This window comes from Pezoporus flaviventris, unplaced genomic scaffold (assembly GCF_033815535.1).
Source record: "Pezoporus flaviventris isolate CSIRO_AGI_PZ_B2104156 unplaced genomic scaffold, CSIRO_AGI_Pfla_v1 ptg000001l, whole genome shotgun sequence".
In the NCBI taxonomy this organism is placed as follows: Eukaryota; Metazoa; Chordata; class Aves; order Psittaciformes; family Psittacidae; genus Pezoporus; species Pezoporus flaviventris.
Window position 1 is genome coordinate 25,922,051 of NW_026892549.1, and position 288,358 is coordinate 26,210,408.

At 40.3% G+C, this 288,358-nt stretch overlaps 2 protein-coding genes across 4 annotated transcripts; both read right to left on the reverse strand.

Moving 5' to 3' along the window:
- Positions 1 to 80,034: 80,034 nt before the first annotated feature.
- On the reverse strand, positions 80,035 to 196,773 carry BICC1 (BicC family RNA binding protein 1). 2 transcript variants are annotated; one of them, XM_061449237.1, is made up of 21 exons: positions 196,328 to 196,773; positions 159,508 to 159,554; positions 142,696 to 142,765; positions 109,076 to 109,155; positions 107,736 to 107,894; positions 106,747 to 106,800; positions 105,689 to 105,883; positions 104,474 to 104,725; positions 101,117 to 101,248; positions 99,372 to 99,555; positions 97,755 to 97,913; positions 97,166 to 97,362; positions 96,755 to 96,896; positions 95,520 to 95,676; positions 93,956 to 94,121; positions 91,915 to 91,954; positions 91,062 to 91,216; positions 89,010 to 89,166; positions 86,362 to 86,522; positions 84,375 to 84,474; positions 80,035 to 82,949 (listed from the first exon to the last, which is right to left on the reverse strand). In XM_061449237.1, exons 1-21 carry the CDS (start codon positions 196,527 to 196,529, stop codon positions 82,819 to 82,821), a joined length of 2,940 nt encoding a protein of 979 aa, XP_061305221.1. In that variant the 5' UTR covers positions 196,530 to 196,773; the 3' UTR covers positions 80,035 to 82,818. The 2 variants fall into 2 exon arrangements, with proteins under 2 accessions (XP_061305221.1, XP_061305230.1); XM_061449246.1 differs by lacking the exons at positions 142,696 to 142,765; positions 159,508 to 159,554; positions 196,328 to 196,773 and adding an exon at positions 119,491 to 119,965.
- A 25,490-nt stretch (positions 196,774 to 222,263) lies between these two features.
- LOC133267174 (protein NDNF-like) lies at positions 222,264 to 231,024 on the reverse strand. Of its 2 annotated transcripts, none has more exons than XM_061449256.1 (4): positions 230,547 to 231,024; positions 228,215 to 228,410; positions 225,300 to 225,433; positions 222,264 to 224,305 (listed from the first exon to the last, which is right to left on the reverse strand). In XM_061449256.1, exons 2-4 carry the CDS (start codon positions 228,400 to 228,402, stop codon positions 222,954 to 222,956), a joined length of 1,674 nt encoding a protein of 557 aa, XP_061305240.1. In that variant the 5' UTR covers positions 228,403 to 228,410; positions 230,547 to 231,024; the 3' UTR covers positions 222,264 to 222,953. The 2 variants fall into 2 exon arrangements, with proteins under 2 accessions (XP_061305240.1, XP_061305248.1); XM_061449264.1 differs by lacking the exon at positions 230,547 to 231,024 and adding an exon at positions 230,261 to 230,343.
- Between the last annotated feature and the right edge of the window lie 57,334 nt (positions 231,025 to 288,358).

Consider the following 288,358-nt stretch of genomic DNA (forward strand, 5'->3'; position numbering starts at 1 on the left):
AGAGCGTGAGCAGCTCAAGCTAACAAATGGGTGCTTGCCTTGGAAAACAGCACATGTCTGTTCGCATGCATCCAAACTGCAAGCTGCTAAAGCATCCCACTGAGAGTGAGGCTGGCAGGGAAAGTGACTTTACAGACCTTTGAGTCACCAGGAGTAACACAAACAAGAGCCAGAAAAAACATTTTGCTATTTTAAAAGGAGTCATTATTATAGTGCTTGATAAAGTTTATTGTACCAATTCATGGAATTAGGAGGGAAAACAGTACCCAGTTGTTTGAGGAAAGCATTCAGATGTAAAATCTGACCTCAGCTCTGTGTTGTTGTTGTGACAGGATAGAGACAAAAGGATACACAAAACCCATAGCTAAGAAAGGGGAAATAAAAGCTGGTAGATGCTGTGTAAGGACAGTCACAGTGCACAAGTTTGAATGGAGCAGCCCTGTCCAAGTCCACGTCCAGGACAAAAATTAGTAGGAAGGCAGCAGTACTTGGGAGGTTTCAGTTACTGTTCCTTGCTAAGTTCATGCAAAAGGATTCTCAGAACAACTGAACAAAGGTAAAATATACTATTCTTTTTCAAAAAAAAGAGCAGGTCAGAGCAGTGTTATTCCACGAGCACTATATACCACAAGGAAATACCCTCCTCCTACTGGAGCCAGAGACCTTACTAAGGAAGAAGAATTGCCCCTATGCAGTAAGCACGTAACAATTTTTCCACACCAGTCTACTACATTTATATAGCATATCTTATCAGGAAGGGTTTGAAAGATATTTAACATGCTCTGCAGTGTTAACAGGACCGTTCAGCTACCAATATATACAGGCTTTAATGTCATACCACATCAATAGCTAACCATTCTGCCTGGAATTCCTTCTTTGTGGTGGGACAGGAGAGCTCACAGCACACAGGCACACCACTCCAGAAGACAAAGAGCCTTGTAGGGAGTCCTCCCAGCACTCTCACTGCCAGCTCTGTCCCCAGCACTCACACTGGTGTCTCAGAGAGCACCCAAGCAACCTCACCACCTTACACTTTACTTGCCAGGATATTTTACGTATAAACCCTCAACACTTTCTTGTGAACACACCTTACTGCTTGGGGAATAAAGCATGTGCGAGCAGATGTTAGCCCCCTTGCTCTGTAGCTCCTAGAGGCACTCAGGAAGAGAGAAGGGGAGGAAAGTGCATAAATCCTCACCACCAGGCAGGCAATGATGTCCTTGTTGCTACATAATCCATCTACTCAAAGCTACATTGAAACCCAGCTAACCGTAAGACTTTTCTGAAGCACCTCTCCCTGCTCGTGGTTTATTGTACTGCATGGAATGGTATATCCTGGGGCACCATGTTGTGCATAAGCTACCAAGGAAGCTTTACAACCTGCTGAGCTTGAACAGACCCAAAGAAATTATTTAGAGCTGAGGTTACCTCTAGGGCACTGCAGACCTCTTAAGCCCTGTGCTTAAAGTGTCTGTTTATGACCTCTTTTTTTTTTCCCCAACATAATATGAAATAATTTGGGTGATGAAGCCAGATGCTGGTAGACAATATTGTGAGGTCAAAATGCTTTATACATTGTGGTTGGAAAAAAAAAACCCAGCAGTTACTGAATGCTGTGGTTTACCTAAAGTGCTCTTAGTGTTTTTAAAGGCACACCAGCCCTAGAAATATTCAAGATGGGTGGTCAGTACTTTTATTTCAGTGTCAAGCAACTGGTGGAAAATAGGAACAGACAAGCCATGAAAGCTTAAGCCTACCTTTGGCTGCTTTTCTGGCAAGAAATCCCTGTTCAGCCTGAAAATGCTGCCATAATCCACAAGCAGAAAACTGTGGATGGAAAGATATCTCAGAACATGTGTCAGTTTTAATGTATGAGGCCTTTATCGTGAGGCAGAACTAAGAAAGAAGTCCAAAACCACTGAGGGCATTGTGGCTTTTTTTTTTTTCTCTGATAGTAACAAAACTCCTGCATGTTACTCTTTGTGGCTTATTATGTGTCTGTGCATCAGGAGCACATGAATTTTGATTTGTAAATGTTCAGACAGGACAAGAAACGTGATCCAAGGATAGGCTTTATTTCTGTTCTGAAGCTGCATTTTTTTGCTGGCCTGAGACTGTTGAAGAATGATACTCTGTGTTCTCATATCAAACTAGCTGCAAATACACTAAGAGCATAATTATATCAGAAGCTACTTTACTCACTATCATCTTATCCCCCACCACTTTACAAATCATAGAATCATGGAATCACTTTACAATGAAAAACTTAAAATGTTTCTAACAGTAAGGATAGCAAAGCCCTTGAGAAATTACCCAGGAAAGAAATGCCACAGTGTTTAAAGAGAACAAACACGTATCAGAAAGGTGTGTAAAGCTGAGGGAGCTCATCTGGAGCTGCTAATTTGCAGCTGGGGAGTCAGGGGGCAGCTGTCAGGGCAACAGGTAAGGGCGAACGAGCCCAACGTCTCTGTAGTGCCTTTCACAAGGCAGGAGCTTTGGCTTACGTGCTGGGGAGGGATTCCTGGAACTGACAGCCCCTACCTAACCAGCCTAACCTGAAAATGTAGCTCTATCATGATGTATTTTGCTCATTATAACTATAAAAACCTAGGGGATTAAAATGGAAGAATCAACAGTCAACATAGGTCAAAAGGTGTTCAAAAAGCTTTTTAGGTTCAATTAGGTTCAAAGCAATGTTTAGCTACTTTACTGACAAAATTGTTTTTCCTGCTTTCTTGTTTTGAGTATTTGTACTTCTGTTGCACCTCTGTTACTTATCTGCATAGTATGCCATCTTCCTCCACAGTTGTGTTCCAAGAAGGACTGTGCATGGAAAAAACCTAAAACACTCTACCTCATCCTCAAAATCTTTCATCTAAAGACTCAATTGCATGCAAGAGGTGCTTAATGCACATAGCCAGCCATTTTCTGCATTCACTAACACAGCTACAGCAGCTCGATTTCTGGAGTTCAGCTGTGGTCAATTCATCATAAATACTGCTGAGTTCCTCTGCCTGCAAAAGGATACTTCTGTGTCCTCATTTCCACTATTAGGATGTTTTGGAAAAACTCTCTACTATTTAGTACTTTGAAAGCATGCTATCTCTTCAAGCATAAAATGTTGGCACTGATACACCCTGTGGGCTTTTATACAATAAAGTGATCAGATTATTTTGTTTAAAACTATTGTTCTAAATACAGTCAGAGATTTCTGGCTCTTGGATAGTGTTTGTTTTGGTCTCTTCACAGCTGAAGCCCATATAAATATTTGCCCTTTTGGCATTTATTTTGATTTTAATCATATTTATAGTTTGTCTGACTGCTTTTCTTAAAGAAGAAAAGTACTCTTAAATCAGATTAAATAGATCACTTTGCTACACAGTTTTACCATGAATCTCTGTTCTGCAGAGCAAGAAATTATCATCAGATTTTTCCTGCAACCTCTGTAAACATTTACTATAAATTTCCTATAATTGCTTTAACATATATTTTTGTGCACAAGTTAACAACTCTCCATTAATTTTATTAGCAGGAAGATTCTGCATGATGTTGAACTTCATAAAGTTGTACATTCATTCTCGTTTATTTAAATACCCAATCACTCTTAGCAAATTCAGTACTGTTCTTTGCAAGCAGGGTAACCTGCATCTATCAAAATGAACCTTGCAATGAAACACTAACAAATTTTAGGAGTGTACTCCAAGCCTACTCAAGAAATATGTCTCATCCTTTAGGCGCATTCATCTCTGCACACTTATTTATCCAGGAACACTGTTTGCATGCTCACATCTGAGGACAGTTTTTGGCTTCAAATTTCAGTGAGATGAATGGCTGAACAAAACCAAAATTCACTTTGGGATTGACTTCAGTTTGTGGACTGACTCTCCCCATATTTACATGTGTGCTTTAGCAAACATATTTTGTAGTTAGCTAATTCAGGACAATAAGATGGAACCTTTTAACTCAGTATTACTGGTTCAGATGAATAATTTTTCAGTTCATAGTTCATAATGTTCACTGTTCATAGTGGCAGGCGTTCTCATTTCACAATGTACATAACAAAAGTTAGCATTTACTGTGCTGTGAAGCCTAACACTGCAGAGCTGTAATGTTTCTGAGATAAGCAAAGCCAGGGAAGGGAAGAGCCAGCAAACACCAGCAGAGAGCTCCCAGCCTGCAGCAAGGTATAGCTCCCAACCTCCATTCACCATGTGTGGTTTATGTAGGATATAGGACATTGTTTAAGACCACTTATTTTAAAATATTGACACAGACATTTATCACAATTAGCATGAATTATTGCCTGCCTTGCCAGTTTCTGTGGTAGACAGTGAACAGTTCAAGAACTACAAAAAGCAGTCTCACTGCAATGGATGGTTTATTGTGGTCAGGACTGAAACACAGGAAAGCCTACAGTATAGCTAACTCAGTGCAGCTGCTCTACAAAAGCACACGTGAACTTGGTAAGCTGGCTTTGGGGTTGAAAATGTAGCACCTTTCAAGAAGACACAAATCCCAAAATTGAAATGTGAGAATTAATATACCACAAATAGCTTTTGCCATATGGTACATGTGCATCAGGAGCTATCTGAGATTCCCCAATACATCATTCAAAATCCTCTTCAGTATCTTTGCTCTGAAAATACTTTTTAAAAAAGACTATGTTCTCAGAAGACACCCCATTTTTACCAGAGCTCTGAGGAAAAGGAGAAGGAATTTATCAAAAGCATAGTTAAAGGAAGCTTCAGAAATGTTTCAAATTTTACAACTTTTCTGTTTTTCAAGAAAATAAAATCATGTTCCAGCCAGTACAATTTATACAGTACCTGAATGTGCTAGAGATCATCAATATACCCAAACAGTGAAGTTTTAGTGTTCTTTACTCAATACACAAGTGTATCTATTCTATAAAGGTAAAAGGATGGAAGAGAAACAAGAAGAGCTTGTAGCCAGACATGCTTATTAAAGGCTCCAGAACTGAATCCTGTGACTTTTTGTCAGACTAAAGCACACTATATTTAAAATCAGTCAGTAAGGAACGGGATATTTCAACAGAATGTATCATTTTCTTTGATATCTTGTTCCAGTGTAAAGCACTGTTACTGTTAAACATCCCTACCTTACTGTTTGTATTGGTTTGGCTGCAGCTTCTGTCTGATGATCCTCCTCATGCCTTCCTCCACTAGATTCAAGAGCCCATTAGAACCCATTAAAGTATTTATATGTGTAATCAAGTCACCCCTCGAGCCTCCTCCTGATAAATTAAAAAGACTGAGCTCCTTAAACCTCTCTACAGAAGGCATTATCTCTAGCCCTTGCACCAGTTTGGGAATTCTTACCAGACTGCTGTTTCCTAGCTGCTACTTTTTTAGCTTTTCTCTTGATTTTAAATCATGCTCAGATCTTCCCCAATACCAACTTACCGAAGGTATACAAAACAGTATCACCCAATTGATCCTATTTATTATGCCTCTTTTAGCCATCTGTGGCTGTTTGTGTTTTTTTCCCAATGCTGAATACATACTTGGAGTTGGACATGGAATTATCCTGTCTTATCTTAAACAGCTGTCATATTCAGCAATAGGCAAAGCACCCATTTCTGTCCATGTAACTGGCAATCCCTGTTACTAAAGATGTATTCTTCCAAAGAATCAGATTAGTAAGTATCTCAGACAACTCTGATACCCTGCTTGTCCTGTTATTCAGTATTATCATAGAATCATAGAATAGTTAGGGTTGGAAAGGACGTTAGGATCATTATGGGCAGGGACACCTCACACTAAACCAACTCACCCAAGGCCTCATCCAACCTGGTCTTGAACACTGCCAGGGATGGAGCATTCACAACCTCCCTGGGCAACCTATTCCAGTGCCTCACCACCCTAACAGGAATTTCCTCCTTATAGCCAATCTAAACTTCCCCTGTTTAAGTTTTAACCCATTACCCCTTGTCCTATCACTACAGTCCCTAATGAAGAGTCCCTCCCCAGCATCCCTATAGGCCCCCTTCAGATACTGGAAGGCTGCTATGAGGTCTCCACACAGCCTTCCCTTCTCCAGGCTGAACAGCCCCAACTTCCTCAGCCTATTGTCATATGGGAGGTGCTCCAGTCCCCTGATCATCCTCGTGGCCCTTCTCTGGACTTGTTCCAACACTTCCAGGTCCTTTTTATGCTGAGGACCCCAGAACTGCACACAATACTCCAGGTGAGGTCTCACAAGAGCAGAGTAGAGGGGCAGGATCACCTCCTTTGACCTGCTGGTTGTGCTTCTTTTGATGCAGCCCAGGATATGGCTGGCTCTCTGGGCTGCAAGCGCACACTGAAGCCAGCTCATGTTCATTTTCTCATCGACCAACACCCCCAAGTCCTTCTCCACAGGGCTGCTCTGAATCTCTTCTCTGCCCAACCTGTAGCTGTGCCTGGGATTGCTCCGACCCAGGTGTAGGACCTTGCACTTGGCATGGTTAAACTTCATGAGATTGGAATCAGCCCACCTCTCAAGCGTGTCAAGGTCCCTCTGGATGGCATTCCTTCCCTCCAGTGTATCAACTGAACCACACAGCTTGGTGTCATCGGCAAACTTGCTGAGGGCGCACTCAATCCCACTGTCCATGTCAGCCACAAAGATGTTAAACAAGACCGGTCCCAACACTGATCCCTGAGGGACACCACTCATTGCTGGTCTCCAACTGAACATTGAGTCACTGACCACAACTTTTTGCATGCAGCCATCCAGTCAGTTCTTTATCCACCAAGTGGTCCACCTACCAAATTGATGTCTCTCCAATTTAGAGACAAGGATGTCGTGTGGGACAGTGACAAATGCTTTGCAGAAGACCAGGGAGATGACATCAACTGCTCTACCCCTGTCCATCAGTTCTGTAGCCCCATCATAGAAGGCCACCAAACTGGTCAGGTAGGATTTCCCCTTAGTGAAGCCATGCTGGCTGTCACCAAGCACCTTGTTGATTTTCATGTGCCTAGGATGCCATCCAGGTGAATCTGCTCCAAGATTTTGCCAGGCACAGAGGTGAGACTGACTGGTCTGTAATTCCCTGGGTCATCCACATTCCTTGTCTTGAAAATGGTTTTTTTTTGCAGTTGTTGGGAACTTCACCTGACTGCCATGATTTCTCAAATACGATGGACAGTGACTTAGCAACTTCATTTGCCACCTCCTACAGGACTTGCAGATGGATCTCATCAGGTCCCCTGGACTTGTGCATGTTCAGGATTTTAAGATGGTCTTGAACCAGTTCCTCTCCTACAGCGGGCCCAAGGTCTTCATTCTCACAGTTCCCTGCATCTACCTTCCAAGACCTGGGTGGTGTGGTCAGAGCATTTGCCAGTGAAGACCGAGGCAAAGAAGTCATTCGGAACCTCAGCCTTCTCCAAATCCAGGGTAGCCAGTTCTCCTGAGGGGATCTATGTTGTCCCTAGTCTGTTTTTTATTTGCTACGTACCTATAGAATCCCTTCCTGTTATCCTTAACATCCCTAGCCAAGTTTATTCTAACTGGGCCTTAGCTTTCTGTCCTGGGTTCAGCAGTAGCAGTCATGTTTCTCCTCCTTGGTAGATGGTGCAGTGCAGTGTTTTGACTTTCGGCCTGGGAACAGAGCTGATAACAATGATGTTTTGGTTTGGCCAAGGACTTTGTGAGCCTCATGCTCTGCCAGGGAGGAGGGGAAGCCAGGAGGAAGCAGAGACAGGACACCTGACCCAAGCTAGCCAAAGAGGTATTCCATACCACAGCACGTCATGCCCAGGATGTAACTGAGAGTTAGCCGGAAGGGCTGGGACTGCAGGGTTGGAAGAGGTATCAGTCGGTGCTTGGTCAGGCTGGGGGGGGCGAGTTATCAGTCGTCTGGTGGTGAGGTGTTGTATTCTCTTACCTTGTTATTTCCTTTATCATTATTATTATTGGTGGTAGCAGTAGCGATTTGTGTTATACCTTAGTTACTAAACTGTTCTTATCTCAACCTGTGGGAGTTGCATTCTTTTCGATTCTCCTCTCTGTCCCTCTGGGAGTAGGGGGAGGGCAAGAAGGGGGGGGGGGGGAGTGAAGGAGCCCTCTGCCTGGTTTTAAACCACGACACTTTCCTAACCTGGTCCCTAGCTTCCCAGACAACATCCCTGTATTCTTTCCAGGCCGCCTGTCCTTGCTTCCACCATTTATAAGCCTCTTTTTTCCTTTGAATTTTCCTCAGCAGCTCCTTATCCATCCAAGGAGGTCTCCTGGCCCTCCTGCTGCACTTCCTTCTAGTTGGGATGCAACACTCCTGAGCTTGTAGTAAGTAGGTGATCCTTGAATACCAACCAGCAGTCTTGGGCCCCTCTGCCCTCTAGGGCTATATCCCATGGAACCTTACTAAGCAGGTTCCCAAAGAGACCAAAGTCTGCTCTCTTCAAGTCCAGGGCAGTGGGCTTACTGCATGCTCTTCTCACTGTCCTAAGGATCTTGAACCTGACCATCTCATGATCACTGCAACCAAGGCTGCCCTGGAGCGTCACATTTCCAATGAGCCCTTCTCTGTTGGTGAGCACAAGGTCAAGCATGGCACCTCTCCTTGTCGGCTCCTCTATTACTTGCAGAAGGAAGTTGTCTTCCACACAATCGAGGAACCTCCTGGATTGCTTGTGCCGGGCTGTACCATCCCTCCAGCAGATGTCAGGGTGGTTGAAGTCCCCCATGAGAACAAGGGCCTGCAAGAGTGAGGCTGTTCCTATTTGCCTGTAGAGTGCTTCATTCACAGATTCTTCTTGATCAGGTGGTCTGTAACAGATCCCCACAGTAATGTCTCCTGTTGCTGTTCTCCCTTTAACCCTGACCCACAAACTCTCTGTTGACTGCTCACCTGTCCCCAGACAGAGTTCCATAATCTCCAGCCTATCCCTAACATAAAGGGCAACTCCCCTCCCCGCCCGCCAGGCCTTTCTTTCCTAAAGAGCCTGTAACCTTCCACTCCAGTCATAGGAGCCATCCCACCATGTTTCTGTGATGCCTATTATATCATACCCCCGTAGACGTGCACACATCTCTAATTCCTCTTGTTTGTTCCCCATGCTATGGGCATTTGTATAGAGGCATCTGAGCCAAGCTCCAAATGAAGCTGGCTTGTTGGCTGGATCATCTCTACATTGCTCTGAACATTTATTATAGGTTCTGGCAACTGACTGAGTGTGTTGGGATGGAATGATGCCCCCCTCCCCAAACACATCTAGTTTAAAGCCTCCTTGACCAGTCTGGCAAGCCTCGTACCAAAGACCAGCTCCACCAGCACCCAGTAGACCTGGCCTACAAACTTGGGTCCCATGTTCAAGACACCCAAACCCCTGACTATGACACCACCCTTTTAACCATTTATTAACCTGGCCAATCCTCCTAGCTTTTTTTAGGTCCTCCCCTGCATCCTGGAGAATTGACGAAAAGACCACCTGAGCTCCAGAGCCCCTAACCACCTCTCCCAGGGCTCTGTAGTCCTTCTTTATGTTCTCCAGGCTACTGCTATCTATATCACTAGCACCCACATGGATCACGAGAAGTGGGTAATAGTCCGTGGGACTTACTAGAGCAGGCAGCCTCTGCAACATCCCTGATCCACGCCCCTGGTAGGCAACACACCTCCCTTGAGACTGGGTCAGCCAACAGATGAGTGCTTTTGTGCCTTTCAAAGTAGAGTGCCCTACTACTACGACCCGCCACTTTTTCCTAGCAGCACCAGTAGAGATCTTTAGCAGCACATCAGCCGGCTGTTCATAGTGTGAGTGCGTTAGTTTCCTCGTTAGCCCCCTGCAGAACTGCAAAGCAGTTCTGGGTGGGGACAATAGATTTAGGAGGAGGCGCTTTGCTTTTAATTGTCCTCTTCCTCCTTTTCTTGTTTTTTTTTGGTGTTGATGTTTCCCAGCTTCCTGACTTAACGGCCTCCTACTTTACTTCACAAGCTAGAGGTGAAGCTCGAGGTCCCTGCACAGTTTGGGCCGGGAGCAAGCATTCCTGCTTCCTCTCAGCTTCCCTGGCATCTTGCAGACTATTAACAGCATCCCGCAGCTCAGCCCCTGCTGCAGGAGGACCTCCACCAGGGAGCACGGAGTGCAGCCCTGCCCATTGCGCACCCTCCCCTCACAAGACCAGTGCAGGCACTCTCTAAACCCCGAGCTCTGCACTGCAGCCTCCCCTCTCATCAGCTCTGTCTGGGTGCCTACTCTGGCCACCGCTGGGGCAGCCAGGGCAGAATTCCCAGACCTGGCCCTGGTTATACGGCAAGTGCTCACCATAATATTCTACCATATTCTACCAATCACCATAATATTCACCATATTCTACCAATCACTTTTTTATCCAATTTTTAATGCTTACTTTCAGATTATTAAGAAATGCACCTACCATTTGGTCTGTTCATCATTCAATAAGATGCACTTTACAGGTTTGGTGTTGCAATGCTAAGTGCTAAAAATATACATCTCAGTCAGAAAGTAAATTTACCTCAGAGGCTGAAGTCAGCTGTGTCTGGCCACATTAATTCCACTCCTGTTCTTCAGTTCTCTCTGTCAGAATTTTTTTTTCCTGAGATTTTTCTTGCCTTTCTCTACAAAATGAGAACTACTCCATATTTTGGAAATGTCATTAAGCAAATTCCCTGTTTTTGCAGTGTGATGGTGATATTTTGGATCTTTCCTGCTCCTCTTCTGCAAGTAGGATACACTTTTAGCCAAAACAGTATATTTTTTTAGCCAAAAAAATTAACAATTCACATTGCTAAGGAATATTCCTCTTCTGGCCACCTGGGAAAATCTTGGAGGTCTTTGAGATTTCTTTGACATTTTTTTTGTGTGTGTACACATATGCACACAAGTCGTATTTGGCCTGATTTTAATTCAGCCCTGACAAAGCAGACCTTTGGAATCAGCCACCATAGACAGCAGTGGTTAGGACTGCTTTTTACCCATCTTCGATGCAATCAGACCATGATTACCAGGTTTGTGTAAATGCTGATTTCTGGTCCACCAACTAACTCACTCCCTAGAAATTGGGCTCAAAATGCAGCTACTTTATTATATACTGTATATATACTGTATATATACTGTTGTCGTGGTTTAAACCCAGCCAGACAGCTTGTTCACTCACTCCCAGTGAGTGGAGCCGGGCTGAGAGCAATCGAGGCCCCCCCCGGGGCTCTCCCCTTCCCCACTCCTGGAGGGATGGGGAGGAGAATTGAAAGAGTGCAACTCCTATGGGTTGAGACAAGAACAGTCCAACAACCAATGTACAACACAAATCACCACCGCTACCACCACCAACAACAATGATAAGAGAAAATAACAAGGGAAGAGAATACAATACCACTGGCCAAGAAATGAGTCCGACCCAGAAGATCCCATGTCCTTCCGGGTAACTCTCAGTTACCCCCTACCCCGGGCATGACGTGCTGTGGTATGGAATACCTCTTTGGCTAGTCTGGGTCAGGTGTCCTGTCTCTGCTTCTTCCCAGCTTCCCCTCCTCCCTGGCAGAGCATGAGGCTCACAAAGTCCTTGGTCAGAGTAAACATCACTTAGCAATAACCGAAAACATCGTTATCACCAGCACTGTTCCCAGGCTGGAAGTCAAAACGCAGCACTGCACCAGCTAGCAAGAAGGAGAAAAATGACTGCCACTGCTGAACCCAGGACAACTGTATATAAGAAGAGCAAGAAATTTTGGAACAGAATATTGGCTTTACAATCAAGAACTTAAACAATGCTCCACTTCAGGTACCTAAGAACTTCAATATATGAACTTAAGGCTCTAACTGACCTTCTCCCATAAGCCCTGGTTTGTTGTGTTTTTTTTTGGAGAGGGTCTCAGGAAGTTGTTTGTCTTGTTCTTCCATTTTATTTATGACCCACAAAAGGCTCCCCACCAGCACCTTCTGATGCAATTTGCAGCAGTAATACATTTGAATCAGAACTAACCTGTTTTCATCTGCCAATTTAATTAATGCAAGCAAAGGTCTCTGTAATATTCCAGTTAAGAGACACATGCACCACCAGAAAACTAATTCAGATCCATCCCCTCTCAGATTCCTAACTTTCGCTAAATATTACCAGAACTATGCAGACCAAAGGCTTTTGATAAACTTGGCAAATTAAATAGTTCCAGTTACCCTAGTACAGATTGCTTCATTCTTTATGGCTTAAAATCTATCTGTAAAATCTATATCACTTAGAAGCACTGTCGTAGAAGAAAAATAAACTGCCTACAATAGTTTGAAAGTCAGATTACAGTAGAATGTGTGTCAACTGTGACAGCTGTAATTTTGTCTCCTGTTTATTTATGTAGTTGGGATAAAGACACCGTCTACTGCACAAGCTGATGCTGGGAAGGTAGCTGCTGTGTGCCCCAGCACAGCCATCCTGGCAGCACAGAGTCCACTGTGCTTCTGCAGCTCTCCTTCCCACCTGTGCTCAGTGCTTTGTCCACAAGGGAAGTGCAACTGGAAAACTGCTACACCAGAACCCTCCATAGACCAGGGAATTCTTCTCATACTATGCCATCCCTAGGTGCAAAGCTGTGTAATTTTTTTTGTCTATGGATGACTAATACATTGTGTGACTGTCTCTATTTTCAGTCCTTGTTTCAACTGACAGATTATATAAATGCGTTGCTACAGCTTTATGTACAACACAAGAAACCCAAGTTTTCAAGAAGGTTAATCTGGAGGCTAAACAAATAAAACAGTGACAGCAGAGAAGAGGTAACCTGGAGGAGTGAAGGAGGCTCGGATCAGTGTGTAAAAGTAAAATCAGGAGACATAATTTACCACCTCTTAGCAATTTTTGCCTGTAATTACCTTCTTTCATTCTCAGTGTCAAGTGATACTAAGTTTATGGAGAGACCTGATTAACGTGAGATTGAAAATGGAAGAAAATACAGGATTTACCTAAGTGCCAAGGCTCTGATAAACAAACAGTCCTATTAAAAACAACAGCTTTAGCAATCCCAGTCAACTCCTGAGATTGACAACCTCTCAATATTTTTCCTGATACGGTTCTGGCAGTTGCTGGGGCCTCACCACTAACAAGCAGGTGTGTTTTGAGGACCATATAATGGTGTGGTGATACAGCTCTGTAACACTGCTTTGAGCACCAGCTTCTTCCTTGCCTCAGCTAGAGGCCAGAACAGCTTTTGCTCCCAAGGTCAACATGAGAGAAAACCAACTCGCAGCCTGGAGAAAGCAGTTTTGCATTTAAGAGGTATTGCACTCTTAGATCGTTAATGCTGTCAAGTGTCAGCCTAAATGACTGGTTAATTATTGTCAAAAGCCCAGCTTTCCCACAAATGCACCCTAACCCAATAGCTCAGGAATGCATTGAACACAAGAGAAGGATGTTTAGTGAAAATTGGTGCTGCTGCCTGGTGAGTCCAGTGAAGCACCGGGGATGCTTTTGTGTTTGAAAGCAGCTTTGTGCCTAAGATCAAAAAATATGCATTGAAGATGATCTTTTGAGGTGAGACAGGCAGTAGGGGCACATACAAACCATGGTCAGCACTGCTTGTTTTTCTCGAGACTGCATCAACTGGGAAATTATTTTAGAGCACCTGATAAAATCAGGGAGCTCCCAGCAGGCTTTCAGACATGGATGGATGTCATCAAACCAAAACCAGGGATCATCACCAGTGATTAAAATAACAGTGTGAAATGGAAAAAAAAAAAAAAAAAGTCCAAGTGGAACACCCATAACAAAAACATTCTGGCAGACAGACAATAAAGAAATTTTATTGTAGCTAACAATGAACGGGAACCAGCAGTTCTGCACTAAAGCAGAAAAAGCAGTGAGTGAACACAAGACCAGCGACTGTGACTGCAGATCTGCTGAACTCCTTGAAAGCCATGACAAGAAAGGTATAGGCACCTTATGCAAGATTTATGACACTGCCTGCAGCAGGTTTCAAGCGAATACTGCCAGAGAAAGCAAGCAAGCAAGCATTAAAATGATATTACTTAAAAAGTGTATAAACAAAGTACATTGGTGAATAAAGAAGCCATGGGAGTACCACAGGAAGTATCCTAGACATTGAGTCAGAAAACACTGTATCAGCACTCTGCTCCCCGCACCAGGAATCATGAGGAAATTACATCAATAAACAAATGCACGCCTGGTCAAGTAAGTCAAGTTTTCTACTTGTGTGTGTCACAGGAAGCTGCAGCAAAGTGGTCCTCCTATATTTTTCACTCAGCTGTGCCGTCTGCATTTTAGCTGCGAAACCACAATCCAGAACAGAAAGGTAGAATAAAAATGTGAAGTGCTTGAGCCAAAGTAACAAATCAGGAGGCCTGAGAAATAGAGTTCAGCAAAATACATGTGTTGGAGCAGGCAGACATCTGATCCAATTTTAAAGCCGACAGTTATCCCAAGCCTTATTTATGTATTGGCCAGAGAGAAAATACAAGGTGAAATACATGTGTTATTTTTTTCTTTTTATATGTGCTCTGATCAAAAGCCGAGATGAAATTTCTGTGCTGTAATTGGCACTACTCAAAGCATATTTCCTTTTTGAAGTCAGTGACTAGTTGAAAGATGACTGTTCTCTATGGCCTACAGTTACTCTCTAAAACAACAAGCTACACAGGTTATTTTCAAGGTCTGTTGTTACTTTTGGCTGTTGCAGAAATTTTTCACCCATGGTTTTTCAAATTGAACTGGACACTTTGAGCTGATATGGCAAATTTTAGTCAGGGTGTTTTGAACCTCCTGCAGCCCTCATACTGTCTGAAGAATTAGCATGACCAGAGAAGGCTGATTTACTTTCGCCAGCTGCAGGGGTTACAAGCCCTCACTGGTTGCAAGGAACAAAAAGAAACTCCTTCTCGCAGGCTAGTTGCTAATGGACAGCAGAAAAGGCCTCCTATCATACTAGAGTAAAAACAAACAAACAAAAAAAAAAGCTGTGCCAGCAGCAGAAATAAATCTGTACCACACCCAAAAGGGAAAGAAAACATGTTTGTACATCTCTTGACAATGTTTCTGTAAACGCCTTGCCCCCAAGCATCCTTGCTCTTCTGTCCTCATATGTTCCCTTTTAGCAGTTCTCTGCACCATGTTGGTGGTCCCTCCCTGCTCTCTTTTGTTAACTCTGTGAATGACAAGTTATTTTAGTGGGTTGTGACCAGTGGTCATCTGCTAAGCTCTGACAAAGACTCCCATCTTTTCCTAGCTCCAAATCTCCAAGGCCTTAATGAGATTTTGTGGAGAAGCAGCAGTTATCAGAGATTCATTAAAGATGAGGACATGCATAGCTGCTAACTGCTCTAGCTCACTAGCTGGTGTTTGTGAAAACTGAAGTCTGCCAAGCGATGCTTTCAATTTAAATTGTTGCAGTGCTTTATGCCTGCTTTGGAACTTTCCCACTCTGCCCATGAATCAAAGCACGTATTTTATCCTGACAGAAGTGACTTATTGAGCTGGTGTCTGTGCATACCCTTGTCTAGATAAATATTCAGCTTCTGAAAGCTATGTTATTGTAAACTTTCTGAGGAATAATTATAAAGGTATCATCAATAGTATGTTCCTGTGTAGTGCTCAACTACTGGACTACACCCTTTATCAGTATCGTTAAGGCAAATATTTCACTGCTGCAGGTCTGATTAAAATTAGAGTAAAATCCTAGCCTTTTAAGAAGAGATGTGTCAAGTCACTGTTTAATGAAAATATATTCCTTTAGCGAAGTCAGAAAGCCTTTGGCATGTATTGGTTTTGATCTTATTAAAAAAAAAATCCTTTTTGATTCATCTGCTCATGCTTTTTATGCATGCAATAACTTCCAGTTTACCCAGGCATTCCTTAGTTTTACCTTGCAAGCTCATTAAAATATGACACTTGTCATTCATGATCTATGTATCAAAGTTCATGTTTGAGGGTGTTTAAGTGAAGGACTAGATAGATCAGAGCTGCTAGTACTACTCATTTTGCTTAGAAATACATGTTAGAATCAAGCCAGTAGGTTTTGTCTCATGTTTGAAAATTATCTCTCAAGCTGCATTTCAACAGGCAGGTAGCAACCTGCAAAACCGAAGCTTAAGTAATTCCTTTAGAAGCATTTGGGTGTAATATTAACAGAGAGTTCTGTAAATTAAACACAGCAAGAGATTTTAGGTCTCTGAGGGACATTTTCAAAGCAGGCAAACAGCAAGAGAAGCCCACTTGCACCTGCCAGCTAAGCATGGGCTATGCTGTTCCTGTGAAAATTTAGAAACAACCAAATCTTCTTACCTGATCTGCCCACTCAGGCAGTAGATGGGATGTACACCTGACAGGCACAGGACTGATTGTTTTTTGCTTGTTTTCTTGGGTTGTTTGGTTTGTTGTTGGGTTTTGTTGTTTTTTTTCCTATGGGAATATTTTGCCAATATGAATTGACACTCCAACCAGCTTTGTCTAATCACAGTCTTCTTATAAGAGCAGACTTGAAGGAGTGGCAGACTCCTGACAAAAAGGTCTGAAGGAGGAGAAGGGCTGTGCTCCAGAGCACAGATTTTTGTTGCAGTGTCCCACTGGGCCATCTGTGGTCTCTGCACTGAAGCTGAAGGTGCTTCTGAAATAGCAGCTATGCAGATGCCCTGCTCTGAGGCTGTGTTAGTGTCCTGGGTTCAGCAGTAGCAGTCATGTTTTTCCTTTGTGTTAACTGGTGCAGTGTTGGTTTAACAGTTTCTAGAGAAACAGCTCAAAGCTCATCTTCGTTGAAAGGCCATCTGAAGTCTTTGAGGGAATGATCATGGTTAACAGCTTTGCACTACAAAAAGGTCAGACTGACCAAAAGGATAAAATTTACCTGATTAGAAAACAATGTGTTGTATGGTTCATGGGTATGAAATAGTTCTTTTTTTCTCAAGCCAAGCGCATCAGAAACCTCATGCCCTACTTGCAAAAATGTGAGACAAAAACATATGTGGCTATAAAAAAGTAGAAGAGCAAAACAAAAATTCTGAAATATGTTATAAAATTCTAAACTACAGTTCATAAAGGTCAGATTGTCCAGGTATTGAACAGAAAGCCCAGGAGACTTGCACATGATGCTATTGTGGCACTGGCTGCGTATTTCATCTTAACTGCTCACCGTTTGGTGTGGTGCTGGGTTGCTGCATCCCCAGACAGCTGTGCCCCAGCTGTAACTCACACTCCTGCTGTGCTTTTACACCCTCTTCCAATGGAGGATGATTTTTAGTTTCAAACTAAATCTGCAGAAAATTTGGAGAAACTGTGAACTAAAATACTTTTATGGCACTTTGAATATGCCACAGCTTTTACCGAAGGAGTAAAATCAGAGGTCATCACAGAAACAACATTCTTTGGAAAAGCAATGATTATTACTAGCTCCCCTTTCCTTTCCTAGTTCCCAAGGGTCTGACAGTCTTAAGAAAAAGAGGATTTCCTTTGCCACTCTAGGTTTCTCACTGAGCTGCTGGAAATAGCCTGAGAGAGCAAAAGCCACAGTTGCTTTTGCAAAAACTCATTGCTGCTCTGCAACAGCTTCCTGATGAGCTCTCATCAGCCATCTTCAGCAGGTACCTGCAAGTGGCGTTGCCAGGGTGACCTCCTCCCCAGCAGCCTCTCAGCTGCTGGGAGAGCCACAGTTCAGCTCTCACTGGTTACAGCAACTAGACTTTGACAGTATAGCACTTAGCCAACAGCTCCATACTGCAAGTCTTTAGCAAGCTTCTTTAAATGGGAAGCAAGGAGCAACCTTACACTCAAGATAGAAATTTCAATCCCATGGGAAGGTAGACAGAGCTTCCAGGTGCACAGCCCCAGTGTAAGCCACACACGGACGCAACCTGGGGTAGCATCCAACAGCTGAGATGCAGGAGCACCTAAGCACGAATAAGCAGCATATAGCTCCTCAGAAATATGCTGGGAAAATCTGCTTGCACAAGGCATTCACTGAAAAACTGAACAACAAATGCATTTGTAAAATCATTGGAACACTCATTTGGAAGCGTACAACTTCCAAAGCATGAAAAGGAATGCTGTTTCCCTTAGTGCACTCTGTGGTGTGGGGTGTTGTCTTATCACTTCTTACTAAACAACTTCAATATTGTTTTACGTAGTGTTCTACTTGAAATGTCATTATCCCTTGTAAATATTCAGCGAGACACAGGTCTTCCTTCTGCATCCTAGAAAGGACTGAACAGTCCTTTTAGACCTAGGGCTGGGCTTAGGGCTTCAGCATAGGCTTTAATCAAGAGGCAGTTTCATTGTATCAAAGTAGATGACAAGCAAGCAATATATCTGCTTCCAGAAATTACAAGACACAATAAGGCAAAACTGAAAATCACTGTATTTGCAAGAGGCTGTGTAAAGTGAAAACAGAACATAAAACCTCCATAGTGCAAGAAAGAAATGCTACAAAAGTAATCATAGGGCTGTTTCTGGGAAGTATTTTAATACATCTGTCATGATGTAAAACTTATTTTAACCAGTGTAGAGAGGATCAAAATAGAATTGAGGCAAAGAGGTGCAATGTGGTGGGGTGAGTTAAGGGAATTAACATGGCTAATAAGAAGTATGCAGAATAAATTAGCTATGATAGCTAATTTATCTACAATAAGCACATTTATATACAGGCTTACATGAATGAATGGGACAAGCAGATTTTAACTCTCTGCAGGTACATGTTCCCCAATTTGCATTCACACTGGTTCATGTGCTGCTGTATCTATGTTAAATAATAAAGAGGATGACAAGTCCTTTTCCTCAGCAGCACTGCAGAAGGGAAGGAAGTTTGTCCAGTCTCCAGAAATAGTCTTCAAGCTGCTCAGGACAAGTAGCACAGTTTACCATCACTTGCACCTGTGCAAGACACAGGAGCTCTCAGCCCCCTGAGTGAATGAGTACCACTGCCCTGTAGATTGGAGGCAGGAAATACAAAAGTCCTTAAGACAGAGACAAGCATCTGAAAAACTTTAAGGATAGACATGAGGAAGTGGAGGGTGAATTCTCTTTCTTGTTTCATTCCCCAAAAGTTTTGTGACCCTGCTAATCTTCCCCCACTAATAGACAAAAGCACAGCCTTAGGGACAGCAGCAAGGAGAGTTCCCTCCTTGAACCAGGCTCCAGGTGCCCTAAAACATGGCACAGGAACCAGGATAGTCATTACAAACACCTCAAAACACTTTGTTATGAAACAAAGCAGAATCTTTTTTGATGACAACAGGCCCTACCACCCCTCCTGAAAGAGTCAAAATTAATATTCTGCCATTAATACTGGATGAGCACTTGAGTCCACTTACTTCACTGTTCAAGATCCTGTCTTTCTGGTATTCTGTCTTTGCTGGTATTTTTCTTTTCTCTCTTCATTTTTAAGAGGAATTCTGGTTAGCAATATGTCACATTTTATCAATGTGTATGGCAGACTATACCGTCTACACAGTGTGCTGTACATGAGCTGCAAGGTACAATTGCACCTCAAAACAAGCCTTGAGAGCACCACACCCTGCAGCTATCACTCAGCAGCGCATATATCACTTTGCAGAGAGATGATTAAGTCTCCACCCATCAGAGGCATGGTCTGGCTGCAGATGACAACAAATTAGAAAGGCAGAGCACCATCTCTTCAGAAGATAGCTCTGTTTCACAGCTGAAAAACATATGTGGGCTGCCAGTGATCACCAGCTTAGCATGGTAGCCAGGCTAAATAAACGGTTCATGAACATCGCATCATGCTCATGTGAATTCAGTGTAGCTACGTGATTTATCTGCTGTACCATTTAGTATCATCCTCCCTGCATGGTAAATAATTCATGGACTTCTTTTCAAAGAGGACTTCCTATAGTATAGAACACATGGAAAATCATGACTGACAAAAATCTATCTTGTGAAAGAGTTCTTGCACTTCCTGACTATGAATTAGGGCTATCCTGTTCATGGGAACTCAGTGTAACTACAATATTTAGCTGCCGTAGTATTCAGTATCATCTTGCCTGCACAGTAAATAATTTATCTGTTTACTTCTGCAGGGGACATCATATGAGCAAACTTGAATGACAGCTGATTACACACACATTATGTATACCCGGAGAAAGGATTCGCAACAGCCGTGTGATAGGAATCCTGGTTACTGCTGCGGCTGCAAAAGAGCTAAGTGAACGCACTGTCTATTGACAAGCCTCCTTTAGGGGATCATCTATAAATAGGTGTGTGATATCACACCAGCTAGCTTCAACAGGTAACAGCTCACTGGCTTTTCTTAGTGTTTCAGGTGAGCCTGTTAGAAAGGGACTAATGAGTCCTCACTAAGGGTAAAGTTTGGTCATGTCATATTCATGTTTCAAAGTCCCCATGAAGCTCTTCAAGGGAACATTAAAAATGTCTCTATGGTGTTGGAAATTTTAATGGGTTGTTTGTTGGGTTTTTGTTTAAATTAGTATAATATCATCTAACTAAACTTTCCCCCCCTTAGTAATTTTAATACATGACAATTCTTTGTGGTATTTCTTTCTTAACAGAACTCCCTGACTTAGGAAACTGACCTGGAAGGTAAAATTTCCCATGAAGACCAAGAATCAAAGACATGTGAGGACTTACTGGTATTTTTCCAGGAATACCTTTTGGCTATTCAGGTTCTTGGGGTTTCCCACTCCTAGTCCTAACTTTGCCACTAAGTGTATGATCCTAAGCAAGCAGCAGCTAACTCTGACATGATTCTATGTCCTCACTTCTCAAGGAGGCTGCGAGTCTGAAGTAGTATTTTTAAACGCTTTAAATAAAAGGTTACAGCTGCAGTTTACAGATTTGCCTGAATCTGACAGATAATACGTTCTTGTGCATGGTTTTTGCTATGTGTCTGTCACCATGTCGTGTTGGCTTTCACTGAGTAGTATTTTACTCCAAGAAGTCTCCTTGAAAGCAATGGACTACTCCATATCCAAAGCTGGCTAACCCAATCAGGTCCCAGCTGCAAGCTTATGCATAGCTTATGAATATACTGGTTTTGTTTTTAAAACGTTAATTTGGGTTGTGAATTCAATAAGATCTACTTTATTCTTGCAGCAAACATTCAATTCAACTGTATTCAATTAAGCTACAATTTATGCCAGTGTAATTAGGAGGAGAATCTAATCTGATAAGGTACAATGTGACTTTAAGACGTAGTGCTTAGGCTGCACTGTAAAATATGGTTACATCATGAGGTACAGGTAACACTGCTTTCCTAGTCTGCCAGTCTTACCAACTCTAAGCAAACAGACAAGAAAACAAAATGTGATTATTTGAAGACTTCAGAATTCCTTATTGACTCCATAATCAACAAAACTGGATTTTATACTGGAATAGAAATTAATAATCCTGCTGTTTTGTTGACATTTTACATTTTTACACAATACATTGGTCCTCACTGACTTAGAAAATTCTGGTGGCTTTTTACTAAAAGTAGGCTCAGTTTATATTAAAACTACAGAGACATATGCCAGTGCATGCACTTTGGAAGACATTTTGTTGAATATATTATTAGTTTCAGAATGACATAGTGAAAGTTTTGCCTTACAATGAGATGAATTACAGTTAGGATAACTGAATCTGTGCAGTTTGCAAACAGCGTGGGCTTCTCTTGTTGCTTGAGCAATAAATTACTCCTGGAACCTGGGCACAAGTTTGCCCAGAGGTACTAATCGAAATAGATACTTGACAAAAGTTATGCTAGAGTGCCCCAGGAAGAAAATTTTACTTCTAGAAGAAGCTAACATAGAAAAAGGAGTAGAGCAAAATATTTTCTTTCAGTTTTGATGTTTGCCTGTTCAGGTAGATTTGAAATATTAGCAGGAGTTGAGATATGACAGTCAGTACAATCAATAAATAAAGATCATGTCTCACCCGTTGTCTGGTGACACAATTCACACAAGGACATGCTCATTCTTGCCCATGCAGGGTGGTAGCATCCCTGCTCAGCCTGCTGAAGCCGGCCAGCATGCCCCAGGCACACACAACACAAACCCGTGTGAGATGTCACCCAATGGCTCTGCTCTTGTTTTCTGATATACCCTTGTTGTAGTGTTAACACAATAGATGGACATGCAAATCCAAGCACTTTGGAGTATTTTTTGGGGTGTTTATTTCAGCCCTGAATTAAGCAAAGCCTGCATCACAGCCCAGATACCTTTGGGAGTCAGCTGCAAGGTTAAGAGGCTGAACTTGCAGGCAAATTGTGCCAGTCTTTGGAGAAGCAATTATTCTGCACTGACAGACACAAATTTTAAATTACAGGGGTTGAAGTTACTGCTCAATCTCTATCGTGTTTCTGGCAGTTCCATACCGTCTCACTCAGAAATTTAAATTTATAGAGAAGACAAAAATAAAAGGTGGCAAAGACCACACATTTTCCTTCAAAATGTAAATTATTCAGTAATAGTAAAAACACATGAGTGGCAGACAGGGTTCCCACAGTCCTGTGGTGCTCTGATCTTTGGCAGTTTCTATTGCATTCAATGACAAGAAACTAAGGAGTCTTTCCTACCAGTCTGCCTTATTTTTTGTGGGTTTTTTTGGTGTGAAATGGTTGTTGCTTTAATAAAAAATGTTACAAACAACGCAGTCCGGCAAATGTGAAAAGCCAACAGCAGAATCAGCAGCCATCAGCACACAACACATTAACAATGAAAAATATCTTTGTTGGTTTGCTTTTTTTTTTTCTTACAACAGTGTGCCTTGGGAGCACTAATAATAGGTGCCTCTTTTCTCTCTGAGAATGACTTTCTCCCTTCATCGCACATGATATGATGCAGGACTTGTCCAACTGCGGTATCTATATGCAAAGCAAGTGAGAAAAGGAACCTTTGTCTGCTGTTTTAAAAGCAGGAATTCTGACTGGAGAAGGGATGATTAAAATGCTCTGTGTGGCAACGGTAGACAAGTGACTGTCTCCCTGACAACAACGATAATGCTCATATGAATAAAATCCTGTGATTACATGGAAGTCTGGAGGTTCAGATCCTAGAAATGTCAAAAGCAGCTGAGCCTGGCATATCATATAGTATTGTTATCAATTTCTTAATTATCAGGTATGAAACACATTGATATTCAGTTTATTCTACTTATGCTTGAGTTTTCTCTTTTTCTATTGCTGTCTCAAAGAAAGATAACATTTCTAGAACTGTGGCTCTAGCAAGTATCATTTTCCCAGTGCATGCTGTTAAATTCAAAGTCCCATATATTTATTGCTTTACAATTTCTTAAATGATTCATTGCATTAAGGAAGAATATTATTTGGTTTTCTTCATTGCCAGAAGGCATATTTATATCAATTAATTGTGTTAGATGTTCACATAATTTCCCCTCATTTCTGGAAAAAACATACAAAGTTAATGTTGTGTAACTTTGAGGAAATGATGCCATTAGGCCCTTTGGAAGAACTCTGACGGGAAAGGTGCTTAATTTCTGTGGAAATAAGGGGCTAGGCTTTAGAGCCAATTGCTTTTTTTTAAACTTTAAATCAAACAGCATGCATCTGTAGCTTCGTTAGGGCAAAGAAAGTACATGTTTGTGAGCTGTAATCAGTAGAGAAATGCCAGTTCCCAGAACTAAAATATTTATATTTCAGATAAGCTGCAATCCAGGGGCTTCCCAGGCTGCATGGCCCGAGTCTCTTTCATCTGATGTGCGTGCTCTGAGGAACATGAGATTATCTGGTATTTTGGGGTGAGTGCAGGGAACACCCCATTTCAGCGGGCAGTTATTTAGCAGAGAGAGAGCTTGTGGAGCTGAGCAGCTGCCTCCAGGATCCTGCTAAGCCCTGAGCGTTAAGATGTCTTGCTAAGCTAAGATGCCAAGCAGCAGCTGGGGTATGTTCTCCCCCTTCTTCTGAGACTAGCCTAACCACTAGGGCAAGTCAGGCTCTCTTTACAGCTTGGCTCTTATCTCCCAGTGCTTTTTATACAAATCAGGAACATAACAATGCACAAAATGTGAAAATGAAAACAAAACATGTTTTGCCCTGAGGTCTACCCAGATGCTGCACTCGCTATTACAAGATGTAAGTCAGATGCTGGGATGAGACTCCACCATGATGAAGCACAGACAAGAGGACTGTGTCTTTTGTTACCATTTTGGTAGTTCCTGTTCTCATCCCTACCCCTGCCAGCCTAACTGCAGTGGTAAGAAGCACAATGCCAAACTCACATAATGAAATGAGCAGAAGATCTTGTACTGTAGAGTTATAATGACATTTTCACTAGCTTTTAGGAGCATGCCCACAGCAAGACAAGCAGCCACTGGACTGGTAGCTGCACATGCACCAGGTACAATGCTGCTGGCACAGCACACAGCAGCAAGGTTGCTCCCAGCACTAGCAAGACCTTGGTGATTTCTGAGAGCTGAACACAGCACCATGAGACAAAGCAACCCTCAGGGCACTGCACTGGGCACAGGAAGGCATCAAGATACGCAGAGCTACACAGAAAAAGGTCTTCATCTCTGTCTAGGCATGGTGGATGTAAACTAGGTTTACTTAACATGGTTTACACCAAGCTACCCCAATATCACGTCAGCAAGTGATTTCTAGAGGCCAGCATCTTCCTGACAAAATCACAAAGCATTTTCTTCCATTCACAATGGTGTTTGCTATACAGACACAAACATGGAAGCCAAGGCAGAAGCAGGCTGACCCAAGATCATATTCAGAAGTACTTCCCATACAGGCACTCATGTTACCAAAACACCCGAGACACAAAATCACCCAAGTGGGGCAGGGGCACCTACTGCTGGGTGCTCAGTGCAGCCCAATCTTATTCTCTGAGCCTTGCATCCAGGAAAGCTCTCTGGAGGAGCTGCCTTACAAGGAAGTTCCTGCACCTCCAATCCTGAAGTGACTATGACAAACAAGAAGGAAGCTGTTCATATGATATTGACTGTCATTTTAATAGGCTACTTATCACACCATTGCTGCTCACATCTGCTATAGTAGAGCTCAGATGTGTCATTGTTCTGATCACTGTACTAACACGGGGAAAGATGATTCCCTGCACGCTAATCATCTTTCACATATTATGGTGCATTTTCCTTTAGTTATAGGGGGAGCAAAAAAACCCAAAACAAAACTTGTAAATGCACTGCTCAGTTTTCAAGCACAGCTTTGATAGCAAAAGAGAAGTAATTAGCAGCATGGTCTCTGGCAACGTGACAATAACCATTTTACAGAATCAGAGAGGTTTGAGTACATACTTCCAGAGTATCTATTCAGAATACACTAGTTTAATTTCTATGGGATGACTAGAAGGTAGCAAGCCAAATAGTTTTTCTTAATTTGTTATGAAAAAGCACTCCAATTAAAAAATATCTTGAAGTAAGAATAATAAAATCATACTTAATGAAGTTCAATTTTGAAATATTTCCTAGAACAGTAACATGTATTAATTGAATAAAATGAAGTTAAAACTCAGAGTAGTGTAAAAGACTATCAAAAGATAACCATAGCATATGTTTGTTTATGTAGCTGATTTTTTCAGCTGATTTTACCATAACTACTACTGCTTTTCAATATGTCCATAACTGGGCTTTACACTGAGGCTTTGGCAATGCTTCAGTCCAACTTGCTATAGGATTCTCTTTCCCAGAGACCTGGAAATGGAGACCATGACACTTTTGGCGTTTGGTTTTTCTACCTTTTGGCTATAAACTGCACCACTATTTTATAGTCCTCTGGCCTGCCTTCCTAATGAGGAAGCAGGGAGAGTGCTCATCTCATTGAGATGAACAGTCAACACAAAGTCAAAGCAAATGCTTCAAGCAGGATTTTTTTTTCATATAAAAACATGTATTTATGAAGTAATTCTGAAGGCTGCATTAATTCATTATAACCACCTGTTCACAGATAATTCACAATAAACGGGGGAAAAAAAAGCCTGATGGACTGTTTACTATGAATTGTTTGCCCAGTTGTGGGCACAGTGGCAACAGTTCTTGCATGTTTGCCTGCTCCAAGTGCTTTGTGAAACTCAGCCAGAGCTGCAAATTCGACAGGGATGGGTGCTCTATTGCCTAATTCATGGTAAAGGTCTACTGTAAGTACAGCCAGTGAAAGTTTTCCCACATATTTCAAAGAGTGACAGGGTGAATGGTGACACAATCAAAGACTGTACTGCCCACAGACCTATTAACATTAAGTAGATTGGTCCCTTGAGCACAAAAGGTTCTTCAATAAGCAATGAATGTTTTTCAGACACACAGGAACTGCTGCACCTACCGTTCTTTAGAAAAAAAAAAAAATTAAAAAAAAGGCTTCAAGATTTCCTAAACATAGAATAGCCATTTAGGTTTGTGCCATTAATGCCCTTTGTTCCACAGCTGACAAAGACTTCATTTGAAACTCATTATCTACCCAACCTGCTTTCTTTTTTTTCAATTGTGAAGGCTAGAAATTGTGATTCTATTTCCATTTCAGATTTGTGACTACTTTACACCCGGTTTTCCTCATGACAGCTTTTTATTTGAACTAAAATAGTTTTCCATGGTGTTTTTTTCCCCAGTTCATCTAGCTGAAAGTGATCGCAGATCTTGTTCTTCCCTAGGCTGAACAAATAAAACCCCTCTGGTCTTCCTCCATATGATAGTCTCCATATCTCAGTCATTACCTCATACCTGATCCAGTTTCATGTTCTCTCTCATGTACACGGGCAATGAGGGCATCGTATATTTTTCCAGGATAACTCTTAAGAGTTATTTGTATAAGAGCATTACTAAAGCCATAGCTTTCAAAATACCTTGAATAATGCTTTTCAGTGTTTCCATCTGTTTGATGGGTGTGGAGTTGGTCGTGCAGGGGAGCAGAAGCTTCAGGTCTCAGGATATACTCCTAAAGTAAGTCATGGGACACCTGTGAAGAATGTACCCAGCCATGCCAGTCAAGGCTGGCATGGGGGTGTTTTAAAAGCATCAAACCTCAACACTACTTTCTTCAGGCTTTCTTTTCACAGTATGTCTCCTAATTATTTATCATTGTTTGAAAAGTGGAGGGATAAAACACTGGAAAAAATCAAGGAAGACTTTTGGAAGTGAGAAAATTATTTTCATGGTAATACAGTAAAGATTTTAAGGCTAACATTGCATGGGTTGCTATTGCACTGCACATCTACCGCAGCTGTACTTTGTAAAATTGAACTACTTTTGCACCTACATTTTATAATTTATACTGGGTCTTTTATGTCTAGTCCTACTAGCAGCTAGTGAGACCTATCAGGCAAACATCCCGTTTATTTTGGTACATTCAGTTAAAGTTTTGCTAGAGACCAGACATGGTATTTCAAAGATGTTTTATTTAGGCAGGGAGGGCTGTACTCAGTCTATTTGTTTTACTACTGGATACAGGTTTGTTTGGGTTTTTTTAATTTATTTTTTTTTTTTATTTTAAGCAGAAGAGCATACATCATTTCAGGAAATGAAACACCTCTGTTAGAGGCTAAGAAGACACCATAACCAAAAATTTGTACTGGATCTATATCTCTTTACATTCCTTTGCATATCTCATGACCAGCATATTTAGGTACTGTCTCTCTTTCTAGGTGACAAGAAGGATGACAGTGAAAGATAAAAGTTACTCTTATCACCAGTAATATTCAATTCCAAATATTCTGGGTTAAAATTGCTCTTTTCAAGTTAGGTTATTGTAGAGTGACAAAGAATTGCTTTATTTTCTCTCTCCAGTGAAGAACAGGCCTGTGTTAATTTATCTGGAATAAAAATGCATATAGCCCACATTGTCCTCTGATAATGTTGTTTACAGTTGTTGTCCCTGTCCAGTGTGTTGTAGATGTGGACTGTTACAGATGTATGGAGTGTTAGAAAGGACTGTCTTTGCTAGCAGCATGAAGTAGCTATCTTTCTTTGTCTCCCTGCTGTTTTCATTAGGTCTTATTCATCTGCCCCTGAGAGTGAGAGAGTCAAAGTCATCTGCCCGCTGGTTATTATGCTGTTGCACAAAGGGGTTCTTCAGCCTGGAAAAGGAGACTGAAAACGAGTCTGTTGATAAATTATTGTGACCCATCTATTCCTATTTAGAATCACTGCAGCTGTCTGAAGCTGAAGTTAACACTCCCATCTGCACATACCCATGGTGTTTTAAACCGATAAACAGAAAAAAAAGATCAAGATCATGTATCAGGAAATTCAAGCAAGTCCAAAGCTATCTCACATAGCTTCTTCAAGTATTTAAAATTTCTTTTAACCACATTTAAAATAGTACTACACGTTTGGTGCAATTTCTCTCCCCAGGTTGATATCAAAAAGCTGAACATATAGGGCTCAAGTTTTTCTGTTAATGGAAGGTGACGTCAGAACAGGTACAGAAAACTACCTAATTGTAGTCAATGAGAAAACACTGCTAATCAGCATATATACTGTCACATGGACTTTTCCTGTATGCCACAAACCCCAGATTTACTATTCCAATAAATATACAAAATTTCCTATGTTCTGGAATATAGAGATATTCACCTTGAGATGTATACTGGGGATAGCAGGAAATCAGTAGCTGCCTGGTTAACTGAAAATAAGTACCTACTGTAGTTACTAATATTTTTTAGGAGCAAAATGCATAATACCTACCAAATGGAAATGAAATCTCTCTGCTGTTACTGGAGCAACTATCACATAGTAACGGACTGTATATTAGAAACTACATTCACTTTCAAAGCCATATTTGCTTCTGAAATATATCTTTCCTGTCTGACACGATTCAAAATGTTTTACCACATGCAAATCCCTACACTGCAGAAAGCAAAATCAAATATGCAATACGTCAGTGATACCTAGTCAGACAGCAATATGTAGAAAAGTGTTCAGAGTCATCTTGAACTGGAATTTGCAAAGCAATGCTTTGCAAATGAATGGGAGGGAGATTTCATTGGCTGCATTAAGGAGGCAGGCAATTATTCCTCTCTTCAATGTCGTAAGGCCTCAGTGACTCTCCAGAGGTCCCTCACAATACTATATAACACTACTTACATCTGTGAATATCAAGGTTAGTCCTCCTGGTTGAAAATAAACCAAAAATAATTGTAAGAGAGAATGCCAAAAGTTAAACCATAAAGCTACTGCTGCACTAAGGGATTTTTGCACATTGATCTAGTGCTGATTTTAATGACTGCTGCACTAAGCCTTTTCCCAAAGATTTATATTTTACAACAATCACACGAATGTGTTTAAATATTCTTCAATTTTAAAATCAAAAAACCTGCCTTCTTACTACAACCTTCATCTAATGATGCAGATAATTTTCCAGAACTTAATTATAACAGCCACATCCTTCCTGGAAACAAATGACTTTCAGATGAAAAAAGCAAACATCTTGCTAATGCCACTGGGGTTTTATCTCTGTATTAAGGGCCCTTCTCATTGGAGCTAATTGTGAAGAAATGGTTTCGGCAGAAATGGATGCTCTTTCTACCCTGGGAGAGAATGATTTCTACAGGAATTATTGTGCTAGTACAGGACAAGTCTGCCAGCGTAACCAGAAATGGGGGCTGACAGCTCTGCATCCCAGGGATCGCATAACCTCATGCAAGCAGGCCTGCTGCCGGCTTTTCTGGGTCCTCGTAGAGCCAACAGCCAATCCTTGTGGCTTGTCCTGCTCTGATAGCACTACAGGGCTGAGCAGAAACCAGGCTGAAATACCTCTGCTAAACAGACACCGACACTGGAGTAGCTGCAACCGATTAACGGGTATAGGACACACTGAGTCTAATTCCCACCCGCAGATCTATCATCCAGCTCCTCATGAAAACGATACTCTTTAAAGTGGCATGAAGTCAGCCCACGCATAGTTAGACCTGGAGTTATAGCCTATGAGCACTGGTGAGTAATTTATTTCCCACATTCATCCACCTGTGGGTTTCAGGCTATCAGATACCAAACCCAAAGCAGCATAAGGACTATGCAGTTATTCAAATCTGTTAATAGGAAATAATCTCAGTGAGCAGTTTACTAATTACCTACAGAGGGAGGGATTTTACAGCCTAAGTACCTTGCCTTTGGGAACTCTTACCTACCTTTACCTGTCAGCTTTTCTCTGACACAACATCATATTCAGACAGAAAATTAAACAGCTGAAAAACAGCACATTTGGATTGAGGCTGTGGTTTACTCCAAGAAACTGTGTGTGCCTTCCTGGGACACAGCTTCTTGGTTCTCCTTGTCACAGGAAGGACCTGTGGCTGGCAATAGGCTGGAGAACAACAGAGGTCATCTTAAGAGCAAAGTGGTATCAGCCATGGGACAGAGGAATGAATCCTACAAGACAGCCTAAACAAAATACACAGAGTACCCAGCAGCTGTGCAGCAGAGGGCTGGGCTGTTTTGGAGGAAAGATGACTCATCCTTGCCCTTGTGAGAGCACCAACAGCATTCCCATTTCTCAGCAGTGAGATTGCAGAGACCTCATTCTCCCTGTGACTGTGCAGTGTGCATGACCAGTGTCCACACAGATGCTCCTTAGAAAAGACAAGGTATCCCTAGGGTCCCTTAGACTAGGAGCCAAAACAAGCCTTCTGGGTCATCTCTGAGGTTCCTCCTGTCTCCAGTGTCCTCCAAACAAACCACAGAGTCTCACTGACTTACTTTGGCTGCCCTGCTTCCCAGTGCTGTGAGCAGGCTGCTCATTTCATGGAGGAATTTACGCAAAGGTCTAAGAGCTCCAGCTACAAAAGTATTCTTGTTAAAGTTCTACAGAAAGAAAAAAGTTGAATGGAAGGGTTGCTATTTCAGATTGATCAAAGGAAATGTTAAAGGATGAGATTTATCACTCCTCAGTCCCTTCTCTGTACAAATCAGGGGTGTTTTTTAGACATGCTGAATACAGATATCATTGCCAGCTACTGTCTGAATAACTGTCCACCCTGAAAATCATAGAATCATAGAGTGGCTTAGGTTAGAAGGGAACTTAAATATCACCTAGTTTCAATCCCCATGCTGCAGGGTTTTGAGCCCAGGTTGCTCAAAGCCCCATCCAACCTGGCCTTGAACGCTGCCAGGGATGGGGCAGCCACAGCTTTTCCAGGCAACCTGTGCCAGTGTCTCACCACTGTTACAGTAAAGAATTACTTCCTAACATCTAATCTAAATCTCCCCTCTTTCAGCTTAAAGACATGCCCCTTCCTTCTGTCACTACATGCCCTTGAAAAAAGTCCTTCTCCAGATTTCTTGTAAATCAAATCAAACTTCCATTATCTCCCAGAAAAAGGTGAAATCCAGCAAGGCTTTTCAAATGTTATGTCAAAGTGATGGGAAGTTATTGTGCCATCAAAATTGCCACAGTCCTTCTAGTGCCCACTGAGCAGAAGTGGCCAGAGAGATCCTAGATTTTTTTTTCCAAGTTTTGCTGTGCTTAGCATTAAGTGATTTATGTTTACAAAGAACCCCAAATCCAACATTTCTTACATAAAAGCAACAAAGAGCATAAATTCCAATTCTTCATGATGTTTTTCTGGGCCTGCAGTTACTTTGACACTGTTGCTGGAAGATGTAATTCAGTCATTGCAGACCAAAAGAAAATGAGCCCAAACCTCACAAATCAATATTGCTGTCTTTTGATGCTCTGCACCTTTCTAGGTGTTTCTCAGAGATCCCCAGATGAAACAGCAAAAAGGGGAAACACAATTAATACATCCCCCATGAAGCATCAGCCAGGCTACATCTTTGAAGACTTAGGATGACTGCAAGAACTGAGCTCAGCAGAGGCTTTTGTGTTCAGCACACTACATCATCTCCAGGGAGCTTCCTTTACAACACTTACAAATGAGAAAACAAGATAACTTTAGACTGCACAGCTGCAGGGTGGACGCAAAAAGTGATAAAAAACACTGAATTAATCCATTCATTCAAAGGCCACTGAATTGTAATGCATGGATTTAATGAGATTGGACTCTAAATAGCTAACAAGTAAAAAATAAAAGAAGTTAAAAATATTATTAGCCCTTCACATCCCACACCCAGCCCTCTCTGCTAATCTCCCAGGAACAGTTGCAGGTAGGCTTCCCACATTATGTAGGTCAGTGCCTACTCTAAAACTCACCTGTTTTAGTGAAAATAGAGAGCAGGCACTGGAGAAACGCTCCCTGACCTGAGCACTTCAGAGCCACGTAGTTAGAGATAGTTTTGTTTTTCCTTTGTATTTGAATTTTGTCCCTCACAAGGCTTGAGTGCAGATGAACCATGCAGGTCAGGCTAATCCCCATCATCAAAGCTGTGCATAGAATCATAGAATCAGAGAACAGTTAGGGTTGGAAAGGACCTTAAGATCATCAAGTTCCAGCCCCCCTGCCATGGGCAGGGACACCTCACACTAAACCATATCACCCAAGGCCTCATCCAACCTGGTCTTGAGCACTGCCAGGGATGGAGCATTCACAACCTCCCTGGGCAACCCATTCCAGTGCCTCACCACCCAACAGGAAAGAATTTCCTCCTTATATCCAATCTAAACTTCCCCTGTTTAAATTTTAACCCATTACCCCTTGTCCTGTCACTACAGTCCCTAATGAAGAGTCCCTCCCCAGCATCCTTATAGGCCCCCTTCAGATACTGGAAGGCTGCTATGAGGTCTCCACGCAGCCTTCCCTTCTCCAGGCTGAACAGCCCCAACTTTCTCAGCCTGTCTCCATATGGGAGGTGCTCCAGTCCCCTGATCATCCTTGTGGCCCTCCTCTGGACTTGTTTCTACAGTTCCATGTCCTTTTTATGTTATGGACCCCAGAACTGCGCACAATACTCCAGGTGAGGTCTCACAAGAGCAGAGTAGAGGGGCAGGATCACCTCCTTCGACCTGCTGGTCACACTCCTTTTGATGCAGCCCAGGATACCGTTGGCTTTCTGGGCTGCAAGTGCACACTGAAGCCAGCTCATGTTCATTTTCTCATCAACCAACACCCCCAAGTCCTTCTCCACAGGGCTGCTCTGAATCTCTTCTCTGCCCAACCTGTAGCTGTGCCTGGGATTGCTCCGACCCGGGTGTAGGACCTTGCACTTGTCATGGTTAAACTTCATGAGGTTGGCATCAGCCCACCTCACAAGTGTGTTGAGGTCCCTCTGGATGGCATTCCTTCCCTCCAGCCTATCAACCGAACCACACAGCTTGGTGTCATTGGCAAACTTGCTGAGGGCGCACTCAAATAGACTCTTACAGCCATGCTGCAACACTTTATGACTGTTGAGGTGAACTGGGAACTCACAGTTTAGATGTATTCACTGCTATTTTTTTTATAATTACAATTACATGTTATAATTTAAATCAGGTGAAAAGAGTAGCACACCATAGTCTACTAAGGCACTAATGTACAGTAAAGTCATCAGTTACTGGGAGAACACTGAATGGAGTCAACTTTTAGGTAGTAACATCCTATTACTATCACAACATCCTGGATAGTAACGTCCTAGTACTGTCACAACATCCTGGCTGCAGGTTGTGGTGAACATTGCCCTTGGCCAGGCACAGCAGGCACTGGGGACACCTGCAGAGCCAGAGCCACCTCAGATCTAGCCACTCCTCCCTACCCGCAGGCATGCTCCTCCTCACCTGCCTGGACATAAAACATTTCTTCCCATCAAAACCCCATGTGCTCTCCCTCCTTGAGGAAGAGAAGGACCATCATAGGTGACAAAGAAGTGATATGGCATTTGGATATGGCATTTCCACCCTAAACATGGGGAAGAAACTTGATTTTTTTTGCACAAAATATTTGGTAGTACCATGTTTCAAATCACAGACACTTATCACAGGAACACGAAGGCTATTGCATAAGGATGAATATGCAGCAATTACACAGGGTGGAAGCAGGGGCTCCACCTGAGCTGAGCCAGAGCCAGAGCCCATGGTTCACCACAATGCACTTGTGCAGTGCTGACACAGGCTACTCTTGAGCAACAAAACTCCTGTAGTGTTTTCTACACGGGCAGCTATAGCAACATAGAGTGTTCTGGACAGATTTCTGAGTAACTGAAATTCCCTTAGCTTTTCAAATGGATCATTTCATCTTCATTTTAGACTTGCACAGGCTTATAAAGGTAGCTGATTTCAGTTTGAGTACAGTGACTTTCACACAACCAAAGTAACTACTGACATAAAACCAGTTTAGATAAACAGTTTATTTAGATGGGAAATAGTATTCTTATATGTATCATATGATAGTTTACTAACAGTATAATTCTCTCCATGTGTATTGGTTTCCATGTCAAGGGGGACTACAGGGATGGCTTCTGTGAGAAGCTGCTAGAAGCTGCCTCCATGCCCAATAGAGCCAATGCCAGATGGCTCCAAGGCAGACCAAGGCCAACCCCATTAACGATGGTGGTAGCATCTCTGGGATAACAGGTTTCAGAAGGGGCAAACACCTGCATAAAACCAACTTCAGCCAGAGAGGAGTTACGATATGTGAGAGAAACAGCTCTGCATACACCAGGGTCAGTGAAGGAGGGCAGGAGGTGCTCCAGGTGCCAGAACAAATGTTCCCTTGCAGCCCATGATGCAGCCCATGGTGAAGCAGACTGTGCCCCTGCAGCCCATGAAGGCAAATGAGGGGAGCAGATCTCCACCTGCAGCCCAGGGAAGACCCCACGCCAGAGCAGAAGGATGCCTGAAGGAGGCTGTGACCCATGGGAAGCCTGTGCTGAAGCAGGCTCCTGGTGCTGCTGGAGCAGGGGGAGGAAGTACAGAACTCAGGAGTAAAGTTGAGCATGGGAAGAAGGGAGGGGTTACCTGGAAGGTGGTTTAGGATTTGGTTTTATTTCTCACTATCCTACTCTGATTTGATTGGTAACAAACTAGTTTCCCCAAGCCAAGTGGGTTTTGCCTGTGACAGTAACTGCTGAGTGATGTCCCTGTCCTTATCTCAACCCAAGAAACTTTTGTTCTATTTTCTCTCCCTGTCCAGCTGAGGAGAGCAGCAAGAGCAGCTTTGGTGGGCACCTAGCATCCAGTCAAGGTCAACCCACCACACCATGCCAGGAGGGATTTGCAATGAAAAAAGTGTGCAGCACCGGGGGATCACTTCCAGCTGCTGACCCCAAGCATAATTTAGGGAATTGCAATGATACTGGATTTTGGAAACTTCTGCAAGCTGGGCATTGCTTATAAAACTTCCAGTGACATACTGACGTACCACATACTTGGTACAGCACTCTGCCCCACGCCACACCTGTGAAAGGGTTTGGAGAACAAAGACAGCCCTCCGTCCCAGGGCAGCTCTACAGCTGCTTTACATGTCACCCTCACTAGAGGAGCCTCTTAGGCTCAGTGTTTGTGCATTTGGAACTTTGCAATACCACCAAAGTATCCCACTACAGCCTCTGCCACAGGTCACATGCTCACAGGGTTTTGACATGAAGGACTGAGTCCTTAAATTAGATTGGATTTCAAACACCAGGTAACGTCTTGCTATAGAAAGTGCCTCACTCACATGCACAAACACACCCCCCCACCTCAGCTTGCTCCAAACTTTGTCACTGCTGGAGCAAAACGCTGCCTGGTCAGGAAGCACGGACCATCTCAGGGAAGCAAACCTCATGTTGTTCATCCCAGATGCATATCTTTCCAATAATTTGTCACTTGCATAATCTACTTCCATAAAAAGGATTATTTATAACCTCTGGGGACATTTTGTGAACTTCCAAGGAGCAGGCAAGGACACAGGGTATCTCACAGACTGGGGAAATCAGAGGTGTGGACAGACTGTGAGTGACCTGAATTTTCTGAGATATCAAAGCCCCATGTGACAACATAAAAGCCTAAAAACATGTTGAAGTGGTACAGTAAAAATAACCAGATCAATAGAACCTACATAGACTATTTTCTCCATCAACTGTACATAGCTGAGTAAGTCTGCAAAGCCTGGAGCTGAAGGTCACTCAAATCTGGATTTTGAAAACTGGAAGCTCCTCATTTTCACAAATCAAATCTTAGATGAGCTGACTGGGGTATTTCTGGCAGTACAGTTTGAGTGTTCCAGGCTTACAGTTGATGCATCCAAGACATCTTTACAATCTTAGCTGCACCTTAGCACAGCATGTTTCCTAAGGACTGCACTGGCAGTGGAAATAACCCATAACATAATGGCAGTCCCCCTCTGGTTTCTAAATATAATTCAACTCTCCTTGAGACTTAAAACATTTTTTTAATCTTTCTCACAGATATTAACTTCACTTCGGTGCAGACTGCTTTAAAATACTTATACAAGCACATGTTGGCAAACACACTCAGTATAGGTGCATCTCTGACTCCATTAAAAAGATGTGCCCACTGGTCTGTGAACAGCAAAATTAATTCTGCATGATAAGGCTTCTATTTGTGTGTTTTTGGTGACAAACCCTCTCAGATAGATGGGAAAGGTGTTATTAAGCGCTGTGTCATTCCAATGCTATCACAACCTATATCCCAAAAAACCTACTTCTTTACTATCCTCAAGCCTTCTCCCATCCCAGGAGGTGCAGTTGCTGCCACTGATGCAGCTTTACAGAACCCAAAAGCCAGCCTCACAAACCCAGGGTTTATCCAGATGAAATAAAACAGAAAACTGCTTTAAAATCTATTGTACAACATGACTGTGGTACAGAGAGCACAGACCCAAGAGTGGTGCAGGGAAGCCAGACAGAACACATTGAATATGACTGTGCCCTGCGTGTGACTGACAGGGCTGTGGAAAGGCCCGAGGAGCTGCTCCCATATCTGGTGGGGACCCAGAAAACTCAGCTGTGGCCAGGGACATTGCTGGGTCCCCCTGTCATCAACACTTCTAAATCTTCAGGATTTTTTCCTTTTTTCCTTTTTCCATTTTTTTTTTCCAATAAAATAAAAAAATCAAAACCAAAACAAACCAACAGAACCCAACAAACAAACCCCAAAGCAAACAATTAAGAGTTTAGGTTTTTCTCGTGTGGGATTTACCATGGTTTGTGTTCACATGCTACTGGATACAGTTTGGCAAGACCTGTAAAACACAGAAAAAGGGGAATTGGTATTTAACTCTTCCAGTATGTGGTTATTAACGACAAGCAGTATTGCTGCTGTGGTGTGTTTGTTTTTAAGTGGAACATGGTTTTACCTCCTGGAAGCAAGCAGTATTTCTACTAAGCACTATATTTGTACTAAAATCAGAACAATTTACTCGAGAGCACACACAGGTTCCTTTCAAATCCACATCTCTTTAGTGTTCAGTTTAGAAGGTACATACTTATCCCAGTACTTCTGCGTAAATATCTTTAAATGATTCATTTCCAAGAACGTCTAAAGATTCATTTCAATATTGTCTGCAGGCTAATCAAAATAACAGAAATACTAGTCTTACTGGGAAAAGAAAGAGACAAGAGATGGAAAGATCACTTGAACACACTTCATTTACAGAAAACAAAGATGGTCTTGTTTTGTACAGTATTGCACAGTGGTTAGTGCTATCTTCATCTTGAACCATTCAACCTCTTCCCTTCCCTTCCCACTGCTTTCTCCTCTTTAGTATCTCCTCACATTTATTTCCATCAATGGGCAGAAAAGACTGAGATGGAAGAAACTTTCAGCCTCTAGGTAATGCAACCAGCCATTGCATTTTGCCTGACCAAGCAGCCAAGGCTTCTTTTTCCTGCAGGGGTTTGGTTTTGGTTTTAAAATGTCTCATATGCTAATGATAGATTAAAGGAATACCCATGAGCTTGTCACAGCATGCTGTCATGTAATCCATTACTGAATGGCCATGTCACTCATAGGAGCATGCTGTTTGCCCCATTGGTGAAATCTTCAGGAGTTTCCCAAATTCTCTATTTCTTGAGACCCTTTAGGGTCATTGGGCTCATGCTTCTGTACAGTAGAGGAACTGGGATGTTCACTCTCAAGATGGTGGGATGAAATCATCAAGATGCTCCTTGGCAGCAGCAGAGCAGCGCATTCAGCGCCTTGTGGCTCTGCCAAGGGGAACCGGCCCTGCTGCCTCTAATCAGCAGGACAGAGAAGCTGCTTTTATAGCAAGACTGTTTCTTCCTTTGTGCTTCTGTCCAAGCTGCTGCCAGCAGATATTGGCAGGGATTTCAATAGCTGTTTTGAATCAGTTCCTGGCGAAGACACAGGCAGGTTGAGCCGGAACACCCTCTATGGAACTGCACTGACATTTTGGTGTATTCCTGGTCCAGCCTGGCCAATAGCCAGAGCTGCATTTTCTCATGCATAAGAGATAAGGGGACCTGAAGAATACGTAAGCAGTGGATGTATTTCCTGCCCACCGCTGTCCCCACAGGAACCTCTTTGTGCCCCTTCAACCACCACTGCCACCATCACATCCAGAATTGTCCATGTTTGCTTTTGCTCTGCATCATGCTGTCCTGCAGCTGTGCAAAGTTCACTGGAAAACAACACTGAAATGCAAACCAACACCTTGTATTTCCCTTTCAGACTGGGACTCCATTTTCCTCAGACACCAAGAAAAGAGGCAGCCTTGCACCAGATTGCTCTGCCTTGGAGGAGCCAAAGCCAGGTTAATAACATCATTGCTGCAGTTGAGAAGTATCACTGGCAGCTAGAAAAAGTGAGAAATTTCACACCCTGAACATGGAGCTTCCTCCTGAGGATGTCCCTGTGGTTTGCTGCCCTCTCACAGAAGCAAATGTACCTTGAAATTTTGCTGCCTGTAGGAGGCTATCTGTAGGTTGGGGGGACTGCAGCATCTCAGTCCCAGTGGGAAACACCTCAGTTGCTTCATCTCCCCACTGACAAATACCACTGAGAGGGGTGCAGGTGGGAAGAAAGTGAAATTTTTTTTATACTGTTTCATGTGCTGGCATTGGAGTTTGTTGTGCTTTGACCATGTGCGTGCCACAATCGGGATCACAGGGTGGCCCCAGCACCCATTTCCCATGACAGGGTGAAAGCGTTCAGAGCAGCTCCACTTTCCCTTGCTGCTATATGACTGTTCATGTCCCCATCAGACGCAGTTCTTTTTGGTCACAGGCAGTGGCTTCCATTGAAACAGTAATTGTGATGTATCAAGAGTCAGGGCAAGATTTGCGGCAGCAACAAAAGGTGACAAAAGAGAGTTCAGTCCTTCCTGGCAGCAGCTGTGGGGGCTGCACATAAGCCAGGAGGAGATGAAAGGCTCCCTGCCTGACTGCAGAACAGGGAAAAAAAGGCAGAAGGAATGAAAGCAGAATGGAAGGTTGGAAAAAAGTAGCAGCAGACTACAAAACCAAATGGGTGACTATCTCTATCCGTGGAAATCTGTTATTCCCTAAAGCACTTAGGAAATGCTTTCCTTAAAGCAGCACATGAAGGGGATGGGTCAGAGCCACATGAAACTGGACCCCAGGCATGCAGCTCTCCACCCTGTAGCAGGACAGACCCAGGATGTATTGCTGGAGGGCCCATGGTTCCCTTCAGAAAAGGGCAGCCAGTGACACAGGCAGATGTGCGCAGCTGGCTGCTGTGTGACACTGTCTTTTTAAAAAGCTGACAGATCAACTCTTTGGAAGCACTGGCATTACCTAAAATGCCATGAGGCTTCCAACCCTCCAAAACCCCATTTTCCTCCAATACCTGTCCCATTTAGTTTTCACTCAAGGTATAATCTCAAATGATGGTTTAGAGCTTCAGATTCTCAAACCATGGGTGAATTAATTTAAAAGAGCAATCACTATTAGCTGCTGTGCTTAATAAGGCAGATAAGCTTCCTTAACTTGTCAGCTAATACTGACCTGCTTTTGCCCCCCCCCAGAATGCAGGCCAAGATTAATTACTCTCCTCTCCTGAAGTCCTCAGCCAGCTACCTCCTCACCCTGCTCCAGCCCATGTTGACAGCCAAACTGAGAGATCAGTGTTGGTGGTTCAGACCTCTCAAATTCTTGCAAGCCAAAGCAAAATATTTTCTTTCATACTATCTTTTATATTTGGAATAAGTGGCTTCTGTGGTTATTAAATGCTCCTATGAAGTGCTGGCATTTAACCATTCCTACAAGCTGTTTAGTTTACATTGTAGAATGTACACTTCTTAATATTACATTATCCCTTAATTCTTGTAATGAATTGTGTGGTTTTCTGTAGTCAGCTGGGGAGTAAATCATGCAGGCTCTTTACAATTGATTTTATAAAACAGACTTTAAGGGCAGCACAGGGAGAAGACCACATTATTAAAAAAATAGATAGGTAGTTCAGTTACTGCCTGAGATTTTGAGCTGAGACCCTACCATCTGTTTTATTCTGTTTCTCTTTGACTTCCGCACTTTGCCAGGGGCTCACGTGCTTGGAGGCTGCATCCCTTGCACATGCCTGGCAAGCACCCCAGTCCTTGCTCCCTCCTGCCGCCCATCACCTGTGCAAGTACATGGTTTCCCTGCCTTTCTGTTTCCTGGAGTGTGCATGGAAGGTATTTCTCTTGTAGTTGGAGACTGTTCAGTCAACTTGAGCCTAGGCTCTGCTAGACAGGACAAACGTTGCAGGAGACGCAGACACAGTCTAGAAAATGCTGGGCCCAGCCAGGCACACCTGGAGAAGTTTCAGCTTTTTCCAAGCACATGTCAGCAAAGTTACCTGGAGGATTCAGGGCAAGTTAATTGAGCAGTGCAGGTACTTTGATGATGCTGTAACACTTGGTAGAGATAATTAATATACTTCTCCAAGTATTCCCACTGCAAGAATGAAGTGGAGCAAGTTCCCAGTTTGCAAATCCTCAAGAAACTTTCTGGGTTTAAGAGCAGCATTAGGACTCGGGATCTCATGCATGTACAAGGCTGCCCTGGCACTGACACTCCACAACCTGGGTGTGCAGTGGGGAAACCAGGTATGGAAACAATAAAAGAAATCACAGGACACAAGAAAACCTGCCAGAAAATCCCAGGAGCAGCAACCTCCGAGAGTTTTGGTTACCTGTTGTGCCCAGCATATGGAAGGGGAAGAAGTTAGATGTACAGAGTCCCCGTGGGATATTCATACTGGAAAGGCCATGTTCCCTCCCAGGAGGGCCAGTTCACACCCTCAGGCCCTTGAAAGGTGGAAAGGCATGAGGTGTCAGATTTTGGTAGACATGAAAATCCAACTGCTTCCCTGGGCTGTGCCATGCAATACCGCTGTTGTATTGGTCAGATTATAGAGCACCCCTGTTCAGCCTGCAGCTGCGTGTGTTGCTGATGTAATTGAAAGCCAAGCCAGAAAGAAGATTTTTTTTAAAAAAAGAAGAAAAAAAGAGAAAGAGAGAAAAACAACACGTTTTAGTTCTGGCCAATGACACTTGGGACATTTTACATCAGAACAAGTGGGCATTTGTCTAGGTTAGGCCATTTGTCACACCAGCAATGATGCATTTATTATTTATCCATGCCCTACGTCTAGAGAAAAAAAAATCAAAAGGCTTATGTAAACCCCAAGCTGGGATTTCTAGATCCTCACTTAGACACTTGCTGTACCAGTTTCACCCACTCAATTAGGCAGAAAGAGCAAAAAGGAGTCCTTCATCAGAGAGTGGGTACCACTAAGTGCGTGACTTTGAGTTGCTCTTGTGTAGTTGAACTGTAATTTTCCCTGAAGTGGGGAGGGGAAGAGCTCTAACTACCTACTGCTGGAAGGAAACTGAAAGTATTAAGTCTGTCAATAAAAAACTGTCCAAGGCCAAGCAACTCAGCTCTCTGCTCTTGGTGGGAGGGAATGAAGAGGGATGCAACTGCCCTGGCAAGGAGGGATGACAGAAGGCTGCCTCAGGCGGGTTTAGGACATCCCATTTCCTTCCCTTTCCCTAAGAAGGGACAGTCACAAATCCTTTGTCAAGAATAGTGAAAGTAATTCATCTCAACCTGACTTTTTACCTTTTGTTCCCTCACTCTGATTTTTGGGTACAATCATTCTGCCTTGGTATTGGATGATAATAGCATGTAGTGATGCACCCCAGACAAGCGCATATATATAATGCATAAATAGCCTAAAAATTGACCTTTCATTGGTAATTACCCTTATATGGTAAAGGTTGGCAAATGAAGATGCACACTGTTTACCCTGTGCATAGTAAGGTTTTGAGAGCAGTGGCGTCTCAGATCTTAGGAACAGTCATATGCAGCATCGCAATATTTTGGTACTTAGCTTTGTAAATATTAACTCATAGGAATTCAACCATATCTCAATAATTAAAAAGCTTTTTGGCTGTGAAAGAGCAGGTGGCCAAATGAAGCTCACATTGTATATCAAAGGTCAAAGAAGCAAATAATTGAATATACAAATTGTACAAACTGTCCAGATGTCAAGAAGTTTGAAAGCAAAGATATGAGCTTTGTAAGTCATTCCAGAAATCAAATTAAATGCATGTATCCTTCAAAAACAACAGGGGGACCATTCCCAACTCCACTGGGAATTGCAGCCTTACCAAAAGGGACATGGCAGAAACTATAAATTTACACTTGCAGACTGAAGATAATTTGAGTTTTTAATGTATATTGCTGTTTTACCAAGCCATTTTCAGTTTTCAGGTAGTTTTAGGCACCAGCATTCTACAGCTTCAGCTTCTGCATTCCAGATACATATTTTGGGATTTTACAGCCCTTATGGTTTCTTCCATTATCTCTCACCACACATGTGTAAAAACCTCACAAAACCAAAATCTGACAGACTGCACAGGGGAACAGTAAAACTGACTATACACGGTGTGTTGTGAAACGCAGTGAACTAAACAAATAGAAAAGCAGGTGGTATATTTTCTTAATTTGTTTCATCTACCTTGGGTGTTGCTTGGAACAGCATTAGGTAGGCATTTGCTACCAACTCTGTGCATTTGCAGCAGATGGTGCTCCATTAAAAATGGGATCTCAGACGAAGAGCTCTAGGAAGCCCTCGAGAGACTGAAGAAACTGTCAGTCATATATTTGTACCTCGCCAGAATTCAGTCTATAAAGCCAGCCTCTGTGAGCCGTATACCAAATGAGAAGGATAAGCAATTCTGTCCTATCTCTATCCTGCTGAGGTACTGATCCTTTCTATGGAGTATGTAGTCTGCAGCTTTTTTTTTTATTTATTTAGTGGTTGCAAAAGGAAAGTGAGAAGTAGCAGCAATGTTCAGTGGTGGCTCCTGCACTGGCTGAAGAGTGGCCATAAATAAATCAAGGTAATAGACAAATAGGTCTTTGACAAAGAGCATAAAATAAAAGCTAAAACTGCAGCAATGACATTTCTATTACATTTCAATGCCCAGGGAAAGCTGGGCAGTGATTATGTCTCACCTCCTAGATTTCCCTATGCTGGCTCACAGATGAATTTTTAAAACCTAATTTTGATGCAGACATCAGACATCATGGGGAGCTGACAGACATCATTTAACTGCACAGAAGAGCTCTTTATAGTTCAGGATAGAGAAGTAACCCTAGCTTGTCTGGAAAAATAAGAGTGCAGAAAGTGCCTTGTGCACATCACGAAGTGTGAATGCTATTTTGAAGGCAAGTGCAGTGCCATCACTGTGATGTGACTGGAAACTCAGTCTGGCTTGCTCAGATGCCAGACCAGCCCTCAGTTTTACAGCCTGCTTTCATAAAAGCCTTTCACTGAGTTTTGATTGAGCTTTCACAAAAGCCTTCTATATCCAGCCTTATGCTGTGGCCCCCAGCACCACCACCTCCACTCACACCATGGTCACCCCTACAGCACAACAGAAGGAAACCCAAAACTACTCAAAGTGATTAAAGCAGGGGGTACTGATGCTCATCTAGCTTTCACCAAGGCACCGATGAGTTTTAAGGCACTTCACGGTGCAGCCTGCCATACCATACTGTTACATGTCAGGAGATGAAGACTCAATACACTCTGGAAGATTTTCCAATTACAAAATCAGAACAGATGCCATGGAGAGCGTTTGCCTCTTCCTCCTGTCACTGAAGTGTCCTGGCAATATGCATTTATCCCATTTGAAGTTGAGTCACAGGCTGAGGTGGGGAGGGAGAGTGTGTTCCTGGTGTGGATGCACACACACTGTTTCCTCATATTTAAGATGGAAATAAATATCCTGTGTGAATCATTTTAAGATTTGTGCGTAAAAACACAAAAGCAGGTGACGTCATGAAAAAGATTACCTCTGTTCCATGACACAGAGAAGATTTGCTGCTACCCAAGCACCTCGGCTTCTCTGAGCACTCACACTGTATTGTTGCTCCTGTACCAGGACTTTCCTAATTCATGAGGAGCCTTAGCTTAAGATTTTCCTTATGGAAGCATTTCTCCAAATCAAAAGGCAAAAACTTCCACAAATCGTCGATTCCCAAGCACACTATGGCTTGTGACAGAGACTTCTAGCCGAATGCATGGAAATAAAAGACCCTGTGCAATTTCCTCAATTAATCAAGTGTAGAGTCCTACTGGCAAATCTGATAAGCACAGGATGCCTTCCTTAACAGCTAACTGAAATCACCCAAATGATGATCATAACTATTGTTCACAGGCATATTTTTTCCTTAATACCTCTGACTTCCAGGCTCAAAGACATAATTTCTCTAATAAAGCACATGCAGAAAAAGCACACAACTGCTGCAAAAATATTTGGCTCTTCAGTTGCTTGGTGGTGATATTTGAAAGGATATAAACACTCATTCGTGGTTTTGGCTAAGCTATTTACAGTCGTTCCAAGTGCCAAAAAGATGCAGGTGTGCTTATTTAAACACATTCCCCTGGCTTCTTCCTGAGCTGACATTAACTTTGAGTAACTGAGTTTTCACAAAAGCATCCATCAGCTACAACTAGATCCATCACAGTGAGTGCAGTGGTGATGCAGTGAAAAGGAAGCCCATGCCCAGGGCAGACCCTGCACCCACAGAGACTGGCAGGGAAAGGTGGGAAGACAGAACTGCATGGGCTTGGTTGTGGTAGTGTGAACTCCTCATGTTACGGCTCATTCCCCTGCGTGCACAGGTAGAGGTCTGCATTTCTATAGCTGCTACCACACAGGGATGGTTTCAGTTCTAAATATCTTCCCCAAAATACTACAGCAATACCTTTAGAGAAATAAAGCTGCTTACCAAAGTTGTCATCCGTAGAAAGCTTGAAAAACTTTACACACTTAGCAGAAGGCACATCTGCTCTGTATGTAGCACTGCATAAAGAAAGCTAGTTCTAAATTAGAATAACATTGAGTCAAAAGCACTGCATCAGGCTGTGATCCCATCATTCACACCCTGCAGGAAGGAAAATCATCCCTGTGACACAGCCTATAACCAGCCTTAATGCTCTCTTACAAGAAAAAGGGTTCACTATGTCCTAGAATATTTGCTTTAAAGCAAATGGTCTAATGGTTGAGAATTGATACTCACCATGTTTTAGGCAAAGATCTTTAATACCTGACTTTGAAATATTCCTGTGCCTACCAAATCTTCCTCTTCAAGCTCGTCCTATGAATTAGCCTGCCCATAAACACTGGTCTCCTACCTGCAATCCTGTCAGACCCAGTGTCACCATACAGCTGTCACTTTTGCCACTCTGTGCAGAAACACTTTCATCATGAAAAAGCCAGTGGCTTAGCAGCAGCAGACTACTGAAAACAAAAGAAGGCCCTGAGTGCATACTACCTTGTGTTTCTGCCTTGATCCTGACATGAGTTCTTGAATACCCAGATAATTTCCTGGCCTTGATTGCTCCCTGTTCAGAAATTCATTGTAATATTTATGACCTCTCCGCATTTTCCATGTGAAGCTGCAGGGCCATGCAGGGGCTGGCAGTGGGGCAGGCACTCACTGGCCCCAAGGAGCAGCCTCTCTGCTACCCTACACCACAGAAACCTTTTGAAAGAGGGGACATCAATAAAGGTCGATTTTTCAGAGTACCTCCCCAAAAAGCCCATCAGGCCACAGAGCAGCTCAGCAGAGCCCAATTCCTTGCAGAGGAGCTGCAGCATCATTGCCAAAGAGGGGGGCAAAGTCTGAGTCATCACCACACACCTATTGCAGATAACAGGCTTGATATGCTTCATTACTATCATGAGCTCCAGCCTGCTGCCAGGATCCATTTTGCAACCCAAAAATGTAAATACAATTTCCCCATCTAGTGGTCCAGCAGAGTAAAAATGCCACTCTTCCTCCGGCAGCTGGCGGTGGGGTTGCATCTGGCAGGGATGCGTCCCCACTGAGTCCTCATCCATCCACAGCTCTGCCCAGCGGGCCACGAGCAGGGTAAGGGCAGAGACAAACCCTATGGCAGGCTGCAGACTGCTCTAAAAGCTTTAAAAAAAGCAGACAAAGCAAACAAGAAAAGTTGATTTGCATGCTCAAAAGAAAAAGGTGTATAAAGAAGTGTATGCTTTAGGCTGCTGCAGGACTAAGGTCCCTGCAATTTGAAACAATCGAGAAAATGGCCTACTGAAATATCAGAATTGCCTTGGAAACTGACAACTCATTAGCTGTGACAGCAACAAAACAGCTTCCTAGAACTCAAATCCTTGTTCACTGAATGCAGGCCTGACAGCCAGTGTTATTGGAGTAGCACACAGAAATAATAAACTAAAACCCTCTGGAGTGTCAGCTTTCAAATGCAGTGAATTACATGTTTCCATGGGGCATTCACTGCCATGATTTTCCTCCCTATCACAATTACAGCAATTCAGGGTGATGGGGCAGTAGTGCCTGGCCTTTCTCTCCTTCACTGTCAGCTGGACTTCTCAGGGATTTTCAAGGAGTAAAGGATGGGGAAAAAGCAAAACCAGCCCCAGCCAAGGTGACTTCAAGGGAGCAGTGCCCAGGCACCTCCCTTACTCCCTACCTGCCATGAGGATTCAGGGTGCTAGCAGCCACCACCACCACGTTTCCCAACACATTCTCTTTGGAACAACGGAGGTGAGACGGTGACTCCTGGCACTACTGAAGAAGCAGAAATACACCCCTGGTGGCACAGTCCCAGGCAGCAAGGCCCCAGCCCAGCCTCCTGCTTGCTTCCATCCGCTCTCGTTTTCTTGATGCCTGGTCCTCACAGCACCAAAACAAAACCCCATGCTTGAGACGTGCCACACCTTTCCAGTCTAACCCCAAACCACACTCAGTTCCCTTTGCTTTCTACTTTGAGTAATTACCCAAACATGGTTTGAAATAGATACTCTTTGACATTGATGATTAAAGGTACTTATGGCTAAGAGAATTTAATATCACAAGTAATACAACCAAACTCCCTTGATGCAAAACCAGACCAAATAGATCAAACTGATCCTACTGGTATGCAGGATTTCTGGCTCGTTCAGTTTTCTTTTGGAAAGAGTAGTCAGGGAGGTATTTTTGCTTGACCAGTTATAACTCAGAAACTTCCTTTCCTCTCTGTCACCTTACATCAGCATCAAAAAAATGGTTTCTTATTTCCCATTTTGTTTTATGGATTTTCCATAGAAAGCATCCAGTGCATGAAAGAACAATACACCCACTTCTGTTACATAAAAAAAAAGTCCACTTCTTTTAAACACATTGCAACGTATCTGTTCCATGCAGTTTATATGTAGTATTTGGTCTGTTCACCAAAAAAAAATTCATAGCTTTACAGAGAATAAGATATTCCCATAAATATCGGGTTTCAATTTAAGAGAGAAAGTCTCCTTAAACTCACAAGAGAAAAGAAAGAGAAAGAAATTTGCCAGCTGGAATCTATCTATTCAGAGCTTTTATTTGGGGCTTTTTCTTGACCACTCACTTTAACATAACAGACAGCATTTCTTCATAACAGCCTTTGGTTCAAACTGGCCATAGCTGGGAAATAGTTTGATACCTCAACTTAAGCCCTGCAAAATATTTTGCTGGCAACTTTAACAAGGGAAAATCCCTTGGGGTGATCTGGTCTGTGCAGCCAGGGGGAGAAAAGCTGCTTCTGTCCTGTGACTTTAGATGACTTCGGGCTTGGAGAATGTGAAATGCTTATGAGACATCAGAGGTGGGGAGCAATGGGCATGAAAGGGAAAAAATTTCCCTGGCCAGCACATACTCCCCTGAGCTGATCCCTATCCCCATGATCAGCTGCGTTCATTCCTCACGGAGAAGACTTGGAGAGAGAGGAAGGGAGTGCTGCCAGATATCTGAGGGGAAAAGCGCAGCTAAATCTACATCCATTTTGCTGAAGCTGTAAAAGAGGACAAGATTTTTCAGGTTTTATTATTATTATTGGAAGCAACAGAGGCTGGGGGCTTGGGGAGTGCAAGGAAGTGGTGGTGCAATTCAAGTACAGAAAGGTACTGATTTTTCTAATATTTTATTAAAAAAAAAGAAAAAAAAAAAGACATTTAATTGTATGAGCACCACAGAAGAGAAAGTAGAAGTTCATTCACATCTAGAGGAAACAACACAGGCTCAGCTGTGGAAAGCCCAAGACCAGCTGGGTCAGCACCCAGCAAACCATGCACAGAGGCAGGGGATGCTGGAAGCCCCATTGATCGCCAGTCTAGAAAGTGCCTGCAGAAAAGGTAGTTTCCATTCCACTGAGCTTATAAGGACTCCTAGATTTCTCTCTGTATATTTCCCAGCAATCTCAATTCTCATCATCCATCCTAGCAGGAAGTGAAATCCCTATGAAGAGATGCTGCCTGGCCACTGGCCTGACAGCCTGGATCCTGGATCACACTGGGTGGCTTGCACATTTTAAGTACAAGGCAGCTCTGGGTTCCTCCCAGTGTTTTCCTGTCTTAGTGCTAACCGTCACATGCAGTTTTGTATGATGCTTTTCTGGAAAGCACTGTCAAAGGGCCATCACCCTTACACCTCTGAAAACACCAGGATCTCATTGCTTTCCCCTTGAGGAGGCTTTCTTTCCTCCTCTCCTTAAACAGATGAATAACTCTTTTTCAAACATGCAGTTGGATTCAGGAGACCCAAACAGCTCTCTCCACAGAACACAAACAACTTAGAGAGCAGCTTGAAAAACTTTCCCACACTGAGGTTTGTCACCTTCTCCCCTCCCTTTAGGAGGATCACTCTGAAACCGAGAGAGTAATCTGGTTTTCTGGCTCTCTCCCTTCTTCCTCCTTTATTCAGTGTTAACAAAACACGATTGTGTGCCAAACACAGCGCAGTCTGTGGAGAGGAGATGCATCTGGGATGGATGAAAGGAGCTGCAGGTCATTTCCTACAAGCCACCTCAGAGAACAGCACTCCCCCTGGGCCACCGAGCACAGCCAAACTGCTGCTGCGAGCACAAGGCAGAGCACTCCAGTGACTGGGTTGTGCAGGCAATGCCATGGAAACTTCAGGTGACTTATGGACAGCGATACCAACCACCAGCAGAAGGTGGGGAAAGAAGGGGAAAAAAGACTGCGCAGCAAAGACCAACACATCACATAAAGCCTTGCCACAGCACTGTGGGCCTGCCGCCATGGACTGATGCTCAAGTCTAGCACCATCACCTAGGCAAAAATCAGGCACCTGCCCTCCTGACTTCCATCTTTGCTTTCAGTTTGTACTCTGAGAAGCTTAGCAGTCATTCAGTGCTAAGATAACTTTCTCTTCAGAACTGAAATATCAAGAAGAGAGACACAAAACAACCTGGGCTGGAGCCTTTCACAACAGGAAGGAGGTTGTTACAGCAGTAATTTACTGTGGTAGGTTTTTCAGTGCAATTGCAACATACCATTACACCAGTTTTATCCTTTTCCATTTGGCAGATGCAGATTCCTTCCCCCTGTTTCTTACAGAGCACAAGCCAATGTGGCTGCATTTCAAACGGTTTCAAACTCTGCCAATGGCAATAAAAAAAAGTAACTGAAAAGTTCTCACAATTGCATTAGCTTACCCAAAACTAATACGTACTTATATACACACATGTAAGTAAAAAATATACACAGTTCAGCCAACTCAAAAGGGCGGTGCTCAAGAAATGATAGGGTTGGTCTCCTTTCCAAGTAGGTAAACCAAACAAAAGATAGGTTAATTAGGAGTCTGAAATGAGGCAGGCTGTGCAGGTCTCCAGAAAGGTAAACTCTTATTTACTTATTTACCCTGCTGTCTCAAATGCAGTAGGTACTTTCCAGGCACAGAGACCACGTACTCTCTTTGCAAGACTTCTGTGCATTATAAAACATGGAGTCAAAAGTCACAGACCACAGAGGCAGCAGAGGATCAATGCTATATCAGTAACAGGGGGAGGGAAGATTCAGGAAAAAAAAATATTTTCTTGTGATGTTTCTCCTCCTGCCCCCAGGCTCATCTTTGCTCTTCTTGCAGATCAATGGAGTCCAGCAGTAGGCAGCACATAGTGGGTCATTGTAAGAATTTCTTTGAGAGGCTAAAATAAACATTTTTGTTGCATAGCCCTTTATTTACACCAATGGAAATAAGAAATAACTCCTATTAAGTGTGGGGCAAAGTCAAGGAGAAAGGGGAGCACTCTCACTCTCCAGGGATCTCCACAGCTCCACTGCAGTGGGATTGAAAAGTTTCATGCAGGAACCTGAAACCATGAATGGAGAAAGCAAGCTGGGAGGGAAACAGAGCTGTCACTGCCTCTGTGAGCAGCATGATGAGGGTGGGATTTGTTATACACAATTTTATATTTCTTCTAAGGCAATTGTTCTTTGTTTTAAGCTTTGGGAGGACGTGGTGGGATGCTGTTTCTGATGCTGGAGCCATTTCTATTCATGTTCAGCTGCTTTTTCCAAGCAATAACTTCATTGCTAACCATCATCTCCTTGCAGAAAAATGCTGTTCCTCTCTGGTACCACACAACACAGAGAGGAAAAAGGTGAAAAACGCAGGCCAAGATGAGGATGCACATCCCTTCCCTGGCTTGGTAAAACAGAGGTCTTCACAATGGGCTACAGGCCCACCTACAAAACCCTTCTTGTTTGTGCAATAAATGTTCAGGGAAAGGCATTTTCTTTCCTTCCTCTGTTTTCTGGAGACAGCAGGCAATGGGACAATATCTGGGCATATGCCAGATGGAGGAAGGTGCACTGTATGGCATGAAATCCAAATTCCCCTATGTGAGATCCTATGACTTGATTCCTACTTGAAAGCAAGGCACTACATCAACCTTCCCATCTAAGTGGTAGGGAAAGAGAAAGTGGACATCAGCTCAGACTAATGGACACTTGAGATATTTTCAGAGGGTTATAAAATAGGACAATGTATGATCATTTAATTAAAAGAAAATAAATTGCTGCAGGGTAGTGAGCTTATCTTTCTGAAAAGCTGTCTGTAATTCAGTTGAACCAATATGATTCTCACCAGTATTTATACACTCTGGAAAGCAATTTAATTTTAAAAGATATTACAGAAAATATTCATGACAAGCATTCTTCATCTTAGATCTGAGTAATTAGCAATTAACATATAGTGATAATTCTGTATCTGTGTTCTAGGTTTGAAACTTGGTTGAACTCCAGTGCAATCAATAAACACTCATTTCTAAAAGATCTTATTTACAGCTTGCACTCATAGTTGTACCAGACTTGGAGGAGATGGGGGTAGAGAAGAAAGGACCAGAGAAGCAGCCACTAATCTTTCTTCCAATTAAATTCTTGTTTATGATTTCAGTGGTGTGGCATTAGTAATCATGAGCAATGTAATAATTTATGTTTTCTCATTTAAGAATGTGAAGCTTAGAAAGACAATATCCATTTAAAAATGGACTTCACTATCTTGTCAGAACAGTAAGTGCACTCTTCTAAAATGTTGGCTATTACACTTTCCATGAAAAAAAAAAGAAAAATGAATAATCTTATTAATCCTAAGTGACTTCTTCAAATGAAACAATAAATGAATTATTTCTTTCCATCTTCCTGAATATATTATCAGCAAAGCATTAATGAAAAGCAACAACAGTGAAAAGCCCTCTGAGGAATAGAAAATGCATCTGTGTGGTCAATGGAGTGAACAAATTTGCAGGAAACAAATCTGCTGAACTAGTACCTCAGCAGCAAGAAAGAAAAGCTTGTATGTGGTATAATAGTTCTGTATGGAATAGATTTGAATATAAATACTCCTATATGCAGATAGACCCTTCATTCAATCGTGAAAAAACTTTTACTGTTCATTTTGCTGCTTAAATTTCATAAAGCAAACAATCTACTCCCTGGAGCTCTCTGCACTGTGGTGGGTCCCCCACCTCAAGCGCATGGTCGGCTTCTCTTGGGCACAAGTCCCAAAAGCAGTTTCTAATGCAGCAGCCTGGGTTAGCCAAAGTGAGCTTGAATGTGAGGGGAGTGAGTTTCACTCCATATGTAATGATCCAGAAAAAGAACGTGGAGATTTACTATGTTTTGATTATTTTCCTATGCAATTCTTAGTTCATTGAATGCAAGAGACTGTTCTGGAATAGATTCTGCTCTTGGTCAGCAATCCAAACACAGTGTAAATATTCATATCCAGATTACAATACTGCAAAAACTGGAATGTACTTTTTAAATAAAAGAAATGGCGAAAGTCCCAAGGGAGAGTAAGAGGTTTTTACACCATAACGTTCTTTTTTTATTATTTAAGAGAAGTTCATTTTAAACACTATGCAGTCAACCTCTGAATGAGAGCTCATAAAGACCTAATCCTTCAGAAATTAAACTTTTATGAAATTGGTTTACTGTACTTATTAAATAACTGTTTCTAGTATAATTCTCAAACAGCATTCAAACCTCCTAAAGGCAAGAGAAAACCAAGCAAACAGAAGTTCTAAATATCTACTATAGGCAACTACTGCTTATAAAACAAAAAGGAAAACTATTTCAAGAAAATCTACAATGCCATGGAGTTTACTAACTATAGATCTCCTCAACAGTATAAAATCCTAACCTGTGCTAGATCTCCACTGACTTAAGTAAATCCTTGCTGTAGAGGAAGCAAGGATTTTTTACACTAAGAAAACTCCATGCAAACTTATTTAAAGAAAATGTGACAGAGAGCTTTTGAGAAAATTCAAAGCAAAACCTCTACACTAAAAGCACTTTACAGAGCCTTTACGTTAGGCTCGACCCACAAGAAGATAGCATATTTTGAGGTATGAATGCACACACACACACTCACAAATGCCAGAAGATTAAATTGGAAAGTGAAACAGGTGGAAAACACTTCATTTACTTAAGATGATAACAATAGGAGGATTCTTTACTTGAAACAAGAGACATCTTATAAAGAAAACCCTACTTGTTGGTCATAAGGGAGGAAATCTTCATTGGATATATTCATTAATGGGTCTAAGCAGACATTTTCAGACATGTTTCCATAAAGACCTTATCAACTGTTTTCTAAAAAAATAGTAGCTCATTTGAAGCCTGTCCCTGGGTTAGCACTGTCGGAGCTGTCTCCTGCTGCTATTTAACTTAAAATTCAGTTTCTAGCAATACAAAGTCTGTGCCCTCTTCTCATCTAGCTGCTCAGAACTGGTAAGAACCACATTCCACCACTCTGAAAAACTCCAAGTAACATCTGCTTGAAGCATCCAAATGGTTTGACGTGGTCCCGCATAACTATGAATTCATTGAACAGTGGATTTTTCTGGATTCTCAGTGGAGACTTTCTTCCCATGTCAAGACTAGCCATTTGTTCTTCTCTTTTTCACTTTATTTATTTGCATGTATTAATCCATTAAAAAAAAATTAAAAAAATCCTTCTTATCCTATAACATCTTAGTATCCATAGGAACATGTGCTGAAGCACTTAAAACAACTTTTCTACACATTCAAAGACACTATACGAAGTAGGCTGTTTTGTTCTTGACAACACTTTTAAAACATGATAGTTTGGTATGACTTGTCATGGTGGGAGCTGTCATGCTTATAGGATTTGTTTCTTTTTATTACAGCATTCCACTTGTACCAGGCTTTTGACATATCCTTTATACCTATATTCTGATTTAAACCAAGCATTTCTTTTCATACACTGTAGCCGGTTTGTTGTTTGGGGGGGGGGGGGGGTGGGGGGGTGGTGTTTAGAACTGAAACATTTGCTGATAAAATGCATGTACATTTGTTTCTTGTCTGTTTTTTTTTTGTGCTATTATCAGGGGGCATTACTTGTAACATTCTTGTTATTCCTTCACAAGTTTTATTGTACTCTATTCCTGGAATACAGGATTTTCATTATTTCATATGCTTGTGGTGAGTCACGCAGATTTTTAGAGTTTTCCATGCACAGTGGCTTTTCCAATTTGAAAAAAAATAGTGATGGTCTTAGGGATATATAAGGACACCAGAACAAACATAACCAAGCAGGCTCAGCTTAGGTGAAGCCCATCTTTCCTGTGTACACTTACTCCAAAGCTGTCTCACTTCCTAAGAAATCTATGCATCCCAGTGTTACCTTTTCAACTAGGTATCCCACTTTACTTCTTGGCCTTGTCTTTGCAGTCAGTCACATCCTGAGTGTGTTTGCGAGAGCACCCTCAGTATGATGGTGCAGCTGTCAATGTGACCAGTATGCCCAGCCCTTCTCCCTCCCCTGCACTGCACTCCTCCCCTCTGCCTCAGCAACACGATTTTCATAGGTGGAAATGGAAACACAGTCAAACCCTTAGATGCTTTCATAACCGTGAGGTTAAAAAAAACAATATGAACAAACAAACAAAGATGAAGCTTCCTTGATCTAGGAAATTGCTGGCATAGCAACAGCAGACAGGAAAATTGGAGCAAAGTATTTTTCAGCAGTAAATCATTATTCTTAAGGGATCTAAGGGCAAGCCTTCCCTGCTTAGTAGGCTCCTTGAGAGAGGGCTGTCGTGAGGAAGGACTAAAACTGGTTATTTAGCAATTTGGAATGAAAGTTTCTAAAGTCTCACACAAAAAGTGGATTTTCAACAGATGATGTGTCATCTTCCTCATTACTGAGCGTGAAATGCTAATTGAAAACAAGGTCAAGGTGACTCACATCTTGACTGTCAAACAACATATGTTCATTAACGGAAAACATTGCCAAACAAATTTCGTTGTATTTTTTAAAAAGAAACTGAAAATGTTCAAGACTAAAGCAATGAATTTGAGATAATTTAATGTTTATAGATTTCAGTAAGAAATCTGATATACTGCTATGTGATATTCTGAGGGAAGCCATTAAGTTGGCTGGCTTTGAAATGCAGTTATATTGATAGAAAGCAGGCCAAAAAGATTCTGAAAAAAAGTGTAGTCATAAACCAGAGTCCTCCTAGCATCTACCAGAGCTTCCACAGATCAAGGTTAGGTCTTCCTAACTCAGCAAGAGACCTGAAAAGCCAAGTTGGGAAACGCTTCTGCTAAATACCTAAGGAGTTACATAAAATGAGAGAGAGACCTCGAGATGGCAAAGCTAGGGAAGCAAGGTCTGCGTGGTACATTGCCTACGCTAATGTGTCCGGAAAACAGGAAATCTAACTGGTACACTGTCAATCTCCAGAAACACTGACAGCAAAGACAATCTGGCTGTGACAGCAGAGAGCAAATTACATTGCAGTGCACGGGATAATGCTACAGCCAAGTAACTGAGAAACTGGGCAGCTACTGTTGCCTTATTTTAATGATTTGTGTGTCCAAGGTCACCAGCTAATATTGCTGAATTTTACTGATTTGTGTATCCAAGGTCTAAAACTTCCTCTGGTACATGCATGCATATCTCTAAAATATGGATTTATGAGTTTGAGCCCATGCAGCTGTCATTGACCTCACAGTCAGCAGTCAGGTTGCCAATATTCTGCTGTCAGTCAAAGAATGCTCTACAGCCCATAAGACATATAACTGAGGAACAAATGGTGAACTTAGCTATTAGTACCAACCCCAAACATCTAGACTGATGTATTGCTGAAGTAAAGCCAAGTTAGTGCCTGAGCTGGGTATAGATTTGCAAGTCCATGAGAACAGATTTCCTATCAGAGTAGCAGAACTTCAGTTGTGTAGTCACAGAAGAGGAAGAACAACTATTTTTGTCATTTGGGGACTTTATTCTGTAGCTCAGAGAAAATGGAGAAATACAGAAACAGGTAAATGGGAAATGAACACTTATGTTTTCTCCCCTCGCTTTAAAATATATTTTCCATGGTTATGAGAAAGGCCTGTGCTAGCATATACTCCATCTGAACATGCATTTAACACAAAGATTTTTTCTGAGTGAAGTCGCACAATTCTGCTCCAAATGATGTGTTTTGTGTTCTTTACCTATGCTCTAAAGCCTTTGATACCAGATTCCCAGCACATTGCCAGAGTGATACGAATTTGCATGCCCTCTGCCCTTCTCTGTACTTCATTCAGTCGCCTACAGGACTTCTCGCCATGCAGATGAATCCTCTGCTGGAAACTATTGCTCTGGACCACTGCAGCCCTTCATCTCCCAAGCAAACCAGTGATGGCCATACCCACAGAATCCAAAGCTGTAGAGGACTTTGGGCTAGTTTCTGTGTTTCAGGAAAAGGACCTTTCTGTAAAGGGCAGCAATTTCTGCTTTGTGCAAACGTTATAATAGGGAATTTTCACTTTACAGTTGAAGGAGAAACTGACTGGGCTGCAAAATTGCCCAGATCCCTGTAGCTGCCTGAGGGGACAATCACAGAAGCCAAGTTCACCCTTAGAAGGCTTTTCCCCAATAACCCTGGTGACAGAGGAGTGTCCTGGGTTCAGCAGTAGCAGTCATTTTCCTCCTCCTTGGTAGCTGGTGCGGTGCACTGTTTTGACTTTCAGCTCGGGAACAGAGCTGATAACAATGATGTTTTGGTTTGGCCAAGGACTTTGTGAGCCTCATGCTCTGCCAGGGAGGAGGGGAAGCCAGGAGGAAGCAGAGACAGGACACCTGACCCAAGCTAGCCAAAGAGGCATTCCATACCACAGCACATCATGCCCAGGATGTAACTGGGAGTTAGCCGGAAGGGCTGGGAGGGCTGTGGGGTTGGAGGAGGTATCGGTCAGTGCTTGGTCAGGCTGGGGGGCGAGTTATCGGTTGGCTGGTGGTGAGGTGTTGTATTCTGTTCCCTTGTTATTTCCTTTATCATTATTATTATTGGTGGTAGCTGCAGTGATTTGTGTTATACCTTAGTTACTAAACTGTTCTTATCTCAACCTGTGGGAGTTGCATTCTTTTCGATTATCCTCTCCCTCCCTCGGGGGGGAGGGGGGGTGTGTGTGTGTGTGTGTGTGCAAGAAGGGGGGGAGTGAGTGAACAAGTTACCCAACTGGGTTTAAACCACAACAAGGAGGAAGGCAAAAAGGCAAAGCAGGTCCTCCAGGCAGCCACAGCCTCCCTGGCCCCCTCCACTAGGACCATGACAGCAACCAAGGCTGTGGCCATCAGCTCCCTCCACTGAAGGATTTATACTTTGGTGATTTTGACTCTGATTACAAGATTAATTTCACTCCCTTGTTTCTCTAAGGTTGTAAATAATATAAACCAGAACACTTAAAAAAGTTCTAAATACCTCAAATGGCCTTTCATCAGAACAGAGAAACAATTGCTATTAAGACATCTATAAATAGCTTATTTTTTATCCTAGTGCATGCAGGAATGTGGCGTCAGGTCCATGAAAGCTTTCCAGTGTCTGGAAAAAAATGGATAAAACCCAAACAGACCAGAAACTTTTTGTGTGTGTGAAAAAGTTTGCAAATAAAAACTAAATGTGAATATCATAGAGAGATGGACTTTTTCCTTTTTACAAAAAAGACTTGTGCAATTTCAATTGCACAGAATATTCCAAAGGAAGGTAAATGCACTATAGAAACAAAGTCCTGATGAAACACAGCATTTTGCACTCTCAGCAATATTATGAATGACAATAAAACTGTCTTGGCTGATAACATGGAAACCTGCTCATGTAAATTTGTTCCATCCTTGACATAATATCTGGAAGTGCAGCATGTTTCCCTCAAAGACCAACATGCTTTCATTGTTCATAGTAAAAGTTTTTTAGAAGCTGTGAGATTAAGACAATACTGCGGTACACAATTGGCAAACATCTCAAGCAAGAAGAGGTCTCATTTCAGAGTTGCTCTGCGGCTTCACAACCACCACCACCACCTCTACCCTCAGAAATGGGCTGAGAAGTGCACCAGTCCCCATGGTCCTGCAGCACGGCTCACACTGACTCATGCCCAGTGAAGCTATTACAGTGATACCACACTGGATGCAGATCCTCCAAAGCATGCTTGCTTACAAACAAGTAAGCTTAAGTTGCTGTTAATCGCCTGTCTGCTCAGGAGCTGCTGCTGCTCAAGGCTAGGGTGGAAAAAACTGGCACACCCACAGAAGGGCAACTCCAAGAAAATACACCGAGATCTCTGTAGCCAGTTTCAAGTTCCTCACATCCTTACTCTAATAGGAGAAAAAACCTTTTCTGAACTTGCTATGTCTTTACAGGGCTCAGCAATTTTAAAATAGTTGTGCAAGGAACAAGTAGTTCTGGTTAATGAAGCTTCTATTTATCTAAGTGACTCAGACTGAAGGGTGAACGCAAGCATTTTGATTATACTGTTCCACAGGCAAGAAACTGCCTAGTAAGAGCCCCTTCTCAGCTCACACGTAGACAGAAACTAGTGAAGAGACACTTGGTAGATATTTTAAGTAGAGAAAAGCATTTATATGCCCCAGTTCCCAAGTTTTCATAGGACGAGTTGGTTTGGAAGGGATCTTAAAGACCAACTGGTTCCAACCCCCTGCCACGGGCAGGGACACCTTCCACTAGCCCAGGTTGCTCAAAGCCCCATCCAACCTGGCCTTGAGCACTGCCAGAGATGGGACAGCCACAGCTTCTTTGGGCAACCTGTGCCAGTGCCTCACCTCTCTCATAGTGACTGTTTGATTTTAATTTCAAAACAATATATAAATTTGCATGCATGACTCAAAATAAGAAACAAACACAAACCACCAAATAGTTCTGCAATGCCTTTATGTTCAAAATAATAGATTCTGCAAACAGCAGTAACATACAGGGTTGCTGAAATTTCATAGAATCATAGAACTGTTAGGGTTGGAAAGGACCTTAAGATCATCTAGTTCCAACCCCCTGCCATGGGCAGGGACACCTCCCACTAAACCATGTCACCCAAGCTCTGTCCAGCCTGGGCTTGAACACTGCCAGGGATGGAGCATTCACAGCTTCCCTGGGCAACCCATTCCAGTGCCTCACCACCCTAACAGGAAAGAACTTCTTCCTTATATGCAATCTAAACTTCCCCTGTTTAAGTTTTAACCCGTAAATGGTCATGTCAATGGTTTAGTCAATATTTTATTCTCCAGTCACTCGCTGACCAAAGTTTTTGGAACGGACACAGGGAAGCTCAGAATGAGGTGAAGGGAGGGGAAAAAAAATGTCCAAGCTACTCTTGGATTTACCGAGAGCAATATTTTTTGGGGGGTTTATTCAGGGGTCATCTTTATATAAATTTTTTTGATAGTTTATTAAAATGTATCAATTTATTCCATTAAATTTCATTCTGTGCCTCTTAGTTTACTTTATGATAAGATGATAAAGCAATGAAAATGCTCGCTTTGATGAGAAACCCTCTTATTAGCACCAACACCTTCTAAAAAGAAGCAAGTTCATTACAGTGGAGACAAATCCCCCTTCTCCCTGGGAATTAAGTACCTACATGGTTTGAAAGCTGTCTGGCAAGTTTCACACCTAAGCAGAGGAACTGAGAACAGATTTTTTTTCCTGTTTTACAGAAAAATACCCCTCCATCCTTACAGCCATCAGTCACACAGCTTGTCTCATTTATTTTCAGGTAAATCTGCTTTGGAAGAAGGCCACCAGGAAGGTGGGGAAAACAGTGGTGTAAGTGGCATTTGAGATATATTAAAAGTAACAAGGTGGGGGTGGGGTGTGTTATACATGTGGGTGTTCCCTGAGACTTGGTGAACTAATTTGTCTTTTATTATATGGGGACCTTGAATTGTTGTAATAGGGATACAAGAAGGAAGGAAGAATACATTTGACTTTTGCTGGAAGGACTTGAATAAATGTTTGAATAGGTCCTAGGTTTTAAACATTCTTCAAGCCATAAATTTTGGAAGGGGACTCATTGCACCATGGGATTTAAAGAACACTGGAGGATTTCCCCCATCCCCAAGCAAACAGCAGCTGTGTGGTCCCTGACAGCCTCTGTGCCTTTATAAAAGCACACAGGTCCTGTAACAAAAACCCTGTCTTGCACTTCTGCAACAAAAGCAGCTACAATGGCACATGGAAAGGGCATAAGGAAGGAGAAGAGGAGAGCAGCAGGGAAAGTCTGTTCCTTTTGATGTTAGCTTTACCACACATCATCATCTTCGGACAAAACCTTTGTATTTGCTGGAGACACAAGAGCCACTGGTAAGCTCTTGACTGCACTGCTGTTACTTTCTATAAGCTAAAAAGTCTGCTCTTGATGCTGCACAATCTGCGAGTCTGTTTACAGCCCTGGGATGCAGCTGGAACTGAAAACATTTCAGAGAGCTCACAGGACTGAACTCCTAGATATTTTAAAGTCAGTTAAAATCCTGCATCAATGTTGTGCTCTATGCATCCCAATGGGCTGAAAAAAACCCTCTGAAATGCTAAATTTCATGTTCAGATCTAGATCAAATGCTTTGCAAAGCTGTAGTGATCTCTGATTCCAATGTGGACAGCAGGAGCACACAGCACTGCAGTTGGAGTACCAGTCCTAGCTACAGAAGTCCTAGGCCAATGAGAAATTATTTAGGCAGACAAATACTAGAACTGTGACTGCAGTTTTAGTTAGATGGGATATAATGGTCAAAGGCAAACAGACCCTTGTGTGACCCAATCAATTCGGGTCAAATCCTTTGGAAATGACATGCTCTGTGATGTGCCAAACAATTCACTTTCGCTTTGTTGCTATTTAGGTGCTGAACAAACCCAGCCCCTATTGCGTTCCTGGAGCAGCAGGGTATTTTTCTTGGTGTAGGTTTTCTCAGATTCTGAAAATTCCAAGTTTTTGCAGGCAGAAGCCAGGATGGCCCCACTGATAAACCCAGCCACTCAACAGGTGCTGCCTTTCCCCTCTCACATCAGCCCTTTCCCCCTGTGCTTTCCCCTTTGGGCCTGGGGACACACAGGTGAGCAGCTCTGCAGCACAGGGGCTCAGCTGTCTTCCATGGACTAGTTGGCCCTGCAAACGCAACATCTTGTGCACCCTTTGCGATGCTGTCAGAAATCAACACCAAGCAATGCTGTGCCTGCAGCCTTGCAATGGAAAAATATGTAAAAAGAAATAAAATCAATAGCCTAGCGGACCCTGGGGAGGCCCCTTGTCTGCTGGAGAATAGGGGCAGGAAGCAGAGCTCAAACACAGGAGCCACCATGCAAAATTTACATTTTGGCAATGAGCAGAGGGGTCACCCGGCTCAGCAAGAAGCCTTACTTTGAGAGAGGCCAAACAGTGACAAATCTCAGCACCCAGCACCAGGGAAGCGATCTCAGACCAGCACTGCTGAGGAGTAGCATCATGGAGAGCACTTTCCTAAGGCAGGAGCAGCCCTGCTAAGCTTATGGGAACACACCCTGTGCCTCTCAGGTGGCTGCAATAACATCTGCTTTACTAACAGAACTTGAGAGAGGCACCTAAGACAAATATTAAGGTATAAAAGTACCTAATAAAACAAAGCATTACAGCTTAAATTGAACAGGGACTGTATTTTGGCTCCATGACAAGCGTCGACACATGCTGGAACCAGTTTCATCGGTGAGGGAAGGCTAACACCCTAACAATTAACATTTTTCCCATGATGATATTTTCCATTTGCTCCTTGATGGTGGAAATAACTGTGTCTTCATAATGATTTGTCTTCTAGAACATAGGAGCAAGAAGTCACATGCTATCCTTCCTCAAGAGGCACCTTGATGCTTTTGTCTAGAAAAGCAAGCGGCCCCAGGAGGCTGAACAGACCAAATAGGTACTAGCTTGGACCCCAGAGGCTTCTTTCTTGCCTGGACAGCCAGTCAATGCCAGAAAACAGTTTCTCTTCACAGCCCTCATCTAAAGATGGGGTAAAGCTTTGCTGTTCCAGTTGTGGGAACATGCAGCTCTCCTGACAGTAGCGGTGAATGTCTTCTTGAGGAGCTGCTCTATTTTCTCCTGTGTCCAAAGTCATCTGTTTATTTTGAAACAGTGACAGTCTCTGCTGCTCTTCAGACAGCTGCATTGCTGTGTTGGTACAAAACATCCTCTCCTTCTCTGCCTCTGTCTGGCCACCCCTCCCTGCATCTGCCTGCCTGCGTGCAATGGGTGGGAGGAGAGTGTTTTCCTTTTGCAAAATCACCCCTCTAAAAACTTACTTCAGTTGTTACTGGACAAGCCTAAAATCACATCTCTCTTCCAGCTACATGCCTCTGCTCTTTTCTGGACTGCGGCTTCCTATTCTGGTCTGCGAGTATAACCCCAGGGCACTGCACACTGCCTGTGCCATCCCAACTGCTCGACATCAAGCAGCTTTTTGGCTGGTGAGAGCTTCTCCAGCTGTTCCACCAGTATGCACAAAAAGGACCCTCCTGAAGGTGAAGGTCAATGAAATTATATGTTATGCGAATATTTTTGCCTTATGTTCCTAGAATCACTCTAAATACTAGAAAAGAAAACAAAACCCCAAAATCACAACAAAACCTTTCACAAGAGCAGCTTTAGTCCATTACGTTTCCAATGATGGATTTGTGGGTGTTTACCGAGACAGAGATCAGTGCCTGAGAGAACGAAGGCTGGCAGAGCTGCCAAGCCCTGTAAGAAACTGAAAAGGAGCAAACAAGATTACCATTACATTTTTAAAATGCCATGGAGATGGAAAAGAGACTATTTAAATGACTTATAAAAAGGTAAAGTAATAGAGATTTCTGTCTAAGCAAAGCCAATGTTAAAGATCCCCCTTAAGAGTCAGGGTATGTTGCTTGCATTCTCCTTTGGATATTATATCGCAGGACACTTGTTATTCTATTCTTTATCACATTCCATACATTTAAATAAATTATAGAAGTGAATCAATGCTAAAGCTCAAGAAAAAAATGTTACATCAGTTGTACACATTTATAGGACAGTGGGACATGGCAAACTGAGACCTTCCAGATCAAAACACATGAGCCGGTCCTGTCACAGACCAGCTGTGTATAGGACCATGCTGGGCAACAACACCCCCCCACCCCCCCCCCCCCCCCAAAGCATATACTGCTGATAGAATTCATATACATCACTTACATACCACTCCCTAAATGGAACATAAAGCCACTACTGTTACCCAAACTCTAGGTAGTTGTCGTGGTTTAAACCCAGTCAGGTAACTGGTTCACTCACTCCCCCCCTTCTTTCCCTCCCCCTACTCCCAGTGATTATTAGTAAATGACAAAACACTTCACGTGTATCTCCGTATCTCAATGGAGTTATTTTTCATATCAAATATTTTTCATATATTTCATCATAGCAGAAGAATGACTCCAAGACATTTTTATGGATGACTTGACTTTCATATGCCAGGGTCCTGACCACTGACAAGTGCAGACAGCCTAAAGTACTAGGTTTGTGTCCAAACCTCCTCTCTTCTACATGGCTGGCCTGTGTTTGTTCCACAGCTCTGTTCTTAGCAGCAACCCCACCACCCCACCATTGCTGTCAGGTTTGTTTTGGAAAGCCTCCCCACATCTTCCAAACATCCTTGTCCTTAAAGGAGGAGACTGCCACGGGAGGGCATTTTGGCTCCACATCTGCAAGTTTACAGCCATTGCTGGAAAAAAGCTTTTGCAGCCTCTCATCACACAGAAATCGCTATAAGAAACACCTGTGCACACCTTAGCAGATGGCCCTTCATCTCTCCTGCACCATCCTCTCCTTAAAGCAGTCTCACAAGGACTGTTCAAACCTCTCCCAGTTGCACGCAGGCACGCAGGGACAACAGGATGCTGCTCTCAAGGGCACTTAACCCTGGAGGAAACACAGGGCGGTCAGGGCTGGACTTCAGCTGCCTTTGCCAGTGTTGCGCAGCCCATCCTCCCTTTGGCAATAGCTACAGAAGAGAGAAATCCAACACTGAGAAATGCTAAACCCCAGCCAAAACCAAAAGCCAAGCGAGCAGGCAGCCAGCAGCGTCCTGTAAGTATGCAATACGTGGCAGCGTCCTGCATTTCATTAAACAGCAAGCACCTCGCAACAGAACAGAGATCTCCAAAATGTTAATTTTCCTGCAGTTGATTAACTGTCTAGCATCCAGACTCACATTACCTCCGAGACCCAGCATGCGTAGGAGGGGAGCTGGCAGCAGCCGCAGGGAGCAAGAGCCAGTGTGTGATCATAAAGTGCTCTAGCACCACGTTTGGGATTATTGCATTCCTTGGGGAGATGCCAGATCCTCCCCCCTCCCCAGTTTTTTGCTTCTTTTTTGTGGATGGGGATTAGGATGAGAGGAAGTCGGTTCCTGTTTGTTTTTCAATCAGATACTCCTGCCCTGATTCTTTCCGGCAGGCCGACAGATACATACTGCCTACCCCCTAAACGCTTGCATGAGAGACTCTCAGGAGCCTCCTGGCTGCAAACACCTATTTAGTAGAGGTGATGCCTCTTCAAAGCTGTCTTGCTATGCATTTCAACACAGAAAGGCCCTTTTCAGACAATGGCATTGTTATTTTGTTGTTGTTTGTTTGGCTCTGGAGACAGAAAGGGGACTGAGCTTTCCCCATCTCCCAGAGCTTGTGGCTACCACACACAAATGTCAGCCCCTTTCCAAAGGTCAGCATGGAGCAACAGGAATGATCTTGTTCCGGTAAGTCAACAAACAATGTTTAGAAAGGTCTGTGCTGTGGGAGGATTTCCTAACATAATACAAGTCATCAGACTTAAAACACATGCCTTCTGTGGTGAAAATAATAAAGCAACAAGGTTGTGTAGGAAAACAGATACAGGAAAACAAGAACTTTCTCTTGATGACTTCATCCCACAGAGTTCAACAGCAAATCAAGGGCAGTGTTGTTTGGGAAGGGGAAGCTCTGGAGATTTCTTGAGAACTTGAAAGGAAACTTGTAGAGTTTAAGAACAGAACCAACATTCTCCTTAAAAAAAAAAAAGGGGGGGGGGGGGGGGCAAAAGAGAGCATTCTTTTCCCAGCATTGTACCAAGGGAGCATCATGATGAATGTGTTGCAACCTGTATCATCAAGGGATGAACATGGCCTGAGCCACTAAAGAGCTTATTTCACCTCTTTTTTTACAACATAGAAACATGTGGATAACATTACCTCCCCTAAATAACACATTCACTCATGTAAACTCAGACAATATTAAGGTAGATCAAGAAGTAACATTTTCAAATGCATTAAAAAAATCCAAAGCCCCAAAACTCCATCCCAAGCCCTAAAACCCTAAGAAGTCACAAGTTTGCAGAAGCTAGGTTAAGGTTGCAGCAGCAATGGAGATTTGCCCCACCTGAAAAGCAGGCAGGGAGGGACAGACACCCCCAAAATGGTTGGGCTGCCCCAGGTGAGTACCCAGACTGTTCTCCCCATACACACACAAAATAAGGCATTTAGAAAATGAAACGGTGGACCTTTTTTCCATGTTCTCAATATAACTATCAAAATGAAAGCTGTTGTATCAAAGCCTCCAAGTAACCTGGTGGAGCCCAAGAGGAAATCCTAAGAGATATTCATGGCTTTTAGCAACACAGTCCTGGAGAAGATGGACCTTGACCTACTCCAGTGAAGCTGTTTTCAGGTATGCCATTGCCTGCTTCAGCCTAGCAGTGCTTTACAAAGCTTTCTTTAGTACATACAGCTGAAGTATTTGTGCAGTACACTGGAGTTATAAAAGATTTACCCCTCCCTCTTTGCCTTGCTTGTGGAGTACAAATATGTTTATCATATAGTACCAGGAAGATATTCCCCTCTGCAACTTCAGGATGTCTAAAAATGAATGGTCAGCTTATATTTCAACATGCAACAGGTCAAAGGGTAGCATGCTAAAGAAACCTGCATTGGAATCCCTATTTCACAGATGCATACAGAGAATACTGTTCTGTGGTTTAAAAACAAAACAACAGCCCCCAAAAGAACCTCACTCACACTTAACTCCTGCAATCAGGTTTAGCCAAAACACTTGATCTACCTTAAGCTGTTGTGCAAACAATAAGAGATGCACTAAATCTCCCAATTCTTCTAGTGATCCATGTGGGTGCTAGGGATATAGATAGCAGTAGCCTGGGGAACATAAAGAAGGACTACAGAGCCCTGGGGGAGGTGGTTAGGGGCTCTGGAGCTCGGGTGGTCTTTTCATCAATTCTCCAGGATGCAGGGGAGGACCTAAAAAAAGCTAGGAGGATTGGCCAGGTTAATAAATGGTTAAAAGGGTGGTGTCATAGTCAGGGGTTTGGGTGTCTTGAACACGGGACCCAAGTTTGTAGGCCAGGTCTAGTGGGGGCTGGTGGAGCTGGTCTGAGCAGTTTTGGTAGGAGGCTTGCCAGACTGGTCAAGGAGGCCTTAAACTAGATGTGTTGGGGGAGGGGAGCATCATTCCATCCCAACACACCCAGTCAGTTGCCAGAACCTATAATAAATGCTCAGAGCAACGTAGAGATATCCCAGCCCCTCCAGCCATTGAGCCGGCTTCATTTGGAGCTTGGCTCAGATGCCTCTATACAAACGCCCGTGGCATGGGGAACAAACAAGAGGAATTAGAGATGTGTGCATGTCTACAGGGATATGATATAATAGGCATCACAGAAACACGGTGGGATGGTTCCTATGACTGGAGTGTTGGAATGGAAGGTTACAGGCTCTTTAGGAAAGACAGGCCTGGCAGGCGGGGAGGGGGAGTTGCCCTTTATGTTAGGGATAGGCTGGAGAGTATGGAACTCTGTCTGGGGACAGGTGAGCAGTCCACAGAGAGTTTGTGGGTCAGGGTTAAAGGGAGAACAGCAACGGGAGACATTACTGTGGGGATCTGTTACAGACTGCCGGATCAAGGAGAACCTGCGGATGAAGCACTCTACAGACAGATAGGAAAAGCCTCACTCTTGCAGGCCCTTGTTCTCATGGGGGACTTCAACCACCCTGACATCTGTTGGAGGGATGGTACGGCCCAGCACAAGCAATCCAGGAGGCTCCTCGATTGTGTAGAAGACAACTTCCTTCTGCAAGTAACAGAGGAGCTGACAAGGAGAGGTGCCATGCTTGATCTCATGCTCACCAACAGGGAAGGGCTCATTGGAAATGTGACATTCCAGGGCAGCCTTGAATGCAGCGATCACGAGATGCTTGAGTTTGAGATCCTCAGGACAGTGAGAAGAGTGTGCAGCAAGCTCACTGCCCTGGACTTCAAGAGAGCAGATTTTGGCCTCTTCAGGAAGCTGCTTAGTAAGGTTCTATGGGATACAGCCCTAGAGGGCAGGGGGGCCCAACATTGTTGGTTGATATTCAAGGATCACCTGCTGCAAGCTCAGGAGTGTTCCACCCCAACTAGAAGGAAGTGCAGCAGGAGGGCCAGGAGACCTCCTTGGATGGATAAGGAGCTCCTGAGGAAAATTCAGTTGAAAAAAAGAGGCTTATAAAAGGTGGAAGCAAGGACAGGCGGCCTGGGAAGAGTACAGGGATGTTGTCTGGGAAGCTAGGGACCAGGTTAGGAAAGCTAAGGCCTAGTTAGAATTAAACTTAGCTAGGGGTATTAAGGATAACAGGAAGGGATTCTACAGGTACATAGCAAATAAAAAACAGACTAGGGAGAATGTAGGCCCCCTCAGGAAGCTCTCGGGAGATCTGGCTACACAGGATTTGGAGAAGGCTGAGGTTCTTAATCACTTCTTTGCCTTGGTCTTCACTGGCAAATGCTCTGACCACACCACCCAAGTCTTGGAAGGCAGATGCAGGGACTGTGAGAATGAAGACCTTGCACCCACTGTAGGAAAGGAACTGGTTCGAGACCATCTTAAAAACCTGAACATGCACAAGTCCAGGGGACCTGATGAGATCCATCTGCAGGTCCTGTAGGAGCTGGCAAATGAAGTTGCTAAGCCACTGTCCATCATATTTGAGAAATCATGGCAGTCAGGTAAAGTTCCTGACGACTGGAAAAAGGGAAATATAACCCCCATTTTCAAGAAGGGGAAAATGGATGACCAGGGGAATTACAGACCAGTCAGTCTCACCTCTGTGCCTGGCAAAATCTTGGAGCAGATTCCCCTGGAAGGCATGCTAAGGCACATGAAAAACAACAAGGTGCTTGGTGACAGCCAGCATGGCTTCACTAAGGGGAAATCCTGCCTGACCAGTTTGGTGGCCTTCTATGATGGGGCTACGGAACTGATGGACAGGGGTAGAGCAGTTGATGTCATCTACCTGGACTTGTGCAAAGGGGTCATCACTGTCTCACATGACATCCTTGTCTCTAAATTGGAGCGACATCAGTTTGATGGATGGACCACTCGGTGAATAAAGAACTGGGTGGATGGCTGCAAGTGAAGAGTTGTGGTCAATGGCGCAATGTCCAGCTGGAGACCAATAACAAGTGGTGTCCCTCAGGGATCAGTGCTGGGACCGGTCTTGTTTAACATCTTTGTTGCTGACATGGACAGTGGGATTGAGTGCACCCTCAGCAAGTCTGCCAATGACACCAAGCTGTGTGGTTCAGTTGATACGCTGGAGGGAAGGAATGCCATCCAGAGGGACCTCGACATGCTTGAGAAGTAGGCTCTCGTGAGACCTCACCTGGAGCATTATGTGCAGTTCTGGTGTCCTCAACGTAAAAAGGCCATGGAACTGTTGGAACAAATCCAGAGGAGGGCCACAAGGATGATCAGGGGACTGGAGCACCTCCCATATGAAGACAGGCTGAGGAAGTTGAGGCTGTTCAGCCTGGAGAAGAGAAGGCTGCGTGGAGACCTCATAGCAACCTTCCAGTATCTGAAGGAGGCCTATAGGGATGCTGTGGAGGGACTCTTCATTAGGGACTGTAGTGATAGGACAAGGGATAATGAGTTAAAACTTAAATGGGGGAAGTTTAGACTGGATATAAGGAGGAAATTCTTTACTGTGAGGGTGGTGAGGCACTGGAATGGGTTGCCCAGGGAGGTTGTGAATGCTCCATCCCTGGCGTTGTTCAAGACCAGGCTGGACAAAGCCTTGGGTGAGATGGTTTAGTGTGAGGTGTCCCTGCCCACGGCAGGGGGGGTTGGAACTAGATGATCTTAAGGTCCTTTCCAACCCTAACTATTCTATGATTTCCAGTACTACATTTGATTCAAAATTATCTACTCATAAAAGAACGAATAAATATACTCAGAACACCATCACCATCAACTCCCTGCGACTTCTCAAAAAGCTGCTTCTCTAGAGCTAGTTATTTAGAATACAATACAACCTTCACAGAAATACTTGTCATTTACTCCTTAACTTTGTCTCAAGTCTTCTACCTACCTTCCTGAAGTTATATAAATCATATGCTCAAATAAAAAAATAAATAAAAAGTTACCGCAATTCCAGAAACCATATAAAAAACACAGAGTTCTGTAATATTGAAGTGTCTAAGCAATTAAAACATATTAACATGTTCTCTTTGGTTAAAAAGTAAGAGAGTAACAGTCAACAGCACTGATGTTCTTTGGCTACAGAGGATGGAAGAAAGATTAGTAAGCACTAGGTAATTTTCCCTCAGACTTCACTGGTTATAAGGCCTGTGAGCATGTGATATTTTTATGTAATCTTGTAAAAGTCTGTTTTAAATTCTTTAGTATGTGTAGTTATATTGGCCTAATGAAGTTTATCATTTCAGCCAGAATGATGTTGTTTTGTGAGCCTATTACTTGTCAAGTTTCCAGACTCTTATGAAATACAGCTGCTTCATGATTCCTGATGAAACCAGACGGTGCCTCTGGGCACATCAAAGCTCAGTGGCAGATTTAAAAATACAATTCATAGGTCACTGTCCTCAGACAAAAGCTTCAGCTAGATATAAGCGTATCGTGCTAACAACCCACAGAGTGCAATACTCTAGCTTTACACGCAAAGGAAAAAAAATCTTTCACTTTAATGATTACTCAACTCACAGGGAGGTTTCTTTTATTGCCTCTGACTTAAATTTGAGCTGCAGCTGTCTTTGTGCTCCTTTTTGACACCAGGAACTCTTTAGCCTCCCATATACCAGTCTAACAGCACAGTGGCTGTGCAGTTCTCATTGCACCATACCAGAGCAACTGTGAAGTCCCAGCACACTTCTCTGAAGCTGCATTAGGAGATCCATGTCTATTCATAATGCAAGCCCCATAGCTACCGGAAGAAACATTTTTTATTTCCACAAGCTGGTGGCAAATCCTGAGAAGCAGATAAGAAAATGCAGTATGTGGTTTTCCTTTAATATTCATTATTCAGCAATCAATCAACAGGTCCTTAAAACCCCTCAATTTTAAAAATTGTTTATTTGGGAGTCTTTGGGAATTTGTGCTTCTTGGTTGTTAAGGAAGTCACAGAATGGTTTGGGTTGAAATGTGATCTTCAACGGTCATCTAGTCCAACCCCGCTGCAAACCCCAGGTATATCTTTAATTACACGAGGATATCATTTTAAAGCACCTTAAAAATAATAACTGGGTAAACAGAAGCCCCAGAACTGAAGATTTTAATGTACTAATCTGGCCACTAGAACTGCAGTGCAAACAGCAGCTCTGCAGGGACTGCTTACAGAGATACGGTAAAGTTTTATCATTTTGAATGGGTTGAGTGAAAATAGGTTGTAAAAAAACCCCATAATGGTGTGGATAATGCATGATACAAAACAACAAATTACACGTTTTCATAAAATTAATATTCTACCATGTCTGAAAAATTAAAGTTGTAGCAGAAAGAAGGTGGATTCATTTTCTAGCACAATGAGGTATTGTTTTAAACACTTATGATAGCAAGCGCAGATGACAGCAAGCGCAGATGACAGCAACTATCTGAACAACGTGCTCATGTATTTAAGTTCTATTTGTTTGAGAAACAAGAAAAAGCTTTTGAAGTTTCCAAGTGTTGCAAATGTTGACAAAATGCTGAAATGCCCTTGTCCGTGCGCACACATGCGCAGACTGATGGAAAGCTGCAATTTTGCCTTAGAAAAAGTCGTAATATTTCGCCTTAGGAAAAGTCATGAAAGGTCAAAAGCAAGGAAAACCTCAAAACACCATTAGGAGCTCTGCTACATTTTTGTGGTGCCTTTGGCATCCCCTTTCTTAGCATTTGTTACTCTTCCCTCAGCCCTGGCTTTCGCAGCTCGCTGAGCTCTGCCAGCCCCAGCTCACCCGGCAAAGCCCATCTTTCGAAGCACTGCACGCTATAAAAGTAGCGTCCTCCCTACTTGCCAATCTCCCCATCTGCTGCCACAGCAGGGGTGTTGGGAAAGCTCTGCTTAGATGTCACACTGCCTGTTGCTGGAAGCTTTTGCCATCTGCTATCACGCTTACTCCCATGCCTCACAAAAACATTGGTGACTCTAAATGGAAAGCAATTCCTTTGTCAGATGTTTAAAAATATCGTGCATATGAATCGTGGCTGTTTTTTGATTGCTTTTATATTCACACAAACATAACAAATCAGCACAGATTAAGGAGTAAATATGCAAGGTCAGATTTGTATAGATATTAAAGTACTAAATACATTCAGCCGACTACCCCAAACTTATTTCTTACAAAACAGCTTACTTTAAAGTGTGATTTGGATGACTTGACCTGTGTGTATAACGCATGACTTTCTCCCAAAGCCAAACCCTGAATTCATCACAAAACTTATCCCATTGGAATGCAGTTTAAAAACATGTAGTACTGTACACAGAAACACACTGTCTCAGCCCATGCAACACCCACAGCTGGAGTCCAGGCATGCAACAGTGGAGGGGATCCTCCTCAGGGTGTTACTATTAGATTTAATGTAAGTACTTACACCTATGCCTCACAAACCAAGCCCTGGATGAGGCTAAACATGTCAATCAAAGTACACCTGGCTGCAAAGAGCATTTTAAAACAAGGGACAACAAGCATTTGGAGACTAAAGCATCCCCCACAATCCTTCTGTGATTCAAATACAGATACTAAACCACTCAGGCAAACACCAAAGGCTTTTAGGATGACACAACATGCCGACAACATATCTCCTAAAGGGACAGCAGACCCAAGTCCCTGCTATGAAGCACCCCATCATAAATACAACAAACTGCAAAGAGAGGGAACATGCTGCCTGGTCACAGCTGTGCCACAGGCAGCTTTACAATCAACTTGCTGCTTCTACCAGATTTTAAGAAGTAAATTACCTTTATGAGCATCCCCAGTTCACCACTCCTCCTGCCTTGCGTCACCTCTCTGCTTACTAGTGTTCCTCATTTCAGAGTGTCTCAGGCAGGAGCTTCTGGCGATGAAGCCATCTTCTCCATGCAGTACCCACAAACCCAAACCACAATGCTGAGGAGCCTCATCCTGCCCTTATGAAGCCAGTGCCTGGGGAAGGAAGGGCTCCGGGGCAGCTTGTTATCAGCAATGGCCCCCACCTGCTCACCAGTAGCCCCTCCAGGTGCACCAACCCCATCATTCCTAAATGGCTCCCTGCAGCTGGGGCACCCTTACCTTAGTGTGTTAAACCAGCACAACTGGCCTTGGCTCCATGGCCTGCTGGTGCTGAGGTGAGGCGGAGAGGGTGGTTGCAGGCTGGAGGCAACATCGTCACCAAGACAGCACCTTCCTGTAAATGCTGTCTGGGGCTGCTCCCAAACCCACCTTGAGAAGAGGAATCTAGGATGGGCCAGGGAGTGATTTGGGGCAGGTACCCACACCCTGGGTCAGTTGCAGGGCTGAGGAGACTCTTGTGAAGAGAGGCTAGGGCTGCCTCAGGTGGGACATGGCCAATTCCAGCAGGTTCCAGCTACCCTCAGCCCCACACGGGTGCTTCCCAAGACAGAGATGAGGGGCAGGAAAACACTGCCTGGCCATCAGGAGCAGGGAGAGGTGGAGTCAGGACAAAAGGAAGGAGGTTGAGGTGGGCAAAGGGGGTAAAGAGGGGCTTAATTTGTCTTTGTTGCTCACCACCCAAACTTATTTGAATTGTCAATAAATGAAAGATATTTTCCCCAAGTTGAGACCATTTCACCTGTGACAGCCATCAGTAAGGTTGTCCTTAGCCTTATGTCCACCCATGAGATTTTTCACCTTATTTCACCCTGCCCTGCTGAGGTGGGTGAGTGAGAGCAGCTGGGTTGGCACCTGACACATGGCCACTGCTGACCCACCACAAGGGTGCTTCTTGCCTACTTAATAATACCAATTACAGCAATAGAACCAGTGCGTAGCATTGTCCTGTGAGATACCCAGCTTGGGACTGTGATCCGGACAGATTATTTGGAAGCACTGACAAAGGTGAGTAGTGAGAGGCAAGGTGAATCAGCAGAGAAGGAGCTCCACAGTGATGCTGGTGGAGAGGCACCTACACAAGGAAGCAGCAAAGCTGCCCTCAGAGCTGTCTTAGGTAGCACCTGTGCTCCTGCAGCAGTGTGTATCCGCTTCCAGAGGGATGCTGAAGAACTAAATGGCAACCCATGAAAAAAGTGGAAAGTAGGTTACAGACATCCCAAAACCTTTAACAACTTATAGGGACAAAAAAACAAAACCAACAACAACAAAAACAACAACAACAAAACCCTCAACAAAATCAAAGCATGATTTGATTGCAACCTAAGCATCTCCTTATGGAAATCCGAGGTAGGATTTAATTTAATTTCTATGGCAAATGTTAAGAAGTGGCTGGAAGTATATTCTGACTTCATCTACATTTAAAGTCAGGTTAGGGAAACCACCACTGAAACCCCTGCTAAAAACTGGCAAATCAATGACAACAAAGAGTGATTGTGTTGTTGTTGTTGTTGTCAATAATTGAAAACTTTCAAAGACTTTCTCAGTAGAGGTATGAACACTGGTCAAAAAAAGGGCTTATAACTTCACGATGAGATATTGAAAACTTTAATGAAACTCTACCTCTCTCTCTCCAGAGCAGTGCTTTGGTTAGGTTTCTTATAAGGTGCATCATGCTCCCTTTGACCATTTTCAGCTGAGATAAAGCTCCTGGAAATGCACCGTGAACCATGCAGTTGGTTTCCTCCTCTAACCATTAATCACTATCATTGCAGCTAATGAGCAATGGCAAAGCAAAGGTCTGCACTGTTTTTTGTTCCTTCAAGAGCTGTTGCAGCACCTCTTCCCAAAGTCAAATATGGGAATATTTCATCCACAGTTTTCCTAATAGCTGTTCACATTAATCTTTGACTACCTGACTTCTCACTTTGTTTATAATATGGCAATATTATACCTTGACAATGAGAAGAAAATTGTGCTGGAAAAGTTCTTCATTAGAATATTACATAATGAAAGTTGTGAATGCTGCAAAAGGAAAAAAAAACATTAACCAAGCATTCACCATAACTGGTTTCAGTTTTGGGACCCAATGAATTAAAACTTACTTATGAAGGCTTGAGTAGCCACCAGGAGATAGACCGTAACAGTTGTTTTGACAAATAACTTCTTACCAGGGGGCAGTGCATTTAACAGGAATTGAAAGAGCTCTACTTGCATCAGCTTAGCAAGAGGTAGCTTACATGGGAAAAACAAGACCTGAAAATTTATACTGTCTTGGAGTTCTGCCTTTTCATTATTAAGTGTGAAATGTGGGCATAAATCTGTTCCCTTGAGTACACAAATTCAGAGCCTGTTCATCATGAAGCACAAGCTTTTATCTCTGAGTAGGTGAACATGCAGCACCTAAAGATTTCTTACAACATATTACCAGGACTAAAAGCCTGAAGAATTTGTTTTCAAAAAAATGTAGGCAAGATTACAGTATGCACAGACAAAGGAAGTACTGCTCTACCATGGATTTCTTTTCTGTCCTTAAACACAAAACCATTGCAAAAGGAAAAGCTGACCTGGTGAAGAATGAAAGGTCAAGCAGGAAAGCTTTCAAGACCTCTTTCATATTTCTGCACACCTCCCATGTTGAATAGCACACGAAAAACACACCAGAATGTTTATCAGAAAAGTATTTGCCTTCAGGAACCGATTTGTCTCCTGCCAAATTTTGTGCACTTGGAAAATCTCAATTTGATAAAAAAAAAAAAATTAAAAATTATGTAAGATGAAACACTAACTGTTATCTGGTATTGGGAAAGGAGGTGGAAAGGACAGAATCTCAATGATTCTTTGTCATAACATTCTGGGGTTTTATGTATACACACAAATTCTGAGATGTCTGTAAAATTCCACTTAAACCCAAAATAGACCAAGGGTACAAAGCCTCTGCAAAATTCAGTATCTAGTACAACCTTGAAAATACAATGCCTTTTCATGTATTGATGTATCCAATTTAATGCCTGTTTTATCATAAATGGTATAATCACAAAAAACTATACACTTGAAAGGGATTTGACAAACAAAACCAGAAGTAAAACATCTTGAAGCTTAGAAATTCATCACGTAAGGATTAAACAGGGAGAGGACTTGAAAATACTGAGTTTCAAAGTTTTCAGACAACCAACACATCTATTTAGCCCACAAATTCTCTCATAGCTCCTGATATGAGAGGTAGAATATGTTTACACAGCAAGAAGATGCACTAGGAATGAGATCATAAGCAATTCTGGTTCAGGGTTTTCATTATGTTGTCTCTGCAGCAGCTCCAGGGCAGAGAATAACCACATATTAATATGCAGCTGAAGGGCATGGATCATTGGCCTCAGGAGAAGTATTACAGACAGATGGAAAGCAAGGAGTTCTGTTGTACTCCAATAACTAATGTTGCAGAGAAAGTGGGTGGACATTAGAGAGTCTGTCTGTGAATAATTATGTATTTATTACTGGTTACAGGAAGTGCCCTGGAGTCACTTTGTATAATAATTTTAACTGTAATAAGAACACCATGAAAAAGGACAGATGCATCCTTACAGATGCCCCTTTATATATATACACACATATCATACACATGAATGTATATATATAAAAAAACCCAAAGTAAATAAATTATTCCTTTTCTTGTTCTTCACGAACAGCTGCCCATGTGAAAAAACTATGCCCTCATCTAAACTGGCCTTGTAATCACAATGTACTCTTTATGTTGTGCTTAGAAATTTCATTCCTCAGTGGCCAAGGATGATCATCAGCATCTGTACCTTCACTGCCACAGTTTTTAAATCCAACACAAAAAGCAAAGTCTGCCTGTAAATTTAAAACGCTTCAAAACTTCCCAACAGTACTTGTTTGAAACTTGACTTCTCACCAGGAAAGAGCAGAAACTCAAGCCAAGTATGGGAAAGCCAAGATCTAGGAGAGGTGAGCAGACGCCACCAGCAGCCAAGAAAGGCAGCTGTGCCAGAAGTGTCATTTCCAGTCTTCAGTCATGACTTTTAAATCACTATAAAAAAAAAATAAAAATCTTCAAAGCTCTCATCCACACTTACGGTTCTGGATACTCTCCACATTGACTCCTAGGAAAAGAAGATTGTGAACATTGTGCCTGTGCAAGAAAAAAGCTCATGAAATTGCATGTAGAATCTGAAAGTTAGCCCCTTCTAGCATTTGGAGTCCAAAAGTATAATAGAAGGAAAGCACCGAGTCAACTGTGGAGCATCTGCAACCACTTTCGGTGAAGATGGAAGATAAACCACTGCTGGAGGCATGCTCAGGAGGAGCCTTCCTACATGACAGATGCATTCAGCATTCGAACTTGCTGGCTATTGTCCCCACTCGGTGCAAGGAGAAACACTGCTGGGACAGCAATTTTAATACAACTGCACAAAAATCTCTCTTGGCCAGTAGGGATTAGCTAGTTAGCTAGTTGTCTCCCATTCAGTTTCCAAACAAAAATCAAACATGTAGCAATTTCTCCTCACCGTGTTATCTTTGTACTGATATCTAGATACTGGATTACATCAAAAATATGTTACTGTACTAAAAGAACCAGTATTTTTATTAGTGAATTGTCATTGCTAAGCATCCAGTGCTGCACTCATGCTATTTCAGAGTAAGGATTTTTCTGGTACCATGCAATAATATCTTCACACTTTCATGCTTTGGCATGAAAGTAGAGGTTTACTCTTGAGATTCTGCTGCATGGTGGAAAGACTTCTGCTAGAGGAAGAGGGTGTGAATATTTTGTTATTATCTTTTAAAAGATATATAATTTTTTTTGCTTTAAAATGGATTAACTCATGGGTTCCATTCTCCTTTTCTATTAGTACATTCACATGGACCTTACAGCAAGATCTACTGTCTACTGAAGATCTCTTATGTTATCCTTAATCCCCAAATCTTACATCTTTTCCACTTCTCTTCTACATAGTTGATATATACAGTATGAGATTGCATTTTCCATGGGTGTTTTTAATTGCGGGAACCACAAAACTTAGTGCCATGTGCATTTCAGGCTTCTTCAAATCTTCTGTCTTTCACAGATGACAAACAGTGATTTTTATCACAGCAAAAGAGTGTAAGAACATCCACATCAATTCATGGTCCTAGGGTTATTAGTGGCAACATTATTTCTTAAAATATTCATCATTCATTGTTATAGAAGTGACAAATTTTTATTTCATTATATAATTGGTTCTTTTTCTCATATTATGTTTTGCTTTTTCCATCTGTTAGTTACTATGAAGTTGCAACACAGTTTTGGCACAAACTAGTTAATTCCCATCACAACATATTCATATTTTTGTCAAACATCTGGAATCATTCTGCATTTCTCAGTAGAGCAAATATGGCCCAAATCTTACTCCTTAGAACAGTGGAGAAACTTGACACTAGATGATGCTTTGACTAGTGCGCAAGGTTCTGTATCTTCATAACTATCCTCATTTCCCAACATAATTCGTACTTACTCTGATTCAATTCCATGCCAGAAGAACTTCATAGAATACTTCTCATAATTACAGCTGAAGATATTCTAAAGAATACTAGGAGTAACAAAATGATACATTGTCAATATACATCTATGTAACTCCAAGAATTTCAGAAAAAGTTTTCTGGACTATTTAAAAAACAAAACCAACCAACCAACTTGAGAATTTGACTTTTTTTCCTTTGAGATTGAAAACTTGCTTTTTGATGTGAAGTTATGAGTTGTTTATGCTTTTCCTTATCATTCGCTGTTAAACCTTATCACAGTAAGTTAACATTCGAGTGTGTTCCTTAATACATATGTCCCTCAGTATGCTTTATTCAAAGTGACGGGAATAAATCTTCTTAATTAACCATCAGCTCCTCTTAACAGCAGTGTCAAGATTCAAAAATGGCAAAAATGACTGTTCTACAGCTTTATTTTGATTTATAAAATTTGTTTCGTTGATTCATGATAGCATGTAACATATTAAAACTGGTTACCCTATAAAAAGCCCCTCAGAAAGATAAAATCCAAATATTTTTAATACAATGCAAATCAAAAGAATTTTATGCTTTTCAGGTTACAATATATTCCTTGCTCACAACTACCCCGACTCAAAATAAGAGCTCATTTATCTTTTAACCACTTGAAGCATTCTGTAAACATTCTCCCTAGCTGCCTGCATGTCCCTACAGATCTCCACTTTCAAAAAAGCTGCAAAACACCAGTGATCCATATTGCAAAATTTTCTAGTTAATTTGTTTTTTTCTATCTTCTCAAGTCCTCCAAATGCAGCAGCTCCAAACAAAAGCCAAACTTCTCTTTTACTCAGACGTGTCTGTGACACAAAGCAAGCTGGTTCTTCAAGATTAAAAGGTAACTCCAGCAGTGTCCAGACTTGTCTGGAATCAAATACTTCTTAGCTTACTTCACAGTACAAGCACATATTTCTGAACATCCTTGAGTACCACACCTTTCCTGACCAGCCAGCAAGGGTACTCATACACCTTTTGCAACCATGGTTTCCAGAGGTTTGGAAAAAAAAAGTCTCCTCCACCAAGCATTTGTTTGGAGTGGGGTCAAACAGTAAGGACAGATGTCACACTTTTAACCTTTACACAGCTAGAAGAATCCATCTGTTTTGGGTATTGACAACACTTCTTCATAGACATCTTTCTCTTTAGACTGGAAATCACCAGTTTTGCTCTTCTGACTGGTAGCAGAGAGAGGTGATGAGTACCTGGATGGTGAAACCTCTTTGCCCAGAGAGCAAGCCTGTTCATGCTGTGCCATGCCAGCTGCTCAGAATGCCACTGGCACCACAAGGAGAGTGGCTATTTAGCTCTGACACTCCATCACCATTGCTCCTCTTTTCCACACCATCTTTATCACTCTGCTGACTGAAGACACAAGGTGGAAGCAGTATTCTCAAAACAGTCCACAAAGGAAAGTATCTTTTTTTTCAGACCTCTCTAATTCACTATTGCTCAGCCACCAAAAACATTACACAGTTTGCAAGTCTACCTGCCTGTGCATTTTCCACTTATATTATGCCAACGCCTTGTAAGTTGGTACTCGGCACCAGAGCCTTCAATTGCCCTCAACAGAAGAGTTTGTTGATCCCTTCCCAGACTTGTTTCTGCACCTGCACTTCTCAGGAGGTATTCAGAAAAATAACTCACAAGTTTTTAAAAGGCCAGTGAGCCAGGAATACTGTAATTTAGAGTGGAGGCCTGTGTGTATAACATAGTTAACAAAGACACATGGAATAAAGAAATGCCCGAATTCACTGAAGGAGGTAGTAAGTAATATTAAACTTGTACCACTGCATGTCAAGGAAACAGACAGGACTAATGTAACATTATGTACATATTACCTCAGTGTGAAAGCCTTGCCTCCCACTAAATTCTGACTGGTCACATGGCCAGCATCCCAAATAAAGAATTTCTATTGGTGTTTCTTTCTCACTTCCACACTGGCAGTGATAGTATAATGACAATTATGACAGAAAACATAACTGTCCTGCTAACTAGAACAAAACATATAGTAATGAAAATGGGAAGACCAAAGAAAGAATAAAACTCATGTAAGCCAAGCCATTAAAACCTGCTATGAATTGAACCTGGGATACTTTAGCTCCTTTCATGCTAATTTTTCAGATGTATCTCAAAAAAGCATTCTTATTTAAAAGCCAAACACACTGTATGTGATATACGAAGAACAGTAAAACACACAGAGCTTTAGCACGTGAAAGAAACATGTTGCAATTATGTCAAATACTGCTTTTTATATTTTATTAACAAAGCAAGCATCCCTGGAACTGGGTCTATATAAAAAGTATTTCATTGACCAATCAGAATACAAGGGAGTTATATAAATTTATTTTATGCAACATCGATTAGTTTTGAAAATTCCCATTTTTAATGTTTTAATTTCATCTTTTATTAAAAAAAATCCCTAAAAAGGACACAACCCACAAAAATACAATCTGTATCTGCTCTATATTTACAGATAACTGGTCACTATTAAGGCACAGATTTAAAACTAACATTTTTATGTAGCAAGTCAAATAGTTGTGCATAATATAACACTAACAATACGGTACACTGTACTGTCATATTCCCTTTGTGGAATCAGAATAAGTGAGAAATTTTATTTTTCCAGTGTGCTCTTCTCTTGTGTGAAGCCCTATTGAGAAATAATGTTGTTAATGGGAAATTCTTCACATTGGTATAGATGATATAAGCACTGCTCAGCAAAAGACCACATCAACTTAATACTGTAATAAAATCAGTTTCCGAGTATAGTACTGTCTGGATACATAGTATGTACTTATAAAAGACTAAAAACCAAAAAATAAATCTAAGAGTGTAAAGGGGTTTTGATGCTTTTAAGTTTAGGCAAAATAAGCAAGAAGGGGTTGCAGAAAATTCTGTACAAAGTGTTGCTGAATATTTATTTCACTATTATGAAATTATTAAAAATATTTTATAAAAATAACATGACTGAATATAATTCAATTTGCAAACACTGGTCTTGCAAATGCAAACATTTAAATGACAGCTTATCTGTAAGCACATAAGTAGGCCATCTGCATGGAACTACCTACATGCTTAGGAATAAGCACAAGTGTAAGTAGTTTTAGAATTAGAAGTTGTGGCTTCCACAAGGATTTCCATGAAGTTGCTCTTACCCGTGTAACACACATACACACAAATATTTCAGAGATATGTGGATACCGACTTTTGGCATTTGAGCAGAGTAACTTTGCTGTGAACAACTGTGTGCATAGAAGATGCAGCTTTATCCATTCAGATCTGTAGGACAACTTTAAAACCACAGGAAGCTAACTGCTACTTGATCTACAGGGAAAGTCACCCAGTTATACACCATTAAGTAGATATGGCTGAAATGAGTACTGAGCAGTTATTTTTTGCTAATCACAACAAGACTTTATATTATTGCTTGATCATCTATGCCCTCAAGTAATAGTTCCTTTAAATTCCCTTTCTGTGTGCAAATTTCTCTAGACATCATTTTGTATTTTCACCTTACAAGAAAGAATAATCCATGGAAAGTGTCAAAATTAGTTTTCACACCATTTTTGCATAAAACCCAACTACTGTAATTGTTACTCTAATGCCTTCTGTTAAGAGCACTTGACAGTGGTTTATGTCCATCTCAAAAGGCTTGTACACTGAACATAAATAATACATTACAGTAGAGGTAATTCACAATATTTCTCATGGGAATGCTTTTCAACAAATTAATGCTTGGAAACTTCATATTGCATTGCAGAAAGAGGCACTTTATGAATCCCTTCATTATATCAGAATCCTTCATAAATTCATAACAAGACATTTGTAAAGACAGAAAATATTGCCAAATTATTTGGACTTTCACAGTATAAGAATGCAATACTTAGCTCTAGCCACTTATAATACGGACTCTTTCTGTTGAACATAACTTGTTTCAGAAATAGTTCATCTCAAGGGTTTCAAACACTTCTGCAGCTGACAATTACAAATCTAGATTGAACAAAACAGATGCTATCGCACCTATTTTATGTAGGTCACTTAATTGCTGCATGCATAGTCATGTAAGTAATATGTGTCATTTATTAAATGGCAACAGTGCTGTCTTGTCAAATTAGATTAGTTGTCCATTTAATCAAACTGACAGCCCAAAGCTCTAGTTTGATGAATGCCTTTCATTCTCTACCATAAATCTGCAGTAGATCAGTTTAATCTGTTATGTACTGTAGATGTATAGAATCTAAAAATAAAAGTCTGATATAAATAAGCATCCTTTAGTGGCAAGGTACTAAAAATAGCCCTTTTCTTTGAGACAACCATTAAAAACAGTTTTTAGCATAACAGGTAGCAGTTAAATATGATGACTACAAAGGGTTAATATTGCAAAGTCCATTTTGGTCTTTCATTGCATCTCTTACAGTGAGTATTATTGCAAGCAGCATTACACTGCTTCATAACAGCATAATAGGACTGGTCCACTACCAAGTGGTTTGATTTTGGAACAATCTCTTCAGATAACTATTGGGAGACAGACAGAAGGGAAAAATCTGGAGAAGAACCAGTTTCTAGTACCATTATAGTGAGATGTGACTTAATGTAGGAACACCTGAAAAAAATTCGATTAGTGCCAATATAAAAATTGATATGGAAATGAAAGAAGTAGATTTCCACAGGACAAGAAATCAGAAGATGTAAAGTGCAGAAAGACCTCAATAATTATTTTAAGCAGTACCAGAAAAATCCATCTTGATAAAACCAAAATCTATGCTCTCTGGCATCCCAGCTCTTCATTTTTCCTTCATTCAACAAGGTAAAAATTCAGTGCATACATTATAGTTATAGGTAATAAAATACTAAACAAAGAACCCTATATTATTATTATTGCAAATTCTGTCCAATCTACATGAGTAACAAGTAACCCACATTTGGTGTTTGAAAGACAGACAAAATGTGTTTTCTCTGTTCTTTTGGCACAGAACTGTGCAGACAAAATGCTTTGGTCCTTGACACCCAAACTCCCAAAGTGCAGAGGTGGTGTGCAGTGAAGGCTGTCCACAGGATTGCCATGCCCATCTTTACAGCTGACTTTCTGAGCCACAATTTAACCGCTACCAGCGACCGCTGACACTAGCAATGTCCGAATGATACTGACGCGGTAGTCTTCCACTAGCTCCACCTTCCAGGAATGAGGCACGTATATTTGATGGGTCAAAGAGCTTTCTTCGGTTTTTATTCAGTTCTATAAAGGTCACACACACACAAAAAGCTCTCATCAGAAATGAATTTTAATATTTTGATCTAAGCCAAAACCAAACCTTCTGTTTAAACAAGATATTTCAGGCAGAACAGTAGGAACTGAAGATTTCTGAAGTCCTCGTTCAATTTAATAAGTTCAACAGCATAGCAAGAGTGCCAGCTTAAGACCCACAGAAGCTGCTTGGGATGCACCTCTATTTGGTGCAATTCTCATTTGGCACTGATACAGTGTGGAGTAGATAATATTTTGCAGCATTGCTTTAGATCAAATTGATCTGACTAAAACACTTTAAAAAGGTTCTGTTATAGTATTCAAAGGCTGCAATCCTCCTGAAGAGGCACACAGACCATATGGCTGCAGCACAACCATGTGATGTAAACTGAGGTGACAGAAAAGCTTTTTAGCATCTTATTTCACAAAGCACAATTCTTTATTTTAACAACACTAGAAAAATGTTTTAATAAGGACTGCTAGAAAAAAAAACAGATGCTCACCTCTCACGCACACATGCACCCTAAGCTTGTATTAGCAATTGTTCATCCAAAATGTTTTTCCTTTCCCCACTTTTCTATTCTTGTAAACAAGCTCCATGATAAACAGAAATCATTGAAAGATTACATAATTTTCATGATTGCTATTGAACTACATACTTTGTATTTTAAGCTCTTTATGCCACTATTTTAAACTTATTAAAAATCTTCACTAACAGCATCAGTAGGAGACGCAGTTGGGAGAAAAGTGATCTAGTGTTACAATGAAGTATCCGGAAAATTCTTCCTCTGCTACAGATTCGTTGCCTATACAATGATGACAGAGCACTTCTACATAATATGAATCTCATCCTATCTATTATAACTGGGAAAAAAGTCTAGTTATGCATTGCTTAAATTTACAAAACCAAGCAAAAAAAAAAATCAACCCCAAAAACCCTAAAACCAAAACCAAAGACCCCACCCAATCAGGCTGTTTTTCCCAGTAAGATGATTACTCTGGTAATCAATAAAGCTTAAAAATGCCAGCCCTGAGTGATATCCAGTGCCACTGAGACTCTGCAGAGCCTGTAATCCCAGAGCTTCTGCAACCTATACTTTTGGGACATAAAACAAAGTTCACAATCTGCTGTGAAACAAACTTTCTACCAAGGTCTAACTTTAGAAGGGGACATAGGACTATGCAACTGAAATATTACTGAAATCTTACAATTCTTACTGAAATTTTATTATTGGTAATGTGAAAGCTCTATGTAATGTGGTTTTAAGCACCTTCTGATGAGGGTCAAGCCAAAATGACCTCTGTGCACTAGACTCTTATATTTCAGTCTTTCCAAGATCCTTTGCCAATGATAAACACACAACTCAGGTGAAAAGAATACAAGCAATACTTAAAACCAATGAATGTGTTATTTACCAGAGATTGCAAGCAGCATTTTTCTTCTGGCACCAAAAGTGGTAATTCCCAACTCTTTCAAATCTTGGTCAGTAAGAGTAAGGAATGTCTGCAGATCAATCTAGAGTAAAAAGAAATACGAAAATTATGCAAAACAAGTCTCTCCTCAAAAGTAGTAAGCCATAAATGTGGTTCAGAATACTTTCAGGTTTTTTCCTACTGCATTTTACAGTTTCTTTGCCAACTTTTTCTTTGCATGTATACTGCAGTCGTTGCTTTCTAGTGGCTTCTTCACGTAGTTACTCAATTTGCGACTCCACACTTCTGGCAGATAAAAAGAAACTAAAAAGTGAGCAGTTTAAGAAAAGCACTGAAGATCAATAATGTTTTTTTTTGCTGTGACTTGAGATTTCAAGTGTTCACAACAATTGCTACAACGTACCTCGGAATAGCCAGGTATGTGTGCCTGTAGATATGGTAGGTGCTTGAGACTATAGTAGGTTAGCAGAGAGATGACTGCTCAACTACTGGTGACACAGTTGAGTTACAGCACCAAGTGTTCCAAAGTGCATGCTAACCATGTATGTTATGAGTTTTTGCAAAAAAAACCAAAACAAAACAAAACAAAACAAAAAACCAATTCAGAAACATAATAGAAAATTCACTCTGGCCAAACTACTTAACTCATCTCACATGTAATCAGCAACTCTTGTGGTAAGAAAAACCAAAACAAAAAGACACCTATCAAACAAAAGCCATCATGTGTTAGAAATCAACTGACATCTCGCCTTTTTACTACAGTGGCTAAGATGACAGGAAAGGATTAATGATTGGACAATATGGGTATTATGGAAAATGCAAGGGTGAAAGAAGATAAACCTGATGATTCATACACAGAATTGAGACACAGCTGGATTTGTTCAGATTGAAGATTGACCCCACAACACTTAAGCAGATGATTAGAGACAGGAAACGCTAGCAGGAAACTGCCCCCAGGCTGAGACAGCAGCAATACACTTGAGTGGACTCAGGACAATTCTGTAAGAGCATATACATAAGTGACTTAGTGTGCAGGAGAAGGTACAAGCTTGCTTCATGTCTATCCCTGAAATAGCTTAGTACACACTTGAATGTGCCCTGGTGTGCAGACTTTTTGTCTCATGGAAGCAAATCTGAAGCTAAATACTGACACACCAAAGCAGCTCAAGCAATACAAATAGAAGATTCTCTTGGAGTTTGCACTTCATGAACATGTTCATGGCTCTCAATGACATGTCAATCTGTACAAAAACCAACTTTGTGTGGTCTGTTAGGAAAAAACACAGGTGAAAATATGAGACCAGAAACTGGTGCACACCCCACTGCTGATAAAGGCGCAAAAAGCAGACATACGGGTCCAGAACACGGGAATATGCCAAATCTAACTATGGTCCTCTCCCTGTACAACATGAGATATGGACACAACCCACACAGACCTCTGTTTTGCTCCTTAGTAGACCCCATTCTAGCAGTGTGACACATACACTTCCCACATACAACAGTGCTTTCAGAACAAGCTCAGGGACTCTACGTCTAAGCCTGCAAGTCTTGTGGCTGGGCTTGCTGTACTTTTGCGACGCAGTTGAATTTGTCACTGGCATAAATTATCTGCGGATAACCAAGTTGACTCTAGCTATATTGTATTCTGCGGATATGAAATACTATCACTTTGACTAAATTGAAATTAGTTGGTGCAGAGGAGGAAATCACACAGGTGACTGACCATATCTCTCAGTTGGGAGCGGAAGCCAACTGTGGAAGTCAAAGTCAGTCAACTGGCACACAGGGGAAGTTTATAGTACTCATGTCCAGGCTGGCTGTCTGGAAATTGAAAGATGTATGATACAGCTTTGAAAGAACAGCTCATGAGAATGCTGTCACAAAGCAGACTTCTTAGTGTCTTTGGTCAAGAGAATACTGCTGGAAAACATGCTACAAACACAAAGGTGTCTTCTGAATGAACACTAACCTCTTGCTGTTGGAATACATCTGTGTATTTGCCCAAGCCAAGTTTGCTGAACAGCTCAGGCAGATCAGATCCCTTGAACAAACTGTTCAGGTTACAGCCATTGCTTCCTGTCAGCGAGGAAATGCAGTCCATGTAATTACTGCTACTGAGATAGTGTTCAGCTGAAAGAGAAGAAGTGCAATTTAAGACACATCACAGAAGTGCACAATTTTCTGTCATATCAATATTGTATTCAGTTAGATCTTTAAATGGACAAAACATTTAAATGTTTATTATTCAGAAAAAAAAGCCTCTCAGTGGTCTGAGAGAACAAACAGCATAAGGCAAAGTTTTTGTTTTCTATGAAAAGATAATCAGGTAAGTCTTTTAAGCAATAAAATCACATTATTAAAATGTCACACGGATACAAGTCAGGAACCCATACAGGGGAAAGAACTGCAAGAGATGCTGTTGCTTTTCCTCCTTTTAAGGCCTCTCCTCTTTTCTGGTGAATATTTTGGAAAACACCACTGCACACAAATACAACCAGACTTTTTTGGTCTGGATGAAGAGAAAACCATGCCGGAGCAATTCCTGGTAAAGGAGCTACATAGCAGCTACATCATTTGGCTAGCATTTTAGTATAATACAGACAAAAATAATAAATGCAATAGTTTTATAAAAGACTAAAACTAGAAATAGGATCACCATATAAACTTAAATTGCATGTCTAAAAGGTACATCTTCAAAAAAAAAAAAGTTTCCTCAAAAACCCCAAGAAACCTGATTTAGCAGTGCAATCCCTTTCCTAGGTGTGTACATACTGATAGTACACAAACACATAGTTCTTAATTATTTTTCCTCATGCTGTAACAAAAGGATAGCTGCCAGGGAGCGTATCAGGCATTTGTGCAAATGGGGCTGCTGTGAGTGCTCCCTCTGTCATTACAGATACAAGAAAGAACAACAGTGGATACATAAGAGGCTAGCAGGAGGCAGAGGATACTTTCCCAGGTGAGTAAAATTAAGATTGCCCCAGAGACTTCTGCTATGGCCTTCACTATCAAGCACTAACAAGATGTGAAAACCACCACTTTTTCCCAAGTGGTTATGCTACATTTCTTATTTTCTGGGCAAAAACTGGATAGAAGCATTTGGGATAAGATTTACAGAGTTTGGAGAATTTCTATCAACCTTAGCTCCATTTTGGAAAAAGTTTTAAAACACAGTTAGCCATTCAATGTTGAAAATGTGAACATTAAGTTTGAGAAATGAAGCAATAACTAAAATGATTTTTTAGACTTTAAACAGCAGTGTTTCACTTTTTCTGCTATCACATTAAGATAATAACAAAAAAGCCCAAACAGAAATTCAGGGCAGACAATACAAGGTCATGAATTGAAAACTGAATATTAAGAACTACTTACTGGTGCACTCAGGAAGCTTTATTTTAAAACAAAGACATTCAACATTATTATGCAACTGTGGCAATGAAGACTTACATTTTAGTAAGTTAAGGTAAATACATTTGTATGAGAAACTCATAGCTATTTCTTTTGTCCCTCCTCCATGCATTTCATACTCTGGGAAAGCTACAGCTGCTATAGAACTGCTTCCCCTACAGCAAATGTATTCACTTTTCTAATTTTCTTCTAATGCATATGTAAATACATTTTTAATCCTTATTTATTTTGATTAACCTAGAGCTTCTATTTTTGTCCAATTAATCTGGAAGCCCCAATGGATCGATTTCAAATAAACATTTTATCTCTTTTGTTCTGAGGTATGCAGAATATGGTATGCAGCCATTCATAGCTGAACTAATATGTTATTATTCCTGATTTTAAAAAGCAAGTATACTAACTATGAATATTTTCTCTAATTGAAGCTATCTTTTCTTTGGATGTCCACTTTATACTATCTGTGTACTTTGCAGCTAATCTCACCTTTAGGTTTAATTCACATTTGTAAGAAAAATAATTAAAAAAAGGAAAAACATCCATAGTAATTATTTCCCCATAGTGCACTCAGTATAGTCCAGTATTCTCTACCTCCATTTCTCTCTTTCAGAAATGTATATATTTAGGCTTTAAAAAAAAAAAAAAATTCAAAAAAGTCAACTGAAGTAAAAATTTAAGTTTCAATTATTTAAAAAGTAATTACAAAATTTATAGCCTATGACCACACAAACCGGTTTTTAAAATAATGTGCTAGGCCATGCCAAACATATGGATAGTCTTTTTTTATCACCATAAAGAGAATTATGCTTTAAAATTCAGTGTCAGCACAGATTACGACTTCACCAGGGAGCAGCAAATAGCCCAGTAAAGACCTACCTGTTGTATTGTTAACAGAACAATGATAGTCTAGAAATAAGTTTTTATATAGGTCTGTTTTCAGTAAGCTTTGAAAATCCCTTTCCAAAACAGCAAATAGCTTTCAGCAAGCATGTCTTAACATTTAAAGGACTTCCTTAAAAGTTTTCCTTTGGACCATTATTTGTATATCATGTTATATAATCCTGCATATGCTTTCACTTTTCAATTTGTAAAACTAGTTTACTTCATAGTTGTTGGAAATTTGAATCCCTAGTGATGCCAAGAAACATTCAACTAGATATTCATTGATATCAATATGATTTTTTTTTAATAAGATGTTAAGAAATTCACCTGATTTATTTTGTTTTCGCTTGGGGCTGCCAATTGAAGAGACAAATTCATTATGAGCTGCGGGTCCAAGACCATTACGGTCTCTCCAGTTATCAGATTCACTGCCATTTCCCAGGTGCTCCCGACTGTTGGACCGAGAGAGAGATATTGATGAACCCTGCAATTCACAAAAACAGAATGTGGGCAGTAAACAAAAGTTTCATTGTGACTCAGATGTTTTCTTTGAAGCAGCTTAGTTAAAAAAATCCAGCCTTTAATACTTGCAAACATTCTTTTGGCAGTTGATCAATAGCCAAATAATCACAAACTGGACACAAAAACAGCAGGTGCACTTAAAACATTTGCAGTTTACAGATTTTAAGCAGAAGTTATTTAAAGACCATGCTTCAAAATAATTTGCTCAGTATTTCCAAGTTTGTTTCCAAAACATTCCATCCTATCAAATTCCCACACAAATTCTAGACAAAGCAGTCTACCAACTACACCCCTTCAGAGGGAAGAGAACACAATAGAATATCTATCTGAAGGCAACTGGATGAAGTACACAATAATTGACAAAACTACTGTATGCAGTACAACAACAATTTCACACTGGTTTGTAAATTCAGATTATTTTTTAACACATTTTAATATTCTTATAAAGTACTAATTATCAGTTCTGAATGTTCCAAAATAAGGGAATTGTATTCCCTGACAGCAGCTTTTAACTATGGAATTGGGTGGGAACATACCCGAAAGGAGATTAACATTATTGATACCACACACTTACACGAGTTAAAATTATGTAACCAAATGAGCAAGTTAATTTTATATACTTGCATCAGATTCCAATTTGAAAAAAAAAAAAAAGCACAACTTAGGAGGCAGCAATCTTCTCTGCTATTCAGGAAAATTGACACCACTGAAGTAAGAAGGCAAAAGCCCCTTATCATTGCCAAGACCTGAAGATGTGAGCTATGTTTTTTACAACTCAACAAATAAAGAAAAGCAGGAATTGACTACAAGTCTTACAGAAGACCATCACGGTCTGGGGGAAAACCCCACCCCAAGTCAGTCAGTATAGAAAAGCATGTAAAATTAAACAAAAAAAACAAACAAAAACAAACAAAACCCCACAATGATTCACAGATTTTGGTTGTAGCTTTTTCTCTCCTCCTGGTTACTCCTGAAACCTCATTATATATATTTAAATAATTTGCATATATTATGTGTATTCAAACCTATTACATATAGTTGAATGACAAAAAAATCAGATGTCAAATGGGGAACACCAAGGCATAGTGTTAATATGGTTGAATATTTCTTTTGCATTAAAAGTTAGATACATCCTAGAGAAGAGTTGTATGAAGTCCCATTCCTGAAGAAACATACTATTTACATTTTATATAAGTAGAACAGAAGAAAAAGGTGTCTCTATGGATCTGGGAAAGATTGCGGCAAGTAAAAGCACCATAAAGCAATTCAGAGCACCTTTGAAAAAGAAAGTAAGAAATTTCCTGCAAGATTCCTATGGTGGCACTCTAGAGAGACTTGCTGGACCTGTGGCTGCCTTCTCTCTATGAAATTTCTGGGCCCAGTGAATAGTGCAAACAGAGAAAACTCTCCCACTTCTACAGCTTTATCAACAGAAAATAAGATGAGCTACACCCATTTCTTATTCTAACATTCTGCTCCATCATGCAGTGATTCACATTGTATAGTTTATCTATATATACACAATGTTTTAATTAGGTTACAAAATTTCTACCACTTGTCTACAACAATTGAGACATTTGGTCCTATATGTTGTTTTAAGTTTCTGTAAGCAAATATTATCAGGAGCAGACTCTTAATAAAGCTAGTGTAAGACTTGAAAAGCAGACATAATTGTGTGTTGAGCTGAATGTGCTAGATATGCCTTAATATTTACATAACAAACATTTTTCACTTACAAGGAAGAAAGCTAAAAATCCTATCTGCAAGACTTGTTTTTAAAAAAGTTAGATATCTCTCAAGAGAAACAACTGGGCCATTCACTTGAAGTAAATTTCCACTCAGTATAGTTTTTTATACCTCATATGTAGTTGTCATAGATGGCTTGTAAGATACATGATTCGCTCTTCTTAGTTCCTTGATAGTTTCTGCAGGCATAGATTTAGAGAACCCCAAACCACTCCACGTATTTGTTGGAGTCCTCACTTCTGTTACAACAGGCTTCTTCAACATAGCTAAAACAAAACAAAAAAAGAGACAAATTAGTAAATCTCAACCTTAAAAAAAGGTACTGAGATGATCATCCCAAAGTCACGTATGTAAACTGACTTCAATCCACCAAAGAGTAAATTCTAAAAACTTCCACCTGCTACAGCTAAAAACTTCCACAGCTTGAATCCTATCCTTAAGGCAATTTACTCTGTGAGAAGACAGTTAAACCCCATAGGGCTGCAAGGAAGCCAAATGAATTATCTGTTTCAAAAAGGGGAGCTCCAGGTTTTATTTTGGACCAAAGCTATGGTTAAGTCCCTTACCAATTTTGTAACTGAATTTATCCCTGACATAAGGAGTAACTTTGGCAATATGACAAACATCTTAAAACTTAATTTGCATCCAAATAAAATCAAATATTACAGCTATGAGGCTTCTGGAAAAAAAAAAAAAAAAAAAAAATCCCAAACCCACAAAAACAAAACAAACCCCAATCCTAACATAGATCATTTCCATATGGATACACTTGCACAGAGAGCATTCCATCCACAAGTTTTTACTGTATTTTATACTATGTTGGCATTAAGAAACTTTTGAAAACATGAAAACTGTAACACAAATGTAACCTTGAGATTTGCTTAATCTATTGCAAAACTGAAAATTCAGAAAATTCTTGCAGCCATGTACTAAACTTTTCAGAAGTCACTGTTCATCCACATACCTTTGGTCGCTAGTAGCTTCTTCTGTTCATAGTCAAATGCCTAGAAAGTAAACATGCAGAAGACACCTTAATTGCCATTCTGAATAAATGTCATTCCAGTACTCAGATCTTGTAAAAACATAGGTTTTGAAAGTGGCCAATGAATATACCTAGGAGAAATCTGAAGTACTACAACAATAATTTGACAGTAGTCCTGTTAGAGCCTTAGTAAAAGTGTTCACTCAAGAATAGGTAACAGATTTTAATTAACTATCTGATATCCATTTGAGTGAGGCTGCAGCAGTATTTACAAACTTTTTAGGCAGAATTTTGCTTTGATTTTTTTTTAGTAAGACATTTTCCAAGCATATTTCCCCTTCCTTGATCATCTGGTCTTAGCATTTTGTTTTGGGTTCAGCAGTAGCAGTCATTTTCCTCCTCCTTGGTAGCTGGTGCGGTGCAGTGCAGTGTTTTGACTTTCAGCTCGGGAACAGAGCTGATAACAATGATGTTTTGGTTTGGCCAAGGACTTTGTGAGCCTCATGCTCTGCCAGGGAGGAGGGGAAGCCGGGAGGAAGCAGAGACAGGACACCTGACCCAAGCTAGCCAAAGAGGTATTCCATACCACAGCACGTCATGCCCAGGATGTAACTGGGAGTTAGCCGGAAGGGCTGGGAGACTGCAGGGTTGAAGGAGGTATGGGTCGGTGCTTGGTCAGGCTGGGGGGGTGAGTTATCGGTCAGCTGGTGGTGAGGTGTTGTATTCTCTTCCCTTGTTATTTCCTTTATCATTATTATCATTGGTGGTAGCAGCAGCGATTTGTGTTATACCTTAGTTACTAAACTGTTCTTATCTCAACCCGTGGGAGTTGCATTCTTTTCGATTCTCCGCTCCATCCCTCTGGGAGTAGGGGGAGGGAAAGGGGGGGGGGGGAGTGAAGGAGCCCTCTGCCTGGTTTTAAACTATGCCACATTTAAACATTCCTCAAAAGTACATAATATATACTATCTTAAACAGCAACTCTAGTCACCAGAGTTATGTTTAATAATCTTTCAAGTCTAGTTCCCCATGCAGTCATCTTCTGAAAGAAAAAGGATTTCAGTTTTGAGAGAATTAAAATCCCTTATTATGTGCACTACCTATAAAAATAAAAAATTTGACGTTTAATTAGCCCTGGTTAAAAAACTTACACTTCTTTAAATGACAGACTAACAAGCCTAAACAAATACAACACTACAAAAAAGCAGTACTTGGCCTGAAGCGTAGCCTAAGTTTAATTCACTACTTAAAACAACTAGATGAATAACTAAGGAAAAAGGCTGCAAAACACTAACCCTAATCTTGTTCCACTACTCCATGCAGTCTAGTTAGCCCACACACTGATAAATCTATATTGAAAACTACTCTGAACCTTCTGCTTGCAAACAAAGAGGTCTCTCTAGGGTCCATATGCAGTAACATGGACTTAGTCTATAGTAAGCTGTAGTTAGAGTAGCATCAGTACAAGAAAAAAAAAATATAGAACCATAGAATAGTTAGGGTTGGAAAGGGCCCTAATCATCTAGTTTCAACCCCCCTGCCACAGGCAGGGACACAAATATGTAGTGTAAAGCAAAAACAATGTTACTCCAGTAACCTCCCCTCCCCCCCCCCATATATGAACCTGAAGCTATTGGAAAAAAATTGTTGACACTGTTTATGAAAAGTTAAAAAAAAATTCTTCTGTAGATCTAATTTGCTGTTCTCAAAGCAATGATACAGTATATTTTTTTTTTACATACAAATGATGCTTGTGTTGACTGATATAGATATCCAATTTATTCTGTACTTATATTTTTCTTATTCAACACAAGCATAAGGGCTTTTTTGTCTTCTTCAAGACCTATAGTTTACAACTGTCTTTTCAGTTGAAAGTGTTAACAACTTTACTGAGAAATGCTGTTACTGAAATGGTAATGTCACGTCAGTCAACTAGTCAACAGTCACCTTTGCATTCTGTGGTAATTTCACTTTGCATTTATCAAGTTTTGCTCTAGATTTGGCTTTATTCAGAGAAGCTTACCTGCATGTTTACATATGATGGCTGTGGAGCTAGGCGTGCTCTTTCAGAGTTCTGCTGGGCAGCTGCTGCTCGCTCTGCTGCCCGTTCACTCCCAGGAGCCTTTTTATCAGCCATGGGACTTTCAGAAGTGCTTAACTCTGCATCTGAGAGCAGTCTCTCTGCGGTACTGCGGAAGCAAAGTTGGTGTTAACTCCAGCTTGCTTTCTCATAAAGCAGTAAACATTCAATGCCATTTTGAAAATGAAGCTCTATCTTGAGAAGTTTGGCAGCAAAATTCAAGAAATGCCAGTACACAAGCATCTCAGTGTTTCTAGAAATATTTCCAAAGTGTCAACTTTCCCTTTACCTGTTTCGCCACCAGTGAAACAAAGCATGTATTGCTGCTTCCTATATTACCAAGTATAAGGCATATAGACAGAGATTTGAGCTGTCTGGTATGTGGAATTACCACAAGCAATCCCTACAGTGACTTCATACTGTTTAGCTTTGCTCAGGCCTGCAGTTCAGCAGTTCTACTCAGACTGATAGTAGCAGGATAAAGAGAAATGCATAATGTGGACTAAGAAAGTTAACAGGGGTTCTAAAGGCTTTTAAAGCTTCAATAATTGCAGTACTACATGCCAAAGTACATCTTAATGTAATCTTTTCTTTCAAAATAAGAAAAAAAACCCAGCCACATTTTATGCCTACTCTACAACTACAGTATAAGCTCTTAGTTCAAAGCAAAGTGATCATATTTTGATGACGTACAGTAACCCAGAAAAATGCTCTAAGGAAACTTTAAGCACTATAGCCTCGATAAAAAGAGCAAGACATACAAACAACTGACTGACATATAAACAATTGAGTCTGGTTAGCAGGAATCCTTGGATTTCTAAACGATGAGAGCAGAATTAATGAGAGAGATATCACAGTTTTAACAGTGTAAATGAGGTAAGAGAAAATATGCATCTCAAATGAGTGACGATAAACAGTTCCCAAAAGGAATAATGAAAACACTGCTTAAAGTAGATTAGAGAAAAACATTGCGTTGAGCTCAAAACCTGTGTTGCCAAGACATATTATGACTCAAAAGAGCCTTTCCCAATGCTGTCTCATTAAAAAAAAATCCAAAACAAACAAGCAAAAATCATTGAGACAAGTTTTTGAGAACATTCTGTTATGTCCTGAATGTCGTTTTTCTAAGAAGAAAACAGCCTCAGGTACACACAAAAGGGAAAAGGCTGTTAGTCAGGAATTGTTCTTAAAGCAATCAATAAGAAAAGTGCAAAAATGTATCCTTTAGAAACAGGTAATGAAAGTGCATCTGAAAAAACATCTCCACTCTTTTGTGGAAGAGGAAAGACTTATTTTTTTTTAAATCAAAGAAAAATATACAAAAAGCATTCAAAATTTCCAGTTATCAGACAAACTGGAGGAAGCATATTAATGCCTAATATGATTAACAATCAAGCCCAATTTAAATCAGTTCTTTATCTTATGTCTGAACCACCCCTTCTACCTACAAAAAGGTGTTGAGTATATTTGCATGACAAAAGGTCTGTTATTTGTATATTTAACTTACTGTAAGTGAGAGTTTTTGGTGCCTTGCAGTAATTCAACTGTTTGTCTCTTAGCACAGGCCTGTTTGGAAGAGCTCATCATCTGCTTCAGATCACTGGTATTTGCTGAATGAGACGGACTTCTTGGCATGCCCACTTCTACAAAAGCATCATTGCAACCTACAAGACCAATAAAGAGAACAGTTAAACAAAAAACTTATTATGTTCTAGTGAACTTGCTGAAGGAATGACAACTAAAGAACAAAACCTACTCTTTCTCCTTATAGAATTATTGTAGTCATTAGGCATAACAACTTGGTCAAGGTTAAGTCATTAGAAATGTAAGTTCAGATGCTTAAAAAAAGGTGTTAGTGTTCATAAATATAGCAGACATACTATTTTCCTTTTCTGAAGACTGAGAATTAGAAGTGACTAAGTATTTTGAACAAATTTGATTTTATATCTAGTTTTAATAAACGGTGCCAGGTGCTCAGACAACTTTTGATGGAATAAAAGCTCCCCACTTAACGTTCAAATATCTTTTCAGTATGTTTTTACAAGTATTTGTCACTGTAATTGGGAAATGTGCCTTTTGTTCAAATCAGCATTTCAAATGACCACAATCCTTAATAAAAGAGCTTCTCCTTGTTGAACAGTATTTGAAGGCAACAAGGCCCTTGCTCAAGTTTGAAGGGGAACTTGCTTTCCCTCCCTCCAAGAATGACGGAGACAATTTGTTAGTTCCTTTAGCTTCTAAAATGCAACATAACTTAAATGCTGTTATAAAACATGCAAATATATTCCATCTGCCAGTGTCATCCAAGTTTGATCTACACAACTTCTTGCATAACCTTTTCAAAGGCATTCTTTCCTTTCGTTAAAAAAATAGAAATAAATAGTTACAACATTATTTGAATCAGTAGAGACTGTTTAAAGCAATGAAGTTAAGCTGATGTAAAACACATTAAAGTTTTCAAAGATTATCTCTCTCTACTCTTAGGGAATTACAAAAAAAAAAAACAACAACCCAACAAATGAATGCTACAGGTGCAGTTACTCTATTTAAGGTGTTTCTATTAACAGTACAGCTCAGCTACTACAACTTCTGTTTACTCCTTTGACAACAAATCTGGGAGATCCAGTGATATTTTCCTTCAACACTGCTGCAAAACCAATGTACAAGCAATACATTTACGTTTGTTTCATGAACTGTACACAGACTCCACAAACACAGAAAAACAAAATGTCAAAATCTTACCTTCTGCACTATTTGACTTGGAAGCTACTTGTTCTGAGGCACCATGAGTACTTTTTTGTCTTACTGGATCACTGTGGTTTGTGCTCAACATATTCTCTCCCAGCGATGTGGCAGACAGTGCAGCATACTTGATATTTGAGGTCTGAAATGACTGTCAAAAATTACGAATGTGATTGTTTTGCTTAAGGAAACATTGAAAGAAAAGCAGGAAAAGAAGAAATTCATTCCCACCAGAGGAGAATATGTTTGAATGTTTCATTTATCCATCTTTAAGTCCTATTTTGACATCAGAACTGTTTATTTCTAAACTTAGCAGGTTTACAAATCTACTAATATAGCTGGTTTTCTCTGAGATTTTCATAGTAGAGTACTAGCAAACAAATCTGGTTCTCCAGAGATAATACCACTTACCTTCACATGACCATTTAAAGAAGGTGAGCCTTTTTTACTCTCTGATTGCATGCCATTAACATGGACTTCAACAGGAGTCAAGCCTGGTGGTGGAGATGGAGTATTTTGACTATAATTAGGTACTCCGGACAACAGAATACTCGTTAAGGTTGCTTGGGCAGTGGATGGTATCATTAGGTGTGGAACAGCAGAAAAACCTGTAACAAAATTTGGTCATATTCTGATTAAGTTTCTCATTTAAATTTCTCAGGCATTATAGGACTTTATATAAAATCTCTATCTTTATATAGCCTTGATACAATACTAAACAAGGTTCCATTAGAACTGCTAAAACCATAATGCTTTATCTAACCATTACTTTGTCGGTTAACAGTTTTCTATATTATATAAGATGAAAGCATTGCATGTGACAGCATGTTGTAAGTTTATATTAAGTTATAACTTAAATATAAATATTTATTCATCTGTTTTAAGATAAATTTTGGAATTATTACAGTTCTAAAGAATGAATGATTCCAAACTTTTCAATTGTCATTCTAATGACTTAGTGTTGACCAGTTCCTTTAATTCACATTTAACATCTACCAACCTGTGGTACTTGGGTTAGCAAGAGATGTTGCCCATAACGTGGGACTAGGTGTGCCTGAACTTGGACTTTGCAAGGGACTCACAGAGCTATTAAGGGCATTCAACAGAGAGCTCGGAGCAGTTGAGGTGTTGACTGACAGGGCTGTTGGACCTAGAAGTCCTGCAAAAAATTGTGCAAATCAAATTTAGCTAAAACTTGAAAAGCACATTTCACAAAAGTACCAATTAAAACCAAACAAAACCCCACTAAATTGCACCAGCATGTATTTTACAAACAAATTTTAACATTAAACCTGCTGTTAACTTGGTACACAAAGCACATTAAGAATGCTTATTCTTAAACTAGGGATTACATATTGAAGAAGAACTGGAACATCCAGTCCTTCTACTGGACTCCAAATATTGTCATAACAGAGTCTGCACCAGCTGCTTCTCAGCTTCACCATCTCTTTGTATCCCCTCTATTACTTCTGTCAATTTATCTCAGAAGAAGCATCAGAGAAAAGAAAGCAACTGCACTACAGAACCTTACTTTTATTTCAGACAATCTTTTTCTCAGAAGCGCATATGAATGAAACAGTACTTCCATACTAAGAACTATTAAATTCCTTTTTGTATCTTCAAAAATGACCGTAAATCATCCCTCAAATGCATTGCTTATTCCCAACGCACTTCCTCAAACCTGCTCTTCATGTACGAGTGTTCACAAGGCAGGTCAGCACCCATACTTTGAAGAGGTTGAAAAAACAACTCCACAGTGCAGGCATGACAAAAACATTCACAAAAGCAGCATTAAAAAACACAGTCAAATGGCACAAACACTTGCCCTGTGTGACTCCCAGGAACGCATGTGATATGGAATTACACAGCACTCCTGGATGGCAGATCACAAAGGAGCACAGTGGTTACATGAGAACTCTTGAGTTACATGAGAACCAGTGTCAAGATTTGTGACTAAGTTCCTCTGGGACTGCTTGGTTTCTCTATACATTTCTGTCAATAGGGTTCTTCCGGAGCTTGAAATTGAAAGTCTAATTCCAAGTCTGGACTATATATTTGTTCTGTAAAATTACATTAAGATAGAAAGCTTACACATTTCTGTCCTAAATTTCATACTGGTAAGTAAGGTCTATACTACTGGCATGCGCATCTCCCCATTACAGCAAGATACTGCCAGAACTGAAATGTGTGCTAGCCATCTTAACTTTCATAGTACTGTTAACAGGCTTAAGTACCTACCCAAATTCAGGGCAGTCTAAGACATCACAATATTAATGAAGACATATATTTAATTTGAAAATTATGCTTCCCAAAGTTGTAAAAGCAGTATCCTACTCCAACTGTACCTTCCCTCTCACTTTCAGCTGAACTCTTTACAAGCTTTTATAAGATTTTCCAGAGATGAGTGACACCTGATGACAAAAGTCTTGGAGGAAGTTTTATAGCAACAAGCCCTTGAAAGGCCAGATGCTTTTGGAATTCTCCAATACTTTAACATGATTCCTTAAGTAAAACACACATCTGGTTCTTTTTTCTAGTACAACTGATCTGAGTTTCAAACAAGATAAAAAAAAATATATATATACAGAGAGAGAGAAAGAGAGACTATAATGCATACCAAGCCCAGTGAGTCCTAGTCCTGCTGAGGACAAGATATCCAAGCCAGGACAAGACAGACCAACAGGGCATGAGACAGAGGGATTTGATGCTATGGTGACTCCACTACTTTCAAGTCCCAAGAGACATTTCCGTGCCTCATACATATTTAAGGCATTTCGTTCAACACTTTTTACAATCACAGACTGTAGGGAGAGAAAAAACAAACAATAAAATAACAAAAAATTAAAACCAATGAGTAACAACTACATGACATAGATCTGCAACACACAACTCTCCTTCATACTCCCTTCATGGCTATTGGTAATATAGCAGTATGAGACAGCATAAGATAATGTCCATTAGTTGGCTTTGATAGCTGGTTTAAGGATTTTGTGTGCACCTGACTGAGAATGATGAAAGACCTTTCTGTATAACAAAAGTAATTACTGCACCTTGGTGCTATCCAATATACTTAATTGTAAATCACAGTATCACAGTGTGTTAGAGATTGGAAGGGACCTCGAAAGATCATCTAGTCCAATCCCCCTGCCGGAGCAGGAACACCTAGATAATGTTACACAGGAATGTGTCCAGGCGGGTTTTGAATGTCTCCAGGGAAGGAGACTCCACAACCTCCCTGGGCAGCCTGTTCCAGTGTTCTGTCACCCTCACTGAGAAGTTTCTTCTCAAGTTTAAGTGGAACCTCTTGTGTTCCAGTTTGTACCCATTACCCCTTGTCCTATCATTGTTTGCCACCGAGTAGAGCCTGGCTCCATCCTCGTGACACTCCCCCTTTATATATTTATAGACACTTATAAGGTCACCCCTCAGTCTCCTCTTCTCCAAACTATAGAGACCCAGCTCCCTCAGTCTTTCCTCATAAGGGAGATGCTCCACTCCCCTAATCATCTTTGTTGCCCTGCGCTGGACTCTCTCCAGCAGCTCCCTGTCCTTCTTGAACTGAGGGGCCCAGAACTGGACACAATACTCCAGATGCCCAAGATCAAGAGAGGTGAATCACCATTTAAAATCTTATCTTCTATCTGAAGCGTATAGCTCAAAGTGGGCAAAAAGTTGTTCATATTAAATTCAGCTACGAAATTCATAGCTATCCGAGGAAAAACGCCTGCAAAATTAAATTGCAAAAGCCATTATGTCCGTCTTGTACATTCTCTACACAATGTTTCTCTGCATCGATTTCATATATCCTTACACACAGAAGCTTACTTATTGACAGAATGGAACAGTCTTAATATTTTGAACCTTTTGTCTGTTACAGCATTACATAAAAGCATTACATGGCTCTTTTCAACATCTTGCATAGAACAGAGTCAGACTTCTCAGTCATATTATTTAGGGGTTTTCGTTTTGTGTTTTTTGGGGCTTTGTTTTTTTTTTTGTGTTTAATTCTGACCGCTAAAGAACAGCGCAGTTACATGGGGAGCTGCAATTTAAGACTAATTTCTTTACAAAGAATTCAAGAGTAGTTCTAATGAGACACAGTTTGTCCCCTCATAATTTCTTTCTTTTATCAGTATGTTCCATATAACAGCTAATATCTGTATTGTCAGATATTTAATGAAAGTCAAATTGCCATTAAGGAGAGCTGTTGTAACATTTAAACTGGCATTTCAAGCAGAAAATATATATCTTTTCCAAGTTTATGATCCATTAAAGTAGGGAGGAGGATCACACGTGTCAAGCTCACCAGCTCTGAAAAGTTGAAAGGAAAGCCTAAAAAGAATATATTAGCTTTTCACCAACCTTGCTTGGTTGCTTTGGCTTTGGCTTAATGCTTATGAAGACATCTAACTGCTCCATTAGCTGTGTTATAAACTGTGGTTCTACTTCAATTTCTTCCTTCATATCAAACATGAGCACAAGTGGGAGGCAACCCTGAAAAGGTACAAAAAAAAAAAAAAAAATCATAAAACTTGTAATCTGCCCATTTCCCATGAAAATGCTAGCAGTAAGGTGAAACATTATAACACAATACATCATAATACAGCAAGCTCTGAAAAAATATCAAAGATGAAATTCTAAGTAGAGGTATTTCCTTGTATACAGGTGTATATTTCTGCTCTGGCATTCTGAACACACAGTTTGACAGTATAAGGGCAAAATGATTTCTTGAACATTTGACATTCCAATCAGTCTATATGCAGTCTGCATTATCTATTTATACAGACTCAGAGAGTCCACATGGTTCAAATTCAGAAACCACTATTGTCTATTAAATCCGAACAAAACGGTGTCAGGAATTGATAGCAGGACTCTCATATACTCCAATGGCTCACTTTAAACTATGGTTGAGATAAGGAAACACGATTCTGAGAAAATGTCTCTGTAAGTCACCATTGCTCAAGTCTTCCACTTTTCTCTTCCCCAGTCCTAGATCAGCTAGATAAGTATTTTCCAGTGATACAGATGACATCTCTGAAATGCTTGAAATATTGATACTATAAATAATACAAAAGAGTCCCTAAAAAAAGAAACCCAACCAAAGAAAAAACTAAAACTCAATGGTCACAGGATACCTAGAAATTATTAAGTTGCTACTTCTAATAAAACAACAAAAATAGAGGGTACAGTCAGTGAATAATAAATCCTACCTTTTGTGATTTTAGATTCACAATGAAGTAAACAATATTGTATGTATTACAGGAACAAAACGCAGTAAGATACATTCATGAAAGTGGTCTTGTTTAATCAGTTGCCTGCTTTTGCTTCAGAATGAAAAGCAACAAATGGGAGTATTTATTCTTCAGATCACTACTTCACTATTATTTTATATTTAAATAGGACTTCTCAACAGTACCACCTACAGCTATATGGTTACTTCCCAAATTTAAATATAATTTTAAGGAAAATTAGAGCAAGGCACCTCCACAGAATCATAGAATGGTTTGATTTGGAAGGGACCTGAAAGATCACCTGGTTCCAAAACCCGATATGTCTACTAGACAAGGTTGCCCAAAGCCTCCTCCAACAAGGCCTTAGATATAGAACATTTTAAACATGACTCCAAACTCCTATTGCTTAAATAAGTATTAAGTTTAAATCACTATGTTGTCTTTCTTGCCCTGATCGCTGCTATAAGTACTGCCTTAATCACAACATTGAATATACTCCTGCAAGCAATATGCTGATGATTAGAAGCAGAGACTTGCAATGATTATCACCAATAAGGGCTATTCACAGTTCATACATCATAGAATTCATAGCTTTCTCAATGAAATTAGTTACTGGTTGATATTAGAAGTTTCCATTTAGACATACTGCTAAGCAATTTTTGAAGACAGCACTAAAACATCACTTGTCCTACTGTACAAGTGCAATACTGCACTGCATTGTATTCTCGGTTACCATTGTAAACTCTGGCTCAGATTTCATCTTTTATGAGAATTACAATCACAACTTAGAAGTTCAGAAAAAACGTTGTTTCTTTCCTTGGTATTGATGTTCAGACTCTTCTAGATAGCTGTTTCTAAGAACTTTGTAGAGATGAAATCACCATTTTTAAAACCCCTCTCTGATTCCATAGAACACTTGTGTTACCTAGCTGTGAAATAGCATCAGGTATTATTCTGATTGCATCAGAGGAGTTGGCAGGAGGCAACAACAATGGTGACCACGGCAAGAAGCGCAGTATATACAGTCCCACCTTGCAGTAAATCACTTCAGAACACAAAAAAAATCTCATTCCCCTGAATAATGCTCAAGAATTAAAAAGTGAAATTAACTTCAAAAGCAGTTGACAATGGCTGCAGCATGTAGGTATTGGCATGGCTGGCATATCTTTATCCGAAGCAGAAAAATACTGCTTTTTTAACTAAGTTGGAAATTTAAAGCAAGTTCTTATCAGATCAGTCAATTCCCTCAGATTTTCAAATTTTTATGATTTAAAAATACATATTCCCTCATTTGCAAAATTTGCTTTTAATACTTGTTTTACAAACAGAGCTGGAAACAACAGCTTCAGGGCATATAATGCCTGTAAGTTGAAACAGACAGTCTCCTGGTCAGTACAGTTTAAGGGTGGTACAGTGGATGAGATAGGGGATACTAAGTTGTCCTGATGTGTCTGGGATTAAATCAAGCTTCAACATCAAAAAAAACCAAACCAGCCCTTGTATAATTCTAAGTTTCTAGAGTAAAGGTGTACTTTGATGTTCATATGATTGCTTGTTTGCATTTCCTTCTACTTCATGACCCTCCAGAAAAATGCTATTTAAATCTCACTAAGGAAATGCATAGAATAAGGGCCTCTTACCATTTTCAGACAACTGTACTCTAGAAAATAGTAATAATGAATATAACTATATAAACACTATGCTTTTGTTTTCCACCCTTAAGCATGGCACAGTGCAATGTAAAAGATACGGACTTCTGGATTTTAATGGTATTGTGGTTTATCCTGATACCAGCTTTGAATTAGATTTGAGTCCAATCCTCTCATGTGTTATTTGTAAATATCCATGTATATAAAAATCCATGCACAAACATTAGTACAACAATGCCTAAAGGCTCCTGTGAAGCCTAATGACCAACAGAAGAAAAATCTGTACTAATAACATTTATCACCAGAGCTATTTTTTATAACAGGTCTTGTAATATGGAGACTATGGTACTAGTAAGAATTTAAGACTACAGAATGAGTACTTATTTACTATGGTTCCCCAGTTTCCTTGAAAACTCACCTACATAGGAACTAAGAAATTCCTGCTACTTCCTCCCAAAAGAAACCTACTTATCTGACAAACATGGAAAGGCAGGTTGGCAAAACAAACAGCCCACTACCCAACAACAAAACCCTCCAAAAATCTGCCTTTCACCCAGAAGCATATTGTTAGTGTAGATGTGAATTACTTATGTTGTATTTATTTTACAAGGTCATTTTCAAATCGTGACACCAGGTATTAGAAATACTTTAGCTAACTGCAAACATTCACAAGTCACTGACAAAAATAGAGCACTCTGCTGAATCAGCTTTTTGCAATTTGAGTAGTGATACTTCCTCTCTAAGCATCTAACTTATATTTGACCCATAAATAAGTGCAGAATGAGCATATTTGCTATAATCTGGCATTTTTTCAAGGAAGTTTCACTGAAAGCATTTACCATGAGATATTGCCTAGCAAGACAGACAGACTCAATTGTGCCCTGGAGGTAGACAGTGGATTTCTTCTGTGGGTTACTAGGGTCAGGGAAGTGGATCTGAGCACCAGTCCTCTGCATGATATGTTTGATGTTACTGCCATTTCGACCCATCATAAAGAGATGATGCTGTGCTGCAATGTCTAGTTGCGTGCTCACAGGGATTGCAGAGGCCAGGCTCCCAGCTAGGTGTTCTAAAAGCATGGCTGTTCCTTCCTGTGGGGGAAATGCAAGAAAGTGGTAAAACAACACTCACAGGCATAACAAACCACCATTACAGAATGTTTCCACATTTCTCCTACATTCCACATTCAAGAAAAATAAAACTGTTTTGTTTAAAAACCTATTTGATTTGTTAAAGGTAACAGATGGACTAAACTCTACCAGCTATTCCTATTTCGTGACCAAACGCAGCATTTAATTATCACTGTAAGCAATAAGGCAATGTCAAACGGTTTGATCCTAATAGACCTTCTGTGCCCACATACAGCAATAAGAAAGGCGACTGAGATTTGGGTAGATATACTTGCAAAATGTGTCTTTTAATTTTAGCCCAAGATGTTCTTACTGGCTTGAGATACACCCATCCAAGACTGTATCAATCTGTCACACTTCCAGTTCTTAAGAAAATTTATTTTATCAAGGTAAATAGGCTCATGGAAGTTCCTTTCCTCAACTGTTAAATTTGTATCTCCCAATCCTAGTTTCACAAGACAAGTTTTATTGAATGTTAGGGCAATTTTCAAGGTTATATACTTCAGTGCACATTGCGAAGATCAAAGCATGAGGAATTAATGGTCTGGGTGGGCTTGCTTTGTGGTAGTTTATTCTTGTTGTTGTTTTTGTTTGGTTGGTTTTTTTTTATTAAAATATGGGTAAGACCCATCTTTTGGGTCAATTTTGCACAACCTGAACAGGTGTACAAGAGATGAAAAACAGACTGAAAGCTTAGCACAAATAATGATAAATCCTAAACGTAAAACTATTTTCTATGCATTTTTAGACATCACCTACACCAGTTATTTAAAAACCCCCCAAACCCCAAACCCTCAGGCTTCCAAAGTGACCATACAATAACATGTACTGATGAGGCAGGATGTAACACCAATATAGTTCCTAAGTATCTAAACTATGGATCTATTTATGACATGCAGAAACCTACTTAAGAAGACATATTACCTTCACAGCACTAGTGTTGTTCTGTGACCCTCTGACAATGACTGTAGCACCATACATTCGAGAGCGTTGTTTAAAGGAAACTGAAATATTATATGTCTGACATATATGCTGAATTGTGGGAGAATTAGGATCTGGGATTGGTTGGAGAATTCCAGCAATAGGCAATTCAAACATGAGTACCAATGGAAGCAGCTCCTACAACAATGATGAGCAAATATTGAAAATCAAGTCATACTCACTAAAACTACAACAATTTTATTACTGAATTATAATGTATCAGTAAATGATGATTACTCCGACATAACAGATCCTCTGTTCAGGGTTCATTAATAAAAATATTATCATGTCTTGAGTTGGAAAAAGTCACCAATTCTTACAGGGAAGAGAGTTTTTTGGCTTGTACAGGCTTTTCTCCTGCACAGGTTGGTTTCCTGTGTTCCCCTTCACCCATCCTGAAGTCAACTACAAAGCTACATAAACATCAAATCAGCTTTAATATCTGTTAAGACCAAGGTTTTGCAAGTGACATACCCGACTACAACAACTGCAAGTTTTAATAATTAGATTTATAATTATCCATAGCAGAATACACATACATGTCAAAACTAGAAGGTAAAGATTAAAAAGTGCTACAAGTAGAGAATGGAACTAAATTCCACCAAATTATTTACACAAATTATACATAAAATTGGTTAAATTCAAAAGGCAGTAATTGCCTTTTTCAAGTCATAAATCCACACAGAATGCCTGACTGTCTACAGGCCATCTGTGGAGGCTAAATTAAAATGTAATTTAAAACACTGTGTGGGATTCTTTATTACATCTTGTTTATACTGTAGACTTTGTGTTCAAGGTCCACCTTGAGCTAGTTAAGTTTGGCCAGTATGCAAATCACTGCTTTTACAATGCTCTTTACATTTTACTCATATGGATACTCACATGTTATCCTACTACTGCTGTCATAAGCCAGAGCCAGAAAACCCTAGGTTTTTCAAAACTATATTTTTTTCCCCTTTCAGGTGTTTTCAAGGGAACACTATACTGAAATAGACTATTACCCGAATTCTAACTCTTGCGGACTCCACTCCAGCTGGCTGTCCTGCAATAGACACCTGGAAGAGCAAGAATATAGAAAATAGAGCATCACATTTTCAAATGAGGCATTGGAAATGTTATTCAGGTATCTGTGTTCTCTTAAAAAATAAAAATAAGATTAAAAAAAAAAACCCAACACTTCTTTTACACCCACTGGCATCTTAAGTGTTCTCTAAACAGTAGCTGAAAACCAAAATCAGTTTAAAAAGTAATCAAGTAATATTATAGCATATTAGGTTACATAGGCTTAAATAACAAAAAAAAAAGATATAGCAAACTAAGCAGTAGTTTGGATCAAATGAAGAATTACTACTGTGTATACATGTGCTCAGTGCTAATATTCAACAACAGCAGGTTTTCTTGAATGTTTTGAAATTGCTGCATTTTGCTCAGCACCCACTCAGATGCACAAAAGGAAATTCTAAATACAGTGAAAGACTTGAACATTCTAGTAGTATCAGCATTAGAAAAAAAAAACAGTAAAAACCTGGTGCAATGGCTTATTCCAAGAAAGCTGAAGTCTTATAATAGGGCATCCAATTTTATTGACTATCCACCAAGATTAGTTTTTCAACTAAGTTACATTATAAACCAAAAGCACCAACTTAATCAATATTCTAAATATGTCAGGTGTTGAACAGGCAAAACATTTACAAACCAGTGATCTTCATACCACTTCTCTACCATTTGCACTAAGTTGTTGACTTCCATATGCTCAAAATAATGTTAATTTAAAAAAATTTAAATGATTTGTGAGCCTTCACAAATTGTTTCCATCTGTTTTTAGAGATTTGCTCACTTTGGAAGTCCCGTGCTTTCCACAGAGTGTAAATACCAAAAATCTATTTCCCAGCCAAAAAGCCCAAATTGACGAAAGTAGTAGTATGTAGAGATTTTTTTTTATACTTTCAGGAATACAGTATAAATGAGTTAAATAGTAAACAGTACTTACTTGGTTGCTTTTCTCTGCTTGATTATTCCTATTTGAGTCTGGAAAATGGATATGGCATCCTGTTTCCTCCATCACCTTTTTAATATTATTGCCACCTTTACCTATCACATGAGAATGTTCTGTATGCGAAACATCCATCTTCAAGGTTACCCGATTGCTCTGGAAATCAAGTACCCATGATTAGATTTGTTCACAGCAGAACCCGAGTATTTTAGAGTAATGTAACTTCAAGGATGACATCCAAAATTGTATTTCCAAAGTATTTTTTGCTATGGCTTAGTTTCTACTCAAGTAAGATGTTTTTAATATAGATCTTAGATGCTAAACCATTCACATTTTCTTTCCAGTGAGAAAATAACAAAAATACATACCCCAAAATATATCTTCAAAAAAATGTCTAAGGCTTTTAAAACATATACTCGCTTTTATCAACTGGGGTTTACATGTCCTTTGGCAATCCATTCTAACTTTTTTTAATTCTATGTTCTTTCAATTGCAGTCACTCACTTGTGTCTGATCTATCACAGCATCATATGAGGCAGTCTGGCAAATCAAAGCCATGGGACCTAAAATAACAGGGTTTTCTTCTCTGTTAACAAACATACCAGATTTTACTGGTACATCAGTTTTTAAAACACACAAACACTGCCAACAGCTGTTATTAGAAACTGTACTGTTAACAGTCCATGATAATGTTGTTAATAGCTGTTAAGAAAAAATGGTGCTTATCACTGGAGAGTTCCTTTTGGCAATCTGTTCAGAGAAACAGAAAGTTGGCATACAACTATGCAGAAGCCATACACACTGCCACAAAAGTCTTGCTATTCGATGAAAAGAAAATCTGGTTAATATATGAAACCCCTGAACAAAATCTAGATGTTTTAGAAATTCTGGTCCTAATGTTTCAGAGAATAAAAATGCAGTAACAGTTAGAAACAGAACTGCATAAATGCTCCTGAAATTGAACTTCAAACAGAAACAAAATTATAGGTTTGCTGAAATTGCTGCATTATCTACTGTTTGCAGTGAAACTGTATTTCAGATTTTGAAGTAAAAAAAACGCAATCCAGTGATGATACTGTGCATGCTTTTAGTCATATGGCTGGAAATATTATTTCTATATAGTTCTGTTCTGGAAAAAATGCATTAAGCAAGTATTCTGTTGTAGCATGTTTAAATATATGTGTATACACCAAATGTCAACATCCAGGAAAAATATATTGGAGTCTTGGTTTCAGAACATCCATAAGTAACTTCTGTTTAAATGAGCCCATTTAAAGAGAACAATGTCATCACAAAACAGGGGGATAAGGTGTCATTCTAAAGAAGTTCTTTCTTACTTTTGTGTCCAAGACAGACATGATTTTCTCTTTAGCTTCTTTAACATTTTCCTTTTTTCCAGAGACTTTAATATGAGGATCTATAAAAGACAGACAGACACATAAGGAAAATAAAGAAAAATATCTAAAAATCTTTCTAATTGCCTAAATAACTTTGAATGCATTATTTATAGCTCAGTGATAAACTGTACCACCAATCTTTTGGATTCAGCACCAAATGTATTGTTCCATCCCTTCAGCCCCACGATTAGGATTCCCAGATGAGTTTATCAAACATGATAACCAACTTAAAATAAAATCAAATGCTAAATATACATCACAGTACTAAAAATGTTCTCTGCAATGAAATTATGTACCTAAACCATCATGTCTTCCAAACAAATATTAACAGAGGACAACTGAAAGCTTTTTCATGGCCTCACTCAAGATTAACAAAAACAATGTCTATGAAAAAAATGCAAACTCAAATCAACCCTCATCATCATATCATTATATTTAGCCTCTGGAAATTTGCAGCTTTAACCTCTCAACAAAGGTGGCTCCACCAGAAGTTTTCTGATTGAAGTTTACTAAATCAAATTTAAATGACACTTTAATAATTTGAATCGTCAAGTTCATAAAAATTAAGATTTGCTACTAAGCTATATACCAGGAGGAACACCAGCTGATAGCAGTTTTTGCACAGCCAGATCCAAAATATTAATTCTACAACATATTTGTTTACATTGTAATTTTCAGACCACTGTCATTAAACAGTAGGTGGTAGTGTGCTGAGCTATCAGGTACAGTTCTGCATCCTGGCATAAACACCTGGTTGGATAGTACAGAACTGACTCTGGAACTAGATCAAGTATCAATTACTCTAAAAAGTGTGAAAATTACACATGAGATAGTTTAGCAGCACCATCTGGTGTCCAGAAGCATAAAGTGCCACAATGCAAAATTACTGTCAAAACATTACATACAGCTTCAATTAAAGCAAACAAAAAAAATATTTAAGTATTAGAATCAAGGGTATAATTTTGCAGGTAATGCCAATTTCTTTCCCCAGTTCTTGAGTCCTCTGCCCTTTTTCAGTGTAACAGTGCTTTTTCGCCTGTGATGGGATGAACTGTTCTCAACCCCATAAAAATCTAAAACCTATTCCTGCTAATGAACTCATTTAATTCATTATGCTAGGCAGATACACACATGTCAGGGTATGTGAAAATAAATATACTCTCAATAGCTGTAACACAATGTGTCTGCCTTTCCCATCATCTCAATGATTGAAAAATCACTTTACTAAAGAAATGTCAAAAAATACAGCTTTAGATTGTAAACCTGGTATTCAATTGAAAATTGAAACTGTTTAAGCCATGTCTGGATACTCTTTTTGTTCCAAGAAGAAAAAAAATCTCTAGTCTTTACCACTGGGAAGTTCTGAGCACATTAGGCTGAAGATACAGAAACACTGAAGGAACACAGGATTCTCTGCTAAGTTTCATAAAAGTCAAGAAAAATGCAGCATTTTGAGTTCTGAGAAACATATTTAATTTTACAAAACTGAACAACTGTAGTTGCAAAAACATGGTATGCACACTGCATCTACAGAAGCTCCAAAAATCTGCTGCTTCAGCCTTTACACAATGTAGCAAAGTAAAAAAAGCCTAAAATTAACAACAACAACCCAATCCCCAAACAAAATAGCCTTAAGAGCAATTATTTTCTAAGTTGACAGTGAGCCATGTGGTTCTAATATGTTTAAGCTGTGAATGATATTTGAAGTGGATGTCACAGGCAGAAATTCCCAGGAGCAGATTCTAGCACACTATGTATGCCTAAAGCACTTTTTAGAAGCAACCAGGAAAAAAACAAAATCCAACCACCACCACCTTGGGGCTGATTTTTCACATATTTGTGAACATTACATTTTAATACACATTTGGTTACAAGTATGAAAAATATCTGAAATCAAGCCTGTCATCTTCTTAGTAACAAAGATGATGATTACCATTCCATAATACTATTTGTTTAGCCATGGCTGAAAAGACATTTTAGAATACTTATTTTACCTATTTCTCATCTCAGCAGAATTCCTTTCTTGCCGATACTGACAGCTTCAGCAAAAAACCCTCTGTCTTTCTACATTTACCTTTCTGTGTTCTTTTTGCACAAAAAAAAGCTCAAAACAAAAGTAAAGCAGCAGCCACTAAGTAAAAAAAGAATCCACTGATGCAAGTTACAATTCTGAAATATACTACAAAATCTTTGAAAAGATAATTTCTCAATGACACAGTGGTTGATACTGGATATGAGCCAACTCATTTTTAAGTTAAGCACTCTTCTTTTGAGACTTGCTCGCTCTTCAAGGAAGCAAAATTTTGATATGACATCTGCTCAGACTTCTTTAGCACCTATAATAAATGCTTGGAGCAATGTAGAGATATCCCAGCTGCTCCAGCCAATGAGCCGGCTTCAGTTGGAGCTCGGCTCAGATGCCTCTATATAAATGCCGTAGCATGGGGAACAAACAAGAGGAATTAGAGATGTGTGCACGTCTACAGGGGTATGATATAATAGGCATCACAGAAACATGGTGGGATGGCTCCTATGACTGGAGTGTTGGAATGGAAGGTTACAGGCTCTTCAGTCCAATGAGAGTTTGTGGGTCAGGATTAAAGGGAATATAGCTATGGGAGACATTACTGTGGGGATCTGTTACAGACTGCCAGATCAAGGAGAACCTGCGGATGAAGCACTCCATAGTCAGAGAGGAAAAGCCTCAGGTTCACAGGCCCTTGTTCTCATGGGGGACTTCAACCACCCTGACATCTGTTGGAGGGATGGTACAGCCCAGCACAAGCAATCCAGGAGGTTCCTCCATTGTGTGGAAGACAACTTCCTTCTGCAAGTAATAGAGGAGCCGACAAGGAGAGGTGCCATGCTTGACCTCGTGCTCACCAACAGGGAAGGGCTCGTTGGAAATGTGACATTCCAGGGCAGCCTTGGATGCAGCGATCACGAGATGCTTGAGTTTGAGATCCTCAGGACAGTGAGAAGAGCATGCAGTAAGCTCACTGCCCTGGACTTCAAAAGAGCAGACTTTGGCCTCTTCAGGAACCTGATTAGTAAGGTTCCATGGGATATAGCCCTAGAGGGCAGGGGGGCCCAAGACTCTTGGTTGATATTCAAGGATCACCTGCTACAAGATCAGGAGAGTTGCTTCCTAACTAGAAGGAAGTGCAGCAGGAGGGCCAGGAGACCTCCTTGGATGGATAAGGAGCTGCTGAGGAAAATTCAAATGAAAAAAGAGGCTTATAAAAGGTGGAAGCAAGGACAAGCAGCCTGGGAAGAGTACAGGGATGTTGTCTGGGAAGCTCGGGACCAGGTTAGGAAAGCTAAGGCCCAGTTAGAATTAAACTTGGCTAGGGATGTTAAAGATAACAGGAAGGGATTCTATAGGTATATAGCAAATAAAAAACAGACTAGGGACAATGTAGGCCCCCCTCAGAAAGCTCTTAGGAGAACTGGCTACTCTGGATTTGGAGAAGGCTGAGGTTCTGAATGACTTCTTTGCCTCGGTCTTCACTGGCAAATGCTCTGACCAAACCACCAAAGTCTTGGAAGGCAGATACAGGGACTGTGAGAATGAAGACCTTATACCCACTGTAGGAGAGGATCTGGTTCGAGACCATCTTAAAAATCTGAATGTGCACAAGTCCATGGGTCCTGATGGCAGTCAGGTGAACTTCACAACAACTGGAAACAGGGGAATATAACCCTCATTTTCAAGAAGGGGAAAATGGATGACCAGGGAATTACAGACCAGTCAGTCTCACCTCTGTGCCTGGCAAAATCTTGGAGCAGGTTCTCCTGGAAGGCATGCTAAGGCACATGAAAATCAACAAGGTGCTTGGTGACAGCCAGCATGGCTTCACTAAGGGGAAATCCTGCCTGACCAATTTGGTGGCCTTCTATGATTGGGGTACAGAACTGATGGACAGGGGTAGAGCAGTTGATGTCATCTATCTGGACTTGTGCAAAGCGTTCGACACTGTCCCACACGACATCCTTGTCTCTAAATTGGAGAGACATCAATTTCATGGATGAACCACACTTGGCGGATAAAGAACTGGCTGGATGGCTGCACACAAACAGTTGTGGTCAATGGCTCAATGTCCAGCTGGAGACCAGTAATGAGTGGTGTCCCTCAGGGATCGGTGTTGGGACCGGTCTTGGGACCGGTCTTGTTTAACATCTTTGTTGGTGACATGGACAGTGGGATTGAGTGCGCCCTCAGCAAGTTTGCCAATGACACCAAGCTGTGTGGTTCGGTTGATAGGCTGGAGGGAAGGAATGCCATCCAGAGGGACCTTGACACACTTGTGAGGTGGGCTGATGCCAACCTCATGAAGTTTAACCATGCCAAGTGCAAGGTCCTACACCTGGGTCGGAGCAATCCCAGGCACAGCTACAGGTTGGGCAGAGAAGAGATTCAGAGCAGCCCTGCAGAGAAGGACTTGGGGGTGTTGGTCGATGAGAAAATGAACATGAGCCAGCTTCAGTGTGCGCTCGCAGCCCAGAAAGCCAACCGTATCCTGGGCTGCATCAAAAGGAGTGTGACCAGCAGGTCAAAGGAGGTGATCCTGCCCCTCTACTCTGCTCTCATGAGACCTCACCTGGAGTATTGTGTGCAGTTCTGGTGTCCTCAACATAAAAAGGACATGGAACTGTTGGAAGAAGTCCAGAGAAGGGCCACAAGGATGATCAGGGGACTGGAGCACCTCCTGTATGAATACGGGCTGAGGAAGTTGGGGCTGTTCAGCCTGGAGAAGAGAAGGCTGCGTGGAGACCTCGTAGCAGCCTTCCAGTATCTGAAGGAGCCTATAGGGATGTTGGGGAGGGACTCTTCATTAGGGACTGTAGTGACAGGACAAGGGGTAATGGGTTAAAACAAACAGGGGAAGTTTAGATTGGATATAAGCAGGAAATTCTTTCCTGTTAGGGTGGTGAGGCACTGGAATGGGTTGCCCAGGGAGGTTGTGAATGCTCCATCCCTGGCAGTGTTCAAGACCAGGTTGGATGAGGCCTTGGGCGACATGGTTTAGTAGGAGGTGTCCCTGCCTATGGGAGGGGGGTTGGAACTAGATGATCTTAAGGTCCTTTCCAACCCTAACTATTCTATGATTCTATGATTCTCCATGAGAAGAGTCAGCTGCAACTAACAGATTTTGAATTCTTTGAACTGGCTTTGCAGGAGTTGAAAGTGCATTGAAATTATGTAGGGTCTGCAGGTAAACCAACAGTACCTAAATAATATTAAAACACCGAAAAAATAGATCAGTTTAGTAATTCATTAAAAATATATAGAGGCAAGTAGATTGCGTAACCCGATTTTCTGTACATTACAGACCTTTAAATTTCTTAAACATACCTCTCTGTGTAATCAATTAGTCTGCTTGTACAGTTTCCTCTAGAAAGCGTGGAAAAGCAGAGAACTGTCTGCTCTAATGGTTCCTCCATTTCGGCCTCCCAGATACGTGCCTGCTTTCTAACACTTAAGTTCACTGGTTCTTGTTCTACCTTTTTTTCCCTCCCTGAGATTAAATAACCCTTAGTTTCAATAGTGTCTTCCAGTGAAGGTCTGGCAAGATACACTTATTAAATTACCTATCATTATATAAACTCTCCTTTTGATCACAACTCTAAACACTCTCTCATTGGACCAATCATTAAGAAAAATGAGCTAGAGAAGCTGCCTGTTTTTCTGGTTGTGTTTTTTTTTTTTCCTGGCTAAGTTAGTTATTTTCAAAGTACAGGACTTTCTGTTTCAGTTTTTAAAGCACTACACCACAAGCACATTTACCAGGAAATAAAAGGCAAGTTTCTCCCAAGCTTCTTGCAAACCCAGTGCAGATCAGGCTGCATTTGACCTCAAACAACTGTCTGTTAAATACAGAAAATCTATTACTAATGGAATCAGCATTTACCTTTATTTTCAGCTCTCTGGTTATAATCCAAAGTATTGTGTGGAAAAGCCCGAAACTGGGCAGTACCTGAAAACTGCTTTTAGCGTTCCTATCTGAAAACTGTTTTTAGAATTCCTACCCAAGTAGGGATGAAACAAACATGTAAGGTCTTTGAGCATCAATACACGGGAGTAATTAAAACAGCTGACTTAGCTGTTGCCACCAATAAGGAGCCAAATACATTCAAAACGATTGCAGACAATTTATTACTTCTTGGAACCACAAACTTAGGGTGTTCAGTACTTGCATATGACAAGTGATATATGTTTGCTGTTGTATTTAGATTAGATGGGGCTGAACATAAAACTTCTCCCTGCCACCTATTTTACAGGTGGAACTATTTATTCCATGGATTAACAGCTATATATATATATTTTTTTTTTATTTAGAAACAAGAAATACCACCTTGCCTCAGTATTAAGACAAAAATATTTGTTGGACAAAGCTCTACGTATATTTGAAACACCCACAGAGTGCAACTGTTGCAACGCATTCTCAACAAAGTCCAAAACAAGATAAATGGCACTATTAAAAGCACGACAAGGATTGCCAGACTTAAAGGTATAGCAGGTGTAATGTATATATAGTACTGTCACTACAGACAAGCATAAAGTCACGCTCCAAGTCAGTATCTGAACAGACCACAGCACCTGCACATAGCCTTAACTAGCATGAGACCACCCACTGAACAAGATCAACCAATTCCCACAGAAATGGCTCTTGCTGCAGCTTGGGCCATAACAATGCCAGTTTTGTCCAGGTGTCCATCCGATCATCAAGATGTTGTGCCATATTTCATCCCTAAGGAACACTGGTATGTATTTTTACCGTGGGTTGGGGGGAAAATCCCATTTCCCTGCCCACCCTTCCTCCTCTCCCCCTCCCCCTTTTTTATTTTTAAGGTTTTGAATACAGCCAGCAATATACTTTAAATAAAACTAGAGCTACAGCAATGCACAGATGCCTAGCATGAATGAAGAAATAAGACATCAAAGCTTATAAACACAGAACAAAGGCTTCAGAAGAGGTCTGTGTGCTAAAAGCATGTAAGGCTCTAGTGCTTTAAACAGAAGTGTAGTATCAGAAACTGGAAAAGATTTTGATTCATAAGAAACAATATGATTAGTGTCTTGCAAAATATAAAACCCATGCCATTGCACAGTAACCGATCTTTTAATGACTTTGATGGGAAGTATCATTTTCCCCAAGAATAGAAAAGGTAAAACTAATTTTAACGGATCTCACCCCCCTTCTCAAGAATGGGGGAATATTTACATAAAACAGAAAACTCAAGTTACACAACAGAAAATGCTGGAAATTTTTCTCAACAGTCTTCATTTGGCAGACTCCTGTCTTCAAGTGGTCTTTTATTGCTCCTACCCTCAAATTCCTCACTCTGCACTTTGGCAGTTTCCACCTCCTCTGTCTTTGTCCACAGCTATACAAGCAAGCCTCCAGCTTTTGCTACTATTGTGTGCAAAATTTCAGTAAACAAAACAAAACTCCTCCAAGCAAAGATATGTTTGTGCCAGTGCAAATGCATCTACACTGATTTTTGCCAGGCAAAAAGTATTTAAAATAATTAAACCATTTAACTGTGCAGGCCTCTCCTGCAATTCAGACATCACATTTAACATCTGGGTAAGCTCTTCAGACCACAGCTATGCATCTAGCTTGTTTACAGGATGAACAGACTTTACTTAGGTTACAGAAATAACAATATCCTAAAAATAGCTAGACAACTGGGCAACACCAAAGCAGATGACAGTCATTCTTAGTAAGAAGCTGATTAGGATCTGAATAGCCCATGAGTATTACTGAACTTGCACAACTCAAATTAAAATAAAGACACAAACAGGCCTGACATTTTTAAGGACAAACTGTGAAAATACTTGCCCCAAAATTACTGGCAAAACCACACTAAACTTTATGAGAAGTTAAAATAAAAAGAGAAAGTCAAAAGAACACACTAAGTTCTCAAATGAAAATGTGAGTTCATCATTCATCCTACAACAAGATGAAACACAGGTCTATAAAACAAGTGAGCTAATCAAAAAGGTCAAGGACTTCTTATTGATGTGGAAAAATGGGTAACTGAATTGAATCAATTTAATATTTTAAAATAAATTAGGAAATACTACATATATAGCTGTTAGAGTGGATATCCATTGACCAAACTAGATTCATGATAGCCAAGATAGTCTTGAAATAGCCTCAATTTGTTCCCATGGAGAAGAAACATTAAGGCTAAAAGCATGCAACAAATGCTCATGATTAAAGGGATATGCAAAGTAACTCAACTGAATAAAAAAAAGGAGATTTGTTACTCAGACACTTCTTGCTGTTGGCTTATCAGTTTAAAGGCCTTCTCACCTTCTCTCCAATGCAGCTCAGTGTACATCCTTCACCTCCTGGTATCCAAACCACAGGAGAAAAAAAAAGCTACTCATGTATTAAAGCAGAATGCTGTGGGCCATTTACCACTGCTGACTCTTTGTGTATCCTCCGACATACTCAACAACATAGGTGGTGGTTTTAGCTTGTGGGGTTTTTTTTGTTGTTGTTGTTATTTTGTAGTTTGGACTGCAGCGTCATCATCTCTGAATGAGATTTCAACTAGTTAACTTAGGCATGATCAAAAGCCTACTCAAAGCATCACAAAACTCAACATGGCTGCAAGCAATTAACGGTGTCTTCAGAGGAGACATATCCTGAGGCTCTGGGCATTCCAGGGGATTTGTTTGTTGTGGACAAACGGCTGATTACAAAACATCCTTGGGAAGAGCTAGAATCACTGCCTATATCTGCACACATATTTGAAAGACTGTCTTCTCAGAACTTTAGCTCAAATTTCCATTTTACTAGCATCTAAATTCAAGCCATTTTTAGAAGAATTTCTGTTCTATGCAGAATACAACAAGGAGGCTGAGAAAGGGTAGATGTTTATTGCACTGCTTCTGCCACAGCACCAGGGAAAGCAGTTTCCACGTAACCCTTTGTTCTTTTTACATTTTTGTTGCTGTTACATAGTCATCTGAGGAGCAGTAAATACAGGATCATCAAGGTTTGAGTTGGAAAAGACCTTAAAGACCATCTAGCTCCAAACTCCATGCCACGGGTAGCGACATCTCCCATTAGACTAGGTTGATCCAAGCCCCATCCAACCTGGCCTTGAACACTACTAGGGATGGAGCCATAGTTTCTCGGGGCAACCTCTGTTAGTGCCTCATCATCCTCATAGTGAAGAACTTCCCAATGTCTAACCTAAATCTCCCATCTTTCAGTTTAAAGCTATTCCTGTTTGTCCCGTCACTACATGCCCTTGAAAAAAGTCCCACTCCAGCTTTACTGTGGGCCCCCTTTAGGCACTGAAAGCTCCTCTAAGGCCTCCCTGGAGCCTTCACCCCTCCAGGCTGAATAAGCCCAACTCTCTCAGTCTGTCTTCTTAGCAGAGGTGCTCCAGCCCTCTGATCATCTTCGCGGTCCTCCTCTGGACTCACTCCAACAGGTCCACGTACCTCTTGTGTTGGGGGTCCCAGAGCTGTGTGCAGTACTGGAGGATTCACAGGAGTAGAGGGGGAGATCACTTCCCTTGACCTGCTGGTCACGCTTCTTTCAATGCAACCCAGTGTACTGTTGGCTTTCTGGTTACTGTTGAGCTTCTCATCAACCAACACCCTCAAGCCCTTGTAATCAGGGCTGCTCTCACCCTTTCTCTGCCCAGCCTGGAGTTGTGCTTGGGATTGCCCTGATCCATGTGAAGGACCTTGCACTTGACCTTGAACATCATTAATTTCACATCGCTTCTTCCCACTGCGTTGACCCTACCACACAGGTTGGTGTCATCACCAAACTACCCGAGGGTGCACTCAATCCCACTGTCCATGCTGCTGACACATCAAAGCATTGCTTTTCAATTTTGCACTGTAGCAACTGCAGGACAGTGAAGCCTACAATCTCCTCTTTACTTCTTTGCACCATTTATAAAAATGCATGTATAGACACATATACAGACACACACACAAATATTCATGGATCAGAGACTGGGTAAAACACCAACCTTACACACACAAAACTGAAGAAAAGCTGTTCAACATTTGGTAGAGCAAAGAATCTTGTTTCTCAAAGACTTCAGTATAGCTTAAAAGAAAACTCTAAAACTGTAACAGGCTACTTTAAGTAAAATGGCTATTTAAAGTGAAATATCTGTTTGGTGTAGCCTCACAAATGAAAAGAAATAAGATGACGTGTACTTGTACATCAAATCATAGCTGAATCCCACATTTGGGTCACTCAATAGCCTTGAAACATGCCAGCAGAGCAGTGAAAATTAAGGTTCAGAATGCCCAGAATTAAGTGAAAATTAGCCAGAAGCATCAGATAAGCTTTAGAAAAATAGATTACCTGTACAACTTATTAGTTTTGGAGAAATAAGCTATTGATGACTTCATTTTGGACCCAGTGACAGAGGAAATGAAGTTGAAAAGACTTCTTGAATCATAAGCAAAGAGGTAAGGCAAGGAAAAAGTAACAGAACATATGCAACTTAAACAGGAAAAATAACCAGATTTGAAAGGAGAAGGCCAAGGTGGAGAAGAAGAAAACCTGAAAAGAAGAAACAAGAATTAATTAATTGTAGTCAGAGACTTCATTTCAGTTACAAAATTTCAGTTTCTCATCACCATAATCAGCTTAAATTCCTTATTTTACTTTTTCTAAAAAAGGTCATTAGAAATATTATATAAATGCATTCAGAAACTAAAAGACACATGTAATGCTGCAATTCTGCTACTTCTTGGGCAGTTGTTCTTCAGCCTTTAGCCTAAGCAACCACTCAACGCAAGGCAATCTCTCAGCGGGACACAAAGTCCGTTATGTCTTATTTTTTCAGCATGGAACCAATGAATTCACAGTTCATTACTTAACTGCCTGTTACCATTGCACCTCAAAGCACAAACACAGAACCACAATGTCTGGGGAAAAAACTATGAAATAAAGTGAAGAAAAAAGCTATAGTATTATAAGATCAACTCAGTAGAAGACATAAAACAACCCAAAACAATCCTATAAATAATAGTACCATCTTCACCATACACAGAGTCATATTCAAGGTTACAGTTTTGATGCATAAGCCTCAAGGTAATTTTAGTTTCTTACACATTTGCAAAAAAATCACTGCGGCTGCGTTTTGCTAAATAAAAAACATCACAACATCTGACTCATAGCCCAAATGAGAAAAGGTTCATGCCTCAGGCTGAACCTTCTTTGCAAATTCTCCCACATCCAAATCCAACTAAACTTACTTCACACCTCCATGCTTCCTGATTAGTGCTGCACATTTTAATATCTGATTGCTGTAACTGACTGCATTCCAATATGTGAGCTGATTTTTATACAACTATGGGAAAGTATTAATAATGTGGTTGGAACAGGAGGATGCAGCTGGTCTCTAGCAAAGACTACTGTACTAGGTACCCCTGAGTGAACAGGACAAAACTGTCCTCTTGAGAACTGGTATGAAAAGAAATGTTCTCAGAAAGATGGAAATAACTGGTTTCTGACAGGACATCACACCTGTTGACTAAAGCCAAAGACAGCTAGATATGGTAATTTTGGTTATGATTACAAGTAGTCTACCACATTCTCTGCTTTAGTATCACACTTCTACAGAGGGAAATGGGTTCTCCCCAGAAAAATTGCCCTTTCCTGGATTATGTTTTTAGAGGTTCTTATTTGAACTGTATTCCTAATGAACATAGTGAATGGGTTTTTTTTGGTGTTTTTTTTTTCTTAAGAGAAAAACTGAAAGTCCAATAATAAAAAAAAAATGTTTTCTTGAGAGCTAACCATGTAGCAACAATTACATGAAGTGCATAAAAATTATTCTTATTTCAAATTATAGCAAGGCATAGTCAGATCATGCATTGTGAGTCTATCTGCCTTTCAGAGAGTACTAAGCTTCCCACCCCAACCCAAACACAGGGGATACAAATGCACAACATTAAGCATATAATCAGATACAAAGTAAAGATCTTGAGCGCAGCGACAAGATGCAACATCCCACAGAGAATCAGACCATGCCAAGAGAAGAGATCCTCATCAGCAAACAGCCTCTGCAAGAACAGATTACAGGCAGGTCTCAAGGAGCTAATACTGGAGGCAGAGCAACAAGCAGCTCAAAAGCTGGAACAGGACGTTTGTGAGCCAAGGCAAAACACAGACTGGTGCCTGCTGAGGTCAGAAGCCCAGCAGCTGCAGTAGTTGCCACTGGAAAACAGTTTTGGGCAAATACTGGAAACACCAAGCAAAATATTGAAAACACCAAGCATAAAAAGCCCTGTTAGGTGGTTTACTATTTGCATTATAGTGAACTATTGTTAAAGACTGAGTGTAGAGCTCTAACAGAACACACATTAATGACAGTACTTACTTTTCCTTACTTCTAATAAAAATAAGATCTGAGTATTTAGAAAATTCATCAGCTTATTGTTCATAAAATCTAGTGCATGACGTCTGTACCAGCTACCTGTGTGGTGCTGGTACACAGAGCATGCAAACAAAAGACTCACAAGGGCGCAATACAGGGGTTTTCTTATACTACTGACAATCCAGTAAAACTTTAGTCTAAAGGTCCATAGTCTAACACTAAGTTAATGGCTTATTAGTCTCTTATGAAAGAGAACTCAAGTGGAAGCAAATCACATGCACTGCCTGTTTTGTCTTTCCATGTACCTCATACAAATAACATTGCCTACAAGAGAAAGATACTAAGGAAGAAAAGCACATAAATCTTTTTTGAGGCTATTAGAAGGCAGCCATTTTCTGATACAGAAAGATCCTTGTTACATACACAACATTTCTACATCTTGGACTTGAACTATCCATATATATTTTAACGTTATGATAATAAGCATATGAAATTTGACTCTAAAATTGTTATATTATAAACTCGTTTCTGCCATTCACTGAACAAGACTATTTCTTTTCATACTTTGTAAGAGCAAAAGTGCACAGTTGTTTGTTTTTTTTTTTAAGCCAGCATGGCAATGTTATAGCTTTTTCCATGCATCACTGCTGTGCAAGCTGTAGTCTCCAGGATGCAAATAGGCAAATAAAGGAAGTGATATTCCACCTTCCTTCTAAGTCCATGTGTGATGCACCTAATAAAAGAATTAGTCACCTAGTGGTTATTATTTATGATGAATAAAAACTTCAAGATGCTTTTATACAGCATCTTCATTTTTATGTGAGTTTTTGATGTGAATACTGAATTAAACATTTTAATAATATAATAATCTACCGTTGCTTGGCTATTAGCATATGGCACTGTAACACTTTATCTATTTTACACTGAAAGGTTATTCTTATTCACAGTTATTAAATTATTTTCTCCAGAGTGACAGGTACTTTGCAGCTCACCTGGGAAATGAACTTCCTCTCCTGAAGATCAGTAACCTACTTAAAGGTTCCACTTTCCTTTTTAGGGAGGGGTTCACAGCAAGTGAACAAAATGCTGCCCATACTGTTCCTCTGCAGGAAAACTGATTTGTGATATACTTAAAAAAAACACCTGATAGATGTCAAGTATTGGCTTTTAAAGAAAAAAACAAAACAAAACAAATCATCCTTGAGCTATTTCCAGATTAATTTCCATCTGTCTCTCTCCAGTACTAGACCAACAGCAAAACTTACCTTTGGAAAATTAATTGCCTCTTGAACATCTGTGTGATGCAAATTTCAGCACTCATCTTGATAAAATGTTTGGTTTTTTTTTGTATGCCCCAAACTTGAGTTTAACTAGAAGGATGGGAGTCTGAATGGAACACTACATCAGTCTCCAGCTTACATGTAAACACAATACGGGGGACATTGCAAGGTGTCTACTAATGGATAGAAGCTCCTAAAAATCCAAACGCAATACATCAGCTAATTCCAGTTTTCACTGTAAAAGTTTGTACTCACAAGTAATTTAAATTGCAATGATAAGAGTCTATTTTATTACATTCCAGGGCCCAAAATGTCAGTTTTTACTACAGTTAACTGCCAAGCACACTTACTGGATGCTTGAGCCTCTTGCTAATTCCCTTCATATTACAACTGCTTTTGTATTTTGTCTCTTTGCTATCTGCCTGAGTAAGTAAATCACTGTTCTTTACAGAAAGCATGACAAGCCCTAATCAAAAATACAAAAGCTCCAACCCTTGTTCCCACTCTTCTTACAGGAATAAGCAGTTTCACTCTTTTGTAAATTTAAAGTACCATGCTCACCTGCTGGCTTCCTTTGCTACCTAGAATTCGTTTCCTAAAATCATTCACAAATGTGACCACAGATATATTGAACCTTTCCCTGAGCCAATATAAATGAATGATTTTACATTTTTGTGTAGGGCTGGCATTCACTGCTGTATGCCCCCACACACACAGTAAGCACAGAAGAAACTACAAACTAACTGCAAACAAGAGAAAAGGCTCAAGCAAACGTTACTTCCTTTAAAAGCCTTCTCAGTTGTCACCTACACTGCACACAAAAAGGAAAGAATTGATCTGCCCAGTTTCTGAAATGGTAGCAGTCTGGAGGCTTGTACAAATAATTCCAGTAAATGAAGTATTTGCTGCTAGCTGCTGGCACACAGGATGCTGTGGATTTGTGCGTGTCTAGCTGCTCAGATTGAAGAGAATTAACATGAACTCCAGTGGCCAAGTTTCAATTGGCCTGGGACAGTCTCTTCTGTTCATTTACTTATTGCAAAACAGGGAGGAGACATCTATGCTTGAGTCAGCTCCTCCAGAAACAAAAGAAATAAACGAACTTGTGATCTAAAGACAACGGTTCTTTAATTTTTAAAGTACACAATTACAAGTTTGGGGAATTTTTCTTCAGAGTATGAGAAACAGTATGCAATGACAGCTGCTCGTTTACACAGAACGTTCACTAAAAGCAGATGTAGCACATAATACAACAACTGCAATACATACTACAATTAATCTGGCTTTCCAAACAGTAAACACAATGTCAGCAAGATAGTTGCTTTAGATCTTTAAGTCAATTACGTACTGATTGCCTTAAGGACATGGTACAGAAGATATTTGCCGCTTACAAGTTGTATTAAGATAAGCAATAGTTAAAAAATTGCAACAGGTAGTCTCTAGGTTAATTATGAAGCTTAGCAGTGAGTACTTAAAGTGAATATGTGGAGAACTATTAAAACAACAAAGATTCTTTTCCTTGACATATTCACAAGCCAAACATCATAAACAAAGAATACAGTTCTTCCTGCTTTATCTCTCAACCTGAGGAGAGCAGCCACTCACAAAAGACAGACTGGATATTTCAGACTGTTAAATATGCAAATGTCGGCCATCTTGGCAAAGCATACCAAAATTGGAGTAGAATATAGTGAAGTATGGAAAACTTGGGCCTTAGAATGGTGGCAGTGGCATTTGCTTTGAGAGGCTGAGAAACTAAAAGGAAGTCATATTTTTATTTCAAGTTCTATATTCAGTTTAAAGAAAAATCCCTGTGCTAAGTTTTGCTGTGGACAAACAAGATAGGACAGCTGAAAATTGTCCCTACATTTTAGCTGTCTAAATATTTGTAAGTGAAGATACATTTTCCATTAAGTAAAAATAGATAATTCAATAATAAATTTATACCATATAATAAAAGTTGCCTTCAAACTCAGATTTTACTCTGACAAATTTCAACCAAAATTAAACAAATAGTTATTGCTAATACTTGCTTTTGTTTACTGCTACTACTGTGCATGAGAGTCTCTCAAAAAATTACCTCCAAACACAAGACTTAGAAAACAAAGACACTGCTTGAGGGAAACTAAAAAATATAACTTCGCACTGCCCATATGCTACCATGCCAGCTTAACTCCTGAATGTCAATGCTGGGCATAAGATTATGTCAACACCTTAATTAGTGGCTTTGCCTTACATACCTCACTGTCTAGATAACCTTTAACCTGTCCATGCCAAGGAAGAAAAAAAGAAAAAGAAAAAGCTGTCATTGAGGTGATAAAGCCAGTGGCAACTGAAGAAAGTCAGCAAGAGAGAGGAAGAACTCCATTTTAATACAGGAAGCAGAGGTTTGCAATGTTTTCAGAACAAAACTCTTCAGTGGCACAAACACAAACCCTCTGTCTCCCCAAAGCCCCAATTTACCCATCCATGGTGAAGCATGGACATACAGAGCTGTCATATGCCCCTCTATAACTACTCACTAACCTACTCTAAATGTTTGCTCTGTACCTGATGGGCTTTTCTCCACCTACTAACATAATGAAGGGCCAGGGGAGGTATGGCTGAGGTGCTGCACATAATATCGATTCAAAAGACACAACAAACCTGGGTCCCCTGCCATCTGGGAGAAAAACTGGCTGGGACAGCACAATATTCACCAGTTGGCTTTAAATACCTGAGCACTGCTAATGACAGAATACTGGTTGTGAAATACCATCACTATGCATGGTTGAGGCTGTGCAGGAAGTAAACAGAAAAAAAAAGCCAAAGACTGCTACTTCTCACCCATCAGGAATGCCCCCTCCTACCCCTGGCACCAACTCCTACCCTACCTGTGTGATCACATCTTTTCCCTACCAGCCAACAGGGACAGAACAGTACGTAGCACCGCCTGCAGATACAGATTTAGGAACATAAATTTAGGCACTCAAAATTGTAGGGGAGAGGGACCTGGGGGTCCTAGTGGATGACAGGATGACCATGAGCCAACACTGTGCCCTTGTGGCTAAGAAGGCCAATGGCATCCTGGGGTGTATTAGAAGGGGGGTGGTTAGTAGGTCGAGAGAGGTCCTCCTTCCCCTCTACTCTGCCCTGGTGAGACCCCATCTGGAATATTGTGTCCAGTTCTGGGCCCCTCAGTTCAAGAAGGACAGGGAGCTGCTGGAGAGAGTCCAGCGCAGGGCAACGAAGATGATTAAGGGAGTGGAGCATCTCCCTTATGAGGAAAGACTGAGGGAGTTGGGTCTCTATAGTTTGGAGAAGAGGAGACTGAGGGGTGACCTTATAAGTGTCTATAAATATATAAAGGGGGAGTGTCACGAGGATGGAGCCAGGCTCTACTCGGTGGCAAACAATGATAGGACAAGGGGTAATGGGTACAAACTGGAACACAAGAGGTTCCACTTAAACTTGAGAAGAAACTTCTTCTCAGTGAGGGTGACAGAACACTGGAACAGGCTGCTCAGGGAGGTTGTGGAGTCTCCTTCCCTGGAGACATTCGAAACCCGCCTGGACACATTCCTGTGTAGAATTATCTAGGTGTTCCTGCTCCGGCAGGGGGATTGGACTAGATGATCTTTCGAGGTCCCTTCCAATCTCTAGCATACTGTGATACTGTGATACCAGATGTTCATTTTCAGCTGCTGCTGAAGTCAGCTATGACTGTGGTTTAAGTTTTACTTATGAAAAATAAATTTTTTAAAAAAGAGGAAAAAGAAAAAGAAAGAAGGCAAAAAGATGTCCAATTGTATATTTTGTATATTGGGGGGATGGGGAGAAAGTTAATTTTCAAGAGTATCTTATACTTGAAAATGTTGCCTTTGTGCTGATATGCTATTTATGCTGCTAATATTTTTTAATATAATGAGTCAGCTGATGAAAAGCATTTATCTCTTTAGAGATAAAAAGTCTATCTCTTTATCCTGCATTTTGCCAATAATTCATGCTACAAATGCCTTTCTCTACAGTAATATTTTGACTATTTTTCTTCTAACCCCCTCACACTGTGGAACGAACCTCATCTTTACTTACAGAAGATGACAGCCTGCTCCCCTCCTTGCACACTGCCATGGCTTTCACTTGGATTTATTCTTTCACCATTCTTCAATAAGCATCTAAACTGGGATGAGCTCTTTTTAAGAAGTCTCAGAAGTCAACAACTGAACTACTACACATGGTCATTTAAGCCACCTTTGTGGCAGGATTTAACATGCTACAGCACTGTTGATAGTTATTCAATCTGTCCCAAAGAATCTCCACTAGTAGGGACCCCAAGGCCTATGCAAACTACTACTAGTAATTAGCTATCCTTGTCTTCCCTAAAATCCAAGGGAAAACTCCCACACAAATCTTTGCTTTTAATCCTAAATAGACACTGGTAACAATTACCTTTTTCCTATTCGCACATAGTGGTTTTGATATTTGTTTTTTTTGGGGGGGGTGTTTTGTTTTGTTTTTTAGTTATAGACAACATGACATTTTCTTTAAATTCTTCCCAATTCTTGTTTTCAAACATCTCCTTTTCTTTCCCCCAGATTTTCTTAACGTTGTCCCAACTCTGAAGATCAGCACTAGTAATGGTTATGATTTCACAGGTGAAACCTCAGCAGTACCAGGTTGCACAAAATAAGTACTCATTTACAAACCATGAGTCTGAATATAGATCCCAGTTTGCTTTATTCTGGGGAACAGCATCATACTCTGCACCTATTTAATCTGTCATGCACAAGGACATTTAAACCTCTTCACTGCTGTGCACCTTATCTTTCTCCCCCAAGGAGACTGTGTTGGTACTAATTTTGCATTGTTTCTCCATTTTGTTCTGAGTGTAAATTCTGTTCTGCCAACTTGCTGCCAGTTGCAAACTATATAAATACATATTATCCCATCAATTAATGATCAATGAAAACACTGTCCAGTATGGAGCACTATATCAGACCAAAAAGAAGGAAAGATGCTACATTTCAATCATCTTAAAGATGGGAAGCCACAGGACCTCCTTAGGTTTCAGGCAAATTTCCTGCAAGCAGTAAACAACAAATACTGCACCCAAATAGTTATGTTTTCCCCCTTTCCTCCCCCAGAAAGCATATGCTCATTCTGAAAGTTTAAGTTTTCTCTGAAGTGACAAAATATGTATCTATAAGAAAGTCTATTCATATTTTTTACTCTCTCCAGGCAGAAAAGCTAACAAGTTTAACATCTCACTGCACACCACTACAACAGAAAAGGAGATGAGGAACATACACAGGAATGTATTTTGCACATGTATAGCTTAGTATAAGCCTGTAAATTTATTGCTAAAAATCTTGGTATGAACTTTTTGGCATTGCAATATTTCAAGCAAGTTCCACAGAACAGCTTGCATTTTCTTCAAACACAGTATTTTCTCAGCTTACTTTCTTGACTGCCACTCTCCTCCGACATTGTTAAACCAAGCAGTTTACATTATTTGACATTGCAGTGGACACAAATCTAATTAGCTGGATGACAGTTGCATTCAAATGTAATCCTCTTTATTGCCATTTTGGTTTACTTGCACACATTCTAACTGTTTTGTGATTTTTAGTAGAAAGTGCCAATATCCTCAACTCCCACGGACTACAAATGTTTTGTGTTCTCAGTATTTTAAATCATACATATGTTTTGATGCAAGACAAGACATCTGTTAAATGTTTAACAGATTGAAGTTGCAGTCATCTAAACATCTTTATGGAAGTAGCACAAAGACATTAGAGATGAGAATGGTAATATGTTAGATATCTAATCACTGCGCAAGGACAGTAATGAAAGTCTGCATCAATATAGTGGTGTAGACCAGCTTTTCCCCCATGATATTCGCAAGTAGGAACCTCTGAATTGTGTTGAATCTCATTTCCAAGACAAGGGTAAGTATTAGAAATCTAGACACTTATGAACACTGGGCTGTAATCCTCCTCTCCACTTTTTGACATACACATTTTCATGCACTATTTCCCACCACATCATCTTCTTTCCACCTTCCATCTCTTTTCCCATTATCTTTATGCCATCTTTGTCACTTGCTCTTTGTTATTCTACTCTTTCAAAAGCCTAATTTCTTTAGGACTCCCACTCTAAACTCACATTTCCTGCCATTCATTTGCTGAATGACATCTACCTCTTCCCAACTGCCTTCATTCTCTTCATCAGTCACTTTCATTTCCTGTCTGTGTCTCTAACTTCCCCCATTCCACTTCATTCCCAACTTTTTCCTTTCCCACAGCTCTCCTCCCATTAACAAGAGATTATCTGCCTTCCTCTTTCACAGAAGTTAATACAGGGAGTGTATATTGCCAGCAGTCCTCAGTGACTAGGCTTGGTTGATGAACATTGGCCAGATGGAGTAGTCTCACTAGTTAGATTACACCAATTCAGCAGCTTCAATTGCGGCTACACAGCCAAAGCTACAGGCTACCACCAGATTTCCTGACAAGCATTTACCAGAAAATAACAACTATTCTGTAACTACTAAAAGGGGGAAGGGGGCAAAAAAAAAAAAAAAAAAAAAAATCACCAGAAGACTATTTATGCCCTGAATTTTGCTCTCTTTAGATCTGACGTGGTGTGCAGGAAATGTTAGTCTTGCCAAATAATCAAGGAATAAAATAACTAGCACACTTTATGCAAAGTTAAGTTTGTACAGATGAAAAGCTTAAAATTCTGAAAACCATATTATATTTTTCAGATATTCCCTCCTACAGCTACTCCAGAAGAATCATATGATTCAAATTATAGTTTCCAGAGGAAGTCATTAAAGAGACTTTCTATCAATGATGGTTTTGTATGTTTGCACTTGGTCTTTGGCACAGACTCAGTCTATATTTAGAATGCACAGTAGAGAGAATGTTTGAAACCAAAGAAATTTAAAACCAAAAAACCAGTCAGAACTTCATTTATAACACAAAGATTTGCAGAGATGGGATGATTTTCACTTACACTGTAATTCTAGACAGTTTATAGGAGTTCCACAGGTTTGAAGAGGGGAATACAGTAATCAGCCCTACCTACAAGCGCTACTGTCTTCAATGAAACCTGGAACATCAGGTGGGACACTGGCTTTCTTTAGGGAAGACTGATCTTTGGATGGTAGTTACAGAAATACCATAGTAAGAAAACTGAAAGACTTATTTCTTTCAGCTACAGAATATCACACATTAAGTATTATTCCTTCAGAGTATAAAAATGCAGCGCTCTCCCCAGTAACACTGGGGTATATGTTGTTTTAGTTTGCATGTAGGCTTTTTTTGCCACCCCCTTATGCTTTTTTTAACCTGTGACAAGATCCTTAAGTGAATTTCTGTTATGCATGCTGGTTTCTCTGTGCTTTTGAAGGCTGTTTTGGAGTTCTGGCCTCCGCCACTCAAGCCATTTTTGTTCCAAATCAAACAAAAATTTAATCATGTTTACAAACCTAATACATCATTACTATTCACTCTTATTGCATAACTGATGTGTTCAAATTAGCATCCTCAACTAGGCTTACAATAACATTTTCATACTAGTGTCAGCCATTTGTGTACAATAATGTATTAGGTTAGCATCCAGAACTTCTCAACATCCCTTGAAGCCTTCTGAACTATTATGATTTAAATACCCAGAAGCAGGAGTGAGTTATACCTAAGAAAGATGAAACATGACACTTTCCCTTTCTCAATAGTTCTCCAACCAAACCCAGGAAAAAAAGCACACGCTGAAAGACAAAAGCTAAAATATACTGTGGGCTTCAAATGACATTTAGCACTAAAAGTTTATCTTCTCTCATGAAAAATACTAAACAGTACAAATAAACCCTTTGCAAAAGGAAAGTATTAAAGTAGTGATAGCTAACAGGCAGATAACATGTAGTACTACAAGCAGATGACTGTAGCCTCCCCAAGAGCTACATTCAAAAACTTGACAGACCAAAATACTTAAGTGATTGATGGGAATCATCTGACCAGCATTTTCTGTATTCTGATGATTGCCACTGATGATGCGAGGCTATTCATACACTTTGCAACCTTGTTTCTTTTGAAAATGCCTGCTGATTTATATCAGATTGTCGTGGTTTAAACCCAGTCAGGTAACTCGTTCACTCACCCCCCCCTTCTTGCCCTCCCCCTACTCCCAGAGGGACAGAGAGGAGAATCAAAAGAATGCAACTCCCATGGGTTGAGATAAGAACAGTTTAGTAACTAAGGTATAACACAAATCACTACTGCTACCACCAATAATAACAATGATAAAGGAAATAACAAGGGAAGAGAATACAACACCTCACCACCAGCTGACCGATAACTTGCCCCCCTCAGCCCGACCAAGCACCGACCCATACTTCCTCCAACCCTGCAGACTCCCAGCCCTCCCAACTAACTCCCAGTTACATCCTGGGCATGACGTGCTGTGGTATGGAATACCTCTTTGGTCAGTTTGGGTCAGGTGTCCTGTCTCTGCTTCCTCCTGGCTTCCCCTCCTCCCTGGCAGAGCATGAGGCTCACAAAGTCCTTGGCCAAACCAAAACATCATTGTTATCAGCTCTGTTCCCGAGCTGAAAGTCAAAACACTGCACTACACCAGCTACCAAGAAGGAGAAAAATGACTGCTACTGCTGAACCCAGGACACAGATCAAGTCAGATAAACAAATTTTAAGCAATTCACAGGACACAAGTCATTCCAGACTTATTAGAGAAAAGCATAAAATAATTGAGGAAGTACTTCTCTTACAAATAATTTCCAAAATGAAGGAATTCTGCATTTCAGATTAGGTAGCTATCCAGTTTTATTTCACCTAAATTGCATGATTCACCCCTCTCCTGCCACCCCCCAAAAAAAACAAGCAAAAAAAAGCCACTTAAGATATCCCATTGATCGTTATTTCATGCTAACCTATGGGGAAATGCAAAAAGGCATTACTTTCACTGTAGAAAGGTAAAGCACAAAAATAAGTTTAATGCAATTCTAACAAACAGGAAAAAAAAATTGCAATTTCCCAGATCATGTGGCAGATCTGATGGAAGTTTTATTTTGTGAAGAAACTGCAGATAGAAGAAATTATCTTCCACTCCCCTCAGGTCTTGCTAGCAGTTTCAAGAAACATTACAGAGCAACCTTTTTCATCTGCTCTGACTACTACTACTGAATATGGAGAAACATACCATTGTGAAATTCAGGTGCTTCTACAACACTAGCATACTTTAAAAAACTCTACTCATCTACACAGTTACCAGCTGAAAAACTGCATAACAGCATGAATCTTTTTTCTTGTTTTTAGTGAGGTCAACTAAAAGCTGCAAAGAATTTCGCTCCATGCATAGAGAATTGGCACAGAATACTCAAACCAAGGGTTCTGTTGTCATGGGCACCAACAAGGAAAAGGCATTTAAATGCTAAGATTTTTGAGAAAACCTTTACTGAACTGGTATTGTCTGACCTACAACTTTATACCTCAGGAACCAAAATTAAATAGTGTTAAGAAAAATTCTGCTGACAAAAGAGCACAGGGCTCAATAAACCAGTAGTCCTGAATTCCCTCTCCGTCAGTGGGTTTGACATGAGAGCATGCCAGGCTGCAGGGCTAGGCTGCCTAGCAGGTAGCTATGGAGGCAGAGGGACAGACCTTAAACATGCAGTAAGGCAGGAGAGACAAGACCAAAACTGCACTGTTTAGCGGCTGTAAAAACGGTTGTCTCCCCCGATTTCATCTATTTTTGTGTAAGTGGTTACCAGCATTCCCTTTACAAGTACTTGGAAAATGCAGTGCGCCTTTATCACTATTCATGATAATAATGATAAATGATTCACTAATGATAATGATTCACTAGGTGCACCTTTATCATTATTCATAACATACAGAATAAGGTTGTCCTAGGGATTCACCAATCAAAAATCTATTGTGTCTACTACTATTACATGAAGTGTCTCAAACTGATGCACTAGGATCCTGTTTCCACTTATGGTTGGGAAAGATTTGTGGAGTAACTTCCAAAGCTCATCTTAACAGTACCTTTTCCTTGACCCCTATGTAACCAGATGGAGAGATCCTCTTCTGAGGAAACAGGTACCTACAGCAGTCATCAAAGCATCAGCTCCACCCATCTTACCAGATCCATTATTGACAGAGGACTGTTTTCCTTGCCCTGTAAAAGTGGCAATTCACATGGATATGGGGAGGTACCCAACAGCACTGCAAGAGCCTTAACCAATCCTCAGATCAGCAGCAGTAACATTGCTGCTGGCAGAGTTCCTTCTGGTATGCTGGTATGTTAGATTCTTTGTAAGAAGCAGCAGGGTGTTAGGCAGTTAAACCTGTATCTCTATTCAACTGCACCAAAATCAATGCTGAGACAATAGAATTACAACTTGATCATGAACCAAAGTTACCTTCCCTCTCAAGCACTTAAGCACATCTACACGTTTCAAGTGGCTTTGGCGCTCTCTTTTCTACGCCACTTTACATCCTAGTTAAAGCTGATAGAACAGGCTGTGGTTGCTCACAAGTGGACATGACTCCATATGTTTTCAGTTCCTATCAAGAGTTATGATACAGCCCTGCAGGACAGTTAGTACAAATTTCAAAAGCACCCTAGTGGATTAGAAGCTGAATTCTGTCCTAAAGCTCCTTATACCACTGCAGGTATCCAAGGGCCTCATAATCTTTTGGGTTTTTTTAATTGAATATTAAGGCTTTAAGATAATCAAGTGACTTTTCATAGTATTGAATTTAGGATAGGAAAATTAGTTGATTATATCCCATGTTCACTCTCTTCCACTCCATTTGGTTGGGTTTGTGGGGTTTTTTTGCTTTTGTGTTTTGAGTTTGTTGGTTTTTTTGTAACTCAATGCATTATTACATTTACAGAAATGTAAACTTTTAACTTTTTACAGCAATTTACAGTAAACAGTATTCTTATTAAGCTTAAAGACTGATAAGATACCTACACAGATATGTACTGGCAAGCATACAAGCAATTTCAGCACAGTAAGTACTATTTTCCTTAATTCATCACATTTTTATGCAGTTCTAAAGGTTACATATGGTTATGAATGAAGGGATTGTCATTTTAAAGCTGAATGAAATTATAAGCAGACTTCTAGAATATACGCACATGAAGACTTTCAACACACAATTTACCTGGGCGTATTCTTTAGAAAAGTAGCTGGATTCTTTCTATATTAAAAAATTAAGATCAAATCAAGTGTAATTAAGAAATCTAACCTTTGTAAGAAAAGGTTTTCATGAAACCTAAACCATCTCTCAAAAACATAACCTTTAATTTCTTTAAAAAAAGAAAACCACCAAAAAAAACCACCAAAAAACACCAAAACCAAGAAAACCCCCACAGAAACAAAAAATCCCACACCCCCAAAACACCCCAATGCCTCCAAAAAATCCAAACCTCTCTCCCCCTCAAAAAAACCCCATGCACTGAAGATGACTTCCAGAGGTCCTTTCCAACCTCAGCTAGTCTGTGATACAGTCACTCAAGGTTGCATACAGATATAAACTCCCCTTCCCTAATATTTAAGTCTCAATTTGACAAACTGAGTGTAGAGAATAAATATCGATTTGAAACATTTCTATGGCTAGGTTGCATCCCCAATCTGTCTAAACCGATATAAAGAAGTCTGAGAATATTCCTAGCCTCAGAATCTATATTCACAGAAGAGAATTGCTTATATAGAATCACAGAATATTTAGGGTTGGAAAGGACCTTAAGATCATCTAGTTCCAACCCCCCTGCCACGGGCAGGGACACCTCACACTAAACCATGTTGCCCAAGGTTCTGTCCAACCTGGCCTTGAACACCGCCAGGGATGGAGCATTCACAGTTTCCCTGGGCAACCCATTCCAGTGCCTCACCACCCTAACAGGAAAGAACTTCTTCCTTATATCCAATCTAAACTTCCCCTGTTTAAGTTTTAACCCATTACCCCTTGTCCTATCACTACAGTCCCTAATGAAGAGTCCATTCCCAGCATCCCTATAGGCCCCCTTCAGATACTGGAAGGCTGCTATGAGGTCTCCACGCAGCCTTCTCTTCTCCAGGCTGAACAGCCCCAACTTCCTCAGCCTGTCTTCATACGGGAGGTGCTCCAGTCCCCTGATCATCCTCGTGGCCCTCCTCTGGACTTGTTCCAACAGTTCCATGTCCTTTTCATGTTGAGAGCACCAGAACTGCACACAATACTCCAAGTGGGGTCTCACAAGAGCAGAGCAGAGGGGCAGGATCACCTCCTTTGACCTGCTGGTCACACTCCTTTTGATGCAGCCTAGGATACGGTTGGCTTTCTGGGCTGCAAGCACACACTGAAGCTGGCTCATGTTCATTTTCTCATCGACCAACACCCCCAAAGTCCTTCTCTGCAGGGCTGCTCTGAGTCACTTCTCTTCCCAACCTGTAGTTGTGCCTGGGATTGCTCTGACCCAGGTGTAGGACCTTGCACTTGGCATGGTTAATTTCCTCCATTATATATAAAAATATACGCATACCTTCATATATACCTTTATTTTAACTTTCCAGGCTCTACTGATCTTCTCCTTGAATAATTCAGCAATCCAAATGTTAAAAAAGCTAATATTATACTCCCTCACTGCATTGTGCAAACAGCATAAAAGGTTCCTACACAGCCAGGTTCGGCTGACATGATCAACTTGACTTTAATGGAGTATCACAACAGGTTGGTTATTTTTTTTTTTCTAGTCATGTTTTGAGATGCCACTTATATAGACAGAGATAATTAAAACGAAACAAAAAAAACCCCAACCAATTTCTCCTTACCATTTACATTTAGAAACACTTTTAGAAAGCATCTTATGATATCATACAGAATGAAGCCAATACTGAAAGCAACATACAGGGACAGAATTTATTACAGAACAGCTCTTGGTGTTTAAATCATAGGTTTTCACAGCCCTGGACTGGGGTTTGGGTTGTGGGAAGGCTGCAGGGTTTCTTTTTGTTTTGGTGGTTGGCTTTTATGTTTCTTGGGACAGGTTTTGGGGTTGTTTTTATATCCAAGGAAGCCAAGCAAACAAGAAACATACCTCCTCACCCACAGCCAAAATGAGAAAGTGACCTTCAAGCTTAACAGGGTGTCCCGGTTTTGGCTAATTAATAGAGGCTGTGCTGGCCAACAATTGCCAGTTTTCCACATACAGCCAATTTTAAATTACTTTTTAACAACATTAAAAGCAGGCATAATATATATGCATTGTGAAAAAGGACAACAAACTAATCAATGAAGTCATTAAAGAAAACCAGAATTACAAAGCTGTATTCTGGCTGCAACTATATTGAGTCGGGCACCGTGTACATATAAAGCCTGAGAAAAGGGCAACACTGAAGACTTCAAACTACAGCAATCCTAACAGTCTTGTTCTACACATACACACATGTATATAGCATAGCATTACATATCTAAACTACAAAATCTTCAGTCTTGGAGATGCCAAACTGCTGGAAACACTCTACAGCTTTCAACTCAAGGAGTTACATGACGAAAGGAGTAAAATAAGCTAATTAGGTAATTTTTATTTACTTTTTTTGACTTGTTTGCTTGCTTGTTTGACTAAACTCAGACTTGGCCAGTTTCTTGGGGAAAATTTCAGATTATATAATTGCACTTTGCAGACGTGACAGCCCCTGAAATATGCCAAGCCACCTGGTATTTAGAAAAAGATGAAATATGCAACTTAGTTTAGTAGTATATACTGAAATCCTTTCAGTATTCCAGCAATCCCAGCAATAGTTGAAAGCAGAGAAATTTATTCATTTCCCTAAACTTTGCATTTATTACAAAATATCAAAGTAATGAGAATCTCCTTAAGTGAGGGTTCAAGACTATTTTATTCCACACAGACACTTTTCATTGCAGGACCTGTAGGCACACTGGAAGAGTTTATGGTACTGTTTTAAAGCTCATGTAACTCCTACAGAATGTTGCTGCACGGAATTATTAACTTTCCTATTTTTGCTGGTATTTTAACATCAATTACTGGGTTTGAACAAAACCATTGACAATGTCTCATTTGTATTCATTAATATACTGGAACAAACAAAATGAAGTGTTATCCATTGTTTTTTTGCCATGAAATTTTTACTTGGGTAAAGCAGTCTCTCCTTTGTACAAGTGTGGGACTCTGCTCAACTCCAAGACTGAAAGCAATATTGCATAACAGTCAGGGATGCGTTCATGTTTTAAGAAATGATATAATCTCTCCATGGAACAAATGTTTAAATTTTGAAGTTCTGCACATGGGACAAAAACTGACAAGTACAGTGCTGAACTGCTCTTAAGTTAACCAGTTCATGCATGGTATGTCACCAAGATTTAGCATCGAAGTAAGTTTTCATTCTCTTTTAAAGGTTTGGTTAACAAACTGATTTAGGAACATTAAGTATTTCTAAAAAGAAAAAAATTAACTGAAAAACAAAAACTCAGATTGAAAATTTATCAGAAAACCTATGACAAAAGAATAAATAGCCTAGCAATTGTATTCGCACACATTCAAAGGCTGCGCAGCCTGACAACCCATCTTCTCTCCCTCCCTTCTTCCTCTCAAAAATGTAAACTTCCTCTTTTATTACAATGTTGGGAAATAATTAAAAATTGACTTAAAGGTATAAAGAAATATACAGAGACTACATTTTTAGCTTACTCTTAATATTTATGGCAGAAACGCATGCACGTTTGGCCTTAAGTTCACCACATAATGACATTTGTTTTAACAAAATTCCCTAGTTTTTATCATAATGCCTCCTAGAATGTGCAACGCTCTTCCCTTGTGTTTAACCAACATTTATATAAATATTTCACTAATTTGATTGAAATCCCTCATAAATTTGCCTCAATTATGGCATTACAGTTCCTAACTTTATTTTTTATAGTCTCAGCAGCTGAAGATGCAAAGAAGAAAATCCTGGACTCTGCTTGCAAGATGGCGTGCAAAAGACAAACTTTAAGGAAAAAGTGTGAAACTAAAATGCCAAGCAATGAATGCCAGCAGTGCCCATTGCTATTTATTGCTGCCTTCCTTCTAAAGCCTTCAATGCCATTATGTTTCCTCCCATCCTGTCATTCTCCTTAGATATGAATTTGACATGCTATGTACTTGACTTGCCTTTGAGAGATGCTAATGCAAAATAACATGTCAATTATTTTAATAGCAAACTAGTTTAGATTTGAAGGTTACTGAGGCTTGAGTTTTTAAATATAAGATTAAAGAATAAAATCAGGTGAAAAAAAAATATGCAAACAGAACATGGACTGGATTTTTTTCTTAACCACCTTAAAATGCACCAGTAACGGGGGGGCCAGAACTGGCAACTGAAAGAACAGGTAAGTGAAATAAGAGCAGCCTAGGAAAGACAGATGAGAAACAAGTGGGTAACTTAACAGATAACGCATATCATAGATCAAAAAGAGCTGGGGAGTGTACTCTAGAGAAAGCAGAAATAACATGAAGATATGGGAAAAACACCTAGAAAAAAGAGCAACAGAAGTGCAGTAAAAGCAGGTGTGGTTTTTTTTTTTATTCTTATGTTGCTTATTACCCAAATCCTATTTCAAGGTTGTCTGCATTCTGAGCACATGCATATTCCCCAACTTCTTTATGACTGCTGAAATACAAAGACACACATACCTATACTGAAGGAGGGAACAGAAGGTGTAAAAGAAGGAAAAAGAATAAGGAATATAGGCAAAATAAACTCACATATATCCATTTTCTAAGCTTCCTAAAGAACTCCTTTGATTACTCTGCACTGCTCCGAATAACACAGTATTTGCCTGCTCCCAATGCATTAAACACTATATATTCATACACCTATATGGTGAAGCAGACTGAGGATACAGTTTGGGTTAAAACAGGGTTAAAGTAGCTAGCAAATGCACAAAAATCCCCTCTTCAATAGTAAAAATTATCTATGATTAAGTTTAAGCCACCCTGGTTCCCTATGCAACAATATAAGCAGCAGTAATAGCACAGCAGAAGGGGCTGGACAACAAGAGAAGGACAGCAGGACAGGTCAGTATTTTGGCAAAAGGAGTGGGGAAAAAAACCACATTAGCTTATGCCTGCTTTGAAAGTCTGTGGAACTGTAGCATCTGACCATTTAGGATTTGGCAATCTAATCTAAACTTTGATACTGCTGAATATATATCTTTTAAGGACAATTAATAGCATTCCTAAGGAACAGTAACCGTAACGGAATGAAAGAGTATTTGAGAGCAAAAGGGGAATGCACAGAAAAGTTAGTGTCTCTGAGTTTAATCATTAACTCGCTAGACCACAGATCTGAGATCTCCAGAAATGATGTTTTGTTATGCCCTGAACACTTCAGCACCCATGCAAACAGGGCAGACCATGCCAGTGCCAATTGTTTCATTATGGCTGGACAGGAATCAGTCATTACAGAAGTGCTTTAAATTGTTTCACTTCTCTCTCTGAAACCTTAATGTTATGGGATTTCTTTGTTGACCTGAACAAATGGCTTGCTTAAAGATGCTACTGGAAGATTTATATTTGTTTGTGCATTTTCTGAACATGTCTTTCAAAATACTTTAACCCTCATCATCCCTCATTGCTAGAGAAAGACTGCAGCATCTGGTGTTCATTAAAGCCAGGAAATTCCTGGTTTGCTCTTTATGAAACTGTTGAGAGTTGATAATTGATTTTTAATTCTAGCCTTTGCAAAGAGCTGTTTTATAAATTTCATATTTAACAAATTTTAGTCAGCGATTTCTTTTAAATTCCGCATATGCTAAATCCAGACATCAGTCTTCTGTAATTCAAAAAACTTCAGACAGTATTTATCGAATTTGAGTTGATGAATTATCATAATGACACTCTAATATGTAGTATCTCACAGTCATCAATTAAAAAGTTATAATCTATATAACTTGGAAATAAACCCCACCTGATTTAGCAACTTAAAGAAGGCCTACCAGAAAGCTGGAGAAGTACTTTCTCCAAGGCCATGTACTGAAAGGATAAGGGGGAACTGAAAGAGGGTAGATTTAGGTTGGATAAGGCTTTGAGCACCCTGGTCCAGGGGAAGGTGTCCCTGCCCATGTCAGGGGGGTTGGAACTAAGATCTTTAAGGTCTCTTCCAACCCAAACCATTCTATGATTCTGTGAACTTGCAGGTCACTTACGCTTGGTGCTTCAGCTTCACAGTAAGTTTTTTTTCTTTCCCCCCACAAAATTATAAGAAGATTCTAGGTCTTGAACAGAATTTAAGGTTCAGCAAGGATCTGAAAATTATTATGCACACCTTGTCTGTAAATTTCAATACCTATGAGTTAGAAAGAAAATACCTACTCTGACTTTACTGATTTAGTATCAAAGATGTTAAAATCAATTTTTAAGCAGTAAGAACACTATATTAGGCCCTAGATATTTGATAACAGACTAAACAACATGACAGAAACACTACAGCTAGAGATGTCTTCCTAATTATTTTTTATCCCTTGTGTTTTGGGAGGAGAGCTGTGAATGACAAGAGGTCACAACATACATCCACAGAATGTAAAGCTACTGAAACTGGCAAATAATACTGGAAAGATATGACAAATCTGGTATCACATGATTACAATAGGGTACAGTGTATTGTTAGGGCATAAGACTATCCATCTGTAACTGCTTCTCCCTCACTGAATGACTGCTTATCAGGCACTCTGCTCCCAGCCAACAGGATGCAGAAAGATAGCATGTTCTGAGTTCAAGTCCCCAGACAGCTAGCCAATTATTTGTTGCAGACTCTTCTTAATCATAATATGTCATTAAGTGAAGCTAGAGTATGTTAAACACTTTAGATTATTTTCCCTATATAAACATCTGCTGTAGCTGCAAATGGGAAGTTAGAGAAATGCAAACAATTGATACCACGTGTAAACAATTTATAAACTACACTTTATTTCTCAAGAAATAGCAACCTCTAAGTTAAGGGGTTCTTTGTACACATATTGTAATTTACTATCTATCTCAGGTGTATACATACACAACTTCCTAGAGCAAAGCTATCCAGACAGTAAAAAGCTTAATTCTAGATGTACTCTGCAGCCCACAGGCATTTCAAACATTTTCTTAAAAGTACAGTATATTGCTAAAATGCCTAATTTGCAGCCAATCATTACTTAAAGTTTCTTTTGGCATAAAGAGTTTCCAAGATAATAACTCCCACTGCAGATGCACTTAGGATGCCCAGCTGTATTGTGTTCTCTCCCCTCAATTTTTAGTTTTATTATCAGCTCATAATTTTCAGCTGGTTTATTTCCCATGGTACTCAAATTCATTCCACATACTGATGAAGCTTCACCACAAATCTAACATTATTTTTGAAATCACTAATAAAGAGGTTAAATTAATTTACACATAAAGATGCATCCCTAGGTGCCAATCCAGAAAACCAGCCAGCCACCCTTCTTAGCCCTCTGTTCATGGGCTTTCATCCATGCTTTTCATCTTCAGAACTAGGCTCATTTAAATTTGACCTAAATGTAGATACTAACTTATTTTTTCTCTTATCCCCTCAAAAGAAAAAAAAAAACAGCTCCTACCTCAATTTCCTGAGAAGCTTTAGATATATATCAATTCACAGCACCTCAGGCAAAAAGCATGTAGAACACTACAGGTAGACCAAAAGTCTGAACAGAGACCTTGTCACTCCCATATTACTTAAATACTCCCGTATTTTACTAATACCTATTCATATTAGTTCCACATACAAATATACACATACAACACCTACATATTTTTCCAGTCTGAATTCCTTACCCACTTCTCCCCCTCAAGTGAGATTTTCTTCCATGTAAGTGTGGAAAAAAATAAATCAGTTTGTACTTCAATACCACATGGAGAAGCACCTAACAGACTGAATACCACTTTACACCATAAAAATGTTATTAATCCTGCACCTTTCTAAATAGATTATTTCTCTTCCCATGAGACCTTCATTTACAAAGGTTGTTTACCCACATCTTCACCTATGCTTCCTAAATATAATGTACAGAGAAATTATTAAACTCCACTTTCTTGGTTTTTAATGTGTATCAGCCTGAACAGAAATACAGGCAATGTTAAAAATCCCTCCCAATTTAATTTCTCCTGCAGAAGAGAAATTAAGTTTTAGTTTAATTCAGTTACAATTATGAGTCTTTAAGAAAGAAACCAGAAGGCTTATATCAAAAGAGATGTTCCAGATTATGTACTTGGTTAACTTTAATAGGCTGTACTTCCAAAGAAGGACAATTTTAAAAATCCCCAATAATACTGGCCATTCCTAAGAAATAGGTCTACTTACATTTCTTAAAGGAACAAAAAAAGCATGCAGACTGTCTCTATCAGAGACATGATGAGTATGTATAGTTCTAATTGGGCTTAACCAACACCTACCTTTGTACTCTCTATATAGTACTTTGTACTCTCTATAAAACCCCACAGAACTAATCTACAATGTTACCAGGAAGACTAACTTCTGAAAGCTGCAAAATAAATTGTTCAGATTAGATGTAGCATTATACAGAAGAAAGCACACATGCTAAAAGACAGTAAGTAGAATAGTATTGATATTAAAGTACTTGTAGAAGTACAAGCTACTTACAGTAGGTTTGTATGTCAAATACCTACATAAAGCTGAGAGAACTTTAACAAGAAATTCTTACACAAACAATAGACTGAAATGAAAATACTTCATGTGCCCAGTATTTATAAGGTGACTCTAAAGAGAATTGTTTACTTCCTGGTTTTATTACTGCCAATGTCACCCCATTCAAAAAAACCCCAACCAACCAAAACCCCTGAAGACAAACAAACAAAAACCCTAAAACCAAACCCAAAACCCAACAAAAACCAAAATACCTTTCTTTGATTTTGCTCCAATCTTCAACTTTGATGGCCAAGCAATCTGTGTATTTGTTTCTTCCATAATCTGTTAAAAAGAACATATATATGAATAATTACATTTTTATTGTTTTCCTGTAAAGTCAACAGGTCATTTTTGGAAAACATTACATTTATCATTTTAAAATGTTGACTGTTATTACTTAAAAATAACACAAGTCATTAACTACTTTTGTCTCTAAATTGACAAGGCATCAATTTGATAGATGGACCAATTGGTAGATAAAGAACTGGCTGGATGGCCGCACACAAAGAGTTGTGGTCAATGGCTCAGTGTCCGGCTGGAGACCAGTAACGAGTGGTGTCCCTCAGGGATCGCTGTTGGGACCGGTCTTGTTCAACATCTTCGTCGCTGACATGGACAGTGGGATTGAGTGCGCCCTCAGCAAGTTTGCCGATGACACCAAGCTGTGTGGTTCAGTTGATACACTGGAGGGAAGGAATGCCATCCAGAGGGATCTTGACACACTTGTGAGGTGGGCTGATGCCAACCTCATGAAGTTTAACCATAACAAGTGCAAGGTCCTACACCTGGGTCGGAGCAATCCCAGGCACAGCTACAGGTTGGGCAGAGAAGAGATTCAGAGCAGCCCTGTGGAGAAGGACTTGGGGGTGTTGGTTGATGAGAAAATGAACGTGAGCCAGCTTCAGTGTGTGCTTGCAGCCCAGAAAGCCAGCTGTATCCTGGGCTGCATCAAAAGGAGTGTGACCAGCAGGTCAAAGGAGGTGATCCTGCCCCTCTACTCTGCTCTCATGAGACCTCACTTAGAGTATTGTGTACAGTTCCATGTCCTTTTTATGCTGAGGACACCAGAACTGTTGGAACAAGTCGGTGAGGCACTGGAATGGGTCGCTCAGGGAAGTTGTGAATGCTCCATTCCTGGCAGTGTTCAAGGCCAGGTCGGAACAGAACCTTGGGCAACATGGTTTAGTGTGAGGTGTCCCTGCCCATGGCAGGGGGGTTGGAACTAGATGATCTTAAGGTCCCTTCCAACCCTAACTATTCTATGATTCTACGATTCTACTTTGTTTTCTTGAGAAGAATTCTTGTCTGGTTATAGGTGGAGCTGAGTTCTGACTATTCAAAACAAATCCAAAGAGCAAACCAAGATGCTCAACAGTTTCCACAAAGTCCAAGTGACTGCTGCTAGGTACAGCAAGCTCTAGGTCCACCTCAGAGGGCACTTCAAAGCTTTACAATTCAATAAAAATATTTATTTTAGTATCGTAAAATGACTTCTAAGTAAAGCGTACTTAATTTAAATCAAGTCCTTTTAAGTCTCCATAAGCCAAGATACACAGGTTTGCCTTCATGGGTTGATTTTTTTTTTTGCTTCACCTTTACCTGAAAGCAACTTTTCATTGTAAGCATATCCAGACTGATTAAGCAGTTGAGAGTGGAGATTTGACAGCATTTATTACAACACAGTGTGCAACCTATCTGTAAATCTCCAAGTACCTAACAGGGAAAAAATGAATGGACCTGAAGAAAAAAACCAGGGACCTGAAGAAAAAATGAGGACCTGCAGAAATGAGTATGATCTGCCCATATTAGCCAATGACAAGATGGCTGTAGGATGCAAAGAAAATGCATCTAAATGGTTTTAGGATACTGAGAGAATGTATCTATTAAAAAATCATTCTGGGCTGCAACAGACAAGGCATTTCTCAATATAGATGTTAATTCTAGAATGCCCTGATGAATTTTCACCTGGAACAAATTGTCCAATTCTGTTCAGACATGGACAAGATTTTGTACAGCAGAGCAAAAGGGTCCCCACTCCTTTGAAAATTTCAGTAGCTCATTATAAACGAGATTAAGAGTGATCAGTTTGACTATCTCAATTACAAAGTGTCCTAGAATCACAGAACAAGTTTGGAAGAAAAGGAATTTGGAAGTCATTCAAGTCCAACCTCACAGCCGGACCAAGTGCAGGTCAGGTTGCCCTGGGCCTTACCCACTGAGCTTTCATTACCTCTAAGGAAGGAGATTCCACAGCACCGCTGCACCCTTATTCCAGTGTGCAGCTACCTTCACTGAGAAATTATTTTCTCATTATCTCGAGTTTTCCTTTGCTCAACCTTTGCCTGTTACCTGTACATTTTTAGGAGGAGCCTGACTCAGCCTATCTTCTAACCACCTGTAGGGAAGCTGAAGAATGCTATTGGATGACTTTTACCTCAACCTCTCCATGTTGAATAGGCGCTGCTCTCAGCTTCTTTTTGTACATCAATTACTTCAGGCCCTTGATCAACCTGGCTATCATCCACTGAAGTCACTCTAACTTGCCAGGATCTTTCCTGGGCTGAGTGGGACACAACTGGACAAAAGTATTCCATATGCAGCCTCACAATAAGAGAGCAGACAGGAGCACCCATGTCCCTTGATCTGCTGGGTCATACTATTTTAGATATTGAATCTACACAAAAATATATAGGGTGAGTACTAAATATTAAGGAGATTATTTAATACATATAACAAAAAAGTAAACAAGTGGTAACTGCAAATGTAGCCTTTAAGCTAGGAGAAAAGCAAACAAACAAACCAACCACCCTTAAATTGGACAAACTGAAAGAATATTTGATTGCTGTAAGGAGGAAAAAGGTAGGAAAAGGCGAGGAGAGATAGCAACTCTCAGGGTATGGTTCCTCCTCTAAAGGACTATTTCTTCAATTTCCTCAGAAGGACTAAACAGCATAAAAAAATGTGTTCTTTTGATTGCTGATACGAGTGAGAATTATCATACAAAACCCGAGACACTACCCAAAAAGGCCACCTCAATAGAACTGAGGAGGGGGTTAAGCAAGGCAGTACATCTTTATACCCCAATCATCTGCAACAAACATAAGCAATAACAAAAAAAAATATTTTCATATAATTAGCAAAGCCACTTCCAGGAAGAAAATGAATGCATTAAGAAAACAGTTACAACAGTTACAGTACCAGTAAGTTTCCCATAATAGTACAATTCCGATCTAAGGCAGACTTCTCTAACACTTCTTAATTCTTATCTTCTATAGCCAAATCCCTAGGACATCACAATACCTGCCAGATTAGTACACGACGTGGAAAAACTTAAAAGTGTCAGCCAGCCTTCATGATACTGTATTTCTGGTTTCAGCAACTATTGGATAATAAGTTACAGCTGAAATATGACATTTCCAGAAGGGTGAAATTCTATCAGTGACATATACATACTTTCACAATTTTCCAATCCAGATGTGAAAAAAAATCCGTTTAAAAAAATTCACTTGTGTCTGATAGAGGTCTTTCGGCCAAGATTAGTTGCACAACAGGCAGTGAAATACACAGAAAATAGGAAGACATTAGCTAAAAGAAGAGAGATGCTAAAACAAAGAAAGGTGCAGGACTGAGGTTAAGATCCAGCATGAAAGGAAATACAAGACAGGAGACAGGAGTGGACAAATGTCATTCAAGACAAGTATTACATCCCATCAGTCTTTTACTTCTCAATATTAGAGACTTCTGTCTTAAAGACATTAAGCCTTCCACATTTCTCATGCTAAACCAAACCAAAACTTCAGAGAGTCACACATTCTGGGGACATATGATAAAAAATACATATGAGGATCTTCAAAGGAAAAGTAGTCTAAACTGCCAGCCACTGAAATTTGGTCACCTAATATCCTTAAGCACTTTTGAGAGCCACATTTATGATTAGAGAAAAAAAAAAAACAACTTGGTTTGGTTGCTACAAAGAAAAGCTTATTTCCTGGCTTAGATAGTCAGGAAGAAAAAAAAGTCTGGATGCATTTACATGAAATGCATTTACTGAAATACAAAAATGCTAACAGTATGTGCTGGGGGTTGGATTATAAGATCTTCAAAAGTCCCTTCCAACCCTCACAATTCCATGATTCTGTGAATTCCAGGCAGTAAACTTTAAGATAAATTCCAAGCTGATTGCAGTAACCATATTTTCCACAATTTTGAAACCCACATATCGTATAGGAAAATAAATAAAATAGTTTTACTACAGCACTTTTTTCTCCACCAATGAAAATAATTTATCTTGCCTGTAACATAATTTGAGAATTTTAACAGCCCAAAAAGGTTTCAAGGGGAAGTAAATTCTGGTTTTATTTTTGAGAAATCAGGGCTTTCATAGGAACCCTTAAGAAGAGTTTCAACTATGTTGTTTATTTTTAAGCTATTTATTTCTGTATTTACTCTAACAGCAGGAGTGTCACGAAGTTCTAGAAAACATGATTTTTTTTACTGTAGTTGTTAAACTCGAAGGAAAAGGTTATGTTGAAAATTATGTGACAAACTCTGCATAGAGTAGATCACTGCTAGCATCAACTTTTAGTTCTGTTTTACCATTCTAACCCAGGCAGTTTTCAGTGCCAGGATTATTTTTTTTCCCCAAAACCAGATTTGGAATCATTTCATAAAAACCTCAACTGCATGTTGCAATGGAACAATTTCATTAGTGAAAACTTAGTGTTACGCCACATACCCTGAAAACAGAAGTGCCGCTCTCAAATGAACAAAATGGAAAACAAAACTCACTTTATAAGTAATACAGTTATAATACACATTTAATTGCATTAATACTTCAGTTATAAAACATTGAGTAAATTCGTATGACTGAATCAGAGTTCATGATCTCTGTGCAAGCACTTCTGCTTAGGCTTCCCTGCTTTTCATACAGCGTGATGGGGTCTATACTAATCAGTACTCGCCTTGAGGGATCAACTGACCAAAAGTATCAGGCATATTTGGCAGCAAGACTTAATCCCATAGTAAATCATCTCATGCTTCTTCCCAAAATGAGGGAAACCCTAAGAAATGAGCTATTTACATCTTCCCTTCCTCCTCTTTCCCCAAGAGAAACTGTAGTGTTCATGCAGCCAAAATATGTAAGCTATTCTCAGTGGAGAACATAGAGAAGGTGGTATCTTCCAGTATCTTGTGTCAACAAAACAAATAAGACTGTGCCCTGACCCCCAAAAACTGGCTCAGTTGCAAATCATTGGGCCTTCAAGAAGAAAACAAACAGAAAACATCTAGCAGCTGGAAGAAAAGCTTTTGGCTTCCTTGTATTCCAGCTTGAAAATATAGTTCAAGCACTTTGGGGAGTTTTTTTATTAAGACAGGAAGGTATTATTTTTACATACATTGTAATTTTTGTTTAGATGATTTTGGATGGAAATTGGAATGCTTTGAATGCAAAAAAAAAAAGCAACCAATAAAAATTCCCTAAAAGCCCATGAGCATTTCAGAATTCAAAGGAAGTATTTTACATGCAGTAGGTAAAAAACAGAGCAACATACCAAACAGACCTTTCGCCATTTAAAACAAGCACTTTAAAGTATTATTACTTATAGTTAGCGTTCTTATCTATTTCTGATCTTTCTGCCTTTAGGATACATGTGTCTTGGCCATTTCTGCCTCAGTTCTTATTCAGAGTGGAAAGAACAATGGGAGAGGAACCTGCATCTACCAGTATGTTTCTAGAATTAATTTTCACAACTTCAGCACAAGAAGAAGCTCATTCCAACTGAATAACAAAATAACTGTCAGAAAAAGCCAATTCTTTATTTGATCAGTGGAAAAAACCCTTCTTTCAGTGTGGAGAATTAGCTTCCTCAGTTTAACCTTAATACAACAGAGCACACATATACCACTTCAATATGTAGTGTACCAAGAAAATAAGTGTACATATTGAAAAAAATTGTTAACACATTTGAATGATAATTTTAGATGCTTATCTTCATCTGTAGATAAGATCTCTTTTTTTTAAGATTACACAATAGTAAGGTTCTGTAGGTACCCTGAATTTTTCATGCTACTAAAACCCCCAGAAAATAATGAAATTGTATGCCCACTAGTTGTTTTTATTTATCTGTCCATAACCTATTTTGAACAGCTGAGGTTTTGTCTCCAGAGAGATTTCCTAGGCTTTCATCTGTGCAACAAACAGAAACACCTAGCCTTAGATCAACATCAACAATGGGACTAGACACTTAAACATTCAAAGTACAGAACGGTACCTTATTTTCAGCTATCAAACAATGTAAATCCTCAGAAAGCACCTAACTCCTGAATATTTTAGAGACTATGCTCCATTTCTTGTATGACGACTGTAAATCCTGTCCATGACCCTGGTGACAAACACTGAGAAATGAACATCGTGCACGAAGTATTTTAGCAGACCAGCTGGGTAAATTACACACATGAAGATTAAGGTGAATAACTACAGGTGATCATATCTACAAAAATAAAAATCATTACTGTCTCTAAGGCAGCATAAGAGAGGTGGATGAGAAGCAGGGGAGGCAACCAAGCAGAGCTTCTTCTAACTTAACAGTCTAAAAGTGATCCAGTTTGCCCTGAGATACTGGGGGCAGTTAAGGAGGCTAAGTGACAAAGCAAAAGAGAACACTACAGGAAAAAAAAAAAAAAAAAAAAAAAAAAAAAATCACTATATCCTTACAGATTTTTTTTTTTTTAAACTCAGAAGCTGCATGTGTTTGCAGACCAAAACCAAACTCCTTATGTCATTTTCAACCCTATGTTTACACATCTCAGATTATTCCTTAGAATAGCCTTCCAGCAAGACAAAGAGGTATAACCAAATAAGATGAAATTTCTCCAAGCTGTATCAAGTTTAAAATTCAAATCAAGTTTGATGCAATGCTAATGTAACAAGACAAGGGAAAAAGCAAATGGGGAAAAAGGGAAAAGTACCGTCAATGAGACAAACAAACACACTGAAGTAAGAGACAAAATATAGATAGCTAAGTTATATCAGTAGCTTTCCCTGCCCTGAGAAAACCATTGCAAGGATGAAGCTCCCCATCGAGCAGATATTGTGGAGGAACTGGAAATTCAGGATAGACACTGTTCATTTATATTTTGTAAGCATACCTTGGAGCAGTCAGTATTAGGGCACATCTAGAGAACTATTTTCTACAACATGACCATCTGGAACTTCCAAACCAATTCCATCTGCATGTTCCAGATGGCTCCTAATCTCCATTTTAACACAGCATCAGTGAATATCCCTTTCTTCAATGACCTGAGGACTATAAGGTGTCTGGAGCCAGAAACAACCCCCAACATGTATTACTAAGAAACAAGCGTTTCCTAGTGTAACTGCGTACAGTCAAAAAATGCTCCAGAGAAGAAATTCCCATATAGGATGAGGACATGGAAGGAGAGGAAGGATTAATGAAAGTATTATTGATATAAAGGTCATGATAATAGAAATTCTACAAGTAGATGTTCATAAATCTTGTTTTGAAGTTGAATCTACATCAGATTAAAGAAAACCCAGCAATTCTTTATTAATCACTATAGCTTGTTATGTTTATGGAGAATAACTCAACCCCAAGAAATACTTCACACACTGCTGCCGAAGGGAAGGTGACTGACTGATTTTGTTACATCACTGTATCTATCCCCATTTTTAATGCGACTATTTTCGATCCAAATCCTCAAGAAAATTTGTTCCATCAGTTTTACAGATGACAAAGACAAAAGATGGGCAAGACAGCAGAGAAAATGGAACATGAGAATATCAATAGTAAATGGCTTTTGAAAATGTGACTAACATATTTTTCCATAAACATGGAGTATTAATGGGAAGATAGTCTCACTATCAAAAAAGTAACACTTTTGCAGGTCTAAAACAGTAAAGCATTTGCTGTTGCAGTGGCAGAGAGGAAGCCAAGCATAATGTCGATATCCTACTAGACTCCGCAAGCAGAAGGATTCCTGCCATCACTCACCCTGATTTCTCTCATCACAAATAATTCCTGAACCCTACCACATATCTTTTTGCTTTCCACAGGTACATTTTAATCGCTTAATTATTCACAGGATCACACTATTTCGAGGATAAAATAGAAAATACTTAAGAAGTAAGATTAAATCACAATGCTGGCTGAATAACCTTCGAGATGACATAACCGCAAAAGTTTTATGTATGGTTTTGAATAATGAAGTGAGCTCAAAAAACAAAGGCTGTAAAACATCAGGTATTTTTTTTAAAGTACCGAAACCACTCCAAAGCCAGTTTTCTCACAAAAAGGAGACAAAACATGATAGAACTTTACATTATGCCATCCATTGTTCTCCTACAGATTTGTAAGCATTTGTTTTTCCAAATATTACCTAAATTATTCTTCAGAATACAAAATTCAGTAGGTAACTGCAATTGCCATTAGAAATATCCAAATGACCTGATCACATTCATCTTACTATAAGATCACCTTCATTCTCATCTTCTGCCTATGTCCCTTAACGCCTAGGACCATCTTAAATAAATAGTAAAGTTGTTTAATATTGAACTGACATGTAATACTATCTTAATCTGTAAAATGGCATGTTGGTAGACACAAATCCTCATTTTAACAGATACAGATCCTCACCCACCATCATTTACAAACACACAGAAGCTGCATTTCATAACACTTTCTGCTAAAAGGTCTGGTTTTCATAAATCAAGTGCTCCAACTGCTTTAACTCAATAAAGTAGCCACAAGAAGCGAAAAGGCAACTGAACTAGTATTTCTAAATCAAACTGAATATGAAAAGCACAAACTTGTATCCTGAACTCAGCTTCAAGAACCATAATGAAAACTGGAGCTGTGCATAAAATATTTGGAAGTCTGAAGTTCCACTTGAACATCAATTTTACCCTAAATTTGATAACAAAAAACATTTTTCTAAGAAGAAAGAGGCACAGACAAAATCTCAACATAAAGACAGTCACAGTTTTCATGCAAAATCTGCTTGTAACTAACAAGGCAGGAGTACCAGGGCAAAAGGACATTATCCAATTATCTAACTCTCACAAAAAGAGTCAAAATTCAGTACTGCAGTTTTCATTCATTATAAAACCTTTACATCCAAATGAGCATTTTGTTTTGGAAAATGAAACCATTATATTTACAATCCAATTCAGTATTAACCAAATGGGGACATGTGACAAGCTTAAAACCAGAGGTCAGAATGCCTTGTAAAACAAAAACAGTTTCTGAATATTTTTTCTCTGAATATTTTGTTTCACAAAGTGCTCATCTTGTATCTTCTGCATTCAGAGCAATTGATTAGTGCGACTCCCTCAGTATGTATGAACCCCAAGACAACAACAAAATTGTATGTGAGCAGAAGACCTGAGCTTGAAAGTCACAGTAGACAAAATTCTACATGGGCTAATACTTATTTTTTCTCCTAATGCAGAAGTGGTGAAGAAGCAGTATCTGAGAGGATGACTAATCCCCAAACATGAGTTTTGGCAGCAAGAACAGAGCAATGGGTGTAGCTAGAACCAGAGTAAGTATTATATTTAATGGTTTGTTGCTTTTGGGGGGTTGGGGAAGAAGAGAAAGCAGACGAACAAGGATGGAAAGGAAGATGAAGACACAAAAAGAAATCGTGTAAAGTTACCCAGGAACTGACAGCATGAATTCAGCCTCTAGAACTGCTGGGACCACAGTAAGCACTTGAGATGTCAAAGCCAAACACATCAATGGGACAGTGTCAAGGACTACTGGGTTTGGTGTGAAAACATGGGGCAAGTAAGAAGTTAAAAGAGAGGAGATGACAAAATGTAGCCCAAAGCTCAGTGCAAATATTTAGCTCTTTCACAAGTCTGGCCTACATTTTGGGTATACCAACGTATTCCTTTCCCAAGCCCTGGTGTTTCCTCTCCTCTCAGGTTTCCTCCCCCCTCAGGTGGTCTACATATGTAATTCAGAAGTAGAATTTACTATTTATAATAGAACCAGTACTCTTAGAAGACAGTACAGTGTGTGTGACTCCACAGTACTAATGCAACCTTCCTGCAGGTAATGGCAAGGTGATATTTCTGAGCAGGAGCAGCAACAGCAAATGGCCCCGAGGCACCCACACATTCCAGACTAAAACACCATTTAGAATTTGTAGTTTGTGCTCCCCGAGTGGCAGAAAAGCCATCTCCTGTGCAGAGTGGTGGCACAGAGAGAACTATAACACACAGAAAACCATTTAATAAGTTTGTAAGTAAGCTTAGAGGGGAAAAGAACATATGCATGCATGCACACATACTGCATCTTTTCTCAACCTTCACTTTACCTGAAATGAACTGGAAAAGATCATTTTTAAAACAAGGGTCTTAAGCAAGCAAGTATTTTAGTATTGTTGCTGTGTCCAAAACCTGCACTGAGGGAAAAATAGCATTTATATAACTGTACTTTATTTATACATACAGCAAATACAGTTGAGAACTATCGAATGCCCTTACCTATGTAGAAACATTGAAGTCCTCCTTTTACTTGACTTGAATGCTTCCTTCACCCTCAATGGAAATATTAATTGAAAGGTCACAGGTAATACTCTCTTTTTAAATAAATGACTGAAAGGATACCAAAAGATGTGAAGGCAGTATCTAAGCGTGCAAGAAAATAAGCGATAAATCTGTGTATGCAGAATTAATTAATTCCACACAGGAGGAACTTAAAGAAAAAAAAATTACTTAACAATGAGGACCCCACAGCACATCTTTAGAGACACCAATATGCAGAAAACTTCTCTCTAAACTAGAAGCAGCAAGTCTTCTCCCCACAAATCAGGAACCCAGTGTATTGTTAATTTTGTACCCTTCTCACACTTAACTCCACTTTCTTCATTTTCTTTTTTCCTCCAGAGGTAACAGAAGGAGTACAAGCATTTTTAAGTACAAAAAAACAAAACAAAAACAAACCCCACAACCACTCCGCTATTTTAAGAAGATTTTGCTTCCAGAGTGAAAAGGTTTAAGCATCTTGATAGACACCATGGTGACAAATTGCTCCTTCTCCATTGCTCTACAATGCAAGAAATCTTGCACAAAATGTCAAGTATAACAAGGTGGTATAAAATGGAACTTCACCACCTAAAACTCCAATTCATTTGGAACTCAGACCAACCTCTAAGCAGTGATGCAGAGTCACTCAGAATAATTTTAGTGATCAAAATTCCCACTGTTTCTGGCCAAGCGAATTATTCATAAGCAACTCATCAAGGACAGTTGCCATTTTAATCTGCCTTCAGTGTGAAGAAGAAAGAAGCTACAAGAATTAGGTCCATCAGAGAACATTTTCATGTTACAGATACAACAAACTCTCAAGATTGTCCCAATTATATATAACAATAGAGAATAAAATAAAGATGAAATAAAAAGAGAAAACACAACAGCCTTGTAATTACTCCATTCCCTTAACAGAATGATTCCTATACTAGTAGTGATAAATGCAGTTTTCTACAAGAATGAAGCCTTCCTACCACTTAGCTCTGCCTGAACTAAGCAAAAAGTTAAGTAAGCATTCTTGATTTACCTTTTTAGAGAAATCAATCCAACCTAAACAGTCTCTTTCCTTCCACTGGGTGTGGTTTTGCCAAAAGGGAGACAAACCTCCCAATCTAAGATTTCCTGCAAATGTTGAGTGCCACTGATATTCTTTCAACTCCCTAATCCATACCATTCTCTCCGAGCAGTAGCTTCCTCTTTCCAGAAAGCTAGATGAGAGGAAGCTAAATTTAAATTAGAAGTGCATGCCAATATTCCCGCTACAGCCTAGCACAGCCAGCTATTTCAAATAAATTCAGGAAACGTACGGCCTTCATATATATCCTTGTCATACACTATGGGCCAAACTCTACATCAAGAGGTTATTGTAATGTTAATGTAGATACTGATTTCTACCTGGAAAAAGTAGAAGGTGTGGAATCAGTTTCTGCAGTTCAAAACTGCTCGTGATTGAAACAGAGACAAAACCCACGATAACGCATAATAACCACAAACTCACCATGTGTCACTAGCAAGATAAATAGCAGTGGAAGAAACTGATAGCTGAGTGGCTGCCATCAGAAACAAGAATATAGCCTTAGGGAAACTATAATTGTAAATGGGCAGTTCGAGAGAAGTCATGGATGAAGACACATGGAAAGCACTTCAGAAGTTACTGCTGAACATGGATAATAATTAGCCTGAGACATCTTAGTCTCCAGTCAATGATTAATGTTTTATGCTTGAAAACGCCCTAAGCCATTCACATTTGAAGCTCTAGCTACATGCTTCATGTTCAGAGATTAAAAAGGAAGACTGACCAACTTTCAGCTTTGACCTACTGAAGGCAGAAATATAATTTGTTACATTTATTTGCATCAGTATGTATTATCTACATGTACAAAACCAGTCACCTGTATATAAACACTGTATTACTATATTCACATACAGGGTTTTGCAAAAGTTACAAGGTTTTCTGCAGATCAATTTAAACCTTTTTGAAAGATACAGGTGGAAATAGGATGTTGCAAAACAAGCTCTTTCACTGTCTTAGATAAGCAAACAGGGCTTGAGGAGCCTTCCTTGCTGCCTTTCATGACTGAGCCTCCTAAACAAAGATAATGCACATCCATTTATAATTACTGCATAGACGAGCAATTTAACAGAAAGTTGGTTAAAGATGCAATTAGATATACCTTTTTCTCCAAATAACTGCATTTTTTGTTTTGTTTCAGGATTTTTATTTATTTTTAACCCTCTTACTACTAGTGCTTCCAATATATATGCCGGAAACACAATTCATTTTAAAGGACGGTTCCACCAAATATTGCTTCCAAAATGGAAGATACCTCACTATCTTTTAAGCTACTATTCATTTAGTAAAACACAAAGCTACAGATGAAGCATGTTATTTGTAACAACAGGAAGAAGAAATTAAGAAAACCTTAGTCTTCCTTCACATTCCTAAACTCCTAATATTTAATGGAAGAGATTTTGGTGCACATATGCAACACTTGCCCATTTGCATCTTCATACTTCCAAGCATGATTACATCCCCTTTGGGGAATAACAAAGCTTGCAGTCAAGAGAACCACAGGCATTTAAACATACATTTTGAGTAAAGCCAGCGATACCTTAGAAAACCTTAGGCATGTGTGACTATGCAAATGGGTATATTCCTAGAAACACCATTTCCCTTTAAGTAATAAAAGCCATAATATATAAAAAAAAAAACAAACAAAAAACCCAACAACCACAACACCGCGAAACAAACAAAAACCCCATAAAACCTAAATCTCAAACATTCAGAAACAATAAAGCCCACAAGTTACAGCTGGCTGGTAGTATACTGTGCTTCTCAATCAAATTCTGAAAATGTACTCTTGAAAGCCAGGAAAGGGCAGCCAACGTGCCCTTCAGAAATACTCAAAACACCCATGGCTAGCACACACACTGAATTATGCTGAAGTGAGTTTACATCTGCCCTAGAGTCAAGGACTTTGGCAGAGCATCACACATGCACCGGTTCCAAACACTACTCTCTGCACCTTCTTACATTTTATGTAGGATTGCCATGCATATCTATAGGGCTACATAAATTACATGTTCCTTGAAACAATGTCCTGGCTTTGTCTGGGAAGGGCCTTGCTTGCTTATGAGGCTTGAACCAGATGTTATGGAACTCAGTGGAAATATTCCACTATCAACTGAAAATGGATGCTGCCTCAAGATGTAGTAATGGCTTCATATTATGTATTACTCACATGGAATGAATTAGGACAATAATATATAAAGGAAGGTCCACAAAGATCTTTTACATAAAGAGCATATAACACATCAGCAAACCAATCCAGGTTTATTTAAGGATTACCTGTTACTGAGCTGCAGATTGGAGAGCTTTAGACAGAAAACTATCACATTATTTACTTATTTCTTGCTAAATACTTAGCAGTTCCCAGGGGACTTGAAAAATCCATATTAGATTGTGTTAGGTTTTCCCCACTTTGAAGCCACACTAAAAGTTAAAAAATATTAGAAGAAAGTCTTTAGGGTTTGTTTGGGTGGGGGGTTTTGTTTTGTTGGTTTTTTTTTGTTTTGTTTTTTTTTGCTTGTTTGTTTTTTAAGTGTTACGCTACCAAAACCAATTTTTCTACTTTTCACTTCAATTCAAGAGCAGAGGAAGGGGTACTTCACTCGATTTTCCCTGCCATGAGAGGGCAGAAATATTAGCTTAATTTGTCATTTGCAGCTAAGAAGTGGGGCTTATTCTGCAACTCCGCCAGCAAGTACAGAACATGCGCTTGTTTCCGCCGATACACTCAGTGAAATAATGCATTTTGAAATTGAAATTGTTATTATTAAATTCCAAAATATAGAAGTTGATAGAAGCAGTTCTGAGAGTATGCTTGATTATGAAAATTCAAATGCTGCTTGCTCACATGTTAGAAGACTAGTAAAAGACTACTTAGCACCAAACCCTTGTATTAAACTTTCCCTTCTTCAAAAGCATGACAGATTCATTAGAGCATACTGTATGTATCTTAACAATCTAGGCTGAGTTCCTGATTTTGAGCCCAAAACAGAGAACATATGAGCAATTTTTCTTCCTCCTGAGGGCAAGCTAATACAAAACTGAGTGCTGTTCCCCACTAACCAGCCACCAAGTAAGACCCAGAAGTCACTTAACAGAGCCATCTGCAAGAAGTCAGCCTTGCTCACTCCCTCCAGTACCAGCCTCCTCTCAGGATCCTCCCTCTTGGTCTGCATGTCTTGACATATGGAATCACCTTGCTGAATCTTTGCCTTGTTATTTCCACCATTTCAAGCATTCACATGTAAACTTCCTTCACCTCACCCATCCCTTTCCACATAGTACCTTCACCACACAGAGTAAAGTTTGGCAAAAAATAATAAACATGGCATTATTTATGCAAATTACACCCTCAGACCTTGATGTGCTTCTGAAATGATACATTTTCCCTCCACATTCCACTCAAAAGACTGTAAATATTACCCTGAAGTCTCATTTTCAAAACTATTTAAAAAATGCATTTACTACAGCTTCAAATTGATATTAAGTTTCTGAAAGTATCTTGCCGCCTCAGTTCGCAATGTGTTTCTAATGCTACAAATCACTTTTTTCCTTACTAGACAATCTGAAACACATGAAAAGGGTGTTCATTCTACCTCCAGAAATTCTGCCTTACTCATTTCACATGAGAAAGGAAAAAGCTTAACTCTGATTAAAGGAAATTGCACAGACAGAGACGGTGAGTAAGCTATGAGCAACTGTCCAAAGATTTTTTTTGAACTAGGAAACTCTCAAAGAAGATAGTTTCCATCTGGTTTTATTAGCTGTAGCGTTGTGCACATGTACTCAAACTTCTGCAATCTAAACTATTGAGTTGTTGAGACTGTACAAAGAATGTCAAAATTAATCAGCTTTAACCTATCGCAGCATCCACCCTGTGCTCCTACACTAATTATGCACATGAATGACAACATATTAATGCTAAAATAGCCACTACATCTATTACCTATACGGACAAGTAGTATACCCTTATTCATGTACTTGAAGTTTAGCACATTTTGCTTTCCCTCTAAAATCAAAATCTTTTGCTATTACACTAGTAAGTACATAGTTGTCAGGTGCATCATACCTACAGTAAACAATCAAGTATTCAAATACACAAGTACTTGAGTCACTCAGTCTCACCCAGAGGAAACATTTTACCCACAGTTTCAAGAACTGTAAGCAAATTTATACAAGTGTGAGAAAAAGTTGTTGTAAAACAAATGATGCATAGAATGATGTATGCACTATTATGGCTTAGCATTGTTTCAGCAAGTAAAAAAAAAAATGCGTTTTCATAAAATCTTAAGAAAAAATTAACACATTCTTCTCTGTACACACTAATATTAGTGGAACACAAGCATCATGCTCAGAAAAACAACGTCACTCAAAAGCAACATCATCTGAAGACTTTTACATTATACATTATAAATACATATAAAAAGAATATAAATAAACAAAAAATATATATAAAATACATTAAAAAATAGACATTTCAGCAAAATACATAATCCTCCCCACCAGCCTTCATCAAAGCAACTGATAACCATGTACAGGACAAAGTATTCTTTCACATCTAAAGAGAGACTTTTCTTGAAGTACCACTTACAAATATGAAGAAAACATGGAAAAACTTACTTAATGCTCAACCAATCAAAAAGGAGTTTCAAGGCATTTTAGTATACAGCACAAACATTTATAATGACTTCTCTACAGGCAAGACAGACAAAGCAGCTCATTTTTATTAGCATACTGTATGCAGATCTTCATTCAGATAACTTGTGAATAACATTTTACACACTATCCTTGGAGAAGAGAAAAAAAACACCCCACGACAGAACAACCCATGTTGCTTTGTAAAACTAATTTCAAAGTCATTGCTCTTGACCATGCTTCTCTTTGGAGCTTAGCTGCGGCAGGACTATTTTTTCTAGTCCTTCCATGCCTCTTTCTAACCACAAACTTTATTGAATCACTCTGTGGATTGTGCGTTTCTCTCTTAAAAGGCCTCTACACTTCTCAACCAAATATTTGCGCTTTCAACATCACAATAAGTTTCATGTCAGTTTTTCAGTAACAGGATGTAGTGTTTATACATATCGTAAAAACCTCAAGACCATCTCCTCTTTTGGATGAGCCCCCGCTATTAAGAAAAATTAACTTTCATAACATACATTTTGACATTTCAGTTAAAGAAGAATTAAGTTATTGTGCATACATGACATCAGCATACACCAGAGAACATTTCTCATCCCATTCCATGCACAGTGACGGCTAGTAGACACATTAAATGACAAAAACATTTTTGGAATTTGATCCATACAGTGGAAACTGCTCATTAAGTTGCTGACGAATGAGCAATGGGTGTAAGTTTCTTCTCTAATGAACTGATGTTATAGAATTAAATATCTTTCTTACCTTCTGAAAAAAGTCTTCCCCACTTTTCCCTTTGCCCTCTGCAGCAGCTGTAAAACAAAAGTGCAATCTGGTTACAAAACATAAAGCAGGAAATTTACAGGTTTACATAGAGAAGTTTTCAGTGAGTACATGTTAATGTAAAATTATAACTCGGTAATTTTTGCTCATACAGTAAATATTAGTCAGCCACTAAGACCCAGAACAACCTTTTGCAAGTCACTTGCTCAGGACAGAATCCAAGCAGATGTTCATATCTGCAACCTAGAGCTATAATATATTGATACATACTTTACTTAGAGTAAATACAGACATTTAAGTCCAATGATATATTCACACTGCATGCTTCACTGTGTAATACCATCAAGAGAGGCATCAAAATAAAGCTAGGAGGGCACAAGTTTTGCTATATGGAAGTTAAAAATTAGAACCAAAACAAGAATAAGCATTACAGTAAGCCAGAATCACATTAAAAATATTTTTCCTCTATTCTGCTAGTTTTTATATTGATGAGAAATACAGAGCTACTGCTATTTGGTTTTCTGAGACTGAGCAAATACCACAAAAATCTAAACAGTTATTACTGCAGTTAAGTATTCCTCTCATTTGTTATCCAGTGAAATTTTGCAACATGTACTTTCCACCAGGCAATGTTTATGAACAATTACACTCAAAGCAGCTGTAAGACAAAAGGTATCCCTACATACCTCCACTAGAAATGGTGCCATTGTACAAACCAGAGACATATGAGCATTTGAACACTTGAAAGTGACATTCAAGACAGGTGACTCAAAGCTAAAAGCAGCATGAACATGGCTACTGGTTGGGCTTGGCAACTGTGGGTAAGAAACACTTATTAAACTTGAGAAAATTAAGATTTCCATTCTCTTAGGATAGGAAATCAAAGGCGGAAAGGTAAAATCTTGGTTTTGTGAAAACAGACCTACACACCTAGACGTACATATTTAGCCAGCACACCAAATTGTTCCCTTTACTGTAGGGCTGTACTGGTCATACTGGAACATTTGAATTTACATGACAGGTAACGCTAACAAAAGGAAGAGTGAGTAACAACTAATTGCATGTGGCTGTAAAGGGAGTACAGAGCCTTCAGAGTACTTTTCAAGAACAGTGCTAAGACAATCACAATGGCAGAACAAAACATCATTGCAGAACATAGCCTAGTAGCAATTGTATAAATCAGTGACTTCAAGAATAAGAATTTGCCTATCTCCCACATGTATTTAAAACCATAATTTTAAATGTAGTTAATGTAAATAGCAGCACTTAAAATTATAGATTTTAGTAAGCCACAGCGCATATAGCTTACACTGTAGCTTATCTATGTAGCAACCTGAGACCTAGCAATCAATTCAACATACAGTAGCTCAAGCTGATGAAGAAGAGGGCAATTTCCCTTAGAGAAAGGGATGCCTCCAAATAGAACTTCAAGTCTTAAATGAAGTTTCCTGAATGGTACTGGATCTCTGAAGAAACTCACTGTCATTGTGATTTCTCTTTATTTCTCATGTACAAACTAAATTCTTAGCTTGCCCCATCACCCTGTCTTCCAAACTGTTTCAGGTACTTAGCTCTCCCCACTCTTTCAATTACACAAGCAAATCCAAACTTAATGTTAACTCAGATAACTCAATCTAAGAACAAATGCAACTGAGCAGATACAAACTAGAGGCACAAGACAACTTTTTCCACTGCAGAGGAAGGACTGCACTGCATTTGAAACAGGCTTCTCAAAATATCAACAACACTTGAATACCATTGAAAAAGAACACACCAAGAATTTTATCTCATACAGTTCAGAAGTTTGTTATTTAACTCAACTGTAGTCAGACTAGAGGCAGTGAATGAAGTCTGTCAAGCAGTCATCTTGCTGTAGAGCAATTCCAGAATCAACAATTCCGCAAGTCTGAGAAGAAAACAAAGCCCTCCTCACCCTCAAAACCTGCAAGTGCTTTTAAGAGAAGAGTGAACTGATGCACTTTCACCAGAACAAAATTTTCTGGAAGCAGAGGAAACAATTGTGGAAGATCTCAGTTTTTCAGATTTACAAACTACTGATATCACAGAAATAGACAACTTCTTTTGAAAAACACAACTTTCTTTTGACAGCAGGCACTTCATAGATGCATGTTGTTTCACAAGTTTTCTATTAACTCAGGAATTGCTATGAAACACTTTTAGGCATCAAGGAGTACCACCACACTTTTCAAGTGAAACACAGGACCAAGGTGCTTTTAATCGGAAAGCAGAGGAGATAAACTGGAGATGAGAACATGACAGATGTGAGGCTGAAGTTACAGTTCTGAGAATAGACAGATTTTGTTCCAGCTACAGCTACATATTTCTAAACTGAATACAAACAAGAGATGGCTTAGATAATAACAGTAATGCTCTGCAAGGCATTTAAACAGAATGCTGACAAAGCAAATTCCAAGCTTTTTATTGTAGGCTTATTTTTAATCTGAATCATTCTGGTGAACTGATTTACAGCTTGGCCCCAACAACAACTGTACGGTACAACAGATGGACTCCAACAAGCACAGACAAAATAAGAAAGAAAAGGGAATGAGAACATCCTAAACTGACTTCACATAGAAAAAAAAAACCAAACAACCCAAAACAAAACCACACAAAAATAAAAACACAACCAAATAAGAAAACAGTGGAGAGAACACTGAAGTTGGAGCAAATGCTGCTTTGAAACATCTTGAGTGAATAATCAGTGGTTTTAGTTGTGACATCATACTATAAAGACATTGTCTTTCACTATAGATTTTTGGCACGTAAGATGTTTTACAACAACCTATTTGACAGGTCTGGTGATACCTATGAAAAGACAGGGAAGAGTGTATGACATTTTTGGAAAGAAACACTGAAGGTTTTCACGTAACTAAAAACATACTGTGACATATTAGTATTTTGCCATTTTGCTTCCATGATGCAGCACTATTTAATCCATGAAGAGATGCACCTCTAATAATTTTTCATATAAAATAGTTTTTGCATATCAAGGTGATGTTAATCGTTACCATCCCTACTATGCACTTAACTTACTAAGTCACACTTAGGATGGGATCTTCCACTAAAAAAGAAAAAAAAAAAACCACCAACATAAAAATTTGAAGACAAACTACATGAAGCAGTACATTATGCTTCCGTTTAGGTTAGCTACTCTCTTTTATTCTACTTGCTTCCTAAATTTTACTTTCTTATTTCTAGGAGGAGAAATTACATTTAAGAAAAATTAAATTTCATCAGTAGTGTATGAATTTGGGGATGCTAACCACAATTACATACATTTTAATCTAAGTACCTATGTTTAAGAAAGTTTCCAATGTGTGCAAAACATTTACTATTCATATTAAATTATCTTAAAGCTTTTCTTCCTCTCCAAAGCAGGGAAAGATAGTTCCAGCACCTCCGGAAACATTAAGTGTAGCCAAACACAAGGGGAAACTACCCATTTCTTTCATCATTGAAAGGCTAAACCGATTTTTGTTTAAAGAAGACAAAACCAGTGGGATTGAAGGCGCCCTCAGCAAATTTGCCGATGACACCAAGCTGCGGGGTTCGGTTGGGAGGGAAGCAATGCTATCCGGAGAGACCTTGACAAGCCTGTGAGGTGGGCTGATGCCAACCTCATGAAGTTTAACCATCCCAAGTGCAAGGTCCTACACCTGGGTCGAAGCAATCCCAGGCACAGCTACAGGTTGGGCAGAGAAGAGATTCAGAGCTGCCCTGCGGAGGAGGACTTGGGGGTGTTGGTCAATGAGAAACTGAACATGAGCAGGCTTCAGTGTGTGCTCGCAGCCCAGAAAGCCAACTGTATCCTGGGCTGCATCAAAAGGAGCGTGACCAGCAGGTCGAAGGAGGTGATCCTGGCCCTCTACTCTGCTCTTGTGAGACCTCACCTGGAGTATTGCGTGCAGTTCTGGTGTCCTCAACATAAAAAGGACATGGAACTGTTGGAACAAGTCCAGAGGAAGGCCATGAGGATGATCGGGGACTGGAGCACCTCCCATATGAAGACAGGCTGAGAAAGTTGGGGCTGTTCAGCCTGGAGAAGAGAAGGCTGCATGGAGACCTAACAGCAACCTTCCAGTATCTGAAGGGGGCCTATAGGGATGCTGGGAAGGGACCCTGCATTAGGGACTGTAGTGATAGGACAAGGGGTAATGGGTTAAAACTTAAACAGGAGAAGTTCAGATTGAATACGAGGAAGTTCTTTACTGTGAGAGTGGTGAGGCACTGGAATGGGTTGCCCAGGGAAGTTGTGAATGCTCCATCCCTGGCAGTGCTCAAGCCCAGGCTGGACAGAGCCTTGGGTGAGGTGTTTTAGTGTGAGGTGTCCCTGCCCATGGCAGGGGAGTTGGAACTTCATGACCTTAAGGTCCTTTCCAACCCTAACTAATCTATGATTCTATTATCTCCTGTACAGAAATGAGCAAAAGAAGCATTTTGGAGCTACGAAATTTATGTACAAGTCATTAAAAATGGAAACCATTTACAGTGTTCACTACAATGAGCTGCAGTTCAGTAAGTCGCTGAGGTTTACCTCAAATCAGATAAACTGAAACAAAAGCAAGGATTACTTTGTATTTAGGAAAAACATCTACTAGGTCATTGCATCCTAAACTCAACTTTTCTAAACAACTCTGAGTATTAACCCTGATTCTCAAGCCAAACTAATCTTTGAAATACCATGTTGAAAAGCTCCCAGAATTTAGATCTGACATATATAGCAGATTATTTTAGTAATTTTATTGGTATCACTTAAAATATCAAATTAAGCTTCTTTCAAAAAGCAGTAAATTTCCAAGCTCAGGAACACCCAAGAGAACAAGTCTTTTGTGGGAGACTGCGGAGGCAAGCAGTGTTGTCCCTGTGATTCATGGAAGGCACTATGTAGCCCACTCATCATTAAATTTGAAATAAGCTTTCAAATTTAAATAAAGTGTTCATTTTCTGACTTTAAGTGAAATTAATGATTTCAAAATACTGTATCAGTAACAAACGACATTAAAAAGTGACCCTAACGCCTATCACTTAAACTACCATCACTAATCCTAATCTAGGAAATATTATGTCAACAAGTGCAGTTTAGTTATTTAATGGCTTGCTAAATTCCACTTCAAATAATAATTTACAATTACTTTTAGATCTTTTTTCCTACAGATGCAGGTCACTAGAGCCCCACTATCCTCAGTTGCTGTGGGAATGTTTTTAACAAGACAAGTCCAAGTAATTACTTGTGGAAGACAGACAGGTTTTTGTTGTATAAGAAAGCTTTCAGCCACCAAAATAAAAAGCCTTTGCTGCTCACTTCCACCTTGTGATGCTGTCATTTGTCTGAAAGTCTGCAGCAACAGCGGGGACCGGGTCTAGCTCTATTTGGTATAATAAGTAACACACTGGAATAGCCCCCCCAGACTTACTTAACTGTGAAGGGCAAAAGGAAGATTTTTTTTCTTTTGGTGCTTACTTAGCTGGCAGCTCTGGCACATGCCAGCTGAAGGTGTTCAGGCAATGACAGCCTTAAGAAGCAGTAACAGACAAAATTAGCTTTCTTTAAGTCTTCTCCAGTACCACAGGCTCCTTTGCCAGCAGGACCAGGCACCACAGATATGACCCAAGTAGTAGAAGAGCCACTAACTTTCTAACAGCACTTTCTACACCAAAAGAGATACCAAGTCAATGAAAATACTCCTTAAACAAAACTAAATGTGTACAATGACAACTGAACAGCATCTCTGTTGAGAAATAGGAAAGCGTAAGTGGTGTGACAGGATTTCAAGATGAGCTCTGAAAAACCATGCCTGGTTACCCACCTGAGGAGACCAGTCACTCTTTTACCAATAGTCTCTGTTCCCAAATCAGATTTGAGAGAAGCCACAAACCAAATGGTAATTAATACAGTGTACTGACTTCTCACAAAATTGATTCATTTCTGCCAACCTCTGCTACTCAGGAAATATTTTTCTTAGAAACAGTATTTATTTTATGACATTGAATAATCACTTAACTGACCTTCACAAAAACTAGGATTGCTTTTACAAAACTGGTAACAGTTTCAGAAATACAGACGAAAGGCTATGTAAATGTGCATAATAAGCATTTTATATTTTAAGCTGAATTCTGTTTATTGTAATTTCTTCCATACTATGAAATATTTTGTATTAGATTTTTGCTTTTCAAGATATATTGGATTGCCAAAGTTCCATCCAATACAAATATAAACCAGTTGAAACAGGTGTTAACTATTATGGTACCCATGAAGTACACCACTTGTCTAGTTAATCACCAAATCGTAAAAAGCCCAATTGTAGTTTCTTCTCAGTTCACATGGAAAAATAAATTTGAACTTCTACTTCAAATATTATTTTAATTATGAAAAAAACCTGTTATAATACAGGCCATATTTTACAGGAACTGAACCCAAGATACACGATCAAGTCTTGTTTAAATGAATTATTCTAACTCTGTGTTCATTTCACACATTAGCTTTGCGTCTCATTTTCTAAACTCTTGAAATGGTTACAAAACACAATATAATGTACGTTTGTGATTTTGCCCTTATATTTATTACTGTTGAAACTTCTTCCTCTGCATTGAAAGACTACACTTGTAAGAGAACATAAAAGCATGTTCAGCTCTTCAGGTTTCAGCATCAAAGTGCTCTAACGCAGTGATAACAAGGTATTATTTTAGTTTTAACAGGATTTCAAGAAATGTTAGAATAATATAGCTGAAGTATTCAGCTATCCTTTGCCTTCCCTATCAATTGAATGAGAAAACTCATTTACATCAAGATTTTCCTTGTGTTAAGACTTCATCTTTTTTCCCCTGAAACTGACACAGAAACATGCTAGCTATGTAGCATGGTATTTATTATTATTTTTTAAATTAAATGGATAGTTATTCATACTGAAAACCTGAGCTATTTCTCAGAAGTTACCCAGCTATCCTACACAAAAAAAAAAAAAAACAAAAACAAAAATCAACTTTTTTCATTGAACCAGAAACCACCTGACAAAAAGATTATGTTTTCCTGTGCACAAAGTCAGACACTAACCCATACATACTCTGAAAGCTTGCTTCTATCAAGCCAAGATAAAGAATTCCTCCCCAGTGGCCACAGACCCAAGCCAAATTGCTGAAAATACGCTTTTAGGAACAAGAAGATAGAGCACACATTGTTAAAGAAAAGAAAAACCTGACCTTAAATTGATTTGTTGAAATCCAAACAAAACAATTTTCCATTTTTCTTGTAATTACCAAAGTAGTCTCACAGTTTTCTGCTTAGAAACTAGGAAGTTAGAGAGAGAGACAACTCAGCTAAAACAAAAGGGCCTGGCAAGACAATTAACAAGAAATCTGCATAATAATCTTGAATACTGCTTTTTAGTAAGACTACATATTCTTTTAATTTTATTATACTAAACTTCATAAAGTAACCTCAGTATTTTAGGTTCTCAAGTGGCTGTATACATATGATCAAGTTTCCAGAGCCAATGAATGAAAATCAGGCATTTAAACTTTTGTTAAGTCACATATACAGCAACCTTTAGGTTTTGAGGATGCTTACCATAGACAGGTCAGAGTAAAGCCAAAAAGTCAACAGGAAACATTTGAAGTGGGAGATGGGCAAAAGGAGACAATCCCCAAAATATTCAAGAAAGTACTGACACTAAGAAGAGCAAAAAATATATCTGACCAAATAACATGATGACACATTTGTCAAGTCAGAACCTACATGATATCTGGAATATTATGAAAATCACTGTGTACATGTTCTGTGATAAAAGGACCCTTGGACTGGAGGTGAGAACTAGAGTACCACCATTTATTAGATCAGGAAAAAAAAAACCGCAACAAAACAATGCAGAAAAAAGATACCCATGATACAAACCTAAAATGTTTATATGGGAGCACTCTTCCTCTGGCAGAACAGATAATAAAGAGACTATTAAATATCTGGACATTTTTTGGTGGGTTCCACTATCTGCTTCTGTTAGAAGGAGCTTGATACATAAACTGCTAAGCTACCCATAAAGAGGCCAGATGTGAGCTAACTTTTGACAGACATAGTTAATTCTGGGAAAAAGGCAGACTGTGTAGAGGTTACTTTTACTCTGCTGCTGAAATTCAATGTCTATGAGCCCCCTGAAGTTCAGCATCTATGGTCTCTTTTCAGACTACTTGCTAAATGGTTGAGCTTTCTTGGATCAAGGTCAACGCCATCTGAACACACATTAAACACAGACAGGTAAGATGTCCATATTCTTCATTCTCTCTTTAGCCCACGTTTTATGAAATATAATATCATGAAGACTATATATGTATATTCACTTATTAGAATATTTACTTTTTAATAACCTGCTTTCCCCTGCATACTATATTAAAATTAAGATAATTGGTAAACAACTAATACCATCCTACAACTAGAATTCATAAAATTTTATCATCATAAGTGATGAATGGACAAAAGAACAAACAATACAGCAAACAAGTGAAAGCTTAAAATAAACTATGCTTACTCCAACTACCTCTGCATACATTGCCAAGAAAGAATGCAAGGAAAAACAACGCATACACTCTAAAGACCAAAAAGACATTGATTTTAAACGAACATTCCTAGAGATTTGCTTCTGGTTTCCATGAGGACTCCATGCAGTTGGTGGCTAACAGCATCCATGGGGGGGGGGGGGGGGGGTTAAGGGGAGATAATTACACTGGAGGTTACTTACCTTGTCAATCCCCCCATCAGTATTTTAGAGTTGCAAAACCATAGAAGTCTATCTAGAACCAATAATCTAATCTGTAAATTTTAGATATAGAACAACAGATTTTTCTGATTTTGCAAAACTAATTTATCCTAGGGAAAAAGCTGTCTGCCAAATGTCTGCATAGAGAAAGTCTATTTATTTATTTTTATAGCGAAGTCACAGCTTGAAAGCAGGCTGTGAAGTTGGGGTTGCTTTGGGAGCCCCTTTTTCCTTGTTGGAAATCTCTCCTTTGAAAGGCACACATGGATCTAGCTTATCTGCACAACCACAGAACACTTCCTTATGTGACTGGAGCACAGTCAAGTTCATAACACAAGATTTAGGATTTTAATGAAGATAATGAAGTGAAGGCTTTACTTCCGGCCAGCTACTCTTCAGAGCAACACAAGGAAAGTTGCCTGGCTGTCAGCACCATATTACCCGATAGAAACTACTCTATTAGCTGCCTCAGATCAACACTTGTTCCCAGTAACAAAACTTTCCCCTTTGTAGGTTGATAAGGATTGCTATTGGTAGAATTGCAGTCATAGATCAGGAAGAGACCAGAAAAGATTACTGGCAGAATATCCCAACACTGCACAAGTCAATCCTTCTACTCTGCTTTAGGATACCAGGTAAAATATCACTGGAAGCCTCCTATGTCATCTTTCAGATGCTTTAAAGGACTTCTGCCATTTCCAGCTGTAGACATGCCAGCTGATGCTTCAAAATGAAGTTTTCAGCTTCCCCTTCCTTAATCCATGTTTCTATAACTTCTTTAGTTTGACTTGAGCATTTCTAATGCTTATTCTCAATTTTCTCACTGTCAAAACGTAGCTTGAAACCAAAGAAACCTCTTTTCCCTTAGAATACTCAGCTGCTCAACTGTAACTTGATAAATCAAAGAGTTAACAGTCTCTTTGGAAGCTGCTCTATATCCTACACTTCGAAAAAACCTTTCTGAATTCTTTATTTTAATGATGATTAAATCAACAGCCCCGCCAATTCTCAAAGAATTCAAGATAGGACATCTCAACTAGAAGGCTGCTGGTCATAGAAGATAACGCATTTTCTTAAACCAGAAGAGCCAGCACATTACTGTAAGTATTTATAAACTAAAAATTTAAACTTATGACTTCAATTATTTCTTGTTTTATCATGAGAACTTAAATAGCACTGTTAGAGTTCCAGTATATTATACAAAGGTAGAGAAAATAGCTGACATGGCCAGGCTGAGGTTTTGCTTTGTGAAGAGGTTTCTTTCCAAGAACAAAGACCTAAATTTTGATATTTTTTTCCACCAAGAGATTATCAGATTACTATTGTCAGATTTAACGATAAGCAATATTTTTCTTCCACTTCAATCAACAGATGAAGGCAGCTTTCCAGTATCTAAATATTGTAGTAGCTGAGTTTAACCACCTATTTCTATTTCCTTGTAAGACAGAAAGAACTTGTATCCATGCTACTGATAATCACTTTTTAGAAAGTGAAACTATCAAATACTGTCAATCATAATGAGAAATTTATTAAGATCTAAGTCATTAGCACGAGTGAAACCTGATAACAATGTTAAGTACATCCATGCACTGTAGCTCACCCCAGTATTTCCCCCATCCAGTTTTGAGAAAAATATTTTTGAGAATATATTGGATACAGTACTAAAGGAAAGAACAATTAATTCTGATGTTCATAAGACATTTTTGTTACCTAATTGTAAAATCAGGGCATCTGTTACCTCAGTCGTCTTACACTTCTTGGCCAAGCTGCCCTCTAGAAAGAGGCAAAATGGAATCCCATCCCAAGAAGGGTCTTGGAAGAGGTGACAAGGAAGGAAAAGCTAAAGTGGTTCAACTTTTATTTTATCCCAGGAGTTGCCTCCCTTCCTTCAAATGGGCCTTTCTGCATTTCAGTTTTTCAGGAAATTTGGGAACCTGTGGTCAAAAGAACAGGCCAGCCAAAAGTAATTTTCACATTGTATTAATTTGTTCCATGTCCTTCGTAGGAACAAAACTGACAGAAGCAGTAAACAGCCAGCCATAAAACCAGTAAGAGTGCTCTCCCACATGAAACACAGTCTAGATAATACCAATTCTCTTGACCTATGATCCAAAGAGAGGTAGTTTTGGAGAAGACAACTGGAGAAGGCTGCTCTGGTAGCTGTAGGAAAGTATCACCAATATGCCATATGACCTATTCCTGCTATAAAGTACTTCTCAGTACAGCAATGAAAACTTATTTATGCCAGCAACTGACTTTTCCATTACTTTACACTTACTCCATGACACAAAGAGATCAAAAAGTGGTAGGTTTAAGCCATTCCAGCCATACTTTCATCCTGCCTACCTCAGTTGACTCCCTTACTGATATTTATGTATGAGCAAACATGCACTTAACTCACACAATTTGAATTTACTGTTGTTCACCTAGGAAGATATTTAGCGAGAGAAGCCACCACAAGCAGTCCTGCAGGGACAGAGCAGCTGAGTCATCCCCCCCCATGCTATCACACATCTGGAAATGAGTCAAAACATTCATGTAAGTAAGAAAAGAGATGTAAAGCCTGGCATTTTTCTAAAAAGCTCTGTAGCAGGGCTGCCTTCTTGAGTCACTGGATGCTGTGAAGTTTCAAAAGAAAACCTTTGACTGCCTCAGGAGACAGAATATCTCTTGCTGCCAGTGCCCAACAGATCTCACTCTGCCCCCAAGCCAAAGCATCCATTTATAACAGAACTTGCTGTTTACAGGGGGAAAGAAAATCATAATATCAGAAGTGCTCCAGGGGCTGACAGAGGATAACTGCCAAATACAAAAGCTCTGCTCTCAGCAGATTGACTGCTGGGGATATTCTTTCTATTTGCTTAGCATTCAACTTCCTCTCAATGCACAACCACGTTTCTTGTCAGGTATGCACACAGACACTGTATGATTCATTACATGCAAGAGAAGAATGTAGCAAGACTGTAAAAAAATTAGAAACAAAACCCCTACAGAATTGGATAAAAAACATACACAATATTTTTTTGATGGCCCTGCTTGTTATGAGTCATTCACAGATGTGGAGTTACAGGAGAGAAGCCAAGATTAAGTCAAAGACAAAGCTTTACACAGGAAACCAGTTTAAGTCTGTTGCAATGCAGGTTACATACTGAGCTACAAGGAAAAGTAAAAAATAGGCCTTTTCAAACAGTAATGAGACACTGCGTTTACATACAGACAGGGACAAAAAAAACTTCATTTGGAATTCAGAGGTTTCTTCCTTTTCTGAAAACCAACCAATCCCACACACTCCAGCTTCCTGGATGCAATTAGAATATTTGGAGAGCAAAACACAAACAGCTCCCTTTTTCTGTCCAAAAAACCACTTTCTTTTCATTTCTGTCTATTGGAATAAAAAAAGGAAAAAAAAACAGCCTCAGAGATTTTTTAAAAGGGGACATGTTATAAATCCTTTTCTAGGCATCTGAGCTCCTGTTTCTGCACATCTACACAGCTGGTAACACCTCGTATCAAAACAAGTGCACTCAAACTCCACACATCCAGGCTGCTTGGCATATTTTTTTTCCACTTAGTCTGAGCATTCTGAGCATCTGCCTTTATCTACTTTGTGTTAACCAGTTTGAAAAAACTGACAGATCACCTCAGATGTAAATTCTCAGATACCATTCACGGAACCTTTTAGCCTTTTTGCTTCACATCTCCAGTCTCCTCACAAAGTACTCAGGTAAATGTTCAATACCTACTTGTACTAAATGTAATTGTCTTAATAAAAATAGGCTCTACTATTTATAATATATATGTAACATGAGCCTATAAAAAAATCTACTTTTTGCAGAAGCATAAAATGCCTTTACCAATATTTCAAGTATTAATCAAATCCCATTCAGTTTTATTTTTAGTATATTCTGATTCTAGGTACTTGACTATAGAAAAACTGAAGAAGATAGCTGTTAAATTTCAACAAACTGATTTCCAGTTCAGGGTAAGATTGCAAGCAATTCTTCTAGATTAAATTTATAAGATGTTACACTACTCACACTACTTCTGAAGCACTGACCAACCGTTGCTTTGAGTATTTGGTAGAACTAGTTCAGATCCTTTTTGTATCTTTTACTGCTGACCAAAAAAAAACAGAAGTCCAAGTTTACATGCAGGAAAACATAAACCCACTGAAGATAGTTCATGAAAAGTATAACCGGTCTCTAAAGTAGTCTAAACTAGCAAAGGACAAAAAGTTTAAAAAAGAAAAGCATAACATGCAAACAGATTTAAAGAAGTTGTCGTGGTTTAAACACAGACAGACAGCTTGTTCACTCACTTCCCCCCTTCTTGCCCTCCCCCTACTCCCAGAGGGATGGAGAGGAGAATTGAAAAGAATGCAACTCCCACAGGTTGAGATAAGAGCAGTTTAGTAACTAAGGTATAACACAAACCACTGTTGCTACCACCAATAATAATAATAATAATAATAATAATGATAAAGGAAATAACAAGGGAAGAGAATACAACACACCACCAGCTGACCGATAACTCGCTCCCCCAGCCCAACCAAGCACCGACCCATACCTCCTTCAACCCCGCAGTCTCCCAGCCCTTCCGGCTAACTCCCAGTTACATCCTGGGCATGATGTGCTGTGGTATGGAATACCTCTTTGGCTAGCTTGGGTCAGGTGCCCTGCCTCTGCTTCCTCCCAGCTTCCCCTCCTCCATGGCAGGGCATGAGGCTCACAAAGTCCTTGGCCAAACCAAAACATCATTGTTATCAGCTCTGTTCGCAGGCTGAAAGTCAAAACACAGCACTACACCAGCTACCAAGGAGAAAAATGACTGCTACCGCTGAACCCAGGACAGAAGTACATGCATAAGCACTGGGGCAAGGTATTAAAAGTGTTTAGTTAATTGAAAAAAATGGGAAAAAAAAAAACAACCTAAAGATCACATTGTAACCTGTCACCCAGCTTACAGCAATGCATTGTCTGCTTCAATTCACACTGTTCACAGCTTAAAAGACAGAAAAAAAGTTGTCCCGGTTTAGCTTATTCTTAGATAGCACATTAATCTAGATGACATTTGACTAAAACAAGTTCATCTGTTCCACTCCGGAATAAATACAATTAGTTCCATGCACTGCAAAATACAGAGCAAATATCATTGATGTGGAAATTGCAAACTAGTTGTGTAAAGAAGAGGGAGTGGGATGGAGGTCCCTAAAGGGTGGAGGTAGGGGAAATGAGAAACTTACCCATACATCAAGTTTAAAGCTATGTATCATAACAACAAGATGTGCACTACTTTGTCACCCATTTTCCTATACATTTGCTAGAATTCAAACTATGTATCAGCACAAAACCACAGCAATTTAAGTTCTTTTGGCAAACTAAAATTTACTCACAAACCAAGATCTTTCTGCTTTTAAGAAACTAAGGAAATGAAGTAATTGTTTAGGTAAGGAGATCAAAGCACAACAGATGTCTAGACCCAGTGTAAAGGTGAAAAACTTTTATTTTCACAGCTGGTTCTATGTCCACATTTTCAAAAATCTACATGATATTTTTCTTATGATCAGTTTACATATTAAGAGCCACAACTGTTATACACAGCTGCCAAAGCATTAAATGACTGCATTTATGCATATGCATATAAATAAAAACATACAAGCACACACAGAGAGTCAACAATGTCATGTTGTATAATTAGGATTTCTAGATACAGTTTACCGTAAGATAGAAGCCTGCACTGGTTTACGTTGCAGTGGTAGAATTTAGCTAGGATCCATAACAGCTGTTATGCATCATTTATTAGCTTTACTTTAGCATTGTGCATTGCTTAGCTTAAGACAAGCAGAAGCATTCTGATTTTAGAGGGTTAGACAAACAAACAATTACATTATTTTGCTCTCTTCATTTAAATTACTTCATTTGGGAAATTCTACCTGCATCTTCAATGAGGCAATGCTGCAGATAAACAGTACTGGACCAAAACACAGTAGACACGTATACCCAGAAAAAAATTGCTATAAATTGGCATCAGAAGAAAGCCTTCACCTGGACACAAAGATGCAGCTCCACACTGCTGGTAGAGTATCCTCTTTACTGCCAACATGTTTTCTAAAGCAAGTTTTCTATAAAATGTTTTCAGAGTGGTTTGCATAGAGTAAACTGCCTTCAGTTTACTAATTACTATTTCAGAAAACCTAAATATTATTGCTACACTGACTATAAGGGTAGCATATAAAAGCAGAATTTCAAGTTATGCAAACAAGTAGCAAAGTAACATACTCATCATCTTTTTGTTGAGAACTGCTCAGTTTAATGCTAGGTGTATATTTACAAGCTTCTCCAGACTCCCTTGGAACCAAGTAACTCCTAAGAATACATGACAGTTAAGAATTATGAAGTTGAGCTCCTGCTGTGTATTGCAGACAGTCAAAGCAAAGAGCCTGTAAGTTAATCACCCAAAAGTTAAAATACAAAACAAAACCTTATTTGGCAGAACATACAATGATATATATTCAAATAGCTCAATACTATTGAGACGTGTCTCACAGAAAGATCCTGAAGCTCACTTTGAAGTTAAATGCAGACATGCTGGATGCATGTATCACACAGACTACATATAGGTGGTGGAAAGCTGATGAGAAGTTTTAAATGCATTATTCTTCTTAATTCATAGATCTAGGCTGTCAGCCATCTTAACACAGGGACTGCTCACAAATTTCAGCTGATCTCAAGATGACAAAAATTAGTCAAGGATGCAAAACTTGAAGTACTTGAGCAAATAGAAATATATGAACATGTTACAGGAATAAAAATTATCACCAGCTTCGTAGCCCAACTGTGAAACCTCCCCAGGTATTTTGGGCCACACTTTCATATAGACAAACGCACTCAAATCAAGTTTTCTTGTTTTACAAACCATTTATTGCGGCTACATGGGAGATGTATAGAAATACCAAGCTTATCCAAACCCTCTGAAGAGATGGGTCTTTAGAAAACCAAATCTACTAACCATTAGACTCCTTGTGATTTCCACCTCCTAAATGAAGGCAAGATCCTGTCACAGGATAGCTGAAATGCTCCCCGAGACTGCAAAGTCCTGGCAACACCTTTGAACTGCCACATTTGCAAGATGTGGAAAAAAAAATATTAATAAAAAAAAATATCTTCATTTGCACTTTTCAGTGTTTAGGAAGAAATCCTGCAGAGGACCAAAGTCTCTACTAGGCCTGAGGAGTCAAAGTGAATATTACAAAGCTGCTATAGGTATCGGACTAACTGCAAATAAACATGACTTATAAGTATGCATAACAAGATGCAAAAGCCAGCCTTTGTGGATTGGTGAACCTTTTATTTGACCTTTATTAACCAAAGTGAGGCTTTTAAGAAATAGTCAGGAAGCAGAGAGTTGTTTTGAAGTTATGCTGCCTACACAAACAGGCCCAAAATATGTTACTCAAATCATAAGACTCCTCTCCTTCTTGCACACAAGCAAATCATTACTTACAGTGCATGAGCTCAAAACCAAGTATCTAGCCCCCTGCTAGCTAATTTGTATTTTTATGGACACAAAGCTGTTTCTAAAACTGTTGTTTACAAGAATTAAATATAAGCCTGAGAAATTCTACAAAACTCCATCTACACAACCTTGTGATACAGTGCAGGAAATTCTTAAGCTAAATTAATGACCACAAGTAAACAAGAAAGCATTGTTTCATGGTTAGACAACTGTAATTCTAAGTTATGCAACTGATTTATCTAGTAACCTTGAGTGTTTCTGAAATTACAACCTCTTTTCCACTTTTAAGACTCAAGGAGGTCCTGCTTAGAAGAAATGATACAACAGCAAAACCCCTTAAATTTATGCTAAATAAACTGAAAAGAAACTTGTAACCTTAAAAGATATAAAATGTCAAGTGTGGGAAAGTGAAAAATTAAAACAAAGAATGTGTGATTTCTGCCAAAATCTAGAAAAACAAATGATAGAGTAAGGAACTAATATTTGGCCTACTTCTGCCTCCAGTTCCTGTGTGGGAGATTTAGCTCAAAAAAAATAAGTGTATTTTTGCAAACAAAACCAGGATTAAGTAGCAAGATGTTAGTGCAGCTGACTTAATGCAATGCTGTTTTCAGGAATACATTCTTACCATTTCTGCTCAGCAGTATTCAACCCAGCTCCTTTCAGTAAGACTTCAGACAGGTTTTTTCTTCTGTGTTATGTCAGTTATCAACTCTTTTTCAGTATTTAGAGTAATTAAATAACTTGCACATAGGAGAAAAGTTAATCAAAACGTAATCTATAGTACAAAGTTTGAATATATCATAATACACATTCAGAAGTGACACTGAAGGTGAAGTATTTCAAATCCCCATTTTTTTTAGTATGTGCTGGTCAGCACAAGGCATATTTCACAGTTAATGAGAAAAGGATGGCAAACATCACACCAAGCATTTAGCATATCCCAGCATGGCATTTACCAGCATAAACTGTGCCCTTAAAGTCTATATTTGCATTTACTTTTGTATGCATATCCAGTATTAAAGAAGAAAAATTAGTGCCAAGTCCTGTTATAAGTGCCTCTTTTCTCAAGTGGCATACCACCCTACTCCTCAAAAAAAAAAATACTCAAAGACAGTGCAATTATGTGCAATACACTATATAACTGATAAGGCTTATAGCTCTTTCAAATTTGAGTAGATTTTAAGAGGATGACAAATACAAAACCCCTAATTCTTTACCACTAAACACAGAATGACATTGCCACCTATCAGTATAAAGCCCTGTGTACTAAACATTGCAAAATATCTGTTAATATGTTGTATTTGCAAAACATTTCAGTTTTAATAAATATTGTCCAGGTGTTTCATGCCTGCATAAAGCTTTTGCCAAAACACTCGCTTTCTTAGTGAAATGGAAATACCACTAGTCTGGAAAGAATGTCAGTGAACCCATAAGAAAATCAAGTTTCCTTTGAAACCTTATTTGTCCTAATACCTGCAATTTGTGTTCTTTGGAGTAGTCATAATTAACTGAAATAATTAACACACACACACACACACACTTCCAGATCCAACTGTTGAAGCTGAGCTGACAAAGTACAAAAGCCTTATTTTTTTTAAGATATGTTTTATAATCAAGGAGCATAATGTCACTCTGAGGACTTGATAGCAAATAAAATACTTTACTAGTATTTCTTGCATAACAAATACTAATAAAGTATTATCCAAGAACATGTAAATATTAGATTGCTATCGAAGCAGATGTTAGACCACCGACTACAGGAAAGCATGCTTCTATTTAACAGGCGCAGAAATACAGATAAAGTCATTTTGAAATAGGTCAAGACATAACTAACCTAAACTATCAACATCAAGTAAGCTTGGCAAAAGAAAACTATCCAAAAAGCCTTTAAAAAAGTAGCACAGCAATCAGCCATAATTAGGGAATACCAAAAGAGATTTGCTTCCTAAGAATGATAAAGGTATGTAGTATGAGAAAAAGGACTCATTTATGGAGCCATGTTTGCTCTTGATAAGTACCTAATTGCGTTTGATTTGTACAATGTGAGTATATACATAGAAACTATTTTCAATTCAGTTATAAAAATTACTTACTTTTATTTCACAATAATCCCATCTGTAGTTGACATGTGGGAAAACAAGAACACAGTATGAATGAGTAATTTCCAATTCAATAACAGTTTTGTTTCAAACAGGCAAGGGTCTTTCCAAGGACCTTCCTAAGGAGATAGAGTCCACTTGAGAGAGGGGAAAAGTAACTCAAAGTCAGCATTCCCAGACACCATATACATGATTTTTCAACACCAAGTTGCAATGCATACAGGGAAGTATCACAATCAGAAAAATCTGAAATTTTTAAGGTCCTCTATTACTTCCTCCAGGCTTGTTGGAGCACTCATAAAAGAAGCCTCACATCTTTGATGCAAAAAGGAGCATGGCCAGCTCCAGGTCAAGGGAAGTGATTCTCCTACTCTCCTTTTATGAGAGCCCACCTGGAATACTGCATCCACCTTTGGGGCCCCCAACACAAGAAGGACATGGACCTGTCGGAGCAAGTGCAGAGGAGAGCCACAGAGATGATCAGAGGGCTGGAGTGCCTGCCCTGTGAAGACAGAGTTGTGCTTTTTCAGCCTGGCAAGAAGGCTCAAGGAAGACCTTAAAGCATCTTTCCAATAACTTAAGGGGGCCTAAAGTAATCTAGAGAGGGACTTTCTACAAGCGCATGTAGTGATAGGACAAGGTATAATGGTTTTAAATTGAAAGAGGGTAGATTTAGACTACATATAAGGAAGAAATCCTTTACTATGAGGACAATGAAGCAATGGAACAGGTCCCCCAAAGAAGTTATGCTTGCCCTGTTCCTGAAAGCATTCAAGGCCAGGTTGCACAAGGCTTTTAGCAACCTGGTCTAATGGGAGGTGTCCCTGCCTGAGCCAAGGGGGTCGGAACTAAGTGATCTTAAAAGTCCCTTCCAACCAAACCATCCTATGATTCTATGTTGGGTGAGATTTACACTTCTGGCAAGTTCTGCCATTTAACTTTACCTCCTAATGCACCTTCCTCTTATTAATTAATTAAAATAAATAAATAAATAAATAACACAAACAAAAAAATACAACCCAAAAAAACACACACAAAAAAGCACAAAGAAACAAAAAAAAAAAAAACAAACCCTCAACTGACCACCCTCTTAAATTATGCGTTCTTCTCAAGCCATTGAACTCTTCACCTCTATTCCAGACTTCTTATTCACACACAGCTACTCAGAGACAGAAAACTCAGAGGATAGAGAAAGCCAGGTCTGTATTCTCAAAGGTTTCCAAGAACTACGCAAAGTTTAGAACAATGCTGAATAATGACACCAAGTCATGGAGAGGATGGGACAGGACACACAAAAACAGGGGTGTACCACTACCTGAAAAAGGGAAATTTAAGGACAACTATCCTGCAGTTTTGTTGGGGTTTTGGTTTTGGTTTTGTTTTTTTTTTAACTAAGACAGGAAGGAGAACATGGAGCCCTCACATCAGAAAATGGCAACTACTAAGGAACAGAAAAATTAAATGACCAATTGCAATCTTTGCTCTTCACCATCCAAAGCAAGGATGCAGAAAGCTCTGTGGTAAAAAAAAAAAAAAAGAAAGTAAATTGTCCACAAAAGATTCCTAACATTCCTCTTCCATTACAATAATATAGACTTTAAGATGTTCCACAACGTTAACTGCAGCTTCATGCAGTGCAAAACAGCTAACTGGAAAAGTACATTCCTCATGCAGTTAAAATGGATTAGCTTTAAAACTAAGCAGAAAGGGAAAGTGAGGACTTGCTGGTCCAGTTCCTCCACTGAATGTTCGAAAAGTGATGTTTCATGATTCTTTAAGCAGAGTAAACAGCATCTCAAGGCTGCAGAATGCTTAACTTGAAGAGGAGGGTTAATAAGACTGTAGGTTATACTAGCAGAACTTCACTTCCAGAAATGAGGTATTTGCATAAAATCTTGAAATCTTAAAGAAGCCCTCATTCAGTAATCTTACATCAAAGGCATCAATAAAGGATAACTGACATGTCACTGCAGAAAACTAGCAGCAGAGCGGATGCTCAGCTCTGCTGTCACATTGCAGACAAAGAAAATGAGCATTTTAAATTAAGAAAAATTATCCCTAAAGTGGAAGAGTGCCCACTTAGAGTAAAAAGCACACAACCACATTATGGCTGCTCCAGAAAAATGGCACACACAGCCCTATCCACACATAAGTATCAAGCAGAACCTTCTACTATTGACTTTTTTAACTGGGTCTTCTTGGAGTTGCAATTAATTCATAGGAATTCACAGGAACTACCCAGTGTCTTAGTTAGACTCCATGCCCACAAACGTACTGAAACACAAACCCAATATTCAGAATATAATCTCCTAAAACTGAAATTCAGGTATTCTAACAAAAACATTAGAAAACAATACGCACATTTATTTGACCACATGCAAAACTCAACACCATCAGTACTTATTCTTGAGATCACAATATTACAGAAGTGTAGCCATCAACTGCATGCAATAGCACAAGTACGACACATTAGACACAGCTCCAATCTTCATTCAGTTCCATTACCTGAGAAAAATAATTTTCTAGAACCTGTTCTTCAGATAAAGATGACAGTACTGTGTTTTCTATTGCGTAAGCAATTATTACTTAATTTGTGCTTTTACACTTCTTTCTTCATGCTATTTTTACCATTACTACTTCAACCATTTCAGCTGTCCCTTTAAACCAGTTTGATTTTTTTTGCACATCACTAAAAACAATGAGGCAGTACGTAGAATTAGGAGCAATTAAGCTGTATAGGTACTAGTAGATTGCTCTGCAAGGACAAGTCATGCTTATAAATTATTATTTTTCCATATACACAGCAAAGCTCCCAAAGCTGTCCTGACATAGAAGAAACAACACTGCAGGAACCAGAATAAATAGAAGTCAAAGAAGCTCACAAAATTCTGAATGTCCATGTTTAATAATAATGATAAGACAGAATTAATAGAGGTGAACCTTTGGATGGTCTACTTCATTTCTAGAGTTCATAAGTAATTATTAAGACTGCCAAAAAGACACTATCTCCTGTTTGCATTCTTTTCCTTTTATTTTGATTTTGGTTGAATTCAGGGTTCCTGTTACAGCTCAGCTGGCTTTAACGATAAAATACTTTTCACTTCTGGATGTTGTTACCCTGAAATCATGAGACAACTTGGCTACTGTGAACCTACAACCTTGAGAAAGCCAAACTGCAGAAATAGATACAAAACTTCTCTAACTTGCTGAAACATAATCATCAAATTTAAGGTGTCAGAAGAAGCATGTTGTTTTAGAAAACAAATTGGCTTCTATTGCCTAAGCTGTCACAGTGAAGCCTTTACCAGCTCTAACTGTGCCTGCATGAGCCCGCTTGGTCAGATTAGAGAGGTTTCGCCAGAAAGTAAAACTATTCTTACATTGCTGAAGAAATAGCATCAGGGAGGTAGCTCAAGCATCAATCCTTAATTGGTCTGGACGCTCAGTCAACTGCCAATCCCTACTTTGCAGTAATTGACTAGATCCTGCCAGAAAGTCACAAACCAGCCGGTATTTGAGCAAGAGAAGCTGGTCACATCCTGGTTTGAACCTGTGGTCCTTGTGGGGCAGTAACTGCCATTACCAAAAGAAAGTACAAGAGTTATTAGAGCACATTAAACAACTGAATTAAAAATTATGTTACTTGGGTAAAAAGGTGTCTTCCTCCTAAAACAGCCTCTTCATTTCTTCTGCCCTCAAAAACATTGGAATACTATTCCTTTAAATTCAGTAAAGTTAACTCAAGGACTAATTAAATGATAAACTGCCTCTGCAGTTTCTTTTATTTATCCATTACTTCTGAACCTGAACAAGAGATAGAGCCCAAGAGCAGTTTGAGAAGACTACATCACTTGGTAATTACAAGAGATCACAATGAAAGAGTTCTCTATTCTATAATCAGAAGAGAGTATAATATTTTAACTTTTGCTTATGCTAAACTCCTTTGCAGGATATAAAATTGATACATTGTTATGAATAATCTTATTCCTTCAATTATTAGAACGATGTAAGAAAGGATAGACTACAACACAATGCTAAATACTAAGGACTTTAAAGTGTTTCAAAATAAGAAGCTCTAAGTTTACCACTGCCATCACACTAGTAGGTAGATTTGATCTACCTTAAAAATACCTCTATTGTCTACATTATTTTCAATAATTTATGAGATATTAAGAAGATGAGTAAACAGCATAATACTGATATCTTACAACTGAATACTTGGCTGTACTCGAAGCTATAATCTTAAATTTTCTACCATTATCTAGAAGATTACAAATATTTAATAGTTGCTGCTCTTCTCTTTAGAGTAGAATGGTGCAAACCCGTGACAACTGGAGCGCATCTGGCAGTTCTACATCATGGGCCTCCAGCTTAAGTCTTTAACATGTAAGTCAATATGCACTGAGATATCTGAATCTGCTTTACTGCTGCAAATAGGAAATGCATTAATCCCAACTGCCTTGCCACTGCCTCCATTCCAGTAAAGCAGACCTGATCAATTGGAGTAACTCTTACAACATACACACTAGGTCCCTCTCCTCAACACACGACATGGGAAGAAGGCAAGCCTGGGCAGCTAAGTAGGAAAGTATTTACTCTGAAGTCTACACTAAAATGAGTTCACCAAAGCTCTACTCCCTCTGAAATGGCAGGTTAGGAGAGGAGGGAAGAAAGTTGAATGCTTATCCAACACCTGTGGGTTCCCAGCTTCTCATATCTGCCCTTCATCTACTCTCACCCATACTAGGCAGCAACAGCTGCCAAGTCTGTGTACCAGCTGCAAAAATGCCAGTGCTCCAACTGATCTGTATTCATCACACAGCTAGAAGGAGGCAGAACAGAGCTGTTGAGTGGTTTCTCCTCCTCTCCTCTCATAAAACAGTACGAACAGAAACAGAGCGGAAGAGCAGCTCACCAGAAGTGCCAAGAGCAGCTCCTCTCATAATAGCACATCTGGCCACCATGCAACATATGGGGAAGATCTTCCCTGTGCCTGCCCAAAGCTACTGAACTTCTATAATCCTTAGTCACATCTCCATTTGCCTCTTGGGTCCCAAGATTTCCCACTTTAAAAGTATTTCTTATCCGTCTCAAAAACTTGGCCTTCACACACTTCTACTAAAACTCTGGTCTGGCTAACCTGCACAGGCAGCAATGTAAATCTTTCCTTTAGCTCAGCCACTTGCTTCTCCCACACCTTACCTGGTCCAGTAGTAGACCCAAGCCACTACTCCACTTAGATGATAAATATGCCTTTAACTTGAGCAATGCAGAAAAGAAGGTGGCAGGGAAGAGACACACCAAAAGCATCCTAAGCCAGCAGGAAGCTGCAGCACAAAGCTGACAGAACGTAACCTTTTAACACATATTTAAACCAGTCTCAAACTTTGCTGGCTATCCAAGCCACAGTGGAAGGCAGTGACAACACAAGCTCTGCAGTGATACAGGAGACCCACTCAATTAAAAGATTCTTGTAAATATGTATTTGATATCCTATACAGGAAATGAAAAAAGGTGTATTTGATATTTTACATTTCAGTTGGTTTGAATTCTGTTCTTAAAACACTGCAATACTCAGATCTACATATAAGTACTGAAAATATACTTCCAACTAGATATATACCAAGTAAAAAACAAACAAACAAACAAAAGCAAACAAAACAAAGAAAACAAAACCAAACAAAAGTCAGACACAATTGATCTGTAATCTAAGTTTGCACCTTTCAGGGGGTAAGTCACCTAAAGCTACACTTGACATCCAGCAGAAGACTCTTCTTGCATTCACTTCTGCCAAACATTTACAAGAACACAGAATACAAAGTTTTGTAAATCTTTGAAAATGAAAAAAAAACCAACAACCAACTTTACCATAACCCAATCCTATTTTTTCCATGGCTTAAGCAATTCTTATGTTTCAAACACTGGAATGATTTTTTTTATTTCTGCCAAATCTCTGATGTCACTGCCAATCTAAAGATGTCACTGAAGACCACTTAAAGTAAAAAACCTGACTGCTGCTAAGCAACCCAGAAAACATCCTTACATGTTCAATTGTTTAGCGCATTAAAGAATTTCACACATATTGACAATCCATGTATTCTGGACTGTCATGACAGTAATGTCTTCCACACAGAGAGAGGAAAGAAAATTCTGCAGCATACATTCGCATTTCAAAAAGCAATTGCTTATAAAGGACTAAAGATTTGATCAAATTTATTCACTGTTTCTGCACATGGAATAGATTAGAAACAGATTCTCTCTTATCCACTATTTTACACACACTCCAGAAGTAAAATTACTAAGGAAAGACAGCACTTATGTTTGTTTTATTAAAAAAAAAAAAAGTACCAGGATTCTTTTCCACTATATAAATTAGTATTAAAAAAAAAAAGAAACCCACATATTCCATATCCAGACTCTTTAAATCAATGCTATTTTAACTGCTCTAATTGCATATAAGCAAAGGCCATTTAATATTTCACCATTCTATAACACTTTTCACCCATGGATGCACTTACAAATTTGGAGAGAGTAAGACCAAGTCTTACAAGCTCTGAAGCAGATCATGATCAAACAAAGTATTGCCACATGACAGTAAGGGTGACATGCATATGCATCCTTCATTTGAGTTACATACAAACATCCATCGTTTAAGCATATGTATTATGGAGAAAGATCATTTTTAACACAGATGTTTTTTCATCAGCAATTAACCTTTCACTCATCATGGCTTTTAGTGGTGCAGTGTAATATTCTGCACAGGAGCTACCTTACATCATAGCTTCTGGTTTAATTATACTTCAAAAAAAACAAATCACAGATTATATTTCCTTGAGCAGCTCAATTATCTCACCATAAAGGTCATGGGGAATTATCTTCCCAAGACTTCAATCTGCTCAAGTTCTCTTTAACATAGAAATGCTTCACCACATCACTTAATTGACCTAATATTTATTTTGGAATCACAGACTTGATTTTTTATATTCTCAAGATGCTTAGTCTTCAAATACCAATCACATATACTCAACTGCCACTAATTTACTGCAAGCATAGTCTGAACAGAACAGAGCCAATAAAAATAGATAAAAATCAAAGCCCTCCATTCACACAAAGTAATTGGCAATAAGCAAAAAAGCAAATTTAAAGGTTAGTTTAAACTGCTAATTCAAAGTGGCAACATAGATTCCTAAAACCAGTCTTCACTTAAATGGAAAAAAATATCCTCACCTGTGATTAGAACCAAAAAGAATTTTATAAACAGAAAAGGAAATTGTGACAATATTATTAAAACTTTTGAATATCTAGTAACCTCACCATGAAACTCTGGAATATCAATACAATTTAAAATTTTAAAGCTTTATATAGCAAGATACTAATAGCATACAGGTAGATCATAAAACAGACTGATTATGTATGCACCTATTAAGAAAAAAAATATACATATCATATGTTCAAAAGGACTGAAATGCAACTTTCTCTTAAAATAAGATAAATCACTAGTGTCACCAATTTCTACCTCCAATTATCCATAATCATTGTTTCTATCAGGCCAGATCTATTTGGCTTACTGCATATTTCCAAATGTGTTATTCTAGAAACCATTTAGCTGAACTTCATTATAAAAATGTTGCAAATTTTTCTTACAAGTAAATATAATTCCTTTCCAAGAATGAATTTTAATCAGATGAAGCCATGATCTGACCTGTTTTACAAGCAGCAGAACAGCATTTTTGTTCTGTTCTGCTTGTCATCTTATTGCTAGTATGGGCAATGAATCTAGCTTTTACAGATACTTTGCACCAAGTAATCAGGAAATAAAACCAGCCTGATCTTTTTTTTATATACCCATATTAAAATTATATACCTATTTCATTTGAATGATCTGGATTGACATTTTGCTTTTTTTATTTCCTTGGCATTCATTTTTATTAATATTTTTTGCTTTCAAAAGCTCTAATGTTATTGCATCTAGAGCAGAAACATCCTGTGGCACTGTAACTCTTACAAATAAACATAATTACCTTTGCAAGTTAGAGTTTTAGAGAAGGACTGAAAGACCTAAAAAACTGACCATCCCATAGCTTCTTAAATAAAATGTTGAGCAGGCCCACAGATAAATAAATAAATAAATAAATCAGAAAAACTTTGCTGTGGGACAGAGGCAAAAAGTACCTATAAAACACACAGGATTACAAAGAAATTTTTCAGCATCTACATACTGCAAGCCTCACAATAACCATATAAGCATAAAGATTGCTGCTTATTTTAAATCAAAAACGATTCTTAGAGACGTGATGCATATCACATAGTTTCAGCAGAAAACATAACCAAGATTTTGCCAAGCCTCCCAAGCCTGGCCTGCACAGAGGATCAGCAAATGGAAAATGGGTGGCTCATGCTTCACTCGCATTTAAACGTGCTCCCAACAAGCAAGAAGACAAAAGAGAAATGGGAAGTCACTATTTATTTTAATTAATATTTGAGAGCAAGCTTCTCTAGACAAGTTTATCAACTGTTCTACATAAGGAACCCTTACACACCATACAACTACTGCAACTGGTTAGGAACAGGGAATTTGAGACCACATTGTGGATGGCACCATACTGATCAGCTTCCTACCTCTAGAAAAAGGCTCAAGAGACAAGACTGGAGAAAGAAAAACAATTTAATTGATGTCTTACGGCAGATCAACGGAGGATAATGCTCCTAGTCCAGTAACATTTCTACAAGGCCGCATTTGTACCTCTCTGTAGACAGTGCAACAGCTAAAGCATTTAACTAGATACACATGTATCACTTATCAGGTGCTAAGTATGTCTTCAAAATATCTCCAGCTGACCACAGATTTTACATGCCCTGTCAAGTCACCTCCTCAAGTCACCACAGTGTGCTGCAACAGTTCTCAGCCTCTAATATAATGAGTAAAAATCTGCATTTTAAAGATCTAGGCGATATCAACCTGGGAAACTGCAAAAAAACAAAGCAAAAACCCTAAGCATGAAAAACAGCAGCTTTATTCCAAAACATTTATAAAACTGTCCATCTCAAGATGCCAAACTCAAAAGACACAGCTGTTGGCAGTTGGCCATTTGGGAGGTAGTCAGAATGACTGGAGATCTCATGTCTTTTAAATGCAACATCTATTATTGCCTTTCTCACGAAAAGTGATTGGTTTACAAGCATTTTTTAAGAGCCCATCACCCTTGAAAGAAAAGAAACCAAGAGAACAAGTTATCTCCTGTTTGTTTTCATTCACACCTGCACGGAAGAGACTACTAGAAAGGGGACATTGAGCAACAAGTTCTTCTGTGGTTTACACAACAAAAACCAAGTGATAGAGATATCAGGACTGTGCTCCAATCTAAGCTGCATTAGGAAGTCCTGTTTTCTCAACTTGCTAACACTCCACCAAGTAAGAACATAAAGCTCACCAGAACATAGTGTAAACCATAGCAGTCCATCAACTACAGCACCTGCACCAGCAAGGCCACTGCAACCTACAGCCAGCTCCCACCACTTGGCCGCTGAATCTCCTGATACTTTATGCAGCTCCTGTAAGTGAACCCTGACATCTCAGTTTAAGCTCAAGCAGCTGGGCAGCACACAAACTAACTAGAGATAAATTACAACCTTGTCTGATGATCATTTTAAAAGCTGTTTGAAGGTAGCAAAGCAGCAGTGCTCAATGCATTGGCACAGAAGAGTCCAGCTTCATCTGCTTATATACCTTGACACACATAAGCAAAATTAATAAGGTCTTCCCTGTGTCTTCTCAAGATCACAACAAAGCAGTCCTAGATGTCTCAGCCTCTCCTGTGTCAGACGCTCCAGCCCCTCAATAGCTTTTTGGTCATTGCTAGACTTGTTCCAGTATGCCCATGTCTCTCTTGTACTGGGGAACCCAGGCCTGAACACAGCAATCCTGATGTGTTTCACCAGGCCTAGTAGCACGCAAGGATGACCACCCTCAATCTACTGGCAACACTTTCTCATGCAGCCCAGAATGCTGTTTGGCTTCTTTGTCACAACACCACACTGTGGGCTTGCTCATGATCACTGTGCATCAGGACCTGCAGGTCTTTTTCCGAGATGTTGTTCTCCAGCCTGTCAGGCCCAAACCTGTGATGATACCTAGAGTAATTCCTTCCCTTGTGCAGAACTTCATGTTTCCTTTGTTGAACCTAATGACTTCCCCGTTGTCCTGGTTTTCCAGTCTATGAAAGTCCCTCTGAATGGCTGCCCTCCATCTTCATATCCCTGACCACATTTTCCTTGTTTGCAAGTACAGCAGACAACCTCCTGCTGTCATCTTCTTGATCACCTATATTTGAAACTTGTCACGAATGCACCCCAGAAGCCTCATACGTTGCTTGTGCCCTGCTGTGCTGTTCCTCCAGCAGAGAGCAGGGTGGATAAAGTCTCCCATGGGGACTGAGGCTTGCAGACATGAGGCTTCTTCCAGTTGGGTGAAGGCCTCATCTGCTACTTCTTCCTAATCTGATGGTCTGTAGCAAACACCTGTACCACCCAGATAGGTCTACCCAGTAATTCTGACCTATACAATCTCAATTGGCTCATTGTCTGCCCCAAGGCAGAGCTCCATGCAACCCACTGCTCTCTCACATTAAAGGGCAAAACATCCTCCTCAGCATTCCAGCCTACTCACGCTAAAGAGCCTAAAACCAATCACTGAAGGACTCCCGTCCCAAGAGCTAACCCTTCACAACTCTCCAACCTCAGTGAGATAATAACCCTGCAACTACATGCAGACCTCCATTTCCACCGGCCTGACACCCACCTGCATTAGGTGTTTCAGGGAGGTATCCACTCATGTGCATTTCCCAGAAAGAGGTATGAGAGCCTCTCCTGTAACTGTCCTGCAGACACATGGTTATTATGTGCCTTCCAGATTTCTATGCCTTGGTTTCTACTGCACTACAGCCACACAGCCAGGACAATGACTAGGACAAACCAATGCTGCTATCTGCTCATCAACCCCTGTATGAAATTTGGCTTGCAGCAGAAAAATTAAACATAGTTATGCTACTAGGCAAGTGACTTACCAATTCAGACACCTAGTGTTATGTCTGTTCTCTTTCTTTACAACCCCTTACCCATCACACCCATCTTTTCCTGGAGAGGGACTCATCATCAGAGACTGTTGTGAAGGGACAAGGGTTAATGGGTTCAAACATAAACAGGATATATTTGATTGGATATAAGGAAGAAATTCTTTATTGTGAGGGTGATGAGGCACTGGAACAGGTTACCCAAGGAAGTTATGAATGCTTCATCCCTGGCAATGTTCAATGCCAGGTTCAACAAGGCCTTGAGCTAGAGAGATAACAACAGAAAGTATACAGCCCTATGCTTTCTGAAGATTAGAGTTACTCTGAGGATTAGTTACCCCAATAGTGCCACATATACAGTGACCTGGCAGGGGGTTGCCATCCTCCTGAGTGTTCTCTCACAACAATGAGCCTTTAACAGGAAACAGTTATCTTTTTTTTTATCATGTATTCCTGTTCCAGTAAAGAGGATATCTCTGTAGACATCTTTTACATAAATCAGCTACAAAAGTCACCAAAACATGAAGAGTTACACTGCCCAATGCAATACATTCATACTGATTACTGACCTGAACCACAGACAAAAAAGCCTAGTCATAAACAGAAACAGATAGTGAACAAAAGTTGCAGATATGTGCAAGGAATATTTTTAGTTGCTTAAGTCAAAATTAGTTTAAAAACTACCACTGATTAACAGGCAGCATGTTAAAGAAGAAATCCTTAAACAGAGTTCTCATTCCTTCAGCCACAGAAAGTACATAAAACTAACAAGCTATCTGAACTCCAAGTCATATGTAATCATATTAGTTTTTCTGGTGTAAGTTTACAAAAGTCACCACTGAGGCTTCACTGTACGGGATATTGCCATGAAAAAAAAAAAGTTTAAAAAAGCTATTCGTTCTTCAACACAGAGGCCTGAAATTAACAAAAAATAGCATGTTTCATTGTTTGACAGGCATAAAGCCAAGAGACTGAAATAAGTACTCAAAATAGGACATATTTTCCAATGGAGGTAAAGATTACAATATAACCAACAGGAATGTGCAAGCCAGCAATACTTAACTTAGCAGTTCATGCCAAACCATGATAGTCCGTTGTACTACTTAAAATCTATTGAAACTTGAGAAAGCGATATTATTACAATTGTTAACAATGGAATGCAAGAACATTTTTAAACTACAAGTCACACAAATTCATTTCATATATTTATTTTTGTAGAAATAGACTATTCAGCACTTTAGGGATTTGAAACTCTGACAAAGAACTTGAATGTTATTTTCTTTTTGCTACATGCAAGTTAAACACCAAATGTAAATGCTATTAGAAAGATTCCAGTTTCCCCACAACTATGTCCTTGTCCATGTTATGCTGATAAACTGCAATGAACAAAAATAAAAACATAAAACCTAAAAACACCAACAGCAATCTCACAATTTAGTAGAAAAGAAAAATGTATTGTCTAGGAAAAGAAACTGTGCTCGGGGCCTAATAAACTATAGGGTTTGAAAAGATATTTCAGTGAGAAACTGGTCAACAGACATACTTCACATGTCTTAAAGCTCCAACAGGGACACAGGAACTTTAAACAGGAGTAAAAATCAACAGCACACCAAGTATTTTTAACTTCATTTGCAAGAAAGGTACACTAATTATTTGAGGAATCACAGTACATTTAGTTTTATTATATGGATTCCTGCCACCATCACATACCAAAAAAAAAAAAAAAAAATCCAGAAGAGAAATTGCAATTCCTGGTTAGCCATTTAAACATAAAAATGTAAGATAAATTTATCACGGAGCCTGCTATCCCCACACAAAACCCAACACAGTCAGGGCCACTCTAAGTTATAATTGCCTATTAAGCAGCTAACTCAAAAATCTATTAACTCATGTCTTCAGGGTCTAGCCTCTAATGAAACCATTGTTTGTAGCAAAATCTCAGCAGAGGCCCAGGTTTCCTAGAATATCTCCATCTTCTTTAGTACATTCAAATACAACTGTTCTTCTCTCCATCTACCCCACACTTATCAAGTTATTATCCTCTGTGGTTGAAACAAACTAGTAGAGAAGTCTAAGAAAAGATTTTTAAGTACACTTCCCTATAGTTATGCATTAAGTGGGGAAAATATACTTGTTTATATAGAGCATGTTTCATCCGATGGATCAATAAATAAACTAAATTGATTATCATTCAAACATCAGAACTAGACATTGCATAAGTACAGTCTTAGGATTGGGCAACAACCTCAAGGGTGAGCTTTAGGCAAAGGAATTAACAATTGATTTTAAGTAAATTTAAAGTAAATAAGTTTCACCTGGACTAAATTGTGCAAAAAGTTATCCAAGTATTTATGTCACGTCCCCTCTAAGAAAAGGAACACTTCTTTTGGTGAAAAATTACTGGTTGAGCGTTTCTCTAACTCCCCATAACAGGCAAAGAGCACCAAAACTGCAGGAGCAGGGCAGGGGAGCACTCACCCAGCACTGCAATAGCAGGAGGGAGAGCTGCACAAAGGTATTTAAATGAACTGTTTATACTGACTGTTCAATACTAAATTTGAGTTACAGTACTTTTATCCTCACCACCTGAAAAATAATAAGTGATCCTTCATTACTTCTAGAAACCAAGCCTACATTCCATAGATAAAGATTCACATGAGTCCTATATTTCTAACCTACTCCAGTCAACATAGGAAAGCACTTAATGAGTCAGAACAAAACCAGCCCAGGACAGTGCTATTTTCCAAGAGTCCCACTCTCTATCAACACAACCTGCTCTGTAAGACGAGCTGAACAGCAGAGTGCTTGTGGTGCCAAGTACTCTTCAGAGTTTCCTGAGCATGTGGGGCTGTGCTTTTCTTCATGTGTTTATCAACAGTCAAATAACTGCTGAATTATCTCATGAGGGGGAAAACAAAACAAATCCAACACACCACCCATAAAGTTTCAGGTCCCATAATTAAAATTACCCCAAAGAGTCCTCAAACTGAAAGACGGTGCATAAAAGAAACCAACCACAAAACAAAACCCCACACAAATATTCACACACACACAAAAAAAAAAAGAGCCACAAAGCAGAACACAGAAAAACACAAAATTTAACAGGCACACTGCTATTTTTTTAAAAGAAAGATCCATGTATAATATGGCACACACATCACTGCTAGAGTTAGACTCATTTAAAAACAGTGTGGGTTTGGTTTTTTACTAAAGTAGTAGTATGGGATACTGCATTATAAAGTCACAAAGTATTTAATCATGTGCTGTACATACATCCCATCAAAACCCCCAATGTCTGTTAAGGAACATAAAATAGAAAAAGTTATTTGAAATGCAAGCCTAGCTTAACACTTTGTAGCAAAGAATAAAACATGCCATGGAAAAAGCTGTTGCTTCTTTTTATTGTTGGTTGGCTTGTTTGTTGGGGGTTTTCTCTGGTGTTTTGGGGTGGGGTGAGTTTGAGTATGTTTTTTTGTTTGTTTTGGGTTTGTTGTTGTTGTTTTGGGGTTTTTTGTGTTGTGGAAGGTTTTTTGTTTGGGTTTCTGTTGGTTTATTTTTTTGTGAAAAGCTGTCCAGAAAGCATAATCTAAGTTTAGTGTTCTGCATTTTTGTAATAATACTCAGCTGCTATGGTAACAGGCACTCAAATATGCATTAAGTAAATCATTCCACAGTATTAAGTCACATAAGCATTCGTAAGAATTTAGTGCAGAGCAGCTATAATCAATACAGCTACTATGCGGTATCACCTGAAAAGAATAGCTGATCCATTTTACTCAAATATGCTCCCTGGGGAGGAGGGAAAAAAAAAAAAACACAATCATTCTAAAGAGATCTGTTCACAAAAACACCTGATGAAGACATGCAGCATAAGATTGCTTACATGCCACATGTTCAAGGGTTTTACCACAGCTTTTGCATTTTCTGATATTCGAAGCACAAAAAGCAAAGCTCTCAGAGAAGCTCCCCCTACCTTTCATTTAACATATTTCTCTTAAGGCTATTCAGAACCAAGCTTTGAAACACCAAAAATACTAAACCAATTATTTCAAACTGGGGGGGGGGGGCGGGCAGTACCGGCAGCACTTTCAAAGCTATAATGATTTTTTACATCTTGTTTCAGATTTGGTTTCTGCTTCAGTTACAACTCGTAGCAAACTTGCCACATCAACTTTCTTGACAGAGAGCTACCCACTGTCTCCAGCTGTGGGCTCTGTATTTAACACTAAGGTACCCCAGTCCTCCCATGAGCTATACACTGTGATATACCCAGGTGAGCCTTGCTGAAGTCAGTACTGTACTTCAAAAAACTATCTACAAAACATAAAGAGAAGGAAAGATGAAAAACAATGGTGAAACACATAAAATTCAACAATACAATTACAGAACTGAGCTTCTGTACAAGAATATGAAGAACTGAGCTTCTTCATGTTCTTCCTACCCCAGTTCATCACTAGTACAGTAAACAACAGATGTTGACTAGAAAAAAAAAAAGAAGTAAAAAAAAACCAAAAAATAAGGCATCCCCGAGCAAGAATGAGAACATTTCCTGACAGGTTTCTTAAACAGATGCTGTTTCAAACTTGGCTTTTAAGACAACTGATGTTGTCTTAAAGATGATGATGGATTCCCACTTTCTCATAATATAAGAAAGCTATAGTGAACACTAGAAGAAACATTAAGTTTTTAAATAATTTAAAAAGTAACAGTCACAAGAGTAAACATGCTCTCTAGCAGCTGGTAAAAGCTAAAGAAGAGCCTTCAAGTATCTATTATGAACAAGAAGCTGCATTTACGCCAGCTCAAAAAAAGGAAAAAAAATCTAATAACTTTTTGGAATTAATAATCTAGTTGTCACCACTTAAACTACAGAGATCTTTCTTTTCCAACGCAATTTTTGCATATCTTCAGATCTCCCAGTGAAGGATCTGGTATTAGAAACAATAGGAAACACAACCCTATGAAGTGAGGGTGAAAAAGGAGAGCACAGAAAACGTTAAAAATAAAACTGACTTTAGCTTGTTAACAGCAGTATAATTTACTCCAAATTTCTGAGTACTCATTACAGATCTGGCTTCAGAACACTGTGACACCCCAGCATGGCTACTCAGTGCTTGAGGTATTCTCCTACAACAACAACAAAACAAAAGTAAGTAAAACCTATCTTGTGGGAAGCCAAAAGATGAGACAAATACTTGTAAAGTACGGAGAGGAAACTGAATGAAAGCAATAATGTTTAACAAATGGTTCACAGTTTTCAGACAGAAAGGACTATTATGTTTGCTTTGTGTTTCCTAATAAGTAGTTTTTTATTACCAGTAAGTCAGAACGTTCATGTTTTCTACACAAAATCTCTTACTACAAAGTCCAACACATTTGGATAACTATCTGATGCAAAAACTCTGCAAACCATGGCCTGAAGCATGTGTATTCTAGACTGGACATATAGCAACCTCTCATCAAAAAGCAGGCAGCATTCATTTGCATTTACTCATTGTGCTCTATCAATCATATACTTTTTACTTCTCTCATGAGGGTAAGAAAGAAAAATTAAAAGGAGAGAATAAAAAAAACACCATATTTTGACACTTGCTACTACTGGATGACACTACCTGTACAGTATTTGGATTCCGCTTAGGAGCTTTCTGTTTACTCTTGCATGCTTACCAGCTCAGGGAATAGAAGTAAGGACTATGTGTGAGATTAGATAATGGAAATTTATATTGTTACTACAGGAAAACGTTAAGGCCACTTTCAATCTGCTTGGAGTGCTTTAACTTTTGACTCTTTTTCCTACCACTTCATACACAAAAGTGCTTTTTCTTTTCAATACCCATGTGGGTTTGGTTTTAAGACACTTTTGATGAGCCCATCTTACAAACAGTTGCTGCTGCTTATGAGACCTCTGTTTCTTTGAATTCCTTTCTCTTTACTGCATTACATAATGAGATTTTTCTACTAGCACTAAAGTATTAACTCATTAAAGATTAACTCGCCCCCAGGAGAGAGAATCTCAATTAAAAGAATTCCAATCATTGCAGTCACCAAGTCAAACCGCAGCTCTTCCGTGACCAGCCCAACGCACTGGCTTCTGTTCCTCCACCAATTCCCACAGCCTCCCATCACCGGAGGCAGGTGTTCTGACAAGGGATGCTTAGGCAGCAACTACCTACGGTTTCCACTAAGTGAATGAAACGCATTCCATGTAACATGCCACATGAACAACAATTAAATACTTGCAAAGGGTTTGCGTTGAAAATGTACATAAATACACTTAAGAAGGCAACTCAAGTAACACTGACTGTTTACAGGAGTCCCAAAAGCAAGAGCACCTTCTCAAAACCACGACCATCCTTCCTTGTTGATCCAAACATGCCCTGAGATTTGACCTGAAATTCACCTCTATTCTCATGGGCTCTTCAGATCAGACAGCAGGTAACACCCCAGGGAACTGCTTCACTCAGCAACACCCTCAACTGAGTTAAATGTATTTAGGTGCTCTTTAGCATCAAAACCAGCAATTGATACTCCTACACTATTTTGTCAAAAGTTGCCTACGTAACTTCCACCGATGGATAATTAAAAACATACTGGTACAAAATATGTAGTCTCAAGGAAAGAAAAAAAAAAAAACAAAACAAAAACAAAATAAAAAGCAAGCAGAACTAAAGGCTGAACAAGTCCTAAGGCAGCGGCTGCGCTGTCAGCTCTCCCGCAGCGGTTCTGCTTCCCCAGCCGGGACGCCCGGCTCCACAGGCTCCCTTCCCGCTACGCGGCGGCCTCGGCTGTTCCTCGAAAGCCGAGAGCCTGAACCACCGTGCCTGAGCGGGATATTAGATTCGTAAAGAGGGATTTTCAAAAGACCTTCAAAGCCTCAGCCTCGCAGCGCGCCGGCTGCCAGAGGGGAACGAGCCCCGCCGGGGCTGGGCATCGGCACCACCCGCAATGCCGGGACCGCCCCAAGCCCAAGCGACATCCTGTTACCCGGGGGTACCCCCGTCGCCCGGATCGCGAAGCTCGGCTCTGGTCTGAAGTGAGGGAGGAAAGGAGCCTCCTCCTCCTCCTCCTTCCCCGCGCCTCTCAAAGCCCCAGCCCGGGAGGCCACGACAGCGTCCGGCAGCCTGGGACCAGCCCGCAGGGCTCCCGCCGACCCACGGCCGCGTCCAGCGCCCGGCCGACCACCGGCTCCATCCCCTTTGCGGCACCGGAGGCTTCATCCGGCTGACAGGGGACCCGCGGCCCGACGGCGACGGAGAAGACTGGGAATGGTGGGCTGGGGATGCGGCCCCCTCCCCTCCCGGGCCGCCGCCCCACGCCCCCCGGGACCGCAGTCGCCTCTCCCCGCCCTCACCTTGGAGCATGGCCTCCAGTTTCTTCCTGTCCACCCGGAATCGCTCCTCGCCCCACTCAGGGCTGTGCAGGGGCCTCGGCGGTCCGGCCGAGTCCTCCTCGGAGCCGGGCATGGGCGAGTCTGTGCTGCGCTCGCTGTTGGAGCCTGGGTCGGAGAGCGGCTGCTGCAGGTACCCGCTCAGCGGGTCGCACTGAGCCGCCATGGCGCTGCCGTGCGGACCCCGCCGCAGCTCCGAGCCCCACTCGGCTGCCTCCCCGCGGGACGCTATCTGCCCCCACAGCCACCCCCCCGGCTCATCCCAGCCGCCGCCTGCCAGAGTCCCGGCCCCGGCGCCGCCGCCTGCGCCCGCCTCTGCCTCCGGCTCCCCACCAAGTGTGCGCGTCCCCGGGCAGCCGGCGGCGTCCGCGGCTCGGCGGCGCCCCCAGCCCGCCCGCAGCCCGCACAACAACTCCACCTCCATTGGGCCGCCACCGGCCCGCCGGGGAGGGGTCGGGATATCCCCGGTCCCTGCCCGGGAGGAGGGGGCAGCAGCGCTCCGCGGCGGGCGGAGGGACGGGGTGGGGAGGTGCCGCCCCCAGAGGCACCGCCTCCGCCTAGGGGCCGGCGGGCGGGGGGTGCTTCTCAGCAAGGCTCCAGCCCGTCCCTGCGCTCGGGGTGGGCCCCGCTGTAAGGTAAGCGGTGCCCGGGCGGAAGGCGCGGGGTTGCCTCGGCCCCCTCAGCCGTCGCTCCTCCGCCGGCTCAGTGAGTGTCGGCAGCGATCGTGCGAGTGGAGGCCCTGGAAAACGGCCCCAAAGAAACATTCCTGACCAAAAACGATCTCCCCGAAACGTGCCTGTCTGCGCGGCAGGAACGAGCAAGACAAGGTTTCGCCGGCGTGTCCTGGAAACACAGCTCGCTTGGAGTGGCTGAGGCATTTCTTCATGGCAATGGGGACCCTGGCTTTCAGCTCAGCTCCGTACGGAGCCGCAGAAAGGCTAAGTGCGTCGTGCTGTGCAGTACTGCAAGAAACCGGGTGAAGCATCCCTCGCCTTCCGGGCATAATTGTGTTACTCTGCGCCCAGCATCCCAGTGCTAGGTTTTGCAACTGCCCAGTTTATACCACTTATGCAAACAAACACTTTAAGGCCAAAAGCACACGCTAGTGTAGAGGAATCACTGGCATGCTTGTTCAGTTGCAGCAGCGCTGTTTCTCTATTCCTGCAGCCGGACACATCACTCGGGAGGCCATCACTGCCCAAAGTTTGGCAGCCTGACTCAGTTCAGTGAGGGTAGGCATGCACACTCGTCTCTCTTTTGGGTCTCTCAGTCAGCTTGTTTCTCCTGAATGTGAAAAATCGTTTCTGACAAAAAAGTTCTGCTGCAAATCACACATTCCAACAGAAGCTTTTTGTTTCAATTAAAGCTTTCCGGTGAAAAAGAAGTCTACTACAAGATGCTCCAGCAACAATGTGTCTGGAGTCTTTCAAGGTATCCCACCCTGAGATCATCACACCACACCTGCAGTACTGCAGATTCCTGTCATTTGTCTAGTACTGAAGCAACTATATTCTTATGATGGCCAAACCAGGTTGCTGTATGCACACTGGAAAGCAATACAGAAATTACAGCTAATTTAGGTGATGGTGAACCTACCTCATAGCTAACATCAGCTTGAAGGACTGTGTTAAAATTCATCAGGAGCTGTGCTGAAACCTCAGGTAGATGGAAACTGAGCTATGTCCAGTTGCAATATGCAGTCTTTTATACAGAGGCTCAGATTTTGGCTTACAGAATCTTTACCTAAGTACACTAAGTGCCATGACAGTGTGAATTCTACAACACCCATGATTCCTTTTGTACTGAACATTATGTGCATGGAGGAAGGCAGTCTTAGTGGAAATGTCTAGTCTTCAATTGTAGTATTTCATTCTCTTTGTGGTCTCACAGGCTCTGCAGATGCTAGACAGTGGCTTGCAGGCAACCTACAACTCACAAGATCCTCTGATACTTCTTATGACCATGGGAAATAAAATGACCAAAGTTAAAACCAATAGAACAAAATATGAATATAGGTAATGAAAAAACATGCAATCTCACTTTATCTCAGTTTGCTTGTAGTAAACATGCTTGTAGCACGATAATACTTCAGGTGTGCAGGGAAGTCTGAGGAAAGACTGGCAGTCTTCTTCCCTACAGCTGCTATCAAGCACTGGTTTTGGTTTCTTTTTTACAGATGGGAAAGTGTACAGTCCATACCAAAACAACCTGAAATTCAGCAAAGTCTGCTGCCTCAACCCAGATGAGCACCAGCTGGAGTTGTCTGTCATCTACATGCCAGGACCATGAGTGAGTTACAGATTCCAAATGTTATGAGTGTTTTCAGCACCAATTACAGTCCACAGCAGCTACAGGTGCTTAGTACTGCTGAGGAAAACAATTATTTGGATGTTTTCCACTCATAAACTAGTGAGATTTACAGTCAGAGATTCTCAATGTAGGAGGTCTCTTTCCTTGGATTTTATCAGTTCCTGCAGTATAGCCACAAAAACACTCTTTCCAGTGGTTTTTGTTGTTTTTTTGTTTGTTTGTTTGTTTGGGTTTGTTTTTTTTTTAGTAGTAGTCATGCAAACAATGTAGTAAAGCAAAGATCTCTTAAAAATAATGATGTACACAGTTTAGTTTTTATTCATTGAAAATAACACTTTCATGGTGTCATTCTAGACTAAAACTAATAAGGAAAATCTTTGTTTTCCTATTGAAACACATATAAATGGTCAAAAAAAAATCCACCCAAATTTAGTAATTAGGAGTTAGTAGTATATATTCAGTAGAATATCACTTCTGTTGCATAAATGGTATTGTATTTCTCCAGTATATTGCAGTGGAAGAATAAACTGTTACACAGAAAACTTGAACTAAGTAGAAAACCACATTTTTAATGGCTAAAATAATATTAAGCATGGATACTAGTGGGGAAACTGGGTGGAAGTTGGCAGATAAAAGATCAAATGGCTAGAAAGAACATCAGCTGAAGTTGACTTTGGCATATAAAATATATGTTGGCCATTTTTCTGTGGCCAGTAGCTTGATCAAAGAAAAGAATAACAGGATCTTTCTCATTGTGGCATACCATGCCTATTTTGCTACATTTTCTCCCCGTTTTTTCATCCTGTTCTCTTTTCCTCACCTCACACGCAGAGAATATCTTCAAATCTCAGAAAAAAGCATAACTGAATATAAAAGTGTTTTATTCTCACACTCAGCCTGTATGTAAAGTCTATTGTATAAAATTCATCGGGGTGAAACAAATCCTGTGAATTTTAAGGAGATTTATTAATTGGTTGATCTACTGTAATAGGTCACATTTCTTTGGGACTGCATAAAACCCTCAAATTGAGAGTAGTATAGGAGCTCTCCTGTGAAGAATGTGGGTCTGCCCTTGGGCCTGCAGACAAGAAGTGACAGCATGGAGAGCGCCATTAGATGGTTTCTGGTCTGCCTGAGGGCTGCTGCTCAAGTGTTAAAGTGATAGCTGTCTCTCTCTGCACTGCATGAGCGCAAGATGTAGACGTTACCTATAAATGGAAGAGTGACACAGTGTAACTTATTGTTAATACAGCATGGTCTGTATTCCAGAGCTTGCATTTATTTTTTATGCTTGGTCTCAAATCTACCTACTTCACAACACCATTATGATCAAAGTGCTTTTATCTGTATTTTTCTGAGGTGGGAGCCATGTGCAAAAAGATCAGCTTGGAAGGCTACAAAGTGACATTGGGGAAAGGGAAGGAGGCACACGGAATCTTTAGTGATCTGTGGCATCTAGAAATGCTTTTCTGGGGATCGTGGTGAATTTGGTTTTAGTTGCTTAGGAGAGGTTTATTACTGGTGAAAATTAATGTTGGAGATGTTTTGAAAGGCTTTATTGCATTCATTTATTTTGCAGAAGAGCGAGCCTGTAATATTGTCTTTCATGATGTTGTGCCATATTCCCCAAGTAGGTCCCATTAGCTCCAATTTCTCAGAATGGTATAATGTGGCCTTCTTTGTACTAAAGTACTGTGAACTTAAGGCCCACCAGCAAATAAATAAAAGGTCCTCCACAGCTGTTATAAAAACTTTTCCACCCCTAGAAATTCTCAAAATAAATTCTTTTTCTAACCATAAGAGCAGACAGATTCTGAAACATCTTTTTAGCTATACTGAATCATGGGACCATAAAAAAAGGATTGAAAGAGATCTCAAAAAGGTCATCTAATTCATCTCCTAACTATGTTGAGTTCATTCCTGACAGATATTTGTTTATCCACTCCTTTACAATTACTAAAGATGAGGTCTCCATGACCTTTCCAGGAAATTCCTATGCTTCAGTTACCATCCAGAAGTACTTTTTCCCCTTAATAAGTAACTTGAATTATTCTTGCTGTAACTTAAAGTCATTAGTTCTTGCCCTGTACACCATGGGCACAGTGAACAGATTATTTCTTCTTTGTATCAAACTTTGATGCTTGTGAATACTTTTATCAAGCACTGATCAATCCTTAAGTGTTCTTGTCATTAAGCTAGTCACTCCTAAGTCTTTTAGGTCATTCTCAGAGGTCATGTTTCTTGCTGTTCTCCAACAGACTCTTTCCACAATAGTCTACATCCTCCTTAAAATACAAAGAACAAAACTGGAGAGTACCCCAGCTGACGTCTTACCAGTGCTGAACAGAACTGCATGATCTTATCAGGCATCTCACAATCTGTACTCCTGCTTATTCATTTCACCATGACCTTACTGGTTTATATTGAAGTACTATGATCCCTATGTCCTCTTCTGGAAAACAAACAAACACCCCCCCCCCAAAAAAAAAAACAACAAAACCCAACCAAACCTCAACAACAACAAAAAAAACCCTACCAAAAAAAGCCCCAACAAAACAAAACCAATAAAAAACAAAACCAGCCAACCAACCAAATAAAACAAACAAACAAAAAACACTCCCAAATAAACAAAACAGAAAACAAACCCCAACTACTCGCTAACTAATTATTCCTTTTTGTATATTTTTGGTGTTGATTACTCTTGCTCAGCATAGTCTCATGGTCTTGTCCCTACTGAATTTCATCCTGGTTTTCTTAAAGACTGTGTTCCTTACTTTTTAACATGTATTTGCACTAATGTTGCACTTCTGCAGTTCAATTTATGCCTCTAAGAAGCATACTTTCAGTTTCCTCATCCAGATCATCAGTGAGACATGGGACAGATATGGGCCCAGAAAAGAATATCACAGTCATATATCACATCCTTCCATTCTGACAGTGAAACAATCATAACAATCCTGTGTGGAGATGCTTATTCACCCATTTTTATGTCATCAGCTGACATTTTTTGTTATACTTTGTGGGAATGTTACAGGAAATAGGGTCTAAAATCTGCTCAAGTCCTGAAGTATGGCCTCTGCTGCTACTCCTCTATCTGCAGACATTCCTGGTCTATTATAGTAGCGTATTAGTCTGATAGGATTTAATCTTGCCAGATCTGTACTGACTGTGTACAGATCTCCTTTTTAAGTTACCTGCTAGAGTGAGTCACCTGTTCCAATTTGCGTGACACTTTTTTTCCCCAGAATATTTCTGGGAGCTGAAGTTAAATGACTAGGCTAAAATTTCTTGGCTCCTTTCCTGCCCTCTTTTAGAGACCACCACTATATTTGACCCATAGTTGACCTTTTCTGGTACCTTACCCGTCAACAAAGAATTTTAAAGAAAACCATTAATGGTTGTGAGAAAGAGCAGGGGAATTAATATAGCCTTGGTGAACCTGACAGAAAACCATAGGATCTAGGCTTAAAAGTCTGACTGATCACACACAAGGTGTTAACATTTGGTAACATTCAATGCGCTATATAACCTTATATATACACTGTTATTTATTATAGCCATGCAGTTTTAAACATCTTAATCTCTGCAAGACTTTTCAACAGATGGACTTCGTGAACCTCGTCTTTGCTGAAATGTTTAGGAGAATTAGAAACAAATGCACAAGACTCAGAAACCCAGGAATTTCCACTCTTGGAAATTGTACAGGCAGTTTCTGGCAAGAGTGCAACCTGTCTCTTTTGGCTCTCAGAAGCGAAATAATAAATTTGCATTCTAAATCTAATTAGAAAACAACTATAAAGAGAGATTTATATATTACTAATTAGAAAAAAAATAACCATATTGATATTGTCTAACTTGTAAGAAGAGTAATTAATAAATAATAGCATGAATTAGAATTGGAGATGGCATTATAAGGAACCAGAAAGACTGAGAACATGAATACTGCACTGTCAATCTCCTTGTCTTGTCAGGTAAAATCCCGCATTGCTATCAAAGGAACTGCTTTACATATCTGTAAATTAGGAAAAGTTGTTTTGTAATGTTTTCTGTAAATTAGAGTTGAAATACTAGATCCTGAATTTGATAACCAAGTTGTTTTGTTACTTAAGAGCAAGAAAGACTCTCTTCTTTAGAAGGCACTGGAAAAAGGTCCTCCTGGATTAAGAAAAATTATTCCTGTTCTCAAACTGCCCTCTTGCCACTGTAATCTTCATAGGTGATTTTTAGATATTTCACATTCTTCCTATTTCATTAAAAAAAAAAAGATTAAATAAGGTGGCAGGCAGTAAAAAATGTCTATTGAAGAGGGAGAGGATATCTTTAATAATTTCTGACTTTATCCCTGAGGGGAATTAATTGTTCATGTGAAGTCAAATATATACTTAAACAGCTTTATTCTATATTCCCAAATTAATACAAATAAAATTAAAGAAAGGTTAAAGTGTTTTCTGGGGTCAAGTTCCAAATGGATCAACTATCTTTATTAATAATATTCTGGTAATTTTTGTTTTGCTAGTATTTGTACATGTAGCATACATTCTTGGCACCCTGCATAGCTAAAATAACACATTTAACAATGATGCATTTTAAAAATCTATTATTTCATCTGTATTGGCAAATAAGACTTACTAAGTTATTGTAGCAGTCCCTCATCTAAGAAAAAATCTCCTTTACACTGCACAGGTGACCCTCGGTCACTCAAAGCTTTCATATTGTGCAAAAACGCATCTCCACTTCGATAGTAAAACCTAATAGCCACTGAGATCAGCCTTTGGTTGTCTAGCAGAAACCAAATAGAAAAATGGGATTGAAGATTTTGTTTATTTGTTTTATCATAAAAGAGCAATACTTGACTTCTTTACTGTAAAATTGCTTGCACTTTGTGAGTCACTATTCTGCAAAAAAAACAAAAAACAAAACCCCCCCCAAAAAAACCCTACAAAAAACCCAACAACAAAACACCAACATAGATTTAGTGATTAAAACATGCTTGCTTTTATTCCACACAGCTACTCATCTGGCAGTCCTCCATAAACACACTTTTGCGTTGTCAAGACTCTGAGTGCACTAATAGGCTTTAATTTCCCTGACCAGTTTCACATGGGGCACCTCCTAAACTCATCACCCAGGGTCCTAGAAGCTCTATTTAAGCTTGGCCTCAAAGAACTTTTCTTGGTTTAACCTATGCTGGAGCTCAGGTTTTTGTCTTGTCTCTTATCTGACATATTTGAATATTGGGCCTGTGTTGCGGGTAGTTGATGTACTGTTCTGTCTCTTGCTGTTCTTGCATGGGCTCCCTGCATGGGTCTTAATGACTTGTTACTGACTGGTGTCTGGGACTGTTTATAGGACTTGTTATCAGCACCCTTTTCTTCCTTATCTGTTGAGGTAGTGTGGAATTGCATCTGGGCTGGTAAGGCACTGTTGTCCCATATTCCTGGCTTGTCTCCTGCCTTGTGGAGTAGCCCTGCTCTTGCAGTTCCCTAGTAGGAACTTCCTCTTGTCATAGAATGTCTCTTTTCAGCTTCTTTTTTTTTTTTTTTTTTTTTTAAGGAGCCCAACTCGGAGTAGGAAAGTGTCAATGCTGCAAATTGAATTGCTTAACTGTGATTGAAATGTTAGAGGTGTTGCTGGTGGTGCTGCGCACAGTTTTAGATCAGTCTTTTCAGCAGTACAGACTGGTATGGACGTGGTATCAGAAAAAAGAAAGAACCTTAGGAGCTGTAGTCTGAACTTCAGGCAGCTGTTTCTCCAATTCCATTTGCTCTGTGTAGTTACTTACTCTGCCAGGGTCAAGTGCTACTGTTTCAGAATTTCCAGTGGTTTCCTGCCAAAGTAACACTGATGTCTACTTTGTGTAGGTATAAGTAGTTTAACAAAATATAGGAAGTAAAAAGTCACGTGAAAAATAGGGGTGATTAACTTTCCTTTTGGAAATCGAAGAACTTGAATTTGTCTAATTTGTTTTATCAAAAGTAATTTGACTTAGGCAGACATGATATTTATTTGGATCATAGAACTGTAGGTGAAAATAAGATGTCTAGAAAACATCTTCTTTTACTTTTTGTTCAGTTCCATTTTCCTCCTAATACTTCTAGTAGCTTTGATGTTCTTGGTTTTGCATGATTCCTGAAGAACTTTTTGTTCAGTTATCAAAGACGAAATAAACATATGACCTCTGGTAAAGGAAGGGACACAAGAAGTCCATGTTCTTTTAATACAGAACTGGCTGTGAAAGCAAGAAATTTCTTGTCCCTATGAGAAGGCATGCAAATTCTCAGCAGGAGGCAAGCAGAGTGCCTCATCATAAGCACAAGGAAGCTGAGAGTTGAAAATAACTTTTCTTTTGCATGATTTTTTTCAGCTCTGAACTACAGAAACTTAGTTTTGTTGTAGTAATTCAGAACAGGCAGAATTTTCAGGAGACTATATTTCTTAATGCTCTATTTCCTATTTGTATAGGGGTTACCTTAAATTCAGCATAATACCTCTCTGAATGTTAAATATAGGTATGTGTAAACCAGTACCAAGCTGTAAAAATTACGTTCTAAGGATACATGAGAGCCATCCTTTTTTGTTTTCTTTCAGATCTTACACTTTATTAGTTGCTGTGCAATTTGTTAATTTAAGTATCTAATTTAGAAGTGACAGAAAAAAATTTCTTCCCTTTTGGGGTGCTTTGTCTACCAATGGTAAAGAACTATTTTGTGATCAATTTTTCTGTAGAACTAGCTTATTTCAATGCACATATTAAACATGGACCACGACTGGGAAGAGAGTGGCTTTAGTTTTTCCAATGTGTTTCAGTCTAAAGCTAATGCAGGTATGATCTAAATAGGGGAGAAAAGAGGAGCAGCAGCAGCTCCTACTGGCTCCTGCGATATTAGACATGTTCGCCATTCCCATTGGTGCTAGTAAGAAGGTTACTAGAGGACAGAGGTAGTTTGGGCAGTCATCCTTTTTTCTCTTCCTTATCTGTGTAACACTTTGGTGAAAGAGACACTTCCTATGGAATGCTATTTGGTAGTTTATACTTTTATGGAATCTTTTAAAGTCCTCTATCAATAAAAAACATTTCAGTAATGGTTAACAGCCTTGAGCCCAAGCAGTCCAAAGATGATGCAAATCACCTTTACCTGGACTCTTCCAGACCTATAATTTTGAGGTGTTATCTTTTAAAAAATCTGTACTCTCCATCTGAATTTATTTATTAAGAGTTTGCTTGAACTCTGTGTGTGATCCAGTAAGGAAATAGATGAATAAAAAAAAAAAAATCAAATATGTATTGATATTCTTGTGCTTTTTTTTTATGTTTTCCTTTATCCAAGGCTTAGGAATACATAAAAAACTACCTGAGCCATCAAAATCATCAGAAGACTTTCCATAGGGATGAAAATTTCTTTCCATTTATTCATTCAGCCTAAATTGGGATATGAAAGAATGGAATGGTACAGCCATGTTCCTAAACAAGCTAGTCACCTGCTTTATCAGGATGATAATAAAACATAGGGCTCAGACCCTCCACAACTCTAAACTTGTGTGGCTTCCAAGAAGCCATGTTGTCAGCTGAGCTTGAGTGATTTGTATCAGGTGAAAATCTAATTTTTTCATCAAAAATACCTTAGATAAACCCAATGTAATAAAGAAATGGTTCTTAGCACACAGCGGAATTAAAGCTAGAAGTGGAAGAGGAGCATTGGCAGTTCCTACTGTCCTAAACACTACAGCCAAACCAGGAAAGATTTAAGGAAATGACTCATAGTACTCAGAAGAAATAAAAACATCATAGTGATGGCAAGAAAAGCTAGGTTAATGTAACCAAACTGTTGAAGTCAAGTTTACTAGCCCACAGAGGCAGAGACAGGAAGCACTGAAATGACTGAATTACATTCCTAAAACAAGTCTGTAATAGTGTTTTATCAGGTTGGTAACTGTAAATGGCCAAGAACTTCAATGGATGTGAAAGAATACATTTTGCTTTTGGACATTATTACACGGACATGTTGGAGTAAATGAATTTGCACATGTAACAGATAAAGATTTGATCCAGAGATCTTAGTGTAATGAATACTCTTTGGAGGTACCACGAAGCATGTTCTTTAGTTTGCCTAATAAATACCTGACTCTCAATTTGCTAATATGCTAACTTTTAAAATGTTACTTTTTAAAAAAATCCTGTCATTTGCCTGGAAAACTTCAAAAGTATATATTGCTCTTAACAACAACAAAAAAGATACTTCTTAACACAATTATTAGCAAGACTGATTTTGTAGGAATGCTTGCTATCTTGCTGCATGAATGGGCTACAAATAGCAAAGCCAAACCTGGGCTTCTGCTGTAATTACTAAGATTGTATGCTGTCAGAGAATTCATCTGAAAAATGGATTAAACCATAACTTAGTATTTATTTCCAAACAATTGATTTAACAGTATTTTTTTTGAACAATTGATGTTGTCCTCAGCACAATCTCTACTGCTACTGTGGCTGCAGATCACAAGGTTGCCTGATTGATAGCCAGTCTTCCTTCTTCTTTGAAACAGCAGTCAGCTGATGACAGAATGGAGGTACCGGACACAGGTTAGCACGCAAAGTCCTGAACAGATTTTATTTAGGATGTGAACACCTTAAGGTTGGTCAGATATTGGAACAGTTACATAGGGAGAGTGTGGGTTTTCCATCATTGGAGATACCAGAACTTGACTGGACAAGGCTGTGAGCAACCCAATCTAATTGGCCCTGCTTTGACTGTTGGGCTGGGTTTGATGACCTTCTATTTTAATTGAGTCTGTGGTTCTATTTTCTTATATGAAATATGCTAAGTTTTTTTTTCTGAATTTACATTTCAAACCATTATATGTTCTTAGTCCAGAAACTCTGTCCAGACCACAAGTTTCTAGTTTACTTACAAGGATGATATGTGGAACTTTGTTAAAGGCTTACATTGCTATTAATATGCACTATATCTGCTAGTTGAAGCCATGACATATTCATAAGAAATCTGGACATTTTTTGTCATTAGTGTTCAAAAAATCACGTACTAATACTTTGTTCTAGTATCATCGATTCTCTTTCCAGTCTCTACATTTTTTTTTTCTGTTTTTGGATTTGGTGCTGCACTTTCTTTTTATATATCCCCTTTGGGAAATACAGCACCTTTGATAACTGGAGCTGCTTGTTTTCTCTTGTTCTGCACAATGCTTTGATTCCTGTGGATGGGGGGTGTGGGGAGAGAGTCAGGTTTGGCATGAATGCACTGTTTATTGTCTAATGGAGGCAGCTTCTAGTCTCTTCCCTGGAGCTTCATGTTACTATCAGCTGGGATCAGGTAAATACTCGTCTATTGTAAGGTAAACCACACTGATACTGTTTTTCTGCTGAGGAATTTTCTGGCAGCAGGCAGAGACAAAATGCCAAACTGGGGGCTACTGGAATTATTGTCTTTCTGCATTTAGTTGGTGTAGGTGAGTACATTAAAAAGTTTCTCAGAAAACCAATGGAATTAGCAGTCAATTTAGATTCATTTACAGTAGGAATCAATCCTAATGCCTTTTTGTGCCCCCAGAAACGTTTGTTTGGTTTTTTCCTGATTGCTGTCTTCTCCTTGCATAAGGTTTAGTCTGCCTGCAAAGCTATAAAAAAATACTGGAATTAAAGTAAATTTGCTTTTCAAGCATTGTTCGGAGTAGTGACTGGCTAAGATTACCAGTCACAAGTCATCATGGACCATACAGGAGGTATAAAGTACAAGTGACTTTGCAAATGTATTTTTACATGTACAAGTCTCCTAGATTCTGAGTGAATGCTATAGTGTTTGAACTGATGCAGTCACCGGAGTAGTTTCAGATATGCAGGTATGTCTTCTATAGCAACCTGAGGGGCAGTGAGAGGCTTGGATGGCTTCAAGGTATGTGGCTTGCTGCACTCTGTCAAAACTACTAAAGTATGTAATAATGTTTTACTTCCCTGGATGTGTATTGCACTTCTGTATGCAGTAATAATCTGGAGTTATGCATGGATGAAATGGAAAATAATCAAACAGTATTCCATTGCTCTTTTTGTCCTAGTATGTACATGTTTAAATTAAATGAATCACTAACTTGAGTTGGTTAACCCTAGGGGAAGGCCTTTTAATCATTAACTGAAATAGTTGTGGGAGTTTTTCACGTTTTGCTCTAAGAATGTTTTGCATTTTATATTAAAATGGGCCGAGTGTGTCTTATCTGACTCTGTCAGGATGTATAAAATAAATCTTCTGATATCCAGTACAAAACTACTAGCTGAGACCACTGAACCAAATTAATCTTAATAGGTGCAGCAGTGATTCCAAGTAACCAGAGCAGCGCCCTTCAAACCGCCATCATGCACAAGAAAGAGCTGGTGGAGTTAGTGAAAAGTGGTACAATTTTGGAGCAATGTAAGAAAGCAGGGAGATGGGGGTTCTCATTTATGGGATGTAATGTTGCAGTGCTAGGGCTTCTGAACAAATGCTGCATGCTGAATGACGCTCACTTAACTAACCTGTACCCTTCCTGAACTCATTCCATATAACAAAATGAATAGTGGTAGAGTGGCAAAGGGCATGTTGGTCTGTCTTGAGGTAAGAGCAGATGAAACATGTGTAATCATTTATATATAGACACAGTCCAGAGATAAAGCATGACAGACATAATCCACTGGTAGATGTATAGCTCCTGCAGAGACTGCAAATGTTGATGCAGAGAAACAGACTTCTTGAATCCCCTTTGAGAATATAGTAGTCAAGAGACTCACCTGTAGTATCTTGTCCCTCAGGAAGGAGAGTGAGAAGGATTTAGATCTGTAGGGTAGGCACTCTGTGGTACCACAGTATCAATGTTTAGCTAATACTGTAAAAAATGTGGACATAACTATTCTGAAATAGCTAAAGCTGATTGATTGCACGTACATTTCTTGGCATCATGGTAGCTAGGTAACTCTAGACAATTAAGATTATAAAGAATAGCCGTCACTCACTGTGGTGCTTAATTCTGGCTTTATGCGTACAAATAGCTTCACCAAAATCAACAGGCTTACATATGTGATTGAATTCATGTGTCTGCTCAAGTGTGTTGCTGGAATGGAGTCACATACTTTAAGCTGTGGCATGTGAAGCAATGTGCTTCAGGGAGAAAGTTCAATCCCCAACAAAATATCATGGAAAGGAGGAGGTAAAAATATGCATTTGGTTGTTGCATATGTCTGAGAAAGCCCAAGTTTGACAAGTGAATCATATTGTGCAGTGGGGGCTAGTGTTTTGGCAGGTGGATTCTTGCTGACTTAAAGTAGGTATTTTGATTCACAGCACAGTCTTCTGAACACTTTCCCCATGGTTTAGTAGGAAAAAAGGTCTGTAAGGACACTTGGGAAAACCTATTGACTACTAACATTTATTGTGCTGAGGGAACATTGACAGTTAGATACCATTAAGACACTGGTGAAAATTCATCTTTTTGCATCATGAAACTGATAAAACAATAGCTAATCATTGAAAAACCTCCATGTGTTCATACCAGGTTAAGTTTCACAAGCAACATTCCTGTGTCTTACAAATGAACTGCCATGGCACTGTAATTCCTGAGCTATGAGAAAATGTTTTCTTTGGTTTACAGGTGGGTTAATATTGGAAATTCTTATGAACAGTGCCAAATATTATTTGTTCTGATAAGGAACAACAGTTTAGTTTTTATCTTTTGGGAGAAATGCATCAGTCATCTACACTTGAATAGCACAGAGGTAGCAAATTTCAGAATGGTCTTTTGTCTGGGGTTGTTTTTTTAACCTTCCTGCTTTAGTTAGATAACTGGCAGGTGCAGAATGCCATTTTTCACCTCTTTGTTTTCTTCCTCATGACACATTAATTAGACTAAGGTTGTGTTTTTAAAGATCTGTCTTTTTTTTACTCTAATAGTTCAGGTACTACTCTTAAAGTCAGTACAACAAATGAGCAGTTAGTTAAATGAGTGATTATCAGTCTCATGAAAATAAGTACTGAGACATTAGGAGACAATTGCATTTTTAGACTCTTAAAAAGGATTTTGTATGTGCAGTTATTTTAATGCTTAGTCTGTTCTTAATATTTGGGATCATTTTCCATTAGTTTTGGTTACTTTGGTTGGAACAGACCAGTCCCCCTCATGATCAACTTCTCTGGCTGGAAATCTTGAGGAAGATGAGGTTCTCTGGCTTTGTAGGGCTTTTTCCTCTCAGTTCACCAGTGGCATGAATTCTTTCAGGCCTTTTCTTCAGCAAGTGGCCCACGAGATGTGTTTCTTTTTGCAGCCTTTAGTCCGGTTGTACTCTGACTAGAGCAAAGCCAAAGGTCCGTACTGTAGTAAGAGAATTCTGCTCTGGTAGGGATTGCACAGCTTGACCCAAGGGGACCTATGTCTGAGAAGCGACTGCAGGCAAAGAAGGGTTTTAGTAACTGGCTTGCCTGTGGATAATTGCCATTTCTTATGTTTTGCCACCACCCATGCCTTAAACCTTAGAACAGTTGCAGTAGTTGGAAGCTAAATATAAAGGACCTATGCAGTGGCTTTTGACATGCTGAATTCAAATAGAAATGCAGCATGAAGTGACCTGTGGACCTGCATCTTCCTTGCAAGATGAATGTGTGATTAAAACAAGAATTAAACCAGAAAAATACTTAGTGAAGAATATAAAGTCATTGACCTGGATCAACACAGTGACATAGTAAAGTGGAAATAGTCCTTAACAGTTTATATAGCTCTTTAGATGATGCAATAAATTTTACTGCATAAATATGAAATTTTGTTTAGTTTACAAATGTGTTCCTCATGCTTTTTTCTTAGTGTTTCTATGAATTCTGGTTCATTACTGTGAATATATCATCTTTTTTTCATCTTGCTGTCAAGTAGAATGCCTAGAGATTCTTCAGTCAAGCATGGTATGGAAACACATTGTGTCTGCAGAGGCTGGGTCTAAGCACTTGTGTGAGTAAGACCATGGGACCAGACTCAGTTGCTCAGTCAGATATATCAGAAATGTGCATAATGTGCCAGTGTTCTGACTGTTAATTATAGCCTCATGTTCAGCCAGCACTACAAGGATGATGTATTAAAAAGCAATCTGCAAATAATAATTTTGAAGAAGAAAATTATTTGCTGTGTTTTTTTTTCTTATGTAAGAAACGTGTATTTTTTCCACTCTTTTGAAAAATGAAATAAGCTGTTTCAGGACTTTTTTGTAATGCTGGAAAGTAAATGTACCTCTAATAGTTTATGATGGCTTGAAATCAGCGTTGGTAGAATGCCTAAAAATTCCTGCTTCCTGTTGAAAGCACATTCAGCACACTGGGACACATTTGTCTGGATGTGATATGCAGAAGGTCTACTTTTTTTATTTACACTAAATTTTCAGTGATTCCTGTTATTTCAAACCACATACACCCACACAGCTATGGTTACATGGAATCTGTCTCGACGGGAATATATCGGGAGTAATTGGGTTGGTATGCCATCTTTTGTTGATAATTGGAAACTCTTGGATCTGACACAAGAAGTTAACAAATTCCCTGTACTTAGCCATATGTTTTAGAAGTTCTTGCAACAGCGATTTTCAGGTCATTTGACTGGCTGGAATTCGAGAAGAAACATATGGCTACTGCTTAGGTCCTGCCTTTGTGTTCTTAAAAGTATTGTTTCATAAACAGAAAAGAGTTCAGTAGTGGGTAAAATATTCATAGATGTAGCTGGAATTGTATCAGATATGCACAGAGACTCTTGAAAGTGTCTTTTTTAATTACCTACATTTGGAATTCTCTGAGCAGAGATATATCTCTCTCCCCAGTAAGGCAATTAAAACACTGAAAAGCTGTTCATCTTAGTTAAATCAAACTGCATGGCAATCTCATACTGAACACTTCTTGTGCGATTAAGAATAGAAAAAATCTTGCTAATAAAGAAATTGTGGATTTAGCTGCAACTTGCATTCTAATGAGCTGAGTAAAGCTATCACTTATAGACAAATAATTGAAGTGCTCATATGCATAGCAAAGATGACTGTTTTTTTAATATAGTGGCTACATCTGCTTTAAGACTATTCCAGTTTACAGTTCCAGTGGTGCTTCATATTAATGTTAAAATATTCTCTGGTGCCACCTAATGGTAAAATTATTCAGTTATCCATTGTTTATTCTTGCTTTAAAGTATTCACTACATTTATTATTGCACGTAGGTCCGTCAGGATCAGAGCTGTGGCTTGAATACACATAGCACAATAAATATCTCCTGACCCAAATTGCTTCCAGTCAAAACATTACTGTTAAAGGAAAAAGTACAGTAAACCCTATACTACTTCCTTTAACTGTTTTAACTGAACTGGTTTTTAAAAGGTTTGGATGCAAGCCTTAACCAAACCAACTCAGATTTGAATCAAAGCTGCATTTTGAAAATAACCCACAATTTTGTAAAAGACCAAATAAAAACCACAATATGCTGTTCACCATTACTCTATTGGGAACCAAAAGATAGGGATCAAAATTCAGATAGGGATCCTATGTTTGCGTCTAGATTTTTTTACTGCGTTCTTGCCACAATGTTGCTATCCCCTGGCCCTGCATGGTTTCCTGGAAGCAGAAAGATGCCTCTTTGAATGTGGGAAATACAGTATGGATGCATGGATGGCAATAATGCCACTCACTTGCACCATCTTCATGGACTCTTAAGTGCTTCAGAGCACAGTTGGCAGCTCTATAATGAATACACTCCACAGGGCAGAGAGTGTGCTGGAGAGTATACAAAGGGACCACTTGTAGCAGGTGAGGGTTGGTACAAGGCAAAAGACCAGCAAGCAAAAACAGATCTGGAAACTCTACAAAGCTTGCTGAGACTCTTGATGTCATGGTGTTTTGCTGTGACAACTTACTTACTTTTCTTAGGGAGTGGGTGGGGAACTATTCTATTGGGGGGGGGGGGGGGGGGCATAAATTCCTGTACCAAAGTGTATGTGCATATTTTGCTAAAGTCTGTAGAAAAAGATGCAAGTCTTTATTCTTACAAGAAGCTAGTGGGAGGGACAGTAGCAAAAGGATGTTGCAAGGTTCTACTTAAATGATTTCTCAATCCTCTGGAAAAGAATGTTCAGTATGTTTTGACTGATCAATTCTGCTATCACACATTTTCTGAATACCTGGTTAAGATGGAATTAATAGAGTTGGGGCAAATAAAGAGCAATACCCTAGAGACACGGAACAGTTTTATCCAAATAGTTTAAATATTAGGTTTGCTGCCAATTTCTGAAACTCAAAAGACTATTAAATAACTGAATTGTCATTTACTGTAGTCAGAATTGACTGTGCACAACACAACGTGAGCTGTGGTTTTCCACTCTAATGTCCTGTTTTGAGCTATAAACTTGCAGGGTTTTCTGGATGTTCTGAATCACCTTTCAGTTCTATCTTTGAATCTTTTCTTCAAGAATAGCTACCCTTGCAACAAAAACTATTTTGCATGAATAAGAGTTGTGATATCACTTGTAGAGTAGCTACATTTCAAAGTGAAACCATCTGCCTTTTTGCTGTAGAATAGCTGTGTTTTGGATAATAGTTGTCTTTGTAGCTAATTAAATTCCATTCTGGGAGAAAAATAAAGACTCACACCTTGCTTCTTTCTGTCAAGTATTCCAAAAAGTTGAGAATTGGTACCTATGTATAAGGTGAATAAAGTAGTTATAAAAGTAGCATTTTTTCCTTTGCTTAAGCATGACTAGGGAGGAAAATATTATGGGCCAAATTGTTTGCAGATGTAACTGTTGTGGTTTTGTTGAGTTACAGACAGATTTGAAAAGACTTTGTCCCACTAGGAGATATTATGTGCAAAGCACTTCTGATGGTCTAGCCAATTTGTGGGTCCTCGGTCTGAGCTGAGAAACTGGCACTATATGCTTTGGGGCATCTGGTTTTGAGGACTGTGCCACATTACAAACCCAGAGGGTTTGGCCCACTTATGAAACTAACTGCCTGAAACAAACCTTTAATTTTTTTTATTTTTTTTTTTTAGGTCAACCGAGTAATAAAATTGTGTTTCCTTCTCTGTGTTGTCAATAAAGAAAGGAATCCTTTTCTGTGGGTGGATGGCTGTTGTCCTCAAAGGCACTAGTCACTGACAGTAATGCTTAATATTGTTCCCTCTTTGGTTGGGATTCTTCTATGACAAAAAGGGCAAAGAATCCTCCAAGTTAAAAATTTCCACCATTTACAGTAAGCATCCTGAGGCCTCCTGATTGACATTGTAAGCAAACTGTTCTTGCTTTCATGGTTCTTCATGAATCTGCAGCTGACAATTCAGTCAAGAGTACTTTCAACTCCAAATGCTTAAAAATCATTAAACTGGGCCTAGGTTATGAGATTGAGATACTGTTAAGCCAAGCAGCTCATGCATACAAATACTTCCTGTATGTCAAGAATGGGAAAAGGTGAAGGAAGGAATTAACTAAATACAATTGTAGGGGTGCAGTGGATGAAGCATTAGGAGATGAGCCCTTGGTACCACTGCAGTGAACAGCAGTAGCTCTGCGTGTCCCACACAACTAATTATACGACAAAGTTGCAGACATCCTGGAAACACAGTGAGAACAAGCAATGCTATGCATGTTGTCAGTAGCTTCTTTAGCTCCTGAAATTATGGGAAACTCCAACCATCTACTTTTTTCAGTCTCCTTTACTTTTTTCATTTCTGAAACATCGTCTGAGTTATGATTTATGGCAAGTTTTTCCAGTCCTGCTCATGTTAATTTCTTCCAAGACAAGTTCAATGCGATTTGAAAGAATGGATTTATTTGTTAAGGAGGCTTGTGTGTGGCTGGGTGAATGTGTGGAGACAGTTTTAACTCTGTTCCTTAGTATTTCCTAAAGCACTCATTGCTCAGGGATGACTTGATATCTTGTCCAACTTCACATGAAGTTGTTTGAAGCATAGGTTTTATGAAAATGAAGATGAGCTCAGGAAGAGGCTTTACAGATTCTCACCTATGCATCTTACAAATGTACTTAGTATATCATATTATCAGTTAGGTGCATGCATAAGTATTGATTTGAAATAATTTTCCAAAGAGACGGTGCTCATCTTCAAGAGCCCTGAGTCCTCATTAGTGAGGCTTAGGAAACCAGTCAAGTTGTAGCTGTGCTTCTCAGCCATTTCTGAGAGATACACCTGTGAAACTCTCCACTTGGACATGATAGGAAGGTCTGCGCTCCTGTAACTGAAAGATCCACTCAAATAGCCAACATTAAACTTTCTAGTTAATTCTGTGGCCTTACAAGAGCCAGATCATGCCTTAAGCTCATAGTGGACATGTATCTAACCTGTTTAAAGCCATCACCAAGCTCTTCATGTCTCCACAGAAAAGTATGGGAGCGCACACAAATACTTTCTGTCTTTAAATTTGATGTTTTTCTCAACCATGGCACCACCTCAGCTGCGCTGTATAGTGTCACTTTGTTGCCAGGCTGGTTTTAACTTACGCCTCCCAGAAGAAAGTAGAAAGCAGAAGAGCTATACTTTAACTATTTGCTTCAAGGAACAGTTATGGTTTTGTGGGTTTTTTATGTATCTAATCTGTTAAATGTGAAATCCTCATCTTATAGGACATTACCTTAACAGTGTGTTGTCTGTGGTTATTTTCAGAGGCCTCTAAAGGGGACTCTCAGATTATTTCCATACAGTCATGGTCTCGGTACAGACAACATGCTGCCTGCTGAGTTCTTTTATTTGTGTGAATCACGAGCTACAGGAATACTAGGGGCTTAGTGGGTTTATATGCTGGCACTGAATCTCCAGAGACAGAAATGAATCAGTAGTGAAGCTCAATCTAGCACAATCTTCCTTTTGCTGGAAAGAGAATGAAAAAGTGATTAGTATCATAGTTATCACTGTGGTGCTGGTGCTTGGAAAATCCTACAGAAGGGTCAGGACTGATGTATCTCACTGGCAGCCTTTATTAGGGCTCCTGCAGAGCCCTGCTGAAAAATTAATGCCCTTCTTGTGAAATCTCTCTCCACGCAAAAAGGCTCCCAGAGTTGCAGGCAGCTTATAAAAATGGGAGCTCAGTGCAAAATGTGGATCCAGGCTGGGCCTTTCATTTCCTTAGAAGATTCTAACAAACTCAAATTTTACCTCATTACCTTCAGATTCTTCATGCTTCAGTTCCCACCCTGGCCTCTGAAGGTCTTCTTTCCCACCAGGTTCTGCTTTTAGAGCAAATTACCATAGGACTCGGAAAAAAACCCAGCATTTCAAACTGAGGTCCCAGGTCACCTTCGCGAAGCCCTGCCTGTGTCGCTCATGACCAATACCTGCAAAAAGAAACAGCAAGCTGGTGCTTGCTTCTTCAGTCTGTGCTGCTGCTAGCCAGTGGAAGGCTATCTTTGTTCAAACACTTTCATCAGTTTGAGGTAGAGGAGCAGTATTGGATGGAAACTTCCTCAGAAGTACAGTTTTCGGGGATGGCTCTTAGTCCCTGTAAGCAAATCCTCAGTCTCTCACAGAGGGCTCAAGATCAGTGACCAAATTCCCTGAAGAACAAACCCCTGAGAAATGGGTTTATTTGCCCCTGTCCCAGAGGACTGGTGAGACATCCAGCTCTGGTGCTGCTCAGGTGTTGCTGTCAGTGAGGCAGGGAAGTAATGTTCCAAAGAACCTCCTTTGTGGCAAGGGCACTACAGGAGAAGATACAGAGTTATCAGGAGGATGCCTGAGATCACAACTTGCTAGGCAGATCGTGTCTGAACTACCACTCCCCACTTAAACCTTGTGAAATCTGTGACTGCCCTTGACACCACTGTGTTTCTCTCTTTTGCAGGAGTTTTGGCCCCATCAGTGATGGCAGTCTTGAGCATCTTGGAGGAAGTGGAAATACTGGTGTCAGAATGCTTTCAGCAAGTGCCCATTTTCTTTTGTTCTATGGCTGTCACTTTTAATTTTAAACAAGAGCAACCACATGAATTTGGAACATTTGAAAGACTAAAAGAAATAAAATGTAAGCTCCTTGGATTTTTCTTGTATCTGTTCTTCCTTAATCTTATCAGCAACACGCTTGGGTTTTTCAATTTGCTGAAATATTTACTCCTGATAAGCCTTATCAAATGAGCTCTTTCCGCCTCTCATGCAGCCTGATGCTGCCCTCTTGCAGGCCTGGCAGCAGCACGACACTTTATGTGCTGACTGGGATGCTCAACCAAATCTTGGCAGCACTGCCTGCTGGAGTGGCAGTGGCTTGTGCCAGCAGCGCTTGTTAGCCCAGAGTCCTCTGGGCTCACCCTTGAGTTGTGCCACGCTGCTTTGCAGAAGAATGCAATGCAGGAGTGAGACGTGCATATTGTTTGCCTCTTCTAGAAAATGTAGCTGCTTTCTATGATGTTATTTCATAATATTCCTTGAGAGACTTGCCCAGGAAATAATCTGCTGTTTTGCAAGAGAAATATATTCACCTGTCTGTGCTTTGTTACCATTTTGATTTCTCAATCCAGCATGTGCCAAATAGGTAGCACTGAGCAGCCGTGCATCTTTGGTTCACCTTCACCCCCAAAGATACAATAATCTATTTTGTTTTGCCTGGGGTTTGTATTTTGCTGAATATTTTCACCTGCCAAGTCATCCATTTTTTTCTAAATGCCAGAGAGCTTCAGCTGCTTTAAGAGCACCTGAAAGCCTTTGGCATTTTGGGGTCACTGGTTTGGGCTTGCTGTCAGTGCTAATATTATTTGACTTTCAAAATTAGATTTTAAGCCTTGTGCAAAGCTGCATGTAGCCAGGATGTTTGACTGCAGTGTCATAAACTCATAAACTCTACCCACCAAACCCAACAACTAATAGTAATGAACCCAACATGGGGGTGATGTGTAGACATGTAAACAAACACATCATCTCTGTGTCTTTGAAAGCAGTTAGTGAGCAAGATTTCAGTCCAGCTAAAGTAGCAAGACTATTTTCAACATATTGCTTTAAGCTTGAAGCAAGTCTTCCAAGTGGGAAGGCTTTAGCCAGAAAAAAACATGCAAAGATGAAATAAATGAAAAGCTGTGGCTGCATCACTGCATGTACTTGTGGGCACATAGGGAACAATTCCTAAAAGGCTAACAGAACCACTTTGAAGGGTTTATTTACATTTGTTAGAAAAATAAAAGTAATAGGGAATGAATAAATGGGCTGTTAAATACAGGAGGAAAAAGGAATGATGAAACAGATGATTCTCAATGTCAGTTAAATATCAACGCATAAATGTTACCAGTCCTTGAACTCAGTGTCAGAAACCTCTACACCAGTTTTAGGCAGTAGTATCTTTCAAAGTGTATAACTTAAACAATCAATTACTGCCTTAAGTTAATTTTAAGGTTTCCAGTAATAGCAGTTTTATAAAATACTGGAAGGAGATGCTGAGGAGCCCCTTGTACTGGTTTGTAGCTTACAGGCATACACAGTGGCAAACTTAGAAGCCCATGCTTTGCTATTTCACTATTTCAGATACCAGAACCTCATTTCCAGAATGTAAGTAGTGATTTGTGAGGATGAGCACAGCAAAAATGGATGTGGATATGAAACCTGTTTTCTCTTACTACTTGCCCTCTTTATTTTTGGTACCTGACACCCCATTTTCCCATGTGGAGAGGTGGCTTAGCAATGGAGCAATTCTGTAAAAATGCTGGGAAGAGATGTATGGCCTCAGGCTTTGATCTCAGCTGTGACAGGTCTAGAGCTATGATAGCTGGAAGCGCACAAAAGCTGGCACCTACCACTGAACACTAAGAAAAATACTTTGGCCTGATGGTAACAATGTTGAGAACTTTAAATGATCCACAAAAGCAAAACATTGCTCTTGAAATGTTGTTCTTCATGAAGATATCTGCACATTCTACACATTCTATGTGACTCAGATTCAACGGGGATGGGTAGCAGATGGGAAGAACTGATGACAGCTTAGGGCAGGTTGGGCAGAAGAAAGTGGCTTCCCTAGAAATCCAGTAAGAAAGACTGCAGAAAGCATTAAGAAAGAAGGTAAATGTGACTTGGGAACTATGTATGACCAGACTGCAGCAGGCAAGCACTAGTCAAATGGGGTGGCAAGAAGATGGAAAGATGCCAAACTGCTTTGAAGAAGGACTTCTGGTTGTTGAAGACACATCTCCACACAGGTGCAGTCGGTAGGGGGTAGGAAGAGCACCAATGTCATAATGCAGCGCCTATGGTTTTGTTGTGGATAAAGCTCTGAAACTTCACTTCCAGGACAGAAGTCATCAAAGTGGCACTCAAAATAACTTTTAACACAAAGGCTGCCTCATAAGCAGGGTATGGGCATAAGTGAATTGAAAACAGGTTTGCAGTCTGGCGCACACAGGCAGAAACACAGTAGAAATATCAACAGAGAGGAATGTTCTCTGCTGCTCCTACAGACGTATTACAGACCATGGCTGACTGCACACGTAGGGGAAGTGGGCTGATACCTGGAGGGCAGGCTGCCTGCTCTGCTTATATTAGAGGCGATGGGTTGTGACAGAACAGCATGTTCCTCCCTATAGCCAGGCTCTCCCTCCCATGCGCAGGGGCCTTTGCTGATGGAAAGGCTGGTATGTGTGGGTGGCAGCTTCTCCTGTGAGTGAGGGACTAGCATCAGCTCTCCTAGCAGCAGCAGCAGCAGCCACTGCTCTGCTCGTGTCACAGCCCAGGCTGCAGGAGCGGGAAGTCGCGGTCTTCAAAGCTCCCCTCTGGTCTCTGCCTCAGCCAGTCCTCTATGTGTGGCAGTAGTGAGGGAGAGGTGAAGGGGAGCTGGTAAAGCTGGGAGGAGGAGGAGAATCTCTTGGCTCTTCCCAAAGTCCTCCTGAAATATCTGTTGACCTCCAAACCTGCCCTTTTTTCCCTCCAGATATTAACTGTCAGTCAGCTCAGTGCTACACCAAGCTTTCACTGCTCACCTCTGACGGCTCAGCTCTCCTGCCCTCTTCCAGACTCTCCTTTTTGCCCTTCCTGAGAACCTCTTGCCTACAACCTTAAACTAAAGTTTTGCTGGGAAGTCTAAAGTCAGTTCTGTTATGAAAGATGTATTTTCTTAGAGGCACTGGTATCAGGCAAGGTGCCAATGTATCTTCCTCTTCCAAGTGACATTTTTGTGGCGTTTGTGTACAAAGGGCAAAAGCAAGGGTTAATGCTCTGACCAGCTGAGGGCAGTGGATTAAGAATATATTGCATCTGCAGTTAAACAGATCTTCCTGTTCCTCCTCTATCATTAGTCTGTTGTTACTACAGTCATTTGTAGGGCATCTAAGTGAAGTTCATCCAGAATAGAGATGCTTGAAATCGAGAAGGAAAGCAGAATAAATCATGAAGATTTCCAAGCACAGATGACATCTGTTGCTCTTTGAGCTCAGACTACGTGAGTGCATGATGACTTCTCATGTGACTTGGCTGTAGCCATCAGTCCTCATCCTGTGAGGTGGCTGCAAAATGGAGTCCCTGACCAGTGTTGGTCATCAGGATATTTGATGGCTTCATATTCTTTCTGTAGTCTTTCCTAAAGAAGTAAATTTCATGCAAATTAAGAAAAAGACCAACAAGCAGGAAAATTAGGAAGTTTGCAGGAGTGATTGGGTGGTGAAGAGAAGGCTTGCTTGGAAAGAAGGCAGTGCAGCTGCCAGCCTGTGTAATTAGCCAAAAGGCCTGCGGAGTGTGGAGAGGAGGTCACAAAGTGCACAGCTTCTGCCATGGCACTGATCAATACAGAGTAGTGCCTGCAGGAATGTAAAGCCTAGCCAAAGCCCAGATATTGCAGCTGATCCTGTGTGAAGGCCAGAACCCTTCTGGGCTAGTGAGTCTGCTAATATATAGCATGCACTGTACAGAGTGCACAATTCTGTGAAGGCTTTGGAGAAGGAAATGCATGATCCTCTGCACAGAGGACTGACTCAGTCCTTGTGAAGTGCATCTGAGTATGCTGGGAGGTAATAATTATTACCTCAGAGTAAACCAGAACCTTGATGACAAAGAATTGCAAGTGAACTTCTGAAATATACATTAATAGAATTAATCATCTGTATCTTTGCTTAGTGTAACTGTAGAGGAAAGAAAATTATGGCAAGCAAGAGTTCTTTGGTAACCTCTGGGTCAGTTGATCTATCATATCTCCTTATATGTAAATTCCAGTCCTGCCATGAGCTTATGTTCAAAATATTTTTCTGCTGATAATTGAAATTGAGCATAAGGAGGCTTTTAAGAGTTGTTGGTTTGTTTTTTTTTTTTTTCAAATTTTCTTTATAGTGTCTCTCTTGTCATCTGAGGAAGATAATAAAGGAAAAAAGACAACGAAAAAAGTGTTTGTCAGGATTTTTACTACAAATATTTTCCTTCTATGATATTTAATACAAAACCACATTTAATTTTTACTAAAACCATTCATTGATAAAGGCTGGGTTAAGGATATAAAAAGTGAGTATTTTACACTCAGGAGTCACACAGTAATAGATCTGGGTTTGATATCAGAGACTATGGATAAAAACCTCATTTCTGTGGCCTGATTCCTTACATGCTACTTTCCTCAATGGACAACAGCATAGCAGTGTGTATATTTCTCAGGAAAGCTGGATCCAGAGCTAGTTCCTGGGCTGAATGTTGTCTGTTTCTAAACAACCACATTTTCTCTATGGAAATGAAAGCCAAGCAAGCATGCAGGTGATAGAGGAAGATGTATTTCAGCCTGCTTTACTGAAGGCGTGGAGCTCTATACCAGTTCCATTCCTTTTCATTAATTTCTTTTTTGTCTCCATCCATGTTCAAGCAGTGGGGAAGTTCAGCTTCTCAAAAGCAGCTTGACTGTGGTGTCACTCAGTTCCTCATTAGCAGATGCAGTTACAAAAGGTAGAAAACTCTCTGGGACTTTAAAATAATGATGTGTGCTTCTTGAGACGCATTTCCCGTCACTTCTGTATTGGATTTCAGAAGCTTTTTAGGTAACCAATCCATTTCTCATGAGTGTCATTGTGGGTGTTTTATTTCCATGTGCACAGAATTGTCTTGCAGGTCTGTTTTCAATGTCTGAATGAGTCAGCTGAGAGGAAAAAAAAAAACTTAAACAGGAAAGAAGATGCAGAAGTAAGCATAATAATCTAGACAAACAAGAGGTTTCCTCCTTAGAATCTCACAGCTTTAAATCTTTTGCGTGTCAGCATAATTTAAACTGCACAAGCTATGGCATTGATTGGCATATATTTTGATAATAGTCTTCATTCATTCACTGCAAAACATTTCTTTAAAACCTTCAACATTTTTTTCTGGTCTTCACAATTTTGCTGTGATATCTGATGGGGAAGCCAGATGGCCCAAAGAGATATACATCAAACAGGTAAAGGGTCCCTGCATCCAGCCCTTTGATGGTCTCTGTGGTGACAGCTCGCTGAAGATTTATATCATAGAAATGCTTGCACAGCACTTTCTCTGACTTGGGTCGAGATTCAGGCCCAGAGCACCTGTCCGCGCTCTGCAGTTCCGTCCAGACCTGATGTTCTTCAATCCTTTTCTTGTACACACAGTACTTGCTCTTCTCTTGTGTTCCTAGCCAGGCAATAGTGACAGAGTTGCAGGTCCTCAGTTTACTGAAGGACTTGATTTTTAAGCTGTCTGGAAGAAGTGGGAATAAGGGCTTGTGGGAATGGGTTGACACCTGTACTTTCACAGAAGAGTTAAGCTCCTCTGTGGAACTAAGCTGCACCAAATATGTGTCCAGCAGCTTTCCCTTCAGTGAGAAATACCTCAGCCCTGAGATGTTTTCCGATGCCACTGGTTTACCATTCTTAATTATCTGAACCCGTATTTGGCCACGACACAACTGAAAGGTGAATTGTATTTTCTTGTGCCTTGCCTGGTACTGCAGGCTGTAGAATTTCTGCTTTTTCCCATCTAGGACAACCTGAATCATTTTCCCATCTTTCAGCTCCCTCACCTTAGGTTCAGGTTCTTCCAGGGTTCTTGCAAATGTCCCAGTGTAAGCAGCACTGGCGTTTGTGAGGAGATTGACAACAAAAACATCAAAGTAATACTGGGTGCTGGGGCTGAGATTGGGCACTGTGTAAGTGTTCTTGGTACCCATGCATATCTGCCTGACTTCCCCACTACTCACTTTGTTGATGATGCTCAATTCGCTTTTGGACAATATCATCACCTGCTGCGGTTCAAGAAGATATGGAGAGAGAGACAAAGCTAATGTAGGTGGCAGTTTCATTCCAGAGGATCTGATTGCTGTCTCAGCAGCACATAAGCTCTTATAGTTGTGCTTTTCATTAACCAGAAGACAGTACTGAATGTTATCTCTATGTTGCAAGACAGAGGGACTGTGTTTCCAGGTTAGAGTCACAGTTGTATGCCCAATGCCAATAACATCTATCCGCGGATCCATTGGAAGTTCTGGATAGAGGTGCCCAGATGTTGTGTCAGTTGTTAAGTACACAGTAATGTGCGTGTCTCGCTCAGTGGATAAGAACTCTAGCATATAAAGGGCAGAATGAGAAGACATACCCATGTAAGTCTCTACAGAATTTCCTTTATAGTTAAAAATCGTGGTCACCATGCTTGGAGCCTTCTGAAACATTGAGACCTCTTGTGTGCCATGATCACCTGCAGGCAAAAAGCAGACTTGTAGCTTTTTTTTTAAACAGATGTGAAATGAAGCACACTGCATAGCTTCTATTGTTCATATGTCAGGGAACATCATATTTTCTTCTTGAAGACAATTATAACTAAAAATTCTTTTTGCTACTAGCAATTTATTAAAATAAAAATTGAATAGCTTTTATTTTAGCAGTGCAGTTGTAGAATTCTGTTTTCAAAAGGACAATAATTATAAAACCACAACTTGCAAAAGCTTGACTTGCATTGTCCCTGATGTCCCTATAATTTTCTTCTTCCAATGGCTGTCTCTTCATGTACTTTACTTCAAGGAGACTCATACTTTCTGTGAAAGGGGGTTGCTTTGGTTTAGTTTTGTGTCATCATCTCTTGTGAAGAAGGAAAACTTATCACTTCAAAGGAACGTATTTGAACTCCTCAGTAAGGTGTACCTGCCTGACAGGTAAGAACTTGTTAAGGGTAGCTTTCAGATTTTAGTTTGAAAAGTTAATTCAAAAAATCATGAAAGAGAATGGAATTTCCTTTTAGGCTAAAGGCAGCTTAATGCCCAGTGCCATGGTAGATAGCATTCCAAAAAAAATAAACAGCCAAATCTTCTCTGCATTGCTGTAGGGAGCAAAATGATAGGTTGAAGTGGCCTGAGCCACAGAAAAAGAGCTGAGGTAGCAAAGGGAAGTCTGGGCCAGTACAAATGGTTTATGAAGCTGATCTGTTTTTGTGGAGCCCTGAAGACACAGGGTTTCTCCCAAATATTAATCTTAGACTTTGGCATTTAATCCTTAATTTACTTGACTCGACTGCAAAATCCCATGGGCCCCCCATGCTTTACTCATGGAGACAGAGATGTCCTCTTCAGCCCATGTCAGTTCACAGGAGAAGAAAGCATGAGTTGTTTAAGCTTTCAGGGAATTTCCTGTAACACAACTCCTTAAGAATAGCTTACGCTTTCTTTGTCTCTCCTTAGGCAGACTGAAGGTCTTACCTCGTTCTGCTTTTCCAAGGAAACTTGCTGAAGCCTTGTGCACAAGTATGCTCCATTCGATGGGAACATCACAGGGGGTCACGGTTATTGTGAAAGGTTCAAGAGCTCTGCCTTCCTCCAAAGCAAAGTAATACCTGTAAATGTAGATTAAAACCAGAGGGAAAGTGTTAGGAAATTCAAGTCTACTTGAGACTCCTTGGAATCAGCCATTCTGGTGTGGGTCACTCCACTGTAGGTAGAAATTACTTGTCACTTGAGGTTCATCAACACAAGGGGATGATGAATGTCTGAAATCTTCAACTGTGGGAAGAATACTTAGTGTGGGCTTTCTTCTAATCCATAAATATTTGCTGAAATATTTATCCACTTGCCATAGGCAATATTTTTCCCACTTTAAGATATATTATTGTATTCCAGAGGGACCTTGACATGCTTGTAAAGTGGGCTGATGCCAGCCTTATGAAGTTTAACCATGACAAGTGCAAGGTCCTACACCTGGGTCGGAGCAATCCCAGGCACAGCTACAGGTTGGGCAGAGAAGAGATTCAGAGCAGCCATGCAGAGAAGGACTTGGGGGTGTTGGTCAATGAGAAAATGAACATGAGCCAGCTTCAGTGTGCGCTTGCAGCCCAGAAAGCCAACGGTATCCTGGGCTGCATCAAAAGGAGCGCGACCAGCAGGTCAAAGGAGGCGACCCTGCCCCTCTACTCTGCTCTCATGAGACCTCACCTGGAATATTATGTGCAGTTCTGGTGTCCTCAACATACAAAGGACATGGAAGTGTTGGAACAAGTCCAGAGGAGGGCCACGAGGATGATCAGGGGACTGGAGCACCTCCTGTATGAAGACAGGCTGAGGAAGTTGGGGCTGTTCAGCCTGGAGAAGAGAAGGCTGTGTGGAGACCTCATAGCAGCCTTCCAGTATCTGAAGGGGGCCTATAGGGATGCTGGGAAGGGACTCTTCATTAAGGACTGTAGTGACAGGACAAGGGGTAACGGGTTCAAACTGAAGCAGGGGAAGTTTAGATTGGATATAAAGAAGAAGGTATTTACTGTAAGGGTGGTGAGGCACTGGAATGGGTTGCCCAGGGAGGTTGTGAATGCTCCATCCCTGGCAGTGTTCAAGGCCAGGTTGGATGAAGCCTCGGGTGACATGGTTTAGTGTGAGGTGTCCCTGCCCATGACAGGGGGGTTGGAACTACATGATCTTAAGGTCCTTTCCAACCCTAACAATTCTATGATTCTATATATTATATATATTATTTCAGTACTTACCTGGTTATTTTGGATGGTGGATATGATTAAACTGTATACCTTTTAGATAACTACCAGCTGGCTAACTCTGGGGAATTTGGTGTGCTTTTCCCCAGGATTTCCTTACTGGAGTTCAGTGAAACCTCTTAGAGCCTATCTTCCCTCATATGTGCTTACATACTTGGATCTTCCTGGGTATCAGATAAAGTGGGTGTAACAGAATGGTTTTAGCCAGTCCTGAACATTATCAGACATCAATGGCAGTTTTGGAACAGGCCAGTCCTAAACTACTTGCCTTCATGACAGAAGCTGCTGCGTGTAAGCAGTACAAAGCGACATCTGTCTACTCTTAGGTTTTGATTCCAGCCTCCTGCCTCATTCCTTTGGTTTTCTGTTTATTTCTGTTGTTTTGGTGTATGTGGACTGTATACAGACACAGAAATGTTTCCACTTGTGTCACTCACTCTGCAGTTAAATGAAGGCAATTCAAGGGGTTTTATTCGGCAGTGAGACAAGCCTAGTCATTATGGACAGATCACGTGAGCCTTGAGGTCTGGCTTACTTTCAGGGTATGGCTACTGGGCCACAGTCAAGCTTCACTGGAAACAGTTTCACATTCTTGAGTCTTTTACTTTAAGCCCAAACTTGTCATCTCTGGGTTTCCTGTTTGGGTGGCTCTGGGGTTCATAAGGTCCTTACCTGATCATGCTAAACTGAAGGGGGTTTGGCTTCCTGATTTCAATCTTAATGTTATGCCACAAGAGCACAGTGAAATTAACTTTTCTTTGAGATTTCAATACTCACTTTCTTTTAACAAGGAGAGCTCCTAGTTTTGCTCTGGTGAGCATTGTCACATTATATAACATGTGTCATGTTCTGGTTTCTTTCTGCGCAATGCATATCAAGACTGAACCATCTGGCTCACCCTCTGCTCCATGGCCACTCCACTTGGGTGTGGATCTGTACATGTTGGTCACTGTCCAAAACGGAGTCTGATTAAACCACTTGAAGTGTGTGTCTTCCCAAACAAGCAAATTGGTCTTTGCTACCCAAGATGCAGTGCCAGTTGTAATATCTGGATCATCTACATATCTAGATATGGCAGAAAACATTGTAGGTATTTTGGGGAAGTGAAGAATCTGTGGAATGTCTGCATGCAAAACTCTTTTGATTTTAGCAAGCTTTAGTGCCATTCAACTAAACATTTCCAGCATACAGGACATTGGCAGACGTTTTTTAGTAAGAAGCCTGGGCAGATATTCTACTGATTTTGGGGATAGTTAATTTGCTAGGTAAAATTACTGTATTTTACAGTGAACGTATAACTACTGATATGTCTGCAGTTCTGAAGCCAGGCTGTTTGTGATACAACTGTTTACTGCTGGAGCCCGCTCACTTTGTGTCAGCTCTGCTACTGCTCTGACAAACACCATAAAAACCTGCCTGAAATGCGTACATGCACCTAAACTTCATCTCAGAGGCTCGTTCCAGATTCTGGGCAATGGGATGACACTTAAGCATGACAGCAGTGGAGCATTTCTCTGGAAATTCAGTGTACACCGATAGAGCTTTGCACGTGCAGAGCAATTCTTGTACTGGTAGCATGCAGCTATCAGTGTCATAAGAAGTATCTGAGACTAGAAGTGATTGATTTGATCTTACCTCTTAGGTATGTCCTTCAGCAGGTGAACTGTAGTTTCCTTACCATCAGCAAGTATCAGGGAGTGGTAGAAATTGAAGAGATTGGTGTTGAAGCTCTGGTGGGAGCTGGTGGTGGGTGCTTTTATGGAATGACACAAACAAGCCACCATGAGAAGGTGGAGAGGCTGATAAAACCAGAACCAGAACATCTTCAGTACTGCAAAGTGAAATGGCAAAAGTGAATGGAAACGGCTGACTTGGAAGCAGTGAAAATAACCAGTGACCCTCTCTTTCTGTTCTTTTCTTGCTATGAATCATAATTACAGCAAGCCAGACACACAAACAGTGCCGGTCTTCAGTTTGCCAAATTGCTTGAAGTTTGCAAAGAAACATTTCTTAAAGAATTTCTCTGCGAAAATTTGATGTCATAAGCTTCTATGAAGTTTTTTATTACAGAGAGATATAGTCAATATAGCACAAGTGCAATATTACATGACAGTTATAAAATTACTTTCACTGCTAACAAAATGAGTGAAGAATTAAATTTAAAATATTTTTCCTAGCTTATAATGTTGAATTACAAATGAATTTGCTAAATTTCAAGGCTGGGTTATTTGTAATGGAACTGTCACTTTCAAACTCAAAGGAGGTCGCTATATCCCAAACACTGCTTCTGCTGTTCTGTCAGAGATTATTTATTTTTTTTTCATCCATTGTGACTGTAGGTATGCATAGAGAGGGGGATCAACATAACTTACTCAGAGCAGTGTAAGATACTGTTTGGTGAAAAATGGAGAATCCTGGATAAGAATCCCTAAACTGATATTTAGGATATTTTAAGCTCTTCTTCTCATGTAAAAGAAGACTTTATTGCTGTAGGGCAGCTGGATAAATCATTTAGAGGTTTTTGTTTTGCCTTTCCCACCTGCATCACTTCCAGCCCATCTAAACATTTGCTGCTCACTGAAACTACAGCAGCTCTATTGTATTCACTCTGTTAAGAGATATTTTATTTAAAAAAGCATGTATGCCCCTTCCTTTTGACAGGAGGTTTTATTATCAGCTTTGTATCTATGAAGGAAATGTACACAGTCTCAAAAATCATCTCTGTCATTACATCTACCATCACAGCTGTCATTATTTAAACTGCTGTGTACTTTGCACAGAGCTACACAATAGTTAGGACAGTTAGGACAAGAAATTTTCACAGTACACTACTATGTGAGATTATTTATTATCCTTACAACTTTTTTGTCTGCCACATCTAGTTCCAGAAAGCGAGTAAGGTGCAAAAGTGGAAAGGCGAGAAGAAAGGCATAGACGTTTAACACAGGTGCCAAGCTGTAGCTCAGGGATTTGGAAAGCAGAGGGAGCTCTGTGAGCAAGATCCTTTTTTTGAGGAAAAAGTAGCTCATGGCATCTTACAAGCAGCAAGCAGTAAAGATCCTGTTTAAATCTGATTATTGGTTAATGATAGAGGAGAACATTAAAGACAAAGTCTCAATCCTTTGTAAGTTTTATTCGTTTCTGAGCTCAGCCCTTTCCTCATTATGCCTGCAAATGTGCAGAAGATCTTAGGTAGTCAAAATATCTACAATTCAGCAGATCTGCTGTCCATAACAATTAAAGTGATTTTATAAAAGGACCAGTTCTTTTATAAATATTTCAAACATGTACATTTAAACATAGCATTGAATACATCTGAAGATTTTGCTCACAGGATTTGTTTTCATCTGTGATTCCCAAAGTAAATCACATCTTTAGTATCAGGGAGATTATTATTGAAATTAGCGCTACCAGGTTATCTAAGTCTCAATACTTGACATCCTAATAAAGTTAAGATATTATCTTCCTCATTGTAATGTTTTTATCCCCTGGCTAAATGCAAGATTAAACAACCATCTGAACAAGTTGAAAGAATAGTTAACATTACTATATCAATTCCATTTTTAATGTTCTTATAAAAGAGCTTTACTTACAACTCTGAGTCACTTTGCCACTTTGTTATTTTTGTAGTCTAATTACAGCTTACAGATTCAAAATATAACCCCAAATATTTTGTTTTACCTTTGACAGTGGAATCTGAGTTGCTCCGTGCTTCAGAGAGGATTCAAAAAAAAAAAAAAAAAGCCTTTCTGCTGCTTAAATGACAACAGGATCTTGCAAACCGCGCTGATATCACAGCTGCTCAGCTTTTCTTGACCAGGAAAACAAACAAGCCAAGCAAGCAACCAACCTATAATCAGCTTATCCCAAAGAGAACATCATCCTAAAGGCTGATTTCACTCAATTACACAAACAGTTTACTCTCAGACACTTGGAAATATGCTACATAAAAAAAAGCTGTGCTTACCTATTGTATTCCTGGCCAGATGATACCCAGACTGCTCTCTTTCTTTGCTGAAAAAGTATGAAATAAAACAACATAGACTTTTCAGATCTCTGTAGGCAGATGAAAACCAAAACTGTGCAACCAGTTTAACAGGACAGAACTGATTTTTCCATATGGCTCCTGAGCAGACATAGTGACTAAAATGCTTACAGCTTTTCAAGAAAAGAAAAGAAAACAGAAAAAAAACCAACCCAACAACACAGAGTTTTGGTATTATCTTATGTTGGGTGTTTTAAAAGGGTATTTTAAACTTGTGTAAATTTGAAAACTTCAAAGTCCTGATTTCTGCCTTTTCAGTTCTAGAGTTCCTTGTGGAGGGCTGTGAAGCAGGTTCAAGTGTGCTGCCTCCAGACAGCAGGACTTTATTCCTGCACAGAGTGTCAGCCAGACTGTTAGAGCAGCCTAATCCCAGTGGTGGCTGGCCAGAGAGCAGGTCTTTGACAGAAATGCGCAGAAAGGAGGAGGGGGTGAGATGGAAAGAGCAAACACTGTTAACCCTTGTTTGCCCTTAATACGAACCAGCCAGGGGCACACTAGTCTCCTCCAGAAAACTAGTGCTGCATTAGCAGCTTGATGGCCCTTCCATGGAGCCATGAGATCTCCTCACTCACAGCATTGCAGAAGTTTCTGGTAGTTTCAGGTGTATTGTGTTTCTGGTGTGTCTTTTATGGTCCAACAGGTGCTGGCTGGCTTACAGAAAGACGGAAAGGCTGAAAAGCTGCAAAGGAGGGAATGCTCGGCATTTTTTAAGCAGACTGGAATTAGTGACTTTTTGAAGACTGACAGGAACCTACTGAATAGAGCTGAGCAGATTTCTTGGCTTGCAGAGGCTGTGTAAGAAAGAAACTCCAAAAGCGTATGGGCTGGGGCAGTATTTCTGGTGTGAATGTATTGTGGTTGAGGGAGCAGGCACGAAAAGTGTGCATGGGAAATGGCTCACAGCAAGTGCAAACAATTGGGGTTACAAAGCAGTTGTAATAAGCCATGGTCCTGAAAAGGCCTGCTCCTGCTGAATGAGAATGGTGTATGGCCAGGGTTCACGTGCTGCTTGTACTTCTTGGCCTGAGATGTCATGAAAGAAGCCCTGAGATCATCCCTGTTGCGATGTCTACTCAGCCTCAAGTCTGCTTAGAAAGGCAAGCCCCAGAAAGCTGCATGAGCTTCTATTCAGATACTTTGCAGGGGGCAAAGACAGAGTATGTGAGAGAGGCTGGGCTTTTAACAAGAGTCTCTTGTTCAGTGTTTGAGTGAATTGCAGTATCCCGTTGCTGTTGTCTCCCTGAATTTGGAGATGTATTATGTAAGATTTCCTGAGGTGAAAAGCTTGCTAAGAAGAGGGGCAGGTGAGGAAGAAGTAGAAAGAGGCTTCAACAGATTCTACATAGCGGATTTTAATGAAAATGTAAATTTTCTCCTCAGCTAATGTAATGAGGAGAAATATTTGCACTGTTTCTCTCATTGCAGAAGATGGCAGGAGTAATTATGATTTTGTTCACCAAACACCTGCTAAAAATGTTTGCAGGAAAGCTTTGCTGAGCAATTGGGCTTTTTAAAAATGGACAGTGTGTGGGAGCTTTGATACAGGCACTGTACGGTCACAGTGTTGGCACTGTGAGGATAGGAAGGGACACTTCAAGATGTTTGCCTGACAACTAGGGAAAGTAGGGTAGTAAGCAAATAGGGTCTTTCAGCTAAACTGTCATTCTGGTGTGAAGTCCAGAACAGGTAGTGTCTGAGTAACAGACATAGAAACTAATGAAAATATAAGCACCTAGCCAAAAGCAAACGATTCTCCTAATAGAAGAGAAGCATGAGAAAAAGTGCTGTAAAGTCCAGTAAATTCCCAGAGCAGGCCTGGATGGAAGGAAATGTAGGGCGGAAGAGGATGCTTCCAAAATGTGTACTAAAACCAGGGCATGAGAGAAAAGATATTGGTGGTAACACAAGTGCAGGGACTACAGTGTGATTTTCTGAGATTTGGAGGGATCTGTGGGTGGAAGTAAGCAGTGTTGTAAAGTAGATCTTTGGCTAGGGCTCAGGAGCAGATGTCACTCGTGTTTGGTAAAATCCCTAGTCAATATGGACACAGTGGACACATTTTTTAGAGAATGGATGTACTCAGTGCCTCATTCTCCCTGAAACTCTCCACTGACATCAAGACAAGCCATTTCCCAGGGCATAATTCAGCTAATTCAGCTTCTAGGGAAGGCAACGGGAGTCTTTCTGTTGGCCATCATTTCAGTTACATTACTCCAAATGTTTGGAGAAGCACTCTGTCTCCTGCTGAGTAAACTATGAGCAAGGCTGTCAGGTGAAAGAGGCTGACAAGATGGTTTAAGTATGGAAGTAGTCCAGTTCTTCTCACAATAGTTTGTCACATACTTCCCACTTGTGTGTTTACAGGCTTTGCTGGAGCAGGATGCTTGTTCATAAATTTAGAGTTCCACTGAAGTAGTATCAAAGGAAAAAACAATATTCTCTATGGAGCAAGTTAAGAGCTAAATTCATGACTCATATAGCTTGAATGAACTCACTGGAGTTACAACAGGGATATATCAAACCCTCGGTTTGGCACAAAATTGATACAGCAGACTTTTCACTAGAAAACTGTAATCTGTAATGAATAGGCTCTGCTGCACTTCAGAGCTCAGTCAGTGACTTCAGGAGATATTATTTTTGTCCCAGCCCTGCTGGCCATCAACACCTTTCATAAATGCAAGAGATGACCACCTTTGTCACTAGAGGTTTGGTTTATATTCTGTTATGTAGTTGCTCTGCTAAAAGATCAGTAAGTCTGAAAACAAAGGAGCTTTGTTGAAATGGCAGCAAGAAGTCAAACCATCAAGGATTTAGCTTGAAGCTCTCTAAGACAATTCAGATATGTGTTCTTCTGGAACTGCAGTCCCAGTTTCTGTATTCAGGTGAGGGATTCTGCAAGTCAGAGGAGCATTCCATGGTCCTGACAGCACTCCTGACAGCACAGTGTCCCACAGCACTCTCTGCTTGCAGCATTTGGCTGCTCCTTTCACAGCATGCCTTACAAAAAGATGCTCCGAGTGCCTCTATGAGCTGTGCAGCTGGTCCTGGCTTGCCCCACACAGTTCTCTGATAACTGTATCACACTGCTTTGTACTTGGTAGGGGGGATGCAAAAAGTTGACCACATTTCTGATGAGGCAGTTCCCCTGACCTGGCAACCTTGAGATGGTAAGGTCACCTTCATCAAGAAATTGTATCTATGTGAAGGGCGAAGAGAGCTCCAGTCCCTCCGATTAGTATGACACATAAGAGAGCAGTAACAGCACTGTGCAGTCTTCCCATCCACCACCCAGCTGGATCAGGCCCTGGCTGTAACTGCAATTACTCAAACACAGACAACTTTCCTGCACTCCCAGCCCTGCCCAGGGAGTTCTGGCCCATGAAACTCTGTAAGCACATTAAAAATGCATGGGGAAACAGAAATATAATATTTCAGTTATGAGGCAAGTCATATTCTGCTTTTCTGTCTTTTACACATGCACACTTATATCATATGAATAACTGAATTGAAATTGTTAATCTTTCTGCCTGCAAAATACCTTTTTAACTAACTAGCTTTTATAAACTATCTTCATAGCCCTGGGTGGAAGTGGCTATGGATGTTTGACGTCTTGAAAATGTGTTCCATGTCAGATCTGCAGGGGGAATTACAGCATCCAAATACTTTTTGTATTTTTCATGGCTGTAAGTTACAATATTTTCCTCTTGGCAAAAGAATCTAACTTCTGACTTGTCCTTATGTCTATGAGAAGGTGGGAGTAGATTTCTGTAAAAATCCTCTCCCAAATGGAGTGATTGAATCGTTTCTTGACAGCAACTGGAGCTAGCTGTCCTTGAGAAGTTCACATACTTCTGGTTAGTATTACTGCGCAAAAAAACATCTTCTTAGACACACAGCTGGGCTCCAGAAAGAATCACACTTTCCTTTGAAGCTGTGAAAGACAAGTCTAAGCTAAAGTCTGGCACTTAAAACCTATTGAGGGTACTGTAGTGGGGCAGCTGCTTCTATTTCTTCCAGGTTTTGTCAAATCCTGGCAATGCACAAGCACTCAAAGGACTGTCTGATAAGAAAAGCCCTAGTCTGTTCCTATTCAGAGGCATTAATAAGCAGGAGAGACAGCGAATTGCTTATAAGTCCAAAGCAGACTTGAAATTTTCCTGCGGCATATATTCAGGTGAGAGTATAGGAATAGGTTGTTTTGGAAGCTGGTGGTTGTCCTGGCAGCACTTATTGGTTTTATAGGGTAAAAAGTCAGTGGTCTTCTACATTTTGGATCCATAGCCCCAGGTATGGCATGTCTATGCTGAGAAGTTCTCCAGGGAATTATTGTGGTAATTGCTATATCTACTAAAATTACATGAGTTTCTTGCTTAGCAGTCCCTCTCCATGATCAGACACTGGCACCTTTACACTTAAAGATTACCTTTCTTTCATGCTGTTGAAATTAAAGATAGACTTGAAGGGTCTTCTAGCAATCAACAATGTAGAGACATTATGGACACATGAGTACCTTTCACTATTTCTGTATTCCATGTTTTTAAGAATTAGGAAGTCTGTCAAGAAATAATAGATGTGATGTAGGGGAGATTTCCTGTGCAAAGCTCTGATCTCGTGGGATATAAGTGATTGCTTCTGAGGTTAATATATTGAACTTACAGGAAAATTAATTTTTTTTAATGACAGATTTTTTTTCCTCCATAAGTGTACATTCAGTGCAACAGAAAAATCTTCAAGTCCCCAGCCAGGAGACAGTATTACACTAACAGCTTCTTTATGAATTAAAGAGGAAAACATATTGAAGGTCCTGAGCTGCTATTTTCATTTCCTTTTCCTTTTACTATACCCCTAGGCTTTCAGGATTTTAGGTTAAGTCCTGTTAAAAAATGCCTTAGAAAACACCTACAAAATTCCCTCCAAGGCATCAAAGCAGCATAACAGTTTAGGCAGGTATGGAGCAATAAGGTGAGGTTTTCAGCTTAATTAAAAGTTATTGATTATCTCAGTTAAGAAAGTCCCAGAAAGGAAAGAAGTGGCATTGTGTGCAATCAGTGTGCCATTTTAGTAGTGTAATCCTATATTTTGGTTTTAGCTACAGTGTTGCTTGTTTCATATGCCAAATGATTAAGCTCATATAAGCAGAATTAATCCACCCTGGTGGACAAGCATCCAAGTGTTTCTTACGGTGGAAGTTCTCAAGTGCCAGTTTAACTCCTTTCAGTGACAAGTTAGGGGAAGGGAATGCTGAGCAGCCAGACTCTTGCTTGTGAAATTCCATGCATCTGGAGAGAGACTCTCTGATCCTGTGCTACTCTGTAAGCTTTTTAAAAACACCCTCAATCTTATCAAGAGGCCTTTCATCTTGAGGATGCTGGTTTCACTTACAGCATTTCATTTTCCTCTTGGGCTCCTTGGAGCCCTCCTTCCTTCACATACCCAGGGGAATCTGCAAGCAACCAAAATTTCCACCTACAGTGCTGAACAATTTCTCAGAAGGATGTGATTATCGGTACTTGGTTTCTTTGTCCCCATGGACTGCAGCAGTTTGCTCCCAGGAGTTTTATACTGTAAATTGCCTTTTACAGTACTGGAAAGCAGCCTGCATTTTATTTCCTGTCCAGACCTCCTCTTTGGAGGCCAGCAGAGAAGGAGTTAACCACTGTCCTCTTTTTTGCCTTTGCTGGCTGGAGTCACTGGCATCCCATCTGGTCCAGGCTGTCCATAGCTCTTCCCAGCATTCTCTGGGGAAGGCACTGTAATATCCAGGAATTTTAACAATCCTAAACAGATTGGGGGCCACATATGGAGTAAAATGATTAGATTATAAGAAATCCAATCACATTTGCTCCCCCAGCCTTATCTTTTTAAGCATTTGGGATCAGGCTTTCTGCTCAATTACAAATATTTTACGTGCAACAGAGATGAAGTTATTATGTTTGCCTCTCCAACTTCTCCCCAGAGGAATAATATCCATTTTAATGTTTGATTGTAGGAATTTTATGAATAAGTTATCATTACATCCAATAAAATCTTCCACTTTTGTCATAAATTGTCACAGTGACTTGCTGTTCATGATTGTAGAGAAGAAGGAATATAAAACATGGTCATGCATACGTATACAGAAGGGGAAAAGTAATCTCTGTGCTTTGTTTATTCCACCTTGTTTATTCTAATATGCTTTGTTGGTTTGGTTTTTTTTCTGTTCCATTAAAAAGAACTGGATAATTCATGAGGAAACTTAACAGTAAGAGTTTATTTCTGTGGAAAAAAAAAAAAGCCAAAATCATTTATTGAGCAAATCCCTACAAATATTGAGTGTAAGTATAAAAATTAAGAGAAAATCATGGCGCTCATCCTCCAGCCATCTCATCCTGCATCTCTTGATATCACCCTCCCTTGTGATACAGAACATCCCCTCCTGTGATTTTCAGCCATGAAATCCTGCTGAGTTCTGTAGGAACTCAGTAAGAAATGGCCCCTGGCCAAGTGGTAAAATAAATGAGGCCACTGTCAGGAATAAATCTGAAAAGCTGGGCAACACAAGAGCTAATCTAACGTCAGAAACAGTATTTTAACACAGACCAAGTCTGACACATAAGTAGCTGTTCCTACAGAACAATCCTACAAGATGTTCCTACAGAACATCCCCTCCTGTGATTTTCAGCCATGAAATCCTGCCCCCTCTTCCAGCACCTCTGAGTGAGCCCAGATCAGCAAGCAACAATTCATTTTGATATGGAGTTTTTGTACAAGAACATCTTTGGTTTTGAATTTTGAATTTATTTAGGCATTGAGCAAAGTCCCCAGAAGTGGTAGAAGAGAATGGAGGTAGGCTGGATTATGTCTTCAACTGTATGGAAAGCTGCCTTCACACCCACATGGGCACCTCCAGACCAGTCTGTTGCCTGCTCTCTACACTCCTCTGTTGTGGTCTTTCATGATCCCAATACCTGGAGTGCTGTGCCTGCTCCACCCATTCCCTCAGCCTACTTACTCCCTTCTGATTATCCTCTACTCTCTGATCTTTACATGGGATTGGTAAAAGCACACACCAATGGGCAGAGATACAGGTCCTTGTATAGTTGCAGAGGGCCTTGGAAAATGACCCACAAGGCTTCTTGTCCAGAGACAAGCCTAAAAGGTTCCCTTAGAGAATCCTCTTAGTGGAAATACAGAGCTAGCTGATCTGGTTCTTCTCATATTCCTTCCCACAGACCACAGGTTTTGCCTGGGGTGAATTTTCCACTTAGAAAATTTTATTATAAAAATTGTCTTGCTAATTCTTCTCCTGATGTCTTGGATAAGATGTTAAATCCTCAAGCACCCCCTGAAGGAAACAGTCTGCCAGGCTGCTGAAAGCAGGGATTGCTGTACTATGACAGCCTAATAACTGCAGAATGCTTTATCTTGTCTTTGGCACTGGTCTGCAGCAAGAATCTTAGCAGGAGCTGGAAAAGCTTTCCTGTGGCATAGTAGCACACCTAAGAGCAGTGATTAACAGCAGTGACTGGAGGCAGATAATGCTTCAGGGTGTCTGAAAATCACACTGCCGATTTAAAAAAACCCAAAACACTCTGCTGAAGGACTGATCTAAATTTAGAAGCTATTTTATAGACTCATTAATTTTTCAAGGGGGAAGATAAATGACTGGCTTGAGAAGAGCTCAGAATATGAGCTATTTACACTTAATTTATAAGTGATGAACTTGAAAGCTGATACTTTATGGTACTTGTATCATTTCATAATGAAATGGAATGAATCTCTCTGTTTCTACACTGGATCTGGCATAGCATTAACACCTACACTTCCAGGCTGTTTCTAACAGCAGTGACTGAGCACTGCTCAGCCCTTGGGTGGAAGAAGGGTTTCCTTTGCAATATTCTCAGCTCATTTTCCTTGTGTTCCTTTTTTCCTTTAAGTGTTTGGTCCTCACATTCTACAGATAGCAGCTTATCCATTGGATCCTCAGCATGGTCTGGGTAGAAGCTGTGTCACTGTCCTGACTCCAGAACCATGTGGCTTCATCTCCATCCCTGAGGAAAAGACTGCCAAATCACCCTTTGAGGCTTCTGCAGCTCCAGGGGGAACTAGGGAAAACCAGAAGAGCTCCAAATTCATTCTGGGGAATTACATGAGCTATCTGCGGCAAGGATAAGAGATACTGCCCTTTCTGAGCCTCTGCTGTATTCATGGGACTCCTAGTCCCCACGGGCAAGTTCCTAGACACAGGGACAGGCCTCTGGAAAGTCCTTATGACAGGAGAAAAAGCAGTGATGGCACTGCAAAGGCAGGACCGCAGAGGATTTGGGGAAATTCCACCATTTACACGGTGCTCACTAGGACTGGGTTTGCACTGATTCAAAGGCAAATGTATGCAAAGAAATTTCAACCACAAATTCAGGTGGGACTCATTCGGTATTCTCCCTTCATTGACACAGCTACTTATGTGTCAGACTTGGTCTGTGTTAAAATACTGTTTCTGACGTTAGATTAGCTCTTGTGTTGCCCAGCTTTTCAGATTTATTCCTGACAGTGGCCTCATTTATTTTACCACTTGGCCAGGGGCCATTTCTTACTGAGTCTTGTCCTTAGGTTCCAGCATGAAATATAATTTCACCACCTTGTTAGAGCTCCCCACCAGTGCACAGCTTTCCAGGAAGCAGCTCAGAGTGGGCCTACTTCTGCACGGGGTGGTCTCAGAAGCCTGTTCCATAAGTGGTGGCCCACACTGCCAGTCCCACTCACTGACGACCCCTTGGTTTCTTGCTCCCAAGTCCAGTTTTCTTTTGGGTGTTCTGGTAATGTAATGCCAAACCATTTCAGGCTGAAGTTTTCTCAAGGGCCTGAAGAACATGTTGTCAAAGAGGAACAATCATCAGAAATTCTTGAGCTTTCCTTCTCTATCTGTGAGCTTCTGTAAACTTAATTTAATGCCTCGTTGTTGGTTCCCTGCATGGAATTCTTTTGGGTTGAGTCAGACTTGATTCTAATTCATGTCTGTCGAATATTAGGATGGACGCTAAGAATAAGTTACCTAATGTCGTGATGTTCCCAGATCCTTGGCATCTGTACGTGCATCTGGATTGCATGTCAATTTATGCTTTTTCATACTTTCCTTGAGCAGTGATTAGAAACTGTTGGTTTGTAAAACAGGTTATCTATCAGCACGGCCTACTTTGTGCAATAGGGTGCAAAACCATTTGGTTTTGACATTTACAGCGCTGAATGCTTCATGTGGAGGGTTCCTCAATGTTTGTGTACTGTTTCTCCCCCAGGCTGTTAGGAACTTAGGAACTCATTTTTCTGTCTGTTGTGTTGCACACAACTCAAGAGAGTGAGGGGGGAGCTGGGGGCTATGTCTGACCCTTCCACATAGGAAAAAACAGATTTAATTCTTCTGAAGACGCAGGACTAGGACTGGGACTGGGCCAAGGGCGAGATGTTCCTGTCACAGAAAGGGCTACCCTAGAAGGAAGCGATAGTGCCAGTCAGCTGTAGGAGAAAAACATCAAGATATGATGTGTCACAGGGTAAATAGCAGGCAACTGTTGAATTTGTGAAGGCAGAAAGGAGCAGAGTGTCAGGAGGTGTTTAATTCTCCCAGCAGATGCTGTGTTTGGAGGAGTCATAAGGCAGGGTCAGGAAATGTCTCTTCCCGAGATCAGCTCCCTGCTTCTCTTCAAATTCAATTAGGTGCAAAGCAATAGGTATGCTGCTCCAGATGGCAAGGGCAGCACAGGAGCAGTATCTTCTCCTTCTGCCATAAAGAGGAGCAGAAGGGAAGAGAGGGAACCTGCTGTCTGAGGAGCAAAGGGAGTGAGTTGATGAATAGAGAGCCAGGAGGTCAGGAAGAGGAGGGAGCAGGAACCACCACCCCATTTTAGCTACAGGTCATTGCCTCTAAAGGCTAGGTGCTGGTGGGTGGGGTGAGCATTTTTACAGTGCAGGCTTATCAGAATTTTTTGGCTGGAGCAACTTGAGTGAATGTGTGATGTGTCTTATTAGCTTCCACAACCTGGAACTACACAGGCCAAAGAATAAAAACATGTCCCCCCTCACCTGGCTTCTGGGGTGATTTTGTCTGACACATGATATCCCAGATTTATATCCTAGATTTATAATCCCTATTTATGCTAATAAATCCCCTTTTCACAGGGGAATATGGGAAGAATCAGATAAGTGGAACTTATACCAAAACACAAGCAATTGCTGGGAAACCAGACGTTGATAAATGTCTGCTCTGGGAGAATACCTTTCTAGGTAAAACTGCTCCTAGCACTATTGTCAGGGAAATAACAGTCAATTCCTAAAGGAATTAATCTCTTCATAATCTCCTCTGATGAGTATCTTTATCGTACTAGCTGAGTGATTGCACTGCTGCCAGCAGGGGACTTCTGTTAATTGATTAAAAATGTTTTTTTCACTGCAGTATGCACCTAACTCATTTATATGATGAAGGGAAAAAGCCTGATAAAGCATCTTGGCTCAGAGAAAGATGCTAAAAGAGAGCTGGGGAGAAAGGTGGAGAAAGAAAGTAGATTTTCCTCAAAGAATCTACTTTGAAATACAAAGCAGGTTTTCAGAGAAATGCTTTCAAAGGAATAATGTCTCATTACAAGACCACAAGTAAATTAAATCCACCTTCACACTCCAACATGCCAATCTGGTACAGCCATAGAAGGAAGCTAAACTAGAGAATGCACATTGCACTCATATGAAGATGTGAAATCTAACAGGCAGCTAAAGAAAGTCAGCAGCCTAAATGATGAAGACAAATGAGACATTGTTTGGGCCAAGCTGGCTTTGTTCCTGGGTTTCAGAAGCCCACACATGAGCTCTCTGAACTTTAGAGCAGATGATCAAGCTAGCTCCATTGTGCTCTGATGAGCAAGCCAAAAATATCTTTCCAAATTTGGGGGTTTCAGTTTTGTTTTTTTTTTAATATAAATGTCATACCTTTACACAGTGAAGTCTTTTTTCCTTTCTTCACAAGAGTAAAAGTGCTCAAGGGTCTCAATCTGCAAGCATTACTCATGAATTATTAACAAGTCTTCTCCTGCCAGTGAAGTTATGCATGGGGGTGAGTGGTTACAAAACTGAGTCTTTGGCCCAGAGAACCCATTCTGGCTTAGAAAGGTGCTAAGAGTGTGCTTGTAATTGCACGGTTTAAAAAGCCAATTAAAAAATGATTAATGATGCAAACAGCACAGTTTAACCACAGGTAGGCCCCCTGTCTTTGAGACAGAAGCCCCCCACAACTTCATCATCTCTATATAGCTAATGCACAAAAGAGGCTGAAAAATCTGGCAGTTTGACCACATAGTTTCCACTTATTAAAATGAAATGTGTGTAACCTTTTCTCCAAGCTGCTTTGAGAGTATCTACCTATTAACTTTCCACATAAGAGATTTCCCTGAGATTTTCCACTTCTCAGAAAACCCTTTTCCATGTTGGCAGCTCCTGCAAGAGGATCCGAGACTGCAGTTACCTTCATTAACCAGAAAGCTTGAGGGATGTAAGTGCACACTGTATATTGCGATACAGTGGAGAAGTGCCAGGCCCGTTATGCTGGGTCACAACCATCAGGCCACTCATAACATTGGGGTGTTCTGGGTAGCCCCACAATAGGAGCATGCTGAGCATTCTCACAGAGGCTTAGCATGGCCCTGGAGAACAGCTTTGTTCTTGGCTGGAGGTGTCTAAAGGCTACGCAAAGGGATCACAGGTGCAGATTATATTAATGCTCAGAGAAAGAGATTGCTATGATACCTTAATGGAAAACCTGCCCCCTCTGAGCTCCTCACCATAAACAATACTGGAAAGAGGTTTCTGGTGGCAAAGGCTGGCTCAGTAGTCTTAACTTACCTCCCTGACTGCCCCTGCTAAACAACAGCCTGCGCTCTGCTGATGTGTCCACACTACTTCCAGCTAAATAGGGAGAAAAAAGAATGGAAGCTGGTAAGAAACAGTTCAGAAGCTTCTCTTTCCTTGTAGGATAGGTTGAATGTCAAATGTGTTTTGCAAGGAATGCTAAGAGCCTTCTCTGGAAGTAGAGGATAAAACTTTCTCCTGAAAAAAGGAAAAAAACTCTTTTTCCTGAAAAGTTGGTGAATTCTCTGTGAAGTCACCAACCCTTGCCAAGCTGCTGCAGACCCAGAGCTCAGTTTCTTTCAGGGTCTTTTAGCTGATGTAGTCCAAGCACTTACGAGGGATGTGCCCTTATTTTATTACACAAGCAACAATTTATATAAGCATTTAAGTACGCAGAAGCTCCAAACTGTACATGCTGTTAAGATTCTCTTATAGACGTCCTCTATCTAATTAAAATCTGTTTTAGCTTTTATTGATGGTGGCGTTTTGTTTGGTTAAATAAGAAAAATCTACTTTCTGTTAGATGCCCTCCCCAGGATTTTCCTTCCATGAGCAATGGGGATAACATAATATTCACTGGTCAAAACAGAGGAAGGCAAGTCACATGTGGAACCTTGCTGGTTACATTTACTTTGAGCCCTCTCTCTTACTCTTCCACTTTCCTATTCTCTCTACATGGTCCCACTCCAATTAATTTCCTTTTATACCCATCACTGGGAGACTTCGCACTGAGTTGAGTGTGAGCAGGCCCTGTGCCTGGCAAGTGAGAGCATACCCCCTTGGTCAGTCCTGATCATGATGCCCTGTGATACCATTTGTAAAGATGAAACTTCCTTGTGAAGAACACTGAGTACAGTACAGGAGTTTCCAGGTTTCTCCCTATTTTCTACCTGTTTCTAATTTTATCTCCACTACTATTCTGTCATTCTGGGCAGGTGTGTGTCTTTGGTCTGCCCTTTCTGTTCTGTGGGAAATACAATACTTTTGCCTTCTAACTAAATCCAGCATCAGGAAGATTAAAGAAAGTTTGAGAAATGTTTGCAAACCCTGGCAAACCCACAAACTGTTGTAGGTGCCAGAAATTAAAACAACTAAATAACCATCTGAAAATAATAGCAATAGTTTCACAGCAACAGAAAAGCATAACTTATAATAATCATAGTGTGGCTGAAACTGCCTACCTTTTCCCTATATTAAAGTACCAATTTCTGGACCATATGTACAGAAGTTAGGCTGCCATTTGACGGGTTGTGCTGCCCTTGAAAATTTTGCCATCAAGCCTACCTTAAAAAGCCGATTGATAATTGCTGTGTGGTGACATTAGCTCTATTTCTGTCCATCAGTAATGGACAGCAGGCACCTGTGAGAGATGGTATATCAACATCTTAATTGTATTGTAATGTATATAGTTTCTGCAGCACAGATTAGGCCTCTGTCTTTAACCTTGAGAGTCCTGAGACAGCATATTTCCCTACTACTTTGGCAGGAGATGATACAGTCAGACTCAGTTTTAACACTTTACATCAGCCCCTGATGGTATTTTCAGGCAGACAGACAATGATGAGAGCTTGACTGACTGATGTACAAGCCTTGGATGTAAAACAATCTGGCCTGAAGCAAGAAAAAGTTTTTTGGGAGACGGCTCAAGTTCTGGTGGCTCTGGATGCTCTGTAGTGTGAGCCCAGATATATGATCCTCCATATTTTACTGGGGGTACTGCCTTTGTATTTAACATGCACATAAAGAAATGTAACAGTAAATAAAGACTATGATCAGATCTAGTTACTAGGTAAACTTGAATAACATTTTTTACTTTAGAAGCAAAATCCCTGTGTGACATGCATATTTCTTCTGTGATAACCCTTTCCCCTCTCCTGTGACAATGGATGAAGCCATTCCTGGCTCTGCAGTGTGAACCCTTCAAGTAGGATTATTGCAGCTGGGCCCTTCTCTTAGCTCCCAGCACAGATCTACATGCATTTTCTGTGTGTAGGAATGAGACGTACAGTGTAGTGATGGGAACATAAGCGGTGGAGGGCAATGTCAGAAATGAGGCTTATTTCAAGCCGGTATTACACCAGACGTGGAGGTATTCCTCATGAGAAAAAGTCCCTGTAAGGCAGAAAGGGGTGGACAGAGGGAAACCCTTTCTATGTGGGAAATCTCATTAAACTAAAGCAGCCTTTAATATTAAAATAGAAGAGAAGGGCATGTAGGCTTTTTGGACACTGGCACTAATACTTGGTGACAAATTTAGTACTTCTCATTCTGTCATTCAGACAGCCTGTCATTCAAAAGATTTTAGCCTAGATTCTTGCCTCACCTGTTGTGTCTCTGTATTTTAGGAGAAGATTCTCTCCTTGCAGAGCTGCTGTTAACCAAAAGACGAATACCAGACAGCATGACTCTTGTGCCTCTCTGACACAGGTATGAGGAAAGAGGGAACCTTTATTAATAGCAACTTAATTTGTAATATGTGATCTACCCAGCCAGTGCCCTTGCAGATTGAAGGTGTATTTATAATGCTGGAAAGGAGCCATGCTAGGGGATAACAGATACATTATCATAATGAAGCAAAAATAAATGTAATAGAAAGAAATAATAATAGCTCCAGTTTAAACAGGGATATCAGCCCCCTCCAGAAAATGCAAAATAAAAATACAGCTCCTGAGAAAGTACATCATATGCAACATCTAATTCTGCGCTGAGGCATTCAGGGAGGAATTCCTCTTACTTGGGTCTTCAACTCTGGAGCCTTTGGGAAGCATGCGCTTTTCTCCACAGATGGAAAAAAATTCTCACTTTAGACAGGAATGAGAACTTGCACACTTAGTGATGCCACTTGTTTCATAGAGTGGACATAAACGAGAGCACAGGTTGCCTGTCTCCCTCATGAATTAGTCTTGAGACTTCAAGTATGTGAGTATGCAGCTCCTCCTACACTTAAGTCAACTATTTTCTGTTTGCAGATCATGACCCTTTCAGCCTTTCTGCATTGCTAAATGGAGCAGGGTGGTGTGAAGATCTGTTTGGGATCCAGAGTACTGTGAATGGTGCTTTTTTGTGGGGAGTCACAACCGGAAAAGTTAAGTCACTGATTTGATTTTCAGAAGAGAGCAGATGAAGTAGGAGACAAGACTATTTCCTTAAGACTGGCATTTACAAGTAGGTGGCTGCATTCTGATATGAATGATAATCAGTTAATCTATTCCTGCCTATGGTTTCTTTCAGGGTATTTATCAATGTTATCCGAGATGCAGTGTCATCCGAGATGGACTGGTAGACAGATTTATATGGAACAGCTTAATGTTGACAGTCCATTTAGGTTTTCATCCTTTATTCTTGTTATTGATTCACTTTAACACGACAATGCTGCCATTCAGAAATCAGATAATGCCAAAGAAGAAAAAAAGTCTTCCATTTCCTGACCTCCACTGAAATCCCAATTTTTTTTGCTGTCTGTCTCCAAACAGGTCCTCAGTTCTCAGGTCTTTTTTCTGACTTTGGATAAACAACCTGATCATGAGTAACATCCCTATTCGGGGAATGCCTGAGCAGTCTAAGTCTTAAATTCAGGCCTTAGGTTCCAAAACTTTCATTCTTCCCTCTCATTCATTTCCCTTTGGGTGCGTAGGAGAGGAATGGTTGAGTGTTTATGTAGTTCATAGACCTCTCAATAGAGCTGAAAGGCATTCATTTAAATAAGGACAAGTTGATGGGCCTCTGGGCAGCTTTGGTAACGGAGGTGTAGGCAGTCAGATGGGTACTTGTCTTCAGTAGTAATAGCTGACTATAATGGCTAGGGTTTTTTAACACCATTCCACTTGATTTTAATAGTACAGTGAAGAACTACATCAAAATAATCTCTCTAAAAGTATGCAAGTTGATAAAAATATAAACCCACAAGTTCAAGCATTGATTTGCAAGATGAATTGCAGTATCATTAAAAAATCAGTATGTAGTAGAAACAGCAAAATGCCAGTAGTTTAGCATCACTCCAAAGATTTAACAGCACTTTTCAAGTACCTGGGTTATTTGAGTAGGAGACAAAATGCCACTGTGTGAGGGGTTAAATTACATGACATCTCAATTTCCTTATCTCTGGTAATGGAATATGGACCTTCTTCACCCTAGGTAACCTTGGGATCTACTAATGTAATTGAGAGATATGACTGTCCTCTGTGAGATGGTCCTATTCTCCAGGTAAGATATAGAATCATAGAATAGTTAGGGTTGGAAAGGACCTTAAGATCATCTAGTTCCAACCTCCCTGCCATGGGCAGGGACATCTCCAACTAAGCCATGTCACCCAAGGCTCTGTCCAGCCTGGCCTTGAACACTGCCAGGGATGGAGCATTCACAACTTCCCTGGGTAACCCATTCCAGTGCCTCACCACCCTTACAGGAAAGAACTTCTTCCTTATATCCAATCTAAACTTCCCCTGTTTAAGTTTTAACCCATTACCCCTTGTCCTATCACTACAGTCCCTAATGAAGAGTCCATTCCCAGCATCCCTATAGGCCCCCTTCAGATACTGGAAGGCTGCTATGAGGTCTCCACGCAGCCTTCTCTTATCCAGGCTGAACAGCCCCAACTTCCTCAGCCTGTCTTCATACAGGAGGTGCTCCAGTCCCCTGATCATCCTCGTGGCCCTCCTCTGGACTTGTTCCAACAGTTCCATGGCCTTTGTATGTTGAGGACACCAGAACTGCACATAATATTCCAGGTGAGGTCTCATGAGAGCAGAGTAGAGGGGCAGGATCACCTCCTTTGACCTGCTGGTTGTGCTTCTTTTGACGCAGCCCAGGATAGAGTTGGCTTTCTGGGCTGCTAGCGCACACTGAAGCTGGCTCATGTTCATTTTCTCATCAACCAACATCCCCAAGTCCTTCTCCACAGGGCTGCTCTGAATCTCTTCTCTGCCCAACCTGTAGCCGTGCCTGGGATTGCTCCAACCCAGGTGTAAGACCTTGCACTTGTCATGGTTAAACTTCATGAGGTTGGCATCAGCCCACCTCACAAGCGTGTCGAGGTCCCTCTGGATGGCATTCCTTCCCTCCAGGGTATCAACCGAACCACACAGCTTGGTGTCATCGGCAAACTTGCTGAGGGCGCACTCAATCCCACTGTCCATGTCAGCGACAAAGATGTTGAACAAGACCGGTCCCAACACCGATCCCTGAGGGACACCACTTGTTACTGGTCTCCAGCCAGACATTGAGCCATTGACCACAACTCTTTGTGTGTGGCCATCCAGCCAGTTCTTTATTCACTGAGTGGTCCACCTATCAAATTGATGTCTCTCCGATTTAGAGACAAGGATGTCGTGTGGGAGTGTCGAATGCTTTACGCAAGTCCAGGTAGATGATATCAACTGCTCTACCCCTCTCTATCAGTTCTGTAGCCCCATCATAGAAGGCCACTAAATCAGGCAGGATTTCCCCTTAGTGAAGCCATGCTGTCTGTCACCAAGCACCTTGTTGATTTTCATGTGCCTTAGCATGCCATCCAGGAGAATATGGTCCAAGATTTTGCCAGGCACAGAGGTTAGACTGACTGGTCTGTAATTCCCCTGGTCATCCATTTTCCCCTTCTTGAAAATGAGGGTTTTATTACCCTTTTTCCAGTCATCAGGAACTTCACCTGAATGCCATGATTTCTCAAATATGATGGACAGTGGCTTAGCAATTTCATTTGCCAACTCTTACAGGACTTGCAGATGGATCTCATCAGGTCCCATGGACTTGTGCACATTCAGGTTCTTAAGATGGTCTCGAACCAGATCCTCTCCTACAGTGGGTGCAAGGTCTTCATTCTCACAGTCCCTGTGCCTGCCTTCCAAGACTTGGGTGGTGTGGTCACAGCATTTGCCAGTGAAGACCAAGGCAAAGAAGTGATTAAGAACCTCAGCCTTCTCCAAATCCAGAGTAGCCAGTTCTCCTGACCGCTTCCAGAGAGGGCCCACGTTGTCCCTAGTCTGTCTTTTATTCACTATGCACCTATAGAATCCCTTCCTGTTAACCTGAACATCCCTAGCCAAGTTTAATTCTAACTGGACCTTAGCTTTCCTAACCTGGTCCCGAGCTTCCCGGACAACATCCCTGTATTCTTCCCAGGCCGCCTGTCCTCCCTTCCACCTTTTATAAGCCTCTTTTTTTCCTTCGAATTTTCCTCAGCAGCTCCTTATCCATCCAAGGAGATCTCCTGGCCCTCCTGCTGCACTTCCTTCTAGTTGGGATGCAACTCTCCTGATCTTGTAGCAGGTGATCCTTGAATATCAATCAACAGTGTTGGGCTCCCCTGCCCTCTAGTGCTATATCCCATGGAACCTTACTAAGCAGGTTCCTGAAGAGGCCAAAGTCTGCTCTCTTGAAGTCCAGGGCAGTGGGCTTGCTGCACGCTCTTCTCACTGTCCTAAGGATCTTGAACTCAACCATCTCATGATCGCTGCAACCAAGGCTGCCCTGGAGCGTCACATTTCCAACGAGCCCTTCCCTGGTGGTGAGCACGAGGTCAAGCATGGCACCTCTCCTTGTCGGCTCCTCTATTACTTGCAGAAGGAAGTTGTCTTCCACACAATGGAGGAACCTCCTGGATTGCTTGTGCTGGGCCGTACCATCCCTCCAGCAGATATCAGGGTGGTTGAAGTCCCTCATGAGGACAAGGGCCTGCAAGCATGAGGCTGTTCCTATCTATCTATAGAGTGCTTCATTCAGAGAGTCCTCTTGATCCGGCGGTCTGTAACAGATCCCCACAGTAATGTCTCCCGTCACTGTTCTACCTTTAACCCTGGCCCACAAACTCTCTGTTGACTGCTCACCTGTCCCCAGACAGATATACCTCTCATTATAATCAGGTTTTGGCACTTTTGATGAGGAGAGTATACAAATGTTTCACCAGCAGATTCAGAGACTGTGCAGAACCTGCTGCCACATGGGAAATGGGAAAGGGCACAAGGAGGTTATGCAAACTGGATGGAAATCTTTCTTACCCTGAGAGATCTGAAAGGATCACCTTGTATGAACATTTTAAATAGTTTTGAAAGTGATTTTCAAGTAGTTAGTCTATGCAGTCCCATTGTGTTGAGTGGCTAAAACCTAAGCAAGCACACTGCTTGCACTGTGTGACGATGAATCCACTCTAAGGCCTGACAGCACAGAAAAAGAATCGTCACTGTCTTGCTGCATCTGTTGATGTTATATTGTCATGTCTTTATTTGTAGTTGCTGCTTTGTGGATGGGCACAGGATATCTATCTGCAGAGCAGTCAATCAATAACTTTCATCAATAGTCACTTAATTTTTAGAGTTGAGAAAAATCACTCTGCACCAGGAGATAATAAGTCAGTGTGTTAGATGCCTTGGCCTGTTTTGCTATTATCTCTCTGTCAGTTCTGTTAAGAGGCACACATAAAAAGTCTCTGAATCGTTCACTTGTCTTTTTGTTGGATAAAAATCCTTTACGAACCTTTTATAGAAAAATTAGTTTTTACTAGTCTCACTAATAAGCCTTAATGGCCCTGACCAGCCTCACCTTGGGGCTACACCCACAGCCCATGCTCATGGGCCCAGGAGCTCTTTTTAAGTTCAGCCCTGGGCCTTCAGCTCTAACCAGAGCTGTGTTGAAGAAATGCTGGTTTCCAGGTTAGCCATGCTTGTGCCTGGCTGTGGACAGGACTGCTTCATGCCTGTGGACTGGCTTAATCATGACCTTCCTCATCACTATGAAGTTGTGTGATCTAGGCTGCTATCTCCAGCTTGCTCTGCTCAGGTACTATGAGATGGGGCTGTGGCTGGTAAGGCACCTGTCCTGCTAGTCTTGTCACTGTACCTGCCTCCCTTCCTGTCCCTTAGGCAGCAAATGGCCCTTGCTGCTTCCTGATCAAAGCTCAACAACCATCCAGGGCAATCTTTAGCGCTGACAGTTACGTTTTTCCAAATGAAAGCTTTGGGAAGAAATTCCTCTCCATTAATAAAGTATAAATGTGCAGATAGCATTAAAAATTTGGATTACTTCCCCTTCTCCCAGATCATTGAAGCTAAGGATGCATGTAACTATAAAAGCAACATGGTTTCTGTCACTCAAGCACTAACTGCTTCATTGTGCATTGGTGGAAAAGGTGCTTGAGTCTGAAGAGGTAGCCTATGGATGTTCCTTCCCCCAGGAGGCTGCCTGGAGTTGAGATCCCCATGCCACATGTAGATGCTAAAGCTGGAACATGCTGTTTGGATTTCAGCATTCTACAAGGTGGATTTTGTGCTGACTTATTGCAATGCCTTCAGAAAGACATGTAGGGTATAACCACGTTTACAATTTTAGAATGCTTTGTACTTGCAATCAACTACGCACTGTCCAGGAGCACGGCATACAACTTTGGAGAGCTGTTGACATGGAGCAGGGAAAGATGAGGCTCTATGAAATGGCTAGAGCCATCTGTCTCAGCAGTTGTGCTTAACTTTTGGTCTGGCTCCTCTTCTTAATGGTAAAGAGGGAATGGATTGTGCTTCTGTGGATTCAGTTTCTCATTGCTGGCTGCCTGTTATGTGGTAGACTGCTGGGCCCCAGTTTGATAGCTGAGGAAAAATAGGAAATTAACAATTCTTTCAGTAAAGCAAGAAAAGGAAAATCAAATATGTAGTTCAACCATCATGACTACAGCTGTGCTGGGCTCTCTTCCAGCTCAGGCATGGAAAAGGTGTGTGGAAGTGTGCGGACGTAGCTAGAGACATCCATTTTGAATCTGCCTTTACAGCTAATTCCTGAAAGTTTCTGTTCAGCAGCAGACCTACATATGCTTTGTGAGCCAGTCCAGCAGGTGTGTGAACGCTGCATGTTTCCTCTGTCACCTAAAACTTGGCGCACAATAGAGTGAGAACTATTTGGAGTCTGCTGCTTGGCCTTCGTGCCTTAGTGTTTCTTATCAGTGCAACAGGTTACATAAATAACAGGCAGAAGGGCTGCAGGCAGGGCAATGACCTTGGCAGGCTGTTTTCCCAAAAGGCCTGTAGCAAGCCCACCATTTCCAGTGGGATCAACAGTGAAAACTAACAGTAAGGAAGAGTTCCACAGAGAATATGTACTGCCTTAGTTAGAGCAAAATAGCAGTTAAATTCGATATTCAACTTGCCAAATTACCTCAGCTGAAAGTAATTTTGCAGCAACTGTGCACATATGCAGCAAGCAGTGGTCCTGCAGGTGAATTCGAACTACTTACTGCTCAAAAAGATCTATCTGGTTTTTATTTTTTGTTAATCTTGCTGCTACATTGCCTTACACTATTGGTTGTACGCTTCTCATTTTGGGTATTTACCTTGTAACTGGGAGTGAAGGGCCAGAGGCCTGGCTCTTGACTGAAGGCAGTTGTCCCTTTTGCTTGTTGCCTTTGAAATTTTCTTCAACTGGGATAGTGTTTCGCATGAAGCTGTTTATGCCTGTTCAGGATTGTTCATTCAGTGTTGTTTGGAAGGGAGAACACTGCCACTTATCAGCTGTGAGCGTAACAACACCTCTGACTAGACTTTTACCTTAATTTCTACCTTTTTTTTTTTTTTTTTTCCCAGGCTTGTTCAGAATGCCCCAGGATTTCTCCATAAACTCATAGCTGTTCTTTCTAGGAAAGCTTTTTGAACAAGTGAATGTCATAGTCACACATGAATATTTGCAGTTGAAGTGTCATGGGACGGTTATTCATATAAGTGTTTTTCACTGATATGAATTGTGCACTCCTAGCCTGCCTGCCTTGTGCTCTTCAGAGGGTGGCAAGTGCTCCTCTGCCTAGCCTAGCCTAGCCTAGCCTGCTTGCCTTGTGCTCACCCCAGGGTGGGATGTGCTCCTCTGCCTAGCCTAGCCTAGCCCAGCCTAGCCTAGCCTAGCCTAGAATAGCCTAGCCTAGAATAGCCTACCCTAGCCTAGCCTAGCCTAGCCTAGCCTAGCCTAGCTTAGTGCTTAGCCTAGCCTAGCCTAGCGCCTAGCCTAGCCTAGCCTAGCCTAGCCTGCTTGCCTTGTGATCACCACAGGGTGGGATGTGCTCCTCCGCCTAGCCTATCCTAGCCTAGCGTAGCATAGCCTGCTTGCATTGTGTTTAGCACACGGCGGGACACGGGACATGCTCCTCCGCCTAGCCTAGCGTAACGTAGCATAGCCCAGCCTAGCCCGCTTACCTTGTGTTCACCAGAGGGTGGGATGTGCTCCTCCGCCTAGCGTAGCCTAGCCTAGCCTAGCCTAACCTGCTTGCCTTGTGCTCACGACAGGACGGGATGTGCTCCTCCACCTAGCCTATTTCTATTCATAATTGCCTGGCCTGGCCTAGCCTAGCCTGTGTGCCTGGTGTTGACCACAGGGCAGGACATGCTCCTCTGTGTAGCGTAGCCTAGCCTAGCCTAGCATTCATGCCTTGTGTTCACCACAGGTCAGGATGCGCTCCTCCGCGTAGCACAGTGTGGCATAGCCTAGCCAAGCCTAGCCTACGTTCCTTGTGTTCACCACAGGGCAGGACACGCTCCTCTGCGTATCCTAGCCTTGCCTAGCCTAGCCTAGCCTAGCCTGGCCTATCCTGCGTGCCTTGTATTCACCACAGGGCAGGATGTGCTCCTCCATGTATCGTAGCCTAGCCTAGCCTAGCCTAGCCTGCTTGTTTTGTGTTCAACACAGGGCAGGACATGCTGCTTCGCCTAGCCTAGCCTAGCCTAGCCTAGCCTGCGTGCCTTGTGTACACCACAGGGCAGGACACTCTCCTCCATGTAGCTTAGCGTAGTGTAGCGTAGCATAGCCTAGCCTAGCCTGCTTGCCCTGTGCTCAACACAGGGTGGGATGTGCTCCTCCGCCTAGCCTAGCATAACATAGCGTAGCCTAGCCTAGCCTAGCCTGCTTTTCTTGTGTTCACCGCAGGGTTGGACATGCTCCTCCACCTAGCCTAGCCTGCGTGCCTTGTGTTCAACACAGGGCAGGATGCACTCCTCCACGTAGCCTAGCCCACCCTAGCCTATCCCAGCCTAGCCCATCCCAGCCTACTGCAGCCCAGCCCAGCCCAGCTCAGACTATCCCATCCTAGCTCAGCCTGGTTTAGCCCAGCCTAGCCTAGCCCTTCACAGCCCAGCCCAGCCTATCCTGCTTGCTTTGTGCTCACCACAGGCTGGGATGTGCTCCTCCAACTAGCCTAGCCTAGGCTTATGCTCACCACAGGCTGGGATGTGCTCCTCCAACTAGCCTAGCCTAGGCTTATGCTCACCACAGGCTGGGATGTGCTCCTGCATTTAGAGGACACACTTCTGTGCTGGGGAGTTGGGCCTGGGCATAGGATGTTACAAGCTTTGAGGATCCCTGTGGACTTCCCAACCACCCTCCCGTTTCATGTCGTTGCTCCATTACCACTCTGGATGTCATTCCTGAGGGAACACAGTCAGCTCTGAGCCCAGGCATCCACAAATAAAGCCAGGAGTCCTGCAGCATGCATCATTTCACATTTATATGAATTCTACTTGATCTGCCGTTTTATTGCCCTGTTTCTCTGTGTCATGCAACCCCTGCAGCCCTCCCCCTGTCTGCCACCCCCCCCCCCCCCCCCCCCGATAGCTCTTTCACACACCCCCTTCCCGGGAGACAGCACACCATTTCCCGCCCCGCCTCGGACCTCCTTTCCCCGTCACATCCCACCTCCCGGCGCGCTTTCTCTTCCCGCTCCCCGCCCACCGGCCCCTGCTCGCCGAGCCCCGCCTCATCACGCCCCTGCCGCGCAGCCACTAGCGGCAGGCCTGGCGCACACACCCCCGTCCCGCCGGCCTTCGAGCTCAGTAACGTGGCGCTGTTGTTGGCAGTGGAGTAGTTGCTTTCTGGGGTCTGCGGTGTCAGTGAGTGCGGCGCGGGGGACGTGGTACACGGCGTGCAAAGCCCCTCTGGGGCGGTGGGCGCTTCATCTGCCCTTTACCCAGGGGTGGCCTTCCCCGCTGAGGCGGAACGGTCCGTGGAGACTGTTAACGGGTGCTGATGGGCAGGGGCAGAGACGGTCCCTGGGAGTGAGCCGGCGGCGGGTGCTGGTCCTGGCGGGGCGGGAGGCTTCCCAAAGCCGAGGCTGGGGCTGGGTTGTCGGAGGGAGGGAAGGAGAGGCTTTGAGCCCTGGGAAGAGCGAGGGAGCTGGGCAGCCGCCTGCCCCGCAGCTGGGGGGTGTGTGCGTATGTGGGATGCTGGTGTCCTGGGCTCCTCTGTAGATAGAAAGAGCAAAGAAACCACCCAGGATTTCAAACGTAGTGTTAGTAGTTGATACAGGTTCCATGAAATTGTCTAGGGTGTTCGGGGTTTGAAAACTGTTGTTGCCAACCCTCTGCCAGCTGGAAGCCTGTGCAATAGGAATTGGTGACTCCAACAGCGGTCTATTAGCGGCTTAGGAAATGCACAACTTCCCTCTCTTGTAATTGAAACGGAGCCTTTGGTTATGTGGTGTCAAGGGCGTCTCGTGTCTTTTTCAGCAACTAATGGTCTAAATCTAATCAATCAAGCAGGCTAGCCTAGGCTAGGCTAGTTGGAGGAGCACATCCCAGCCTGTGGTGAGCACAAAGCAAGCAGGATAGGCTGGGCTGGGCTGGGATGTGAAGGGCTAGGCTAGGCTGGGCTAGTCTGAGCTGGGATGAGTTAGGCTGGGCTAGGCTAGATGGAGGAGTGCGTCCTGCCCTGTGTTGAACACAAGGCAAGCAGGCTAGGCTAGGATATGTGGAGGAGTGCGTCCTGCCCTGTTTTGAACACAAGGCATGCAGACTAGGGTAGGGTAGGCTGAGGAGCCCATCCTCCCCTGTGTTGAACACAAGGCACACAGACTAGGCTAGGCTAGGCTAGGCGGAGGAGCGCATCCAACCCTGTGGTGAGCACAAGGGAAGCGGACTAGGCTAGGCTAGGCAGAAGAGCACATCCAACCCTGTGTTGTGCAGAGGGCAAGCAGGCTAGTCTAGGCTAGGCGGAGGAACACATCCATCCCTGTGGTGAGCACAAGGGAAGCAGGCTAGTCTAGGCTAGGCAGAGAAGCACATCCCACCCTGTGTTGAGCACAAGACAAGCAGGCTAAGTTAGGCTAGGCTAGGCTAGGCGGATGAGTGCGTCCTGACCTGTGTTGAGCACAAGGCAAGCAGGCTAGGCTAGGCTAGGCAAGGCTAAGATACGCAGAGGAGCACATCCTGCCCTGTGGTGAACACAAGGCATGTAGGATATGCTAGGCTAAGGTCAGCGGAGGAGCGTGTCCTGACCTGTGGTGAACACAAGGCATGAATGCTAGGCTAGGCTAGGCTACGCTACGCGGAGAAGCATGTCCTGCCCTGTGGTCAACACCAGGCACGTAGGCTAGGCTAGGCCAGGCCAGGCAATTATGAATAGAAATACAATTTTTATATATATATATAAAATTATGTATATATAATTATATATATAATATATATACATGACAGCAATAGAATTATGAATAGGAAAGCTAAAGTACAAATGAGAGATGGGTTTAATTCTCTATCATATACTGCAACCAATTTGATGAATTCCTCTCATTTGGGCCAAGAAAGGATCTGTGCCCTGTGTATTGCTGTTTCCCAAAGTCCATGTGCTAACTGGGAATTGCAGTCCACCTGACAGTCCTGTGCTCCTTGTTCTGTATTCACAAATGAATTAGAGAGAAATACAGTATGTTTGTGTCCAATCTGTGAGCTGAAAGGGATGTGCTGTCTCATATGATCCCTTGTGAGTTATTTGCCTATCATTAATGGGAACATAGCAGCCATGAATTGATAAATATGCCCTTTCCAGGAAAAAATTGGTTCCTTAATGGAGATGCAAGGGAAGTAATCTATTCCTTAATGTTTTAAATAAAACCTGCCTGCTTGTTAGCTGTGATTTCTTGGTTTTGCTTGGGTCTTACAAATGGAAGGGATTCAGAAGGTTAAGCCCAGATGAGCTGATGCTGTTCAGCTGGATGATATTAGGAGTTAATCCCTTTGCATGCTTCCATGTTCTGTAATACCTCTCAAGCCTGATGATTGAATCTGTATTTTAAAAGCTTTTTAAAAGATAATCTGATGGAAATGTGGAGATGGTAGAAATAAAAAAATACTCTGTTCTTTCCATGGAAAAGATATAGTGTTTGCTTCCATACTTAAACTTTTCTTTGAACTGGCTTGCAAAACAAATTCAGGATTGATTTCAGCCTTCCAGTGATGACTTGTAAATTTAAATCTATTATAGAGATGTAACTGGTAATGTTTCCAACAAATGTTACACGTAATTAAAGGTCTCCTTCACAATTTTAGCAACCTGCTTGTTTACTGGGTACTAAATAACTCTTTAATGCCATGCGGTTTCTCTTTGCTTTGTGCTGCTGACACTTAAAATGGCTGTTTTCTGGGAGCCCATGAACTGCTATTTGTTTTAACTGCAACTTATCAACCAAGTAATGTTATAGCCTTCTGGCTATGAGATAATTAAATATATGTATAAGAAATTTACCCTGTAGACTGAAACTCCAAGGATGCACTTGGTTGACCTAGAGGTCCCAGCAGGGGTTATTTATTTGATTCCCGTGCTAACAGAATATTTTAGGGATTTGCTACTTAAGTGAAATCCTCATACAAGGTTTGTGAGCCATCTACCAAACAACTGATCCACTCATCCAGGGTAACCTTCTTGTTCCCATCTGTGTCACAGGACTCAGAGGATTGAAAGTGGATTGCAAATAACAGACTTGCTCTCTTTGAAGAATTGTAGGAACACTGCAATGCCCTGAGTGCTCGCAACACGCCTCTGAGCTAAATATCAATTAAAGTAAGCTTACTTTTGAAAGACAGCCAGGGTATTACTAACTCTGGCTTTCTTTTTAGTTCTCATGGCTTTTATTTCCAGCTTCTGTATAAAAAAGTCCACATGGCTGCAGAGAAACATAAACAGAGCAAATTCTAATAACTTGGAAATCAGGAACCAGAATAAATGGTTTAGTACAGGTAAGCAAGCCTGTTCTTTTAAGGTGTGAGTTTAAATGCAAAACTTTCTAGAACATTATGGTTTTGATAGATGGCCTTGGTCTGGTCCAACAGGAGCTATAAGGAGCTCTTTCTCTTCTTTAATGGCATTTAGTGTATCAGCTGTTACTCTAAGCTCCCTGTGGGCCTATGCTCTGTGTGAAGAAATGAGCTTTGCAGGCACATCACAGTAGGGCTGTTTTCAAGATCTGTGTGATCTGTAAGTCAATCAAGTAATTCTGGGGGTCTGACTTTCAATTTAGGAATGCTTAGACTTGCCAGTGCCAGGAATGAATCAGAAAGTAACAGAAATGGTGTATGGAAGGGAACTGAGTGATGGAGAAGAAACAGACAGGAGAGGGGGAAAACACAGTATTCTTACACCATTCATACTTTTCAATGGGTGTTTCTTTCATATGTTTCCCAGATTCCTTTCCTGTTCCTTCTTCTGCTCTTCTTTTCTGCTTCTCCCCTTCTTAGGTTCAAATACACAGTGCTAGAAAATATTGATTCTGCTTTTCATCTCCAGAAATGTGTAGAAGAGACTAGAGTTTAAGGGGCCTCACTTCTAGGCTGGAATTTGTGGGACTGAAATATATTACCAGTATGGATATTTGGCCAAGAATATAATACTGGCTCCTGTGCTGTTAGAGAAAAGTTGGTCTTAAAGTTCATGAATCTGGCTCAGCAGGGCCAAAAGGGAGATCATTTGTGCTAAACATGAGACTTTGTCTTATTGGTTGATTGGAATAGTTCTCAAGGTTTAATCTTTCAGTTTATCTTCTCTGGTGTAGGTTAAAAAGCTTCCAAGTTGAGACTGAACTAAGGCTTGAAAAATATTTTGCTTCTCCACTATCCCGCTGAATGACCTTCGGCAAATCTGACCTCGGTGCATCTGTTCAGCAGAAACAGTATGCCTCTCCCAGGAGTGGGAGAGGTAAGTCATTAGTGTTTACAGCATCTGAGAGTTTCAGAGGAATGAGAAGCATACCAATACCTACAGAGACTGGCAAACTTCTAGAGCTGTAAATTGGAAATACCATCTTATTTAGTGTCTGATAGCTGATAACTTGTGAATGGCTTTAAACGAGCATGGATAAAGTTGGCTTTGAATGCTATTTGAACACTAAAGTGAAATAAAGCAATAGTAATATGAGCTGTGAGCCTAAATTAGACTGTGCCAAATGTTTGTCAGTAATGTTATCTGCACTATGTATTTTTAGCAGGCTCTTCTGAGGAACACCTGCATATCACCACCCTAACAAGCAACTCACCAGCTTGTTTTTCGTATCTTGTACTCTACCTTTCATTGCCCCAAAGCTACTAGAAAAATTGGCTCAGTGAGATGCGAGTCCAATCCATAAACTTGAAGGTGCTATACTGTTTTGGCAGGATAAGTAACCAGTATCTAGTTCACCAGCATTGTGCACCTAACTGGGTGGCTGTGTAAAACTCTCTAGCGTCAGTGCTGTGTTATCCCTTCCTGTAACATGGACAGCAAAACATTTCAAAGTGTTCTCCATGCCCTCCCAGGGTGGCAGTGCAGCTATATCAGGTGACAGGATAGCCAAAGACTGCCCAGCAGTGCACAGAATTGAGTATTGGCATGTTCTGCTTCACTGGAGTCTTGAGTTTCACTTTTATGGGGCTCCACTTACTTCTAGTTGGATGATGTAAACTGAGACATTGCAGGCATGGATAACAGGCAGGGGTTATGGTCAACAGTCGGAGGAAAACAGCAAAAAGCTTTCTTAGACTTCCCACTAGTAACATCCTGTTTCTCTGTCAAACGCAAAGCTTCCTCTAAGCCCTGCTGTCCTGATTTTCCTTTTTTACAGTTTATCATCTTGGTCGCAGCAGGGTGAAGAGGGAACAGTTTGGACCTTTCTGAGTTCCTCAGACTTTCTAGTCAGAGATTCACTGAGGAAATGTGTAGCTGAAGGTTCCCTCTTGTATTTTTACTTAAACTTGAGGTTCCAGGAGGTACTACTGCCTGCTGAGCACCATACTTAGAAAAGGATTGGGGAGGTCTTCAGAGATGCAACCTTCAGGAGGTACCTTCACATCCTCTGGGTCTCAGATAATGCACCTGAAAATAAAATACATTGCATTTAAGAGGAGTGAAAACAGAGAAGCACGTCTGGAAGAGGAAGCAGAACTTTCTGCCTGACCAATTTATAGAAATGATACGTTTGTTCTTTAACAGGAGGGGATTTTCACTTTAAGCTTTAGTGGAAAAATGCTTCAGCATACTATGCTAGGGGAAGGTGTAGATAATGTTTTTTTCAGCTTTTGCTGGCCACATCTATGGTTTCTGTTATGTTCTGAGGTGTGGGTTCTTCACTGCAATATTCCCAAAAGGGAAGGAAGGAATAAGCTTAGAGAATCAAAACATTTTTGTAATACTGGTAGTTTAGGCCTATTGTATGTATTTTTTAAAATGTGAGAAAGTAAGAGCGACAGAAAGGTTCAGAGATTTAAGTCTTGCTTCAACCATCACACATTTTGGCTGCGATAGTAGTTAAACAGTTACTTTTAAAGTCCTTCTATAAACTTGGTTGGATAATGGCTTCTTCAAAGGAAATTGTGTTCCTCTAATTTGCTGAACTTCAAGTACACCAGCAATACAGTGGACAAAGGCATACTTTCCTTGTGATCTCAAAAAATATCTGTTGCCAATACAGCTCTTAAGAGCTTATTAAAGTACTAAGCTATTATGGATTAAGCAATGTCCTGGCTTACATACAGGTTGAAAACTGATTCAAAGCTTTTTAGTTAAATTTCAGCACAAAGGTGTGTTAATTATGGCATACATCAAGGTTTTTTTTAAGCCCAGGTTCAATTACACAAGATGCAAGGAACAGTGTTTTTGAGGTTAAGTGAGATGGAGATGGTAGGAACTCTAAGGAGATTTCAGATTTCAATGCTTTCCAATTGCAAATTAAATACAGAATCAATAAATGCTATATAATGCCAGTGAGAAGAATGAATTAATTTAAACCATGCAACAGTACTGAAGAGTTGTTAACTGATTAAGTAATTACTCAGGAAAAAGCCTGGAAATTGTCGGTTATTGCTCAGCAAATAGTGTTTGAGAAAGAAAAAGACAAGCAACTAGCATATACAGGACAGAAAAAAGGACTGACTGCACCCCACAGCATGTGAGTGCTCTTATGTGATGCCATGTTTGGTCTTCAACAACCAGGGAAGTGCAATTAGAAACCAGGGACTTAAGCAGGAAATGAACTCCAGAAGCTCTCATAATGAACCTGTTATTGAAAGAGAGTTTTCAAGAAGATGAACTATAGTAAGAAAGAATATTTTTCTGCCCCTCTTTTGTTTTTAATTTATTATAATCTGGTTTCTTGCCTGAGTACCCTAAAGTACATCTCAGATATGATTTGGGCCTGGTAATCGTCCTGGGAAGTTTAAGTGGCTGTATTGCTGTTAGAGATGAAGTAGTTCTGTGGAAAATGATGGGCACAGCTTTGCTGTTTGAGCCCTGGCCAGATTTTGGCCCAGCTCACAGTGGAGCAGTGCTTGTCTGCTCCACTGATCACCATTACCTGACTGGGACAGAGCCACCCTGGAAGGCATGAGGAGAGCTGATTCATTGCCTCTGCTGAGCCAGGCTTGGTCAGGAGGTGTTCACCTCCTTGGGTACACAGCAGTAGCAGAAAGATAGGGAACTGCTTGTCTGGGCTAACACTTCTTGAGCCTCCTTGACCTTACTCCTGCTGGCAGTCTTTCTAGGCACTTCTAAGTAGGTGATGCACAGTACCTACTTTCTGTTTTTCCTTCTTTCCATGCCACCCTCAAAGATGATATAGGAAAGATGAGGTACTTTTACTTAGGGGGCCTTATCCTTTCAAAATCAGGCATAGACATGCTGGGAAGGAAAAACAAAGTCCTTCTGGTGGAGGATCCTATGAGATTTGGAGAGCTGACAGTTACCTGTGGTGGTCAGGAAGCCTTCCATTGTCTGGGGATAAAGGGTTGAAAAAAAAAGAATAAATGTTTGCATCTGGCAAAGCCTGTGACAAGACCCCCACCTTGCTGCTTGCTAGAGCTTCTCTGCTGACAGAGACTTGTTTCAGGCACATTGCTGGCTCTGGTAGCACAGCTCAGGGCTCCCTGTGGATCCTGGTCACGGCAGCACCTTTTCAAGAGCCCAGTTCAGCCAGTGGTTGCTTTGGAGTTCAGCAACTGCCAAGGTCATGGCCTTGTTACAAAATGCCAGTCTGATGACAGTTTAAAGCATGGTTAGCAAGATTATATATGAAACCAAAACCAGATCTTTGGGGTTTTACCCTAAAGAGGAGGACATAGTTAAAAACCACTGTCTGACATGGTGACCACTGTGTAACATACTTGCCAGTAACGTACTTCCCTGGTGTTGTTATGAGGAAGTAGTAAGCAAGGTTCGTCTTTTTTTGTGTTAAATCTCCCTATGACACTCCTTCCCCTATTACTGTGCTGATGGTTAACTCTTGGTGTAGTGTTTTGGCTTTGTATTATAAACTGTAGACAAAAATGAATTTCATGTCATGCCACTGAGCAGGCAGAGCTTTCTGGTAGTGTTCCACAGTGACAGGTTTCCCTGGGGTGTTTGAATTGCATGCTGCATCCTGACCTGAGGCAGGCCTGTGAATGCACACATACACTTCACACTTCTGCTTGGCATTCATTATTGGACATGAGTGCCTGGCAGCTTTGCTGCTTTTTTCTGTGAGCCTGCAAAGCTTTTTTGTGAAATGGGAAAGAAAATGCAAGAGGAGAGGTCTGCCTTGGCCTTCACCCACTTGAGCCAGGGATGGCAACTTCAAGAGGAAAGCATACATTATTGCAATGTTGGCTGCCAGGGCCAGTAGTTACGTTGCACTGGAGCCCTGGGTCAGGAGCTGAGAGTAATGTGTTGCTCTGCTCGATTGGTGACTTTCTGTTGAGTCAAGCCTGTCATCCAAGCAGCTTGTAGGGAGAGGTAAAGGCTAGGATAGCTGGATTAATACAAGATGCAGGCAGTCTTTTTCCTGGGCTTGAAAAGCAGCAGTGAAATTTGAGAAGAGCACAGGCTGAGGGTAAGTGCACAGAGTTTACCTTGACCATAGTTTTGGGTTGTGTGAGAGCCTGCTGTATAAGTGCTAGCTATTCAGTCTGCTCTTAGTCAGCTATGCATGGAGGTGACTTCCTGTCATTTGATGGCAAAACCCGGAGCAGGCATACCCTGATGAGTCAACCCTGTATGTCAGCCAGGTGTGTTCAGAATGTGAACATAGCCAAGGTACAGCCTCTTTATCAGTGAAGGCAAAGGCATGTGCCTCCAAGAGTCCTGGGCTGCAAATCACTGTGCAAAGCAGGGCACTGGTCAAAGGTGGCCTGTGCCTGAAAGCATGCCCAAAGGAGAGCACCTCATGAGTTAGAAGGAGAGCCTGCAGGAGTGCAGAGGTGCTCCCTGCCTGCCTGCTCAGTGACTGTCTTCAGCTGTAGACAGTACAGTTCATGGCAGGAAATCTTCATACATAATAGCTACTGAAAAAATTCTCACTGAAAGGTTTCACTGTAGAAAGGGAGAGGAAGGGAAGAGCAAGTTACAATGCGATTCACATACAATCCTCCTTGAGTAGGAGAAGGAAAGAGCACACAAATACCCCGGGCTTTCACCATTCCTTCCAGGTGACTAAGCAGCAATTTTATTTTTAACAAAAGCTAATGCTAGGAAAGTGAATAGAGCTGATGATACATCTGAGAGCACTTGTGTCACTTCCTGCATTGTGAAAATCTGCTTAGGCTTTGGGAGATGCATTGCATTGAGTTGTATTGATTTTTTCTACTTTGGGTTGAGTGTGCTTGTTAGCCTTCTCCCCTGTGACGGATTAGGTCATATCTGCTGGAAGGTCATTGATGGTTTTCAGCATCTTTTTCATTACTGGAGGCTGGGGTTTTGGCTCCCTGTCTATGCTTGTTTTGGCCAGCAGAGGGTAGTAAATGAAAGGTTAATACCGAAACAAGTTTGGCTGTCAGGCTGAGCTCAAAGTGGGGGAGAAGAGCTGCGCTTCTGATGACAAGGAGGCCTATGACAGGGGAAAAAAAAAAAAAAATCAACAAAAAAACCCCACCTTTCAGTGCAATTTTTTTTTGTTTTATGATTAAAACATTTGAATTTAAAGCTTGACAGTGGTGTAAATGACTGCTCGTTTTATTTAGTATTCATTAACAATGTATGTTGTTTCACATCCTTGATGGCATTTTCTGTAGAGATGAATAAAAGCTAATAATTAGGTTTTTAGTAAAAACAAAGCCATAAAAGCAGTCATAAAGTGATTTCATAGTTGGAAAAATATTACTTTGAAGAACATATATCTAAAGCTAGATGCTTTTAGCATCAATAAAAAATGTTTATCCTCTAAGATTAATGTGGAATTTTCACCCACTATTTTAATCCTCTTGCCACTTCACTTTCTCTTATGTCACATCCTCCTCTCATTGCCAGATGTTGTCTGTCCTGTGCTGGGAGGGGTATTAGTCTCTCTTACTCCACCTCTTCAGACAGGTATTTTGCACAGGCTTGGATTAAGATGACTCTGCATTTCCGGACTTCTTGCTGCTTATTCCTATAAGCCATAGGCATGACCTCACTGTGTTAGTCACTATTTCAACATGTAGACACTCCAGAGGTCCCTGTCTGGGAGGACATACCACACGTACGGGTCATTTCCTGGAGCAGGCTGCAGTCCTTGTCAGCTTCCTGTAGCAGGAGAATCTCCCTGTATTATGCTGTCCCAGATCTGAGGATAGAAGTATTGGCCAGTTAATATGCTATTTATGAAGTTTGTTACAGCAGTTATGCACAGTGTTACTACTGGTGAACTTGCATAGTGCATGAGTTGTTATCAGAGTCCATGGACTGCCCTGAGAAGGGCTTCTGTGCCACCAGTACTGTGTTCCTGCTGAGCACATTGCTGTGCAGGGCTGTTGCAGCAAGCAGCTTGGATGGTGTCTGAAGAGTTGTGACAATGGGGGTTGAGCACAAGGCTGCAGGCAGCAAATCTGCCTGTGCTGGCTCATTTTGACACCTCCCCATGAATCTTATTTTTTTTACCCTTCTGCAAAAGAAGGTCAATACTTCAGTATTTAGTGCAAAGCTGTCACCTGCACTCATATTTTCAAGAAAATACTTTATTGCTATTTTGTTAACTCCTCCAGCCCAAACACATGTTCTTATTTGAGAGCAACTACATATGGAAAAGTGAAATAGCTGTTACCAGGAAAACAATAGGACTTTCAGAATACATTGTTAGAAAAAAACAGGTTAGGAAGAAATAATGGTGGCATTTTTCAGCATAAAATCTGAAGCAATTTTACATTACATCTGGGAAATACTTTCTTCCATCTAGTGCTAGAATGGTACTTTGTAGGTATATTTCATATATAAATGTACTTACCCTTTTTTCATGTTTTGTATAGATAATTCTAATATGATTAGTAAAATTAATAATCAAGCATTTATCAGGAAATACAATTTAACATTGAAATCCAATGTGATTGAAAATGCAGAACTCAGGGTCAAAGCCCAGATGAACTTTGTAAATTTTTATAATTATAATTATATTAATTTTTACTTATTTTTATAACTAATTTTTAATTTATAATTAATTTTTAAAGTATTTTAATAATTATTTTAATTTTATGTGATAGTACCTCTCTATTGCATGTTGTCAAACAATCGCTACCAGTTGTGTATAGAGCATGTGAAACATGTATGCATCTGCAGAAATGTAGTATGGGGAGAGACCATGAGCTTTGCATGCATATCCTGAGCCTCAGATCTCTGCACCTTTCACACTCTATGCTGCAACCAAATGTGGAAAACTACAAACCTTAAGTAATTTGTTTCAGAAAGTGATGAAGGAGTGAAAAAGGTGTTATAATAGAAGCTGTAACTCAACCTTGACAAGGTGAAACTTGCATCTGCTAGCTGGTAACATAAAATGTGAAAGAATGGTCTTTAGAAACCTACCTATGATCTCCATCTGCTTGTTCTGTTTCTGGCTGCTTTCCCCTTTACTGCTGCGATGTGACTGCTGTCTGTCCTTGCTGTCAGGAGTCCCTTTCCTCCTAGCTTGGCGTTTTTCTCTAGGGCTCTTTTTCTCTATTTTTTTTTTTTTTTCTCTCTAGTAATTCTCCTCATGCTGCTAAAGCTCCTCAGGCTCATATCAAGCCCACCCTCTTCATCCTTCTGGATCAGGTAGTGGCCTTTCACAACCCTCCCTATGTTTTTCCTCCCCAAAACCCATCTTTTTCTTTCTGTGATGCTGTTATTGTCTAGCCCTTTGTCTGCCCTTCAGCAGTATTTGCTGGAAGATATTTCTCTAATGGTCTGAGAAGCTTCTGCCAAGATCATAGGAATTTTGATGCCATTTTCTTCCTCCTCTACAGCTTAGCTGTGGGAAACCTTGCCTACAAAGCCTTAAACAAAAGTGTCTTTATGCACACACTTTAACATCCTCATTCTGTTATCCCTCCCTCAAAATGAAAGTCTTGCTGGCACCATGTCAATGTCCACCTTAGCACAGTGTTTGAGCTTTTTCTTTCTGACTACTGCAGGCATCACCACTGTCATGCTGTGACTCAGGGCAATACCCACAGTGTGGATATCATCTAGACCTCTGTAAATGTCCTTACATCCAAAAGGGGTCTATATTTCACAAGCTGACCTTCAATGAAAGCTGTAAGGGATACAGTCCTTTCTTTCCATCCACACTAAACCCCTTCCTCAGATTGTAACCCTTTCACATCTCCTTTACTATAGCATGTTCCTCTCTATCCTTAGCAAACCTTCCTACATCCTGATGACATGCTGAGGCAAGGACTTTGTTTTGATTTAAGTCTGTTTTGAGTCTCCCATCTTTCACCACTATCTGTTCTAGCATGTAAAATGTTATTGGTCTCTCCTTCAACACCGTCTACTGCCTCTGACCCCTTTGCAGTAAGATATCAAACCTTGCTTCTGACTGGCCCACAACAGCAATTTTCACCATCCCCTTAGCTGCAGAGGTCTCAAAATGTTTTGTTTCACTACAACAGATTTCTTAGATTCCTCTGGGCTTTCCATAAGAAATATTAGTAAAACTTCCACTAAAAGTGTCCATGTTAATCTCTATCTGAATCTCTTCCAAACTGTCCTCTGTCTCAACAACAAATGAAGAGGTTTAAGAGTTAGACAATACTGCTGGTGGTCTGAGATCACTGTCTGTCACAATGAGCAATGCTGTTTTGTACTTCTATGTTTACCTCTGTCACTTATGTCTTGTTTTCTTCTAGATATAACTCTCTGGCAGACAGAACAGCTTAATGTTTTTAGCTGCATTATACTTCTGCCTAACTGATAGCTAGAAAACACAAGAGTAATGGATAAATGAACCTGGCTACTATTTATAAAATGAGCATCTAAATGAGAACAAAGGAGCTTACCATAAACCTCTATAGCCATAACTACCTTTGCTTGTTTGCAGCACAACCTCCCTGGAGATAGTACATCAAGGTGTGAATTGGGAAAATAATCTGCACCACTTTGCATCACTGTCTGGAATAGAACAGCCCTCTGAAAGGTGGGTTAACAAAGTGAACAGTAAAACAGTGCTTGCTTTAGAGAACAGCACCATTATGCCACATTCTGGCTCTGATAACACAGATGATTAGCTTGTGTAAGAACCCACCTGCAGAGTGAGGCCTTGAGTCACTGAGTGTTTATCTATGTTTGTTACTTAATTACTTGTATTAAGCTGTGACATGCCTCCTTAAGGACTTGTAGTTTTTTCTAGAATAATTATTGAATTTCCTAGTTTAGTTTGCTTCTTTCAGAGGCTTCTCTGGACATCTCTCTACAACTCAAATCTTTCAGTGCATATTAGGAGCTTCAATATTTTTTTTAAACCTGGTTTTAAACCTGTTTTCCATCAGTTATTTGTGCTAAGTGTTCACTAGTGCCCTTGAATGCTCAGCATGAGCAGGTCAGATGGATTTTTCTAATTCCTAGATTTCTCAAAGCCTTACATAGCATTTAAGCTACGTGATTCTCTCTAAAATAACAGCTGTATGACTGCAATTCTGTGTAATGCCCTGAAAGTGTAACCAAAGCTATTACTTAATACTTCAACAATATTTTTCTGCCTTTGATTCTTGGGAGCAGATGCAGACTAATTAAACTATAAACTGAGCTTGCAGTGTGTAACTATTATCATTATTTATTCAGGATTAATAAGACCACTGAAAATGACCCCTTTCTATCCTACGACAGAAATTGTACGTGTAACTGTACATCCAGGAAACAGCAACATAAAGCCATGCATAGTCTGCCATAAATCTTAACAGCTGTGCTATTTAGTCTCATGTGCAGTATAATACAGCTACATACAAAATAAAGGTTCATTGTAAAGCACTCTGAGGGCCATGGCATATGCCTGGTATGTCAGAAAAGTTCAGCTCACAACACTAGAAGCTTTCATGTGCCACGAGCACAGGATGAGAAGGGAGTAATGATATCTAATCTAGTGTCACATAATCACAGACAGCTCTGTAATTGATACTGCTACTCCAATCTTGGTTTTTTTTTCAGTTTGGACTAGACTTTACAGCTAGTCTGCTGTCTGAGGAGGTGGAACTGAAACATGAAACAGTCCTGTCCTGCTCCCATTATAATGAAATCAAAATGATGGCAGAGACAGCAATTGGTGAGTTTCGCCTCAGCTGTGATTTCAGTTCCTGAGATAATGTGAGAAAAAGGAAATGAAGCTGTTTAGTGTGGTGAGATCCATACAGCATCTCTTCCATGCACGGCAAAACATTTTTTAGTATCTTGAAGTGCTTTGCACTGGTAATTAGAGATCATAACTGCAGTGCTCTAAGCAGGTGCTCATGCCTGCAGTAATGGAAAGACTGAAAGAAAGACTGCCCATTAAAACTAGTTTGAGAATACAAACCCATTTAGCCAGCTGTTAAGGACTCTATTTACTTTAATTTCCCATCTGGACTGGATTTGAACCAGTGACATAAGGGTAAAAAGTGTGCTATCCTGTTACAAATTCTCTGATACTTCTGTTTCACCAGCTCTCCTTATTGGTAAATCTTTCTCTTTAACAGCTACCTCTCACATCCTATCTGGATGGGGAGGTCTTACAGCTCTGACTTTAAATTTCATGTGGTTTTACAAATAAGTTACATTTCCAGACAATCAGTAATGTTCCTAACAATGCCTGGCTGTCTTGAACATCCAGGCAGGGATTAGCCTAGAGGCATCTTTTACTCTGAGTAACTGCCCAATACTGTAAAGTCAGCTAAGGATGCCCTGGCCCCTCTCCCCCTTTTCATATTATCTGCATGTATTTGGGTAACATAATTAGCATAATGCACTAAGTAGCTGTTTATGTTAATTAAAAGGCTGCATCTGGAAGTAGTTGTACTTTCATATTTTTGCTATGATTTTTCAATTTGAAAAACATAATCAGTATTTAGAGCAATAGCTAAATTATCATTTCTCAGTTCTGAGAAGATAATGTATGAATAGCTCCTTGGGATTTTTCTGTTAAAAGAAGCTTTCACAGGTCATGCCTCAACTTTTGATTGCAAGGCATTATTAAATACTCTGAAATATCATTAATTCAGCAGAGAGTGGAAAAAAAGCCCCCCAAAACCACATTTTCATTTTTCTAATGTAAAATTCTTCATCTTGCAGTCTATCTTCTGTATAATTAGAATAACTTATTCCTATATTGAAGATGTAGTGTCAGGTGCACTGCAGATTCTGTCCTCTTAAAGTACTACTTGATACTGTTCATATATGCAAAAACTTTCTATTACAGTGCATGCTGTTAAACAGTTCCCTTCATTAGGAAGAAATGGCAATAACTCCACAATAGCCACTTCTACATTTTACATGTATTCTTTTCTGTAAACCTCAACGGGAAACTCTCAAAAACAATACAAATTTATGGTTCCAATAAACTATTTCATTCTTATTTAACAAAAACTGGAAAGCAATCCATAAGAGATATGGGAGATACAAGTGTGAATTACAATTAAAAAGTGGTTTTCTTATATCTAAAATACTTTATTTAACATTAATTAAAAGATGGCAAGAGAGACAGTGGGCTGCTGACTTACACTGTGATTTTTGTGATGCAGTCTTTTACTGTACTGCCTTTGCTGATGGCTAGCAACATAAAATGTGTTTTGTCTGGTGCTTGGTATAACAAGGCTCTGTGCTAGGGAGGGTCGTGGCCTCTGTGTTACTCTAGTACAAACTTGAGCTTGAGAAGGAGCTGGCAATGCTTCCCTAATAGTGAGCCCCAGTGCTGTGAAGCTGTTATGTTGGCTTTGTTGCACCAAGGAACACTGGAATTGCTCATTTTGCCAAAGTCAGATGTTTCACAAACGTCAGACCACTGTGGCATGCAAGTGGCTAATAGACTAGGATTCTGCTACAGCGTGTGTGCAAGAGACTTGGGTGTGCTCTTAAAGCAACAAGAAAGTGTAAATATGGGAAAACCTTGTCTGTAACTATCTTGTTGAAAGGTACCACATAACAGCTGTTGATGCTTAGGAAATCTAAGTGTACAGTTAAATACCTGTAATTTTATTAAATGTAATACTCTGACAGTGTCCGTATTGGGGTAAGTAACCAGGTCAGATTTCCTTATTTCGGGTCTCAGCAGACTTCAGGGACTATCGGGATGTACACAGGAAGAAGCTATAGCAGGTCTCCTGGTGATTTAACTTGCTGTTTGTGGTTAGGGGCAACTAGGAAACAATTGCTTTCCCTTGAAAGAATGGTACAGGATTTTTACAGGGGTTAAAGCACATAGGCCTGTGTTTAGCTGAGAGACAAAAGTGAGCAGCTCCTATTTATGCTATGCAGCTGTTGAAATGAGCACATTGCTGGCTGGAGGCATCAGCACAGCTGCTTTAAGTAGCTTATTGAATCTGAAGCTTTGCTATTTACTGCTGTCCTTTCATTCCTTCTCAAAACATAGAAAAATCATGTTTGTTCTCACAGAATAAATACCTGCTCCGCTCTTTATGAAAAAAATTGCTTGCTTCTGAAAAAAGCAATGCAGGAAGTAAAATAATATGCATGTAGATTTATCCCAGTTCTCCAAAGCCTGAACAAAGCAACCACCATGTGTGCAGGGAAAGGTCAAGCCCTATTCTCAGGCTTCAAGGTAGGGCGTCAATGCTCAGACATCATATAATTTTATACAGCGCCCCGTACCATGCTATATTTATTCTCCAACATCACAGAGCCCCATAAGAAGAACCCTAGGCTCTGACAGCTCTCAGTAAGAGCCATCACCAAGAGCAGGCAGACTGAGATGGTGCTGCAGCTGAGGTCAGCCTTCACAGCACCCAGCAGCGCCCATTAGGAACAGGTCCTTTTTTCCCCTGAGGGACAGTTAACTCCCCTGTGTCAACTGCTTCATACATTTGGGCAGGGTTGTTGCTTGCTTTTTTTTAATGGCTCCCTCTCATTGATCTAGCAGTGGATAAAGGATTTGGAAATAGCACAGAAATCATCCTATCGGGGAGGCATTCTGGGGCTGCAACTGAGGCACCAGGCTTCTCTGAGCCTGGCTTTGGCAAGGCAGGGTGGAAGATCCAGGAGGAAGGGTGGAGGTCAGAACATTGAACTACTGCTGTTCTTCATCCCTCAGTGGATGAAAGGAGTGGAGTAGATGCTGAGATGCCCCAAGCTGTTTCCAGTTTGCACTGGCTGTGCAGAATCTGGATTACTACCAGGTTTATAAAAACAGCTTCAAAGCACAAAGGTTTTACATGGCAACCTCTTTTCCTTGCTCCTTTCCCCATGTGGTACCTAGAGGACTAGGATCTCTCATGCTGGTTTCCTACAGTCTTTGATACATGTACATCAAATGCCATAACACTGGTTAATGCCTCATATGCATGTAAGAAAAGTGGAAGAAAAGAAATTTCAATTCTATATAAAACTCAATAGAATAATTAAATCTCATGCTGCTGAGGCAATGTATAAATAAAAAACGCAGGCTGTCACCTGTACTTTACATTTATTTCAAAAAGTGAAATTCCTTAGTAGAGCATATTAGTTTGTTAAATTGTTTTATTATAAATATCTATGTGCTATGTGAATTTAAATCAAAACAAGGAGCCAGAAATAATGCAGTTCCTGTATCAACTTGTGAAAAAAGCTAGCTTTCATTTTAATTTTAGATATAGGCCTGGAAACATCACAAGAATTAAACTGAACAGTATATAAAATGAGTAATTTTAATCACACTGTAACTTTATCTAAAATTAAGCAACAATTTAAATATTTGTTCAGAAAAGAACACCCCATTTTTTTTCTGAAATAGGGTTTCAACAATAGCAATACTTTAATGAAAGCCCTTAATGAGAATTGAAATTAATTACTCAACTGCTTAAAAGGACTTATGATGAAATTAACACAGTAGAAAATATGCAATGTTAATTCAAATCTAAATTGACTATGGAAAAAAAACTTCAAAGGAACTACTTCAATAGGAATCTTCTACTGAGTTCAAGAAGCATGGGTAGGGCTTGTAATTGTAGCAGAGCTGGAAGAAATGACTGAAAAAGGTCAAGAAATAAAGGAGTACATCAGTGTGTATGTCTCAGTGAGTAGGTTTCCTGAAAGTAATGTGGGAATGAGGTCCAGATGTTGATCTCCTCGTGCATGGTTGGATGGACACCTTGTGCTTCCCAGCACAAGGGCTACGTGAAGGTGATGTGTTTGGCTCTTCACGGGGCTCCATAGCAGCTTCTAGCATAAAGAAGTGCTGTTACTCTTAGCCTGTACACCAGCAGGTAAAACTCCTACAAATTACAGGCCTGTCAGGATAGTATCAGACTAACCAGGGACCTACAAGCTGTTATCAGGACTTGGCCTGACCCCAGGACTTTCCCAGGTCCTGCTGGGCAGTTGTCCACACACCCACAGTGAGTCCCATGTGCCCATTGTGTAAAGTCTCTATGAAGTACAGCCCAGGTTCTGTCCCTGCTGTTGCAGATGCAGTCTCTGTGTCAGGATACGCCAATCATAAGACTGCCTTGTCACTCTAAGGTTATAAGTGTGCCAACCCCCTGCATATAAAGCCCATGACAGTGCCACGTTATTGATGCATCTTATCTGTTACTTCAGGCAAAAATCCCTGTCATTGATGCACTTGAAACTGGAATAGAAAGAGATGACTCATCCAGAAATCTCCAAAACCTGACACAGAGCATCAGTACCCCAGTAAATACACACTGGAAAGAGATTTCTTCAACAGCTCTGCAGTGTTCCCATGTTTGTAAGGCAGTCCATAAAAATGCCCTACATCATCTCTTACTGTTTGTGATCCAAATGGATTAGACTGCACTGAAGATTTCCTGTGTGCAAGGAGAAAGGGCTTGGATGCAATGGAAAGCATTAATCTTGCATTTCTAGGTACTGTCATTAATAGGCTTAAGAGCTAGGAAGAAGCAGAGATGGGTTAGGTAGATGCATATACCAACAAAAGTCTGGTATTGGGTAGTTTAAAATAATTAGTACCTAAAATTAGGTAGTTTTTCACTCACCTAATTAAAAGTAGTTATGCTGTGCATTTAGTATTTCTTGGCTAGAACGTGCATGATCTACTTCAGACAATTATACAGCTTGAGACAGTTATAAAGGAAAAAAATTGCTATTCTGAATAGAAAAGGCTCCTAAACTATAATTACAGCATCATCATTCACATATAGCAATTTAGCTATGAGTGTTATTGCAGTAACTCAAGAGCAGATGCACAGCATACTCTGTTCAACATCCTAGCTGCTGAAATTTTGTTTTCCTTTTATCCTGCATATTTCTCTTCCCTTTTACTTAGCCTGGATTTGCATTTTGGGGTATTTACATGCAACACCTATTAACTGTCACATATCCAGGCACAACTGACCCTGAAATGTATTCACCATACTGCATATACAGGCTTAAATTAATCAATAGTGCTATGACAAAATAGGTTAGCTGCAGCATTAATCTGCTTTGTACCCTCAGTTGAAGCAACAGCAATGCTCTGTGCTCCTCCAGCCCTCCAGAGTTGCAGAGTGCCCTTGGAAAGTGATCTTTGAGAGGCTGAGTACCTTCACAGGGTTACCATATATTCAGTATATACCCAGCTCTTGGGGCTTCTGGGCAGCAACTGCCCTCCTTGCTCTTCTTTAGATGGCCAGGAGGAAAATTCATTATCCACTCTATGTTCTTCCTGAACATGGTACACCTCAGAAAGGACCCTCCTGCCAGCAAGATGAAGAAAGTAATACATATACTGAAGTGGGTAAAGCTAGGCTTCTAGCACAAGAGGCCTGGTTCTGTGCTGGCTTGAAGCTGCCAGACTGATAACAAATGAGTAAGACAAAAAAAATCAATGTCCCTTGCTGTACAGCTGACTGGGTCCCTGGAGCATGGCTGTGTCCTTTCCTTTCCACAGCCTGCCTTGGGAAGACTCTCACTTGGGAACAAGGAGGTTTATAGATGCCACAGGATAAAGGTTTGAAGACATTACTGTTATTGCTGTTCTGATTGTTTTTATTACTGTCATAATTAGAATGACAGCAAGAGCCAAAAGTCTGAGAAATTACCTCATTGATACAAGTTTATGTAGCTTCTCGAATTTTCATGCTACTTATAGAGCAAGCAAGAGTCAGGAGTGAAAAAGAAGAGCTGGTTTATGAATCGGATCATACGGGAGTTGAGCTGAATGCATTCCAGCCTGCAGCCAGGAAAGTGTCACAGACTGAATTGTGGGGGTGAGGAAATAAAATAGGTTTGATTAATTTTCCATCAAGGTTCTGTAACTATTGTCCCTCGTATTAAACATAAGGAAAATTCTGTAGAGTTTGTAAGTTAAGCTTGTTTATCACTTGTGTGGTAAACATTTTGTTTATTGATGCAGAATTTGCTCGGTGTCCTTACACAGATCCATTTCATTCTCATGAGCACATTAAAATTTATTTTAGATACCTATCTATGGTGCTCAGAAAGGAAAATTCCTCTTGGATCCCTTGGGATATTACTCTCTCATTTTGCAGCATCATCCTGTGATGCATCATTTTGCTGTATCACTGAGGACAAATCAGTTCTCTGTCCTGTTCAGTTGTTAACCCACGTGGCTCTGATACCGAGCTCTTCTTTAGCATGTAATGGATAAATTCTGCTCTTATGACAGAACAAGAGGAGCTTTCTGCTGAGGAGAAGACCTAATGATTGTGAACAATGCAAAGACAGCATTGCAGAGCTGGATGGTCAGACATCACACGTGGGATCAATCTTTCCCCTAGCACATATGTAAAACATTGTCCCATGAAAGTAAAAAGTACATCACATCAGAAATGAAACCAATGTGAGAATGGCTGCTGCATCACCCATACTGATACCATGTAACCCCACTGCCACTTGACTAACATGTACTAGAAGTAGTGCTGTTGTTTTAAATGCTTTCAACATCAGTGTGGGATAGTGAATCAGGTCTTTACTCTAGGATTGGTCCTGGCCCAATGTCAGCTAGAATATCACTTACTCTAATTTTTCCACTACTTGTCATCTTTTCTCCTACATTTCTCTGCCTCTGAGGGCAAGAAGACTTTTCCCTCACTTCTCTGAGGGAGAAGACTTTTGTACTCAGGCTATCTGCAAAGAAAAGGTCTGCTCATCAGACCTTTTGTTTGTCTATATGGGAGAGAGCTAGTTTTCATACTAGTTGAAAGTTTGGCCTTGTATAGTTAATCTGTGTTTTCACATGCATAAGTGAATGCTACTGTAAATAATAGTTTAGACCTTCAGTAACTAGTCATTGCCTAGAAAGAAAAGTTTATGCTCTGTTTCACTGTAATATGCAGCTATGTTAATTGAAAAATGTGAATACAAGGAGTCTTTACTGGAATTTACTTCGTGGGAAATGTTTGGAATACTCCTGAAGCTGATGGAGGAAAAGGCTTTTGGAGTACAAATGTGCTCCTGGGTTTACTTGCAAAATGTTTGTCTGTGCTTATACTAGAAGCCATTGATAAAACTTGCAGCTCCATAGTATGCTAACTTTTTTATGGTGCTTCAAACTATTTGGAAATCAGTAGCGCAGGAAGTGGGACAGGATTTCTTACTTTTGTAGGAAGCTTTTCCTGATCTCATTTGTTATCCAAAGCTTTGGTTTTGCAAGGAATTTCAGCAAGTGGTCATAGACCTATTCTATTATGTTTTAGTTTTATAGAGTCCTTTGGAAAATTGTACCTCAGCGGCTACATTGTAGACAAAACATCAGAGCATCTCCTGTTACTGCTGTTCTAACACTATGAGGGCATACCCTGAAAGCTGTTTGTATTCTGCTTTGGCAGCTTGAAACAATGTATCATGCAAATCCCTACCTCAAGACCAAATTGTAATCGGCCTGTTCTGGTCTTGGTGCAAGAACAGCTGTCAAAAGCAACTTGAATCTTTTTCTCAAGAGTGACTAACTGAATTGGATTTAATCCATGCTATGCGGCATTGCTGTCAAACATCCTATTGACTGAAATGTGTTTAGTGATTATAGGCTTCAAGTCAGTAAAGGAATGCAAAGAATTTAGTTTAGTATATCTGCATGTCTGTCAAGATGAAGCAGAAGTACAACACGAGCATAGGTGTGTTACCATTGATAAATAAGGGTAAATAATACATGCAATATTTACTATAACAATTAAGGTAGTATTTTTCCAAACTAAAATCTAAAGAGGAAACCAGCCATTGCTGCAAAGCATTTATTTTAATTCTTGTTAATGAAAAAAATATTCAAGACTTTACATATTTTGCTTAGTCCTAGGGAAAAAAGAAAAAACAATAGAAGAAAATCAAGACATTCTAGAAAAATACTCTGCTTAATCACTTTTTCTAATATTTTTTCTAGGACTGTGGCTACTGGTATGAAGATGTATTAGTTTTGTGTGGCAAGGTTCTGGTAGTGAGGATGATACAGCAGTGGCTTCTGTGAGAAGCTGCTAGAAGCTTCCCCCAGGTCCAATACAGCCCATGCCAGCCAGCTCCAAGGTGGACCTGCTGCTGGCCAAAGGCAAGCCCGTCAGTGACAGTGGTAGCACCTCTGGGACAACAGGTTTCAGAAGGGGCAAACACCTGCACAAAACCAACTTCAGCCAGAGAGGAGTGAGGATATGTGAGAGAAACAGCTCTGCATACACCAGAGTCAGTGCAGAAGGAGGGCAGGAGGTGCTCCAGGTGCCAGAGCAGAGATTACCCTGCAGTGTGTGGTGCAGGCCATGGAAAGGCAGCTGTGCCCCTGCAGCTCATGGAGGTTAATGGAGGAGCAGATCTCCACCTGCAGACCAGGGAGGACCTCAGGACAGAGCAGGGGAATGCCTGAAGGAGGCTGTGACCCCGCACTGGAGCAGGGTCCTGGCAGGACCTGTGGCCCCATGGAGAGAGGAGCCCACATTGGAGCAGGTTTACTACAGGACTGGTGACCCAGCAGGGGACCACACTGTTCCTGAAGGACCGCATCCATGGAAGGGACCCACGCTGGAGCAGTCTGTTCCTGAAAGGGCTGCACCCATGGAAGTGACCCACACTGGAGCAAGTCTGGTCCTGAAGGACTGCACCCCATGGAAGGGACCCATGCTGGAGCAGTTTGTGAAGAACCGTTGGGGAAGTTCGTGGAGGACGGCAGCCCATGGGAGCAACCTTGCAGAGCATGGAAAGAGTGTGAGGAGTCCTGCCCAGAGGAGGAAGGAGCAGCAGAGACAGCATGTGATGAACTGACCTAAGGTAGTGAAAATCTTGAGCAAAGTTGAGTTGGGAAGAAGGGAGAGATGGGGGGAAGGTATTTGAAAATTTGGGCTTATTTCTCATTACCTTGCTCTGATTTGATTGGTAATATTTTAAACTAATTTTCCCAAATTGAGTCTGTTTTGCCTGTGATAGTAACTGCTGAGTGATGTCCCTGTCCTTATCTCAACCCACAAGCCTTTTGTTGCATTTTCTCTTCCCTGTCCATCTGACGAGGGGAGCAATGGAGCAGCTTTCGGGGGGCTCCTAGTGTCCAGCCAGGGCCAACACAGCAGAAAAGCAAAAAAAATATTGTTTTTTGTTGTTTTGTTGGTGTTTTTTTTTGTATGTGGTTGTTTTTTGTTTTTTTTTTTTAATGGTACCATGGTAATTAGCTTGAATTTGTCCTAGTTATGACATCAAAGAGTAAATATGAAAAAGATTTTGGCCCTACAGGAAGCGTTTATTTTATGTAGAAGTATGAGAAGTATAAATACATGGATGTACAAGTACAATGAGATTTCCATTATATGATTAACTGGGTATAGGTCAACCTTTATTTTAAATCATATGATAATTATTCTGTGAACATGAATGCACTTTCTTAAGGCACACTTACTAGAACTGATTTTTAATGTAGTTAATGGTCAAGCACAGATTCTCATTTTTAAAATCTCAGAGAAACCAAGGAAAGAAAAAGTAACATAAGATTCAAGTCCCAGGCTAAGCTTGCTCTTCAGTTGTGTGAGAAGCAAACAGACATCACCACATCCTGGCCTGAAGTTGCATCATAGGATGTAATGTCATAATCAGATGTCACATCCCACTTTTCCATTTAGCAGGCTCATCCCGTAGATGAGTACTGCCTCCAGGATCAGTTAGTTCAGATGGAATAAGGCTGCTCCAGATACTATCTCATGTATTCTAATACAGCTGCTGTGGTCCTGATCCAAATTCCACAGACCCACGTCCTGTCAGGAGTACTTTAGATTGTCTTTCCTGCTAACCCCCCAAAAACTGCTAAATGACCTTTAAAATCCTTTCTAGAGCAGTTTTCTGAGGAGCTGTATATCTGTGCTCATGTTGCCTATGGAAGACCACTTATACTCTCTCATGAAGTCTCTACTCTTAATATAAGGAAAAAAACGCATTAATGGACTATTGCACCCATTTAATCCTTTCTTTGATCAATCAAAAACTTGCTAACAGAGCATGATGTTTCAGGCCTAAAGCAGGCTAGTCTATGATACCAGGCCATGAGGCTAGAACTGATCTTTCTGGCTGTTCTGTCTACTTTCCTGGTGCTGGAGGTAACCATGTGGTACGATCCTTCTCCTGAACTGATACACCTCCACAGATACACAGCATGTAATCTTCATTTTCTGTCCAAGCTGGCAGTTGGCATCTATTCTTTGTGCTAATTCCAAACTAGAAAGAAAATAGTATAGTTGCTGTTAGAAAGCAAGTTGTTATTTTGATAATTAATACTAATGGGACACTGGTGTTCCTGATACCATTTGGCTTGGGGGCCCCAGGAGGCCCTCCAGGCCAGCTAAGAGCAGGTAGCTCATCAATACTGATCTAGCATCTCTCCCTGTAGAAATTCATCCCTGGTGCAGCCCTTCTGTGAGAATATGGTACAGATTTCCGGTTGTTGTGCAACAGTTTTATGCTGATGCAATCTCTGGAGGTGTTGCTGCATCTGTATTTTATTGGCAGATAACTGGCTGCCAGTAGAGAAATCCAGAAACAAGCCTTTAGTTCTTCATGCTCCAGAAGCAAATACCTGATTCTGGAAATTAAATTTGAGCTTCTTGCCAAAATTTAGCAAAATTGGTCAGAAAGCATCTCGCATGTTGAACCAAATATTCCTAAGCATTTTCTTTGGAAAGCAATAGAGATATCTAGGATGGACGTGAAAAGCTAGACACGTCTCTTCATATTCAAGCTTTGCATAAAGTAAGCACAAATGTGTTTTACCCAAAAGAATTTAACAATTTAATCAATCCTCCCTCTCAGCCTCTGGTATAATTGCAGGCTGACTCAGAGCAGCCATCTTGGGATCAAACCTTTCTGTCAGCATAACTAGCCTGTGTGTCAAAAACACCCTTGTGAGAAAAGAATATTCCCTCAAAGGTCTAGTGGGGCTGATCAAAGCAGATATTTTCTGCCACTGCTGGTATGCCCAACTAAGCAACTTCTGTGCAGCTCTGCTGCTACTTATCCAGACACCTGGGATCTGTTGTGAGTTAATGGATGAAGATTAGTATTTGCCAGCCTAAATTTTCCCAGTCTGTGAATCCTTTTCCCAGTTCAGGTTGCTTCTCTGCTAAGCTATGGCTGCTGTGCAGTTTAACATACTACTTCTGGGCAAAAATTTAAAGGCATCTGTTTGAGGGATGCGAATGCTTCCTTTGCCATTGTTTAGGCCGGCAAAGGCAGGGCCATTGGTTTGGGTTGAAATAAAATGGCCGTGGTCTCCATATTCCCTAAAACTCCATCATTGCTGGCTGCTGATAATGATCTAGTTCAAACTAATGGGGCAAGCAGAACTTCTCTGCGCAGGGAATTTGACCTCCCAGGTGAATTCGACCTCCCAGGTGAATTCAGCCTCTTGCATTGTAGTCAGTTCATGTATCAAATACAATTGTTTCTAGTAATTTTAAATCAATTTTATTAGTTACTGAGTTTTTTTCCACACATTGCCTAACTAAAGTGTCAGTTGGGCATGAAAGCAAGAAGAAAAGCATGAAGAGAAAAAATGTAAGGCAACAAAGTATATTGAATGTGGACAGATATAGGGGGGAAATAGCAAATTTATTTTCCCCAAAACTGTAGACTGTAAAACTATTTTTAAACCTGATGCAATGTTACTAATGTAACTCCTGTTTTTCTCTTTCCCCTGCAAAACATCCCTCTCTATGGTAGAATGAGCTGGAATCAGTAGTTAAATCCTCTTTAAATAAGCAGCAGTTTCTAAATTGTTTTTGAGCTTAACACATGGCACGTGGGCCTTCCATGACTTTCCTGCCTGGAAGGCATCTTTGGTAGGATAAAATGAACTATTGCACCAGCATTTCAGGACATCAACAGATCTGTTAGTGCTCCAAATACAGCTTTGTAGTAGATGCCAGGATCCCATCTGTTACCTATTGGGGTGATGCTCAAGTGCCTCTGGTCTAAACCAGGTGTCAAAGTTAGCAGAATTCAATCTATAATGTATGAACTCCTACCAGACATTAAAATTTGGTGTTTAGATGGACCACATCTGTTTGGTGCCCTTTATTTCTGTCCTTCACAAAAGCTGAAGAACACTCTCCATATTTTTTGTATTTTGTGTTTAGCTCTGCAGGTTATCAAAGGTTCCTATGGGAATGACCTTCCAAACTCTTCAGTAATGAAACACTGCAGAAAATCATGGTGCAACACAGAATAACTGCTCAAATTACACTGCAGTGCATGGAGCAGCACTTGTGATTCCTAGCTTGTGTGCCATGGTGCATTCTTTTGATTCTGAGTGGTGAAATTGCTGAGTATATGCACAGCAAGGCAAATGGGATTGATCCATTAGAGTTTAGTAGGTTATCATTACTGTAGGAATAGGTAATGACATATATTCTAATTAGAAGAAATACTCAGTGCTTAGGGTGAATTAAAAGCTAGAGCTGATTTGACCCCAATCAGTACAAATGACAATACAGTGCTTCATTATGCAGACAGTGCCCACAGCATCAAGGTTCAAAAGCCATCTGTTCCTTCCAGCCTTTAAAAGAAATATGCTCAAGGGTGTTTCTAGGACTGTTGTGTTTCAAGCTTTGGTGTTTTCATGAGTTGCGCTTTTTGAGGGCAATCACTTTAATTCTTATTTAAGTCATTGTAATGTTTGGGAAAATTGTATCATGCTGGCAGAATTGGTGCCAAGAAGATGACTACCTACTGGCCATTTCTGGCCTGAGAGCTGTAGATTATAAATTAAAATATGAACTCCATCACCGGGTCATCCTTACTTTAGGGACATCCGTGGGTTTGCAAATCATAGAAAAGAGCTAACAAGCAATTGGGTTACTGGCTGTTGTTTTTACAGCTTCTAAGATTCTTACATAGCTCGAATGAAATTAAAATGTAATTTATCTCACTGAATGAAATATTAATTTTCATTTAAAATGAAAATTAATAAAATAATTAATCAAATTAAATAAAAGATATCGAAGCATATTTCCCAGCACTATGATTGAATTTAGACTGCTATCTGGCAATTGCTACCTATGAGCTACATATTTTTATATTAAAGCCACTGAAATATACTGGATTTATCTGAGTAGGACACAGCATTTTGTGTATCTGCAAGCATGAGGCAGGAAACTTGGAACTGTCATAACTGTGTTAGCTGGGAATTTTAGATATTTCGTATTCACTTGCAAGTAACAAAGCTACCAGTTCATTCAGATGAATGCATGAGTTTTCATTTCTCAAGCTAAATGATTGTTTGGGGTGATGTTTTGGACTTGAACAGGTATCAACATATTAGCTTCCCTTTTTTTCTCATATTTCTGGTCATTTGTGCAAGTCAAAGGACTAAAAAAGTGTGTTGAAGCCATTTAAAAAGAGATGCTTAGGTTCTGAAGCATAATTTCCAGGTAATGGAAAACCACATGGAGGCTTTTTGCATCAACTACAGCAGATGCGGGAAGAGGGAGGGTACGTCTAAAAAAGCTGGATGAATCAGAGAAAAGGTTCACAACACACCTGAGAAAACAGGGTACTTGAATTTTTACTCACTCCTGTATTTAGCCCATTCAGTTTTCAGGACATAGTGTACAGTTGGCACTCTGGTTCTACTGATCTTTTAGCAAAGACTAAAGCAGTCTCAGGATTTTTGTGCTTAGCTGTGAGCTTGAGTCCCACAGGGTCCTGAAAAAATGAAAGGAAGCATTTAAGTGTATTACAGTCTGTCAGCAGCCTTTGCAAGTTAAACTCTGAGAGTTTAACTTTTATTTAAATGTGCAATTAGTAGTCAAGGTCTTAGACATAATCATAACCTTTGTGTTTAAAATATTTAATTTATGGATTAAGTCCTTAATTTCTAATGGAAGTTATTTCAGGAAGAATATATAAACAGAAGCCTGACTTAAACTTACTGTAAATTATTCCATTAAAAACCCCTACTTTCATATATGCTGAAAACTGTTATTTTATGAATTTAAATGCTAGTTTGGGTATCAGGAAGCTCAAAAAAAAAAAAAAAAAATCAGTCCTGCACCTACTTAAGGTCAAAAAATGATGTTAATCCAGTTAGTAAAACCAAGATTTTACTCAAATAAATACAGCAGCCTAATTACTGTCTATCCTGACCCCTTTCCTCCTTCCTAATTATTCTAGTTCTTGTCTTTTTTTTTCAGAGTCTTGGCATTCCAAGTAGCAGAAGACAAATCCCCTGTGACAGACTTCAGGAACTTTATTTACAGCAGCAATCCTCTTGCATAAACGTATGCTCCCCCATGTGACTTGACCCACAGAGGAAGCGAGACACACCTAAGGAAAGCTGCATTGGTGCAGGATGTTTGCCAGAACATAAGCTTCACACTGGGAGAGAGCTCCAGCAGTGTGCTATTTTTAGCCTCTTACAGGGGTTGGACTGTGTAACTTTTAATTGATAAAATCATAACATCTTGCTTTCAGTACAGCTTTGGATTTCTGCCTATCATATTTGCATTGCAAATGAGCAGTAAGAGCTTATGCAAAATAGAATCACCGTATACCAAATAAAAGCAAAACATCTAGATATATCTCTACTGAAAAAAAAAATCTGAAAGAGGTAGTTATTATTATCCATATCCCACGTGTTCTGGAATGGGAAAAATAAATCAGATAAGGAAGACTTTGTTATAAAGCCTAAATGTGGAAGAGGATTTCTCAGGTAATGTGTCACATGGCTCACAAAAATATTAACTATTAACTATTACTAATAAACTTACTAACTTGTGCAGCTTTGATTCCAAAAATAGGGAAATAGCCTTGGAATAAGCTTTCCATATTAAAGCAGCTTTCATTAGTTGATAAATACCAGCAAAAGTCTTGAGACAACCAATTTTAAAATGTAATACTATATAACAATGCATAATGTATCCAACTTAAAAGTACGTTGAAAACACATTTTGGAAAGTCAGAATTCTCTTTTCTTGGTGGGTTTGTTGTTTTTTTTTTTAATCTTATTTAGTTCTACACTGCAACAATTTACTCCTAAAAGGATTAGCTAAAATGGAATTTAGATTTCCTACTACTTAGTGTAGTTCTTTAAGTTTATGGATTGCTGATGCTTACCTCTTTTTGGTAGAGAGATCTTTCTTCCTCACCCAATTATTTTTCATACCCTTTGACCCTGCCCTGCCTAGGCAGCTGTACAGAAACTCTTAAGAATCTCCAAATGGTTGCTAAAGTTCGATCTGGATCCCTTCCAGTGAGGAAAAACCATTAAATTGAACTGGTTCTGCTTACTACAGTTGTACCCAAGATCAAAATGCTCAAGAGAAGGGATGTTTCAGTCACAACCACAGTTTAAAAAAAGATTCAAAATAAATAATACAGTCTTATATTTGGTAACTGTTTAAATTCCGTTGGTTTATAATGATGTGGAGGACTGAAAGTTTGATGGGGCAATAGTAAGTTTTCCCTTGGCTTCTTCATTCCTTCACCTGACTTTTAACGTGTTGAGTGTTTTAATGAAATAAAATTGAAAAGTCACTGCCTGCGATGGGCTTCAAATGTTAAAGTGTCACAGGTCTGTAAATTTTTGCCTTGTCTGCAAGCAGCTCTGACAATGTGCCGTTAATATTTGTCTAATATTCAGTAGCAACTGAAGACAGGAGTCAGGATTTTTCTTGTTTAGATTTTATATCACATTTTACTTTTTATTCATTGACTCCTCACAGTAACAGTAATAAATAGAGCCTGAACACTGGGAAATTAATGTACCAACCATAAAACCTCTATGAAATGGGACATGAGATCTGTATTTCCAAGCGACACTTTAATGCTAAATGCTTCCATTTCTGGGTAAGCAGCTTGGTAGACCTTGGTCTAAGGCTTCCTGGGTGCAAAACACTTGTGTGTTCCAGTCACTTCCATTATTGCTATAGGTGTACCAGGTACTTCTGCAAGAAACTTATCTGGTGTACAAAGCTGATTATCCTTGTAGAAATGTAGAATGCTTAATATTGAACTTTGTGGCTTACTCAAGTTCATACAGCAATTTTATAGGAGAAACAGGATGTAAAATTCTCGACCCCGACTCTGTGGCCTTAACTCTAATGCACCAAAAAAGCGTTGGCCATTAATTCTAATGTGAAGAGGGTTTTTTCCAGAGGGAGAAGAAATGCAACTAACCAGCAGGATTCTGGTTAGTTGCATTTCTTGATCATACCTCAGAAATGCAAATGTGTACTGCTGTAGCATATCTTGTTAATGGATATGAATCACCATATCACTTAACTGGCAGTGTCAACTGAGTAGTGCAGTGAGTTTAATCCTGAATTCTTCTGTTTCTGCTCTGAGCTAAATAATCAGACTTTTAGCCTTACTTTAACCTTTCTTGAACTGTTTGGATTAGGGGCTTGATTAGAACCTGTTGGCCTTACTGTTCTGCTCTCAGGAGTGTTAAGGTCACATGTGAAAGGGAACCACAGATTAATTAATGAAGGTAATGATTAGTGTATTCTGTGAGAGCACAGAAGTATGAATTTGCAAAGTTTCAGGATCATTTTACACAGAGCCTTTTGTTGTGGTTGCTTTTTGATCACAAACTACATCTTGGTATTCTACCAATGGATTTGAACACATTGGGGATAGCTTTATTGGCAGTTAAACATGTGCTCATGCAATTTCCACGTACTGAAATTGGAAGGGGGGGGGGGGCAGAAACAAGGCAGATAGAAAATTTCTGATGCTTTAAGAGGTTTTCTGAGCAGTGTAAAGGTTTTCCATGGTGGCAGGGAACTTTAAGAATAGAACTGAGTATCAGAAACTCTGTGGAAGAAGAATTCACTTAGAGGGAATATCTGTTAAATTACAGCTAATTAATTAAATAGGTCTTCAACAGCAGATGTCACTGAAGCCTTAAAATCTAAGGGTTTCAGAATGCAGAGGAACTGAAGTAAATGAGCCTTGGTGTTACTTTAGCCTTGAACATACTTAGTGCGTACATTACTTTTATTACTCTGAGAGTCTTATCTCTAGAAGGTGCAACAAATTGATATTCTTTATTGCACTCATTATTGTCACTGTTATATTTGGCTCTAGCTTCACTAATTTATACCTGTGTTTTGTTTTTTTTTCCTTTAAAATTGTGTTTCGTATTTGTAACTCAACTTTATCAGCAATAATATGTGTTAGAGGTATTAGGATAGATTAGTCATATTAGCCTTCAATCTTCAGCCCATTATTAGACTATTCCTTACAGTCCTCAGAAAATAATCTTTTGTTATATCCTTTTTAATACATTCACTTAACTACCAGTAGTGGTGTTTTTGTGTTCAGGAATCCTAGTGACAAATGACTCCTGCTCTCAAAGACACTGAGGATCAGTGAGAAATTCTGTTTGTTTGCGGGCTTTGGGGTATCCGTATTGATGGCTGGCTAAGCTGTGAGTCTGTCTGGGTCTCCTCTCTCCCCCAGTGTGGGTCAGCTGGTAGCTGATTTTGTCAGCTATGGGAGACTCAAATATGCCTGTTGTTTGCAGTCTTGTTATTATATCACTGGGGCTGGCTGTCCCAGTGACCCAAATCACTCCAGGACCTAGATCTTCCCTTGCTGAGACAGGGCTAAGGGAAAGAGGTTTGGCAGAGAAGCCAGTGAAGGAACGTCCTGAATAAAGATATTAGAGATTAGTCTCCACATTGTGTTAAAGTGATATTAGGCTGCTAAGTTGTCCCACTTTTCAGGTATTTTTAATAATGCTGCTTAAAATGGAAGGAAGCTTAATAACTGTCTTTGTATCAGCCCTGATTGGTACAGCCCAAGACAACACAGGCATGCATATGCAGGGTCAGACTGATTTTTCTGTACTAGATTTTAACCTTTCCTTATATTCAGCCTGTTTCTTCATCTTGTATTAACATAATGCAAATGCAGTTCCATTTTCTAATGAGAAATTAACTCAGGCTCTCCGACTGCTCTAAAATAAACTGAGTGCACAGTGACAATCAATTAGGGCCAGTCTCCATAAGCCCAAAATATCCATATGGATGCAGCTACAAAATACCTATGCCTGGTTGTGTATCTTAAAGGCTTGCATTTCTAAACACCTTTTGATTAGGGTGTCAGAAAGAGTGTTATCCAAGCTGACACTTTTATCGAGGAAGCTTAGACTGATTCTACAACTTTTCATACCCTGTTCAGATGATTTGCATAGGAGAAATTAGGGGATGGTACAAATGTCACTCACATTCCAGTTAAAATGTGTAATGTGAAAAAGGCTAAGTTTTTTCCATTGTTTTCAACTGCTTGTATTAAGCTGCTGAAAAGAAATCAGTAATGCTTCCCAAGCTCCTCTACATAGTTTCCCAATTCAAAATGTCTGAAAGTGCCATTATTCGTAACAGTAATTCATTCCTGATGTCTAAAAATAATCTGGAGCAAGGTCAGACAAATACCTTACATTAAAGTCCTAACCTTAAAGTGTAAGAATTGCAATTGGTCCAGTGAGATAGCAATTATAGTCTCTGCCAACAGGTAAATATGATGGATTTAGGTGTGGTGAAGAGGAAAGATAAAAAACCCCAATGGAGCAATGGAGGCATGCACTTCTCCTTCTCCCATGTGAGCACACATGATTGTGGCATAAAACCTTCCATACCCTGTGACATGTTTGCCATTGCACGGTTGAGTAGATCTCCCCTTCTCTTTCCCTCTTATCATCTCACATGTCAGGGTTGGCTCTGTCATTGCTGATAATAAGAGACATGCTGCTTTCTTGCCCAATGCAACATAGGGAAGGCTGAGCTACGCTTGACTAACATGGATGAATAATGAATACTGTGCTGAAGATGTTCAGGCTCAATCCCTACACGCTTTTAAATCATTGAAAGAATAATGCTCCTGCTTTATAATAAAAATTCACAAAAGGACACTCTTCATGATTCACCTTAGAAATTTCAGAGCTGCTCTACCTTGAAAGAGAATCTCTCTAGGTTGAGCTGACAGCATTTCCTGGCACAAACACAGGCTGTATTTCTTACCCTTAGTTTTGGCTAAATGATTCCAAATAATGGAATCTGTAGCTATGATTTTCTGTTGCTTGTGAACAGCCACAGGTTGAGAAGCCTCCTCCTAATTCTGAGCTGTTCTCTCCACAGACCATGGGGAATATTCATCATCAGACTCCACATAAAAAAGCAAAAAGATACTGTAATATTAATTCACATGTCCTATAAGACGTAGTTGATAGTCTCACCATCTCTATTTGCAGCTGTTTGCCTAATTGCTTCAGCTTTCAGTTGCTCCAAAGGAAAGGAGTACTCTCAGGCACAGAAATAAATGGGATGGTATGCAGATGCTGACAAAGTATTTAAAAGCATCTGTGGAGTAAAATATTATGTAAAAAAGTCAGAGTCAATAAAGAGGCATCAGGTCATAGTGACAATAGAATTACTGAGAGGAATAAAACATCACAGGCTACGTTGTAATCGTATAGGACAGCAATAAAAAAAACATCACACTCTTTGAGTAACTGTACATGTTAGTAAATAAGGAAAGAGGAGCACAATGTATGTAGCCAGAGGAAGGGATATGTAATCATACATGTGGAGTTTTCTGAATAATGAATGCTCAGCCATTTCACTAGAGAATCTCTCTAAACCATTTTCATATGCAGTGTATGTTAACTGGTGATAATGGCGTCAGGTACTGAGGAAGCAGGATCTGAATATACTGTTTTGCCTTGCTGCTGTTATTCAGCATTTGTTTCAGGCAAAAGGCAATTTCATGAAATTGTTAATGTCTACCAAATAAACATGATAGAGTATCAAATAAAGCACATACATTAAAATATGTCTTGATTACCAACAAAG

Bases quoted from the DNA above. Each gene is read 5' to 3' on its own strand.
- BICC1 (XM_061449237.1), bottom strand. From the start codon at position 196,529: ATGGCGGCTCAGTGCGACCCGCTGAGCGGGTACCTGCAGCAGCCGCTC. The intron at 86,523-89,009 runs GTGAATTTCTTA...CTTCTCTTTCAG, and splicing joins GCGAAAACAAAATAAATCAG to CTGAACACTATCTCAGTAGC. The intron at 84,475-86,361 runs GTTAGTGTTCAT...TTTTTACTCTAG, and splicing joins ATGTATTCCAACAGCAAGAG to ATTGATCTGCAGACATTCCT.
- LOC133267174 (XM_061449256.1), bottom strand. From the start codon at position 228,402: ATGTTCTGGTTCTGGTTTTATCAGCCTCTCCACCTTCTCATGGTGGCT. The intron at 225,434-228,214 runs GTAAGATCAAAT...CTACATTTACAG, and splicing joins CTGAAGGACATACCTAAGAG to GTATTACTTTGCTTTGGAGG. The intron at 224,306-225,299 runs GTAAGACCTTCA...TTTTGCCTGCAG, and splicing joins CCTTGGAAAAGCAGAACGAG to GTGATCATGGCACACAAGAG.